We start from the raw sequence: 288,358 nt of genomic DNA on the forward strand, positions 1-288,358 counted from the left end.
AGTTATGCTTCAGCAGCTAAGAAAACTTTCTGTGAAAATTGCTCTTGTGAAAACTGTTTAAAGTATGCCAGGAAAACAACAAATCCTGAAATTTAACACTGATACCCGAAAAACTGTTAAAAAATATCTAAATCACAAACGTCGTTGAAATTAAACTTAGCGAAACGTGGCGTTCGAAAAAAAAATCTACGAAAAAAACTGAAAAATTCGGTATCGAAAAATTCCGTCGCATTTGGGTTAGAGACGCAAGTTGTTGTCCATAAGGACTTACATTCCATCTTTGGTGACACGCTTAATAGCCCCGATATTAAACTGCATCCGTCTGAGGATGAATATGAGCTTGGTATGAGTTACGATGATCGTGCAACTCCAAAGACTGCCTCCTCTCTCTCTCTCCTCCCAAATCACTCTCTTAATGGGTACCTTCCTCTCTTGGAATTGTCGCGGTATTTGGTACAAACTTCTTGACATCAAGACTATTATTGACAGATTTCATCCTGTTTATTTTGGTCCTCAACAGACCTTCTTGAAGTCAAATTTCCCAATCAAAATACGCGGTTATAATTGTGTTTGGAAAGATGCAGAAAGTGGAGCTCATAGTTCTGCAGAGGTCTGCATCTTCACTTATAATCCGAGAAATCCTCTCGTCCTGCACACCTCTCTACAGGCTGTGGCTGTACAAGTTCATGCAAAAACTTTGGTCACAGTCTGCTGTATTTACTGACCGCCTCATGATGTCATTCGTCAACAAGATCTTGACCAGCTTCCTTCGCCTTTTATCCTGCTTGGCGATTTCAAAGGCCATAGTACGTTTTGGGGTTCAAATAGTACAAATTCTCGTGGGCAGCAAATGGAACAGTTAATTTCTAATAACTGTCTATGTTTGCTCAACAATGATGAAAAGACGTACCTACATGAACCCACACGTACCTTCCACAGTCTTGACTTGGCCATGGACAAGAATTGATGGACAACTCCTTCCTATTAATCATTTCATTCTCACGTTTAACAATCCTAAATTACCTGAATCTGTGAATGTCGGCTATATGAAATTGACTGTTAGGACATATATCCCAAACCCACTTCGATGTTTCCGATGCCAACGCTTTGGGCATTCTAAAGCCAGCTGCCACGGGATTCTCACCTGTGCCCGCTGTGGAGAAAAAAGCCGTGACAACCAACAGTGTTCTGCACCGGAAAAGTGCGTGAACTGTGATGGTAACCACAGTTCCTTTTCTCGATCTTGCCCCCTTTGGACATTGGAAAAACAGATTGTATCGGTTAAATTCAAGGAAGATATTCCATACCCTGATTCTAGGTGAAAAGTACTTGCTCAGACGCCAACACCAGGCGTGACTTACGCATCTATTGCCAAAAAACAATTTTGTGCAAATTGTGTGCAGAATAGGCCCAGAACTAAACCTCTACCAAAAGTATCTGATACAGATTCTGAAATTTCTCTAATTAGTGCTTCTGAACCCAGTAAACCGGAAAAGCATCAACTCAAAGTAAAACCGAACAAAGCATTAAAGCTTAAGATTTCAAAACGTGGCATCCCTCAAAATAATCTTCATCAAAAAATGAAAAAGTCAACTTTGCATAACTCAGTCGCTTTGGGACTTGCGAGTCAGGGCATAGTCCACAAGGATTTATCATCCATTTTTAAAGGCGTGCCCAAAAGTCCCGATAGTATTTCGCTTCATCTATCTGAAGAGGATGATAATGACCTCCAAATGAGTTGCGAGTTATCGCCAACTCCATCTAATGTTCCTACCACTGCTTTTAAAACACACGCTTTTTAATGGGTTTTTGTATTTCATGGAACTGTCGTGGCATTCGTCCCAAATTAAATGAAATTAGGATAATGCTTAACATATTTCATCCTGCTTGTCTCTGTCTTCAAGAAACTTTCTTTAAGACAAACATCCCACTTAAATTACGTGGTTACAATACCGTTCGGAAAGATGCAGAAAACTGCTCCCATAATTCTGGAGGTGTCTGCATTCATTGTTCGAGTTGAAAAGGGCACTGGCTTGCTCTAATGATAGTAGCCCTGGTCCTGATGGTATAACTTACAATATGCTTCGCCATTTGGACGAGGTCTCTCTTTCCAATTTATTAAAGCTGTTTATTAGAATATGGACTGAGCATGAGTTTCCATTACAATGGCGTGAAGCTATAGTTATCCCAATCCTTAAACCTGGAAAAGATCCTGCAAACCCTCAGAACTATAGGCCAATCGCTTTAACTAGATCGATGTGTAAAACTTTCGAACGCATGGTCAATGCACGCCTGGTATTTGAATTAGAAAAACATGATTACATTTCGCCACTACAGAGTGGTTTCCGCGGTGGACGTTCAATTTATGATAACATCGTCCTTCTGGAAACACAAATTCGTAATGCTTTTGTACGAAGAAACCACCTTGTTTCTATCTTTTTCGATATAGAAAAACTTTATGACCGTGCGTGGCGCTATTGTATTTTGCGAAATCTCTTTAACCTAGATTTTAGAGGAAATCTCCCTATTTTTATTCAAAACTTTTTAACCTCATGAACTTTTTGAGTACGTCTTGGTAATTTTTATTCCAATATTTTTCATCAAGCTGAGGGTGTTCCGCAAGGGTGTGTTCTCAGTGTCACTCTTTTCATAACCTATTTTAGAGAAATTCTTAGTAAGCTGCCTCCATCTGTTCAAGGTACGCTTTATGTTGACTATATGCAGATCTGCACTCAAGGTTCTAATATGCACCTAATTGAACGGCAACTTCAGAATGCAGTCAACAAGTTAGTTTCGTGGTGTGATAAAAATGGACACACTCTTTCTCCGGAAAAGAGTCGTTGCGTCCATTTTTGCCGAAAACGACAGCTGCATCCAGAACCTGTGATCAATATTCGTGGAACTGCCATTCCCTCTGCCGATGAAATACGGTTTTTAGGTGTCATTTTTGATAGGAAGCTCATTTTCCTTCCGCATGTCCTGCATCTGCGGGAGAGGTGCGAGAAATCTCTTCACATCCTGAAGGTGCTATCTAATACTTCCTAGGGGGGGGGCGATCGTACATACCTCTTACGGATCTATCAGGCTGTCATTTTATCCCGTATTGATTACGGGTGCATGGTGTATGGATCTGCTCGCCCTTCCGTTCTGCGAAAGCTTGATACGATACACCATTCTGCCCTTAGAATTTGCTCTGGTGCTTTCCGCACGTCACCAGTAGAAAGCCTGTATGCCACATGCAGTCAACTTCCTTTAAATCTTCGACGTAAGAAGATAACCGCACAATACTATTTTCGAATACTATCAGCTCCGAAGCATCCTGTTAGTCACCTGTCTCTCCCGGTTGGTCTTCGGAGACTTTATGATGCTCGCCCCTCTCCCATTCCTCCATTTAATGAGAGGATTAAAGCTTTCCTTCATGATTCGGGACTCCCCGAGGTTTTAATTCAACCAATAAATTTCTATTCTTTTCCTCCTTGGGATGTTCCCCAATTTTCATTTTTGAACCCTTTTTCTGGTTACGATAAATCTACAACAGCACCGATTATTTTTCAGCAGCTCTTTCACTATCACCGTTGTCAATACTACCCTTACTAGAGATGACGAATATTTTCAGAGCGGTTATTACGTAACCAATATCAAAAAGTCACAAATACAAGTGATCAATACTTTTCAAAGAGGGGTGTGATTCAAATCCTTCATACGATCTTACTGATGATATTTCGATTACAAGTTTTGGATCACGATAGAAACTAACAATCGATACGATATCACTGAAATTTGCCGGAGCGGTGACGATACGATCTGTCCAATGGAAGCTCTCGAAAGAAATCTGTGATTGGATTGAAAAGTGAACGGACCGGTTATTGGAATTATCGTATCGTATCATTAAATTGCATATCACTGAAATTTATCGCAGCGGTGATTTCACCGGAAAGTGCGAGGCTTCCCTGGAAAGTGCGAAGTCACCGATATTCGTATTTGATGATGCACTATTCCATACAGATCATTTTTTATTGCTCGTGACATGATTGACTTTGATTACATGTACTCTGTTTACTTCTGGCGCCATCTATTGGTAGAATATAGGACTAAAGTAAACATTTTAAAGAAATGACATATATTTTTAACATCTTTTCCAGAAAATGATTCACTCTAATAAATAAATTAAATAAATAGTTTTGATAAAAAAAAAATTAAGAAGTAAGCTGAAACAGATAAATTAATTCATTCACACGTAAATTAAATTAGTAAATTAAGTATTAATTGCAATTAATAAATTTTATATTTAATATTAAGTAATAATTTTTATTTAATAATATGATTGAAATAACAGATATTTGGAACGCATATTTAAAAATAACAATAGCAATATTATTTGTTATTCAAAAAATCGTGGATTATGCATCTCTAACCCTTACACAGAAGTTTTTACTGATGGATCAAAATCCAACCAGCCTGTTGGTAGCGGAGTAGTATTTCCCTCTGAAACATAACTATCGCCTGCCCACGTCTTTCTCGGTTTTTTCTGCTGAATTGATTGCAATAGCTTGGCTCTTCAACTGATTTCAGCTTCTTATAATCGGACATTCTGCATTTATACTGACAGTATCAGTGCTTTGAGGTCTCTTTCCAATTTCAACAACTAGATGCATCCTGTTGCTATGGAAATCCTTATTCTTCTTCGCGATCTTGAAAAAAGAGGCTCAAAAATTTTATTTTGTTGGGTCCCGTGTCATGTCGGAATACCCAGAAACGAAATGGCAGATATTGTGTCAAAAACAGCAAGTTCTTTGTTGCAGCGTAAACTTCCATATGACGATACAAAAAAATATTTTGCTGATCATGTTCGCGCTTTGTGGCAGCAATCCTGGGAACAGCAAACTTCGAATAAATTACATTCTGTTGAACCAATGACAAGTTTATGGCCTGTTATCCCTGTACGTGCATTAGACATTAAATTAACTCGACTGCGCATTGGCCATGCCCGCTTTAGCCACAAGTATCTTTTATTTGGGGGACAATGCCCTTCATGTCCAAAATGCCATGTAATTTTAACAGTCAAACATGTTTTAATAGAGTACCCTAATTTTAATCCTAATCGCTTAAAGTTTTTTAATTCACTATCCATCGAGTTGCGAGAGATTGTGGGTGAAAGTCCTCACCATAACATTTTTAAATTTTTACATAACACTGGTTTTTTACATTCTATTTAGTTTTGCTTTCTCAATTTGTTAAATTTTCGTCTTTAATTTGTTTGAAGCCTTTATTAAAAAGTATGAAAAGTATATTATTTTTAGAGTACTAATTTTAATATGTTGCCCTTCGAAATTTGACTTTTTAGAAATAAATTTCTTAGTATTACTTTTTATATAAATTTGATTTATTTCACCAATTCGAGTGGCGCAGCATAGCCAGATTTGGCTTTTGTGCCAAAAACCCTGTTGTTTGTTTGTTTCTTATGGCACTTGCCACCGACAAGCCCGCTGTTACGAAGACAGCGATTTAAGCCTGAGGGGGAACGTCTCTTATTTTTTATAGCAGCGCCAACTAGGGCCAAGAGTACGACTTTGCTACTCACGCATCACTCATTCGCTTGCACAACCCCTTTTTACAGGAGGGCACATTCACACATAGAACAACAGAAGAACAACCATGCCCAAACCGGGACTCGAACCCGAGACGCCCAGATCACGGGGAAGACGCGCTACCCCTATGCCAGGACGCCGGCGCCAAAAATCCTAAAAAAACCAACCAACCACAGAGACAATGGTCAATACATCAGACATCTCGGAAGCAGTTAAAAATGTCGTTGAAAGTATAATATGTGCCGTAACCTCCCCTATTCCAAAAAGTTCACAGTGTCTAAGAAAATTTCGCAGACCGTGGTGGAATGACGCCTGTCGCAATAGCTACAAGCAGCAGAAAAAGTTCTGGAACATCTTTCGAAGGTACCCTACTACGGAGAAAAGGCTTTTAAATCTATCTATGGAGATCTATCTACTAAATCTTTTCTACGGAGAAATCACTTTTAAAAAAGCAAAAGCACTTGCTCGCCGTATACGCCGTCGTAGCCATAGGGAATCCTGGATTCAATTCATATCCTCTATCGCATCCTCTACCTGCAGCTAAGTTCTATGGAAAAATGTAAAGTCTGCTAATGGAATATATCATGAATCCTACCTTCCTGTTTTAAATAGAGGGAATGTGAAGTATTCTGCCCCATTAAACGTAGCCAACATCCTAGGCCAAACACTTGCACAAGTCTCCGCAATTGATTCTTATAACACTGATTTTCTTACAATTAAAAATCGCGCGGAACAGTTGCCTTTGCGTTTTAACGAACGAAATACCTTTCCATACAACTGTGAGTTTAGAATGTTTGAGCTAGAAACAGCATTATCTCATGCCCGTGATTCCAGTCCCGAACCTGATGGGATTACAAACAATATGCTCAGCCATTTGAATATCACTTCCCTTTCCAATCTGTTAATGCTTTTCAACAGAATATGGACTTAACAGAACTACCCTTCACATTGACGAGAAGCAATTGTGGTCCCCATTCTAAAACCTCGCAAGGAATCTTCTAATCCTCTGAACTACCGACCAATTACTTTGACAAACTGTCTTTACAAGACTTTTGAGCGAATGGTCAATGGGTCAATGCATATACGAATTGGAGAAACAAGAATTCATCTCTCCGTTGCAGAGTGGTTTCCATCGAGGTCGGTCTACTTTTGACAACCTCGTATTACTGCAAACTGAAATTCGCAACGCATTTGTAAGGAGGAACCACCTTGTCTCCATATTTTTTAATATTGAGAAGGCATATGATCGTACATGGTGCTACGGCATACTTTCTACGCTTTTAAACTTTGGTTTTAGGGGAAACCTGCACATATTCTTCTTTTTATCACATCGGACCTTCAAAGTTCGTATTGGGAACTTTTATTCAGGCTGAGGGAGTTCCGCAGGGAAGTGTACTCAGTGTCAGCCTTTTTATTATTCATCTGAGCCAGATTTTAATTCATTTGCCTTCATCTGTACAAGCGAGTCTTTATGTTGGTGATCTTCAGATCTCATGCCAAGGAAGTAGTATGAGCCTTATTGAGTGACAATTATTACAGAATGCTGTGAATAAATTGGTAGCTTGGTGCAAAAACAACGGACACAATATCTCACCGGAGAAGAGCCGTTGTGTGCACTTCTGCCGAAAGTGAAACATTCACTTGGATCCAAATATTTACACCCCTCAGGGGCTCACCTACTATAGGTGAGTACGGGTGTCCCAATCCCGAGGTACCCAGGGATCTTTACTCCCTTTAGGTTTACTCTCCTCTGCGCCTTCTGCTTTCTGCTTTGTTTTTTCTTTCCCTCGACGGCAAGCGAGGGAGCTCTCCATGAGAAGCTGTCGCCGCTCTGTTTGCTTCTTGCGTCTCATGGACAGCCAAAAACCCCACGTGTATGCCGTGCGTGGCAACCCATTAGACGGGTGGTACATTTCGGTCCCCGGTGTATCAATCGGCTGGTATCCCAGCCATTTGGCTGGTCTGCTCAAGGGGATCAAGCGAAGGGGTCACCTTCTGGGGCTCTGAGTTAAGGGTGGTAGACGTTCCTGGAAGTGGCCCTTAGCGTATAGGTTCCGGCTAGCGCCAGGGTGGATACTGAGGCTGGGAATGCCCAGAGCCAGCAATTGCCTTCCCTAGTTTGGCTCCGTGGTGGGCGGTGCCGTCGGTTCCCGAATTTGAATCCCTCTTTGTATGGGCTTTTTCACAAACGTCACCGAAGCAACATCAAATTCTCGTTATTTTATTATGCATACTGATGAAACTTTTCATGCGCTTTCTCCATTCCTTGTACATAAATTGATTCTATCTACCATTGGTGAAGTATCAGATATTAAGAAAATGCGTTCTGGCGATCTCCTTATTCAAACGAAATCAAAAAAGCAAGCAGATACTCTGAGTAAACTTACTACCTTAGGTTCATGGCCAATAAAAGTATCTCTTCACAAGACATTGAATTTCTCACGGGAGGTTGTCTCGGAACAATCTCTTGTACAACACTCTGACACAGAATTAGTGGAAGAATTACGATCCCAGGGGGTCTGCGCCGCTCGTCGCATTCATGTTCGACGTGACGGACGTTTAATTCCCACAAAGCATGTTGTTCTTACATTTGAAACGCCTGTTCTACCAAAATTCATACGTGCTGGATATTTGCGGTGTAATTGCATTCGTCCATACATACCTAATCCTCTGAGATGTTACCAGTGTCAGAGGTATGGTCACTCCCGGCAATCATGTCGTGGTAAAATGGTATGTGGTAAATGTTCTTCATTGGATCATGAAACTAACACATGCGATTCAGAAATATTGAAATGCCCTAACTGTGCATGCGCTCATGCAGCATCTTCTAAATTTTGCCCTAAATGGCAAATGGAAAAAGAAATCCTAGCCATTAAAATAAAAAACAACATAACCTTTAAAGAAGCCCGCCAAATAGTCAATGATAGAATGCCTAAGTCTGGTGTATCGTATTCCTCTCTTTTGAAATCAAATCCAGAAAACACTAATGTCGGTTCAACTCAAACCGAAGAATTATTAACGAAAATTGTTTGCCCTCCTCTCAAAAAATTACAACCTTTAAAAGCCAATGTAACATAGCCGAAAAAACTTCCAACTAAAACTGACTATTATGCATCTAAACTTGCAACCCCTGTACATACTAGTTCCAGTTGTACTTCACCTGTTGCAGCTGTTTCTCTACATACAGACCCTGAAGTATGCAGTAATAACAAACCGACGAAAGAACTCCGAAAAAAATTAAAATCTTCTGGTATTACCAATCAACTTCCGCCAGATGAATTTTTATCTATTAATCCATCCTCTTCAGACCTCTCTGAAATGGATATGGAACCTTCTACGCAGCTCGATGATGTTACTGCAGGCAAAGTTAAGAAAAAATCTCAACGTAAACGCTGATTTTATGGCCACACTTATTTCATGGAACTGTCGTGGCTTTCGCAATAAATTGCACCAAATCAAGGACTTTATTAACAATTTTCACCCTGTCTGCATGGCATTTCAAGAGATATACTTAAAATCAAGCGACCCAGCAAAAATTAAACGTTATAGTTTGATTCGAAGAGATGGTAACTCTGATAGAGCATCGGGAGGTGTTGCTCTCCTCGTCTCGCATGACCACCCCACATCTATAATCCCACTTCACACACAACTGCAAGCGGTTGCGATTCGTACTGCGATTCCGCGCTTAATTACAGTTTGTTCTCTTTACTTGCCTCCTAATTCCGCCATTGATAAACATGAACTTGATAGATTAGTTTCTGAATTGCCAGCATCGTTCATAATAATAGGTGATTTTAACGCTCATAGTCCTGTTTGGGGTAGTAATAGCACGAATCCTCGTGGAAGACAAATTGAGGAATTTATTTCTGATCACTCTCTTTGTCTTTTGAATAATGGTGACTATACCCACTTTCATTTGGGTAGTAAAACTTTCCATTGTTTAGATCTTGCTCTCTGTTCAGCCCCTATTGCTCCGTTTTTCACTTTTCGAGTGGGGAATGACTTATGTGAAAGTGATCATTTCCCAATTTTCCTCACTCAAGTTAATATACCTGTCATGGTACCGCAACGACCTAAACGTTATATTTTTGATAAAGGTGATTGGACGAGTTTCACTAGCAGGGCCAAAATATCAAGGGATATGGTGGAACATCCAGACCTTGATGTTGTTGTCAATAATGTGACCTCTTCAATACTCAGAGCAGCAGATGAAACAATTCCGAAATCTGGCACTGCTTTCCCTAAATTTCGGAAACCTTGGTGGAATAGTCAGTGCACAGAAACGCGCAGGAATCAACAAATTGCATGGAATAAGTTCCGAAGACGGCCATCTACGGAAAATTTTATTTTATTTCAAAAAGCTAAAGCTATAGCTAGACGTACTCGGCGCCAAGCCCAACGGAATTCCTGGATTAAACTTACATCCAATATTAATTCTTCTGTATCAGTGACAGAAATGTGGAATCTAGTAAAAAAGGCGTGTGGAATTTATTCTGAATATCCTGTATCATATTTAAAAGTGAAGGATCTGGAAATTTGTGACTTACAGGAAATGACTAATATTTTAGCAGAAACATTTGCATCTGTATGAGCAGCACAAAACTATACAGAACCATTTCTGTCATATAAGAACACAACAGAAAAAATTCCCCTTCGATTTCACATAAAAAAGATTCTCACATATAACGTCGATCTGACCATAGAAGAATTACGTGAATCATTGTCCACAACTAAGCAAACTTCACCAGGTCCTGATGGCATCACTTATTCTATGATCTCGCATCTGTCAGATGACTCTCTTGATAATATCCTATACATGTTTAATAGAATATGGAAAGAGCATTATTTTCCATCAAAATGGAAATATGCCACCGTCATTCCCATATTGAAGCCTAATAAAGATCCTTTAGATCCTCTCAACTATCGTCCAATTGCATTGACCAGCTGCATGTGCAAACTTCTTGAAAAGATTGTAAATGCGCGTTTAACCTATATTTTGGAAAAAAAAGGATGTATTTCGCCATTTCAGAGCGGTTTCCGTAAAGGCCGCTGTACAACAGATAATCTGATTTTATTAGAAAGCGCCATTCGTACAGCCTTTCTCAGACGCCACCATCTGGTCTCAATTTTTTCGACATAGAGAAGGCTTATGATAGAGCATGGCGATATGGGATTTTGAAAGACCTATTTGAGCTGGATTTTCGTGGACATTTGCCTATGTTTATACAAAACTTTTTACAACACCGTTATTTTAGAGTTAGACTGGGAAATACTTATTCTGATGTTTATTGCCAAGAAGAGGGCGTTCCTCAGGGCTCAGTTTTAAGTGTAACCCTATTTATTTTAAAAATTAATAATATTTTATCAGTTTTACCTTCCTGCATACAAAGATCACTTTATGTGGACGATCTTCAGATATCTTGTTCTGGTAGAGATATGAGATTTATTGAAAGACAGCTGCAAACAGCAATCAATAATATGATAGCTTGGACAAATAAAAACGGTTTCACGGTTTCTTCTCAAAAAACCTTTGGTGTTCATTTCTGTAGAAGATTGTTACATCCAGATCCGGAATTATTTATTCAAGACACGCCTTTAATTATGCAGAATGAATGCAAATTTCTTGGGGTAATTTTTGACAAAAAATGGACTTTTCTTCCCCATATCACATATTTGAGGAAGACATGTCTCAAGTCTCTAAATATTTTAAGAGTTCTCTCAAACACTGCTTGGGGCGCTGATCGCACTTGCTTACTACGTGTATATAGAAGCGTCATACGTTCAAAACTGGATTATGGGTGCATCGTTTACGGATTCACGCGACTTTCATACCTTTCACGGCTTAATTAAATTCACCATCAGGCTTTAAGACTATGCTCAGGCTCTTTCCGCACCTCTCCAGTAATGAGTTTGTATGTGGAAAATTTTGAGCCATCTTTGACTCGCAGAACACACATGCTATCCTTTTGTTATTACTTTCGAGTTTTATCAACCGAAAATAACCCTTTGAGGAAAATATTTTTGGATCACAGCACAGACAGGCTATTCAATAACCGGTCTTCATATATACCTCCTTTGGGACTACGAATTCGCCAATTACTTCCAGATGAATTTCAGACTCTTGATGTCAGCAATAGTGATTCATTTGTAAACCCTCCTTGGATCTGCAATAACATCACCTACCTGAATCCTTTTAAGAATCTATACAAAGCAGAGATATGTAGCTCTATTTTCAAATCTATTTTCTTTTCCCACAGACAATTATTTCATGATTATCTACCCATTTATACAGATGGCTCTAAATCTGATACAAATACTGGTTGCGCTTTTGTTTGTGAGAATGACATTATAAGTTATAAACTTCACGATTTCACCTCTGTTTTTACCTCTGAATTGACAGCATTGTATATATCACTAAAATATCTTTCTGAAAAAAGTCCAGTAAAAGCCATTATTTAGTCTGACTCTTTGAGTGCTTTGGAATCCTTGAATGGTGGTAAGAATTCTCATAGTCTTACATGGGAAATCAAGCGTTTGCAATCCCATCTGCATAGGAGAGGTTTTACAATTTTATTTTCATGGATACCAGCGCATGTCGGCATAACAGGTAATGAACAGGCAGATACTGCAGCTAAATTTGCTACTACATATCGCCCTCAACCTCTTCATTACACTGATATAAAGAGCACAATACGTAAGTGGATGCTGAAGACTTGGCAAAATGACTGGAATCAAGAAGTAAATAACAAACTCCACGAAGTGAAACCGTATATTACGACATGGACTTCAACTTTCAACAGAAAATTTGATGTAATTTTAACTAGATTGCGTATTGGCCATTCACGTATCACACACAGACATTTACTATTCGGTGAATCTCCACCTGTGTGCGGTTCGTGCAATGTTCCATTGACTACACGTCATATTTTAATTGAATGTTCGGATTTTTATAGAGAGCGCATTAACTTTTTTAACTCCTCTGATTTTAACTTGTCTTTCCTTATAGGAGAAAGACCCCATAAAAATGTATTTCCGTTCTTAAAGAAAATTGGAATTTTTAATGAAATTTAAATTTACTATTATAGTATTTTTACCTACTGTTTTACCAGTTTTTTACGTTGGATCTTAAGGAACTAAATAGAAACTCGACAAATGAACTGTGTTTTCGGTGCAGCATATCCTAGAAAAGGATCTTGCGCCAGAGAATTATCACATCCATCCATCCATCCAAATATTTACATTTGTAATATATCGATTCCTGTAGTAAATGAAATACGGTTTTTGGGAATAATCTTCCATCGCAAGTTGACTTTCCTTCCGCACATCCTGCACATGTGGAAGAAGTGTGAGAAGTCCTTAAATGTTCTGAAGGTACTCTGCAGAACATCTTGGGGTGCCGATCGAACCTCTCTGCTCCTCATTTATTAAGCAGTAATTCTATCCCAAATCGATTATGGGTGTATGGTGTATGGTTCTGCCCGCGTCTCCGTATTGCGGCGATTAGATACTGTTCACAACTCTGCCTTAAGAATTTATTCCGGTGCATTTCGGACCACCCCCGTTGAGAGCCTGCATGTTATCAGTCACCAAATGCCCCTAAATTTAAGGCGTAACAAATTGTCCGCTTCGTATTATTTCCGAATCATGTCAGTGTGAAATCACCCTTTACGTCAAATTAAACTTCCGCCTGTTCTTCGCAGATTGTATGATGCCCGTCCATTTCATATCTTTCCATTCAATGAGAGAATTAAAATAAACCTTCATGACTCGGGTTTTGAAAATATTGCTATTAAATCAGCTGATTCGTTTTGTTTTCCACTTTAGGATATACCGCAATTTTCGTTTTTAAACCCCTTTTCAGGATTCGATAAATCTTCAACTGCACCGACTGTCTTCCAACAGATTTTTTTATATTATCGCTATCAGTATTCTTCTTTTGTCCCAATTTTCACTTATGGCTCGAAATCAGATGGCCATGTTGGTTGTGGAATCATACAACCATCTGATACACTGAGCCACCGTCTACACAATTGCTGCTCAGTTTTTACTGCTGAATTGTTGGCAATTTTCTATGCTCTCCAGAAAATTTCACCTTCTAATCAAATTCAACTTAAATTTATTATTTATACTGATAGCATGAGTGCTTTGGTGACACTAACTCACTATCGCAACCAAATGCACCCGATTGCAGTTAGAATTTTATTTATCTTGCGCCTATTACAAATTGAGGGCTTTCAAATTATTTTCTTAAATATGTTATTTCTTTATACAAGTATAGCTCACAGATTTGCTATATTTTTTTTAAACAAACATTTCCAGTAAAAAATTTTAAATCCGATATTTATATAGAGCATAAAAAAATGAATGAATAATCTCATTATGTTACTAATCAAATTTTTTGTTCACATCCATTTTTAATTTCTTTATGTAAATGTTTTACTATTGATTAGCTTCCTTTTTAAAAAAATAAAATTCCTGAGAACTAAACTAAATAAAATTCCTGAGAACTAAAAAGTTTCCATTTCAAAGAAAATTTAATGCAAACATCTATTTTAACAAACAGATAATAAATAATTCGTAAATTAGCAATTATTGTGCACCTATTTAATAATTCGGTGAATGTGTTTTTAATAACGAAAGTTGTCAAGAAATTGTGATGTTCAGTATCGGAATTTCTCAAACCGCGATTGTAATTATTTAAATATCAATTTTTTTAATACAAAGTAATATTTTTTAATTAGTATCTATGCAATTATTTGATAATTTAGAGAAATGAAAATTGTCGAGAAGGCATAACGCTATACATCGCAAGTTACGCGTTATGTTAATCTCCGTCCTTCTCGGAGCGTTCGCCCAGCCGTGATGACTCATTACAACAGCCAGCAGGCCTTATGTCTCGGGGGTCATGGATAACACTGCATTAAACTGAAGCTCCACTTTTTTCTATATGACCAGAAAATCGAATCTAACGCCCCAAGTTATTCGCAGCATGTTAGCCCATGAAATTTACTTAAGTAATCAATTTACTGAATTTTAATGGGAATATTCTATCTATAACCCAGGGGGGGGATTTTGTGCGTGCTTATCAGTGCAAGAAAAATGTTTGATTATACTATGTATTGAAACGCAGCTACGGTTGTCCACACTGCGCACTGAAAGAGAGGGAGTCGTGTTAAATCAGTGAACTGGAAATATCCTGGCTCATTCATGATGCCTGGACACTTTGTTATTGTCATGAAACACGAATCCTATGAAACTGAAAAGAATTGCTGTATGGAACTTGATGTGTTCACTAACGGTGACTACATTTCTGGTATGAAATTTCTTCAGAGTAAACGTGAGTTATCCCTTTCCCAAATTTATTTTGATTTGAATTTTTCATTTATGAATAGAGACAGCTTAATTAAGGGCAAAGAATAAGACGGTACAAAGTTTGTATGTAAGTAGAGACGAGCATTAATGATCACTCCAATCCAGGACAGCGAGTTACTTTCGTTTTGCTCGTTCATATTCCAGGAACAATGGAGACTAGAGAAAAGGCTTCTGACCGGTAGATGGAGCTACCGAAGTTCCTATGGCCCCATCGGGGCTGCTCCGTCTGTGGGTGGCCAGTGCAGCGCGGGGCGGCAATGCAGCATGCAGTCCTCTATGCCGACGGCGGCCACGCGAGGCGTCCGCGTCATGTCCACGGTGCCCCTGCTGAAGCCCTGCCGCCGCCGGACGACCTCCTCCTCGCTCCTCACGCTCTACCAGAGGTTTCTCAGGTACCTCCGGAGGCTGCTCAGCGCCAGGAGAGGTGAGGATTTTGTTTTCATTGCATGGCAACACATTGAATCGAAAGTGACATATCTCTTTTACCCACACTCGTTTGTTTTGATAGTTGATGGAACACTCGAGGTGTTGGTAGATCGAATTAGAAGTGATTTCATTTCAGCTTACGAAATAAAGCTAAAATGATGTTCAGACTTAAATATCGCCAACTCCAGGAAAAAAAAGAGCGATTTTATGAAGCCATTTTCGAATTTCAGAATGGGTCGAAACTTCAGAAGACGAAAGATATTATACAGGAGAAAAAAATAATGAAATGGGATTTTGGATTTTTTTTAATACCGCATAATTTTTGATATCAGTTGAAATCAATTTCATTCTCACGAAGTTGGTTTAGTGAACCTCTAATTTTTGCGCCCAATTTTTCACAACTCAACAGCAAACACTAAAATCACTAACAACAAGACTTTTGACTTCGGTATTATCTGTAATGAATTATACTTTAGAAATAAATAAATGAATTTTAAAAAATCATTCAGAAATTTTTTCATACATTTATTATAAAACTGAAAAAAAGGCATTATAATGGCATTAAAAGGCAAAGGAAAAAAAAAAGTTACAAATTTTCTAATTGTGTCTAGACTTCGATAATGTTCTTAATAAATTGCATTGAAGAAAAGACTAGCCCATCTTATTTAAATATTTTCCAGCTATTGTGACAAATCTTTAAAAATATCAAAAAAAGGAAAGAAATCCAAATGGAAATACCAGAAAAATAGTAACATATTGAATTTTTCTTCGATATCGCTTGTAAAGTGTTTTATTCGCCTCATTGTCGCTTACAGAAAATATTTCTCTCACTACACGAATACTTCCTTAACTTATAAAGTAATAGGGCATAGTTATATAATAATTATAATAAAGCTCAATGTGTGTGTGTGTGTGTGTGTGTGTTGGCGCTCTACAGGTCAGGTCATTTGACATACAGCTATCACATTTGGTACATGTATACCTTAGAGGTCGGGGATGTGCACCTGGGGTCCCTTTTTTTGAAATTTTTATTAGAATTTTAATTATTAATTAAAAACTAACTTTCCCGCCAAAAAAATCTTCCATTTTCCCCACCGCCAAATGAGTAAGGCTTCATTATTTTTTTCTCCCAACAGTAATGAGGCTAGGGTTAACATTTTTCGGCGGATTATTTCAAACGATTCTGTTTATTTTCTTAATGTTTTATGCATTTAAGATTAAACATTGTTAATTAATCCATGTTTCAGATTAATTCTGAAGTACTTTTGAATTAAAATAACGCAGAATAAAGGAAATTAAAAATGTATAATCTGCAAAGCGTTACCCCAACTGGCGTAGAAAAATTCACGCATTTGCGTTAACGTAACTGGCAAAGAAAATTCACGCATGCGCATTGTGTTCTGACTGTTGACATGACAACCAACGGACGATTTCAATTATTTTTAGGTTAGTTGCATGCTTTTGTAAGTAAAATGTATTTATGTTAGTTATATATTTTCTGTATATGCTTATAGTTTTAAGTACATCGTTTTTTAAGTAGTTATTTTTAAACCTGTTTTCGACCGATTATTTTAAACGATTCATTTTATTTTCTTAGTGTTTCATGCATTTAAAATTAAACATTGTTAATGAATCGATCTGTTCATGATGAATCTGAGAAATTTTTGTTGACAAATTCTTGAGATATTACATAAATTAAGAAAGATATTCTTTAGTGACCATAAAGTTTAACCGCTCAGTGACTCAATTATCAGTAATCATATTATTAAAAAAAATGCTTTGTTTCAGTAAAAAATATTATTATATTAATTGCAGATTAATCATTTACACTTTAATTTAAAGCATAATTTCTACGAGGGGTAACAGAAAATTAGAGAGATACATATCACGCTATAACTGAAGGCCTTTATAATATTATGAGTGAATTATATGACTATAAAAATTTGAAGTTTTAAAATATTTTACTGAAGAATCTATTAAAGTTGGAATTGCGTAAAATTATTAATGGTACGACCGGAGTTTTATTCCCTGCTTGGCGAAATTTTTAAAAATCGCAAACAATGGCCTTGCGAAATGTTCAAAAGCAAAGAAGCAGATGTTCAATTATAGTGCATAATAAAGATTGCCAGCTTTGGTGCGTTATCGCAACTTGGCGAAGAAGGGGGTTAAACTCCGGTTCAACCTATTTAATTATTAAAATTTAAACGAACATTAAGATTGGCGAACCGGCTGGTCGCCAAAGGCGGCTAGTATAATAATAATCCATAACAGTCACATTTGTTTTTAAAGCCTGGAATAATATAACAGTTCCTATTGTCATATCTTTCAGATTTCGGAATATCATGAAGGTTTCGAATTGGCAGCTTTCGGAAGAATACCCTTCGCAATAACGTCACCCCCCCTTTCCTTTCCGTTTGTTGCAACCAACTGCTTTTTAAAAATGATTATTAAATCTTTTCTCCTATTTTATTAAATTACGGGAAAAAAAACTGGCATTTTTTTTTCAGACTGATCTTTTGGGATCAATGTTGCACATTCAGTGTTCCTTTCGGAGACAAAGTGCAACACTTTTTTTCACACGCACGCAAAACGGGAAATATTAGAATCAGCATTTGTGTCGGCGACGAAACAAGAGGATGGCGATATCACATTTCAGTCTTGCGCACCGTGCAGGTTTTCCAGCGAAGTATTTTGTCGGAAGATTTGTGACGATCGGGAGTAGAAGCGCGATTTCTGGCCAACAGATGTTTGGTCAGAGCTGGGACTTACTTTCATTTTTCTGTTACTGATCCTTTATATTATCAATGTGTTATAACGCAATTGAGACTTTTGAAAGTGATTTTCAATATTTAGTCGCTTCTTCGCCTGTTTTCACTACATGTATTTTTGGTTGAAATACATTTAATGAAAATAAAATGAATTTCTGATATAGTTTATACATCACAATGTATTGTAATAAACTTTCGAAAAACACGGTAGAGAAAATTTATTTTTCCTTTGGAAGACTCATGTGCGCAGACACACTCTTCAAATATATTGTAGTTTAAAGAAAGGATGCCTTGTGATCATTTTTAGATGTCACTTTTATTCGATTATCATTTATTTTCTTTCGCAGGGCTCCAACGCGAAGCTTCTTCCAGTCTTTATAATAACTGCCGAAGACCTTGTCCCTATACTTAACAATAACTACTGAAACTGGGAACTACTACTACTTGGTTAATTTTTTTTTCTTCATTTTTCTTACAATATCGTTTACCATAAAAGTTTGAATTAGGACATTTCCAGGAGTTTTAAAATTCTTATTAATGCATTTTTTAGGGTGCAGAACATGCTGTAGGTATTGACTTTTTATCATGAACAGCTGTTACTTCAGAGGAGGGTATCTATTGCTGCTGTTGGTCACTTAAGAGGATAAAAATGTGGCTCTTACTGCCATAAAGAGAAGAATAACTGAGCAAAAGTGGATGTGGAGAAATGACTTCATCATCAAAATGCGTGTCTATCTCAATATTTGATATTCTATAATTCGTTGAGACAGTTTCATTTTTTAATTATTTATTCTTAACAAATTCATCATTGATGTTCTTCTCTAACTCGTCCACTTTTATTAAAATTATTTCTCGGTATTGTGGACAAAAACAGTGACACATAATTGTTTTACGATGTGAGTTGTACTAGCGGTGGATTTTACAGCGGGAGGCAACTTGAGATCCCCATACTTCGTCGAATTGGTTTTTCAGTGCAAGTCGAGAACAAACGCCTCTCTCCATCATTTCAGCCACGAGAGGAGAGTGTGTTGTTCGAATTTTTTTGCTTACTTTCTTCGTTGTTTAAATTTAACTTCGCCGTAGCGTAACTCTGAAAAACTGTAAGGTGATACCAGATAATGCCTTTTTTTCAGTTTTATAATAAATCCTTTTAGAAATCACAGAATTTTATTTTTAGATATCTCCACTCATTTTACAGATGAAACTTTTCACCCCATAGATGCACGCTAAAGGCTGGGATGCCGCGTTTATGGGAGACCACCGCCGCTGGTTTTGTGATGTAAACTGTTGGGAAAAAAAAGCTTAAAATATTTTTTTAAAAAATGATCAAAAGTAGGATCTTTATTTAAATGTTAAAAATTCGATATTATTGAAAAGACAATTTTAATTTAATGAATTTTAGTATGAAGTGAAAATTATTTTTGTTCTGTAAAATTTTCTGAAGTTATCACAGAAATACTCCAAAATTTTCCTTGATTTTGGCGTGTAACAATTTTTTTCAAAGGTGCACATATTCCCCCTTCCAAAGTATATATGTACCTAGTATAATAGCTCTAGGCTGTTCATATTTTGGTTGGCACAATCATTACTAAACGAAGAGAGTTCGATGGATAAAATTCAACTCACAAATTTAACATTTATATGGTTGATAATGAAATTTCGAACTAAATCCAACGAGAGGGTTGAACATTTATCGATCTGCACTTTTAAAATCATGTCAATGCGATGTCTCAAAAATGAAACAAATGAAATATATCAAATGTGTTATGTAATTTTGTGACTAGAATTATAATTCTGTATCAAATGTTGGTTTTGCTCGGTTGGGGAAAATGCGTCTAAAACGCAAATTTACCATTAACAGAAAGCCTTTGCGAGACCATTCCCGCTGATTTTGATTTGAAATTTCTTAAAAATAATAAGAGAGAAAATAATGGCTAAAAGATATTTGAAATAAAGCTTTAATGTGTGACAATAAAAAATCAAAACAACTGAAACATTTTCACTTAATACATTTTATTGTAATCTCTCGAGTCAAGAAGAATTTTTGTTTTTGCTAATATATTTCATCTTCATGACTTTTGTAAATGAAATCGAATGGAAAAAGCTCTGCCGGAATGTTCGGCACTGTTGACTTTTCTTTCTGGTCTCAGTTAGAATCTCAACAAACTGTTTCGGAAGAAACCACATTATGAGCAAAGATTGCCATTCTCGATTCTGAAGTGCTCCAGTCATCTGAAATGGTGGCTCACTTAAATAAAAAGCTCTTTTCATTTTATGGATACTCTTCTACTGTTGGCGAGGCATGGCCAAGGTGCCAAAAGACAGAGCAGAGCTTCTTGTCTTCTCGTCTTCAACAACCTTCAGAAGCAGAGTTAAATCTCAATTTTAGAGTTGCCACATCGAACATTCGGGCATTTGAGATTAAAACTTTTGAACAATTCAGAAGAGTTCATGAAACGTCGAAATGGATTAAAGACATTTCTGCGGCATCATCTGCTCTATTCTCTTGTCCTCACTCCAATGTTACAAGTCTTTGCTTTTCCTTTTTGAGAAAAAATAATCATCTTTCTCTCCTGAGTTCCCTTATCGTGCAGTTGAGAAGCTTTCTTCTGAAGTCCCTCGGCTGCACCCTCTCTCCCAAATGTTGATGGCACGGGAAACACATTTCTGCTTAAGCCAGCGATTCGGCTGGTTGAAATTTTCTGTTTGTAAAATGATTATTAGAAAGCTTACAGTTAGACTCGTTTGTTTTAAGTGTCGGACCCTGATTAAAGGGAAGCTATTTCATGGACAGGTAAAACATATATTCTTTCAATTTGGAAAAAAAAAAAAAAAAACCCTCGAATATTTATTTTATATTGTCTTGCTTTGAATCTGGTTTGCACAGGAATTTTATTTACGGAAGCTGCATTCTCCTACTTCCAGCTGCTTATTTCGCTGCTGTGCATGTGTCCGAGCAAACAATAATGAACAAAACAATGCCGTCTGACGTGGGAAACCAAACCAACCCAGTCGGATGCATTAGAAGAGCGAAGCAGGCAACAGCAAAAGGATTTAAAGCACTCATGTTCGGAGAATTTTTGCGATTTTGTTCGAAGAGATTTGAACCTATTGTATTATAATGTACAGTTGTTGCAGCTAACGTTGATGAGTCTACCTCTATATTATTTTAAAATTTTATGTTTAATTATAAAGCCGATATAATGTATACGCAAAGAATTATTTAATACTGTTGAAACGCATAACTCCGTCATTAAAATGATCAAAAATATAAAAAATATATTTATAATATTTTAAAAAAATTATTAAAATTACGGAGAAAATTATATGGAGATAAAATTGACATCACTTCAAAGCATATATTTTGAATTTTAAATGGGTGCAAAAATGGTTTTTGTGCAATAATATATTCCAAAGTATTTTGTATTGCAAAATAAAAAGATAATTATTTTTTAACAAAATATATTCCAGATTTCTATATACACATACATTTTTTTTTTTACTTTATTATATTATTTTCAGCGTTTTTTCGAACTTGTTTTTTTTTTTTCTTTTCTATTCTCTTTTCATTTAAAGTGCCTTAAGGCTGTTACTGAATTTATTAAATTTTTTTTTAAGTTCTCAGTACTTTGATGACGGTATAATATTTTTAATAGAAAGCAAATATCGTTTAGAGTGGATATGAATTGTAATTTTTTCTGTGTTATTCACAATATCACACAAATGAATGCGAAGAATGTTGCCTCATTTTTAATTAAAAGTCTCATTGAAGTTTGGAAATTCCTTTTTTAGTTCACCCCTCAGGGGCTCACCTTCTTTAGGTGAGTATGGGTGTCCCAAGCCCGAGGTACCCAGGGATCTATACTCCCTTCATGCTTACTCTCCTCTACACCTTCTGCTTTTTGCTTGGTCCTTCCATCCGTCGACGGCAAGTGAGGGAGCTCTCCATGAGAAGCTGTCGCCGCTCTGTTTGCTTCTTGCTTCTCGTGGACAGCCAAAAACCCCACGTGTTGGCCGTGCGTGGCAACCCATTAGACGGGTGGTGCACTGTGGTCCCCAGTGCATCAATTCGGCTGGTAACCTAACAATTTGGTTAGTTTGCTAGGGATCAAGCGAAAGAGCCATTCTCTGGGGCTTGGCGTTAAGGGTGGTCAACGTTCCTGGAGGTGGCTCTGAGCGTATAGGTCTTGACTAGCACCATGGTAAGTGCCGAGGCTGGGGTGTTCAGAGCCGGTAACTGCCATCCCTTGTAGGCCTCGGTGGTGGGCGGTGCCGTCGGGACCTGAATCTCATGACCTTTTGTGCATGGGTAAAAAAAAACAAAGCTCCCTTCAGTGGGCATCAAATGCAAAACGATTTATGTTCAAAACATTTCGATAAGTTTTTTTATTATAAAAAGAGTATCTTCTACCAACGATACGTTTCATTCCGTTTCACCTTTTTTAGTTGAAAAAAGTATATCGGCACATCTTGGAACAGTATCAACTGTTCGGAAATTACGTTCGGGGGATTTGCTCATTGAGGTTCTCTCTCAAAAACAAGCTCACCAGATTATGAAAATGACAAACATTGCATCCTTTCCAGTGACCGTCAGTGCACATTCGACCTTAAACTTTTCCAAAGGAGTAATATTTTGCGGAGAACTTTTTCCTACTCCAGTTGCTCAAATAACTAAGGATTTGGAAAGTCAAGGGGTTACTCATGTCCGTAGTATAACAATACGAAAAGATGGACAACTCTTTGAAACCAAGCATTTGATTCTAACATTTCATTCGTCTAAAATACCTGAATACATTAAAGCTGGTTACATGAAATTGGCAGTCCGGCCTTATATCCCCAATCCCTTGCGATGTTTCAAGTGCCAGCGTTTTGGTCACTCCAAAGCTTCTTGCCGCGGATCTCTAACTTGCGCCCGCTGTGCAGAAACAGGCCATGAAAACTCTGACTGTACCGCACCGGAAAAATGCTTCAATTGCAAAGGTTCGCACACGTCCTTTTCTCGCTCCTGCCCATCGTGGATATTGGAAAAAGAAGTGATTGCTGAAAAGGTGAAGAAAGGCATTTCATATCCGGAAGCAAAGCGAATGATGAAAGCTCGTAGAACTGTTGATGGATCCAGCTATTCTAATGCTGCCAAGAAAACACTGGAAACAAGAGGCACTCAGATAATGCCTATAATCATGCATGTTGGTAATAATCCGTTTCAACCATCTTATGCACCCTCTGAAATTTGTCCCAAATCTGAATCATTTATAAAAGACTTTTCACCCAGTATTCCTATGGAAGACACTTCTCAAGATATCCCACAGTGTAAAGTTGCTGCCACTTCACAAAACGTAGCTAGTTTCAAAACCGTTATTAACAGGAAAAAAATACGAGAAAACCTCCAAGCCTAAAGATAATAAAACCATGACCACAAATATGTCCAATCGTAACACCGATAGTGATATAGAATCAGATAATGTAATAGAATATAACCATCATGAAACAATTGATGAAACTCCACCTGCTCCAGAATCTTCTGTCGTTTCCACCACAGTTGATAAAACTGTGTTCAAACAAAGTCCGCAAGACTGTCAAGTTCAATGGGTTGATCTTAAAAATTTCCATTGTGAATCTTTAAGTACCCCCATTCATAACAAATACTTGAAGAAACATCGGATCAAAAGATTACAATGATTTTTTTTTCTTTTTACTTGGTTTTGTAATTTATTGTACTTGTTTTAATGTTATGAGTGTTGCACCTTTCGAATTTCATTGGTATTTTAATCTTTTAACATATTTGGAAAATTTTACTTTCTGGGATGCGAGTTGCAATTTTAAAACCACTACTAATATTCATTACTAGATGTCTTTCATTTTATCACGAGAATTTAATTTTAAACTGTATGACTGAATTCCACTTGGCATTTATTAATACCATTTGTTTGGTGCAGTATGGCCATTTTTGGCTCTTGCGCCATTAAATCTCACAATACCATACCATACCATACCTTTTTTAGTTCACCATACAAGAAATAATGACGAGACCCATTGAGTAGTTCTAGAATTGAATGATCTATCCTCCATATTGTGTTGAACCATTTTTTCACTATGCACATGCAATTTACAGAGAGTAGCTTATAATATTACCATGCTAAAAAGAAAGAAAAAAAAACCAAACAGAAAAAAAAATCAAATTCTGGAGTAATTAACTTAAAAAGACACATTTGGTAAAATCTGCCTTTTTTTTCTCTTCTCGTATACGAAGCACAGAGAAAGTTCTGTCATCATCAAAAAAATCAACGATTTTGACGCATCTTTGTGTTTTGGGTCTTGAGGTCGGAAAACACATTTTCGGTTTTACTGTTTGTTTACTTGTCCGTGAACATAGTAACTTCAAAACGCTATGATCAAGACGGATGAAATTTGGTATATGGATGTATGATCCATATGTACATTTCCCCCGAATTTTAAGCAAAGTTCACCCAGAGGAAGTTTTCCTGTCTTGCTGTTCGATTGCAAGTCAATTCGATAGTTACAAAACGTTAAGAGTCAGATACATAAAATTGGATACTCAGGTTTAGCATCTTTAATGTAGCTGTGTATCAAATAGTGAATCAAAGGTGGCTGTCTGTCGGTCGATACTTTCTAGTATATTTAGACGCAATGACTTAAATCGATGAAATTCGATATGAGATCTTATGAACACAATTGCAGTTCCTTGTGAAATTTTGGCATCAAATGCCTATTTGAATATACAATAGTCTGAGTCGAAAGGTCGTTTGAATAAAAAGGCCAAAGGTCTCTCTTTCATAATGCCATGCAAGGCCTCACCGAAGCTCATGCAGGGAGTGCGAGATCGTTATGTGGGGTGTATGCGAGAAAGTTCCCACTGCTTTACTCTGGATCATTAAAATTATTTATTAATGTATGCAGCGACCGAATTGGAATAAAAGAGTGAAAACAATCAACTGTTTGTGATTCCTATCGTTTCTGTCTTCCGGTTTGAAAGAAGATGCCTTGATTTGAAAAGCCGAAGATTTTGTCGAAAGATGATAAAATATGTCTCGAGCCTTTTCAAAAAAGGTCTTTAATTTCTTCTGATATAAAAAGAAAGCGCCGTGATCATCATAAAATTCAACGTTCGATAGATGTCCATTTTTCTGACCATCTGAAGTTCAAAAAATTATTTGTGAACTTCAGATGGGGATTTCAAAAAAATTATTTTTGTCTGATCTATAAGTAAATATGGCAATTTAAAAGGAACGAGTGAAATAATACTTAGTTCGCGTTTTTTATAACAAAGGAGTGGGATTTCATAATCAAAGATGGGGGAATGATGTCTGTTTGTATGTTTTTATATATGCGCATGCAATAACTCATAAACGTCATAAGCTGGATGTATAAAATCTCTCCTATTCTTTTATAACCAAAATCATAGACTTGTACCAATTTTGTTAGAACTCTATCCACAGGTTGACCGCATGTTTATTCTTGTGCTAAAATAACTAAAAAAAATGCTAAGAAACTTCAATAATTAAAAAAATCAGCAAAGATAATTGACAAAGATAACATTTTCTGTTAGCTTCGACACCAAAATATTATTTGTTATAGTATAGTATATTTCGATCAAGTGTAATCCAGAATACACTTTTCAAAGTGCGAAAAGCTCCGAATTGTCTTAGTGTATGAAAAAATTCCACTCGATTATTTTTAGACGGTTGTCTGTCTCGGAACCGCAACGAGTTATTGCGCGTAAAGAAGAGGGAATTTCTGATGTGGAAAATTTCATTCAAAACATTTTTTTGCTTATGTTTTAATTTTCTATTGCTAAAGATTATTTATAATTTCAAAAAAAAAAGACTTGATTTTTGTTAAAAATTCCTTACAAAGTTGAAACGTTTTACATAAAAATGTCAGTAAAATGATTTGGTAGGAAAAGGATCGAAACAAATGAAACTGATTGAAGCAAGTTTCAATCAAACATTTGCCGATATATATGTTAGATGACCATTTTAATTCTTTCGATGCAAAAATGATTTGCTGCACGATTGGGTTGGTGATCTCCGTCACTTTATAGATTGAAAATCTTTCTTTATTTCACATGACTCCATTTTGTTTTGTTCAGGCGTTATTACCACTTTCTCTCTCTCACTCTCTCTCTCTCTCTCTCTCTCTCTCTCTCTCTATATATATATATATATATATATATATATATATATATATATATATATGCTAGGTTCTACAGACAAGATTTTTCAAACTTCACGATGGTTACATTAGGAGCTGATGGAATGGCATACAATTAAACGTGCCCAAAACGACATACAGCGCATGCTCAGAACCCTAACTTATGAGGCGTTAGAGAATCTGTCCAAGAAAGAATCTGTCTAAAAAACTCATGGATACAATAAAAGAATAATTTAGATTTTATTTCGAGGCAATGAATAATAAATTATAGAATGGAATAAAATGTTGCCAATTTCTTAGATGAATTCGTTGGGGTGGGCTAAAATTTTAATTTCCTCTTAACATTCTAACTACAGAAGAGAAAAAAAAAAAACAACAAAAAAACAAAAAACAATTGAAATTTGATGAATTATTGCTTTATCATAACGAAAGATTTTTGAATTGGTTTTTTTTAATGTTATAGTTAATAAGCAAGGTATGAAAAGTAATTTTCAACCCTGTCTTCTTTTAACCTGAATTTGTTTTATCTCATAGCAAACTTTCCCTCAGTTACATTCTCTGTTCCAAAGTTCAGCACCATATAAAAACTGTAGACCTAATTGGCGAAGGGATGAAATTTTCCGTTTCTTTCGATCACTAAAACTCTCTCCTCGGCCTTTAAATTCAAAGCAATCGCATTTGTAGAAAATCTTTCAACAGAAAAAGTGTTCATTGTGAAGAAGAGGTAATCCGACCCATTCCAGATATCTTCAGCAGTTATGCCCTCTCCATTTTTGAGCTGGATGATATAGAAACATTCGAAAGCAATACAAATCGGCATCTTTCTAATGATGCGCGATTTGGGTTTAGCCTTTGCGACATTTAAACGGGCGCCTTGAATTTGTTTGCGCCGATCTGCCGCGTCCGCAGGAGACGCTGTGGCGAAGAGAGATCGCAGTGCGTTCGGGGATCGTTCTGGTCCTGCGGTGAGTGCATTCGTGCGCACTTTCGAGACTGTAAATCAAAAATAATACTTTTTTAATGATTGTGGTGCTTTTTTGTTATTCGAAAAAAGGTAGAGCTATCAATCCGCTAAGAGCAGTTTTAAATCCTTTATAAGCAAATAATTTTTTTGATTATGTGTTGTGGTGCAATCTTTTTTTTTTTTTTTTTTTTTTTTGGAAATAGGCCAGAAGATCGAGGGAAGGTGTTTAAATGTGATTCGCAAGCTCTATATAATGAGTACGTCAAAAAAATGAAGATCGTGTTTGTAAGATAAAAAATAAACAATGTTACTTGTTTTGGTTCCTTTTTTATTCAAAACACGTTTCTTCATTGACAGGAATATACTAATTATTTGAAAGCCTAGCTCACTTTTTGGAACTGTTCCCGAAACCCACGTCGGAACCTGTTTGTGTGGTCAAATATCATGAGCACAACGCTCTTAATTTCATTTTAAGATTTTGAAATAATGAGAGGGTGCAGAGGTTTAAGTCGGGCAAATATAGCGAAAGAATTCAATATACTGTTTATAAATTTTTTGTCAAAACTTTATAAACAGTTAGTGAGTGACTGGGTGATCATGCAACAAACAGCGTTCTAGACGGATGCAGAGGTCATCAACATTTCAAGCATTTAAATAATTTTTGCCTGCAATTGTTTGTCGAGTTGGAGCATTCATAATATCCTCACAATTGGAAAACGCATTGAGCTTGAGCTTCCTTTTTTTTCTTCGACGGGCTTCAGTTTTGGTATGTTATGAAGTGTTTCTTTTTACTTGTATTCCTCAATTTGTCATTCTGTTTCAGGATTATATTGAAAATGCCTGTTTCACTACCTTTAACCTCTATTTCAGGAAGTTTGAAAACCTTTTTATTGATTACAACGTGAATTTTCTAATTGATTAAAATGTGTGGAGAAAAGTTAGCACAGACTTTTGTTTTGCCCAGATATTCAGGCATCACTTCTTTGTTGAAATGTGAGGATTTTTTTTCATCATTTTTAGGGTAAAATAATGATTGTTCTTAAAAATCATGCATTTTTTTTAACAATCTCAGATGTCCTAGAGGAACCATGTTACTTATGTTGTAGCTTGTCTCCAAGAAAGCACTTAATCTACTTAAACAAAAGAGTAAACATTGTTGAGGAATTTAACCAATTTTGCGTTAAATTTAATTTCAGCTCTTTGCTTCATCCTGATTGTTCAACATCAAAAAATTTATTTCTCTAATGAAAGAACCACATCATTCGTGTTGGTTTAACAAATGGGTAGTAAACTGAAAAGGGTCGAGGTTTTACACGCATATGCGATTACACTGATGACACCATTGTACGCAGAGATCACTCTTAAAATATCCTTGTAACATTGTATATTTTGTTATCGCTTGGAGAAATAACTATCGTCTGCTGTTTTATGGCATTTCGTGGCATATAAATAATACGGACCAACGTTCATTTTGTTGTTACTCGTTGGTTAGTAATAATCCAATCAAGAAATAATCCATTATCCTACAAATCGTTGATGAATTTCCAGCGAAAGTCAAAGATAAAGCTAAATGGGAGAGCTAATAATGGGATTGACCTCAATGATAGGAGGAGGAATTAGCATTCCATTACGAAGGATTAAAAAAAATCGGCTCCACTGTCTTCGATTCAGTCGACATGTTTGTCGCGAGTGAAGGTTTCTATGCTGTAAGAGTGGGTGAGGGGGAAAATCAAGGGATAACTCACTATTTCAGTGTGCGGAAGGATTCGTGTTCCGTTTATTTCAATAATTTTCATGTCGTTGACAGATCACAAATGTGATGAATTTCTGCCTTAGAAGGTAGGGAAATGATATGCTTTTGAGAGAATCAGCGACGTCTGCACCTCATTGATAGGTTTTTGGTAATTTTTTCTGAATCTAATTTTACAAATTGGAGAAATGTTACACAATATGTTAGCGTTATTAATATAGACACCCAAAATAATAACCTTATTCTAATTATATAACGTTTATTTTATTCATATGTTCTGTTTAAAGATACCATGATAAAAGTCACTTTGCCATTTTTCACAAATTCTATTGCATTTAACAACTATATAAAACTCCTATATACAACTATATTGTAACTTCATCTCATTCATATGTTTGTGTATAATATGTGTTGCAGCCGCATCTTCGAATGGTTCCAATGAAGCGTGGATCATCTTCATTGGCCGATTTGAAATACTGGAACTGTAAAACAGTCTTAGGTAGGGCTGAGTCATTTAACCCGTTAATATCTTATGTATAAGACGGGTACATTTCTTTTCCTTCGCCACCAAACAAATTTCATTGTTTCTTTCCTTTTTCTAAGAAATCAGTTTGCATTCTCACATTTCTAAGCAATTTTCAATGTACTACTTTTACTAATGTTAACTAATGTTAAAATAAAATTCTAAAATTTGTTTCCTTTGGACATTAATTTTCGAAGTAGAGATCTCAGTTTTTATTTCGCACTTTTTTATTTGTACGCGTTACAATTAGTACTAATTTATTCAATTAAATTCATGTTTTCCAGTCTTAACAAATAAAAAGCTGGTTTAAACACATGAATTCCACATTAATATTTAACAGCTTAAAAAATCAATAATCTGGGCGAACAAACTGGTTGGCAAAGGCAGCTAGTTTAGTTAGTTTTTAAGGAGTCAAATGACACAAAATTCATAAAAACTGCCATTTGTCTTCCAATTCCAAACCTTTGTATCTTTCAGTATGCTTTTGCCATTCAGATGCATATGTAGAAATCAGTTTCATTATGCATAATTAACGAACTGTGTAACATTCCTGAATCGCTTTCTTTTCCTGCGTTTTTCAAGCCATAATCACTCCTCCGACCTTCATTTTAATAAAGGCGTTATTACGGAGAAATTAATTACCGCCTCGCTCCAGCCAGTCTGAAAGTTTTAGATGGAAAGTTTTTGTTCTCCATTTTCAGACTATTTTTATTTGTGTTTTACTCTTCATTGGAAAAGACTTGGAAAATTATGGCGAAAGTCAAACAAAAAAGGAGAAAAAAAAAAGTGTTCTTTCAAATTTAGTTCAAGAAGTAATTAGTTTAGAACAACAAAAAGATCCCTTTTTGGCATCTGAATATTTTAACAGCAACGATTGGCAATGCGATCATAGTCCTTATTTTTCTCAAAAAGATAAATAAGGACAATGTTACATGAACAAAAAATAAATAACAAGCTAATAAAAGTAGATAGAAAATCCATAAATACTATTTTTGCTGCCCGAGATGAGAATGAGTTTCAGAACCTATTATTTGTTCTAAACAGAAAGCAAGAACTCAGTCGTTTTCACAAAATAAGCGCCTGTTTTATAGAGAAAAAAAATTGAGAAGAAATTTTTTTACATAATGAATTGTTTGCATCCATCAGACCACACAATGAAAATGGTAAATATTTTAGATCTGTCTATCATGAAACTATGAAAAATAATTCATATATATGTAATGAAACTGATTATGTAAAATCATAAGTAGGTTTAATGAATTTTTTTCTTAAATGGGATATTTTATAATGCTTTATGCATTTTTTTTGTGAATTTCGTGCGCAGCGGCAGTCATTCACCTTGTAGTAACAATACTCTTGAAATATAAAATTGTAGAGGGCGTCTTCTAAAATCGAAACTTGGTTCGTTTACAAATTTCTTTATTTGAAAAATGGTTAAAAAGAATTTATTCGGAAATGTAAGGATAAGATTTGAAAACAACTTCGAACTGACCAATTTAGTAGTTTTGAATCCGTCAAATGTGAAGAAATGAAAATAAAAAAGAATTTATAATAAATTTACAAAAAAAAAAAAATGAAAACACGATTTATAGTGATGCAAAAATAAAACGTCATCCTTAAAGAGAAGTAAATATTTAGAAATAGTTTAAAGTGTTACGATATTTGTCATTTAAAATTCCCCAAATGAATCGCATCTTTCGAACCTATTTGCAGAGCAATGCAGTTTACAAGAGTATTTAAAATTGACTCAATTCTGGAATATCGAATTAAAAAAAATCTAATTTTATAAAAAGTTGTAAATTGAAACCAGCTATATTTAGTCCTGGAATTTTTTTTATGTAATCGTTTATTGATTTAATTCCTTCTTTTACAAATTTCTGAGCGAATAGCTCATACAGACATTTTTTTTTAATTATCTGTGGATTTTCTTGTTTTATATCTCGTTCTAGTCGCCATATATTATTATTCATTACCGAGAATTCTGGTTTTAAAAGTTAAAACGTCGAAACATTCCATCAGCGTAATTTATCTTTCTTTGCTACAAATAATATGATTTAACAATGTGAATCGAGACAAATATCGAGGTAATCGAGAAACAAGCAGATAACTAAATTATTACCCGACCATTTAATTTATTGCAAACTATTGTACAGGGTGGTTTAGTACTAAAATCTGATAAGTGACAACTTGTCATTACAAATGAGGGATTTCTTTATCACTTAGAATGGCGAAAGGAATTATTTATATACAAATGTATCTATATAATAACTTCTAAATAATCCACATTTAAAAAATAATTTCCTAATCACTCAAATTCTAGCTTCACTGTAACTTTAAATTCTAAATTGCGCGGGCTGTTTTTTTTCTTATGGAATCTAAATGTTGAGTCGCCAAATTCTTTTCTAAAACTATATAATCTTTAAATACTTTCTCCTTATTTTTTCTTTCCTGCTTTCTGCCTTCCTATTTGGTGACCTACACCACCTTTTCCACGGCTTGGACAAAGAAATCTTGACAAATGATCAAGATTAGGCAATTTCCTTGAAACCATGAAAAATTAAAATCTTTTAAGAACTTCAGGACTGTTTCTTCAAATCTTGTTATTGTTGTTTGTTTGTTTCTTATGGCACTTGCCACTGACAAGCCCACTGTTACGAAGACAGCGATTTAAGCCTGAGAGGGAACGCTCTTATTTTTTATAGCAGCGCCAACTAGGGCCAAGAGTACGACTTTGCCGCTCACGCATCACTCATTCGCTTGCACAACCCCTTTTTACAGGAGGGCACATTCACACATCTCACAGATAGAACAACAGAAGAACAACCATGCCCAAACCGGGACTGGAACCCGGGACGCCCAGATCACGGGGAAGACGCGCTACCCCTATGCCAGGACGCCGGCAAATCTTGTTATATAATATATTTCAAACAATTTATGAAGCAGACTCTGAAAGGAGTTTCGCACATCGTCACTGGATGAAATGTTATATATAAGGAATTCGGTCCATATATCGCTCCATAGCAGCATGCGGAATATACTGTTTTATAAAGGAATACGGGAAAGATAACATGCTGTTGTTTCTCTCCAGGTGAATCAGCATGGCTGTCTTTTTTGTGAGACAAATCTTGGTACCTGTAAGGAAATCACTAGCCCAGTTATTCTAAGAACGACGTCGAAGAAAAATGCGCATTGCTAACTTTTTCGCATAAATGATGCTGCCAAATGTTCGCGTCTGATTCGGGCATCTCATCCAGGAGTTGTGCAAGAAGTGTTGCTTGGAAGACCATCATGCAGCGGAGGTCGTGCATTCATTTTCAATTTTCATTTAAAGGATGTTAAGGGCCCATCATTCACAATTCCAGCTCCACTTGGTAGAGTATTTATTGATTTTTCAAAAGTTACCTATCAAATGACTTTTACATTCCGGAAATAAATGCGACACAAAAACAACAAACAAACCACCGAACGAAAACACAAGAAGATCAAACAAATACAAAGAAAAGAAAATGAATAGTCAGATGCTTAAACAATTAATAAGTCTTATAAAGAATTTAAATTGATTAAAATAAAGAAAATTCTCAACATAGACAATAATAATTTTGCAATGCATCGAAAAGTTTGTATGTAATCAAAATTTTAACTAATTGTACAATTGTGAGAGATAGAAATCCTACTCAACAAATCTAAATTCGAAAAAGCCTCTTCTACCAGGTACTTCTTAATCAGAGAACCGCACTTTGTGATGGATAACAAGTGAATTTTGCAACACCTTTTCCTCATTTTTAAATGTAAACAAGAATCCAATTTCGTACGCTGAATTTTTCTTAGCTTGCAGTATTTTCAAGACAGTTGCTCATATCATGATGATATTTCTTCCTTTTGCGAATCGAGGCAACCGGAATAAATAATTACATTTACTTTCCCCTTGCTTTCAACTTTAACAACTTGCAACAATACAAAAATATTGTCGAGCCTCCACATCTTGTTGCCTGGAACAGTGATGCCCAACTTCTGTTTCTTCTTCTTCTCAGAGTTCCGATTTTTGTACATTTGGATTCTGACACGAAATTACTAATATACTTTCCTGTCTTCTCGCTATAGGAAACTTAATTGAAATCAAAAGAGTCTTCATTCGATATTACCTTATGAATCTTTTTTTTAAAACGGCGCAGGAGTTTGAGGCACAAAATCAAAATTTACAGATTTGAAAAAAGTGCAAAATGCATCATCAATCAAAAATCGAAAAAAAAAAAAAAAAAAAAACCCTTCATTTTTTTAAATGCTAATAAAAATATGGAATCATTAAAATGATCTTTCTAGCATTCAAACCTGCTCTTTTTTAGAAAGATTTAAATTCCCAAATAAATAAATAAAATAGCGCCATTTTTATGGTTAGTGCCGTATTTTCGGTAATAAACAATCTTCATTTAATAAGCATTTAATGTCAATGGATTAGGCATAACAGTTTCAGCCGGTCTTCGGAAGAAGATATTACTTCTAATTGCATATGTATATTTTTTAGGCAGGTAGCATGTGTAACTGCGTAAGAAATCTACTACAAAATCGACATTTAAAAGCATTTTCATGATTTTCATTAAAAAGTGCAAGCTTCCATTAAAAAGTGCAATGAAAAAGAAACATTTGAAATGCAGAATTTTTATAACATGCTCTCTCCATGCCTAAGGTGATGACGACGTTCCGGCGCACAGTTTCAGCAATAACTTTCGAAAGCCCATTCGTTAAATCGAAAATGCTTCCGATGGGGGGTGAGGAACTATTATTATTTTACGACATAATAATCAGAGAGAAATCGACAAGAATTAAGCGAATGTATTCTGCTAATGTACAAATAATAAAAGTCATACTTAAGAGCTGGTAAATACATATAAGAAACTATTTCAGTTTTGAATGAAATAAAATTTAAACTTTTATTACACACTGTTATTCAATTGTATTGCTTCATGTTTTTATAAACGGCACTTTGTAATTGTTTTTCACCCTCAATTATTTAATTTTGTGTAGTTTAGAAATTTGGAGCACTTGTTTATTCTATATGATGATATATTACTTTAATATTTTTACAATTCAGTTATCAGTAAGTCGATTAATTTAATGAAAAATTCATATTCCATTTAACAGAATCCATTCTCGTACCATAACCTATCTAGCGAATTTGGGGAAATGGTTATTTTGAGATTCAGTAATATTTATGATAATGAATTATAAATTAAAGTTACTGAATAATCATTCTTTCTCATTCGGAGAGGCCGCTGTTGTCGGTTGTAGGGCTGAGAGACTCCATGTTCGAAATCCTATTCCACTAAAAAATCGCCACGTAAATGGGTGTGATGAGGTTAAACGATCCATCCCTGACTTGGGCAGGAGATGTGGGAAAGAAAGTGACAGCTCAAGCGTTTCTCCCTTCATTTGACCACGACCCAAAGCTGCGAAATCCAGATTAAAATAGTCCTATTATTGCTTTCAAACGGGGCTGTAAAATCAAAATCATCCTCGGTAACAAGAAAAAAAGAAACCACACACAAAAGAAAACTCGAACGAGAGCAACCACACGTTAACGCGTCCACTGCAAATGTCATTGGGAATGCGGAGGTCCCTTGGGAACCGAATGCAAATTAGTTAATATATACTTGTAATGTGAAGATTATCTCATTTCAAACATCAGTTATTAGGTCTTTGTATTTTTGGGTTCATATTGAAAGTATTACTTTGAAATGGCAGCATTACCTTGAGTTGTTTAAATTTGTTTAAGTGTTTATGGAATTTATTATGGCAATTCCCTCCGAATAATTTTAAAACATTTTTTAATTTTCATTTTCAGTCTGTCTTATTTGTTTACTTTCTCGCTCTTAGAATTCGACGATGAAAAGAAATGGTAAAATAAATAAACGAGGTAATAAAAATGAAGGAAGAACACAAAGTAAGTCAGTACCCTGGAGACATTCGCTTCAGAGAGCACCGTCCTTAAAGTATTAAAATAAATATCAAATGATGTGGCTAATAATTAATTATATCGAATTCCTACATCATCTAGCTATGACATCGCAGCGAAAGTCTAATTTCACAGTATCAATACCTTTCAGCTGTGTGCAGGAGGAATCCTTCATGGCTATGGGTCAGATATTGACATTAGATAGATTTTTTTTCTTTTTATTTAATAAAAAGTGGAAGAAAGCGAGTTTTAAAACAAACTTTATATTTATTTTGATAAATATTACTTGAGATATGCATATCATTGGGAATTATTCCACAAAATGCTGTACTGTGTTTATTGTGTAGTCGGCCCCAAAAGTATCCGAATGCCATATGTTACTTAGAATCTAAGTATCACATATTAAAAATAAAACCTTTTACCATCTTAGAAAAATGATCTTTAAAAGTGAATGTAATTTTGGCTTAAAATTTGTGAAATTTAATCTGAAAATTACTTCTTACAACCCGAAATTATTATAATGACAACCTAATTTTATTAAAAAGCTAGGACCTAGTTTGGAAGTCGAATTAAAATTTTGCAAATGAATTGACTCTGATTTATATCGATCTCTTCATTTTAAAGAAGTGAATGATGAATTAAAGATAACTGAAATTAATGTTGGATGAAGGTTTTATTTTCCTCAAAATAAATAAATATTTTGTAATAATTCCTCCGTAACAATGTAACAACACGACACAAATAGAAACTTGCATTTCTTTCGTTTTTTAGTTTCTATTAATTATTAATATTAATATAATATAATATATAATTATTAAATAGGACCACGTAAAATGTTTTATGCCCTTCAAAGAAGAGACATCTGGACACTCCTGTGTAAAATTTTAGCCATTTCATATGAACGGAATTCCAAAACGCTTGTCTTTTTCACTCTTTTCTAGAGGTCGGCGCAATCTAACAAATTAATTAGCAGGGAAAAATATAAAACAAAAGAGAAAATGAAACAGATCTTTAAATACTACTTTAGTTTAAGTTTAAATGAAGTGCTGATACATCATTTTCCCTGAATAACTGTTATGCAAAGAGCAAATGAGGAAGGAAGAGAGGAGGGAACGAGCAGTCAATTTAAGATAAGATTTTAGCAAAGAGATTCGATTTCACTATATTCAAAAAGGAAATACTTCTATACATAGTGAGAGGATGAATGTTGCAAATTCTAGAATGAAAGGGAGTTTTCTCGCAAAGCGAGAGTATTTGTAAATATAATTTTAAAAATATAATTTAATAAAAATATGAAAGAATAGCCACAAAAGTATTAAAGATAAAAAAATTATGAATCACTATCGGAAAACTGAAGTAATATGAAATTGAATATATATCAGCTATGACATCAATAAAATTTATACATAGGAATAACAGGGAAAACTCACTCTGTGAAGAATAACGAAAAGGCGTGTGCTTCATTTCGATTCATTTCATTATGCAGTCAGACCCCCATTTCACGAATCCCTATTTACCTATTTTTGCGATTTAATGACTTCGCATTTTACTCAGACTAAAGTGAAGACAACCCTCCCCACACCCTATTTCACGAACAATAAACCCTGAATTTATCGAATTATATCAACAGCCGAATTTTTTTTTTGTTAGTTTGTGTTAGAAAAATATGGATTGCTTTTCAAAGGCCTAGAGTATATTGTCCCTGCAGATAAGTGCATCACGTTGGTAAGAAAGAAATTGCCTTTTTTATCTCTTCCCACCCCGCAACGTAGAGAAATGGAGTATATTGGACGCTGGGTTTGAAGAAAATATTAGTTTTGAAACGTTTTAAAACCTTAAGGAGATCGTCTGAAACAAAAGTGCTTTCGTTGTGTGAGAACATTTTCAGTAAAGATCTCATGTAGCACGGAGAAAGAAGGAATGCAAGTGAAAATACAGAAAAAGAAAAGTTGCTCAGCTCAGAAGTTAGGATATTCGTCATCTAACGTTAACAACGCAGACGAAACTTGATTGCTTCATGACTTGCAATCCGACTAAACGCTTTTCTGTACAAATGAAAAATGCATTGGCGGAGGAAAAAAAAGCAAAATGATGATTACGGTTTTGCTTGCGGTTAATTCTGATGGAACTGACAAATGGAAGCCATTTGTTTAGGAAAGGGCAGCAAAGCCGGGATGTTTTAAAAATGGAAAGACCTCAGCAACAAAATATGCAGTAAACAAAAAAAGTCCAGGACGAGTTATTTTTTCGACATCTTTATATAAGTATAAGTGTCTGATGATACAATGAGAAAAATTTTGTTTATGGATCCCAGTTCTGCCTATCCTCAATTTTGCAATTTAAAAAATGTGAAAGTCGTGTTCCCTCCAACCCCCCCTAAATATTGCATAAGGGTGATTCAGTTACTAGACCCTGGTATCATTGTTTCTGTAAAAGTTAATTACAAGGAGTTTTTTTTGAAAAAAAAAATATCATTATTGGATGGTAATACGGAGAATCGATGCCAAGCCAATATTTTGGATACTCTGTATTTTACAAAACAAACTCGCAGCCAATTTTCTAAAAGTGCAGTTGAAAAATGTTTCCAGAAGGCGCGATATCCAAATCAAAAAGTAGAAAATGATCGAGAAATCTTCCCATCAAACCCATCAGAAGAAATCCTTTGTGAAGAAAAATTTTTAATTAAACAATTATGCCGCACCCAATGACAAACTGTCTATCTGTGCAGCTGAGGTGAATGAAATTGTTGGTTTATCGGAACCAATGAATAGCGATTCTGATGAAGAAATCGAGGATGAAGCTCCAATAGAAACTGTTTCATTTTCTGATGCTTTACGTGGTTTGGAAACTGTAAAAACATACCTAATGCAGCAGGATGTAAATGACGCAATATTTTACGTTTTTCTCTTCCTAAAGTCGAAAAAGAACTTTTTCAAGCCAGTGGTCAAGGAAATTGTCAAACATTATTTAGTACTAATTTTAAAATCCAAAACTGTTAAATGTCTAACTATTTGCTGAATTTAGCTTTTTTAGTTGCTGAATTTCTGATCATGTGTATTTTGGTGTAACTGATTATCAGGAATTTTTTGCGAAAAAATGCTAATTTGCTGGGCATATTTCAGTCACACAGATGATGACATTTGTATGAAATGTTTTGTTTCTTTTAGCTTGGCTCCACAAAATAGTTTCTTAGGCTTTCACTAGAATTTTTTGCAGCTTTTTTTCTGTGATTTGCATGAAGTTTGATAATGACAAAAAATTTACTTTTTAATACGGCACTTTTTTGTGGAAAAAATCAGCGAGAAAGAATATATGGTAACAATGTTCAGAAAAGAAAAAAAAATGTCTTTCAAAAGTCATCTGTCCGAGATTGTAATTATGGAATATGCTGTTCCCCTTTCATCCAAAACGTCAACTCTGGACAGAGTGAGAGAGGCAATTATTTAGACTTCCTCATGTCTTTAATTCTTCATTTATGTTATCACTATGCAAGGTGGGTGATAAAACAACGTTTCTAACTTTCTTACTTACAATCATCTCTTTTTAAAAAATTTCCCCTTTAGTTCTGATAAATTTAGAAGCTAATTCCTATTTATTTTCCAGAATAGTTCTTACATTTGAAAGCTTCTTTTCTCCTGCAGTTGTTTGCAAAAGAGATGCATCACTTCCGGAGTTGCGCGCCATTCTCGCGACAAACAGATTTTGATCTTTTATTTATAAACATAAAATCGTCTTGTTTCCTCACCATAACATCGTTGCCATCCTACCAATAACACATTCAACTCATACAGTAACTATACCCAAGGGAGTGTTTAGGATGCCTTCCATTGCATATTAATTAAAAAAAATATAACAAATAACGCTTATGCTGAATAAATATTTTTGAATTGACATATTCATTTGCTGATTATCAGGGATTATCGTTGATTTGATTCAATTCAACATATGGAAAATTAGCAATTTTTACGTTTTATGTGACTTGGGGGAGTAAAACACCTCCTTGCTTGCCTATTTTGATTAAAGAACATTTTGCAATAAATCAATTAACACATTTTTCTTGATCTAAAATTTGTAGATTTTGAACAATAAGAAGTTTCGACATACTGTTTGACAGATTGTGGAAGGCGTCTGTAGTTATGAGGTTTTAAATTTTTCTTGCTTTGGCTCGACAAGATTTTTTACAAAATAGGCACAGTTTCCTCTTAGACTTAACCGTTTCTTTACAAATGTCAATAGAATTTTCTAGATATTTTTTTTGAGTATTTTATAGATTAGATGGAGTTTTATAGATATTTTTCCAATCTGTTTTATTACTCCGGCAGAATACATTTATCAATTTTCTAACAAACTTAAGTGCTATTTTACAGTTATAAATCTTTGTGTAATTGATTTCTATAATAGAGAAAGACTGTATAAAGCGCTGAAAGGGACTGGATATCTTATTTTTCAAAATGCTTGTTCCTTCACCAAAATCCTTGTTTTGAGAGGACATTGAGATTTTATTCAACCTACAAAATAGAAATAAAATATTCCATTTCTGCTTCTTCAATCTTTACTTTGTACACCCGTAAAGCGTCAATAGAATTCGAGCTTTTTGTTTGCCGACCAACGATATATAGTTTCAGCGGAATATAGTTTTTGATTTACCTTCTCACTCTTCCCGTGAAACACGATCTGACGGCTGTCCATCTCCGGAATATACATATCGTTCTCAGGAAGTGGTCTGATGGATACGGCAGGAAGGTCTGCCTCTTTTTATGCCAAAGGCTTTTGCAGTTCGTTTTTGAGAGCGGCTTCCATCCAATTTTGTTTCGTTTTCGATCTCCAAGAACGTAATGATTTGGATCAGCAGATCTGATTTCTCCAAACTATTCTTAACTGTTTTGATTAAAAATGTTCTGCGCGTCGCAACCATTCGATCGACTTGTCAATGAATACCTAAAGCAGCCTGTTTAAGATATTCATTTAAATTTTGAGCAAAACCTGTTCTGTCTGTCCGACTGTTCGAATGCAAGTTGACACGATCATTGTAAGGCGAAGAGAACTTGATGGATGATGCACAGATTGAACATTCATGTTGCAGATGCCTGTCAAATGTGGAGGCCAGAGTGTTGAGCGTCTGCATTTTAAAAAGCATGCAAGCGCAATAGCTGAAAAACACAAATGCATCAAATTTGGGATCTAATAAGTGTGTAGTTCTGTTTCATTTTTTTTTTTTTTTTTTTTTTTGCTGCTTCAAATCGGGTGGGAAAAAAATGTCTAAAACATAAATTCACCTTTCTTGGGGAGTATCCAGAGAAGTTTCAGGGAAACCGTTCTCGGTTGGTTACTCATAATTCATCGTGCTCCTCATTCATTGAACTATGCAACGATTCATCTCGTAAAATGAAAGGTTAGCTTTAAATGCACTGTATATATGAGGAAAAAGTTCTTTCAATCAAAGGAAATTCCTTAATTATTACTTCATTGCCCTGAATTAGAGCTTTCCATCGTTGTATGATGAGGTATTGGTCAGGGTTTTTTTATAGGTAACAAACAGAAAATCGAATGTTGAGCGATCTCCTAAATGTAAATACGCGAAGACAAACTATATTAAAACACCCCATTTCATTCGTTGGGTATCCATATTATTCAGTCATTCCTACATTTAAATGAAAATAAAAAAAATTAAGTATATAATCTTATTTTATTTGATTATATAGCATATTACATTTTATTACATAGGTAGGAAACGCATGGTTATCCTAAGAGGGATCATTAAAAAATATTTGACACCATTATCAATAAATATAAAAGGCTAACATAAAAAAAATTGGGCGTAAAGACCCTATACCAAATTTCACCCATTTCTAGTTCAAAGCCTTTCTGAGTTATTTTTGTCACAAACGGACAGAAAGACAGACAGTCGTTTTTTTAAAAATTCGACTTCAGAAAGTTCTGAAAAGTGGCAATGCGCCAAAATCTCGCGTTTGAATTTATTTTTGACGATTACAGTCCTTTCTGGACATTTTGTATACGAGAAAATAAAAATGAAACTTTCACCTGAATTTTCAGGAAGCTCGCAATTTATGGCCCGGTCACAATGACTCACCGAATGGCTCCCGATCGCGGAGTCATTTGACTCGAGCAACGCATCTGCGAAATTGCAATTTTTAGGAATCAAAGGTCAAGAAAGTGGCATTTCCTATTTTGGTAATGAAAGTGCATTATTACTTGTATTTCGGAAATGCGCCTGGACAGAAGGAAAAAAACTCTCTTTAGTCATTACTCAAGGCAAGAAAGTAATTTATAGCATTTTTAAACTTAATAAGAAGTGGATTTAGCATTATTTTTATTAGCATTATAAAGAAGTGGATTTATTTATTTTTTCCACTCTGTTTGGAGAGGAGGGGGGGGGAGACATCTGTTAGTCTAGAATTCAACCAATATTCGCCACGCTAAAGACATAAAGCACTTTCTTGCAGAAAGGAAAAACGGGCCAAATAATGATTACTTTAAGAATCTCCAAATTCTTAATATTGTGCGAAATGCTTCCAAGCATACAGGATGAATCTCTCTCAAATAGTGAATCCTCGTCTGTATGAGATCGTGACTCGAGTGAAAACTTCATGGTATAAAATAACAGACAGTCTTGATGCAATGGTACTACGAGCTGACAATTTGAATGAGAAGGGCTCATTTAACTTCTTTACATACAAAGGCGAATCGCGCATCAGATGGCTTTCATTTTGAATCAGCAATTAAGTTAAGGTATTAAGTCATTTAAAAAGGCAAAGAAAACACTTAAAAACGATTCCATATCTCAAAGACCTCCTATTGTTATAGGAATTAAAATAATAAATTCCTGAAATAGAGTATATCATCTAGTTAGGAAGCTGAGTAAGTTTGCGGGTCAAAGATATATTGCTGGATATGAGAAATTAGGATTAACGATTATACAGATGAAATTTTATGTCACAGAAGAAATTTTGTAATTCTAGATTCAAAAAGTACCACTTGTTTGTAAAAATTTTGCCAGTGCATTCCTTTTTTTTTAACAGTTATTTTTGAGTGAAAGATAAAATTAAAAAAAAAGAAAAGATTATTTGTTTTAAAATGAAATGAAAGTTCTTGAAGTAGTTCACTTTCAGGCTTTTACTTTTAATAGAATAGCGTTATATGAACGAGGCCCATTTGATGAATCAATCTGAAAGAAGAATAGCAATATAAAAAAGTGTTTTGGTAAAAAAAATATATTTCTTTTTATGTTTTTTTTGTTCTAAAAGTTTTTGTATTACATTATTCAAAAGTTCCTGATTTTTTAATCCCCCTCCCTTAATTTATTGATATTCTAACATCCCCCGATCAGCCAGCTTTATGTTTTCACCGGGTTCCCAGCCAATTGAACTCTCCCGAGTCGGTTTTATTGAAATGCGTTCATCCTTCTTTCTCTGAAAAATGCGGATTAAAAAATTCAACTGTGGATATCGGATCATTCAAATATCCATATAAGGTATTTGTTAATCTGTCATTCATTTTTGAATGTGATTACAGCTTTATCATTCCAAGGCTCACCGATGCTATCAAAAAGAATATCTGCAAGTAAATGGAAACCAAACCGGACCCCGAAAAAATGTTTATAGAGGAGAATAACTTTTTCCGCCAACAGCTGTCAATTATTCAACTTCGCATTATCGATGGATGTTCTCTTAATAATAAAAAAATAAAACAGCAATCTAAAGAATGCTTAAGGAAACACTTTGTTTTTTATTATTTAAATATTAATATAATGTTATTGATACTCAAATAAATAAACAAATAACGATAAAATGCACAAGTTATATCACAATTTTTTTTCCAGTTCCTAAAAACATACAGCATATAATTATAGCGTTTGTTATAGCTAGCATTCTGTGTCAAGAAAACATTTTGTGCAAACACATTTTAACTATAAATGAGCAACCATTACAAAAACAACTTCACATAGTTTAAGAAAATGAGATTTTTGGTTTGTGTATTCACTTCCTGCTATTTCTTGATCTCTGCATTCTATGACATGTTTTTCAATCGGAAGAAATAAATTCTGCCGAGTGGCGATTGAATCTACAGTTATCACTAGGGCGTTATAAATATACGCAAGATCACATGTGCAGGATGCTCGCATATAAACTGGAAGGTTTTATTTTATTCAAGCTCCGATAGATTATAGAAGAATTCAAGAGTACCTGGACAATAAAATGAATTCATTAGGTGCAATTAATAAATAACGGGGCAGAAGTCTATACTGGACTCGAAACATACAGCTTATGCAGCTACAAAAATATTCCAAGCCGTCAACAGCAGTGACGGCTCGGCAATGTCTTCTTTCATTTCCGATCACATTTTCTTTAACTTTTCTGGTACTCGTAGCTGTAATTAATATTCATCCATAAATATTTTTTGGTGCCATCTAGCTGCATGACCAAGCCAGACCGTAAACATTCAATGCAAAAAAGGAACATCTGCAGGAGTTCAAAGAAGAGATCATGAGTGAATCTTCCTTCTACAATCCCGATTTGATCTTATGTGAGTCATTCCATATTTTTATGAGCTCAAAATGACTGCGAAGACAGCCCTTTCAATCGGAATTGATTTTCAGTAATTGTATGTTATTTTCGTTTAAACATGAGCCAAAGGAATGCTATTTTACTACATTTGTCGCATCATAATATAACGGCCTAAGCAATTCGTGAATAACTGCAGTGAAATACCCACTTCTTGCCATTTATTGGCTATACCTAATGTTACCAAATGTCACCTTTCGGTGTAATCCCTATGGAGATTTCAGGAGTTTGCGACAATGGGGAGTCAGGTATCTTATCCTTCTTTGAAAAATGCTGCTACCAATGATGTTACGAATGCCTAAAAATTGATTTGAACTTCCTCTTTAGTCTGAAATTATTACTTTGGCATCCTAGTTGATTCAGGGAAATCACTCGTCTCTCAGTAGCATTCTCCTTGTATGGAACAATGCAAGGGTGTAAGACCTTATTCAACGACGTTGAAAGTCATTCGAAAGGAACATTTCATGCTGGAATCTTGGACAACGCGTTTGGTAGATGTTTAGATATCCTACTCCTTATTCTTTCTTTAAAAGAAAATTCAAAGAACCTCCAAAGCAGCGGAAAGTTTCAAAGCAATGTTAAGACCCACAACTCTTGTGACAATGTTTCTTTGAAGAGTGGGTTGGGAAAATCGGTTCAATGCCTCAATCTTCACGTCGCAACCACGTTCGCATATAAGTGTTGTTAATAAATTCATTTCATTGTTAGCACTTACTCCCTTTTTACGGTTTGTCGGTGTTTTTTTAAAAATAAAAACCACCCTTTTAAGTAATTGTAACTATGTTATCGAGTATTAATATAATATTACATTAATTTATCATATGAATGTATTTTCATACGTACATAATTGACCCTCATAGAATGCGGTTAAAAAATCGTTCGTGAATAAGATTCATTCGAAATATCAGAAATCCGAAAAGGATCTTAAATTTGTCACCATGCACTGTTTCTAGCAACGCTCAACTCTTCCTCCCATTATTCAGGAGTCTGTGGTATTTCATACACAAAAGTTAAAAAACATTAATGTAGTCAATGGCTAAGCAATTGACATGTGTAATTATTTTTCCATTTCAGAAAACATTCTGATCAAAATATCTTAATTTCAAAAAATTTCCGTCAAAGTGACAGATTTGATTGCTTCAGTGCTAAAATTGATTCTCCCCCCCCCCCCAATGATGCTTTTCATTTTTTCTACTTAATTTTTATAACAGAACAAATTTTGCGATTCAATGCATAAATATTTTTTAAGTTCTTTATTTTTTATTTGGAATATTCAGAGATTTTAATTAACTTTGTTTTTCCTGCTGGAAAATAAGCGATCCTTAAAATTCCCATTTAGATCCCTACCTTGGGCTACTGTATACTTCACGGGTCACTGATATTTGTCTAAAAATAATTTTCTCTCGATGAAACTAGATTGAGCAGGTTTTGCAGGTTATTCATGAAACGCAGGCATTGATGCGAAAACAGGCGCCTTTGTGAATTTCTTTGGAGAAACATGTTTCGTAGCATTCACTGATGCACCTAGGAATGTACATGGAGTGGGGGGGGGGTATCGATGCTCGGTGCCAGAAGAGCTGGTCAGATCGCGAAGGCAAAGCTTTACAGCGTTTATTGCCCACTTTTATTCAGATGGAATTGCAAACGTTTCTACAGATGGAATTTTGCATTAAACGTTTTTTGCTCAAATCCTCAAATGCTAGAAATTTTAAACATTCACATTTTCTGTTTTCGAGGATTTTAATACTTTCAGAGCTTTATTAGTTAATTGATTAATTCAAAAAATGTTTGAAACTATATGCGTGGATTGCTTATTAATGAATTTGTGAAATAATTTTTTATTTAGTATTTATAGCAATGAATTATAAGTTTAGAGAATAATTAAAAATTATTTACTTTTTATTGAGCTAAAAAATATATTTTTAGGAAAAATGCTCATTACATTTATTTCTGAGCGAAATATAAAAGCACGTGTGTTGAGCTAATTTCCCATTCCTTAGTTTCCTCGCCACTCCTCTTATCCATTGCGGAGCCGTAACGAACTGCTGCCTTTCATCTGTTGTTAAGAATAAATCATCTACGAAAGTAACCACACGTCATTAGCACTCCTCTAGTAGCAGACTGGATTTGTTGTATTTTGATACTGCTTACTACAAATGAGTGCGCGAAAACGATTTCACCTGCTGCTTTTCAAATGGAGGTAGATTCAGCTCTTGGCACGCCTGCCGGCTTCGGAGAGAGTATCGGCGAGTTTGACTCAACGTAACGTAATGTCGGGATTCATAGTTCCGCGGTGTAACAAACTGGTCATCATCATTTGGAATAATTACTTTAATTTGTAAGTTTAGGGAAAGATTAAAATGAATTGAATTAGTTTGGACGAGTTCTAACGTCATGAAATTTGTTATAATTATTAGATTTCAACTTTTAAGATATAATTATTAATTTAAAATAATATTTAGATTATTTATGGGGTAAATAGAACTATAATGGAATTACGTTGCTCGTGCCTTTTTCTATGGGGAATGCATTAGCTATTTTGGACTATTTATTTTTCGAAAAATTGCTGAAAAATTTTTCACGCGTATCTAAGGCCGATACAGGAATAATTTTGAGAATTTTAATCCACCAGATTGATGACAGAGTTAGAGCTCTCAGTCTTTTTACAGCTGGGAAATCAATATACAGTGGGTAAAAAAAGTTTCCGTAGGCAGCTATGACTGTCAATAGAAATTTAATTTTTGGCAAAAAATATTTTGTTACGAAAATGAAAATTTTAAAATTGGTTTAACACAATTTCATTTATTATTTATGAATATTATAAAGGAAAAAATATGAAGAGAATTAAATATTTAAATTGAAAGAATAAAAAAATGCCACTAATAAGGAACAAAAAAGTTTCCGTACGGTATTTACATAGTACACGAAAAACCTTTTTTATGCTTACCAACTTGCATTTAATGATCGGTAGGCCTTCCTTTGGCCTTTTTCTCTTCTCTCAAATGTTGTAGCATAACCCCCATCAGTTTTTTTTTTGTTGTTTCTAGGGAAATACTACTCCATATGTCTTGAATGACTCTTTTGAGTTCAATCTTATTCTTTGTTATATTTTTTTAGTTCACAACCGATTTCTTCCAATAAATGTCCTATAAGGATTAAATCGGGAGACTGGGGAGGGCTATGAAGCTATTTTGTAACATGATACAGACATTAATCTTGACAAATCTTGGAGGTGTGCCTAGGATCGTTGTCCTATTGAAAAGTAAAGTCCCTTCCAAGGGACAGTTTTCTGCATTGGTTCAAACATTTTGTTTTAGAATGTCAAGATGCATGTACCTATCCCTATTTCCATCTATAAAACATAAATTTCCGAGCAGCACTTATATACCCTCATACCATGTTCAATCATCACCGTGCTTCACAGTTCCACATCAGTTCTTAAGTAATATATGCTGTTTTGATTCCCTCCAGATCATAACTCCACCATCTGACCCACAGATATTAAATTTTGATTCATAACTAAAAAGGACCGATTCTCAAAAAGATAGACTTGCTTTTATGCTTTTTTGTAAACTCGAGACTCTTCTTCGGTAGCAGAGACTTACAACAGGCCTCTTATGGGCCCCACATCCATTATAACCTTTTTTTAAATGATATTTCTCAGAATTTAAGATGCGAATTTAATGTTGTAATTAACCATTAAATCAGTTGCAAGTTGAAATGCACTAATCCGAGGGATTATCTTGCACTTTATATATGATATTTTTTTTTTTTTTTTATGCAAGCTATTTAACTTCGGAGTTCTTCCGGATCGATCTCTATCCTTACATTTTTACACACCACTGTATCTTTCAATAATATACTGCACTGTAGACTTTGGTTTATAAGTCATTTCACTGATTTTTTTCATAAATAATCTATTTTTTTTCGCAACCGAATCACTAATTCTCGAATGGATTTCTGAATTTCCATTTTAAGACGATCAACGAAACATTGGAATTAAACAACTGTTGTTATGTCGTATTCTTCACTCTGACAAACCATCAAACCTCGAATATTTACTGTGGTTTAGTTGTAGAGCACGTCAGGAGGAATTTGCATATTGCGTACGGAAACTTTTTTTGCATGATACTTCGTCATTTATCTTAAAAATTGCAAATGGACTTGTAGGTGTTTTGTAAAAAAGAAAAATTTATTATGAAACTCCCTTGTAAAGACTCATATTAACAATATATAAGTAGTTTATAAAGATAAAAAGCAAAGATTAGAAATTATGCTAATTTATTTTTATTTTAGTCTTCCGTACGGAAACTTTTTTTACCCACTGTATACGTTGTCAATTGCAGCCCTAGGTCTTTTCCTTGAGCTGGGCACAGCTGGATCATATGTTCGTAACTTAAGAAACTTGTTACGAATCTGGGGTAATTTTTCGAAGAACTTAATTGATGTTCTTTTGATATATTCCGAAACGGGTTCAAACAGGTCGTCATGAATTATTTTCCTTCTGACGTACCAGGGTGCATTAGCTATCTTCCTCAGGTGTTTGTTTTGAAAAATTTGCAACTTCTTAATGTTTCCGGCAGAGCCCCCCCCCCCCCCCAAAAAAAAAATTGAGAAACTTACATTAGAGTTTGTCTTAAAATAGCTTTGTAGAGCAGAAGCTTGGATCTAATTGAGAACTTACTCCATGGAGAAATTAAGCTGTTGAGTTTAACGGCCCGCTTTAATGTGACTGTTAAAGCTTAATTTAGCGTCTAAAATTAATCCTAAATATTTGCATTCATTTACAAAGAGGATGGGCTGATGGAAAATTTGGATTGAAATTAGATCGGGCATCACTAGGTTTTTAGTAAAGAGGAGGTACGCGCATTTATTCGGGTTGACTTTTATTTTCCAGCCGATGAGCCAGCACTGAAAAAGGGTCATGCACTGCTGTAACTGTGTAGTGACTGTTTTTGGATCCCTATGCTGCGTAAGAATGGTGATATCGTCTGCAAAAATTGCTAAATGACGATTCCTAACTCTCGGTAGATCGTTAACATAAATGTTAAAAAGCGCTGGAGAGGGCAAACTTCTTTGCTCTGAGGATTGGTCTGGGGTAAGAAATTGTATTGTTCACCCGTACTCTGAAATTATGAAAAGATAGGTACGAGCGTAAAATCTTGACAAATTGCGTCGAAAATCCAAGTCTTAGGCACTTGAATAAAATCCCTTCATGCCACATTTTATCAGAGGCTTTGGCTGTGTCTGCTCGAGTAGCCGAGTGTTAGTTTAGTTGTGAGTGGTTGGCTCATATGTGGAAAATAGTAGGTATAAATGTTTTAGTATATTTCATATTTTTCAAAGTGATTATCTTGTGGGGGATTTATCTACTTCTATTCAATTTCAGGGTACTTAGTGGTGGATCACACCAAGCTGGCATGTTTCTCCTCTGCTTATGATTCGGAAAATAAAATATTTTGATGTTATGATGAAGCGGAGAAGAAATGAAATTGAGAAGCCATTTGTTTTTAATGTATGTTTCCTCATCTGCAGTGAATCGCACATAAAGCAATTTCAGAAATATTGATAGGAACGCCTCTCTCCATATTTCTTTAACCATGTCTATCGTTTCGACAGTCCGAATGTTTTCTTTATACTTAAAAGAATCTTTGTTCCCATTTTGTCAATTGCTTTGAAATTTGAATAGATTATTTTTGATACATTCTGCCTAGAATCTCATTTTCTTGCGGGTGCTTGAACGCAATGAGATTGATGAAACTTAACATAAAATTCTGATTTTCCTCGAGTCTCAAGAATATCAAAACTTTTTATAAAGTTAAAATGCTTTGATATGCATTGATAAAAATGACGTTTCTGTTTTCAGGGGGTTCTTTTTGTAGTAATTTGCATACATACACTTATTTTTAATTTTTCAGGATTTAGTTCTTTTCTTAATTTTTGATCATATTTTAACAAATAAGTCTTTCAGTTGAATTTCTTTTACAACATTTCAATTATGTCCGAATAAATGAACACCTTAGCACCCAATATCAAATATAACTCAGGCATAATGATTATATTAACTTTTCCGATCATTTCATACGTTAATGATTCGGAAAAGTTAATACAATCATTAATAAGGATTACATTGACTTCTCCGATTCATTAACATATGAAAGGATCGGAAAAGTTCTTAAGTAGCTTCATTTATGCTTGATAGTTGATAATAAAAATCCTTTTTCGATTGTGTGTTGTGCTTACATAATTGAAATGTTAGAAAAGAAGAGATTCAAATGAAAGACTTCTTAAAAAATAGCTTGAATAAAATCCATTATTTTATTATATACATATTTAATTTTTCAAATTATTTATTTTCCGGGGTTCCGAATTTTTAATTCAAGCAGGAAAGCCTGTGGCGTGTGGGAATTTGAGTCAAATGGATTTGTTGACATAAAAGTTCCACTTCAGGTTTCTGATGCTCTTCAGCCTTCTCAAGCAAATAGTCCATAAAATTTACATAAAAAAAGATTTCAATTTAAAAAAATTCGAATAATATTGCGCGATATTTCTTTTCACCTATGTTCACAAATGAAATCTAAAAGAATGTAAATAACTCTTACAAAAGCTTCACGCTTAATGTGAAATTTCAGCCGGATAAAAATGTTAATTCCCCGGTGTGAATAATTTAAGGAATAATTAAAAGTAAACACTTTTTTAAATGCTTTCAAACTCATTTTCTCATCGACTTGCGTTAAGAAACATTAATGGCTAACGAATGGAATGCTTTAAAATGAAAGTGCTAAGTGCCTCCGCTCTTCATGAAGAGCCCGACCTCGGAGACCCGATCTCTAGACAATAAAAGCGATTTGTGCGGCAGAAATGATACGTCGCGGGGGAAATGAATTAAAAGTTAACAGCGGCATGTTTGAATTTTCTAGATATCATACAAAAGAGTAAAGACTATTTTGTTTTTCTTTGCTTTTTTTTTTTTTTCGAAATGCGAAAAAAATGATAGTCCCTAAATGCTCTTCAAAGCGGATGCAGTCGCAGTTAACGAAATAATTTTCGAAACTCCAAACAACCGTAAACAGAGACCTTCCCTTTACTCTGCCGCTATCGCCTTTTTTTCACCGCCTGATGGATGCCCCCCCCCCCTTGTACTCCGGCAGACGATAACAGTCCCCCCCCCTAGACAACTATACATTCAGGGATGGAGTATTTTCGAATGCCTGGCCTAACAAGCGACCAATTTCGTCTCCGCACTGCATAACAGCGTCGTGCGACGGAAAGCGAGTTTTAATGCGCTTCGCTCTCCTCTCGCTTCAAAGCTCGTCTGGACAGACGGACAGTAAATTTTCTTTCAGCGCATATCGCTTGCTGTGAAATTATTTATTTGTTCCTCCTTCTATTTTTTCGCCAAAGATTTCTTTTTTTCTTTTCTTTAATTTTTTTCTTTCTTTTTTCTTTTTTTTTTTTTTTTGGCAGAGATCGAATTCTATTTATGGATTTGCGTAAAGTTGGCATAATCAAATGAAATCTGTGATGTAGATCGCAAGATTTCCTGAAAGGAATTTCGCTGAGGGCCAGGAGAGTGGCTACTCTGTCGAAATGCAGAGTTAAGAATGGCCGTTTATAGATGAAGTAGCAGCGATGCTAAGCCTGGTGGAAAATTTTGTAATAAATTATTTAAAGAGATTCGCACTTCTAACCTAACATCATAGTATGATAAAGTTTAGGCCTGATGCGTCTGTTTATTGTATTCTTTAAAATTTACCCTTAGTATTGGCTCTTAAAAATACATTTAATACCCCGTGTGTATAAATTCATTAAATTGAATATCGAAATATACTGCCACAAAAAAGGATTATTAAAAGTAGAAAAAAATGATTAGATATGAATTTGGTATAATTGAAAAGGCAATTTTTTGAAGTAAAAATGCTTGTAAAATGATTACATGCTCTAATATTATTGAAGAGAAATGTTAAAATTTCCATTAATTAATTTAAAATCCATTGACAATTTTTTTAGTAAATGCCTTCGACCCAAGGAGCTAACACATGTTAAATTTTGTTATTCAACTGTTTTCTCTGCAGAGCATTTTGAACGACTTTTGCTTCGCCCGTTAAATGACAATTTACAGGGAATCTGCCAGCCTACGGACATAATCATAAAAATTTAGAAGTAAACATTTAAACATTATATTAAATAAACGTTCATTTATTAATAGTTTCCCATCATTCAGATATAAGCTTAAGCATACTAAATAAGCATTTCGACTTGCCTTTGTTGAAAGAGAATGATTTCTCTTGGATAAGACGGAAAAATAGGCCGATATTTCCAAGGATTCTGGAATTTGCTGCCTTTAGTTAGGATCAGTGTAAAACTTTGAAAATTGCAAGTTCACGTCTCACCCCAAAATTTTTATTTCAATTTTATCTCTATGCAAGTGTCAAATATAACAAAAAACTGAAATAGCGGAATTTTTAAATATTAGTCATTTTTAAAGGAATTGCTTTTGGTATTTCGGGTATGAAATATATATAAATAATTTGAAATAAAATGGTGCAAATTAATAGAATAAATACAAAATTTCCTTAGGGTTGTGGAATTTTGAGACAGTCAGCCAACTTCAAAAACAAATTAGACATAAAGAAATTCCAAGAATAATATTCTGAAATTTAGACAATACTTAAATCGAATAATTTCGAGTACACGGCGATAGTAAGTTAAATGAAAGCGCAAAATTAAATTATCCTGGAAATGCCGCAAAAAAACCAAGACCTTCCAGCGTTGCAGGTCTTCTAGGTAGTCGCTTACTTTCCATTTCATTCCGCCCTGTATCTTTATTTACTGCCGTTAGCAGGCGGGAAGTATACAAAGAGGTCATAAAATAGCTTTATCTTTGCAGGCATCTATAGGAAATGCTAATGAAAAAACTAAATTCATATTTTATATACGGATTGCAGAGAGCTCGGGGAAATGAATTCAGCAAAATAATTTTAGTATCGAAACTCGCTGACAGGCGGAGCTGCTGTTGCGTACAAAATAGGGTAAAGTAAAAAAAATTAAAACTTGTACTTCTGAGTTGCTACAAAGCAGAAATTTTTCTATTGCTGCGTACTTAAATAACAAAAAGGAATTATTCAAATCTGATAATATCTACATTATATTATGTAAAAAAGTTGCAACAGGCACACTATGTAAGAAAATGCTTAAAATTTACCAAACACTATATAAGATATGCTTAAAATTATGCGCAAATGCTTTAAAATTTACGAAAAAATGCTGTGTTTCGACTGTTCTTACAGATTCCACTGAAGCAATCAGACGCATTCATTAACTGCGTATTGCCCAAATGGCAACAACGCGTGACACTTCTGTTCATTCTCGCCGCGTTATTGCATCCTCCCACAACTCAGCGGACTGTTAGTTATGCCCGCCAATCTCTGTTGGCGAATTCATAGGATTCTGTGATAAGTGCCGTGCCTAACATTAGACTGTCTTGGTAGCGATTTATTTTGATCATTTCTCTGAAATTAACGTGCTTGAAATTAACTTTAAAATCATCGTTGGTCATGATGATTTTACTTTGTTGCTAATTAAACCAACAAATAACTTGAACTAATTAAAAAAGGCTGTCTATTTTTTATTGTCATTGAAATATTGCCGAAATGATTAATTAAAAAAAATTGAAGATTGGTGGAAAAAGAACTGTCGAGAGAGAACTGGACCTACCTTCAGAACCAACCTTGAAATGAAAAAGTTTTTAATGAAATTTTAATTACTACCATAAATAATTGACATTTCGATTAGGAGCAATGATTGCGTAATACTACCCATTTCATAATAATATATACTTATATTAAATATACCACAGTGCAGAGGAAATTTTACTCAAAATTATAAATATTATACTGGATTGTATATTTACACACACACACACACACACACACACACACACACACACACACACACACACACACACACACACACACACACACATTGTTACAAACCTGTAATGTTGCTTCCCAGCACGTTAATAACTGGAATGACCGTTTTACGATCAGCTCTGTTGGGTGTTGATCAGGTGCCGCGTCCGTGATCTCAGAGCTTGGCGTCAAACTTGGCGATTTTGGTGACAAAATAGATATTACTGGAAACTTCGAGAATTTTAGCAAACCATCCAAATAAACCAAGATACCCCTGATTGGTCCCGAACCTTCTCAGCCCGCCTCCCGGGAACTATAAAAAGTTAGAAGTCTCAAAGCTGAAATGAATGGTAGTCAGCTGGAATCGTAAAATGTTGAGTCGAACAACGTCGTGAGTCGTGAAACAACGAGTCGTTGAGAGGATAACGAAACAACGGCGGAATAGTCCCTTCTTGTGTGGAGCTCAAACTATTGCTGAACTGAGCTGTGCGCCGAGTCCTGTTGTTTATTGTAGAAGCAGCATCGAGTCCTGTGATGAATAGCCAGCCGTGGAGTAGTGTGTCGGCAGCTGGATACAGCTAAAGCGAGGAGACAGTGGAGAATTACAACCGTTTGGAGAGACCGTAGAGTGAAGCTACGAAGATCCCCTCTCCTGCTGAATTCTATCTGGCCGCTTTGTGTGCTGGGGTCGTTATTGCTACCGATTACTACTTGTGGGCTACTATTTCCTCTAGTGTGCTGCTGTTCCTGTGTTCGTCTCGGCTGTATATATTTGTCGTCTTTGTGTTAGTGTCTTCGCGTCGTCGTTGTTTTCTACTGGAGTCTACTGATTGTTTTCACACCATACACCCCCTATGAGCGAACCCGGTGAATGTACCGACTTAATAGTAGATTTGAAGTGAAGAATCCGTAACAATATATACTGTGATACATTTAATATATTATTTTGAAATAAGAAGAATTTCAAAAGTATTACTCCTAATCGAATCGTCAATTATTTGTGGTAGCAATAAAAAATTCATTACAACCTTTACATTTGAAGGTTGGTTCTTAGAATTCTATGCGAAAAGTATTTCGGGCTTTTCAATTGATCAATGCAGATTTTAAATCGCTTGAAGGCAAATTTTGCTTTCTTCGAGTTATTCAGTCAGTTTAAAATTCCCAAAAGATAATAAAAATTTATTTTTAAATACATTTAATTCATCAAACTTGTTTGATCTTTGCAAAGACTATTTCTTAGTCTTTTCCCTCACTCTCTCTAATGTACTAGAGTTTTGAAATTTTATACACTTGCAAATTTTCAATGACAATGCACTGTTTCAAATAATTCGGTTACGATTCCGTGACTAATTTGTTTGCGGCTGAGAGTTGCTGCACTGTCCGCCATCATTCTCAGATGCAAGAGCCTGTGACTGTGATACGACTTTCTTCGAAAGATCCGGTTCGTGATCCAAAGACTTTTAACGTGATGAACCGCTCCATCTCATCTACCACAACATATTCAGTTTTATGGCACTAGAAGCAATTTATACGTAACGCACACTTTTGAAGAACTTTAAACGTTTCCAGAAAAGTCTCCGCATTCATTGTCTGTTTTACGCAATAAAAATGTCAAATCTTGAAAATATATATTGAACCTATTCAAATAGGATACACCATGTAGCTTTTCTCAGATTGCCATGATTTCAACATGCGTAGTCTGATCGGGAAATCTGGCTTTTCACCATTGTGCTTGAGAGGGAAAATGATGCATGGCCGAAAGTTTTAGGTAAATAGCTCTTTTAAAAGTGGCATTTAATTGATTTCACACTATTCACTCAGCCAGTTCGATTACTTCATTGACTGCGAGATGGCAGTTTTTATTTTTATTCTTGGCGCAGAAGTAAAAGAAGTGGAATACCACTTTCAGATCGCTTCCCGGAGGCAAGAAAGGCATTTTTTTCCTTTTCGGAATGCAATCTTTCCCCGAGACCAGTGCTAATGACTTCCAGATAAGGAAGCGAAATCTCGCTAAAGGACAGCATCATAAATGCAACCGACCTTTGTGTGCAATAATACAGGTCCTAAACTTGATCGAATCTTAGAAGTTTTCAAAGAATTCGATTTACAATAAAAGCGGGAATTTGTTGTTAGTGCATTGTGAGAACGATCGCGAACAATTTTTTTTTAAAAAAAATGTATTGGATAGAAGTCAGATTAAGAAAGTATGCACAGTTTTAGCAATTATGTTCTAATTAATATGAAAAATTAAATACTAATTTATTTTTTTTATTTCAGCTTGATAAATAAGCCATAATACAACCAATTTTACAACAAAAAAAAAATGAGAATTTTTTCTTTGATAGTGATTGAATCGGTTCTTTCAAAAGTTCCATGGTCATGAACAGAGCATTTTTCACAGTTTCTCCGTCATAATTTGATTCATTCTCATCGCAGAATGAAACGACTTTCATCCCTTTTTTTAACAACTCGTCTCGCTTCATGTAAATTGAAGGGATTTTTTCTTCGATATCACTGATTTCATCGTCTTCTGGTAATTCAAGATCATTTCATTCCTCCTCACTCATCGGTTTCTTCTGCTTTCACAACAAAAAGTCCGTCACCACTGGTTTCCTTTCAATTTGTACCGTGCTTCTATCGCAAATCAACCGATATCTTGCAGAAAAAGTGGAATTCTAGAGTTAGAAAAACTCAGTAAAACATGCGTGCAGAATCCCGTTCCAAATATCTGCGTTGTACAGTTTCAATGCTTAACGATCTTCCATCGGGCAGTGTTCTTCTTTTAAACACTTATGAAGGGAAACTCAAAAGAATGTAGATCAATGTGTTTCTTTTGTTAATTTATAAGAATCTAAGTATAGGGAATTAAAAAAAACTTCTTTCCTCCACTATCTCGCATACAAATAAAATGGGCGTTTTGTGCTTCGCAGTATAAGAAATAAAACCATTATAGATAACAAAAAAAAAAAAGCCCTACAACAACAACAACTACTACTATTTCCTATTTGATACGGACCTACTACTTTGATGACAAGATCTCATTTCATATATATATATATATATATATATATATATATATATATATATATATATATATATATATATATATATATCCAGCAAGAAATTTCGTTTATGATGCATTACAGAGCCGACCGACTGATAGTCGATTCCTGAATGAATTTTGTCCAACATTTCAAGCTGATGATAAAAACCTTTTGCTAAATTGAATCCTTTTAGCTCTTTGACATTTTGGAGTTATTGCACAAGGAGAGTTGAATTTCATCCAAAATTTGACAGAAATATACAATTTTGGTTTTGAGATTGTTTACCAATTTCACCCGTCTAGTTGGATGCGACTTTGCAATAGGACATTCACAGCCAAATAGAAGACGAATCAACGTCATTCCAAATATAGAAGCCAACTTAAATTTCTAGGCTCTATTGTAAACCCTACGGTTTCGGCACCTAGGGAACCCTAATTATGCTACTGAACTGAATGGCAATTTTACAGCTTTCTGTTGGAACTCAATCGTCTAAAGCTCGGACATATCACAACATTATTTGATGGAACAGCTTTGGCCTATACACATCAATAAGATAGATGAAATACAATGTCATAACATCGATAATATATAAATCTGACACGTATCCGAATACCTGACGATAATACTTGTATGTGAGTTCTTATCTTACTTTCTATTTCATCTGGCTGCTTTTCTTACTTATTATGTTCTCGCACATACGAACGGTCATCCGGGGGGTCGGAATCGGCATCGTACTTAATATAAACGAATCGATCGCAGATGTAATCTCAATGATAATGAAAAGAAAAGGGGAAAAAAGAAACAGAATAAGAAATAATTTTCGAAAATGGAGCAATTATTATTTAACTTTTGAGAAAAAAGAAACAATAAAAGAAATTATTCTCTTATCTTAAAAGTACTCTTTCAGAGTTTTAAGGTCTTAGTTATTTAATATGAACTTATTTTTTTTTTTTTTCGATTATCTATTCTCACATGGTAAGAATTTCACTTCCACACTATTCTGTCATAAAAACTGCTAATCTTTTTTAAATGAAATTTTTCGTCTCGAAAACTTGGTAAAAACATTCTCATAATTGAAATGACTTTTATTTTTAATGAATCTATGATTATTTTTCTGTGCTGTTTTGAAATAAACGTGGAAAATTAATTTCAATTTCATAAAAAAATATTATGAATAATTTTTTTCCTATAACATGAGTGAAGGAAGCATTTAATTAAAAGAAATAGACCGAAAGAATCTCACTGAAGAAATGTTCTAATTAAATTTTTAAAAAATCATCTCATTTAAAGTGGGAGAATTAGTTTTGTTTTAGTATTATTTTATATTTTTAATTATTATTTCATATAATTTGAGCAATTATTTTATTTTAATGTGTAGTATTTGTGCAACAGCGAAGAATAATAGATTAAAACTGCAAACTGTTTGCATTTTTCTATCATGCAACTATTATGTTTTTCTGAGAGTTGGATTCTATAAAGATGCACGCCATTCATCGCCAGCATGCCAGAACCTGGCGAAATCACCGCCGAGCCTGGATGTAAAAATCACTGAAGCATTGGCACTTCGTCCTTACACACGTTTGACTGCAAGTGTTGTTCTCTCATTCTCTAGATTGTGCATTTCAAGTAATCTACACAAAGGCATTGCGTGTTTTTTTGCTTCTTTTCCAGTCGACGATACATCACTGCTAACCGCTTCACGCCAGGTTTTGCCAGAGATATCTCGAAATCCTACCATTCTCAATAGCTAGAAATGCAGTTTCACTTACACGTAGACACACCCTATATATTTGACTATTTTTATTTATAACAAAATAATATTCTATATTAGCATTTCCATAATTTTAGAAAGATATTCTTTACAATTTCCATGTTATCCGTAGTTAAATTTTAAGATTAAGTAAAGATACTGAGCAGCACGCACATTAAAACGAGATTCTCACGTGTAAAATGTATTTTTTGCACAGGTGGGAAAGGGATGAGTTGGGCAGTCTAACTTTGAATCTTGAAATATTTCCAAATTCGAACGAAGCTGAATATTTCACTATTGGCCTGCTTGATATCTATCCACATTACACACGTGTCGATTAATAAACTTGTTTTGTGAACTGGCTTCACTTATATAATTTCCCCTTTTTGTACAACTAACAAAAAAAAAAAATGTTTCCGCGCAATTTTTGTTTAGTAAATTGGCTTGTTTTGAAATTACTGATCCATCTTTTAGTTTGTCAGATCGGAACTGCTTAGGATCACTCATCATATGAGAAGGACTGTAACACTATACCCATTTAATCATTTAGCAAAGAAATTCATGAAGCAATGTTATAGTTAAAAGAATTCCTGTTAATCGAATTTTGTGTGCGTGTGTGTAATTTCTCGCAATCCGTGAGAGGAATCTGCATTGGCAAAGTAAACAATCTGTCATCTAGCCGCATTTTGATTCCCCTGCTTTCCCGAAATTCCTGTAAGTGCAAGGACCTAGCGTAAGATAATATGACAGCTTTTACAAATAAGTATGTTGTAAATTTGAAGTGTTGCAAAGTAAAAATGGGTCGACCGCAAGAGATACTCGCTGAATATGTGTTTATTACATAGTTATTTGCAAATCAATCTAAAAGAAGCTCTTTAGATTGCCAATACCTTTTACAGTTAAAATTGAATAAGATGAATGAATTCTGAGGGGTAGTGTAGATAAATCTACATACAAACGATGAATGATCTCAACTTCTACATACAAACGATGATTGATCAGCAAATATTTGCTTAAAAGCTATCTTAGGTATTTACTCGTCGAAGCATTGAAAAAGATTCAGGCATTGATTAACGCGTAGCTTCCAAGCTGGTAAGTGAAGTCATAGATGAGAGGCGATCTGCAGTTCCTCTAAATGGAGCTATGAAACTCTCCAGAATATTTGCTCTAAGAATGAAGAATTGATAGTCTGGCAGCAGGCAGGCATTGTAAAAACTGACTTTCATTAAAATTTATAAAAATAATGACTAAGGTTCAATAAGTTTGTAAAATAATGTATCGAGATCGAAAGAAAAAAATTGTTAAAAATCATGCAAAATGTATGGTTTTTATTCCTAACTTTTCTGTTTTGAGGCAACAAAAGTGATATGCCAAGACGCTGTTACGAAATTAAAAATCCTAATTTGCATCCTTTTTAGCTTAAGCATGAGTGCTTTTTGCTATTTTTTTCCCTCAAACTTCAGGCTCTTAGCTCAAACTTAAGCGCCTATTTTTTTGCTGATTAGCATGAACATATGGAACTTTTGAATAATTGTTAGAATTCATTATTAGAAAAATAGATGTTTTTTCCCTTCCATCCTGATTCTCATCCAGCATTTGCAAGGATCCAACAAATAAATTTCTTCGAACTTGAGTGGAAGAGTCCCCCCCCCCGGGATTTTCTCGCACATTCTGGCGCCTTTCGTGCTTCGTCATTAGAAGAGAATCAGCACCCCCCCCCAAAAAAAAAAATATTTTCGCATACTTTCTAATAAAGATGCCACCCCTCTGCAAGAAATCGTAGATCTCGAGTAAGGCAGGGAACGCTTTTCATGACTTTGAGGTGCAACAGTTATGAAACATTAACAACAGTTATGAGTTATGGTTCAAATTTAGCATTTTTATGAAAGCTATTGTGATCCTTGATGAAGTTTTGGGCGATTCATCCCCGGCATGTTCAATAATATCCGAAAATCAAATGTGTGTTTTAGTTACATTTTCCCCAATCGTTTGAAACAAAAATTGAACGCAGAACTACAACTTCAATCACAAAATCGCATACCAAATTTGATATATTTAAATCATTACATTTTCGAGTTATAGCGCTTACATGTGTCTGAAAGTTCAGAACGATGGATTGTCAACTCTTTGTTACATTCGGCTCAACATTTGATAAGTATGTTAAATGTGAGTACCGAATTTCATCTATTTAGCTCTCTTCGTGTCATAGTTATCGTGCTAACTTATAAAGCCGTACGAAAATACTTCCGCTGAACGGGTTTTTTCAAAATTTGATAGAAATCTACTACTTAGGTGTAAAGACCGTATACCACATTTCATTCGTCTAGCTCAAAATATTTGTTTTCCATTTATTTTTGTCATAGACAGATATTTTCCGAAAATGTGTTTTTCGAACTTAAGGAGGTCTAATATGTAAAGGTTCGTCAAAATCTGGCGTTCGAATTTTTTCATGATTACAACACTTCGTGTATTAGAAATTGAAAATGAATGCGTCTTCTAATAGACTCTTCTGATGGAGTCTCTGCAGCTTCAGCAATGAAACAAGATGACACATTTCTCCTATCTGGGTACTATTTTTCGAGCTATTAAGTTCAAATATATCATATGAATCGACACACGGTCGGCCTATCAAAGTATTTTGTTTGAAATTCGTTACATTTCTGATGATGAAATATGTTTCATATTTCAAAAGTCGTCGCTTTTTGAGTTATTCTGTTCTATTGCACACAGGGGCGGGTAAATTAAAAGTATTATTGAAAATATAAGATACGCACAACCTTTCAAAATCACTTGAATATAAAGATGGAGGGGGGGGGACTTCTTTTGAGAAAAATTATTTAATACATAGTTTCTCTATTAATTAATAATTTCATTTCTCCTCAGAAACTTTATTGCCCTTTCCTCCTCCTGATCCGAAAATCGAGTCAAAATGCCGGATTAGCGGTTCCGGAATCCTGCCGCTCCCTCACCTCGTAAAACCACTATTTTATGAAGACATCTTTGGAGAGCATCGCCATGGTGATGGAGGGCAGAGACGGAGCGGGGAGCATCGCCGTCATCGGGCAGTTTCCCGCCAACTTTACACCAAATCCCCTCTTCCGGCTTTTCAGAAAGGCGGCTTGGAATGGAGATGGGTTTGTAAATGCGAACAGAATTTTATTTATTAGGCATAGGAGTGGGCTGCTTTTAAAGAAAGGCTTTCAACTGGCAGGGATTAAAGTATACGATGGTAGAGTTGGAAAAATACCGAACGCTCCCCGTGGTTGGCATGCCCGGACAAGAGGTTTTGTACATAGCTCCCATTGTTCTGTCATTCTTTATGTTCCAGAGCCGTTGAAAGCAGTCGTGGCGTCCGTACTTTTTAGTTATTCACACTCATCGGGATCATGATGAGGTCGCTCTGAATTCTGGGAGCAGTTGAATACTAAGCTTTTATGGCGATTAAACATATCGGATTATATTTATAAAATCTGTCGTTTTCCTTTCAAAAAGGGAAAGGAAAAACTTAATTTAGAGCTAGGCATATAAAAAAGTGCCTCAAGAACCTACAAATTAATAAAATAAGTATTATTGTTATATAAATACATATGAAACCTCAAAACCTAAACGCAACAGAGAGTTAGCAGAAGTTTTCATCCATTTTTCTTCGGCGTGTTCGGGACGAATAAATTTAAATGTCTCTAAAAATGGATGACTGAACATAACCTTCGATTACAAATCATCCGCTGTTATTCATATGAAATTTCTAATTTTATTTTTTGAGATTCATTTTCACATTCTGACTTAAAACATCACACAAAAAACATAGAATACTTGGTAAGATGTGATAGCAAAGAAGAGGAGAAACTATCGGTAGGGTGATTCTCCTAAACATTTCTCTACTTTATTCGCGTATTTTCAAAGTATCCGAGCGTAGACAAATATTAAAACATTAATACCTACCATTTTCTAAATGTATTACTGAAAAATATTATTTACTATTCTGTCGTAATTTTTATAATCGTAACTAAAAAATTGTTCGAACCAAAATTAAATGCAAGAGAAAGCGTCCTGGTATAATTAAATGGATTTATTTATAATTGAGAGAGAGAAATGAGAATGAGAGAAGCAAATCGAATCGGATATATTTATATCCGATTATATATAAATATATTTATATATTTATATATAATCGGATATATATATATATATATATATATATATATATATATATATACAGGGTGTCTCAAAAACCTTGAGCGCGGCTTTTATTCCTGAAATATTGATCATAGACATATACTGTAAATTACAAAGTTGCGTAAAAAAAGATGTAAAATGTTATGAAATCAATTAAAGTTTTCAGGGGATTAAACTCTAAAAAATACAAAATTTAAATTTTTATATGGACCTCGTACAAAAAAATTCCCTAGCAGTAAAATGTGCCGCATCCTCTAATAAGGTCATGTACGAAATTTCAGCATTGTATCACAAAAAGTCTCAAAGATATGAAACTACATAAACGCTGATTTAAACCACTTTTCGATGCCTGGATATCTAGCTCGCAAAGAGAAAAAATCATGTCGGAGGTTCGTGTTTGAGGGGTCGTACACAAATTAACAAAGAAAGTGATGATTGAATAAATAAATAATAATTTTGCTATTTATTAGTTCAAAAGTATTAAGAATGTGTATAAATAATAACTTAAAGGAAAGATTACATAAGATTTTTACAAGTTCATTGACTGTGCTATTTTTAAGTTATATTCTGTAATTCATGATATAAAATTTTAAAGTATTTTTCAGGAAGCATAGATTTGAAATTTGTATTTAAAACTAAAGATAAGAAGCATATTTAATTTTCTTGTGATGCATTCCTGCGTCGCGTCATCTGCACTGAAGCTGTTAACATTTGAATTTTAATTTGTGATTGATCCTTCTCCAACTTTAACATATATTTGAGAATTTTCATGATAAAATTCTGAAATTTTGTACATGACCTTATTAGAGGAAGGTGGCACATTTTATCAACTGGGAATTTTTTGTACGGGTTCCGTATAAAAATTTAAATCTTGTATATTTTAAAGTTTAATCCCCTGAAAATTTTAATTGATTTCATAACATTTTGCATCTTTTTTTACTCAACTTTGTAATTTACAGTATATGTCTACGATCAATATTTAAGAAATAAAAGCCGCTGTCAAGATTTTTGTTACACCCTGTACATATGCTCCTATGTGCGATATGCTGTGAAGGTATACAAGTTCAATATTACAATCGATTCTTGGTTCATAGAGATTTCGATTTTATTTTAAACAAAATATTTATCATTAATGTAATTCATTAGTATTCGTAATCATTTATTGCTACATTATTAATGAAAGAATTAAAATATAATTATTAAGATCAGCAAGAGAAGATGGCATCAAAAAGTCTAATTGAATTGTACTTTGACATGGAAAAAAACAACAACATAACTGTGACTTTATTGTTTTAAGTTGTTGAGGCGGCTCAAAACAGGCAATTTAGTTTGCATCTAGGTATGCTACCTGATACGCCTATGAAAGGAGGTAGAAGTTTTAAGTCGCGTTTAAAAGAAAAAAAATTATTATTGACTGGAAAGATTTAAGTTTAAATGTTTTGTGTAGTAAGTGTATAAAATGCAATGCCGAATGTTATAATATCTTGATTAGGCCAGGAATAAATTTTAATCAGCGGTTTACACACTCTGCAGTAAAAGTCTCATCCCATATATTAGTGTGGACCTAGGGTAAGGCTGCGAATGTTTTGCTTGGTGTTGGCATGCAACAGTTACAAAATTTAAATCTTTGATATGAACTTAGCATCTTTACAACTATCGTGAGAATATATATTTTTTCCTACCTGATTTTCACACGGAACTACAGTTGTAGACACAACCCAATTATATATATACATATTGCAAATCTGTAATATTGTTTTCCAGTACAATAAGTTCTATCACTGGATCGTTCTACGATCAGCTCTGTTGGATGCTCATCTGAAGTCTTATCAGTGATCCTAGGGCTTGGCGATCATTTGACGACAAAATAGATATTACTGGAAACTTTGAGAATTTTTGAAACCAGCCAATAGGAATCGAGATACGTCTAATTGGTCCAAAATCTTCTCGGTCTGGCTCTCAGGAACTATAAAAGGCCAGCAGTCCCAAGCCGAAGGCAGTGTTTTGAGTTCAACTCTGGTAAATAGTTGAATGGGCTCTCCCCCAGAGTGCTTCGCCCAGCTTATCTTTGTTGTGCTACGCTGTGCTATTGCGTACTGCTGTGTGCATCTCTGGCTGTGAATTTGTCTGCTTATCAGTGACTTTGTGTTAATAAAGTCGTCTTTTATCACCGAGACCTGTTGTCCATACATCCACTAGTCGAACCCGTTAACTTTACGAACTTACAGGTGAAAGTTCCGCAGCATTTGTTGTCAAAAGTGGTTAACAGTATATGGTGCTGTGAGATCCCAAGCAAAAATGCCTGAAAATGTCGATGAAAACTTTTCATTTGCTCAATTAAAGGAAATGCTGGAACGGAATCAAGCTGCACAGGAAAGAATTGAGACTACACAAGAGAAAAGGCGGGAACAGAATCGAGCTGGACGAGAGGAAGTGCAAGAAATGAAGGCAGACTTCGAGAGACAAATTGAAGGGGTGAAAGACCTAGTTGGCAATCGTATATGAAAAATAGAAGAAACTGTCCAAGTTGTGAAAGGAGAGGTTGGAGGCATGAAAGAAGAGAATGAAGGAGTTCAAGAAAAATTCAGCGGTATAGAAAAAAGACTGAGGAATCTTGAAGAAAAACCAAACAACAACTCTGCATGTTCGGAAAAAAAACACTCAAGATCAACGGTAAAGCCCTTGACGTACGATGGACAATCACCCTGGATTGTCTTTAAAACTCAGTTCGATGTGGTGAGTGCTACGAACGGATGGTCCGACCTGGTGAAGGCAAGTCAACTTTTAACTTCCCTTCGAGGTTCAGCGGCGGAAGTTCTTGAAGGAATTCCGGCTTATAAGTTAACGGACTTGCCCACTATTGAGAAAGTTCTAGACTCTAGACTTGGAGATAGCCATCTCACGCATTTTTACAGGATCGAACTAAAGACGAGGAAACAGAAGCCAATAGAAAGTCTCTAGGATCTTGCCACCAATGTGGAGCGACTAACTAATCTCACTTGCACAGACTGGATGTTCGTGAAAGCTTAGCAGCCCAATACTTCGTCGACGCTATCAGAGATGAGGATACGCAGTATTCATCCAGGCTAATAGATGCGAAGGATTTAAAATAGGCTCCGGCATACAGTATGAAATATGAGGCAGCCAAAACTGTTTCGAAGACATCCAGATACATACGATCAATAGGGTTAGGTGATAGTATCGATGAAGAGACAGGGGATAATCTTAAATTCCTCTTTATGAAAATTTTGGAAAAGTTATTTACCAGTCTTTCCCCGATGAAATTCGAATATAATCTGTTGGAAATGTAAGAAAAAGGGACACGTACAGCGAGAATGTCGAGTGATTGCATCCAAGCTGGAAATTAACGGCCGTCTTGCGGGGCGAAGGCTGCCTTTTCCAAATAAAGCCTTTGAAGAAGGACAATGTTTCCTCAGTTAGCGGAGGGGAAATTGAACTATATTTGGAAGGATCCGTCAGTTGCCTGCCATGTTTAATGCTAGTGGATACTAGTACTAATGTAAGTCTTTTAAGAGCAGACTTGACGCAGAAATTAAAGGAGAAACTTGTTTTCATACCTCCTAGTATTTCCTTAAAGATTGCCACAAGTGAAAACGCGAAGTTACATGGAAAAATAGGTGCATCTATCGAATGTAGATCTGGGAAATTCCATCACAAAATCTACGTGTCTGATATCACCGATCCATGTATTCTCGACCTGGACTTTCTTCAGAAGTTTAATTTTACTGTTCATCTGGAAAAGAATGAGATACGTACAGGAGGAAAGGAGATTCCTTTGTTTACAGTTAGTTTGCAACATTTAAAATTATGCTCATTGTTGGCTAAGGAGAAAACAATAATATTAGCGAGACCAGAATGTTTGATCCAATGAATTCCCGACGTTCCTGGGCATTATAGGTATGCTGTAACGGATTCTCCAATGTCAGTGGAGAATCCGTTAGTGGATTTCCAGAAAGGTGTCTTTGTGACGGTCACATTAAGTGATTTACAAATGAAATTATTCCTGTTCGAGTTCTAAATTTATATAATAAACCCAAAATTGTGGATAAAGAAACTGTTCTTCCGACATGTGAACCGATAGTAGATATCATCATGCGTCCCCAAGAAATTTCCGAACCGAAGCAACTCTCAACAATCTCAGATGGCCTTCAAGAACTCAGTGAAAGGCAGCGAAATATAGTGCGGAAACTATTTAAAGAATATCGGAACTTATTTTCTTTCGCTGATATTGGCCGCTGCAATGTCACACAATATAGAATCGATGCAGGTGATCATCCACCAATTAAACAACATCTTAGACATCTACCCCTGTCAACGAAAAAAGAAGCTGAACACCTCATTAAAGAAATGGTGGATAATGGAGTAATTGAGGAATGTTTAGGACCTTGGGCTTCACCTATTGTACTTGTTAAGAAGGACGGATCGACTCGGTTCTGTGTTGATTATAGAAAATTGAATGAAATAACAACAACAACAAAAAAGATATCTTCCCCCCTACCACGAATCGATGACCCTCTGGATACCTTGAATGGGAGCCATTGGTTTTTAACATTGGATTTGGAAAGTGAGAATTGGCAAGTAGAGATCCAACAGGAAGATAGCGAAAAGACAGCTTTCACCACCGGATAAGAACTCTGACAATTTAAGGTCATGCCTTTTGGACTGTGTAACACGCCGGCCACATTCGAAAGATTAATGGGGACTGTATAACGTGGACTTTCGTCTGAAGCCTGCTCAGTATATTTAGATGATATCACAATAGAACATTTTAAGATCATATAAATAATATTCGAAAAGTTTTCCAGAGGTTCCAAAATGCTAACCTTAAATTAAGCCCAAAGAAATGCAGATTCTTCCAGAAGGAGATTACTTATCTTGGACACATTATTTCGATTGAAGGAATCAAGACTGACCTAGAAAAGATTAAAGCAGCAACTGATTGGCCTCGTCCTAAAACAGCGCATTAACTCTGTAGTTTCCTAGAGTAGTTTATGCACATATTACCGCCATTTGGTAAGGATTTTTTCAATAATTGCAAGACACCTACATAAATTAATTGAATCTAAAACTAGTTTTAACTTTACAGAAGAATGCGAGAAATCTTTTAATAGTTTAAAGCAGGTTTTGACAACTTCTCCTATTCGGACTTATCCCAGGATTGACAAAGACTTTATCTCAGATACGAATGCTAGTAATGAAGGAATCGGAGCCGTACTCTCCCAAATGATTGAGAACGAAGAACTAGTTATAACTTACTTTAGCAAGAGCTTGGCTAAGCCTGAAAGAAATTATTGTGTCACACGCAAAAAATTGCTAGCCATTATTAAATCAATAGAACATTTTCATCATTATCTCTATAACAGAAAATTACTTCTCCGGACTGATCAGGTCTCCTTGAGATGGCTTTTAAATTTTAAGGAACCTGAAAGACAGATAGCTCGCTGGATTCAGAAACTTCAAGAATATGATCTCGATATCTAGAATCGCAAAGGAACTTCGCACTGAAATGCTGATGCTGTCTCTCAAAGGCCCTGTATTGAGGTCCTCAAACATTGCTCGAATGCCGAGAAGAGATTTGGGGTGAATGCGGATATTTCCGTGAAAGTTTCAACAATGGCAGCTGTCTTCAAGTGAAATCTAAAAAGCACAATTGGAAGATTCAAACATAAAACCAATTCTGGAGAAGAAACTGAATTCAGCGGATCGATTGTCTTGGCAAGAAATTGCTCCCGAGAGTCCTGCCACAAAACGACATTGGGCTCTCTTTGGGACTCCTTTTGTCTTAAAGATGGTGTTTTATACCGTAAGTGGGAGAGTACTGTCGTTGGCAACTGATTCTTCCTAAGAGCAGAATTCCTGAAGTTCTGAGACAAACTCATGATAGCACAAGCGGAGGGCATTTTGGAGTCACGAAAATATTAAGTAAAACTCGAGAGCAGTTTCACTAGGATCGACTTCGCTCCGACGTTGAGAGATGGTGCAGAGAAGGCCACGTTTGAGGAGCCCGAAAAGGACCCATATTAGAGCTAATTTGCAGCGCTATAATATGGGTTCGCCATTTACTTTTGATATTTTAGGTCCTTTCCCGGTGACTTCAAAGGGTGATCGGTATATTTTGGTATGGATGGACTATTTTATCAAGTGCCAGAAGCGATTCTAATTCCTGATCTGGAAGCCATGACTATAGCCAAGGAACTCGTCCAAAACTGCATTTCACGTTATGGTGTGCCTATGTAATTACATTCAGATCAGGACACAACTTTTAACTCATCGCTCTTTTATGAGATTTGCAAACTACTGGAAATCCTAAAGACTCGAACAACAACATTACATCCGGAATCTGATGGCATGGACGAACGATTTTAAATTATCTTTTGTTATTTGTTTCAAAGAATCAAACTGATTGGGACGCACATCTGCCATTGTTTCTGTTAGCATATTGAAGTGAAAATCATGAAGCAACTGCATGGGCACCATCAGAGATGCTTTCTGGTCAAGCTTTGAGGTTTCCATGTCATATACTCTTTGGACGGCCGAGTGATACACCTTCCTCGCCGAATGAATACATAAAAATTTAAAGGCAAGATTGGAAAGTATACATTCATTTGCCAGAGTGCGACTTATTCTCACAAATGAAGGAATGAAGCTCGCTATGATGTCAGAGCAACAGACCACCTTTTTAAAGAGGGTGATCGATTCTGAGTGTATATACCGAAGAGACGAAGAGGTCTGAGCCCGAAGTTACAACAAAATTGGGATGGACCTTATATTATCATCAAGAAACTGAACAACGTAGTATACAGAGTTCAGAAGTCGCCCAATGCCAAGCCGAAAGTTATTCACATCAATCGGCTGGCTCCATATCGAGCTATTGATCATGGTACTGTCTAGTGAGATTGCCGGGGTGTCAGTCCTTGAAAAGGACAGCAATGTAATGTTTTTCCAGCACGATTAGTTATATCACTGGAAAGACCGTTTTACGATCAGCTCAATTGGATGCTCATCGGAAGCCTTATCAGTGATCCCAAGGGCTTGGCGACAAAATAGATATTACTGGAAAATTCGAGAATTTTTGAAATCCAGCCAATAGGAATCGAGATATACTTGATTGGTCCAGAATAGGGATTGCAATATCGGACCAAAATTTCAATACCGGTATTCGGTATTTTTTAAATCTTAATACCGGGATACCGGTTTTAATACCGGTATTAGAAATTTTGGAAAAAGAAAGAAAACACAGGTGTTTCTTTTTTTTTTATTTGCCAGTTTTGTTAGAGAGTGTAAATATCACAAAAAATAATTTGTAACTTATAAATTATAACAGTGTATAATCACAAAAATGTAAAGAAACATCTTATTTATTTAAATCACAAAAAAAGTGTAAATATCACTATTCAGTTTGTGGTACTATTACAAAATGTTGAAATGTGATCTAAAAAAACGTAATGCATGCATTGTACTGTCATTAAGCCTGAAAAGTAATTTTGTGTAAAAATGACCAGCTGTCGAAAACGCTCTTTCGGCATCTACGCTAGTTGGTGGTACTGTTAGCAATGCGCGATATACTTTTTCCAAGTATTTACCTCTAAATCCCTCATCTTCAAATAAATCGATTTCTCGTCGGATGGTTTTGGATATAGCTGATTTCTGTATTGTATTTTGGTTCGTTGAAATTTTTTTTATTTATTGCTAATTCTAATTTTTTTCAAGAGACGATTCCTTTTCACTATCGACAGTAGAGATATCATAATCTTCGATAACTGAACCGAATTCTGAATATGGATAGGTGTGTGGGAAAAAAAATTTTGAAGCTTTTCTCTAACTTAATCAGATTTGAAATGGTTATTTTCTTTTCTTCTTTTCATTTTCATTTTTTAAAATCATTAGAATTATGTAAATACCATAAGACATTTCCTATTTCGGTATGCCTTTCTTCTGTGCGATTTTTCAATGTAATATAGTTGGAATCCGAAGTTTCTATATCCACAGTATTTGGATTCTTCTGTTCTTTATATTTTTGGTATAATACATCTATTACTCCTAACTGAATTTCATGTGCATTGCACAACTGCTGATTTGCACCAATCAACTTTCCAACTTTTTTCATAATTGTTGCTCCATCAGTCGTTATGGATACAATATTTTCTTTCAGGGATAATCCATGTTTCGCTAATTTAGATTTAAGCAATTAATTAAGCCATTAATTAGCAAATTAATTTCGCCCGTTAGGGAGACATAAAAACAAAAAAGTATACTATATTGCTATGTTCGCAATACCTGAACATATAGTGAAGACAATTTTAAAAATTTCTAGTAAATACCGAAAAACCGGTATTTAAACTTGCGAATACCGGTATTGCAAAATTGTACAAATGACTCAAAATACCGGTATTCGGTATCCCGGTATACCGGTATTGCAATCCCTAGTCCAGAATCTTCTCGGCCTGCCTACCGGGAACTATAAAAGGCGGGTAGTCTCAAGCTGAAGGCAGTGTTTTGAGTTCAATTCTGGTTAATAGTTGAACGAGCTTTCTCCCTGAGTGCTTCGGCCAATTTGTGCTGCGTTGTGCTACTGCGTACTGCTGTGTGTTGCTTGTGTGCGTCTCCGGATGTGAATTTGTCTGCGTATCAGTGACTTCTTTTTAGTAAAGTATTCGTTTGTCATTGAGGCCTGTTGACTGATCGTCTCCATACATCCACTACACGAACCCGTTAAGTTTATGGACTTATAGGTGAAAGTTCCGTAACAATATATATATATATATATATATATATATATATATATATATATATATATATATATATATATATATATAAAACATTTTATAACATAGTTGAAAAAACACACACGCTCACATATATATATATATATATGTGTGTGTGTGTACAACTACGCACATTTTTAAAAATTTAGTCTTTACTCACTCAAATAATTATTATAACATCGTGCACTTTTTTTAATTCAATGAATACACAAAACCTTTTTATTTTAAATTTTTTTCAAATTAATATCTTTAAACTCACGCACACACACACACACACACGGAGAAACATTGTTGAAACGTCTATCACCTTCCCTCCCTAAATTGGTAAACATATCTGAATGTAACTTAAGATATCTATTTTGTTCAATTACTTAAGCTAAAAATTGCTGTTTTGTATTTTTTCCATATTTTACCATTTTTGATGGAGTGTTGTTGGCGATTGCCTCGCTCACACTTGCTGCTCAAAGACGTCTTGCATATCGATGGTTCATGACTGATTCATTAAATGACCATTTTAAAATAGTTCGCATCATTTTTGTATATGTAAATCATGGAGAGATGGCCACAAAGTGTTGCATAGGAATTCTTTTTATCCACTGCAATAATAAAATTCTGAATCCGCAGTTCCCCACTGTAATAATGATTAGAATGGATAGAAATTATTTTAATTGTAAAATGAATTAAAATGTGTTATTAAGGGTTTGTTATTGCATTCACGTCTTATAATACAGCAAAAGGTTTTTTTTCCCTTTATTTAATTTTCCGTTCTTCTGAATTCTGTTCCATTGTGTTCTTTAAAAGAATTTCACAGAAATAAATTTTTTTGAAGACTGCACAGAACTAAATATTTCGCTACCTATTTTGATATATTTTATATATAATGCATAATTAATCATGTCTTAGTAAAAATTTATAAGATTTCTGAATAAAGAAAATGAATGCGTCTTTTTAAGTTATCTTTTAGGGTTTTCTTTCTTTCTCTCTACTTTTCTAAACAATGATTAAATATACGTAAAAAAACTAATGACATCTGCAGGATAAATTTATTTCGATTTCTGTGCCGTGGATCTGATTCTATCATCATTCCAAATAAAAAAAACATTCCCGATTAAAATGTGTTAAGGTTTGAAAATGCCCGACGAAAGTGCAGCGGCAAAGGGTAGGATTCGCTTCCAGCCATTGATGAAAATATTTGTGAGGGCTGGAAATGAATCACAGAGCGGAAATAGTCTTCATGACAGAAAAATAGTCCTTTTCCTTCACACTTGGAGAAACCAAAGAAATTTCGCTCTATTCAAATTTGCTCTCTTTATGTATTTGCTAACCACAGCGATCAGCTGATTCACTGAGATAATGGTTTATTTAATTTCCAAGAAATCTCTTAAATATAACGCCATGTCCATGATTCCGAGAAATTTTAAGGCATTCAAACTGTCTTTTTTTTCTTTTTTTCTTTTTTTATATTTTATTTTAATATTCTTCCATCTGCTCATGGGGCTGATCAGTCCCATGGTAGCAGGACGCATTCAAAAACAAAAATTTCCGGTAAATCCGAGCTTCGAGGTACTGTCATTTCACTTTTCAATGGGTCTAGTTCAATAGGTCTAATTAAATAGTCTAGGATTCTTCTTCCTTATCTTTCAACGACAGAAGAAAATAATGCTTTTAAGCACTTCATGAAACAAGTAAAAAAATTTGAATTTCAGTTCAACAATAAAATCTATTCTTAAAAATAATGCAAAAAATATTCTTGAAAAATTTACAAAATGAAGGAAAAATTTGCTATTTACTATTAATTGGCATCATAAAAAAGATAGTTAATCAAATTTTGAAAAAATGAAAAATAGTTTTTCTTTATTTAAATCAATAAAATCGTTTCGTTTTCCGAAAATGTTATTTTCGAGTTAATATTTTAGGAAGTCATCGCAAAAAAACCTAAAATAAGCTTCAATTTATATGTGTGTGCCAAATTTGGTAGCTCAAACGATCTGGCGTGCAGAACTCCAAGACATGCCTAAACTCCCATACATACTCGCACACAGACATGCATGTATGCAAACACACAAACACCTTCATTTTTATTATGAGTAGAAATACAGATATCAGAATGAGCCCTCGTTATGTTATCGATATCTTTGGTTTAACTGTCGAATTGAGATGTTTTATTACTTTCAAAGTTTTATTCACGTATATTTAACCTGTTGCAGCTAATGAATACGTTCTATTTTCACGAAAAGATTGTTTCGTATGATAATTCGCTGCTTGAAATAAACAGTGGCATATCTGCAAAAATCAATTTTTTTTTTTATTACATCAAAAAATTCATTTTTTTTTTTACTCTTTCTTGTGGTAATGTCGGCATATCTCTAGTTTCAAAATATCACGCAGCAATCGCTAGTGTCGTTGTGCATAGTTGGTATTTTGGCGCGCTTCTCCTAGTAAACAACGACACAGCCGCCATTGCGTCAGTTCTGAAGAAGTGCTTGGAGGAGGAACATATATGTCTCTGTAAGTTGATTCGGCATAAGTACCCTTAATACCATTTTACTTCTATGTTTCACTATGTATTATGAAAATAAAATCGGCATTTCGGCTGATATGCCGGTGTTACATCGAGTGGGAGACTAACTACTGATCTCTCACTCAAAGTAAAACTGTCACTTGAGCTGATATGCCGGTGTTTCTTCAATGTAAGAATCCGCTAACTGTAGTTTTTTTAAAAAAAGACTGGAGTATTGGTTGATGTTCTGGTGTTTCCCTCATTTTGGAGAAAACCAGATCAAAATACTTCAAAATAAGTGTGTTGTTTTCTGCATTATTTTAAAGACTTTACTGATTTCAAAGCTTTTTTGCTTCATCCAATTGACTATTGTCCAGACTTCTGCACGCAGTTGTTTAATTTTATTGTTATTTGTTTGTTGTAATTCTTCATGAATCATGAAACGGCGGACAGCGTTAATTCTTCAGATGGCGAGAAAGCGCCAAATGATAGAAAAAGGCGTTACTGAAGCACCAGGCCCATCACACAGGGATGAATGGCGAAATGTGTCACTAGATCCATCAGAAAGGAATGAATGGCGAATTGTGCCACCAGTGTCACCAACAGCGATAGGTTCTACATCAACGGTTTTAGGTACACAAGAATGGGTAAACAACCTGCCGGACCCCGATTATTTTGAACTACAACCAGTACAACCAATGCAGTACAGATGCAATGATAGCAATGAGATGCAAGACTTTTGTGAAGATGCCGGAATAATTAATACTGATGGCACTTTGAATTATATTAAGACTGTAAATAATGGAGTTAACGAAATGAATGAGACTGATGGAGTTTGTAAAAAGACTGAGACTGGAATTCCTGAAACCAGTGAGACTGGAGTTACCAAAGTTAATAAGACTAGTACTAGTATTACCAAGATAAATGGGAATAAAATTTCCGAAGAAAATGAGTCTAGTGTTACTGGTAGAGATTCTGATGGGGCACCAGACCCCTTTGCAGCGTCTGACGGCTAAGAAAATGATCCGTCATACAACCCTGACAATGAAATGAGCAATAATAATATTTTATCCCTACCAGATGCCAAAAAACCGAAGCTTTTGATCAAGAAACCCAAGAAAGAGAATCAGAGGAAAACAAGAAAACATTTGAGACAATTGGGTAAAGAATACATCGGTCGCACTGACAAGCTTGTCGCCGCTAAAAAGCTGTTACCGCCATGTCAAAACTGTAAGTTAAACTGCAAGGAGAAAATTGACGAGAGCCAAAGACAAGAAATGTTTACAACCTTTTGGGCCCTTGGAGACTTGCAGCGTCAACGTCAATACGTCAAAGATTGTATGCAAACAGTAGCGCCAAAAGTAGAAAGGGTTACTTTGAATGCGACACGTATTAGAGGTAACAACCAAGGATATTATGTGATCCATAAAGGTGAAAGATTCAGAGTCTGTAAGTATTTCTTCAAAAACACATTCAACATAACAGACAGGTTCATCAGAACAGTCATTGAAAAAATAGACAACGAAACAAATATTCTAAAAACAGATCAAAGGGGAAAACACCAGAAGCATAACAAAATAGAAGTTACTTTGGTGGAAAGTGTTCATAAACACATCAATTCCATCCCAAAAATCCCTAGCCACTACTGCCGACAAGACACTTCACGAGTTTACATCGAAGGGGGAAAGTCTATCGCAGATTTGCATAGAGACTACAAGAAGGAACGAGAAATAGAAGGAAAAAAATGTGCTACTTACGACCAATATTTCCAAATATTTAAGACGTATAATATTAGCTTTTTTCAACCAAAAAAAGACCAATGTTCACTTTGCCGACAATACGAAAACTCTCCAAAATCGGATGCATTAACTGAGAAGTATGAGCAGCATATCATAGAGAAAGATCTTTCTGGAATGGAGAAGCAGGCAGACAAAGAAAACTCGGACGCTGAAACTGCTGTTGCTGTGTATGATTTACAAGCTGTTCTTTCGGTTCCGAACTGTTTGGTGTCAGACTTTTATTACCTGTCTAAGGTGGCTTCATACAACTTTACTATATTTAACATTAAAAAAGATGAAGTGTTCTGTTACTTCTGGAACGAAACACAGGGACACCGTGGCCCAGTAGAAATCGGAACGTCCGTGTGGAAGTATCTCTCTTACCTTGATGCACAGGGGTCAGTGAAAAATGTCATCTTTTACAGCGACAACTGTTCTGGACAACAAAAAAACCAATACTTAATGTCTATGTATCTCCAAGCAATTAATAAAATGAACTTCGATTCAATCACACACAAATATCTTGTCACAGGGCATACTCAAAATGAAGGTGATAACGTACATAGCCAAATTGAAAAATCGGTCAATCACTTTTTGCGTGGACAACCCGGCATATTTTCACCAGTTCAATACTCAACAATAATCAGTATGACAAAAAAAAAAAAAAAAAAAAAGGAAAGCCATACAAACTTGTTGAGATGATGTATGAATAATTCCTAAATATTAGGGATACGGGCATCCCTATCCCAGCAATTTCAGAAATGAGCGTCATTATGTTTAAAAAGAGTGAGCCCTTGAAGATTTATGGAAAAAGGTCTTAAGGGGATGCGCAGTTCCAAATCGTAGTAGATTTAGAAATGAAGAAAACTCGAAAGTCTGGGAGTCCAACATTTCCTGATTATGAGCAGGCATACCCAACTCCATTCAAGGTGGCAAAAAAACAAAAACAAAGGAGAAGATACTGGGTGTGTTAAAAAATGGCCTTATTCCTCGACAGTTTTCCGATTTTTATAACAGTTTGTAACTAGTTTGTACCTACTTTACTTCCCTATTAAAACGTTTCAAATGAATTATTTTTATTTCATTTCCAATTAATTAAATAATAACTTACCTTATTGTTGCCTAGAATTATCTTCAGTATTTAATAATAATACTTACGTAACAACGGCATATCTTCATTTCTTTCTTAAATAGTAATATTTTAGGCATTTTTTCTTTGCCTGTATAAGTAGTTCAGTAAAAAACAATTATTTTACCACCAAAATATTTCGCTGTGGCTAATAATATATTCGGGAATAATTTATTCGATTGTGCAAAAACTTTAAAACGCTCTCCTGAAAAGTAGTGTTTTGCAAATATGCCACTGTTCATTTCAAGCAGCGAATTGTGACTGGATCTCGATGTTTGAACCGCAGCCGCAAATGAAGTAAGCAAGCACAATCACTCCGATCCGCTGATTCATCCCGTGCCAGTTCCTTCTGGCGATCGGCTAAAATTTTCAATAAAAATTTTATGCATCTCGATCTATTTACTTCCGTCATCAAAATGTTTTTAAGTTTCAAATTTTGATAATCATATAACTCATACTATTTAAGAAAATTTACACCATTATACTAGACATTTCCCTAATTTTCTACCATCTTCTCTAAAATTAGTACAAAAACCAACCAAACATGCTTTTAAAAATACCAGTTCAGAAAATATAATCTATATGTGTATTATCGAATGTCTTTTATCAATTATACAACATCTCAGAGAGTTATTAAATAAAAGATCACTGGCAAAACATAAAATTAATTTTTACTTTGAAAAAGATTTAAATGATGCAAATAATGTTGTTTTATTTGGTTTCAGTCGATAAATGCATAGTTAAAAAAGATATGAAATATAAATTTTATATAGTACTTCGTCCGTATGAATCAGTAAATCATTCTTGACTTTTTTAAACTTTTAAATCATAAAAAAGTTTCGAATTCTATGATCAATTTTGAACGAGCAACAAAGCTTTGAATATTATTATTTTATGACAATCACTATTTTCAATATTTTAAGCCAATCTGTCTTGGAAAAATTAACCGGGAGCTGATTGTAGTATGTTCTTCGAATCGTTTAAAATCACGCGTTTTTATAATGCAGCAGCATTCAAAATGCTCATATTTCAGTCAGTTATAATCACAAAAGAGTGGACTTTTTTATTTAAAATGTTATTCATAAGATCGAGAGGTTTTCAAAAAGAATCTAATTCATCCAAACATTCATTGATTCAAACTACATAAAATATACAATTCTTTATTTAATATCAACCATTTTCCTTATTTGATGCATACATCTGTAACTAAAGGTTTATAAATTATCCGTTACAGTTAGAGTGCATATCATGTGCATATAAATTGCGATTGCTTTTAATGATATAGAATAATTGAAATAATATAAATTTTTTAAAAAGCACAGCAAACTTTTTTTGTTAAAATTTCTTCTTATGAAAGGACGAGTAGCATTGGCTGCATCTAATTATGAAGAAACTCTAATATCACGCAGTGGTCTAAAAGTTCATCTAATCGCATACTAATACTACTTACGATGCAAAGGATTCAAAAGTTCATTGATTGGAGATCAACATCCTTTTAAAAACATCAACGGGATTTATTCATTAAGGTTCAACAGAAAATATAAAATCAAGAAGTTACATTAACAAAATTTTAAAAGCACAGAAAGTATTATATTGTCTATTCTCAGGCATTTCAGAAACTCGTAGCAAACAAACGTCGCTAGAGCGAAAAGCAAGCCAAAGAGCGGGAGAATGGATTCGGATATATCCTTACAAAAGCTGGCATCCGCTTTTATATGATCTCATGGCGATCACGTGATTGATTTACATGTACATACAGATTTACATTTGCATATTGCACAGTAGTTACGACTCGAATCAGAAATACCGAAATCTTATGCTAATTAGTCAGATGATTGCATCTAAATAGTTTAATCTTAGACAATATTAAATTAGCACGAGATTATGATAATTTATTATTTACGAGATGAATATGTTTAAAGATTAAAAGAAACAATTTCTCAAGAAAGAACAGAAGCAAACTATGCTTTTGTTTATGTAGGCATTTTCGCGTACATTTCGAACTTTGGCTAGGAATACTAACCTAAAAAGGTAATAATAATTACGATTAAATTATCTTTTTCTTAACATTTTTCGTATTTGCTTTTCTAGAAATTATCGTGTTTCATACTTATTTTATACCAGAAAAGTTAACCTAAATATCTCAAAAGACTACATTTTTCTAGGTTTAGTCTGCAGTGAGAGCTAAATTAATTTTTGTATTGAGCTTTTGTCAATCTTATGGCAACACGCTGAAGAAAGCTCATTTTCTTGCCAACGCGTAGCGTGCTCTTGGAGATAAAATCTTATTTTATATACAACATATTGTTGGAAAATATACTTAAAATATTTTTTTTAAATTGTTAAAAACAGAAAAAAATGTATACAACAAAATAATAGGTATCACGGACAAAATGATTTTTTAAAAATTTAAAATGATGAAAAAAAATCAATTTTATGCTGTAATATTTTATGGTGGAAAACGCCAAACTTTTGCATAACTTTTAATTAATTAAACCATAATGAAAAATTTAAAAAAATCCCTCCGAGTTGGATATTTTCATTCTCCAAAGTATGCATGTACCAAGTTTGGCAGCTCTTGGTCAGTAGATGTAGCCCATTGCATACACACACTCTCGTCTTTATTATAAGTAGAGATAAAAATATTTTTAAAATATTAAATTGTCGTGCTGCAAATGGCATAGGACAGTATGAGATCATAACAACGTCATTCTCTGCATATAAATTAAGCTTGCGATACTTTTGTTATTTACACAATTAAAAACTGATTAATGAAATGCATCTTTACAATCTGTGTTCCTATTCATTCGAAATTATAATTTAGTTTTTTCGGAATTCTCAAAGACATTCACTTTATTTTAATGAGACAAAGAAACTAAAACACTTTAAACTAACATTAAATTTTCCTATATTTAATTTTATATGATTCTTAAAGTCGAAGATCAAATAATTCTTGACTATTCAGTTTACTTCAAAATTTGAAAAGTTATTATCTTCTTTGAAAAAACCACCATAATATAGAAAAGTTCGGTTAGGTTTTTTTTTTCATTGATTATTTAAATAAGTTGGCATTTTGGAATTTATTATTTTAATTATTTTAACTGACTTAAGCTGATGTTCCCTAAACCGATGTTTCGCGCGATTTTTTAACTGATGTTTCCTTAAAATATCGCGACTGGAAAAAATCGCTTTGTTCCAAAAAAGTCCTTCAACTGGACAGTTGCTCCGGTGCTTGAGGATGCCCTTCTGCTTTGACGCCATCCGCTCTTGCTTCTTAAACGGTTGGATTCAGTTGTGCATTTTTTGTTCTTTGTGGATGAAAGATATTTATTGGGCTAGAGAGAGTGATAACCAAATACAAACTGAAATGCAAATTAATAAGCGCTCTCCACCAAAACGGGCGGTGGCGGTGAAGGGGGAAAGTCATCTCTCCGCTTTATTGTTGCGGCTTCTGTTCCAAGGCAGAAAAACGAAAGGGCTTTTCTTTTTTTAATTAAATTGGTAAAAGAATCATATTTGCGCAAGCAATATTTTTTCCATCTGTTGCTGAGCCTGTTTTGTCGGCTTCTTTAAAAGGGGATGCGAACTTTTATTCTTTTTTTTCTCTCTCTCTTTTTTTCGTAGATTTATTCCAATCTCTCAACAAAAATTCTGGAAACAGATTTTGGTACGCGATACCAAAGATGGAAATAAGAGAAAGGGAGAAACACCCGTTGTACTATTCCTTTTCATCCTTTCTAGGGGTACAACAAAATTTTTATACCTAAAAAATTCTCCTCCCTCTCGTATCAGGCAAGTTCTTGAGACACAATTTTTTACAGGAATTTTCCATTGCCGGGTGAAACTTTCTCTTACGATCGGAATTTTTACTGATGACTTGAAATTGAGTGAAATCATTTTTCTTCTATACCTGCTTTTACCTTTGGAAAAATTTTTGCTATCGAAGAAAATTCTTTATTCTGCAAGAGAAAACTAATTGTATCTTCATCCCAATTTCTTGTTAAGTAAACATTTCTACATGGTTATTTTGGACAGAACAAAGTTGTCCAAATTTCAAATGGATATTGAAGCACTGGACAAAAATCTAAAAATAGTTTCAAAAAATTTGAAAGGTTATTAGAAACTGTAGAGTAATAATATTCAGAGATTTTTTTTAAAAACGCAGCTTTACTTTCTAATTATCTTCTTCGCCTTCATAAAATTTTGGATTTTGGTCCAGTCCCAAACGCCAGGATTGCTCAAATTTTTATTTTCAGTGTCTTACTCGTACGAGCTATATGCTTCATAGTATTGTAAAGAAAACCAAAGCAAATTAACTGTATTAACTGCACATAGAGTTAATAATGTCCCCAATAGCATGATCTGATGCAATTTAGCTTGTGATTGTTTTGGCGATTCATCGGTCAATAGTCATGCGCCAGAAAATCGATTATATATATATATATATATATATATATATATATATATATATATATATATATATATATATATCGGACGCTTTTTTGCGACTGACTGATAGCGACATACAACAATTTATTCACAAAAAATCAAATAGCAAACTCTATTCATTTAAATCTTTGAGTTATCGCGTTTAAAAGCATGTAGAAGCGCAGTGATATAGACGGCCATTCCTTCGACAGATTTTGTTCAAAATTTGATAACCTGCACGTTAGATGTTGAAATTGTGATAAAATTCAGTTTGCCTCGTTTTTACGCTTTTAAACTATCGCGTTTTGCATGCCTTCGAGACTGTCAACAGTTTGATTCCAGATTTGATGCGGTTCCTTTTACTTGTGTGAGAGACTTTATAACCCTTCACGTTTTGAAGTGAATGCGTTTCTTTATTTTCGCTTCCGGATAGACATCTTCTGACTGACTTTCATTCAAAATTTGATTGAAATTGGCATTTTTGGTGTATACCAAATTTCATCTGTTTAATTTAAAGCGTTTCCAGTTATTAGGTTCACACACAAACAGACGTAATTCAAAAAAAAAAAAAAAAAATCGGACTTTAGGGAGTCTGAAATGTGAAGGTTCCTCTAATGTTCGAATTCGAATTCTTCCGCTAACAGGAATACTTTTTTTTTGGATATTTTGTGTTCGAGAGAATGGAAAAGAATAAAGAACTGTGAAATAAACATTTCATAATTAATAGAAGCACTTGTCAGAGTAGTAGAATAGTATTTTCCCCGTTCTTTTTTGCATAGAATGCATGGGCGCAAATGATGCGTTGTGGCGCATCATCGGCAGAAATTGTTCCTTCTGAGCATTTCTTGCTAGCACATAGAATTTGCTCAACATCGCGTCCATCAGTTGCAATTCATTCACGGCAAAGCACTTTTCAAAGATCTCTCTATTTTCAACGGATTCGAATGCATGAGAAACGGGGTAGTCCAAAAATGTACTTCATCTGTGGTTCCAATTGCTATTGGTATAAGCAAATGCGATTTTGAATAATTACAGTTAACATTTTTTTTTGTCAAATTTCTGGTGAAATGCCATTGAAACGCACTTTTCAACGCCATCTCCTCTACTCATTTGCATCTGCTTCCACGTCTTTCTAAGAATTTGTGCCTCGACATGTCGCTTGTGCTCATACATTCTAAGGAGAAAAAAAAAAGCTGCTGCATTGAATTATGCTGCAGTTACATTAATGACTGTCCTTTGAATCCCAAAATATTTTGTATATTTTGCAACTTCCTCAACTTATTCTTTGTTTCTAGAGGCTGATGCATCGTCACTTGTCAAATAACAAACGCTCGGAAGGAAAGTTCTTCGGAAAATTTTCATTTCTCAATCTAATAATTCTTTTAGTAATATAAACTACAAAAAAATCCCTTAACAATTATGAGAATAAATCGTAACTATTCTGCTTAATTTTGACCACTTTAATTACAATTAACTAATATCATTCGCCAAACAAAGAAATTGAAGAAGTAGCAAGTTCAGCAGAGTGTCATCCACGATTCCTTCACCGGATTTTTAGAAGCCTTCAAAGAGACGTCGGTGCCAGAAACAGGGCTTGGCGATGACTGAGCGTCAGCATCGCAATATATCGTCCAATATATATCGACATTTTTCGATATATAGTGATTTTATTATTTATTTATTGCTATTATAAATAGCATCTCTTAACCATTTTAAATAAAAAGAATATTCATTTTATATAATAAAAATATTCATGCTTTCTTTTCAATAAAATTAATTAGAAAATAATTATGTTAAAACCCCTTAACAAAGTGTGTCAATGTCCGCATTTTACAATTTTTCAATAATATAATAATTTTTACCTTCTTTACTTTTGATGTAGAAAACGTCATTTCCGTACATTCTTCATAAAAAAAAGCAAAAAAAAAAAAAAAAAGTGACATAATTATGCAATTAAGTAGTTTTAATAAAATTCGAACTCGAAATCTGAAATATTATGTCTCGAAAAATTAATTCTGTATAGGAATTACAAAAATTTCCATTATTATTTTTAAAGTATTACTAGTAGATTTAATTCAAATATTCACTAGAATTTTAACAATAGGCAGATTACATTATGAAAAGGGAAGAGGCTTTCATACAATTTACTATTTTAAAAATAAAAAAGAAACGAAAAATAGTAATTCCAAAACGAGTAAAACATGAATAACAAATATTATGGAGTGTAAGTTCGTTTACGGAAGTATGATTTAATACATTAAAATTTTTAAAAATGCAGTTAGGATGAGTTACCTTCACTACTATTAAACTTTACTACTATTACCTTTAAACTGCGGAGTGGGCGTACGGTCTGTGCTATAATGGAGTCTGTTTTGCGTTCACACAGTGTCCGCTTTAATTGTATAGACGGTTAGGATACACCATTCACTAAAGCAGATACGGTGGGAGGATTAGGAGTTTTCTTGGGGCTTTGGTACCAAGCCGGAGGCCAATGAAAGCATATTTTCCTCTGGAAGCCGAGTATTTTATATAAACGATGAGTAGCAAAAATGCTGTCCCGAATGAATTTGCTGAATACGTAGATGCCGTTTCTTTCTTCCTATTTAGGAAATATAAGTGGGCAATGTCTTGGCTCAAAAAACGCTGGAAGTGTTCCTTTAATGCAGTTCCTCTCCCTCTTATGTTCTGTTTTAAGGAAGGACCGGGGATAGAAATTCGAAGTACCATTCTTTGGGTATTTTCCCGCATTGTTTGGATTTTTCTGTCTTACAAAATGATTAGCAATGATGATTTTTTTCAATCTTTCTTTACGTAATCAAATGATGGTACGCTGATGTCAAAGCTGGAGAGGAGATTAGTCCTTATCCGTGCTTGAAATGTCAATTCCATCTGGTATTATTACTAAAAGAAAGCTGTAATGCTTGACCGTTGCATTTGGTGTCCTGACAGCAAGTGATATTTGATGCTTCATTGATTAAGTCTGCACAATTTCGAAAAAATAAAAAATTTCACTATTCTTTGTTATAAAGTAGATGGATCTATGGTAGCTCATTATCTTCTTAATCGAATAATAAATGAACGAAAATATTTCATTTTCAGAACTGCATAATCTGCGTTACGTGCAAGAATTATCAAGACTGAAACGACACTCTCTGCTGCAGTCAATAATCACTGTTAAGAAGAAAATGATATGCTGTAAAACCAGAACTATTACTGCAGCGATTCTCAACCTGTGGGGCACGAGAACACTAGAAGGGGGTCGCGAGAATATCCAAGATAAAATATTATTTAAAAAAATTGATCAACTGACTGAAAGGAAAGCACACATACACATAGAAAACTAAATACATTTCGACATATTTAATAACTTATTGAAGTAAACAACTTACTAAATCAAAAACAAATTTAATAATTGTTAGTGACTTCCTTGGGCCTGTCTTTCAGAGCAATATTTTTCGAAAGAAGGCTTAATATTAGAAATAGCCATTCTCAGTTCTGTTTCTATATTTAGCCGAGATCTGTATTTTGTCTTCAAAGTAGCCACAGTAGAAAATCCAGTTTCACAAAGGTAGGATGTTGAAAATGGTAATAGAATTCGAAATGCCTTGGTTTTTAGTGCAGAAAAATCATCCTCTACTCTTTCCCAAAATTCAAATAGTGATTTATTACTAAATTGTCTTTTAGTTTCGCCACTTGTAGTGAAATCTATGAATTTTTCTTCCTCATCAATTGAGAGTCCTTCGGGAGTCTTATGAAATGGATCCCTAACCCACTCGTAACTTGCTATCAGTTTGTCGTCAACAAGAAAATACCTTTTAAAATTCTTTGCCAGCATGGCTAAATGATTTTCAATGGTTACAAAAACAACTTTTACATGTTCTTCTTCAGCCTTGTAAGTTTTAGTACAATCATCCACATTTGCAAACATTGTTAGGTTTTTTGCTTTAAATTTCTGCTCCACAATTCCAATTTTCTACAAAAAGCATTAACTTTATCACTCGTATCCAACATATGTCTATTTGCTCATTGGAGTTGAAGATTCAAGTTATATAATTTCTCGAATATGTCGACCCAGTAGTTCAATTTCATCACAAATAAACCATCGCGAAAATTCTCGGTTTCTTCTTCTAGGAAAATTCTTCTCTTAATTCATAAACACGTTGCAAAAATTTTCCACGTGATAACCATCTTGCCTCGCAATAAAATAGTAACGCTGAATGTACTGAACCCATGTCTTTACAAAGTGCAGAGTAGATTCTCGATTTCAGGGGTCTCATTTATATATAATTTACTATGGTTACAACCGTAGTTAACACAATATTCAGACCAGGACTCATTTCTTTCGAAGCCAAAGCTTCTCTGTGGATCATGCAATGTATCCAGACCCACTGAGGCGATTTTTGTTTTACAAGTGCTTGTATACCTTGGAATCTTCCGGACATTGAACGAGCACCATCGGTGCATATTCCGACGCAATTTTTCCATTCTATGTTTGCCTCATTCATAAAATCATTTAAAATAGCAAATAATGCGAGCGCTGTTGTTTTGAGTTCTATTGGTTTGCAGAAAAGTAGTTCTACTACTGACATATTATCACAAAATCGAACATAGGCATTTAAATGATTATCTTTATTATTATCTGCAATGATTATCTTTATTATTATCTTTATTATTATTATCATGCATCTTTATTATTATCTGTTGCTTCATCAAGCTGTACTGAAAACAATTTGTCACGCAACTTCAATTTGTCACCAATTCGACGAGCAACAGTATCATTTGAAAGAGGTATGGACTGCAATTGTTTTAGAAAATTATCTCCAAACATAGTTTCTGCAATCTCATTTGCTGCTGGCAAAATAAGCTCTTCATCAATGGTGTGAGGGTTTTTACATCTGGCTTTTTTATATGAAAGTTTGTAAAATGCAATTAAAGCTTTTTTTATTCACAAAGTTTCTCTAAAAAGTAATTTTTGCTTTTTATACGATTTTAATTTTAATTCGAAGTATTATCTTGGTTTGTTGTACTCCCTATGAAGCATTTCCAAATGTCGTCGTTTAAGTTTATTAGGTTTCATGCTATCTGCGGCAACCATGCTATTTTTGAGCAAACTATAAACATGGGCCTTTCTTCTTCATTTACTTCAGTACTGATAAACCCAAAATTTAAGTATTCTTGAGAATATTTTCTTGGTTTTATTTTTGGAACCATGCTCGTCTGTGTATTTGTTGGTGCTTGACTATCGTCTAATGCTCGCTTACTTCCACTTAAAAATTTATCCACGAGTCGGTATAAATCTGAATATTTAATAATGCAATTAACACGAAAACATATATAACATACACGTTCACGATAGATTCGATAGCGATAGAAGGATCGACTCGAATGAGACAGGCAGGAATTGAAACTTGCGTTATGGAACATTTTCCTTCTTTCTATGAGAAAACATTTGCTTTGCGCCTGCTCGAGACGGCATCGGTCTTGTGGATTCCCTTCCACAAACATAACCTTTTTTTTTCCTATTTTGTTTAGTCGCTCTTCTGTTTTATTTCTTTTATTATTCGAAAAAATGCATTCCCAATTTCTAAATTTAGCTCACCCCGTCTAGGTTAATTTTCATTAAGGAATTTTCTACTTTCATATTCTTTATCTCCCTGTTTGGCTTTCATTTCAAATATAATATTTAAACTTTCCCCGCTTTCTTTCGCTTCATCTGTTCACCATCCGCTTGGCAAAATGACAAATGTGGTTTCTCGCCAACATTGGCTTCCTTTTACTCTGGTTTTGGCAGTTAGTTAAAAATAATTTAAAAACAGAATCCAAAATACTCAATATGCATTATTGTTGTATACATTTTATTGTAAGCGGGGGACGCGACGAAAATTATGATTGAAAACTGGGCCGCGAATACTGAAAGGTTGAGAAACGCTGTATTACTGCATTGGAATCAGTTTTAATGGTTACGGTATTTTAAAATAAAATAATTGATATTGAAACGTGGCCAAGACTTTTTTTAAAACATTTCTGGTATTTTAAAATATTTAAACTCTTCCGCCATAATGATGAGATTACAAGCTATACTCATCGTGAAATTAAAAAAAAAAATGCAGAAAATGTGAGCAATATCGAGAAGAAAAATATATGGCTTTCTTCTTAATAATTTATGATATGCAAGGGCGAACACTTAGTAAATAGTGCTTTATTTCAAAATATTTCACAAATAAATCGAAGAGTAAGAGGTGTAAGTATTTTATAAGTTATTAAAGGCAAGGTAAATACGTCAAACAAAAACGAAATCTTTTTTATTAATGACGCACTTCATTGGCTGTTGCCAGATGTATCTGTTTAAATTCACAATGTCGCTAAATGCGTGGTAAGGCTCATAACTCATTACCAATGCTATTTCTTCTTCTGTTTTTAATAAATTAATGAATAGAATTGATAAAACAAATTGTTTAATAAAAACATTCGAATTAATTTAAAATGTTTAATTTAATTATAATTTAGTAATGTTTTAATCTTTCATATGGGTGCACTACACACACAAAATGAGTAGTGACAGGCTTAGTAGCCAAAGCATTTTTGTTGGAATTCACAAGAATATCACTACAAAAGGAAAATAATGACCGAGGACGTTAAATTATTTTCAGGGGGTCTTAGCAGGATTCTGAGTTGAATAAACAGGGGCAAGAGCTTCGAGATAAGGAGCTTTAGCTTGATAGATAGCTTCAGAATTTCGTTTTAAAAATGTTTCCATCAAGTGTAGGAACGAGGAGCATCTGAAGCTGAAGGAATGACAACAGGAACCCAGAGTCACTGAGCTGTTTTCTGATAAACGACGTCACCTTTCACTAATTATCGAAAACTTTTGTTTGGAGAAGTTTTAGCACTTGACTATTCTTTTTCTCTAATTTTTCATAGCGACCCCGTCGACGACAAATAGACATTGAGATAGATGGGTGTAAAGATATTAAGATAAGTTGGGCGTTTAACTCGTATTTTCCATTATCCGGCTCCATCATATCTGGTATCCCGGGTAGCTGTGCCACAAATAATTTATTGCACCACCAGGGTTTGGATGTTTCAGCTGTTAGCAGAAAAAAATATTTAGAATTACTATCAATTGACAGACAACAGCTCTTACAATAGAATTTAAACAAATCTGTAGCTATTCCTTACCAGGAGAAATGAGACAGTTATTCAAAATTTTTAATGCATCCACTGCCATCGAGTATATGAGCAAGAATATTAATTTCATAAAATTACGCTGGTTACATTTAACGAAACCTAATTTATCCCAAATGTCACTTCTTAGAACACAACTAAATTTTACATGGACTACTGTTAATCTCAGATGCATTTTGTGTGATGCAATTCACAACATGCATTGGCATTACTAAAAGATTTTAAATGTCGTATGAAAGATTTTTGATACGGTACACAAACTTTACGCAACTCTGAACCTCTTTTTCCTCACTATCACTTATATGCATTTTTTTTCAAATTTGTTGATGCTTAGTTTAAATGAATTTATCTGACCCTATTTCACGTATAATTTGATCATTCAATAAACAATATTGAATCTTGAAGAAAGAGTGGTCCTCGATTTTAATTTTTTAACTTTGTTAAACTTGAATTTAAAAAATCCATCCTTTGCTTTTAAACAGTTGAAAAATAAGCCATATGTATAGGTTTCATTTTTGTTCAGCGAAAAGTAGTTATTAAACTTTTTTAGCATTGAAAAATCTAAGAGTATTGAAATCACCATAGCTGTGGAACCATATGCTATAGAAAAGCACTATGTTTTTTTCTACATTATTTATACACTATTTTATATTGAAATCCAAACTATATTCTTTATGGCATACTTTTCCTCAAAAAAATTTAATTGTTATTCCCTCTAAAAATTTAAAAATTGCATGTGTTTGTAAACAGAATTAGACCTCAGGATATGCGAGTTGTCTGTTCTATCTGCCTCGCTTGTGTTAAGCTTATTTTTGTATTAGATTCATTCTTATCTCTGGGAACATAAAGGAATGCGTTAAGTTGTTTCAGTTACTCCAGAGGCTGTTATTTCAAAATAAAAAATAACAAGGTCTAAGCATCTGTGAAACTTGAAAAGAACTTTTTATAAAATCCCAAACTCATTCTGAGAAGATCTAAAAGAGTTATCACCATCATGTTTTAGCATTCGAGACAATCTGAAAGACCGAGTCACTAATTTTAAAGATATCTTTTCAAGAATTCTTCTTTCTAACTTTTAATCCAGAAAATGGGGAGCAGAGATTTGGTCGATGTGAATACATCAATTAGAAGTAAAAAGAAAAATCTACTATTATTTAGATATTAATCAATTATTATCAAATTTATCATTGTTATTAAGATTTTTTTTTTGCTTTTTACTTTTTTCGCTTAAAAATTAACTGTTTAATTAACTTTCCTAATTTAGTTTATTATTAGTTTTACCATTACTCTCTATTGAATGGTCTATTTATATGCAAAACTTTTACCGAATGGGTTCAAATAAAGAATATTTGTTTTAAGACTCAGAAACGGGTTTTTTTTATCTGGCATCCTACTAATTACTATATATGTATTTTTAATATTTTGCAAGCTTTTTATATATCTTTTTTACAAAGTTTTAGACACTCTGCCATCTAATTCCTTTTATTGCATTTTATTCAATTTGTGTAAAACCTATTCTATTGCAAACTTGTGGTCTTTTTTTAAAATCGAAACTTAAATGTTTGTCTTTAATTTGAAGCAGTAAGAGGCTTTTTTGTAGAACGTCTGCACGACAGGTGAGAATATTAGTGAGAATATTAATCGATTGTTTTAAGGTACACCAACCCTGCATATACAATGAATCTGCAGTGGATTCGAGGCTATAACTATCAAAGGGTTCTTTTTTTATATTCCCAAATCAATGCAGCTCATTGCTTTATCAAATATTTATATGCATTGCCTTTATAATATATTATTACAATAATAAACTATAACTTTAATAAAAAACGCTTCAACATTTTGTAGAAACGATAATTGTCTTGCTTCCAATGATTAACCAAAGGATATGCGTATTATTTTCCTTTTGAAAAAGCTTCAAATAACTTTTAAATACATTTTTGAAAAACTCCAGGTTTAAAAACTGAAATTAAAGAAAAAAAACTGCAGTAAGTTTTCATTTTAAAAAACTGTTCTAGAACTTACTTATTTAAAAAAAATAAGAAGAGGCACTGACCGCCGCGTGGGCAATTGATTCAAGCTCCGCCCATATCGTGTCTTTTCCTCGGACAGATGGCCGGAATGACAGGAAAATAAGACGCCTTTGTCTGGCTCTTTTTTATTCCGCCATCTTTTGCGAAACACTTTGTTCGTCAATAATTCGATTTCCCAAATTATAATTATTTCTTGTTTCCTATTAGATCACAGACGTGTCGATATTTAGAATTTGTTCTATCCATTTCTTAGCTGTTACGTAAAACAAAATACTGAAAATAAGACATTCTGTGGTCTAATTAAAATTAGATATTGGTTTTAATAAATGCAGTGAAATCCTTTGTAACTACTAACATGTTAACTAGAAAAAAGGTGGGGAAAAAACTGATACATTTAAAATTTTTGATTTTAAAAATGGAATGATTAGTAGTGAGGAAATGTGACTGTCACTTTCATTTGACGGCAACGAAATAAACACTCATATTGGTTAATTAATCACCAAAAAAAAAAAAAAAACTCGTCAAAGATCGCACGAGAAATTCAGTCAAATGCCAAATCCACGCCAAAGTTAATAGCTCCTAATTATTGTATGCCGGAGCCATAGAAGGCGATCTCTGGGATAACATCTGTATTAGAGAGTATGCGAGATAGCTTTAGGGAACCCACTCCCATTACTTCTCTCCTTCTGAACTCTAGCTGTAGGCCAAAATTTTCTTTTTTAACATTTGCCTCGGTTTTGCGTTATTGCTCTTCTACAGCTTTTCAAAAGATTTTTTTGATGCATTTCTTCCTGTATACAGATGACTGTACACAAATCTGTATATAGTCTCTCTTTATCAGTTTCTCGCTTGTCGTTGCTGCTCCCTTTTCAATGTCGATTTCTTCCGTTTTCGTAGGTTTTGGTTTGCATTCTTTCCGCACTTCGAAGACTCGATTCGAAATTTCCTTACAGGACGAAGGTGATCCTGTCTCTAGTTTAACTGATTTCATTTAAAAACCCGATTTTAAAATTCTGCTAAACGAACAAAACATTGCCAAAAATATACATTGCAAAATAAAACACAAGAGGGCAGTAAGTAAATAAATAAACAAACTAATACAAAAAGCAATAAATTAAAATACGGAAACATAATATATTATCTTTTATGATGACAATCATTACGAAGAAAACGAATCTTTGTCTCCAGTATCATGAATATTAGTTAACAACAAAATCTCGCAGATATTTGCAGAAGAAAAAGGTACTTCACCAAGATTTAATTTTTAAAAAAGATATTAAACTGAGTAAACTTACAAAGTAATTTCAAATGACGCTATTAGAAAGGAAAATTTTTAGACTTTAATATAAAAGTTCTCATTCTTTTCCAATGGGAATACAGGTTTAATATCTACAAAAATGCTCACACAAAATGATCGAATGTAGCACTTAACATCGTATAAATTAAATAAAAATTGTTGGGAATTTTAAAATAACCCGCTTATCTATCACAGTACCAAGTTTGATTCCGATAGCATTCTAAATTTCAACTAATCACGTCTCTGTTTTCGTATGACAGAAATGTGAAAAAAGGTTAGATTTCAAGATCTGTTCGATGTTTGTTCAAGAGTTGCTATTGCCTGACTTTACTTATTAAGTTTTAGAAATGAGTTATTTATATTAAAAGTAGGGGAAAAATAGGACACATTAATATGGAAAAAAATATTTTGAATTTGATTTTTCATTCTACACTTGAGAAATTTAATCTTTAATTTTCAGATTAATGAGTTAAAATTCTCACTTTATCGAAATTCAAAATAAATAAGTAGATGAATAGAAATAATAGGCAACATTTCAGTTGATAAGGCATTTTAAAAGAAGTTGATTAAAAATGAAGTCTGGAAACTTAAGCCTGCCTGCTCTATCTTCTCCGATTTGACATAGAACCTCCTCGCATCGATTTAATAATGAATCTTAAGCAATCTGAATATCTTGTTTACATCTATTTGTTAGGCAGTTCACCTATCCTTATCTTGAAATTATAAAAGTAATTTATCGTGATTTGATTGTTTTGCTAAAGTGGGAAAAAATTAACTTGTATGTTGGAAGGTTGTTTCTTTTAAATCAACATGAATGAGTTGTTACTTGCTAGCAGAAACAACAATCCGATGAAATTGGATAGCATAGTGGATAAAATTATAATTGAATTAAGAGCGCCATTTATGACTGCATTTACAGAAAAAAGAAAATGAAAAAAACATGAAAAAAGGATTCAAACACCAACAATAACCTAACTTACATTTACTCTTTCGAAATTAAAGGCTCTCACCTTCTGAACACTTATCTATAGAGAGATTGGTTGGAAGTAAGAATACCGGCGCTGGTTGTAAAATGAATGCGCACATCCGATACGTTGACTGATCTGGCATACTTAGGGGCCATTCTAAGGGACATGCACGCAAATGAGATCGTTTACTTTCTGAGCTTCCTAAAAGGAAATTCAGAACAAACAGCGATAATCAAACAAAGTTTTCACTCGGAACGAGTTCCCCCCTCCTACTTAGAAACGTTAGGAAGAAGTTTTCGCTTGGGGTCTGAAACCAACAGTTTAAGAATCTCAGCCTTCTTCAGTCACATGTGAAAGGACGAATTCTTCTAGAAACAAATCAACCGTTTCTACACAATGTCAAGATCAAACTACCCGTCCAAAGATGTTACACATTGATGATGATCAATGAAATTTCCTTTTGCAACAGAGCAGGTCATCTCTTCACAGGGTTGTAAGAGATGAAATACAATTGAATTCTGCATAAAAGAATTACTTAAAGGCAATTTTATTATTCAAGTTTTTACTACATTTGTTCCGGATATCAGAGGATGGAAATGCGAATATTCTCACATCGAACTTCCACGTTTAGAAATGTATGACCTTCTATCCCAAGTTTTGTCGGGAAAAGAAATTTTATTATAATAGAAATGACTGAACATTACGAAAAGAAAATATATGAGATACAGAAACATACTTTAAAATGAATAAAGACTAATAGTTCGATTTAGTAACAGAAAATAGAACAGCCTTTTCAAGTAGACCGTTCAATCTGCAATTCATCTTCGATTTTCCTCCTATTTATGCTGCCTAAAAAAATCTAATGAGCGCTAGGATCTGGTAGTATCACTTTCATCTAACTCTCGGCAAATGTAAGCCATCAGGAACCATTAAGATTAAGTCAAATGGGTGTTCTTCAAGCCTGTCACATACATCTGACCCCCATCGACATCATCAGTCTTTCAGAGGAGCGAATAATGGTCGCAAATTGTCCTTGTTACTTTATATTTTAACGGCCCCTATTTAGATAAAATAGTTATAACTCGATACATTTTTGTCATAAAACAATAGGATTTTTTTTATCTATGTTACAGTATCTACAGTTACTCACTATATATGATGGATCGCATCAAGAGACTGTATAAAAAGTTAGAATATGTCATTTTTTCAGAAATGCATTTATTAACTTAAACAGCCTAAAATATAATTTTTCCATTCTATAAAACATTTTAGCAACTGAAAATACGTGTATATTTCTAAAGGTTTAAAATTTAGTTATAAGTCAGCCATTTTGTATATTAAACGAAACGTATTCAGCTAATGTTAGTTTTGTTAATTTAGTTGACAAGTCTCAAATTTTAAGCAAAGTTTTATGGTATTTCTTGAAAAGGCTGATATTTCGCTATCTAAATATGTAAAGGCAAAAATATTAGATTATTAAGTGTTTTCTTTCTGACATTTTTAATTATTATTATACAATTTTTTTAAAAAAAGGGAGAATACATATATGGAAAAAAATGCATTTAACTGCCATTCATTTTCCTTCAAGCCGTAGGTTTATGATGAATTCGTGTTATCGAGTGGAAAGAAAGAGAATATATCTGATTTTGTGTCGTTCTGAAATCAGTCTGTTTGTTTTGCTTTAATTGTGCCTTTTTGAAGATAATAAGAAATTGTCGCAAGAAGCCCATACTGACATTAAATGTAACAAAAAAGGTAAATCTCATCAATAAATTGCCAAAATTATAGATGGAAGTTGCATGCGGGTTCCAGAAAATAATTAGAAAATACCAAAGAGAGGAATTATTTCGTTGCAAAAGTGGAAGAAGGGAAAAAAAATCTGAAAAAAGAAATCAAATCGGATCGCAAAGTAAGTGCCACGAAACTGACCAAAAAATGAAACATTGTTTTAAAAACCTTCTACTCAGCACTGAAATATGAGAATGGATCAGTTATGATTATGAAACTTGTGTTCATTGCTGACATTATGGATGTATTTAGATATATTAAAGAATAGCTAAAGGAAAATTACTTTTAATTCAGTATTAGAATGATAGTTATTAGAATAATAAAATAAAATTTATGAATAAAAAGTGGGAGGTTTTATCAATTTGCGGTTGTAAATTGTCGGTTGTTTTCTAAAGTCTTTGAAAAACCATGCCAAAATTATAAAACCACCAAGTTTTTCTTCTTTTTTCCGCATTTCTATTTAAAGGATTGAAAAATCTTTTATGTGTGGAACAATACAGAAATGGGGAAACCTTATGACAAGAGATGTCTGCAGACAGTTTTTTTGGAATGTCTAGGCAAATTGTCTATTATAGATAACATCAATGATCTGCATTATATAATGATTTTGGGAGACTTCATGGAATTTATTACCTATTGTAAAACTGGCCAATTGATAAAACTGACAAATAAATTTGCCTTTCCATTTAAAATTGAAGCTGCCTATTTTGATGCGTAGGGTTTTTTTCGAATCACGAATTGTTTGAAGTTCAAGAAATCTGGTTGCTTTAGCTTGGATGTAAAAAGTGAATGATTTTTAATAGAATTTTAGACCTTTTTTTATTTATTTATTAATTTGTAAATGAATAGGAGGCGATTAAATTCCCCAGGGCTAATATCCTATGTGATGCGGAAGTTTGAAAAGGGAGACGGATGCCAGATTACGTTTTAGCCTCGTCATCTGATAGTTGTTCAAAATTTCGAGATTTGTTAATAAATAACCCACTTGTTGTTTAAAAAGCGAACTTTAATACAAATAAGATCTTATTTTACATCGTTCATTGATTGAATCTGGTTATACATGAAATTTAGAATTGTCAATTTTATATCTTTTGTCTCTTTGTCTATAGCTATTGATTTAAATATACTTTAACTATTATAAAGTGACTAGACGTTCTTCCTTAATTGGAATGGATAATACCCATACCTCTCTCCTTATCTCACATTGAAAACATGCCCCGAATTCGAGTTCATTTAAGCGTGCATAACTTGTTTTAAAGAATATATAAAAAATAACTAAATAAAATTATTTCATTTTCCAAACTGATTTTTTAAATTTCCCATCTGAATTCCTACTACTTGCAAAAAGGGACTACTCTTAAATAGGAGAGTTGTTTCAGTTTAATTATGCATTTAGTCTCATTCAGAAGCGACACGAGGGCAATTTCAGGACGGACATCGTCCTTTTGCCAAGGAAGCGGCCAGTTTCTTACCTTTTTTATTATATTTATCTTTTGTGATTTAGAGGAGGCGAAAGTAAGAATATTTCAGTATGCAGATGCAGTGATCAGAAGACGAAGACAGGGACGAGATAATAAAATAAATAAGAACGGAATAAAATCCACAGAAAGGAATGCTTATTTTTCTAATTTTAACAGTATATAAAAGTAACGTTTCAGAATACTTGGAGAATCTGGTTTTTGACTCCTTGTTCCCTATTGCCCCACTTCCCTTCCATCCTTCAATACGTAATATGTCCCGGGATCAGGGAGGATATAATATGTATGGAAGTTTTCGATACTCGGTATTCGGGTGAAAATGAAACCTTACATTCCAAAATTTAACTATGTTGGATTACTGATAATATCGCACGCCTTTTCAGTTCGACTCTCTTCGTTTGGAAAGCGGAATCGCTTGTTCGCCCGGAACTATCATTAGTTTTTCTTCTTGACTGCACTCTGGATGGTGAACCATGTTTCTAAATTGAGGTTAAATTGTTCAGACACTCCGAATCGTCCGTGAAAGTGACAAATTTATCCCAATTTCGAATGAGGTATGTTGTAGTTCCGATTTTTTTAACATCTAATGTAAATGGCGGGTATTTAAAAATTTGCTATCAAAATCTCCAGTCCAATTGCTATCAAAATCTCCAGTCAAAGTTACTAGCCAAACGGCAATTCTGACTTGTCAACAGCTCTGTTAACCTGAGAGAATTGAAATTTGGGGCTTCACCTCGAATGATTCTTCACCGTTAGCATTTGAACCCGGGGCGGCATCATTTCGCCTCGATCTGGAGTGGTGCCAAAAGGCTTTTCTGGACGAACTCCAGGGGATGAATGCGAATCAGGTGAAAGGAAAAACGACGGAAATTAAATCTTTTCGCATACTTATAGCATTTGGGATTCAAATCTGTGCATCACTCGAAATCGCTTCAAATGACTTTAACCAAATTTTGTTCTTTTCCCTCGTAATATCTCAAGAAATGAGGGGCAGTTCTGAATTTCTCGAATGCGTATTGATCAGTTCCGTATTCTGAAGCGGAATTCGATGGATGATCATCCGTATTGAAGCTTTCAACCCACACCAAAGGGAGGATGTTCGACCCTCTTCGGAAGATTTAATGTTCATCAAGTTCACGAACACGGAGATTATAGATAGTGTCTGGTTTCCTCCTGCTCATTTTCAATACCTTACGAACAGGCTACAGATACCCGAGAACTGATTAAAATCGTCCAAATTTTACTTTGATAAAATAGGCGTGAAAAAAGACTTCGTAAGTCTCTAGAAGAATGGCTATATTACAGGCTTCAATTTCAGTACGTATTCAAAGAGAAGTTCTGCAAGATGGCGCCATTCGCATGCTAAAATGTCGTGTAATATGTAACATTATTGAAATTCGAGGTAATGAGGTCTGGTAGTACAACTGATAGATGTTGCTCATGGAGTAAGAGCAGATTAACGATCCTTCTTAAACTGGAACGATGATCAAAATACAACAAGAAAAATTTCTGGATAATCTTAATCAGCATTTAAAAAAAGGAAAATTGTATTGAAAAGGATGAATAGTATTGAATGACTTCACTTCTGTTTATCTAGAATGACGCGAATCCCTAAAAATTTTGGAATTTATGTTTTGAATTTTGAATCCTTCGAGAAAGAATTTACTTTTCACTAAATTTATCTTATGAATAATATTTAAGTAAAATAAAATTTTCTCTTTTCAGAATCACCTTCATTTTGCAGAAGTATGAATAAAATGAAAAATCATTTGCACTATTTCTGATTATTTGAATTTCTCATTAACAGATTACTGAAATAAATGTAAACTACGATATTTTATTTGCTTACAAGGCATGGAATTAGAATATGTTTATCAAAAAAGAACATTTTTTTTATAGATGATATAATATTTTTGTTGAATATAGACTTTTTAAATATAGAATAATGATGTTTTTAGCCCTTGCTATAATTTTAAAAATATATATATCCCTTTAATTTTATTTATATAGAAATTCATATTTCTCGAATATAAAAATTCATAAGTTCATTAATTTAAATCAAGGAAAAAGACAACACAAATGAATAACACGGACTTGCTCACGGATTTTTAGTTTTGCAAGAAACTTTTCCGCCTCAGAAAGCCACCTTAAAAAAAAAAAATTAGAAATTTATCAAACTGATACCTGAAGCTCGAGCAAAGCTCCTACGGAAGAAAAATCAATTCGTACTTTTAATTAAATTTTCAATTAATTTTTTAAAGAGAGTTATAAATCTTATTACAAAAAATTCCGATAGAATAATTCCTTTGAATTTTTATTTTTGTAATTTTGAATAACTAATATCATATAACTTTAAGAACTATACTTGTACTTATTTTTAAAGGTAGTATTATTTTTATTGTTTTAATAGATTGTATATTTTTTCTTATCTTGATTCGAATTTTCAAAGGCTACATTATTTTTGTTGTTTTTATGGATTGAATATTTTTTCTTATTTTAATTCGACATTTCCGGTGGATTTTGGGCTTCCCTCTCCCACTTATCTTCATTCCCCTCAATTTTTATAATTTTGCTCCTCGTTAAATCGACGAATCCTTCTTGCAGAAAATCACTAAGAATGCGAATTATTTTTATGTGCGTATGTTATTTTGTAAAAATGACTTGATATGAATTTGCAAAAATATTTCAAAGTGGTTTTGTCATTTGATTGATATCTGCTTCTGCTTCAAATTTAATTTTAAGAGCAAATCTAATTACTTTTATACATTGGTTATCGTTGCAATTAGCGTTTTATTGTCACGCCTATTTGTTTTTTCGAATCCAGTAATTCTCAAAATTACTTGAAGTTTATTTTTTTTATAATGAATCAATTTTAACAGCTAAAAATTAAATAAAACGCCTTTGAGATTAAATCGAGATGCAATTTAAATATGACTTAGAAATTTGATATACCTGATTTAGTAAATCTTATCATTGCTCCAAAATTTTATATGAATATTAAAAAATTTCCCAGGAAATGTCCAAAGCCAGCGTAAGGATTCTTCCCAAGACGTGCTTTGTGTGAATGCGTTGAGAAGAGAACCGAATCTATTTTACAAAACCTCCTGTCAAATCAAAAACTAAACTAGCGATCTAATAGTAATAAATCAATATGAAATTCAAGCATTCATGAGCTCCCATAAATGTGAATTGAAGACATATGGACGGTGCTTTAAACTATTTGATCCGAAATTTAACTCCACTTTACATTTCTGGCTATAAAATCTTACCCCAAATGCCATACAATATAACAAAATAAATAAATAAAAATAAAAAACTACACCAGATGTTTTTGAGTGATTGTCTTCCTGTGTTTAAAAAGATTTCTTATCGGACAGATTTCATCTAAAATTTCATATAATTTTTTGGTAGGAAGACTGTGTGTCCAATTTTATCCCTCTATCTAAGCGTCTATTCGAATTCTCACGACCTCCATTTCAGTGAGGTCGAAATGGAATGCATGTCCAAATATTAACAAACATTTGCACATTTTTTGCAAAGACTGCATATCAAATTTCGTCATTCTAGCTCAAGAGCATTTTTGATTTATAGCCTTCGCAGACAGATTTAAGTAAACAAAGCTCTTTTCTGAACTCGGAGAAGTGTAAAAAGTGGCGATTCATCCGAAAGGTGCGCTCTGATTTTTCATTTATTGAAATATTTTCTCTTTGTTCACTTCGTCTACGAGGAGGCAAAAGTATGAATGACGGATATAGAAGAAACATTACCTCTTGAGAAAATAATCAATCGATAGAGCTCACTTGTCTTGAGACTTGTCTGCTTTCTTACAAAATCATTTCAACCGTAAGAAGAAAGAGTATTTATATGAGTGCGTTTATACAAAAAAATTCCCATTTAGCAAATCGATCTTCAAAAAATATAAGTTGGTTTCGAAACATTAAAAGTCTCTTCTCAAGATCAGGAAATGGTTTCATATGACTAAAGAGATACGCGTTCAGTTTACAAGATTTCCTTGTTCCTCTTTCGTATCCTTTAGATGCTCATTGTAGGGTGTTGGTACGAGTTGCTTATGAAAAGTGATAAATTCTTACGTCATTTTGAATCAACAACCCATTTCCATATGTTCGAATCACATAGAACTAGCGAAAATTTAATAATATGTTAGAAACGTTTTTATGTTAGATTGTAATGCGATATTTTCCGTTTGTTTTCTCTTACGTGCATAGTTTTATATTGTATGATTTAATTTTTTTTGGTCTTGTTTTGCTTTGTGTTTTTTATTGTTTTGTGTATAAAGATTCTGTCGCTTTGTAATAAGTTACTTCCGTTAGAAAATATAAATATTTTTTTTTAAAAATAAACATACAACAAATTTTCAAAAAATGCTTTTATATATAAAAATTAAAAAGGAAACATACCTTTTAATCGAAATTCGGGCGATTAAAAGAAAAATTGTAAAAGCTTGAAGTGCAGATAGAGAAAAAAAATTGGAACTATCATTCTAATGTATTACAAATTTTATAAAGTAAAATTGTGGCTTTATAGCTTTTTTCTGTAGTTTTTTAACGTCCTTAGCTTTTAAATTTTTTTTTACTTCTAAATTTTTTATTAAAAATTATTTTTTCTTTTTAATATTCTGATTAAAATGTTTCGACAGCATTTTTATGCTTATTGTTTCTTTTTTTAGTATAGATATATATATAGATATAGATTTAAAAAAAATAGCTTAAATATCTAGCCTTTCAAGGAATAAAATGCAGTTGAGCTGGCAAACTACTTTTACAAAACTGGTAGATTTTTTCAGCTTTACTTCCTTATTAATTATTATTTTATATTATTAAATTATATAAAATTTCATTTCGAAAAAAAATACTTTCTATTAATAACCTAGTTTTCTGAGAATATTCCTCCCTTCCATCTCACTTTTTAAAAAAAGCACCGTAGATGTGCGAAGTCAATTTTAGAAGGAAAGAGAAGGAAATATTTTTTACTTTCATGAAGTTTTTCACGAATTTCTTAAAGAGAAGTCTGTTAAAAAATGCCGCGAATTCCAAAAAAAAAAAAAAGGTTTTTTTTTTTTTTTTTGTTAGATACAAAAGCAGTTTTGTGGGTCGTTCTTATCCAGAAATCTGATGTCGAAACGCTTCCAGCCATAATGGATTTATTTTTCGAGTTGAAACAAGAATTTGCTTCTTTCTGAATGGATTTTGTATGATTAGGCGATGGTGTTTTAAGATAGAAAATTGATATCAACGAAAGCGATGAACGCGAAGCACCAACAAAACCAAATTCAAGAAAAGGAAATTTGAAAAAGAAGAAGATAACGGCAGAATTAAGAGTTAAATATATAAAAATAATATCAGTGGTTTCCAATGACGATAGAAAGAATTCGAGCTTCAAACTTTCAAGAAAGCAAACTTTCGAGGATGGTGATTCCTTCTTTTAACTTCTGCTTTCGGTTTAATAAATAAAACGTAATTACCTAATTTATAATTTTCTGACTCCACTTATCCAGTCCGAAACCGGGACTTTGAAGGGTCCATTCAACAACTTTTGTATTTTTTTAAATCAAAATTTTCATATTTTTCAGGACAAAGACACCGGTCTATATTCTTCTTTCCGCATGCACGCAGAACCTACAGAACAAAAGAAAAAAATGTGGCCTTTTCAGTTTCATGATCTGATTATATTTCACCTTTTTATTAAATTTTAAAGTAAGTTTCGAAGTTGTTCATAAAAGAATTTGTGATCAACCAACCCACTCACCAACTCACCATTCAGTCTATTGCAATAAACTTATACTGAAAATGTATGTGCTGGCAAGTTGTGTAAAAAAAGAAAAAAAGTTAAATGTATAAAATATACAAGATGAAGTTGTTTCAAAAATATTTTGGATAAAATATTAAATTCATTCTTTTGTAAGAAAACTGGATTCCAACTGGTTGCCCAGAATTTGAAAGGATCCTTCATTTCCAATCTGTAGTAAGGTTGCATTTTACCAAGGGATTATCTACGCCAAGCGGTGTTATGAGAATTTTGGTGTATGCAAATAAATGCAGTCAACCATTATGACGTTCTCGTATGCGAAATGCAGAGACAGTGGTGAGGAATGCGACATTGGCGAACCTTTCAGAACTCTCCGAGTTCGAAAAAAATATTTTCAGTATTGTGTCTGTGATGAAGGTAACTCGCTTTGAGCTAGATAGATAAAATTTTATACACCAGATCTGCAAAATCTATTATAAGGGAGTCTGTTTGTCCGATTGTTCGAATGTAAGTTAGCGCGATAGCTGCAAAATGAATGGATAAAATTCGTACACAAATATTGTAGAAACTTATCAAATTTTGAGGCAAATCCAACGAAGGATTCCATAAAGTAAATCAATTCTTACTAAAATTGTTACTTATTAATTCTTACTAAAAGTACAAATTCTTGCCTTAGAATTTTATTGTGTATGGTGTGTTTAAACATTTATGTATTAGAATTGTATTTTCAATAATATATTTTAATTTCAAAGCAATATATTCTGAAGTTGCATTCCTATAAAAAATAGGATTTACGGGAATGAGCTATCGAATTAGCCTTAACTGTTGTTGCTAATTTCAAAATTCCAGAAGTAAAGGATGTGATTATGAAAAATGCAGGTGATGAGAAAATGACTGTGGATTGTAATCAACGATCAAAAAGACCGGAATAGAAAAAGAAAGAATGAATGTGGGGGAAAAAGAGAAAGCAGGGAGCCGATATATTTATTATCCAGTCTGATGTGGGGATCTTGGGTGCATTAACTGAAATTTGGCCTTTATAATTTAGTCAACCATTGGACTCGAAAGTGGCGTCAGTTTGAGATTGAAACATGATATGTCCAAGATGAGGTTCATTTTGAAAATGGATTAAAATGAATGCTAAAATCCTTCTCTTGTGAAGAGTCAATGCGAACATACTGAAAACAAATTAGAATATATATAATTAGTTGCAAATAAAAAGCTGTTTCATTTAATATATCTAATTCACAACTATATTTGCTCTTAGATTAGAGATACATTTTTGAAATCAATGGTTTTTTAAATTAATCTTTAAAGTTTGACATTCATACTGCAATGACTTCCATTAATCGTCTTCCCACTAGAATGAAAGGGAAACTTGGAGAGATGCCATTTTAGGTTCATCCTCGCCTTTTGAGTATGACTTAAAATGAAGAGATCCGTTTTAAAATGACTTTCCTTGTTTCAAAATGCTACGTAAATACATTTAACTGGCCCGGAATCAGTTGGTCAAAGATTTTATAGTTGCTGTATCCACGCCCTATCAGATGCATTTGCTAAAAGCAAAATCGTCTGTCAAAAATTTTTTTTATTTGCCTTAGGTTATCACAAGATTATGCGTATTTTTTATTACCTAATATTGTATTGTTGTGAATAAAATGCAATATTGTATCAATAAAAATGAAGCAGAACAAAAAGCATTATCCTTCATTTTATAAATATAGAATTATATGAATCATTTCATCGACTGCTGTTTCTAATAATGGATCCTTTTTCATTTGTGTGCAAACATATCAAGTGCAATAATCTACAATTCAGGATAACATTTTAACTGACAAAGAAGGCGATTTGATGTTTCTATCTCATCATAGGAAAAAGTGGCTTTACAATATGTCATAAAAATTTATCAATCGCCTTTTTTTATATAAGTTTTAGCAAAGAAAAAATATATATATATTTAATAAAAGAATAAATATTTTTTTTGTTCGAAATGACCACTACGAATAACATTTCTTTAATAAAATCTTGATAAAATAAATTTAATATATTTGATAAATGATAATTAAAAGAGAGCAATGGCGAGTTTCTATTTTTTTCAAGTAAGACAAAATTTGTAATATATTGGTTTAAAATTTGAAAAAGAAGGAACAGAAGCCTTATAAATATCTTATATGTTTGTGAATGCATGTATAGAAAGATGTTTAAGAGAGAGCATACATAATCATCGTAGGAATGACGTCATCTGATGGTGCGGTAGATAAAAATGATGTGTGTGAACTTTTATGCATGTATATTCTCCAGTTGGATTTAAAATTTCTTCTGCCTTTATAGTTATCAATGTGATAATTGTATCAAAATGATACAAAGTGCCAAGACGACACGTTTATCGACATGAAACAAAGCCTCAAGGTGGTATTTGCATTCACTTGAGACAGAATATCTGATCGTACACTACATATAAAGAAGATTAACAGGAGAAAATGGCTTAAAATGTTTCACTCCAGTAGGTTAACTATACGTTGTCCTTAAAAGAAAGAACACGGCTTATCTTCGGATCTTTTCTTTCATGAATTGCTTATTCTGGCATGTATCCGAGGGGTCCTTCGTCAAAATCGGTTCACAATCAAGAGGAGCTATCCTTCAATCCCCACTCCTCCAGTGGGGGGGGGGGAGAAGCGCTGCATCTGGGAAAGCGAGATTTCTCCCGGGAAAGGAGGGTGGTGCAATTAGTCAGAATTACTCTGCTCTTCTCGCTCAGGGAAGACAGTCTGGATGAGCGCCAGACATGCTCGGGGGTCGAATGATCCTTATTTGTAAAAGAAATGAAAAAAAAAAAAAAAATAGTATTATTATCTCGTTAACTTTTCCGCATGCTTACGCAAATTGGTGCGTCTTCTTTTAACACATTGCGGGCGGATTACGAGTTTAGGTGCGTTAATTCCAGTAAAAATGCTCATGCAAACGCAATGATCTCGCAGTTTTATTTAGGTATTGATTATCTTAGTAAAACTGCGGCATCCGTCAGCAGTGTTTTAAGCTTCGTATTATAGCGAGGAGATTCGAATAGATTGGTTTTTCGTCAGTATCTACCTGTAACGACTGGTGAAGTGCCTGTATCTTCTACCGATGTGGATAAAAGAAAGAAATGTTATGACAGATAAAATTTTCATAATATCTTAGGTATGTGCCTACCCCAAAATAAGATATTCGAATTTTTAAAATTATTATTTAGAGTAGCAATTAAATGGAATGTGAGATAGTTAACATTCCTAAAATGGTTTACTTTTATTTTTACATCATTTAGGTTCAAATAATTGATTAAGTTATAAATCGAAAGTGAAATTTCTGAAACTGAAACACAGAAATATTAAAAATGCGTATAAACAGCTAGTTCTTCACTTTAAAAAAATGTGGATGTATATTTAGTTTTTAAATATAGATGTGGGCCATATTCATAACGATTTTTCATTTCGAATGACAGATTATTCAATTCATTTATACCGAATTCAGATTATTCAATCACCTGTCACATAATTGGATGCATTTGTTTTGTGAAGAAATAAGTAGCTTCCTCCATCTCTATAGCAATTCAGTGATCGTTACATTACCACCCAATCATGATCCCGCATTCTATATCGATGACACAACACGCATGCGTTTTATTTCCTAATTATCAATATAAACTATTTCAACCATCATTGCGCAATTGTTTATCTTTTTTTCGCCTCTTTACTATGTTTACAATATCGATGACTAAATATATTTTGCTTCAGTTTTTCTTTCTTTGAAACAAGCAGGTGACTCAAAGAGAAGCATTAATAATAATAAATGGATTGAAAGCAACTAAAAAAATCAAGCATCGAAAACGAATAGAATTTTCGGAATACAAAAATTTTAAAAATATTCTTAAAAAGAAAATATTTAATTTTTTATTATAAAATGCAAATATTTTCTTAATAAATGCACGACGAAATATGAAATGAAATTAAAAATGAAATGAATCTCTTTTTATCCGTCTTTGCAGTCGAATGTCTTCATTCATTTATTTATTTAATTTTAATTGTTAAAAGTACCTATAAAATATTAAAATAATATAGATTCATTTTTCAGGGAAAATAAACTTTTGGCGGTTGCATGTATTTATTTTTTGGTGTAATAAGCAGGTCCATATATTAAGTGAATAATTATGGATCGAATTACCTTTCGAACTACAAAGGGTTAAGATTTATAAAACTCCTTCATTTTTGATAATGCTTTAAAACACAAAATTATCATTACAACCAAAATTATAGACGAGGAGCAATTTTAGTAGAGTTAAAAGTCTTGAAGGCTAATATCTATTAACAGTTGGCATTTTAATGCCCATTGATGGCAAAGTTGTCGAATGTGTCAAATAAAAATATCGGGTAAAAGCGTCAGGTACAATTGAGTAACAATGCCTTGATACTACAAAATCGGGCATCAATTGAATCCTAATTTTGGCCCGAAAACCGATCAGCATACAGTATCCAGCTTCATTTCGACGAGAACAAAAAAAATTGGTTATCGGCTGATCAAGTGCAATGGAATGTCAGTATCAAGCTTTATCCGATACATAAAAACTGGGTATGTTACTGCAATTAGTCCTTTAAGAGAATATGACGAATCTGCATTAATGTAAAAAAATAAAAATTTCTGATCTCAGTACATTGACTTTTCTGTAAATCAACATAAAAATTGTATATAAAATGTGTAATTTAGAGTCCCATGTCTAACTTTTATTTCATGAATAAAAATTAATTATAGGACGTAAGCTTCTTGAATACCAATAAATCAAATAGTATAAACATTTTTATTTATAAAATGCTTGCATATATAGTACAGAAATCGCACTTATTAATTACTTTTGAATGGCAGCTGTCAAATGTAAACATATCGCCATTCGAAAGTGTCATATTGCTTTAATGAAGGATTTTACAACTGTATTTAATTCATGGCTTCTCTTGGCTAAATAATGCAGTCCCAAAATGTTACGAGAAATCAGGTGATCACCGGCAAAACAGATTGCACATAACTTATAGCGATTGTCAAACATTAGCTGTTCATTAAAAGTTTAAACTTAATATAAAAAAATCATGGAATTTCCTACTTCAAATGTGAATTCCTGGCTCAAGGAAGGTGGCCAGCTGACCGGAAAACCGCGAATCTTCAGGGAATTACAGGAGATTCAGGAAAATTAGTAAACATTATTCTGAAGCTGGAAATTCTTTATAAATTAGTAATTTTTATTGAAAATGACAATTTGTTGATATTTTTTCATAAGGAGAATGAAACATCGGTGGGAACTAATGAAAATCAATCATTTTCTGATGGTCAAAAACAGAAGCCACCCACATTTCGCATGCACTAAGTTGGGGTAGACCTAAATTTCTGGGCGATCGAAATCTCGAGTATGTAGCAACGTCAGTGCTGTTTTTGAGCAGTTCCTGCAATTCTGAAGCATGTAGGTTATAATGGATTCTGATTCAAATTTGGTGGTTGTTTTGTATCTATTAACCAGTTCATACTTATCTAAAAATATTTACTCCTTAGCCTCGTTTGCTCGCATTATTTATTGTATTACAATGATCAAATGATAGTATCGGAATTCGTTAATTCATCGTTTGAAGAGCGAGATGCATAGAGGCTGGTTTACTGGTTTAACATAAGGCAAAAAAGTTTAGTTAAAACAATAAAATTGATTAAACTGGAAAAAAAGTTTAATCACCATATCTATTTTATTGTTTATATATATATATATATATATATATATATATAAACCACCAACGTAGTAGTAGCTTCATGATCAGTTTTTCTTTTCAAATCTACAGATTCTCGCTCCGTCGTAATTTCTTCTTCATCTGAACTCGCTGGATGCCCCATAACTCTTTAAAGCAAAGTAAGGTGAGAACGTGTATTGCTTAGGTAAACTAACGACTGCCAGCCGAGAGACGAAAAACTTCCGCAACTCGAAAGTGACAAACAAACCGGGAAGCTATTTATTCATTTTCCGGTTTAACAAACAGTGAGTTGTCACAAAAATTATGTCTAAAAGTAGAATTAACAAATTTTATTGTTTTAAATTCATTTCTGTTAATTAGGTGTTCATTAAAGCTTCACTTTTTCTTTTTTGTCACCCTTTCACTATCAAGTGAAATATAAAAACTTACTAAGGCGTAATAATAACTTTCAATAAATATTTCAAATGACAGCAAAACAAGCTTCAAATGTCATGTTTCAGGTGATTCGCTGCCTACCAATCACAAAGCGAATAAAACACAATTCTTATACAAATTTTGTCATATAATAGAGTGAAAAAAACTTTCTATTATATCTGCTTTCTACAGGCGCCTCAGACATTGCGTGCTTTAATTCTACTCCAGCCAAATCTGGAGTTGCTGGTTTGCGAAAGTTCTTGATGTCAGAATTTAAAGGAGGTATAGTAATAATGAACCAAAAAGAAGTCTTCTAAAGTAAAACAATCTTGATCAATAAAAATAAAACAATCAAGATCACAACTTTAATAAATAAAAAAAGTGGATAACTATAACTGTTTCACATTATCATTTTTATTTTTGGGCAGCCATCTTCATTGCCAACTTGGTACTACTGGCATCCTTTTCCAGATACGAGACATATGAAATTAGGATATATAAATTTTTTACAGATTTTTTTGGTCTTTTATATTATAATTATTATTTAGTTTTACCTCTAAAAACATAGATCATTAAATACATTTCCAACATTGTTTTCTTCTTGTAAAATTCCTGTTCTTAAAAAATATAATTTGAACTGTAAAACAAAGCAGTGATTTTCAGTACAGTATAATTAAACAGAAATATGCCAGAAAATGTATTGTTAATCTAAATTCAATTTATACACATTTTTTTTGATAAAAGAAAGGAAATTGAATAAACATTTAAAAATAATATTGATATAATTTTAAAATTGATTGATATATAATAATGATATATAATAACAAAAAATTAAATTATCTTTTAGAAGAATGGGGTATACAAAAGTATATATTATATCGCTTTAAAATGGTTTTTTTGAAATGGAAATAAAAGAAATGAAAACAAAAAAATGGGACCAAAAATTTTATAAACTCAGAAACAGATATTGTAAAATATTAAAATAAAGATATCAGTTTTTTTTAACTTTTTAATTTAAAGGTAAGTAATCAAACCTGACCAATTCTTCACCATCGTCTTAAAACCGCGATATACGTCGGACCTCCTCCCCTCTAGATCTCTATCCCGTCTTCGGCCAGCACAGAAAATTCTAATTATTGATACATTTAAATAATAGGCAAGATAATCAACTTCAGTGTGTAAGCAAGATAATCAACTTCAGTGTGTCCCAGAGAGACCATTCAGACTGATGACCATGTGTTAGTGTCGTCCAAATTTATTTTCGTTTTGATAGAACTATATTTTTATTTTATTATGAGTGATATTTTTCCATTGGAATTGTAATGTCAAATTTTAGTAATGTGCACATATGACATTCATATGTGCGATACACTTTAGATGTTAGCGGCGCACAAAGAAGCTAGAGTTGCTTTGAAAACGAAGAAAACAAGCTAAATAGATGCTCTCATGCTTCCGTCGCAGCTGGAGGACTGAACGAGGGCAATTCCGTTTGAATGTTTTTATTGAAGCTGTTATTCTGCTTCATGGTATTCGCTGTATTTAGTCGGAGCTCCTTCATTCATTTAAAATCTGGATTTATCCTGTCATCATCTTTTATTTAGAGATGATAATTCTGGTAAATGCGTACGACTGGATTTACAACCATTTTTATTTTCCTCGACCCATTCAAAATGTATTCATTCTCTCTAAAGTTCGATAATATCGCTTTCACAGAAGCGGACTTCAAAGTAGTGAAGGACAAATCAATAGCATTGATATAAAGTAAAATGGAGAAATCCTTTCATGACTCTGTTGGTATCGCACTTGATGCACCCTCTGAAGTCCTTTTCATTCTTGAAGAGTCGCAATGTAATTCATGAATACAAAATCTCTTCTCTATATTCGTCCGATTTTCATAATTTTTCTCATTGTAAAGTAGTAATAAGTCCTAATGAGCATTGAAATGAATATCCGGTGAAAAGAACAATCAAATGGTATTGCCATTAAAGTAGAAAAAAGAAAAAAAGAAATGAATTCCTTCTGGTTTGCATCTCCTTTAGTTACTACAATTAACAAAGGATTAACGTGAAGAAAATTTTGTGTCTATATGTCTCTTTTTTTTTTTTTTTTTTTTTTTTTTTGTAACGCATTATTTTCTGTGGTTCCACCTTCCACTGCACTTAAGTACCTAAGATACAAATATGCATGTGCTTAAGTGAATCGAAATATTTTTTGCACCGAAGTATTTTTCGAAGCACAAATGCGCTGAAGAACGAAGAGGGTCGATTAATATAAATTGAATTTCCTTTTCACATCATCTTAAAATCGAGAACTTCATTTGAAAGTGTTTAAAGTTAGAATGAACTCAGTTCTTCCATCTTAGTTCATTGCCTCATCAAGTTACATTCTTACAAATGGAATTGTGAAAGTATTTATAAAAAGCTTGTTTCTTAGGTTTATATCGTATAGTGTCCCCGCTTCTACATTTCCGTTTTTGATTAAATGTATTTTAATTATTCATACGGCTTGTTTTCCCTTCTGTGTTTTCTCTTGACCACTATTTTGATGCACGCACATATCTATGATTAATCAGCAGTATAAAGAGAGAGCCAAGAAAGATTGCATGGATGGCGTAAGACTTGAGGTTTCAAATCCCGTGGATGCTCTGATGGATTGTAAGTGAGAAGCTATGAGTGAATACTTCATGCGCACATATACGCATTTTAGTGCCTCTAAAAGATTACACAACTTTCGTTTTTCAAATACAGAGAATTACATTAAACAGAATGCCAATGTTTGGAATTGTAAACTAAATTTCATTACTCTACTCCAGTTGTTTTCAATCTCTCAATAATGATATTATTCCAACTAGGGGAAGTATTCTTGCTACATGCTCACGCAATGTAGCACGCATTTTGATTCGTAGTATAGAGTTCGCATTTTGTATCCTTTCTCTTCGTCCAACTGAATCCTAAATTTCATGCTATTGTTTTTTATTCTCTCAATAACGATATTGTTCAAATTAGCGGCGAAATTTTAATGTCAAAATTTCAATTAGAATTTCATTTTTGAAGTTTGATGCCTTCCTTGATAGTACACGATTTGATAAAAGTTTGTAATTTAGGTGTGAATTCAAATTTCAGTAGTACGTCTCACTGCAATTTAGAATTTTCGTTTTTACAGAAAGATAGAGTAGTTCCAAAATATTCTTTTATTTGTTCTCGGAAAGATTCGAAAAATGAAGATTCATGAAAATTCGAGAGTAGAAAATGTTCGAGGATGACAATATTTTCTCTTTGTATTTGGACATCGAGAAAGTCAAAAAGCATAGTAAAATATTGTGTAACTTTCCCCGTATTATCAATGTTTACCACTGCCTTTATTTTCACTTTTCAGGCTCAAGTGTATGGCTTACTTGAAGACACAGCGAGAGGGAAAATATTGTTTTGATCTTAGCCGCTGCATCCTCAGGGATGTTACAAATTCGAAATTTGAGAATGAACGCTAAAAATTGGAAGGAAATCTTTCCAGTCCTTCCTTTGGCCTGAGGTGAACCACGCCTGCTCATTAAAATGGAAGGCGGATTTTCTCGCGTAGCAGCTAGAAATTCTTATGTCTCTCGGGGTTTGACAACTGCCAAACATGGTTCTCAGATAACTTTGTTTTGGAGGCATTTTTTAGGTGAGTTTCTCTTCTCTGGAGGGCATAACAATCGAGCGGCGTTCAGCGAGGTGAGATTATTTCGCTGAATTTAATCTTAAGTTACCGAGTGAAGTTTATTGTTTTATAAGGAAAGAATAGAATGAAAAGCGCTCTTGTGTGCTTTATTGAATTTAGTTTAGTTTGGTTCTAGCTCGAATGTCATTTTGAGATTGGCACATATGGCTTAAACCGGCAATCGCGCTACAAATTTCTACCCACTTTTTTGAAGCTCTGTTCCAATCCAAATGTTTGGTTTATTCTCTTTGGCTATTCCATACACCTTTTTGATTAATGCTCTAAGATATGTAAAATTTCAAAAGCACTCATTTATTAAGTCACTAATCTTTTTCTACAAGTTATTTTGAGGTTCTTTCAGATGCAGAAAAGTTTCCTGAATTCTCTGTGTGTAGTAGCGAATTTTGACATAATGCTATTACTTGTATTAAATTATTTTCAAGCTGCTCGTAGTGTAAAATCTGTCGAGGGCAAGAAAGTTATCTTATTTGCGCTTTTAACTTTGCCTTCATGCTTTTCATTCTAATGTTCTTCATTTAATCTGAGTTCAATTTTCATATTATTTACCTCATTCAGAATGTTTGTTTTCACTCATCGGATCAGAGAATGTATTTTATTACTGTTGAAATATGCCTATTACTTCATTTTTTAAAATGTGTTATCCCACTCATCTGTTATACAATTCATATCCGTGAATCAAAAATAAAAGTAAATATAAAATGTGAAGCAATGCTAACAGTACAAAAACTCTATGTCGATACTGCCTCGTTTAGTGGTGGCGGGGTGGTCGGCTGTACAGAAGAAGTGCATAAACTGTATCGAATGAAGTGAGAAAATGCTGCCTTCACTTCAAATAATAGGTCAATAATAGACACTTGTGAAAAAATGCACTTTTCTTTTAATTTCTTTATAGCGCATCTCAGTTTTGCTCAGCTTTTTTTCACGCTGATCTATTATTACATTTGGACTGTATCTTTTCGCTTAATGACTAGCTTTAATCTTCTTGTTTCACATTTTACTTCTATCAATATTATTGATTGATGGTTTGTTTCCACAGCCTTCCTTAAACTATATATTTTTATCCACATTCGTACCGCTTGAATTTTATATTTTATCTATTGATGTAAATATGTATCGATTTTAATGTGAGCGAAGTTTCTGTGATTCCCCTTAAGTATACGCTATACAGGAGTCAATATTTGCAAAAATTTCGGATTGCATTATGTTTGGAAAAAAGACCCATTGAAAAACTTTTATATTTGTCTGAAAAAGAAGAAAAAAAATTCTTTTCTAAAAGTTTTCTACAGTTTCATACGGTTTTTATATGTTAAATTTTGGAGATTATTATCTAGTGCAAATTTTTTTGTTCCGTAAATTCAAATAAAAAAGTATTTCTTGTCAGCAACCTTCCCTCTCCTCCTCCGCCCTCTTTTTTGCTCCGCCTACAATTAGAACTAACTTTGGTGTGGGGGGAAAAAAAGAGAGGGATTACTTCAAACACTTTTAGAATTTTTTAAAACAATAATGAGGATATAGATCTGAAGTTTTTACTAGACATTCCCTCTCGTTATTATTTTTGAGGAATTACTAAAATTTCTAAAAAAAAAAAAAAAAAAAAAAAAAAAACCATGTATAATGACAAAATTGTGTAAAAGATTTCAAATTTATGTTTGTTTGAAGCTTTTCCGAGTTTCCGTACCCACATGTAGGAAAATATCACGTTGACGCATCCAAAACTGAAAAGGGGCCTGCAGTTTTGATGGAAAGACTACATGCAAATGTAACATTTTCCAGCTTGCATATTCATAGATATGAGCTTTTCGGAAACGAAATGATTTAAATTGTAGAGAAAGTTTCGAAGAATTTCTCGCAATAGGTACCTTTCACGTACGAGACCACACTTAGCAAAGACGAGACCACACTTAGTCTAGTGCCTCAACTAGGAGAAAAAACGTTTTTCTGACTCGTCTTCGAATTGGACATACGCCTTTTTACACATTAATACTTACTTTTTGGTGAACTCGCACCCATTTGTAGTGCATGCCCAAAACACTATTCAATTGTACATATTTTGATCGAATGCCCAGTTTTTAACTTTAATAGAACGATTATAGAACGAACCTTTTTCAATAGAACGATTTTATCTCTGAACGATTTTGTGGGAGAAAATCCACACTCTAATATCTTCCTTTTTTTACAATGGATAGGCTTTCTACATCATATATAATTAGTTTTATAGTGTGCCACTTGCTTTTAAGTACTTAACCATTTTTTAAAAACGAATTAAGTGTATTTTAGAACTTTTTTTCACTGTAATTTTATAGTATTATATGTTTATATATTGACCATGCGTTTGACATGGTCAATATATAATATATCTGACTTTTGCGCCATTAAAATCCAAATCCAGTCCAATCCTTCACATACGAACAAGTAAAAATCCTCATTGTAGGGCTTCTAAAAGGTTTGAAATGACCTGTTGATCTAAGGACTATTTTAGAGATGTCGTGTTAAAAATGTTGAATTTCTACAATTTACACGTTCGAAATTTGATTATTGGAGCCAGATACGCTTTGTGGTTAAGCACTGTCTAATGTTCTTTGAAGGGGAATTCTAATAAACAGGAAGCGGCGATTGAAATGCCATTTTTTATAGAATCATCATCATTTTTTTAATCGGCAGTTTTATCGGCAAATCGGCAAAAATATTAGCATTAGATAATTAAAACCTATAATTGAAACGATCTAAAATTAAAAATATTTATTTAAATCTTATTTAATTTTTGCCGGATTTTTATTTTATTTGGTTTAATTTTGATACTTTTTTATCCTATTAACTTGGTTTTTATTACTATTATATATATATATATATATATATATATATATATATATATATATATATATATATATATATATATATATATATATATATATATATATATATATATATATATATATATATATATATATATATATATATATATATATACAACACAATAGTCAAAACATTTACAAAATTAGGAAATATATTTTTGGTCTTAGACATAATAAAATTAAATAGTTAATAAATAATAAATTCAGGGATTTCAAGTTTAAAAATTCGTACACTAAATGTATAATTCTTGATCTAATTAAATGTAAGCTTAATATTGGAAAAAACGATTTACTATTTAATAATAAAAATAATGTAAACAAAGAATTATGTGTCATAAAATTCTTGGATATTAACTTTGAATAACTAAAATTACCTAAAATTGTACATAATAATAATATATTTTTCCCTTTAAAGGATAAAGCAACTGTTTCAATAGCGTTTAGTTATACATCAATCTTAAGGGAAAAAAATTGTAATTATAATTACTATAGAAAAAATTTAGATAAAATAAGTAAAATAGATTGTAACTGTAACAAAGAAAGCTTTAAAAATTTTATAGATGTAGATAAAAATCATATTATTACAGGTAATTTAAAAATTATTAAATCCAGCTGTTTAAGAGAATGAATATAAATAGGAATTAAATTTCGATTAAGAGAAAAAATAAACCATAATAAAATCTTAATTTCTATTGGAAAAGATCTGGATATTTTTATTGCTAAATTATCTAGAAAATACCATTGGCCTCCGGAAGGTTTCGAAGAATGGAAAGTGAGAATTTTAGAGGAAATTAAAATAAAAATAAATACAGATATTGACAGATCTAAAGAACGCGGGATATATTTTAGCAAAACATTAAAAAAAAGAAATTAAAATTTTAAAATAAAAATTTGTTATTACAGTAATAGATAAATCAGCAAATAATATCTGTTTAATTTGTAAATATTATTATAAAGAACTATAAATTAATAAAATATAACGTTAATGCCACTTATATTTTAAAGAAAACGGGGAAAAAGGAATTAAATAAAAAAATTCTAGCTTTCGCAAAAAAACACAACAAAATTAAGACTTGCTCTCTAAACTATCCTTATTTGTTCCCAACAGTTAAATTTCATAAAAATCCATTAAAATTCAGATTCGTGACTTGTAGCACTGGCAGTTATAATTACTATACCGGAAAACATTTCTTTAAATACTTAAAAATTGTCCTGGACAAAATCAAAGATGAAGATAACTTTATAATTAATAGTAACAAAGAACTTTTGGATTTTCTTAAAGATAACACAATTAATAAACTTAATACTTTTGATTTCGAAAATTTATACATCTATCTACCTCATGAAAAATTAATAAATGTCTGTACTTTTTTATATGACGAATATTTAAATGAAGATGTTATTAATAAAAATAACTGGCTAGAGTTATGTAATTTTGATATTACTGAAAATTACGTTTTTAATGGAATTAATTTTTATGAACAAGTGAAAAGCATTCCAATGGGAACAACTTTCTCAAGTGCTTTAGCTAATATTTTCCTACTTACTATGAGAAAAAAAAATAATTAAATACAATTTAATAAACGGGTGGAGGTATATTGATGACCTACTTTTGATTAACTTAGACAATAGTAATATTGTTACTAATTGCTATCCAAAAGATTTTATTCTAACAGAAACAAATAAAAATCAACTTGAAGCTACCTTTCTGGATTTAAAAATCTAAATAGCTAGTGATAAAACAATAGTTGGTATCTACGATAAAAGGGATGAATTCAACTTTAAAATAACGAAACTTTGTAATTATCATTCTAATCTAAACTCCAAAGTTTTCAAAAATTTAATTTTCTCACAATTTAACAGGGTTAAAAAAGTTTGTAATAAAAAAAATTCCTATACTGAAGCAACAAATAATCTCATTAAAAATTTAATTAATAATGAATTTTCCAGAAATTACTGCAATATTAATTTTTTAAGTAAAAACGAGATGATTTGGGATTAATCCTTTGCCTAAAATAAAAATAGACTTTACGTTGTATATTAACTAACTCAATAGATGGCTCTGAGATTTGCCTGCTACTGGTATGTGCTTTCCTTTTTTTTTCATAATTGGTTATGACAGTTATTATATGATTATTTTATGTTATTGTATTATTGCTTATTAGTGGTCGTATTCTTTTAATTTATTGTTTTGTTTCTTTTCTGTAAAAATAGTGTATCTCTTAGGCCTAATTTCAGGGGATTTTTGGGTCACGAGGGGTCAATACTGTTGGACAAAAATCTGGATTCCTCGCAGAAAAAATCCTTTATTTTGAATCCCTGCCTAAGAGTGCACTTGAGAAAGTCTTCAGGTCGGATTCTTATTTTATTTGGTTTAATTTTGATTTTTTTTTCCTATTAACTTGGTTTTTATTACTAATTGTCTAGATTCATCTGTGTTTTAGTATTAGCTGCATTTGCACTCTCTAAATACAATGGTGCTTTTTCTGTTTTTTATTCTTTTTTTAGTTTTTAGTTTGATTCCGAAATAATTTAGTTTCGTTTCCGAAATATTTTTAATTTTAGATTGTTTCAATAATTAGGTTTTAATTTCATAATGCTTATATTTTTGATTACTTATATACATGCCTTATATATGCCATTATATACATGTATATATATGCCTAAGACGATTGGATTTTATGTAACTCACCCCTCGACAATATGAGTATCAGTGTCAAGCTAGAAGAAAGAATGGGAAAAAAATTGTAATAAAAATTCCGAAAAACGTTTGAACTCGTTGAAATTCGTTGTTTTAAAAACAACGAATAAAAAAAAATTAACTTAAAAAAAACTGGGGCCAACTGTTGGGGTCCGATGAATGAATATGTTACATATTTAATGCCCCCGTGTTTGCTTCCCTTGCATAGTTTTGAAAGCAGCATTTCACTGGAGCGGGCTCTTTTAAAAACTCTCAGTTAAAGAAATGGTGGGCACCTTTGTGAATTATTAATTTAGAGTAATTAATGCTATATATTATTTATGCTATATTATCCAATATAAATTTATTTGGAATATAACTAGTTATGAATTTGTAATCACAATTAAAAGATAATTTTTATAGAATAATTATTACAGTAATGAAAATTTTATCTGTACATGTATTAAAATATAAATACATCAAATATCTTTAAAAACGCTTTGAAGTTAAATAAATTATTTTAAAAAATATAATTTTCAAAAATTTATGAGTATTTCAGGAGGTTTATTGTTTTAATTATTTTTCCCTATTATCCTATATAAATTTATTTGGAAGAAAATTGAATAGGTTTTTGCAATTCCATTTAAGCGATAATTTTTTAGAAATATTTTTAGGCACGCGCAGTGAATTTTCATAAGAATTTTGTGTTTCACTGAACTAACAAAAGAAGGCGAAACCTAGAAATGCAAAATGCACACACTTTTCCTTTAATGTTTAACCGAAATCTTCATTATGAACTATCTGAAATTTCCCCAAAAATTAAGGCACCTTGCAACATTTGGAAGATATTTAAAACTAATTCGAGCAATAAATATATTAAAAATAGATTTATTGCCTTAAGTTTTTCAAGTATTTTTTTATTGAACAATTCATTTTATAATGTAGTTTTGATATAATATTCAAATGCAATAAAAAGAATATTTCAAGTTTTCTTTGTCATTTTTTTCTTAATTCAAAGTCCTCTTAAAAGATTGCATCACGATCCGCGAATGAACCGATTTCGTTCCATTAGTGTCCCCTTCAACCCGCCTTTTCTCTCTGCAGAGGAACGATGTTAAGATGACCAGCTGATTAATGAAATAAAATCTTCAAGGTGGGATTCTCAAGCATTGTCTGCTGTTGAGTGTGTCACACATATTCTTTCGTGCATGCATGAACTCGGATTTGTCCCCGCGATTGTAGCATCGCGTCCATTGCTGTTTTGTCAAATCTTTATGCATTGACGCAGGGCATTATCAAATGTCAGCAAGTTCAGAGTTTTTCCATTCTTCTCACTAGCGAGATATCTCTATACTTTGTCATTATAATGTTCGTCATGTTTGAAAATCGTTCTACCGACTCCGGTTTTACGATGCTCCGTTCCAGTGACGAAGTGAAAAGCCGCTCTATTTTGTCTGAGCTGTCGCTTTTTTTTTTTTTTTTTTCCTTTTTACTCATTTCAATTTGCAGCCGCAAAATTACTTTTCGGCGCCGACACACCCATTAATTTAAATGCGAGAAACAAGTCCACCTCTCAATAAACCGTCATAAATTTCCGTCCCGCTCCAGTTGTGAGCCGAGATCGAGATAAAATGAGCGCGGAAATGAGCAAAAGACTCGCAGTTGCTTTATTGACTTCTTGATTTGGGTTGGTGTTTTATTTTCGCTTTCAGTTTTTGGTACGTGAGATTGCCCTGTTGTGATGTGTTATCGGCTTGATCTTGAGAGATGGATAAGCCTTTATCCGTTTCGATTTGAAATGCAGTAAAGAAAAAAAGAATAAAATCTAAATTTTACATCGCTTTGGTTTTGAATAACAATGCAAAATCTGCAAATACCACCAAACATTAGTTGTAATGACTCCGTATGATTATCATTCTTCGGTCCCTTTTATGTATAACCCAAGAAGTAAACAGATTACCATGGAGCTCGAATCACATTAAGAAGCTGGTATGTCCAAAATACCGAATTAAGAAAAACTGGCTGTGGAGATGAATATAATATGATAAAAATGTATATAATGTATGAAATAAAAATATTGTAATTAAAATTAAAGTTTTTATCAATTTTGAATGTAATAAATAGTACAAACACCGTGTCATTTGAATAAAATTATAATTATGATGAAAAGAAATTATAATTTTTGTAACACTAATTTGTGTAGGAAAGCAAGTCATTTTTATAAGCAAAGAATTGTCAATGCTTTAAATCACTGGCCGCTCCAGTAGTGCAGCAAGAGGTGATACATTATTTGTCCAAATCAACGGGAGTGCTCTCTGTCTCTCTCTCTTTCGAATCTCATGCAATTTGACACGCTTTATATTTAACCTTGTACAATGACGATAATCAAATATGTATTTTGGAACTCTTCCTATCGTGAAATTACAGGGTGCGGTAAAAATACTTGGACAAAGTTATTGCATCATAGAAATTAGCTCATTTCTTCTTCTTTTTTTTTTGCCACTTCAGTTAAAAAATATTTTATAATATATTTCTTAATTTACGTATTTTTTTGGCTTTTGTTTTCAATGTCAAGTTTAAGTAAGTTGTCGGTTTTAGTAAGGAAAATGACAGTGTGAAATCGTTCATTTGATTAATGTGCCTGGACAAAAAGTGTCTGATACAATCTGTCGTTTCAAAGAACTTAGAAATGATCTTCGGAAGTGGACGAAAATGTATGGTGAACTCTTTCAATAACCGTAATGACATCAAAAAGCGAGTTCAACGAAATCCGAGGGTTTCCATGACAAAGATCGCTCGTGAACCGGGAATTAGGGACCGATCAGTGCGGTGAATGGCAAAAACAGAGCTTGATCCGAAGCCTTACAAGTTTCAAAAATGTCACCTTCTCACTGAAGAAAACAAACTCGTGCCGCTCCAAAGATACCAAAAACTCTTGAGATGGGCCGCGAGTCCGCGGTGGAAAAGATACCTTTTCACCAATGAGAAGCTTTTTGGCGTCCAACAAGCTCGTAACTCCCAGAATGATAGGATTTGGGAGTAGATGTTTCAAGCACCCCAGCAATTGTTGGATATCGCCATCATTCAAAGTCAGTTATGGTCTGAGGCGGAATTTGCACCAGGGGCAAAACACCTCTGGTTTTTATGGATGAGTGTACTAAAATAAATCAAAAAGTGCCTCCGCGGGATATTGGATATGATATCATCTGGAGAATAGGCACAATATTCTCCGAATCTCAATCCCATGGATTACAGTGTTTGGTCCATTTAGGAGCCTAGAGCCTGGAGTCAAAAGTTTGGATTCTCTAGAGCAATCGCTTCGGCGGGAATAGTATAGATTAAAGGCAAGGCTTGTGCCCGTTGCTAAATATTTCAATGGGCGTTTGCGCATCTGCATCGCTGCAAAAGGCGGCTACTTTCAAATCAATTACATTTTTTTATCAGTAAAAGTCTACTCTTACTATTATTTTTTATATTTTGTTAAATACTTTTAATAAAATTTTGTTTAAAATTGTTATTTCGGGTTTTTCGGCCACACCCTGTATATGAAATTTTATTATCTGTGTATTACAAATCCTTTTGAAAATAAAGTTAAAAACTGAATTTTATGTTAAATCGGAAAATTTTTTACTGAATAATGCTTTGAGCTATTGCTTAAATTATATTTTAGAAAAATATTCTGCATTTCATATAAGACCTCATTCCTGAACGGTTCTCTTTATGGTGTATATATATATGATGCAAGACGATGATATATGATACAAAAATGATGCAAGACGTATTTTCTGGACGTATGTATATATATATATATACTTGCTTTTAGCAAACACATTTCTGTCATAATTGAATTTTGATCACAGGCACTTAAAATTAAAATTTTATGGGAGGTTATAGAGTATTAGGTAAATCCTTAATGTAATGAGCAGAATGGTGTAGGGGTTTTTAAATATATGAGTTATGTACTTCTAAGAATTTGTAGCTGAAAATATATGTTGCTATTTTGTTGAAGAACAACCCATGAAGGTCAGATTGCATAACATATATTTAAAAAACTGCCCCACTCAATCCCTGCCGTCTGCGAAGCACTTCTAAATTATCGCATTCGCAGACAGTTTTTTCTTTCATCATTATCATTTCTCTCAGAAAGTCAATAAAATGTGCAGATTAGTAAACATTTCAAAGTCAGATTATTTTAAGATTGTCTTAAATAATCTGTCTTAATAATGAGAAAATAAAAATTTCTGTTACCATTATTAAACAAAAAATCTGAAATTCATTGTAACTCTTTGATTTTTTTTTTCGAATTTTAATGGAAATTAATGTACAATATTTAATGCTTTTTCAATTTACTATAATTAGACACTACATCTAAGCGAGTGCCTTGGAAATCGCTTTCTCAAGAGTGTATAAGTCGATATTGACACTGTCTATTAATAAACATAACTCCTCAAGAATTTATTTATTACCCCTTTTTATAATATTTGAATGATTATTCAAGAGATATTAAAAAGAATATTTCGATACTGAATGCGTTGAAACATTTCCTTCGCCCGAATATTATAGCGTATGAAAAGTAAAATAATAATAATAAAAAGACAAACAAGGTAGGAATAAGTTTCTGTGAGGCTAATCTCGGGAGTTTAGTTTATCCCCCCCCCCTTCGAATATCTGACAACACAGATACAAACCTTAGGCCTAGCCGTGATCATCTTCGTCAGTCCACTAAAGTGACTACACATGCCATTGTTATTAAGGAATTTGATTGACTCACACAAAGCTCATACCTCTGACCGTTTCAGAAACACTTTAAAAATTTCCCAATTTTCTCTCACAAGAATACCCTAAAAGGCAGCGGATAATGGTGGAGTCGTCACTGCAGCAAAAGTCTGCAGAACAAACAAAAAAAAAAAATCTCGACAATGTTAGAGAAGAGACGAGGTCGGTAGTAGAGTAAAAGAAGAAGTAAAGAATGCCAGTGTGTCTTTGTTTAGAGATAGTTTACTTTCGTTGCGGCTATCTAGGTCATTACTTTCTCGCATCCGACGTATGGAAGGAGTATTGAAATCGTCAAAAAATTTGAACTTGAGATTTTGACGAATCTCCCCGTTCCATACCTCCCCTTCGAAAACCTTTTTTTGGAAAATGTCCGTCTGCCAGTCCGTCTGTAATAAAGATAACTCAAAAACGCTCTGAGCAAGACGGATGGAAATTGGCATATGATCCTAAAAACACCAAATTTGTAGATTCCTGTCAAATTTTTAGCAAAATCCGTCCCGAGGAATTCTGCCTGTCTGAATACACATTAATCTGATAACTTCAGAACAAAGAGAGCTTCCGTTTAGCTCCTCATTTTTTCGGCTTCCATCCACAGCCAGGTACACGTAATTGCAAAAATATTTTGGAGGAATTCTAATCCACGAGGAAATCCATCAATATCTCGAGATCGAGAATATAAAAGAATGCAGAGCCTTTTTCTTTATTTCGGATACCAGACGAAAAACATATACCGATTTTCAAAGCCTTTATATATTATACCAGGCAAATTTTGAGAATTGCGCATCGTTTCGTGTTTAAAAAAACGCACACATACCTAATAAAAGAAGCTATCAGTTGGAGAATAGGGACACTTTCAAAACGTTGCTCCTCTCAAATGGTCTTGAGGAGAGCGCGCATCTTCCAAACATTTTGGCTGTGAGCCACGAATTCTGTACATCACAAGACTGATTGGAAAGAAAACGCGCGTTGGGGCAGAGTTCTTATTTTTCAAAACAGTCGCTCTTGCCCTGAAGAAGTGTTAAACTCATTTTCATGACTTATTCTAGGACAAATTTGGAAACAAGCACGAGCAAATGAATGAAATTAGTGAAGGAGACTTAAAAAGAAGGGACGTCACATATTGCAACGACAAGTCGATGATTTTTAATAATCGATCTTCTTCATTATGACACAAGGATTACTCTTATCGTGATGGCAGCATTTACCAGCATGGATATTGGAAATGTCTAAACGTGGTTCACTTTCGAAAAGTGATTTTATCCGAGAAATCTCTGCCGTTTGCAGCGGGTTCCGCTTTAACTTCTTCGCACACCACCGCACGCTGGTACTCCCATCGTCTGAATTCTAGTTGGTTTCACATAGTGCGTTTGTGCTGTCCCCCCCTCCACAACTGAACAAAATATTTAATGTCTCATAGAAGATAAATGCTTTTTTTTTCTTCCAGTGGCTGCTCGTTGTCTAAGAAATGAGCAATACTACAAAAGTACTTTTCAAAAAGATTGAAGAGAGAGAGAGAGAGTAATTTTACCTATAAGTAGTCCCAAATTTTTAATTTCAAATCTGCCTATAACTTGAGTATTTCAAACAGTTAAACAGCCAATATATGAAATAAATCCCTTGTAGCTTCTTCAATAAAAAATTATGTGAGCATTGAATTGAAAATTGAACAGATATAAGTTCAGAGCCCCTCTCTCCTTCCGCGCACTTTCAGCTTGGAAATGCTAGTCCAAAAATAACTACAACAAAGATGTGCACAAAAATTCAGGCAAACTTTGCCGCTAAAAGTTTCCATCTGATTAACATCTTAGAAAATTACTCGCGCACTTCTTACGAAAAGTAGAAATCTGACAGAAGAAAATTATTATTGAATGAAAAAGATGGGTTTCTAATAAGGCAACAAAAATCGAAACCAAACCTCATAAAAGGTGGAAAAGACGGAAAATAAAAAAAATAAAAATTTCTCTTTCTTGTTCGTTCATTTTTTCTATTATTTTTATGCTTTTATTGCTTTATTTACATTTTCAGATATTTAAAGTGACAAAGTAAAATTGATAAAATAAGTTAAAGGGATGCTGTAGTTCTCCAACATAAATCTACGAGTCACTTCTAGTTTCTTCTGCCATCAATACGTACACAATAAACTTTGACTCTGTGGCGTTCTGAAGGGCATTTTACTGTATGTTGGTTAAAAGACAGCTCCCTTTAAGCCTGTCCACTATTACTGTATTCCAGTCACGTTCAGAAACTATATTTCAACCGAAAAGTGCGAAGCAAAAAAGTACGTTTAATTATAAAATTTACACTTTATTAAAAAAAAAACAAAAAAAACAACGAAAGTCAGATTTAGATCTATCGAATTTTAGGCAAATATATTTTGAAAGCTGGAAGCACGAACATCATCATATAAAACTTTTAATTATTAAAAAAAGCATACAACTTTGGTGTTTTCGATCGATAATATTATAATAAAAAATAATTGTTATTCTGTCTCAAAATCCAATATTTATATATATTGTTATGAATTTTGTGTAATTAGATGTTTTGTAAATATTGTGAAACAATTTAACTGTATAAAAATGATTTGTAAATTGTAATGGAATAGCGCGTCTGCGAAAAAAGACTGATCTAAGGGGATTTCAAAAAGAAGATAGCCGTATTTGACTAAATTGGAGATGGTGTGTTGGCGACATAATGAGGTCGCTAACGGTTTTTACTACACGCTAAAATGTGCAGTGGAAGCTGAGAAATAAAGATTTGTTCCTAGGGAACGTTGGTGAAATTTCCACACTTACCTGGAACGTCCGCGCAGTTTCTGCGTTTGCCCCGCCCACTTTAGAGAGACGCTATATAAAACGCGGCATGGGTTTTGGCTTGCGAGAACGGCTTTTCTTTTTGCCGTGCGTTCTAACAAGAGCTTTGCTGATTAGCTGATTGAATAGTGTTAATTCGTCGTGTATTTGTAGTTTGTGTTATGTGTATTTAATACACGTTTCGTAGACAATAAAGTCTGCGTTTTATCTGCATTTTCCCATCGTTCTTGAGAAAATTTTCATAACAACTGGTTTAGTGAATGTCCCTAACAAGAGCGATGGATGGACAGTTGAAAAGCATTTGGGCCGCAGTTACCGACGTGAAGGAGTCGACGAATACCGCCATTGCTGCATCGAAAAAATCGACAAATGCTGTCATTGCTGACGTGAAAGATTCGACAAAGGATTCCATTTCGGAAGTCAAGGAGTCGACAGATATCGCCAAAGTGGATGCCGCTGTGGCGGAGATAACCAAGATGTGATGCAGGGTTGAGCAAGTAGAGAAATGTGTTCAAGATGTGAGAGTCAACTTCTGCCGCTAACCAGGAAATTGTGGAGAGGATTCAACAGCTGGAAACAAAAAGGAGTGCCGAAGAAGAAAGGAGCGACAAATGTTTCTGACTGTCGCACAGGCCTTGAGGACAACTCCGCCGTTCCTGCAACTCCTCCAGGGCCGAAGGTCAAGACTTCCATTTTTGATGGAAAGAGCACCTGGAACGTGTACAAGACGCAATTCGACATGGTCGCGGCGGCAAACGGATGGAGCGATGTCGCGGAAGCATACAATCTTGCGGCATCTCTTCGCGGAGAAGCAGCCGATGTCCTGCTGACGATACCTGAAGATAGGTAGGCGGATTTGACCACACTGACGACCTCCCTAGAAATCAGGTTTAGCAACCAACACCAAAAAGATTATACTAGAAGACAGCTTAAGTCCAGGAGACAGAGATCGGGGGAGTCGCTGCAGGAGCTGGAGTCCGAAATCGAGCGGCTCTCCATCATTGCATTCCCGGACTGTCCATCCGAGTCTGAGATACGCTAGCTCTGGAATACTTTGTGGATGCGATGCGAAAACCAGATATTCAGACAAGAGTTAATCTTTCGGATGCAAAGGACCTAAAATGTACTTAGGTTGAGGCACCACCGCTATCAGCATGGGAGATTATTAGGGGAAAGTCATCGCTATTGTGCAGATCCTCCCCTATTGTCAAATTCAACATCGGTAGCAGTTCAGGAGAGCATAAGACTAGGTCAAGACAGTGGAAGCTATGTGTGGGCGCATGGAAGTATGTTTGCTCGTCATTATTGAGCAGATACAGTCAGTTATTAGCAATAAACTGTTCGATCTGTTTCCCGTTAGTTCCGTTAGTTTGTACTATCCTATCCCCATAATGTACTATGTCCATTGAAATCGCCAAATAAAATGAAGAGTGACTGAAGTTGGTCTACTAGATTGTCCAAGTCTTGCTGATGGATGATATCGTGAGGCGGAAGATAAATACAGCAGACTGTGACCAAAGATCGTATATGGATCTGCACAACCACAGCCTGAATGGATGTATGTAAAGTAAAAGGTGTGCTCGGATAAAAATTTGAAGTGAAAATACAGACATCTCCAGAACCATGAGATCCAGTGTCTGTATCCTTCCGAACACAGCTATATCCGCGTAACTTTATGGGAATGTTGAGTGTCAAGAAAATCTCTTGAACACCGAAACAGACAGGATGAAATTCGTTTAAAATGTACTTAATGTCAGGAAGTTTGGACCGAATGCCGCGACAATTCCAAGAAAGGAAGGTAGCCATTAAGAAATAAAATTTGGCGGAGAACGATTACAGGCATAAGTTGGAGTCGCTTGGATTTCGTAACTCACCTCCAGGTCATCATCATCCTCTGATGGATGCAATGCAATGTCTGGGCTATTTAAAGTGCCACCAAAAATGGATGGTACGTCCTTGTGGACCATACCTTTCTTCGCTAACCCCAAGGCGACTGAAAATTTTGACGATCTTTTAAGTTTTAATGGGAGTTCTGCTTTCGAAATGCCATTTTTCGCAAGCTTTAGCTTCAGCGAGTTCTTTTTTTTTCTTTGATACTCTTTTTTATTTCGGGGGTTCCAATTGTGGAATATCTTGATTACTTTTTATAGATTCGTGAGAATCAGAATCAGATATTTTTAGGGCTATTAGTTTTAACAGATCGTTTCAAGCAATTTTCACAAGAACAGTTTGAACAGAAATTTTTTAATACAGCCGACACCAGGAGTAGGGGCCTGAGATTCAATTTTACGTCTGGATTCAGGATAAGTTATATCTTCTTTTATTTTTAGAGTTGTGACCTGTTTTTATATGTGCCAGCGTGGGCAAGAACGAGCATACGAAGGGGGATCGCCACCGCAGTTCACGCTCTTTTCTTTTGCGTTGCACTGCTGGCTATCATGCCCTTTTTCAGCACAACGGGCAGAAGTGAGTGTCCTGCGGCAATTAACTTTCGAATGGCCAAATTACTGGCACTGAAAGCACCTCAATGAATTCGATATAAATTGCAAAACAGGTAACTTAATATATCCTGCATAAATATATTCAGGCAGTTTAGGATTATGGAAAGTGAGTACGAAATGTTTTGTTGGGAGGAGCCTTGTTGCTCATCACGTCGAATTGATATTTGCCGAACATGAGTCTCTCCTTGCTTTTTAAGTTCAGCAGATGTCCCTTCTAGAGGAACATTAAATAATTCTCCGCAGGTTATAACGCCTTTGGAGAAGTTGAGAGATGAACGAGGACTCACCGATATTGGTATATTTGCAAGACATTTCAATTTCATCAGGAATTGCTTTTTGGAATCTATCTCCAACAACAAGTTACCAGAACGCATTTTTTTAACAGATTTCACCTCCTCGACGGTCGCAAAAATTGCTTTTTGAACTAGGAAAGGAGATACATTATGGAAAGTGTCATTGCTTTCAGATATTCGTTTTATTATAAAAAAAAAGTATCAAAATGATCAACATTAACAACTTTGAATACTTTATGCTCACTGAAGGGAGATTTTCTGGAAGAGCCTATACGATATTAAAGAGGATTCGAACCCGACGGCACCGCCCCGGGGACAGTGACCACCCCCCAGTGGTCACTGTCCCCGGAGCCCAACAAGGGATGGCAGCCACCGGCTCTAGATATTCCCAGCCTCGGCGCTTACCATAGTGCTAATCGGTACCTATACGCTGGGAGTCACTGCCGGGGACAGTGACCACCCTTAATGCCAAGCCCAAGGAAATGCCTTCTCTTCGTTTGATCCCTAGCAGACTAGCCACTTAGATGACTAGATACCGGCCGATTCATACACCGGGTACCACAGTGCACCACTCGTCTAATGAGTCGCCATGTATGGCAAACATGTGGAGATTTTGGCTGTCCATGAGAAGCAGGAAGCAAACAGAGCGGCGTCAGCTTCTCATTGAGAGTTCCCTCGCCTACCCTCGAGGGAAAGAAGAATAACAGCCAAAAGCAGAAGACAGAGGGGAGAATAAACCCGAAGGGAGTTAAGATCCCTGTTTACCTCGGGGTTAGGAAGCCCGTACTCACCTAAAGAAGGTGAGCCCCTGAGGGGATCTTAAAAATGGGGGGGGGACTCTTAAAAGAATCATACTGTTTGAAGTGATTAAAACAATAAAAATTTATTTATATTATTTTCCTGACTTCAATTCCCTGATCACTGATCTATGCTCAAATTGTTACGATGCCATTTCTGCCAAACTTCCAAAATAGGGGAAATGTACAACAGGATGTTCCGGGACTTAAGAGGTTTCTTTTACAATGACATAAATAAAGTTTCCGTGAAAAAAATTGTAATTAAAAAATGAGTTATTGAGCTATAGAAACGAAAGGAAAAAAAATTGAAGCAAATTAAATACATCCAAACAGAAATTTTTGTGAAGAATTACTAAACAAGAATGATCACATCTTACGATCCATATAAGCGAGGTCAGCAGTATACCCCTCATCAAGCTTTTGAAAGTACTATCCATATTATTCTAAATCAAAGATTCAATACCAAAGTTTTTAGGTGTGTAGAAATTAAAATTGAAATTATTTTGGGATGGATGAATGAGCTGAGATGGAAATTGAAATGACTTTGTATGGAGGTGATTGAGTCATTTCAGAGGTGCTGGAATGACAACTGCCATTTACAAAATTGATCCGGATGGAAAATCCACAGCTATCATCTTATTCTGAACAAAAGTATGACTGTTAACAAACCGGTAGCTTTCATATCAAGAAAAAGTTAAATTTCTTGTGAACGCGTATCATGTGGATTGCGAATGAAGAACGAACGAGTGACAGGTTGAACTCATCTTCCATGCACATAATTTATAACAATATTTTCAACCGATGTTTATTTCCAACCATGCGTATCACGCGCCCGCCACTCGCGTCAATCATTCGTTAAAAGAGAAAATAAGATTAACAGCGAAGCAAATAATTATACGATTCATTTGGATGTGAAGTGATTTAATCAAATCAATAATTTGTATGGGAACGTTTTTTTTTTTTTTTTTTTCCTTTTATTTCAAAATTCAGATTTATTGACAGCACAGTAATAATGTTCTAGAATAAGAAGCGAGTCTCAACTGCCATCAAGGAATCGCTCTTTTTCGCAGCAAAATTTAAAATATACATATTTTTGCCGTTTTTAAGTCGATTCATTTCTTATCCAAAAGCAATGTTATAAGCTGAATTCTTTATTTCCTTACAAGATTGTGGCTCATTTCCATACAAGACAGCTGTATATCATTTCTGCGGTAAAATCGAACTTATTCCGTAGTTTTTCTTTCCTTCCTTTCGTTTTATTTTTTAATTTTATCTAACAAACTCATCAGTCCTCCAAATAAGTTATTCATTTTCACCCAACACCCATCAGACAGATTTTGGAAATGAAGAGATCTCCTTTCAAATATTTTGCCTTTTGTTTCATTTCGAGGAAATGTAAAATAATTAGAAAATAATCTTTATTTTTTGATAATTAATAATTTAAAAATTTTTAATATATGCGTATTTAAAAAAATCAAAGGATATTTCTACCAAGATTTCTAAAAAACAGCCACATTTTATTTTGTTTAACATTCCTAATTTATTCTTAGCTTTCGTGGAATCATTTTTTAAAAATCTATTGAGATAAAGGCTTCAAAATGACGTAGGATGAATGGATTAATACATTTATGTATAGGGAATGAATGAATAAAATGGATAGTAGACGACTTATTTTGGTATTTTTGATTTGAATTATGCGGTTTACAATAATGTGTTTTATTTTTTATGTCTCGTACTCTGTCACTTGCAAATGAGACAGGCCTGTGACCATTTTATGCCTGTTTATTTTTATATTCTGATCGATGTGTGTTATGGAATTTTAAGTGACAATATATTGAAATCATTTGAATAACAAACATCGTATTTAAATGAATATAAAGGTAGTACACAAAATCATTGAAAGGAAAAAAGAGATTTTTGCAGTCTTTTTTAATTAATTGACGAGTGGAATTAAAGAAAAAAATTAAAAATCAATTTTATTTTATTTTATGTATTTTTATAACAAGAAATGCTGATAAAAAAGAAAGAGTTTTATTGAGCTTAAAAGCAAAGTGAGTAATCGTTGTTACCCTTCAGGGAGGCGGTGGAATCTTTCAAATACATCATGGGATCGATTGTAAGAGTTAACTGCATTTTCAATGAAATATTTTTTTAAAATAAAATATTTGGGGTTTTTTAGATATGTTCTCAGACTGATTTTATCATCATTTTACAATTACAAATTTTATGGAGAAATTATGTAGCGAAAACTGCTGTTAATTAAAGAATAATTATTCAAAATAAAATTCAATTATTTTTTGATGAACTAGAATTATAGTTACAAATATTAGCACACTACCGACAGTTTTCATAAACTTTTTTTCTAAATGTTTTTTTAAACAACCTTCTTTATTACTTTCCGATCTCAAAATAATATACAGGGTGATTGAAATTAAAGTATCCTTGTTTGGGACGCTCTGGCGAGTGAAATAGTCGATGTAGCGCCTTCATATTTGGAGGATATACATTTCAGGTAATGGGAAAATGATGGGTGCAATAAAAAATGAGTTCAAAAAGTTATGTGAAATGTGACGCTGCGATTGATTTAAAGAATTCATGATTGAATATGAATCATGACACCAACAATAAATGACAGAATAGGAGGTAAAAATGTAATAAACTTTACTGCACAACACAAACTTCATTACTACAGAAATTTCAATGACAGTAACAAACGAAAGACAGCAAAAACAACAAACACAAGTTTCATACAGGGTTCTCAATCTGCCCACCTTGCTTCAAGGTTAACATATTAAACCGCGTTATAACATATTAAACCTAACGCATGCGCAAAAGCGCGGAGAGTTTTATATTCCATTGCTGAACAATATAAGTGAAGCGTTTTGCCAGTGTCATTGCTGTTTTGGTAAAATATCTTAAGTAGCAACGCCCGCTCCTGAAAAGAGAGAACATCGTTGTGGCATAAGAAAATTCGGAACCTGTGAGTCCAACTTTTTATCTGTTTCCAGTGGCCAATCATTCGCAATGTCGAATATTCGAATTTTCATTTAGCTAACGATATTTGTGTGTTAGTAATGCAATAACGGGGTTTATTACAGATATCTCGCATTCTGTCTTTTATTGTGGCATGTTTCATATTTATTACCTTAAACCGATCGCAGCGATATATTTCACCTAGTGACCTTTTTGTAACTAAGTTTTTTTTTTTTTTTTTTTTTTATTCACCATTCAATTTTCCATTGCTTGAAATGCATATCCACCAAATATCAAGGCGTTACGTCGAATGGTTCTTTCGTCAGGGCGTCCCAAATAGGGATGCTTTAATTTGAATCACCTTATATATCTCTTTTAGAATTATCTCGTTGCATGAATCTTGTAATTCTTGCTACAGTTGCTAGCTTATTAACATCTGACTGATTTTGTTTTTGTTTGGCATCCTATCGTCCTCAATTGTTTCTGCTTTTAATTCCATATTACCTTCTTAGTTTAGAAATCACACAGGAGCTTACCTTTTCTGTGCATCATTTTTCCAAGATGGTTTGCCATCACTATCGTCATCGACTTTTTTATCATTACCCATAATGATCTTGCGCCTCCTCTGTTACAAGCTGTCTTCGTTAGTGGAGATATTCTGATGACATATCATGAGTTATTGCATTCATTTCTCTTTCAGAGATTCTATTACATTTTTTTTTAATATATGCTTCATATCATTTGTTAGGGTTTTTTATGCCTCATCTGACTCACCTCTTTCTCTTCAATGCAATTATCGTCTTTTATATTTCTATAGTTTTGTGTCCAGGTTTTGCCTTCAGTATAGCATTTCGATTTCCATCGTTAAACAAAGAATTCTCTTCGACTATTTCAGAAATGCCACTCATACCTAATCATTTTTTTAACCATCACTATTCCGTCAACAATATCATTAGTCTTTGATTGAATTTTGCTCGAGCTCAATATTAATAAGATTTACTCGTGGGCCATCCGATGTAAATACAAATTATTAAATGATGCTTCGTCACTATACAATATGTCTCTCTTTGTTGCTCTCTCAATAAGGAGAATCCTTCTTCCGATTAATTGGAAGGTTTTGATCGTTTACAGTTTAACCCCTTTCCCATCACAGCATCCATTACGATATCGATTTCAAATCTCGAACGCTCAAAAATGAAAAAAAAAAAAAAAAAAATTTAGCACATAGTGGCTGGACTGAACTGGATTGACTCTCCTGTCGACTTGTGGAATGCAAATAAAGCATTCGTTCTCACACAGTGAAGATATTCATCGCATTTATTCAAGCGCCATTTTTAAACAATCGCTTCTTTATTTTAAAACAATCTCATAAAAGTGGGACGATTCGCTGAGTTAATATTTTCAAAAGTCAGACCGTGCCATGACATTTTTCGTCGTTGAAGGTTCCTAACCATCGGATTTATCCGACCAGAGAAAAAAACGATCTCATCCGGCAGAGCAAGTTTGTTTGAGAGAATCTTTGTGAATTTCACTCAAGAGCATTAGAGTGCGCAACATGGAAAAGCGAAAGCTTTAAATGTGACAGTCTTGGAAGCGTGATGAAGGAGTGACACATCTGGGTCCTTTCTCCTTTTAAAAAATAACGCTGTCATATGCAAACCAATAACAGTTCATCACCATGGAGCGACGCGTCCCTTCCTTCAACCAAGAATTTTAAGCGCTTTCACATTTTTTTATTTATTTTGAACGATTTTCTCATATTTCCAATGCTTTATAAGTTCCAAACTTAGTACAGCTTCATCATTCACTAAGCAATTATTTAATATTTTCAAAATGCTTATCTATTAATAGATTCACAATAATCAAATTTCTATTTCACTTTACAGATGCTGTCTAAAGGTGAGTTTGAGAAAGAAATAGGGTATCTCGATATATGCGAATTCAAAATGACTTTCTTCTGTTTTCGAATATTTCTCATTTTAGAAAACGATAAAAATGGAAAATTGAAAGATGAAAAAGAATATCAGAACTAAAAGTAAAAATTTTTAGAATTTATTTGAAATATGCCAGGGAAGGATTAAATCCCTCATTTAACAGAAGAAATTGTCAATCACAACGGGCACTTTCAAAGGGAATTGGATTGCACAGTGCCAAGTAGCTGTTGAAGTCGCTCTCTCTCATGCTGACAATATCATACAGCACAATCTGGGAAACGATTTCATCACGGTAAAAGTGAGTGTAAGCTCAAAAATATAAGACATACAGTAATATAGCAGATTGTTTCGAATAACTAAGTGCATTCATGATTGTTTTTTATTTAAATGACCAGTTTATATGTATGTAAGATTGAAAGATATTCGTATGTAAAAGTATGTGATTCGTATTTAAATGTTTCCCCCCAAAAAACAAAATTTTTCAAAGAAAAAACCCCTGCAGAGTGAAGCTTCGTCTTACAGTTATTTTAGGGAACGATTATATTTTTACGAACACATTTCTTTTTAATGTATTTTGCATTTTAGCAGGTATAATTTTTTTGTCAACTTATTGGAAGATTGCCTTCATTGTTACATACTTTCTTTCAAATTGTTCTTTTTTTGGCCCTCGCCGATTAATGCGCACCCCGGGGTGCGCGCTCTTTTACAGCCCAACCTATTGTTTCACCTCGAGATATCGTTATGCTATCTTTCGTGGCATTTAAAATTATAAATCATAAAATGTATTAAACAATTAAAAATAGAAAGTAACAAAAAGAAACAAGGTTTTTTAAACGTTCATAAGTTTTCTAAATTTAAAAAAATCTGGAGAACCAAATCGTAAAAGCATGAAACGATGAAGAAATGAAGCCACAGCAATATATTGACTTTCTATTCAGTAGTTAAAAATTAGAAATACGTTATGAATGTAATTAAAATTCCAATTAGCATTCACACTATTGCAATTTTATTTCTTTCTGATTATTTTAGTATATTAATAAATGCGTGTTTTAAAAACTTTCTCATTTAATGCAGTTTTTCGATCCTAATTTAGATGTGCATGAGTAGATTTTACGAAACGGTGAAACTTAATTCTTGAGATCGATCATTTGTGTTTCAAAAAGCATTGCTGATATTTAAGTTGAGTATTTTTACCGAACAAGAAAATCAAATTTCAGAATACTACTTTTTTTTTTGTAATGATTTTATTAATATGATTAAGTTCTAGTTGCTTTATAAGTGTTGTGAACAGAACTTTCTTACATACTATTTGTTCAGTTTTAAAATGTTTTTTTACAGTTATTTACCTTCTTTGGTTATTTGAATGAATTATCTTTTACACGATGAATAATTTTTGCAAATAATATTTTGATTTTTAGTATTTCATATATCAGAAATGGAAGAACTTCCAAGCTTATAAACATTTCTTCCTCTCGTTAATCAAAAAGTGCTTCGCTAATACTTCGAACAAAATAAAGCGGAAATCTTTTCAGTGAAACTCCGTAGATTCAACACTCGGTTTACAATACACTGACTCGACAGAAGGAGTCACGAACAAACAGGTCCGGGAAACTGCAATGGCCGCGGCTGCCTCGTGTGTTTTAAAAGCAAACAGATGCTGCCACACAAAAGAGTGCTATTCGCATTCTTTGGAACAATTCCTCCCCTCGAACATGAAGCTGTTGTTTATAGTTCCATTCCAGGAGGCAAGATGTCTCTTCACTCTTACTCCGAATCCGAAAAACACAAACTTGGGAACGACCTCTCCACGAATTTGTCGCAGCCTAACTTGCCTCGCCACACAAGTCTTCGTTTACTCTTGCCATTCTGTGGATTGAAATGTTTTCAACTCGTAAAAGCAAAGTGCTTCACTTTCTGGCAGTTCTGCTAGGTTTATGTATTAGTAAAAGAGAGTTTTTTGTTGAAAGGGAAAGAAATGCTTTTGCACATTTGAGAGTAAAAGGACGGATTCAGTGCTGTCGGAGTGCATATTGCAGCAATATCGACGTCGAACTGCAGCGACTCTTGATCCACAAGAGAAAAACAGTGAGCACGAATTAGTAAACTTTTGAGAATAAAAACATTTCCTTCACCGCAATTTAAAATTAAATCCGAAACTATAAATTGCAAAAATGTTTTACACACTAAACAACATATCTCTACTTACAATAGTGAAGAATAGGTGAGTATTTAGTTAAAATTTTAATTCATTAAGTATGTCATAAAATATTTGTGTCTTTTGGAGATAACTTTCAAAAAATTATTATTGCGTAAATACTTTTACAACCATTTAAAATTCTACATATTTTTTAATGATACTCATTTAGCTGCCGTGCACATTTTTTAAAGTATTTTTATGCGTAATTTTCTATAATACATTACATTGTTGCAATAAAATTATAATCATTTCATCAAATATTCAATCGCTTGATTTTCTTCCATTATTAAAGACTCAATCAGAAAGTTTATTCTTCGTAGAAAGATTCCTTTTATTATTTGCGCAGTTTACTTGAGGAATAAGGAAGTTAAGGAAAAGTGCGCGATATGCGTACTGCGATTAAAATGTATATTATCTGAACAATTATATTTTTAATGGCTCTATGATGTCACTGGACTTTACTCCATTAGGAATTTTCATTTACAAAATAAATAATTGTAAAAAAAACAAGGTTTTAATATTTGTTGTTATTTCAAACTTTAAAGAAGTCTTTTTAGGGAATCGTGATCATTAAACTAACATTAGGAATTTAATTAAAATTAAATACAACTATTAGTCCCCGAGAACGATCTGGTAGTCAAAGTCGGCTAGCCTTCAATGAAATAAAAAAAAAGTTGATGTCATTGTTATGAATCTGTGAGCAATTTGGAAGCAATTGTGATGAAAAATGGCATGTACGCTATAGCCTTCAAATTAATTAATCCTATCCATTTTTTAATATTTCGAAACTTCCTCAAGTAATGTCTGACTTACTCGTTGTCTTTCCATCGTATATTCAAAGATAACCGCGGCAGCAGTCAACTGCGAGCAAGAAAGAGGATATTTTCAGTATGTTGCCTGATGCATTGGGCAGAGCGGTCTCAGTAAGACCCATCGTACAAATTCAAATGAACAAAACTGACAAGGATTTAAAATAAACCTAATTTAGAAATTTTCAATTTTAATTTTGAATCAATACATTTATTTGTATACTCATTAACTATTTCATTTCATTGTCGCTCATTTTTTTAAAAATGTTGATGAATAAATATCAGTGATGAGCAAATAACAATGTGATTACATAAATATGTGCCAAAAATAAACTTTCATTTCCATCAAAGAATAAAAGATTTACAAATAAAAAGAAAATGAAATTCTTTTATTTATTTTTACTCCGACTCTAAACCACAAATGCATATTTGAGAAGCAGGAGCGTTTCACTTCAGAATTGGAGACACGATTTGCGTCCGGCTTCGCTATACAGCATGACAGTAGAGAAGCATTCACTATTGTCTACTCAGGTCTATTGGATCTCACATCTGACAGAAATGAACAATTATTGGTGTCGAAAACAAGTGCGAAATTTAGGGGTCCCCCCCCCCCTTCATTGTGATTTTGAGCTATGGCATTCACGCAGAAGCACTCCATAAGGCAAATATACAGATTACCTCTGGCAGATTCTGTCAAGCAAAAAACATATATCCACAGTTTCGATGCCGGTTTGGTTCATTACCAACTTACGGTCTGACTTATTTTCGAGTTATCACGTTCATATGCGAAATCCGTTCTATCGCCAGTCATCAATTCTTTTACGTACACAGACCAAAATTTGAAACTTATCTACAGATCTGGTAGTTAAATTATCATTTATCTATTGGAACGTGATCGTGTTATCATGTTCAGAAACACACACGGAAGAACAAGTAGACTTCAAGATAGCACATTAGTTCAAAATTTAATGTAAGAATGTATTTTAGATAAAATCCATCTAACTTAGAGTATTTCTGAGATAAGTTCAAAGTCAGGCGACATGATTCCCATAGTTAAATTTAAAATATATAGAGACATCAAAATATTGAAATCAAATTTTGTAGCGATTACTCTTTTTTTTTCACCCCCTTTAGGAAACAACAAATAAGAGAAAGTAAAAATGTGTAGTTGCCAATCTGTTGTTATGATAGATAAGTCTATCGTTGTTATAACAGATATAGTTACTGCAATATATAACTTAATGGGGAACAACCACTAAAAAATTCGATTATCAAGGAAACAGAAAAATCTATGGCCACATAAAAAAAATGGCTTTGTTGTGTAAAAAAACTAGCCGATAAATTAATAGTTAAGTTTGTTAATAAATATTTAATAATGGATCTTTTATTACTAGGCAATCATTTTTTATTTTCAAAGGAGCTAAATATTTAAAGTGTGCTAATGTGTTGGGGAATTGTTTTTTTAACAAATCGACATTTCTATAGCTTTTTATTTTCAATCATAACAAATGAGATCCTAAAAAGGGAATTGCATTTTCGATATGCAACTTCCATTTTCATATTTTATATTAATCAGAATAGAGGGCAAGAAATCCGGTTTTTACAATAATATGTGACGTGACTATAAAAAAAGAATCTTCTGTTAATTGATTTGCCATTTAGATTATAAAGAGCAAGTGAAGGAAGGGGGGGCGAATAATAGTGAGAGGACAACACTTTTGTCCGGAGATCTTTTTCGTCTCTGTTCGGCCCTGATTGTGCTGAAAGGAAAGTCAATGAAAACCCAATACGAAAGACTCTAAAACTGCAAAACGATATTTCTCGTAATCTGCTCCGCAAGTGCAATGAGTTTTTCTGTAAGTTTTCATTTAAGGATATTGCATCGATTTATTACATGTATGTCATGTCAGACATACTATTATATTACCTGAAATCCACGCTTCCATGGCTCTTTTTTTCATTGCTTTCATCCATTTGGTTACGTTATACTCAGAAAATTTCTTTTCAAATACCTTATAAGCACTGTTTTATTGGGAATCAATTTTTGTAAGTTGGAATTCTCAAAAACAAAAAGTTAAAAAGAATAATCGTAAGATTTTTGAAATTCTTCCATGAAAGTTATCATATTCAACTACCTGCGATTTTGCATTGGCTTGAAAAATGTTAATCCTTAGCGAGAATATTTCCCGCATGTTCCATCACCTGTTTAAAATGAAATACAGAAAACTTTAGGAAATTAAAAAGACTGGCAAAAGGGAAAATCGATATTTCGAAGAGATTGAATCCGTAGAACAGAACTTGTTCGTTACATTCTTCTTCTTCTCCAAGGTCTTCTGGTTTCAGAACGAAACAGGAGGAAAAAGAATGAAGACATCATATTTGGAATATGACATGCTTTCATTTGATTCTCATATTCATAGAAATGTTTTTTTTTTCTTTAATGAATCTTACAATTATACTAAGTATTATAATCGTTCAAAAATTCTGTCTCAAGGTTTGGATGTAATAAATGCGATTTTTTTTTTTTTTTCAAATTCGCGTTTGCATAAAAGTGTAAATTAAATGGAGGTAATGAGATACGAAACGAATTTACATCAAGCTGTAGATGTGTATTAAATTTTAGAGCCACTTCGTGACAAGAAGAAAATTTTTTCACTAACCATATTCTCAGTATTTTTCATTATTTTATGAATAGAATAGAGAAGTTCTAACTTAGCAGTACTTTTTGATTAGCATGCAGGTGTAAGAAGGAAATTTATATATTTTTCTGCCACTGTATTATCTATTTCACAATTAAAATATTGCATACAATTTTAATTTTTGTGTATATTCATATTCGAGTTTACTCAAATAGTAAATATACGCATTATAAGTAGCAAATATGTTGTGTTTTTGTTTCTAATGGCTATTGTCTGGACAAGTCCACAGACTTTTAAGAAGTCATTTGTGGTTTAAGCCGAGGGTCCGTCTCTTGTTTTTTCCATATCGCCATCTAGGGCCAAGAGAACGACTTTGTTGCACACACGTCGCAATCCTTTTTAAGGGGAGGACTTCATTCACTCATCCATGGATCGTAATTTACACCTGAATCAGAGAACGATCCCCCTTGATCCACTACCCTCAGTGGTATTATTCTCGACATGGAGGACTTTGTGACCCCGACAGATTTATATGCGCGTCACCCACCACGCACGCAAGGAGTCTTCGGCCGGCGGGGTTCGAACTCGCTACCAAAGAGACGCGAATCCAACGCCCTACTATCCAGGCTATCTCGACCCAGTAACAAATATTCGTGCATTTACTTACATGAAAAATAAATGTAATCAACCTTTTTTTTTTTTTTTTTTTCCTCCAGCTTTTGAAGGTTTTCAATTCGCTTCGATTTCTTACCCCCTCCCTCCCCGATTACTCTGAATCTATTTTATAAGCCTTGCTGTCCCCCATATTCGATTTGAATCCAATGGCCGTCCTTACGCTATGTAAACAAGGTAAATCTGGAGTTAGCTGTTTTGTCAATACATAATCAGCAGATGTTCACATTCAATTACTTTTGCTTCGTTCTTTAGTTTTTGATTTTTATATATGTAATTAGAATTTTTGTATAACGATCTCATTTCAAATGCAATCATTCAAAAAATTACCTATTGATTAGTTTGAAATTTTATAAACGATTCCTTCGAATATTTTTCTAGAATAATTGATATTGTTTCATATGAATTTATGAATATAATCTCCCTTATGTGTTTCGTCAGAAAAACAGTTTTTAAAATGGCTGAAAATCAATAAAAGTTCGATTTGCACTAAAGCTTTTATTTTTTAATACAATTTGAAAATACTAGTCCATTCTCCAACCTAACACATGTAGTTTATTTATGTGATGGATTTATTTAAATCAGTAGTAGAGATGGACCTCATTAAGAGTGTTCGTCAAAATAAAGGATTTCTGTAAAATAAGAATAATGCATGTACACATATAATAAATTATTAGGCATCGGTAGCAAACTCCAATCCCAATACCTGTTATAATGTTTCCCTACTGTACATTTTGCAAGAAGGGGGGAGGGAATGTTTCGAACGTGTTTGGATACCTTCACTTCCCATAATAAATATTTAGTAAGAAGAGGGAATACGTGACCCTACTTTGAAAAAAAAAACGATTCATCTAGGGATTAGCTTTCAGGGTTTTGCACAGTTAACCTGTCGTATTAAATGGATTTTAAGCCCTATTGGAAATGAGAGAAATGTGTTATTCCTAAATGAAAAGAGTAAGACAAAGAAAGAGATGCTATATTTGTTGGTAAAGTGGATTCATGATCACTATTTAGAGTTTCAAAAAATAAAAAGTAAACTTTAAGTGTTTCTTTTTCTATTGAGTTCTGTCATCCAAAAGTTCAGGATAAAAATCACTGCAGGGAATTCACTTTTCATCCAACTGCTTGGCAGAATCTGTTAATAGAGTACTTATTAGTTAAAAGTTTAGTTATATATTAGTTATTAGTTAAGAAACGATTTTATAATGAAAATTTAGAATTGTAATTTTTTTCAACAAGCCTTTTATTGATTCAAATAACATAAAGTATAATTACTCAGGGTATTTCCCAAACTGGATGTTCATGCCTATGTCTAACGATTTAGAAATGAATGATTGGGTCCCTAATCGAGGGGGCATCCTGTAAAAGCTCCCTTGTTGGGAGAGCAGATATATCGTAGGCATGTACAAATGTGCGTGCCGATCGTTCACGAAAAGTAATTTGTTGCTGTTGTTTCGTTGCTGTAGGCTCTCAAACTGTTCATGATAAACCAAATCGTATCAGTTTTTTGATGAACACATAGGTGTTCACTGCTCAGAAATAGATTATTTCGTTATTTCTTGAGGACCCTCAATGAATTGACGAAGTCAAATGTGTATCCAAGGCGTTTTTAAATATATACCTTTTCGTGTTCTCCCACCGCTTTATATTTCACTATGCAAAGACCACTTTATTAATAAAATGCTATGCATTTTTATAAGAATCTCGTTTTTTGTTACAATACCAATTTTATTCAATAGTAGTTTTATACAATAATTATAACTGTTATTTTTGTTTTCATTTTTACAAGCAAATAATCACTTTTACATCTTACTTATTTACCTGGAGACTGATAAATACTTAAATAGAAATGCATAAGAACTTCACGATCTTAAAATTTCACGATCACTGTTTGTTAAAATGATAAACTATGATTTTTCTGAAATCACTTTTCTATACCGGCTTTTAAAATACCTTATTTTCATATTGGCTTAAATTCATTTAATATTTGTTTCGAATGTCTCAGTGCTTCGTCAAATAGGACTGAAAAAAAAATGAGCAGGCCAAAGAAGTTGTAAAATATTTACAGTAATAGCTTTGAAAAACTAAATGCAATAATGTGAAAAAGAAAATAAATTTCCAAAAACCAATATGAAGAAAAATATTGAAACAATTGTTTTGAAAAAAGAAATCAGAATTTCTAAATAATAAATTTTATGAGGAGTAAAAAATTCCTTTTTATATTTTTTTTTTCTTAGTTAAAATGTCTAGACGAAAAGAATGCCCAATAATAATGATATGGAAATTAAGAAATTTTAAATCTTTCATAAAGAAACAAAGCAACGAGCGCATGTCTATTATTATATTATGAAAAACGATACATTCAAAGTTGATGCGCAGAAGAATTACGAAATGAATTAAAAATGACTTCACACGGGGGATTACATTGAGAAACGTACTATTGAAAGTGTGTCATATCAAACTATGACTGAATTAAATTCTACTTTGCATCAAAGAAAGTGAATATTGTAAATAATGGGAAAAGATAATGTCATTAATCAAGCACTGAAATGAGTTTCATTCTAATTACGATGAAAAGTACTACTGCAAATCTTTATAAAAATGTTTTTTTAAAAAATTGTACTACCATTAAACGGATCCCTTTAAAATACAACTTTTTAAATTTTAAAATGATATAAAAATAATTTTTGCGAAATAATACTTTCGAATGATACCAAAGAATCCAATCATTTTCCTCGACTAGAAACATAATTGCAAGTACCCTCATCTGCAGCTGACAAATGATGATTGATGATGAGTGGTGATTTCGCCTTTTCCAATTGTTTACGGGTGAAAATAAATGAATTCTCCAAGAATCTTCCGGCTCGAAAGTAAAGGTGCACCTTCAGAAAGGAGTTGCAGCCCTCATGAAAACCCATGAAGCTTTATCTTGACATGTCATTGGAAATGGATAAAAGAAAAAAGAAAGAACATCAACTGCACTTAGTGTGGATCTGAAGGACGGATATTCTTAAAGAGCAGCGTTTCCGCCAATGTCCAAAAATTGTTGTCAAATCATTTGCCGATTCGAAAACGAAATTCCCCCCATTTTCGCTAAGATCAACAACTTTATGCGGCTACCACCCATTTTATCTTCAGACAATGAAAATCATAATCATTATATTAGATTATTAGCCTTAGAAAGATCGAAATGGAAATGAAAGGAATCTTATTTGTAAAATTTAAGCAGCATTTATTTAACTATTGTCTATAGCATTTATTAATTGTCTATTATTGTTATAAGACGGATAAATTAAATTTATCACATATATTAAATTGTTACAGGATTTTTAATTTTTTCGCACGATTATTGTTTGAGGATATCGGATGAAGAGATCGAGAGTAAAACTAAAATCTTCAAGGACAAATTGTTAAGGGGAAAAATAATTTCAGATGCTTGCAGGGCATTTTTACGAATGCAAGTCGACAATGATTGTGTGCATTTGGGCACAGTCGTTCGACCGAATGTAGTGAGCGCATCCTCACTCGGGAAGACTGCGAGAATTTTTTCAGCGGGAAAGCATCCTTCATCGAACTGAAGCCAGTTGGTTTTAAACGCGCGGTGGGAAAAGATGGCTGCACGCAACTATCGCTAAACGAGGAGGATTCTCCGATGACAAGATTTCTTCCGGAACAACGGCAACTCGCGAGCTCTCCGCACGCATCCCGAGTATTTGCTTTCTTTCGTCGCATGATTGCTCAATTTTTATGCTTCACGGCGTCCGAATCGATTTGTCAAAGGCAGACCACTGCCTCTCGCGTGCTCACCAAGGCATTCGAACAGGGGATATCATCAGATGAGGGTTCAAAAAAGGCCCCCCTAACCACGTTTCCGAAATCGCTGGCGTAGTCGGGAGGAGAGCTTCGATACCTCACGTAGCAGCCTGTTGCTGCACAATTGGAGTGGGAGTCGTAGCTTCTGCAGAAAGACGAAATTCCGGAAATAGACAGGCTGCGCATTATTGTGTTCTGTGAATCAAACCATTGATTTTGGAAGAAGCATTTCATTCTTTCCAGACCGGAACATAAAATAATGACGCAATATTATTTCATTTCGATGATTTTTTTAAAACTCCGGAAATACAAAACAAAAGGGGGGGGGGAACCCACAATTGCATACTTAGTTATTATTTTGATTGAAAGCTCATTAATTGTAGATATGTCACCAAATCTGACGTCTTCCATCCAACCCAGCATCATTGTACGTTCTCTTAGGGGAAAACTCAGCCAGAAGCACCGAACCAATTTTGAAAATATTTATTTTGCATGAAAGTTTATGAAATCCAAGATATATCATCAATGATCACTTACCTCTTCCTATTCCAACCACTCTCTGCTTTTGGAAGAAAAAAAAATTGAAAAATTAATTCCGCATTCTCTTCAGTAAAAGCCGACAAAATTTCGCAATCTCAATCATTGTATCGATTTGATTTACTAATTTCCTTCACCGACTTGACAATTTTGCCACTTCGAAATAAAATCAACCAATCAATATGCACTACGCACTAACCGCCTGTAGCCGACCAGTTAATTTGCTAGGATTAATGATTGTTGAAAATTTCAATTGTTTTTTCAGAAAATTATTTTTAAGCTTGAAATTCAATTTTGATAGCCTATCTAGGGGTCCTGAGTTTTTATATGAAATGATTGTAGTGATTGGATTTTGAAGCGTTAGGAAATAAACGTTCATAGATGGCGCTAGACAACTAGCGTGAGTGTAATTAAAAGAGTGATGTCATTCGAGTGTTTGCTCTTGGAGGAGAAGGAGTTACTGAGCAGAGTAACTCTAGCGAATCTGCAATAAATTTGTTAAGTTTTTCTATTTGCCTAATTTTTTCAAAGCACTCACGAACCAGCCACGACAATGATAATTCATGAAATCGGTGTGTCAGATATTTTATGTAGGTCTTGTGGCTGCTCAACACTATGAAGGTTTTCCTCCCTAAAATATGTAGAATGTTGTAGTTTTTTTTTTTTTTTTTTTTTTTCTATTTCTCTCGAAAATATACATGATTCAAAGCAGAGGACCATTGATGACGTAGATAAATGAAAATGCAAATGTTCGTTTGCTTAAATCTCTGAAAATTCTTCATAGATTTGTTTCAAAGTTTGACACAAAACTGCCATTTGAATACGCGCGCGTTTCTATGTACTTATTATACAGATGTCACAACTGTGACTGATAAAAACATGCTTTTAAAACAGCGCCATCTGTTCGGCGTAAAAGCAACACGCGCTTTACTAAATATTTTATGATTTAATTTCAGTATTTCTCATCGTCTTATTAAATTGAATCATTATATATTTTGATTTAATTACTTCGTGTGACATTGCGTTGGAATTGAGCTGTGTCGTTTGCCTTAATATGTATTTCGTGAGTATAGTTTATTTTTTTTTTCTTTTTCATTGTCTTTCGTTTTCTAGTTGCTTTACTTATTTTTTTAGTGCAGTTGGCAGTAGAATTGAGTTTTGTCGATTGATTTTCATTTGAATTCAAACTGTATCGGGATATCGATACCTTCGGAGCGATATGTTCAAGCGGATTGAAATATTTCGTTTCTCATTGTATTGAAATAGAGCTATGTCAATTGGTCTACGTTTGAATTAGTTAATCTTAGGAAAGTTTAAAAATTTTAAAAACTGCAATAATTATGCAATAAGAAAATCTATATAAATAAAAATATAAATGTTTGTCATGATTTAAGCTGTTGCGAAACTTTTCCGCTTTAGGTTTGAAGTGCCCAAGCTTTAAACACGGAAAGCGAGTAGAAAATCGTTTGAAGGACGCAAGACAGGAAAGCGAGTCGATTGGCAATGTGACGTAATTAAAGAAACTGCGACACGCAGAATGCACGCCATGCATTCCAACCAAAGTGAAGGTTTCTTTCATCGCATGCTGTCGGTAAATATGCCTGGTCCAACGACTTTCCAGCGTTTGAGAATTGCCAATAGCGTCATGCATGCCACTTTCCTCAGTGCATGTCAAGTTCTGAATTCAGATGAGAGCGACCGCTACTGGGATGTATTAGTGACACGCGCGGCACGTCACATGAAAATCGAATTCATGCATTGTTTGCAATGATGTCAATTGCTCTTCATCATTTCCAAGAGATTTATGGATAGAATATAAATTACACGTGGTTGAAGATATTTTCCATCGTATATGAAAGGAAAATTAAAATATAAACAGGGATTTCACAACAGAAATCTACGACGAAGCGTTGATAATAATAGAATATTTGTGCTTACAAATCGCGAACAAAATTCTTAATGAATTGAAAATGCCATGACCGAATCAATCTGTTGTTGCTTGGTTCGATGGAGAATAAATATTCGATAAAGAATTGAATAAAGTGACAAAAAGTGTAATCTTTTATTGTATGTGTATTCAAAGATTCCTAAGCTAACGCTTGAGCAAAAGACGTTTAAGATCATATAATGCAACGGTCATTACCGGTTTTGGAGAAATCTTAGTTGCGCCAGGAGAAATTAGTAAAACGCTTCTAATTAGATAGATTAGGACAGCAATTCGATTCCAAAATGACATAGCCGTAGCTCTTGCGTCCTCCAGATTAGCTGCGGCATTGCTGTCATGTGGAAGAATGGCTCATTCTGTTTTGAAATTGCCATTGAACATGTAATTTATTGAAATTCTAACGTATAATATTTCCAAAGCATCCGGCATGAGGAAAGTAGTATAGAATGCACACTTATTGTTTAAGATGAATGCACAATGGCGCACAAAAAAAATCGCTCGAGACTTGCTTTCCAGTATTCAAACCAATTTTAAGAATGGCGGTTAGCTGAGTGATCCATTTATTCTTGCATCTATGATCAAAGACACCGACGAACTTAACAATATGACTTTGTCTAACATTCAAAGCGAGGCAGTCACATACAAATCAGTCGTCGCTGTTGTGGAAGAAGATGAGACTGTTAATTATATAATAGAATTTATGAATTTAATCAATCTGTCTGGGATGCCACAGCACGTATTGCAGTTGAAAATGAGTAAGCTAATTATCATGCTTGCGAAATACCAGAAACCCATAACTTTGCAATACCACGCAACTTGTCATAAAAAAAGACCGTCATAGAAACAAATTTCTGCAGGACTTTAAAAGGTGAAGATGTCCTCGTTTTTGAATTCCTATAATTCCAGCTGATATTTCATATCGATTTAAGAGATTGTAATTCCCATTTCGATTGACATTTGCAATTGTCATCAACAAAACCCAAGGCCAATCTTTAGAATTGTGCGGTTTAGATCTAGACTCGGATTATTGTTCGTGTTGTATGTTGAATATTCTAACCAAACAATATCTGTACATGCACAGGCATTGTAACAATAAAAAATATAGTATGTCCAGAAGTATTCAGGAAATAAACGGATTAGAAACAGGCTCTTTCTCTTTTCTTTCTTTTCAATTTAACCAGAATGGGCCCCAGCAATGCGTGACCAGGTATGGTTGGCATGGAATAAAATTTTTCGAAATTGGTACAGTGGTTGAAGCTGGAGAATATAGCTTTTTGGTTTTTCCCCTTATTTTAAATGTATAGATTTTTGGGCGAACAGTTGGTTGTCAAAGGGGCTAGTAAATATAAAAATATAAAAATAAAATTTTAAAAAAATAGAATGAAAACTTATTTTAGTTGAATATTTTAGTTCAATCTCTATAATTTAGTTCATTTTTTACCACAATAAGATGCAATTAGTTAAATATGATAATTCAAATAAAGCATAACATTTGCTTAAGCTGCCATAATATATTGCTACGGAAATCATCCGATGCATTTGACCTAGTGTATGCGGTCCAACAAGCTTGATAATGGAAAACGAAAATTTATTTCGCAAATATTCCAGATAACATGAAATACAGTCAATACAAACACAATAAAAATATACTCACAAATCAGTACTTGTAGGGATTAAAAATACAAGAGACAAAATAGAAAGAAAAGAAAGCAATAACAGGCATCGTTCACAATAGAGATGTCATTCTGCGAAGATAACTTTGTTGAAATTGGCTTGTTTGGAGCGAACTTGAGGGTATCTAGCTTCCTGAAAGGTTGACATCACTTGGAACTCTGAAAAGTTTCCAGATCTAGATTCCCAATGAATATAGAGATGTTTTTTTTTTGTTTCTCCAGAACCATTATTTTTGTCAATAGAAATTGCTAATTTTTTTTCCAACTCGTCTCGTAATGCCAAGACCGAAAGTACTTGACTTATCCATTAAGAATCTCGGTAAATTTCTCTCCTCAACAACAAGATTAATATAGCAGGGAAGTAATATTACAGATTCGTAATAACATCTCAAATCTCCCAGATTCTGAGTTGCCGGGAATTAATAACGCCAAGACGTTTATCAAGCTTTATCATAGACAATTACTTGAATAAGACAACATTATTTGGATTCAAAAGTAACATTTAAATTCGTTACAAAATTCTAGAGAAACTTTTTAAAAATATATGCGATTTACCGTAAATACATGCGAGAAAATTCGTATATTTTAGAATTGAGCATCTGCTGGTACTAAAATCCAAGCCGTTTTCTAGAAAACCATAATCAGTGCAGAATTCGAAATACGATACGGAATGCTGAAAAAACTTCTGTCGCACGTATACGTATGTGGCAGAACGCTGCTTAAAATGATTGCATTCGGATTTTTAAAGCGATTAAATGCAGATTAAATTATTAGTGAACAGACAGTGGAAAAACTTTATTAAAACCTTACATTTGTACATTGCAGTAAATTGAGATCCCACATCCAATGGCGTTTTGTTCTATTTAAAAAAAAATTAAACTGAATTTCTTTTCATTATTTAACTTCACTGTTATGGTCGAATTTCGAGTTTCATTGCCGCAGATGTAAAAAGATGCCCAGTAAAATTTTGAACTTTCCAGCCGCAGGAGTGAAGGGTGAAAAAAGTAAAAATAAAAATGAAGGTGCCTATCGATAATGCATCGCCTTCGGCTCCTCCTGCAATTATTTCAAAAATCCGTTTATTGGGTTTCGGGAACTCTTATTTCCGAAACAAGATTTTACCTGTTAAGAAGCAAAATATAAAAATAATTCAAATTAGCGTTTTACAACCACATCTGCGTGTAAAAATCTATTCGACGAAATTTTTTTTAGAAATTAAATTGCAGCTCTGGATATCTCGGTTATTCTGTGGCATGTAAATGAAGCGATGGTGCCTTATCATAGGAAATCGACAAGATAAAGATTCATGAGCGAATACATTTTTTTAAAGCATAGCTCCGACATGAATTGGAATCGAAGCACATGAAACAGATAATGTTTATTGTAAGTGCAGAAAGTTTTAAAATTTGACAATGGGTAGTTTGAGTCGATCTTTTGAACATCTTTTGCAGCACTACTCATTTGTTGTTTTGTGTAGTGCAGCACCATTTATAATTAATTTAATTATAATTTATTTAATTTGGGTAATTTATATGACCATGCCGTTTGGAGCTTCTTTGTTTTAAAATGCAATGATGATGTCCGCTTCTATTTATCAGGAGCGGCTAACAAGCGAAACTTATATACGAAGATATAGGTTTGACTAGCAGAAATCCTGTTGAACTAAACCAGAGATCACTTTATAGTTGAAAAGTTACCGTCTGTGTACCACGCATAATTTGAACATACAAGTCCTTTTTTGGAAAAAGGATGATTTTGTAATAAATTTTACATCAGATCGTTATTGTAAACCGCTTTATTTTTTTATTTTTTCAAAAATTTTCTAATTTGCTCTCGTTCATAACCTGGAAATCATCTGCGGGTAGATGTGAAACCACAAATGTGTTAACACCGATCAGTAACTTCGGAACATATAAAGGTAGCAATAACGCCGGAAATTCACTTCGATTCCATAGATTCCACAGATGTATATAGAATTTCCGAGAGGAACTTGACAATTAATCTCTTTTAAAAGCAATAAGGTTCTCGGTTGTTGGGTAACTTCGAAAGATGTTCCATAATTTTTTCTGCTGTTTGTGATTATCAAGACAAGCTTCATTCCACCACGGTCTGCGAATTTTTTTAAACGTGGGGAACTTTTTGGAACAGTGGTATTTGCGACATTTATTATTGTATCAATCACTGCAGAAGGCAGCCCAGTCTGCTCGTTGGAAAAGGTAACATTGGGGGCGTGCAGTCGCATTACCTCCATCAGCATATGAGACGACAACTGGGAAATGGTCACTATTGTATAAATCTTTTTCAACAGAAAAGGTCATCAATGGCAAGAGTTCTGGAGAGCATATGGCTAGATCAAGGGTATGGAAGGTACGTGTGAGTCCATGAAAGTAAGTCTTCACTATTGAGCAAGCAGAGACAGTTGTTAGAAATAAACTTCTCAATCTGACGCCCACGAGAATTCGCGTTATCCGAACCCCACAACGTACTATGACCGTTGAATCTCCAAGCAGAATGAAAGGCGAAGGAAGCAGGTCCACCAAGTTGTCAAGATCTTGTTGACGTATGATATCACTAGGTAGTAAATATATAGAACAGACTGTGACCAACGTTCGTGTATGAACCTGCATAGCCACAGTCTGAAGAGAAATATGCAAATTTAGAGGTGTGCTCGGATACAGATTGGATGTGAAGATACAGACACCCCCAGAACATTTGGCTCCAGTGTCTGCATCTTGCCGAACACAGTTATATCCACGTAATTTGATGGCAATATTGGATGTCATGAAAGTTTCTTGGACACCAATACCAACAGTTGTGTTTGAACTTGTTAATGATGGTCTTGATATCAAACAGTTTGGACCGAATGCCGCGACAATTCCAGGAAACGAAGGTACACATTAAGAAAGAGATTTTGATGGACAAAGATAATGTTCATTTGTTGGAGTTGCAAAATCTTCGCAACTCATCCCGAGATCATTTTCATGCTCAGAAGGATGCAACTTTATATCGGGGCTACTGGGCATGCCACAAAAGATGGACGATAAGTCCTTATGGACAACACCCTGCGTCGCCAGCCCCAGAGCGACAGAATTTTTTGACGTCACTGCTTTTGGGAGATCTTCACTGGGAGATGGGATATCTTCACTGCTTTTATCTTCAATGGGAGAAAGGCATCGTTTCGCTAATCGTAACGTGAGCGATGATTTTCTTTGATTTTCGTTTAGGTTTCTCTCTAGTTTCCGTAGGAGGTTCAGGGTTACTGCTGATGGAGTTTTGCAGTGTCTGAATGAGAGGTTTTAATATTATCTTTTGTTTTTGCAGATTGTTTAATACAATTTGCACATGAACAATTAGCGCAAAACGTTTTCTGAACTACGGAAGCATAAGTAATACCAGGAGTAGAAGTCTGAGCTTGAACTCTACACCTGGCTTCAGGATAAGTTATATTTTCTTTAATTTTTTCTGGCTGCCAACGCGGGCAGGATCTAGAGTAGAACGTATGATTATCACCGCAGTTCACGCACTGTTCAGGTGCCACACACTGCTGGCTATCGTGACCTTTTTCTGCGCAGCATGCGCAAGTGTCGGTTCCACGGCAATTAATTTTGAGTGGCCAAAGAAAGCGTTGGCACTTGAAACATCTGAGTGGATTCGGGATGTAGAGTTTAACAGGTAACGTGATATAGCCGGCATAGACATGTTCAGGCAATTTAGGAGATTTGAGTGTCAGAATGTGCTGCTTTGTTTCAATTATTTCACCATCCCTTTTGATAGTAATGCATTTTACATTTATTACTCTCTGGGGTCTCATATCCTCTGTAATTAATTCGACACTAAGATTGAAAATTTCACCACAGGTAATGACCCCTTTGGATGTATTTAGTGATTGGTGAGGACTGTAACTAACTCGAATTGTTGTTCAAGCTTTCAGCATTCTGGGCTTGTTTTCGAGTGTTGACCTCTACCAGCAAGTCACCAGACCTCATCTTTTTAATTGAATTCAATTCACCAACAGTAGCTGTGATTGCCTTTTGCACTAAAAGTGGAGACACTGTCTGAAAAGTTTCGTTTTTATCTGATAATCTCTTTACTATGAAATATCTATCAAAATGTTATTCGAAATTAAAATTTGCAGAAACAATGTGACGCCCACTAAAGGAACCCTTATTGCGAGGAGCCATGCGATTGTATGAGATTCATGCCCGACAGCACCGGCCACCACGGAGCCCAACAAGTGAAGGCAACCACCGACTCTGGACACCTCCGACCTCGGAGCTTACCCTAGTGCTAATAGGTACCTATACGCTCGGAGTTACCCCCGGGGACAGTGACCACCCTTAACGCCAAGCCCAAGGAGTGACCCCTTCGCTTGATCCTTAGCAGACTAACCACTCAGGTGGTTAGGTACCTGCCGATTGATACACCGGGAACCACAGTGCACCACCCGTCTAATGGGTCACCACGCACGGCCGAAACGTGGGTTTTTGGCTGTCCATGAGAAGCAAGAAGCAAATAGAGCGGTGTCAGCTTCTCATGGACAGCTTCCTCGTTTGCCGTCGAGGGAAGGAAAAAACACAGCAGAGAGCAGAAGGCGTAGAAGAATGCGAACTGAAAGGGAGTAAAGATCCCTGGGAACCTCGGGATTGGGACACCCGTACTCACCTATAGTGGTGAGCCTCTGAGGGGACAAATGCATATGCATTGCTATTATTATTAGAAGAGATTTCCTATATTTAGATTAGCAACAAAATATGAAGGAATATTTAAAAAATTGTATTCTAGCAAAATCTGTTTCTAGTTTTGCACTAGGCCTAGATTTCATTTAATATTAATAAAGGTGATTTGTTTCAGTTTTTGGTCGCGTGATTGCCCTGAAGTGTCAACTCGAAATGTGAATGCGGAAATGCGAGCCCCCCTTTCAACAAATTTTATTTTCTCCGAAGTTGGCTCTGCGTGGAGTACGAGAAGAAACGATCCCGAGAGAAACATTCCGGTAATTCATGGCCCATTTCTGCTAACATATGACGCAGAGGAGAGCGCCTTTATGGTTCAATTCAGACGCCAATTTTTCACTCCTTTTCGGAAGGGAAAAGCTGTAATCAGCCCGGTCGGAAAGGGGGACGATTTTCGGAAAGCTTATCAAATTTATTAACGGCTAAATAATAGATTTAAACATCTTTTCTTAATGAAGTAAAAATTAGACAGGATTACATTAGTTTATGGAAAATAAATTAATTTTTTAAAAATTAATTTAAAAAAGAAATTAAGGCATAATGGAATAAATGTACTGACATTCATTGAAGATTCAATATATCATTAATAAAATTATAACTCCTGTTCAATGTGATCTTTCTTTCAGGATTTCACAATTGGGCATCAATGTTTTAATTTTTTAAAAAATCTAATTTAACCAAGAAATTAAGAATGCAACTAGAAGATATTTATTCTTGTATTAAAATTATTAATGCAGATTAGAAAGTTTAATATTCAAGTGCAATATTAGAAACATAAATTATGTTCGAACTAAATGTTTATTCTTTTGAATCAAGGGTTTCAGTAGAGGCTACCAGAGAGTTATTCATTTCTACAACTGAGCATCTGTCAAGAAGCGAAGCTATTCTAGAAGAAAAGCCTTCTAAAAAAAGACAAGACGCAGTTCCAGAAAACATCGTTTTCAGAGTTATCTAATGGTTAGAATATCTGCGGACATAATAAGAAATGGAAATTCTATGCTTAGAATCGTGGGTTGGTTGGTTGGTTTGATTTTATTGGCCCAAGAGCCATATTTGGCTATACTGCGCCAAACATATGGTAGATAAACAAGATCAAGGTGCTATAACGTATGGTGGTATAGTAGTAGCAGGGATTAAAATCTAAAATCACTTTGAAATTTCTCAAACTGAAGTCTAAAAGTCAAAATATAGCTTGTTAAAGCCAATTAAATCTATTAAAAATAAGTGCAAGTTGTAAAATATTAAGATGCCAAAAAATGTATAAAATCTCAAGTGTGAAGAATAATAAATAAAACAAATATGCAAGCCATGCAGATAAAATGCTAAAACACAAAATTATAACTAGAAAAATTTGAATTTTCAATATACATATGTTCAATTAAGATTAACAGTTAAAAAATGAAACCTGTCGGGAAAAAAGGAGCGATAAAGCTATATATTTTTGTGTTTTGTGGGAATAATGTATTTCCACTTTTCGTGTTTTTTAGAGAGTGGGGGAGGCGAGCCCTCCAAATCCTCGGACATATTATATTCAATTATATCCTCTTCAGACGCAGAGGTGGAGCTCATATCAGCATCGGCATCAGATTCTTGAAACTGCACATTCTTTATTTCATCCGAAGGGAAAACAGTTGTAAAATTAGAAGTACCAGGTAAAGGAGTTTTAACAGGGCAAACATTAGTAGAAACCTTCATGGTTGAAGCTGCATTTTTAATTACTACAGAATTGGGCATTAAACGAGGGGAGGTGGTGTAAAATTTACTAATTTTTTCTACATTAGAAGTAATGTTTTCTTTAACTGGAGAATCTTTTTTAAGTTTTTTCCGATTTGTAACAGTTTGAAAACCTCTTAAATCAGGTAAAGTGGGAGCATCTTCGCAGATTACTGCAGGAGTTCAGTGGAAGAATTCTTAACATTAGTTGATGGAGATGGTTTCGAAGCAGAAGTGCATAGAAGTGTATTTGTGCTAGAAGTTATATCAGCTGGATCCCACTGAGTGGATATGATTGCGGATAATTTTTGGACGACAGAAGCGTAACTATTTCCAACTTTAGGGAGTTTAGACTTAATAAGTTTACGGGCTTCCTGATAAGATATTTGATTTTTTATCTTTGTTGAAATTATTTCCTTTTCTTGTTTCCAAGAAAAGCAGTTTCGGGAAAAAGAAGCATGATCTTCTTTGCAGTTAACACATTTCTCTGCTTTAGTACAGTTAGTGATGTCATGGCCGACTTCTGCGCAACGGGCGCATGTTAGTGTCCCGTGGCAAGAAGATTTTGAATGTCCAAAACGTTGGCAATTGAAGCATCTCAAAGGGTTTGGTATATAAGTTCTTACAGAAAGACGCATATATCCAGCTTTAATATAATCTGGTAAATTAGAAGAATTGAACGTTAACACAAGATGCTTTGTGTTTAAGAGTTTGCCATCCCTCCTTACAGTAATACGTCTTACATTGGTCACTCCCTGATCTTTTAGTTTTTCAATAATCTCTTCAATCGAAACATTACACAATTCACCGCATGATATAACTCCTTTGCATGAGTTTAATGATGGGTGAGGATTAACTTCTACGGAAATAGTTGACAATGACTTAATGTTTAAAATTTGTTTGGCATATCCAACTTCAACCAAAAGATCGCCAGATCTGAGTTTCTTAATAGATTTCACTTCACCTAGGTTTCCAGTAATACCCTTTTCAACAAGAAAAGGAGACACACCGTGGAATGTTTATTTAGAGTCTGAAATTCGATGAACAATAAAGAATCGTGGAAAATTGTTTTGAAAAGTTAATGCATTGTTTGAACGTTTAGATTTACCCATATGACATTGTTAAATTTTCAGGCCCGACGGCACCGCCCACCATGGAGCCCAACAAGGGAAGGCAGCCACCGGCTCTGGCCATTCCCAGCCTCGGCGCTTACCCTAGCGCTAGCCGGAACCTATACGCTCGGAGTTACCCCCGGGGACAGTGACCACCCTTAACGCCAAGCCCAAGGAGTGACCCCTTCGCTTGATCCTTAGCAGACTAACCACTCAGGTGGTTAGGTACCTGCCGATTGATACACCGGGAACCACAGTGCACCACCCGTCTAATGGGTCACCACGCACGGCCGAAACGTGGGTTTTTGGCTGTCCATGAGAAGCAAGAAGCAAATAGAGCGGTGTCAGCTTCTCATGGACAGCTTCCTCGTTTGCCGTCGAGGGAAGGAAAAAACACAGCAGAGAGCAGAAGGCGTAGAAGAATGCGAACTGAAAGGGAGTAAAGATCCATGGGTACCTCGGGATTGGGACACCCGTACTCACCTATAGTAGGTGAGCCCCTGAGGGGTAGAATCGTGGGATATGAATGAATTACTTGAAACACAAAGGAAACATTTGAAAAAAATAATTGCAAATGTTGCTAAAAATTGTCATATCTGTTGGAAATTTATCATCTGTGATTCTTCCTACGACATTCCTACTACTTAGCGTAATGAATAACTCGATATCATAAAAGAATTGTGACAATGTTCTCCTACCGCTGTTACAACTTAATCTTTTGAATGATGACAGTATATCAATAGTCACTTATAGTGTCGGTGAATTAATTGTACAGGTGGTTATGTATCCACGAGAAACAAATGTACGAGTGTGTTTAGAACACAGCCTTCCTCCAATGCTTTTTCTCCTCCTACAGGCTAGATGGACGCGCTGGTGCCTATAGGCAATAGCATTCTGCTTGTGGATAGGAAACATTCTTCTACAAGATGAATTTTTATCTGCTGGATCTTTAATGCATTGGAGGAGATTGTACCACCAACTTATAGATGCACTAAATATAAACGAAGCGCTGCTTTATATCCATCAGAGGATGAAAATGCATAATCATGTCATAGACCATCGCTGATTTGTCGAATGTATTAAATGATGTACTAGGGTAAGCTCCAGGATTTCGGTCTGCTTAAAATTTATTTTAATCAGAATTGATATATATATATATATATATATATATATATATATATATATATATATATATATATATATATATATATATATATATATATATATATATATATATTATGTGCATAGCGCTGATAACACGCAAAAACATTAAAATATAAAACACTGAATGTAATCTAATCCCTTGAAAAATGAATATTTATGAAATAGAATAGGGTTTCCATCTTTTAATACCAACTGCAATCCGTCCGCTGGCACACAATTTGATTCGAATTTTTCTTCCTAGCGTGCAGATCTTAACAGCACTCCATATACCAGCATAAGGTATCTTTGAAATCATCTTATAGAAGTCAGTGTAATAAATGATTCAATAAGCGAAAAGTGAAAGATATATAATAATATAATCAACACAAAATCTGTTGGTGACTGTCTTCAGATTTTGAAGAGCCTCTGCATTTTCTAACTCTATGAATAGGAAGAATCCTTTTGATGTATCATTTCTGTATGTGATGACGATGGCTCACATCCGCAACACACCAGTTTAGTTAAATTTGGCGCTCATTTCATTTCAGAATGCCATAGTACAGATAGGATAGGTGTGGTCGACCACTATCCATTTCCAATTCTTCGAGCTGGCATCCTTCTTAGGGGACGTCCAATCCCTCCTTCGACTGTAGGAAAACGGTATGTTCAAAACCGTCAAGTGCACGTAGTCACCGCTCTCTAAATAAGGTGCATATTTTTATCTCTAAAACTGAAGACGAGTTTCAAATTTCGGATGTAAACGGTCTTTGAGTCATGCATAGATGAACGCATTAACTCAAACAGCTGGCTAAATGCAAGAATTCTGGTATAGTTAACAGGAAGATGTTCTGTTCCACAAAGCACAAATTATTCTTTTCGCTGTGTTAGTGAGCACTCTCGCTATTTAAAAGAAATAATAATGCTTTCAATGCGAAAAATAAATCAATATTCTTTATAAAAAATGTTTTTTTTTAATTTCCTCCTCCGATAAATAGTCTGAATAAGCGCTGATATTTAATCTTTTTTTTCGCCTGTTGTCTTTCAGACGTCTCGTACGACGAGTACGATCACCACCCTCCCCGCTACCGTCCCCAGCGCATCAACGCCCTCTGCCGGCTCACAAGTTTCTCCAAGTCGGAAATCAAGCTCATCTATCAAGGATTCAAACAGGTGAGAAATAATCCCTGTTTCTCTTCCGATCTACTTTGCATCGTTCTGCAGCGAAATATTTAACTTGAAGTGCGAACCGAATCCTTCTGAAAATGCTGCCATGCATTTTTAATTATACAAATTTTGTTACAATACGTGTTTCGAAAGCTCGCTTCGAAGTTTTCTAGCGCACTTTGTGATATCACAGTGAGCCCTTGATTTTTACAAACAAGAATGAGATAATATTCGGGGGAAATTAAATAAAACCTCTAAAGAGACATGCCTTTTAATTTCTATAAAGCCTATAATTAAATCATCACAGACGATTTATGTAAAGTTTTAAATATGAGAACTCTTTACAGGATTTGTGTATTATTAGCAAATGCATGAATCTAAATTTTATATAATATGTAATTTATCAATATAATTTTCTTAATTTACATATGAGACATGTGTAAAATGGAAAATACACTACAATGGAAAACAGAGCATGCGGAAAACTTATGGTTCACCGAGCGACGAAACGCTCAGACTAATTTGAAAATCGAACTTATTAAAAGTGGTCAGTTTTTAACATCGTCAGCTTCTTCTAGTCCGTCTCAATAATTTTCAATGAATAATATTATTAATTAGGCATAGTTATTCATATTTACTACATTATTATTTTTCTTAAATTCATGATCTTACGAAATATTTTTAAGACTATAAGTAATTATGAGCTTTTTTCTTATTTAATGAGTCAGTGTCAATACCACAGTTCACATTCTGTGTTTTCAATCCATAAGATGAAACAAATTAAACAAGACATGCAAAATCCTTTGCTGGATCACAAATTTAGTTCACAAATCCTCCTGACTATAGAGCCAGAAGAAAAAAAGTTTATTTTTCGGCCGAAAAACGTTTTTCTCTTTGAAAATAAGTTGTTTGTTTATTTTTTGAAATACCAGTAACAACTTTTCCTTTAAGAGACATTAAAATAATATGATAAGAAAGGAATTAAATAGCTGACGTGTAATATCTTTGGCAATTGCATGTGAGAACTACAAATTCATATAGGATAATTTTATTACAATTGCATATTACATCATAATACCATTGCATATATTTATACGACATCATTTTGCTATAAACACTATGTGCACGTTGCTGTTGAAGGATGGATTCAACAGCAGCGTGAAATTCATGTAAAGCGAAGAATTGAAGCATGCTGTAAAATTCTGCTTTTTAAGGCAGTTAAATTCGAAATATCATTTTAATAAAATCTTCTCTTTAAATAACTTCAGAGTCAAAAGTCACAGAACAGTGAACGAGTGAAAAGAATGGCCAGAATTCGAATTGTGAATTCGCCAGTGTTGCCGAATTCGACCGACAAATTCAGAGGGGTGATAGTAGGCATCAGGAGGATAAAGAATCACCATACAACATGGGGTCCTAAACTACGTTTAATTGGTGAAAATATAGAGAGTCGGAGAACTGTTGAAAGCTGTAAAAAATTAATAAAAAAGTTTCAACTACGAATTTTTTTTAGTGAAAGCACATTATTAAAAGTTTTTTTTTTTTTCATGCTGGTAATATGCGGATTTGATGATCTAAGGGGTCGTAAATTACTGAAAGCGAAAAAGTAGTTTAGAACCCATATTTGCAAAAATATTAAAACTTGAAGAAAAATAAAAGCTTGATAATATAAGAAATATTGTGAGAACTGGGGAGTTTAAAGATATTCAAGAAAAACTAAAATGGGAACCAGAAAACATCGCTGTAACTTCAGTGCCGATGTTCGCAGAGAGCGTAGTCGAATTCGAAAGACAAATTCAGAGAAAATATAATAGGCATTAAGTAGATAAAAAATTACCAGAAAACATAGGGTCGCAGGTAACGTTTATTTAATGAAAATCAGAAAAACAGATGTCGAAAAGACAATGAGTCTGGCGAAGAGAATGCCCCTATGAATGCGAGGATTAGGTGAAATATTAATACGAGGATTAACAAGGTAATCGAGAAACCTTCTCGTATGTAAATTTTTCATGCGTTCGAGAAAAATAAAAACAGCTAGCAAGTATTCATTAAAGAGCATTGTAGAATTGATGGTCGTTATACTTCATTCGTAAACAACAAGTCAGATTACACGAATGTAACTAAAATATGCTAGGGCTCCAACATGCGTTAACAAAACCGTGTTCCCTGAAGTAAATCTTGAAGAACGTGCTGGAAGAAAACAAGGAACTTTTTACCGTTGAGGCGTTCCGGCAGAAAATACGGTCCAAATAGAAAATTCTGCCCAGATGTTAACATCAAACTTGTGTTGTAAGTTCGACGAGATAATGATGTGGAGATTTTCGAATGATCAAATATTCGCATTGTACGTGTTAAAGGCACCTTATCTCGTAAAGCAGGCTTAATCTGAGTATAAAACTCTAGCAGAAAAATGTGCAGCTTCCTGTGTGGCATGAAGCATCCAGCGTGCGAACTCCACCCTATTTGTGATTCTCATTGAAAAACATTAGCTGCGACCCTATGTTTTTTGGTAAATTTTCATCTATTTGATGCCTACTATCCTTGCTCTGAATTTGTCTTTCGAATTTGACAACGCTCTCTGCGAACATCGGTACTGAAGTTGCTGCGATGTTTTCTGACTCCCATTTTAGTTTTTCTTGAATATCTTTAAAACTCCCCAGTTCACACACTATACACTTATATCAAATTATAGAACATAAAATTTCTTATATTTTCAAGCTTTTATTTTTCTTCGAGATTTAATATTTTTGCAAATATGGGTTCTAAACTACTTTTTTGTTTTCAGAAATTTACGACCCCCTAGATCATCAAATCCGCATGTTACCAGCATGAAAAAAAAACGTTTAAGAATGTGCTTTTACTTTTTAAAAAATTCGTAGTTGAAATATATTTGTTACTATTTTATTAATTTTTTACAGTTTCCAACAGTTCTCCGACTGTCTATATTTTCACCAATTAAACGTCGTTTAGGACCCCATGTTGTATGGTGACTCTTTATCCTCTTGGTGCCTACTATCACCCCTCTGAATTTGTCGGTCGAATTCGGCAACACCCTGTAGAATAATTTGCATAGGAACCTTTCTTCCGGAAAGCTTTGCTAAAAGTTTCGAACAGGTGAAGTGACTTGAGATGTTGCCATGGCTTGCAAAAAGATAGTGCCCAAACAATTTCGCTGCTGCAAAGACAGAAATAAAAAAAGAAGGAAAGGAAAAAAAAAATGTCTCATAGCTGCACATCTAAGATTACTTTCATGTTTATTTTATCATGTCACAGATCTGTAAGCGGCATTCTTTTCCACGAAGGAACGCTCTATTGCAAAAGAGAAGATTAGTTCACACATCACTTAATTTTGATCTAAGCAACAGTATTTATACAATGTATTTTTATTTTATTGAATATTCATTTATTTTGTAGCTAAATATAAGGATTTTTCTGTGACGAGATTCAGTTTAGATTGGACAGTTGTATGTATGTTTACAATGCGCAGTAGTAACATAAATTCTGATTAACTTGATATGATTAAAAACATTTCATTATGTATTAGAAAATTAGAAAGCATTATGCTATTAAGTATGGACTATTCCTTAAAAAATATAACAAAAAATTTTGTCTAAATTTTAAATGTTATGTTTAAAATTGTTTTTGAGTGTAAAAATAAGGCTTCCATCGAATAAAGCAAATCTTTATTTGTGAGAAACGAAGTAATTACTTTTACATAATTTTTTATATGAAATAATTAACAGAGAGAGAGAGAGAAATGTTTGAATAAAAATTCCAGCTGTATAAATTCTTTAAAAATATAAACTTCAAATACAAATATAAAACAATTTTAATTATGGAACATACAGATTATTCACCCAAAAAACAGAAACACATTAATGCATGCAAAATGTAGTCTAATAGTTTATACACGTTTTCAAGATACAAAGGTAAGCATTAAATCAAAAATGATAAAGACAAATATCTGTTCATTCCAAAGTCAAATATGGTAATAATATGAAATGCAATAACATTGTTTATTACATTTTCATTACATCGTTTATTGTAGTTTTATCACATTCTTTATTGCAACAATTAAATTCTTTACAGGTAATAACAACTCCAAAAAATAAAAATTTATTTTCAACCAAGACAAATACTGATTTTACAATCTGACATGTATAATCATATTTAGTGACGCCTTCTAACTGGAATGGAACTGCTTCAATATTATTAGAACAGGTACAGAGTGTCTTTCTAACATCTTTTGCTAACTGATAAGGTAATTTAAATTAAAATGTGATAGCAAGAAATGCAAACCAAAAACAGAAAAAGAAAAATGGAAAATCCATGAAAATGCAGAAAAACATCTAAGAAGCAATGAAAAATTATCATAATGAGCATTCCATTTTGCAACTGTCTGTCAAACTGAATACTGGTATCGCCACCTTTTACATCGGCATGTCATCCTCGTCATTTTATACGATAAGATGCCCGTCCGAGCCCTCCTTTTCACATTTACACAGTATGCTAGCAGCTTAAGGTTTCTAATAGTAGGGGCCCTTGTTCGAAATGTTTTGACAATGGAAATTTTGTTTACCAAGTAAAGCAGTTGACTGCTTGATCTGATTAAGTTCATTTTATAGTTCCTACAGTCGTCATTTAATGAAAAATTGTTTCTTGCATTCGTTATACTGACAGATGAATTTCAAATCCTTTCAAAGTTATACAAATTATTATCACCAAATTGTTATTTTACCGAAATTTTTTTTAAAAAATTGAAACAGCATATTTGGAAGAGAATCTGCACAGAATTTTGCGATGGCCCAGCCTGCAGGATGAGACTCGTGAGACAATTTCCGCTTACTTTGGATCGCCGTCTGATTCTACTTAGATTTTTTTAAAATTATTTTTTTATGTTTTTGCTTGTTAAATTGTTTCCAAATCAAAAAAAAAAAAAATCTGCTTACCTTTTAGAAGCCAGTCTATTAAATGAACCTAGGTCTCTATTTTTATTTCAATGTTTGCACTCTGAGCGCGTTTAGCAAGAATTTCTTTAATTTTTTTTTTCTTTCAAGTTCGTATAAGTAAATTACAGGAATGCAATCAAAACGATTAAAATTCTTGTAGAGAATTTCACTGTCAAAAATGTTTCTAACTGAAACTTTGAATTATTCAAAGTAGTTGAAAATGACGACCCTTACATCCTTTTTTCTTATACAATCTAGTCGCTTTCGTGTTTTTTCTTTATTCCTAACATTCGACTGAGACTCTTAGACACACACCGAGGCAGCGCCCGTTCTCGTCTACTGTTAACGGAGTCTGCATAGAGACATCTTGCAGGAGCATCTCATTGGCTCTCCTTTTCGGACTCACTGGGCGAAGAGGTGAGTGCACGAGTAGAGGGATAATGAAAGATGAGATGCGCTCATCTATTAACGAACCACTTCGCCATTCAGATCATTTTCAACTGAGCAAAACTGTAAGGAATTTATACCATATTCTGCTATTTAATATTTTTTATATACCGAAAACGTTATTAAAAAATAATCTTATATTATTAAAACATTCAATACCTTTCTACTTTCACGCATACGAAGTTTAGAGACAGTCGTAAAAAAATTCAACTCCAGATGGAGTCGAATCTCTGAGTACGAGGCAGACATTTGAGGCATTACATCTGTCTTGACAAAGATCATTCGAAATAGATTGGAGACATTTCGTATATGATCTTTACACCAAATTCTATTAAATTTTGAGTAAAATATAATCAGAGGAAGTGTCCAGCTGTCCGGTTGCTCGATTATATGTTAACACGATAACTACAAAACGAAGAGAGCTGGAGGGATGAAATTCGGTAAGCAAATGTAACATCTACAGCTTATGCGCCACTCCAATTTTGAGCCAAATCCAACAACGGGCTAAACGTCTGTCTATCTGTATTTTCCGAAACATGTATACCCGATCATTCAAAATTGCAATCTTATAACTGCCACGGTATATTTTTCTGAAACCTATTACCAGCTGGCTCACTGATATCAAATGAAAACTGAATTATATTTATTGATTAATATCTGAAAATAGTGGAATGCCATAAATAGCACAAATGCGCACAGCATTTTTTTTTTTTTTTTTTTTAGCTTTAGCATAGAAAAAGGGAGTGAAAAATGGATCCCCTCTTTCCAAGTGTGAAACAAATCTAGTTAAATGAATGCATGCAATAATAAAATACGAATTAGAGTTATAATGTAGTCTTAATGACATGATTACAATAGCTGCAGGATTAGAAAACAAATGACTCATTTTCCCTGAACATGATAAGGTTAGCTGTCATTCAACCAAGCTTTCAGGCTAATATGGCTAAGAATTCTTTTTTCTTTATCTTTTCCTTCCTGTTCCTTTTTTTTTTTTTTTACTTATTAGTTGTTTTAACAACGGCAACAAAAATCGCCCAACTTATTGCTGAAGATTTATTGCTTTATATTCCTGGCAAAGTTGTCTTTCCAATGAATCTGGGTTATTACTCAAGAACAACAACAATAAAAAAAAAATGCAACCCTCATCATTACTCTTTTAAAGCGCCAGAATAGCAAGCTCCCACATTTTTGATGCAAGCTTAGCAAACAAGACAATATTTTGTGTTCGCGGGCCATTTCGCGGTGTGGCCGAGGGTATCGAAAAAGGAACATTTTTTTCGGTCCTATCGATTTTTACAATGTTCTGTTAGAAATATCGGCTGCATATTCTCAATAATCGTTGTTCCGACAGCACCGACGATCCCTCGGTAATGTGAGGAATAGTGCGTGCCATTCTGTGCGGAGTCACTATCTAGAGATGATATAAGAAAATTGATTAAAGCAGATCCAAAAAAATATTTTGAAGTCATTAAGCCTTGTTTGATATCCATAGACACTATTTTGAAACGGAGGTTTATAGTAAATATTTCAATTAGAAAAAAAACCCTGAATAATTAAATTATGCAATGAAGATAAGAAAAATTTTAAAAAGGGACGTTCGACTTCTGAGGAAACGATTAAGGATAAATAAATAACAAAAAGCAATGAATTAAAAAGCATCCGCTGGATGGAAGAGTTCCAGTTAGGATGAGAGAGAAGCGGCAACAAATACAAAACTACACTACAAACAATACAAACACTACAGAAGAATCCGAACTTAGTTTCAGTGCTTAAAGGTCACATGCGTTTTAACCCTCCAGTTGCTTATCCCTCGATTTCCGCGGGTTGGCAATCAGCTCATTTTCTATTGCAGCCCGCGTTTTTTGCAGTTTAGAGTGTTTATTTTTCCGATTACAGATTTTTTATTGTATCACATTATTATCGTATAACATAAAGTACCAGTTCATTTTATTTGAAAAATATTTGAACTTATTTGCAAACATCGCACCTAAATAGTGATTTTAAAAAATTACGTAGTCAGATGGTTAACACTAAACTTGCAAACACGGACCAAACTTATCACTGGTACTACAGGCATTAGTACCCGAATTTTAGTCAAGTTGAATCGTCAAATATTACGAAAGACTAAACGAGCTTTGAAATTGAACCTGCAGCTAGCAATTTTCATTCTCTTACTAGCGGATGAGACATTTGAAGTGTTGAACACTTTTCTCCATAACAAAGAGACTAAAGGCTTAATTATCGAATATCCAATACTTTTTTTTGTTTACATGAGAGGAGATCTGCATTTAAGAAAAAATAATTATAAGCATACACTCATAATTAAAATGATGAATTGCGAAACATTATTTTGACTTTTCTGGGGGGGGGAACAAAAGTTCTTTAAGCACTCTTTTATTAGCGTACTATTAACAAAAATACAGAAAGAAAAGCGTTTTATAAAGTTTTTCCAGAAACATACGGAGATCTGGATCAAAGCAATGCGCACAATTTGGCAAGGAAATGAAGCCACAATTAATATCTTACAAGAAAACTTCCTTGTATAAAATCAAAAATATGTAACTGATGTAATGGAGATTCCACTTTACCGCTTATGCTTTGTCAATTTTTATGTTCAATTTCCATACTTAAAAGCGCAATTTTAAAAAGCTTTTTTTTTCTTTACTTTTAATATTTTACAAGCTGGCTTTGTTCATCAGCTGTTTCACCTAGAACGTTATTCGCATTTAATTTCACTTAAATCTTTTAGGCATATTTCGAGTGCACGATTCCATCGTAATATAATTTTTAAGTAAACGAATTGTTATTGGTATTACCATTGAACATGAATCTTTTTCAAAGAAACCAGTCTCGTAACATCATACATCTATTACAAACGTATTTATTCTGGTTTATCTATCTTTCATAGAACACCATCCCCCACTTTTTTTTTATTCGTCTAGTAAAGTAACTGAAATCTTTTTTTAATTTTCAATAAGGGTAGAAAGTCACGCGATTAAATATTTGTAATATAATGAAAATAGTTTGAATTTCAGGTTAAAAATATAATTTAGTTTTAAAAACAAAACAAAAATATTTTTCAAAAAATTCAATAAAAAGTTGCATTGCTATTGAATTGGTATCTTTGAATTTATATACGTATATATTGAATATTAAGATAACACATTAAAAAGGCAGCTTCATTTTGAATTAATTAAAAATTCTAATTCTAATTTTTTTTTTTTTTTTTTTTGAAAAAATCGCCGCGAAATGTATATTTCCTTCCTGCATTGTCAAGGCATGTATGTGTGGAACTTGGTAGCTGTAGGTGAAACGGTCTGGCTTGTAGAACGCTAACATATGCAGAGAGACACGCTCATCTTTATTAGTAGTAATGATGAGAAAGTCATTATGCCGTCTGAACCATGGTCCTTTTCAGAATTCAGTCACTGATTTGGAAGAAAGAGGTTTCCAGCTTCGATACAACAAGTGTTACCTTCGGGTCGGGTTAAGTCGGGTTCCGATTCAATTCAATTGTAAATTGTCGTGTTTCAGCAAAGGGCCATCTCCGTCGAGAAAGACGAGCATTTCTTTTCAGAAGCGTTTATTCAAATTCTATGTTTTCATTGATTTAATTCCTGACTGTTGATGGCAAAGCAAAATTCGCACAGCATTCATGCAGCCAAGATGCGGATCGATGGCTAAGGAACTTTAGCTGGTGGGAGAATTAGGCTTGCGTTTTTCAAAAAGAGGAAAATAGAAAAGAAACAATTTTTCCTCCAAATAAAACACAAATGCCGTCTTCAGAAGTCTCCCAAAAAGCAACTTACCTCCATATAAAGGAATTAAGTGCTCTTAAGTTGCTTTAACTAAACAGAAACTGACACCCTTTGTCATGAGTTTTCTGCTCAAGGATTTGATTTATGCCTTTTCAATTAGCTTTGTTCGTTCCCATGTTGCTCCTCCGATAGGAATTTCTTCTTTTTCGGCAGAAAGAAATTGAAGAAGGGTTGCTTCAAAGAGACATCAGTTGGCAATAAAGTAGACAATAGGACTGCTTTCATCTTTCACGCCTGCAGTCATTTGGAATCCCCCCCTCTTTTTCCCCCCTCGTCAAAGGAAAAACAACAATCGAAATAATGAGCGGAGGACACTTTATCCATTCTCGTATAACAATTACTTCCGTTTTTCTTCTTGTCCGCCCTTCCCGTTTGATTGACAGTGTCGCAGAGTTAAGTACCTTTTCAACTTGTTATCGATTGGCCAGTAATAAAAGGATTCGTTCGTCTGCTTTCTGCGGTTGCGAGTTAATTAAACTCCTGCACGGAAACAATCTTTTTTCCTCCTCCTTTAAAGGACTTTTTAAGGACAAATTTCTTGAACAATTCGATACTGCTTTTTTTTTTTTTACGTCATCTGATTATAGAGAGGACTGAAATAAAAACATAAAAATAAAAGAATTTGATTTCTATTGTGAAGTTACATCTGTAATGGTCCGCTTGCCATGATTGTTGAAGAAGGGTTTTATTGAAATTTCCGATTCGACAATAATTGAGGATGATGGACAATGGAAACACTTCGATTAAATATTATCACATAAAATAAAGCGGACTAATTGATTCACCAGTGCAGTAAACCCTCGCTGTGGGCGGATCTGTACAACACAATTGTTCACGCATTGAGATGCCCCAGAGTAGCAGATTGGAGGAGCTCGTTTTCTCTCATTCTCAGTGCGAAGCGTTTGATGAAAGATAAGGGATTTAGGAAAGTGAACTGGGACGTAAAGGGATTACAGCGGCAGGTCCCGATGACGGAAATGCGCCTCTAAACAATGCACATTCAATACAATTCTATTCAAGAGAATATACATAAAAGATGATGTGTGGGAATCCTATTTCGTCGTTGACTAGGATTAGTGACGTGATTTAAAATATCATTACCTAGATGACGCAATCCGTGCCGATTCGTCCAGCGTAGAATTTTCATTTGTAAGCTGCAGGTTGAGGAACATTGACTGTTCTGCCTTAGTAAAGAAATGGAAGCAAATCATGCCAATGAAATTTACAAGTTACAAAAGCATTCGAAGTGCAGGAGCTTCAGACAGGAGAGTAGAAGTCAGTTTAGAAATGGTGAATAAATGAAAGATGAATTAAAGCCACCAATAAATTGTATAATAAGTGAATATTATAAACGCCGAGAGTCAGCAAGGACTGCAAAAAAAAAAAAAAAATGCAAGGCTTTTAACTTATAAGAAATTAAACGGTAAAAAAAAATAACAACAGAGGAACTGTTTGGTTTTGCACTGCAGATTGTCTCTAATGAAGAAAAGCGAGGAAAGTGAAAAATTCCTCGCTCCTTACTGTAAAACTGTTAAAGAGGACAATTTCTCAAGCAAAATTCACCAGCATTAAAAAAAGTAATTGTATTCTGCACCTACTTATTAAGCAGTTGCATAAATGCTTTGATTAATATTTGGTTCATATTTTCTTTCTGTTCTAAAACATTATTTAGATTATATTTTTGATTTCAGCTTTACTTAACGAATATTTTCCCACAGAAAGTTAACTTCACGGAATGCGATTTTGTCTCAATGACGTAACCTCCACTTTCGCCGAGGATTCATTCTAAATGTCCACAGATACAAAATGTGTTCGGCGTATAGTAACATCCCTAAGTGATGCCGACTAAAGGTAGGGAAAAATCGATAGAAGACGCTTTACTCTAACTCGACACACAAATGTTGCGAATTTTAATTAATTACGGGCAAGCATTAGAAAAATGGTTTGGAAGAAAAATGAGTAATGCAGGGCATATTTTTTTCATTCTTATTCATACACGATGGTGCATATTAAAAGTGGCAAAGTTTTGGACAAATGGTTTGATAATTAGTTTGATGTGGAAGCTATAATTATGAAATTTTCGGAAAATGTATGCCCGCGACAAAGATAACTCAAAAATGCCGTAGCTAAACAGATGAAATTTGATATATGGTCCTTGAACAAAATATGTAGGCTTCTGTCAAATTTTGAGCAAAATCTGGTAAGAGGAAGTCTGTCTCTCCGGCTCTTCGAATACAATTTAACGAGATAACTACAAAACGAAGAGAGCTAGAGGAATCAAATTCGGTGCAGAGATTTAACACCTATAGTGCAGACACTTTAAAAATATTGAGCCAAATCCAACTAGGGGTTGGACTGTTTGTACATTTAGGAACATGCAAGTGCAGTAAATCAAAAACACAACGACTTAAATGTATCAAATTTGATACGTCATTTTGTGACTGCAGTTGTACTTTTGCGTCTGATTTTGGTTTCCATCGGTTGGGAAAAAAATGCGTCTAAAAGACACATTAAGAAAGTATCCGTAAACGTTTTGAGGAAACAATTCCCGCTGGATTTTTTTTTTTTTTAAGCAGGCTAAAAGTACAGTCATCAACAACAGCATAAAGGGACAGATTTGTAACTTTGTTGTTTATTGTTGCATCTTCTCAAAATTAAAGTCGATGGAAATGGCTTAAAGGGTCAGGTTTGTTCAGGTAGGCAAAAGCGTTTACCATGCTCTGGTCTCTCTAAATGTTTCCATTATAGGCAGTCGAAAATTTTCAATAATTCAATCCAGCAAATCTTTTCTTCTTCGCCTTTTTTGTATGTAAAATTTCATTCCAAATTTCGAAATAGTTCTCGAGATATGCTTCATTTTGTTTTTAGAAAACTCCGACTAAAAAAAACCCCAACTCACTGGGGAAAGTATGTTAAATAAATTTCAGCTTATTATATATATTAATGGCAAAAAAAAAAAGACTTTTTCTTTATGTTTACGGAAATTTCGGAAGAATAAACAATACGATTCAGATTTATCCCTAATATGAATATGATTTTCAAATTATACGTTTTTTTTGTTTTTTTATTAAAAATGAAGGCATTTTGCATTTCTTTTCAAATCAATTCATTCAACCATTTCAGTTGTTCCGACCTTAAGAATTTAAAATCCACCTTCATTGTCATGGCGAATGAAAAACGTCATTTAACCCATTTGCAAAAAACCCCGCTCATTGGCGAGATGCGGATGAATACTATAAAGACATTTTCAACCAATGAAATTGACAGTATTTATTATGAAGAGAATTTTAATTTCAAAGAGAGATGATTATTAATCATAAAAGAGATGCATTAAGTTTCATAAGGTTATTTTATAATAGAAATATTAAGACTAAAAACATAGAGTTCATTATAAACATTAATAGAGAGCTCCACAATATTTAAATTATTTCAGTGCTCTAAGCAAATGCTAAATATTTAAATATTTATCTGATAATACTAAAATTTTAAATGGCGAAAAAATTACAGAAGTAAAATTTAAATGGCGGGATAAAATTTCACTGCATGATGGTAATGTTTATGATGATGAAATAATATTTGGAATCAACATTTTTTACTTGTCTGTGTGCGAATTATACAGGGCAAACACCTGTATTCGTCAAACGACTACCAGCGAATCTTTTTATTTCGGGCCAATCCGAGTTCGGAAAAAAAACATTGTTCGAAATGACGTCCGTCTATTTGTGGGCGCGTTAACTTAACAAAATGGAACGAGTAAAAGAATGAAATGTGTTATGTGCTTTTTTACATCAAAATGATTGATTTGGTGTATGAAATCCTCTAAAAGAAATTAATCTTGCCACCTAAATCCATGTAAACGTAAAAAATATAAAAGAATATTAGATTGATTCATTTTTGTACAGACTTAATCATCAAACTTGTATATTTGTGGCAACTTATGAAATTTTATTAGAAAATAGCCCCTCTCAGTCTGTCTATTCCTAGGTATTGAAACGTGATTCCTCATAAATGCAGCATGCTAGAGACGTGAAATTCAGTTTGTTTTACGACAATTAAACTGTCCTTTGTCGATTTTTAGATTCGATCAGCCCAAAAGATGAAAAAGATAGATTGAATTGTATGTACTAAACGAAAAAGATTGAGAGAATCATTTTGGTAGCATACGAAAAAATGATGTTCAATATCATGAATGGCTGAAAATTCTTGATGGAATGCGTGATGCAATTAAACCACTTTTCAACATGCTCATCTTTTTTGGCTGATACAACATCTATAAGCAACGTGATGAGATATCATCGAAAACTACTCTTTGAAAGGACGGGGTGAATAGTTCTCTGACAGAATGAAAAGATCGGGGACATTCTTCCTCTTACACAATTGTTGATGCCATCAAGGTGAACAAATACAAACGAATTGAGCACATTATCATCCTACGATTGAGCTCAAAATTGTGTTTTTACGCAATTTTGGCACCAAGCCATTGAATGCTTTATAAGTCTGAAAGAATCATTTAAAGGAGAATATTTTATAACTCTGAGGGAACCATTTTAAGGTTGTCATGAAAATATCCTCTACTAAAATCAAAAAAATGTATGAACGAGTGCTCAACTTTAAGCCACTGCATATATGAATAATATGTGCTAATATCTTTCCTTATCTTAACCTTAGTTCACTTCTGAATGGTAAGGAAATACAAGGATTTCCTAGAATTTCTATTTCATTTATTTGCAAACGATAACTGTCGATAAAGATTAAAAATGGATTATTCCAACAGTCAGTAATCCGATCGGTAAATTTTATACCGTTTAAAGAAAAACAAAACATTAAATTTTCATGTTAAATTAATTCAAAATTCATGTTACATTAAAATCGTCTGATCTGAAAAAAAATTTAGTAAATAGCCAACTGGAATATTATAAGGACCATTGAAACTCCTCAAGAAAAGAACATTGCAAACCGACTAAGGGAATTATACAATTTTTATGAAAACTTCGAAAATTATTTGGGATATGCATTTTTTTTTGGGGGGGGGGGATTCCTACATTTTTAGCATGCCAATTTTGTTGCCATTCAAAAGTTTACTATTTCCGTATTCACTTTTTCCCAACATTCATGTTTAAAAATTCACAACGAATATAAAATGAGGGTTATTATTTAAGTATTCATGATTTTAGGAAATAAAAAAACATTATTTTAATAAGCGAGACATGTTTTGAGAAAGATTCAATACGTTAGAAACAAATATTAAATATTTTAATACAAATTTCGCTTTTTATTACTAAACAATAATTTTATGGAACATTGATTTTCTATAATCAGTTATTTTACTTCATTTTATGGGTCGAATTATCTCTCTTCGGCAATTACCCCGGAATAGTGCTAAGTTGAATCGCATACTCATTGGGGATGCTGAGTGCACTAGCACATTTAAATTTCACGTCTGTAATTTCATGACTAAAAATTGAAATTCATGCGAAAAGGATTTTTTTTCTTTGCCTGCTTTCGAAATAGTGCATTCTAATATTGAGTGTCTCGGATTGAATGTCGCTTAAATTGAAATCAGCAAAAAATAGAGGCAGGAAAAATGGCAAAACATTTACATCGTCAAGTCCATAAAAAAAAAGAATAGGGTACTAAAGCGAAATAATCTGAAAAGAAAATAAATTTCCAAAGGCATTGTTAAAAAAATATTAAAAATATCATTTTAAAAGAAACAACAGTAAAAATTTGCTAAATAACATATTTTAAGAATTGTAAACAAATCAGAGCTTGTAAAACTTACCAATTAAAATAAAACTTAAAATATCTCTTATTATAAAACGCGCAAAAATAAACTGCTAATTATCACACAGCAAGAAGTCGCTGCGAGCAAATACGCTGCGTAATCCGGAAACATTCAGGTTCACGGTTTTTCTTCCCCAATTTTTTTTTTTTTTATTTCTGCAGTAAAGATGGGTGAACTGCCATTAAATTTCGGCCATGTAAAGAATGTACCAGGTGCGGCATAAATTCGTGCAAACTTCAAAAAATCATAATAAAAAAATTAATGCTCGAAAATAATTGCGGTTTGCGGGAATATGTTCAGAGAGCCTTTGGATTTTGTTATTTCCATTAAAAAATGAATTTAAAAATGACCGATAGATGGCGCTCATACATCATACTGAGACGGTTTATGCAAATCAGCACAGCTATAAAACACAAGGCTGGAAATGGATCTGTCATTCGACGCCATTTCACCAGTTGTTGCCAACAGATTGCGAGAAAAGACAAGCCTTTGCAACATGGGTGCTCGCACAAATGGAACGTGACCCAGAATGGTTACTGAACATCATATGGGCAGATGAAGCCCACTTTTCATTTTTCATTGTACGATGACGTCAATACGCAAAACAGTCGTATCTGGGCGACATCAAACCATCATGCGTACACGACCAAACTACTACATTCTCCGCATGTGACTGTTTCGTGCGGTTTGACTGCGTCCTTCATTCTAGGCCCTTTCTTTTTTGAAGAGCGTTGTCCTGTATTCGGTTGGAAAACCTGTTCCGTCACTGCAGAACGCTATCTTAGGCTTTTGCGTAACCACGTTATACCTGCTTTGCAGCAAAGACGTGCATTATCTTTCGTCACCTTCATGCAGGAGGGTGTCCCGCCCCACGTTGCTAGTTCCGTTAAGACGTTCCTCCTAGACACATTCACTGAGGAAAGAGTGATAAGCCGAGAATGTAAGAATGATTGGCCTTCACGATCGCCAGATCTTTCTCCAGCGGACTTTTGATTGGGGGGATACCCTACGTCTCGTGTCTACCGAAGCTCTCCTGCCACTTTGAGGGAACTGAAAGATGCCATTCAATTGGTCGTTGGTGGCATTGATGCCGACATCTTACAAGTCTCACTTGCTTAATACCTTGTGCTAGCGGTCATATTGAGCATCTTTTGCTTTAAAATAAAATGTACTATAATGTTACTGTGCTCTGTTTTCCTGATTTGCATAAACCGTCTCGGTATGACGTGTGAGCGCCATCTATCGGTCATTTTCTAAATACGCTTTTTTTAATGGAAATAACAAAATCCAAAGGCTCTCTGAAAATATTACCGCAAACCGCAATTTTTTTCGAGCATTACTTTTTTTATTATGATTTTATGAAATTTGCACGAATTTATGCCGCACCCGGTACTTGATCTCGCATTTTGCATTGAAGCCTCGGTCTCGAGGGAATTTAAAAGACTATCGGAAATGGACGAAGAAGAAAATTATATGAGCACACTTCATTTTTCAAAAAGCCGAAAATGCTTTTCAATTTTTATCATCGGACTGTATATTTGTTTTCTGATGTACTACTAACACGCTCTTTTGTAAAAATAGTACTTACATTCAGGAACATGTGAGATTTTCTTATGAAGTCCCAAATTCTTATACACGTTTTTTTCCTATGATATGCAGAATTTCTTCACTCAAATTATCTTACAGAATATGTGACAACATGCACACGAAACATTTTGTAATAATTTAATATAAATAATTTGGATATTAAAAGAAATCTTAACGTTTAATGTCAGTAATTTTGAACTGCACATGTGCAAAACATAGCATATATTTTTCTTTTATAGTTCCAAGACTAGATATACAGTGAGTCTCAAAACTGATTATACACCAATTACTTTCTTCTTTAAAGGTGTAAAAAATGTAATGCAAACTTACTATTTACAGAAACGTTAACATATACATCAAGAAGTATACTGGGCTGAAAAACAAATATGAAGTCTTCAGAATATTTTAATTGCATAATTTTCTTGTGGTATACATAAAATTTAAAGTCAAAAAATTGAACATGCGCCTAAAAAATTTGTCAATTAATCATCTTTTTTTCTGATTAAATTTTTTTAAAGCATTCTACAGTTGTATTCCAAGCATATGAAGATAATAATAATTATATTACATATGCAATTATTTTTCCCCCATAAAACCCCTTGAAATGAATTCTAGGAGGTAAACGTCTGAGAATGTACGTTGTTTGGTCATCAAGTGAACGAAAGACGGTAAATCTCTCTGAGAAATCACCTCGTTAATTTGAAAAATTCATGGATGTGTCCAAAAAAATACTACAAAAGTGTAGAACTGAATAAGTGGCCAATATTTCAAGAAGAGTTGAGTTGAGTTTGTTTTTTTACGGCACAAAAGCCATCTTTGGCTTAGCTGCGCCACGTTCATGAAATTAAAATATTTGCATCAATTTATAATAAAGCCAATACATGGAATGTTTACAAAATCCAAATGTTTAAAAGTGCAAATCTGTGAGTCATGTAAAAGCGCTACAATAATGTAAGTATGATACTGTACTAAAAAGCAAGGATAATGTTTACGTATGATTATAAAAGCCAATATTTTTTTAATTAAAAAAGGTTAACATGCGGAGTTTCGGAAAGCAACTCGCCCAAATCAGAGTGAGATTTCTGAAAATATTCAAGACGCTGAAAAGAAAACCGTGGACATTCTACAAGAATGTGCAAAACAGACATAGGACTAATACAAATTGAGCAAAATGGTGTTAGGTTCCCCCATCAACAGATATAGGTGATTGAATCGAGTGTGCCCCATCCTTGACCTTGCTAAAATTGTGTTCAGTTTTCTGCTGTGTAAAGTAGGCCAGAAATCTATTGTAGGCTTAATCGTATGAAGCTTATTATGAATCAACGTGTTCCATTCAGTTTGCCATTTGGAATGCAAGATGTGACTTATATATATTTTTTATAATCAGAAAGAGGAATCTGTACTGACAAGAAAGTAGTAGCCAATTTGGCTGCCATATCAGCCTTTTCATTTCTCTAAATTCCCACATGTGCGGGGATCCAGCATAAAATAATTTGAAAACCCTTTCAAACAAGTTTATCATACAAGTTTAAAATGTTGAAAAGCAAATGATGGCTGCGAGCATGTAAAGATGATAGGGATTCCAGAGCGCTCAGTGAATCAATGTACTATATTATATAGCTGTCTGCAGAACAATCTGAGATAAATGATAAAGCCTTTAAAATAACAGTTACTTCTGCTGTAAAAATGGAATCTTTGGGTATTACTTCTGAGGAAGAATATTCATTTCCGCTTCTATTCCTATTATATATACTTTTTAATATGCACTTCACTAATTTGTAAGAGAGAGATTCAATTAAAGTCATGTCTTTAAATCGCATAAAAAATAACTTTTTACAGAAGTCCATTCCATTTTAACTGCCTAAAAATTCAACAATCTAGGCGAATAATTGGTCAAGAGCCAAGAGCGGCTATTTTGTGAATAGCAAATACATAAACACCATATAAATATATCTTTAAATGTAGTTTTATAAAACATAAAATAGTATTCATTTCCATATCTGAGAGGAAAACAATTATATGGAATTAGGAAACAAAATTTTGCTTATTTTGTTTCATAAATTTCTGTTGTTAACATTTTGAGTTAAAATGATGCAAATGTAGACATTTCCGATTAAGGGCCATTTCAACGCTGTATGGCGTTGTAAAAAACGCCTCGTGAAGTTAAATAGCTTCTGCACTAAGGCATCAATACATATAATGATGTTTGAAACTAATTTTCGTTCAAATACAGAAATTACTTTTCAATATGTTATGGTAAAATTCAGGTCAGCATGTAATTTTTTTATGATTTGATTTAAACTGTCACCGATTATTTAATCTTCCATTCAAATGTTTTGGTGTTCCTTTTTATTGCGTTGGTCTTTTTAAAAGATAGCTTGTACCTTAAACGAATCTATTTTTCTGGCTCCTATCTTTGAAATGATCGATATTTTTTAACGTTTCGTCATTACATGTGGAGACATTTCCGAATGTTCTGCAAGTACATTGTCGACGACTTCAGATGTATTGATTGTCATTTGCATGACGAATGTGTTCTAGCAGAAGGAAATCCATCGATCGTTTCCTTCGATCCACTTTATTTTCCACTTTCTCATTTAATGGCCCAGGGAACAGCTGCACCCAGAAATATCTCTCCATTCTTTTGGGAGATTGAGTCACTTCCTTTCATTAACCATTTCTACACTAGAAGAATCTCTATTCACTGTTCCACTCAGCCATCAAGATTTCACCACCCTCGAGAGACTCATCTGACAAATTTCTAATAATTCAATGGAAAATTATTCCCTTTCATAGTTTAATGTTAGAACACATTCATGAATAGATATATTTATTGATAATGAGGGAAGCAAAGAACCCTACCGCAATCGAGAGACAGGCAGACCATGAAAAAAAAAAAAGCCTTCTTTTCATTAAACCATCATGCAAAAAAAAAAAAAGCTTTTAATCGGCTTTTTTCTGCTCATTTTATAGATCTGCTTTCTCCTAAAGAGAAAAACTCCCCATAAAGTTGAATTTCGTCCCTTACTCTTCGGGAGAGGTGCCGCGTTGTGAAAGAGATGTTTACGCATGAGACAATGATCGGCTGCACAAATGCCAGAAAATCCCCCCAAAATGTCAGGGAGTTTTAGATTACTTGTAAATAGAAAAAAAAGTTTAGAAACGGCATATTGAAGTTGGGGTAGTAGAGAGTATAGTTTCCATAAAGTTAAGGCATCGTTTTTGTATGGATTCGGATTTAGCAGTAGTGAGAGCCAATGCATTTTCAAATCATTTATCAAATTTATAAAAAAAATTATTGCCTTTTTCTGATTGATTCAAAAAAAGATTCTCGATGCCCTGGATGTTTTGAATTGAAACATCGCTTTTCATTGTGAATTAAAGAATTTTCGATTTTAAAATAAATGGTAATTAAAAGCTGGAGCAATGCAAGAATAAAATTAATACGATTGTTGCAGTAAAGTAATCTCCGTATGTAATCCGTCAGCGATAATGACATTTCCCCTGTCCTTTTAAGCAGCTTTCGAATACTAGAAATGCAGACAAAATTTACTTAACCAAATGTTCTTCCAATGAAGCTTTGAGAAATTTGTTTGAGAATACGCCGACTTTGGCGATCAGTTGATACGTCGAGATTAATGGTTAATTAAATATCTTGTGTAACTCAGCCTTAAGATTTTTCTTAGCAAAATATTTTTTAAATACAAATTTTCATAGAGGTATAAAGCACACTCTTATTGAAGCTTTATACTGTTCTGTACATTGTTCTATGCATTTTTCTAATTCTCTGCTTATATTTTTATACATCCAAGTACCTCGTAGAAAAAAGCAGAACTGTTTAAAAATGGATGAATTTCAAAATATTTTCACCACAATTTCATTCTGAAGATAAACTTTAGTTATAAGTACAACAAAATGTCAAAATTTTTATTTAAAGCATGCCGTAAACTGAAACTTGGCCAAAATGAAAAAGAAACTAGGATGAAATATTGGTTGCAAAGTGAAAGCGATTTGAATTTCACTTCAACAATGAAATATATTGTTTTACAATAGATTTTAGAAACATTTTAAAAATTAACCGCAAACAGAAACGTAAACATAAATCATATAAAAGATTTTAATGGCAAAAGAATTTGTATTTTTGAAATGGCAATTTAAATCGTACCATTTTTAATAAGATTTCATATTCCAAAATCTTATTATTAAATTCATATTATTTCAGAATTTATGTTCATATTATTGTTATAGTTTCAGATAATTAAAAAAACTTTTTAAATATAATTTTTTTTAATTGATTGCGCGTTTAACACATCATTGAACTTCCCGTTTTGTGTGGCCAGTGATTTTGCGACTCTTGCATAATCAGAAAGTTATTGAAATTTAATTTCATTAAAAAATTCGAGATATTTTATTTTTAAAAAATTTACGATAATGATTAATAAAATGAGCAAAACAAATAATGAAAGTTAAAAAAAAAAATTAATCGCAAATTGAACTTACTTAAATGACATCGTTTCACAATTCAAATATTGCATAACCACATTTAAAACACTTAATACTGCAGAATGCTGAGTATTATATGATCTAATTAAGTCATTTCCAGTCAACTGTATTCGGCATTTTGAAGATGTCATATGACGTTCCTGGTAAATAACGAATAGTTATCAAAAGGCGTCATATGAGATCTCCAATGAATGAAGAGTTAAAATAATTAAAAAGCTTTTACGGAATAAACCAGTCAATTTTCGGAGTGAATAACCGCAAATATCTCCTCTTTCTCGATTTTTATTGCCTAAATACCACTCTCATTATTGAATGCAAAATGGAATGTGTGTGCTGATGCTCTACAGGACAGATCGTTACAGTTATAGCTATCAATTCGGCGCAAATAAACTTTGGAAGATGAGAATGAACATCAGAGCGATTTCTTCGAAGTTTTAATTAATAGAAAATTAAGGAAATTGTTTTCGCCATAAAGTTTGAATATATAGAACAGAAATGATATTTAAACAAAATTTCAAAAAATTATCTTTTTAATGATATCAATTTTGTTCTTGTATATTTTTAGTTCTATTCTGAATTAATTTTAAATATTGTTAGTTTTTTATCATTATATTTCACTGTTGTAAAGAAACTAAAAGTGTTCTCATTATTGTTTTAAATATTTCATCCTAGATTTTTTTCACACATTATTGAGCATGAAGGTATGAATTTTTTTTTTTTTTTTTTTTTGCATAATAATGTTTTTAAATGTTTTTTTTTTATATATTTTTGAAGCATTTACAGTTAAGGTTTAACCAAGTAATCTATGATTTAAAAAAAACACCACTACATCCTTTTTTAAATACCGCTGCTACTTAATACAATGTAATTTGATGTACAGGGATTCAAAGTGAAGTGATCCACATGCATTACAAAACTTCAAACTGATTTAAACACTCAGAAATAAGTTATATGTAAATTCTTTTTGCACAAAATAATTTATTAATTTAAGAACCTAATTATATTTAAACAAAAATAAAATATCGCATCTAGTAAATTCATAATAAAACAGTAGACAAAAAAATGAAAGCTTTCCTGTCAGAATGAAAATGATCAACCTGAATCGAATGAGTAAAAATAAATAGAGAAAAATTAACATTTTGTGACCAGTCATTTTGCAAGTCTTACAGCTGTAAATCTATTTGACCTAAAAGAAACCGATTTTTTAGTGTTATCTGAGGACCAAAGTATGACTTTCTTTTATTGCTCTTTATTAGAAATTTGACGCTTTCTGATTTTTTTTTCATCCAGTAGATCCTACAGACTTCCAGTTATGTTTGAATCTGGAGATTGTGGATCGATATCAACTACTTTCGGACAGTGATACAGTAGACATTCTTGAATTGCGCTTGGGATCATTTACCTGACAGAACTGAAAAGACCGTTCAGTGCCCAGTATTTTTGAACTTTTCTTAGATTATCCTTGCAAGAATTTTATCCATATTTCCATCATTTACTTGAAGTTTTCAGACCTCGCTGTTGCTATACAACCCCAAACCAAAATGGAGTCTCCCCTCCCTTGTTCTATGTTATCTCTCACGTTCTTTGCTTTAAATTCTTCGGTTTTTTGTTTGTTTGTTTGTTTCCCCTTAACATAATTTTACTGTCTGACACGAAAATATTATATTTGTTTTTATCCGCAAAAATTACATTTTTCCAAAAGTCAAAATTTATACTCTGAAAGCGTTGCGCGAATTCTACCCGCAGTTTTTGGGCTTCATCCTGGCAACTCTGCTGTCTTATCCATGTTTTCTTATAACAACACAAACGGTTGCAGCACAAACAAATATTCCAAGTTGTTTTTCCGCCTGTACAGTTCAATTCGTTGTACTTACAATTGGATTTTTTTCCGAATCTGTTTAACAATCCAGCGTTCATCTACTTCAGAAAAGGTTTTTTAGGAACTTCTTAATTTGCAATCCTATTTTCACGGCGAAAACGTTCAGTGATACGTTGAACTGTAGAAGGAATTTTAATTATTAGTTTTGCAAGTATAAAATGGTAAGTTACGCGTTCTTGATAAGTAGTGTGAAGCAACTGTATCGAATTAAATTCATTAAATATGTATCAGAAAATGTGGAAACGCAAAATAGGGCTTCTTAAAACACCTTTACGATTTAAATAAGTCATTATTTGCGAGTAAATAAAATATATCAAAGGAAATATCTGATTGGATAAATTTCATTTTGACTGCAGTTTTATATTTTTTCTTGTTTTAGGTATACCACAAAGAAAAAAATATATAAATATTAAAACGCAGTATACAATAACTTAAAATAAAAAAATTTCCAACACATTAATATTAATCGATGAATTATTATTATTATTTGAAATGTAATTACTTAGTTGGAGCTTTTTCATTTTGAGTCATTGTAGGAAAACAAAGTATCTTTCTTACTGCTACAAAATTCTTTCTTACTGCTACAAAATTGCTTTCTTATTTTAATGCACTGAATAATTTTTTTGTTGAATCAGAGAAATTTTTATCGAATAATCCTCTGAGTTACATAATTTATGAAAAATATTCTGTACTACAGTCTGTCAAAAATGTATTAGGACACACTACAAATTCACAGTTTTTTATCATAATATTTTGCTTAAATGTACAAATGAAACCAAAACCAAAAAAAAAAAGGAATATTATTTTGATATTTACTAATCAGAATAATTCAAACAAAACTCTCATATTAATGTAATTATGGTTATAATTGAAAAAATAAGAAATCAAGTAAAAGTTGGACCAACTTTTTGCAAAATGATCCATCGATTTTAGCCCACTCTTTACCAAATGTTTTCTTAAATTCTGCTTGTTGGAAATTTGATATTCATACAATTTTTGCTGCAAATAGTACTGCACATGCTCAATGGGATTAAAGTCTGTACTTTGTTCAGGGGTCTTAATAACACTAGGGACCATTAACATGTAAATATAAGCAGTAACTTTCGGTGCCAACTGGGTACAGTTGGTACCAACCTTGGTACAGTTTAAATCTTGAAATTAATGTATAGTTTATGTCTTGATATTCCCAATGTCAAGATAGACACATTTATCCATTGTATCATCAATAAAATGCAAGTTCCCGTCACCAATGCTTACCATACAACCCCAGACTATTTGCTTGCCACATCCATATTTGATAGTAGGCCATACTTTTTTCTACGTGCATTGCTATATTTGGTTTCCGCCAAACATTTTGCACCGATCTGGAAATGTTATATTTGCTTTTCTTAACAAAAATTACATTTTTCTGAAATTCTTTTGACTGCTTTACATACATTTTAGCAAATGCCAGCCTAGTTAGTCGATTTGCTTTGCTGGTGTAGGGTTTTCTTTGAGGTATTCTGCCATGATATTTATGTTTTCTTAAAACATTTCTAACAGTTTCAGGATTTACAGATTTTACGAACTTCATTTTTTCATTGCAGAGTCAATTTTATTGCACTAGTTTTTTGATTAAAGTAAACTTGTTTCACAATCCACCCCTTTTCACTTTCATTAAATACCCTTGGACACCCTGATCTCTGATTGTTTTAAATATTATTTGTTTTCTTGAATCTGTGAGTAATGTCAAAAACAGTAGACTTATTCAGTTTCAAGATATATCCCATACAGCGAACTGATTTCCCATTTTTCCAATGATTTATTACAATATTTCACATATCAATCTATATATCTTTGTTTCTCGCCATTTTTTTCTGTAAAAAATTCTTATTTGTTGAAATTTTTATGTATAAAATTATAGACTAAAAAAGTGGTAGTAAATTCAGTTCTATTGATGTGCTATATATTTGTTGAAGATTCTCATTTCAAATGTGTCCCAATCCTTTCTTGGCTCCTATTTGCCTTTGAATTATATTTGAAAAGCTAGATCAAATTATAATTCCGAAATACCAATAAAATTTCCCTTACAAATTGTACACCAAATGTTAAAATATTTCTTGATTCATTCTGTTTTTATTTTAACGTGATAAATAGTTTTATATATATCTTTGTAATTATTCATGCCACGTGTCCCAATACTTTTTTGAGAGACTGTATATTTAAAACTTCAATGATTCCACTTTCTGTGCTCATATTTTAAATAAAAATGTTTATTAACAGCAAGGATTTTTTTTGTGTTAGCTGAAGTTTTATCATTTTTGTTCTTCAATTTGAAATTCAAATTTTAGGCGAGGTGACAGAAAATTAGGGAAATGCATTGCATGCGGTTGTAAGGCTCTTAAAATAGTATGTGTCACCTCGCTGTCAGAATACTGAAATTTAAAAATACTTTGCTGAGAAAGAGAAAACTATATCCAATATTTCATTGAGAACTTTAGCACCCATCATTCCAAAGGCGGTTATTATTAGAGTCAATAGAATTACCTAGTAGTACGATCGCCAAATGGCGCAGTTGTTGTAAGAATTAAAAATTTTCTTTTGCCATATGTGAACTGTAGAGTTGGAATGTGCAGTATTTGAGTGAATGGTGCTTCTTTCATTTTAAATATATGGGTGTAAGTATAAATAAAGTTGTTATTGCAGTTCCATTCTTTAAAATCTATTTATTTTTAATCGTTGCATCGTAAATGCATTGTTATGAGCCGAAACTCTACTTTTATTTTAGAATTAGTTCATTATTGCACAACATAAGACATAGTTTTTGTTGAGACTATTTACATATGACAATGGCAAATGGAAGCGGGTTAAAGTCTTTACTAACGGAAACTGATCAAATGGTCCGTACATCACAGAATGAACATCTTTTCTTAAATTATTATTGAAATGGATAATATTGGGATTCTTAACAGCAAAGACTGTCATCCTCTAATGCCGGAGATAATGAATCGATATCAAAAAGCTTCAATGGATGTGAAGATAACGCTTATTGAAAACATTTTGTGGGATCAAAACTTTTAGAGGTGAAATTGTTTGACGACAGAAAATGAGCTTGCTCCAATGATTTGCTCTATAAGTTAAAAACTTTAAACTGTGCATGCAACTATGTTCAGTGCTATTTTCCTCGTTATAGGACAGCCATGGTTTTTATAAAATCCAAATTTATTCAGTAGAGTTCGGTGGATGATCCTCCAGGCCCTTTTCTTAAAAATAAGCACGACATCATTCGATTTCACTTAAAGCAGGGTTACCAGATTCCAGGTTGGAATAAGATGCAATGCAAATTCTGCAAAGAACACAAATAGGAAATGTAAAGTTTATTAGAAGTAGTGATCCGCATTATAAATAAAAAGCTCTTCACTCCGAGGAATTGAAAAAATTCACAGAGATTTTCCTGGGGGAGACGATTTTCAGCCAAAGGAAGACTGCGAGAAAGATGCACCTCTTGCTCACTCAGCGTTAACGAAATCTGCTCGACTGGCTATTATCTGAGAGATGATACTCATCGAAACGATTGGTTCTAATGTTATTTAAAGCATGGAATAGTTCTTTATTTCTGATATTTTTTATAATTATGCTATCAATTTTATTTAAATGCAAAAATAAGCTTTCTTACGGATGTTGTGCTACCTAAGAGAAGGATGGTCGGTCCGTGCAGTTGCCAAATGGACTCGGAGCTAACGTGTTGATCTCTTTGCAGGTGTGTCCGACTGGAGTGGTGAACGAGAACACTTTCAAGGACATTTTCAGCTCCTACTTCCCTCAAGGTGGTGAGTTCTTTTCACTTCTCTCTCCGTCATTTAAACGTTTCTGTGCAAGACAGTGGGATTTCTTAACAGTGGGATTTTTTTTTTTAATAACGCTTTTGCATCAGTCAACATCATTCACTTATTCACTGTTCTCCAAGCGCACTTTGGAAGTTGCCGTTCATGACAGTAGCAAGTACGACTTGTAATGAACAGAGGAATGAAGGAGACCCCGGCTTGAATGTGAATTCGTGCATTTGTTCTCTCTTTGCTTTCCTTTCCTGAATACAATGACATTGAATATCATTGAAGTCTGCTAATGCTGTATAAAAATCGAAATAATGAACGAATCTTTTCCACCACCAGTGGACAAAGATGGATCATTTCAGATGAGCAAAGAGTGACATCCATCTCAGCGCATTTTTAATGTAAGAGTTTTTGTTTTCTCGTGCACGAAGGAAAAAAGGGTTGCTTGAAAATTGGATGCGAATGAATGATGATGAATAATCTTGAATGAGACCTTGGAAAGTCCCCCAAACCCTTTTTGCATTATGTGTTTTGGTAAAAGTAACTCAGAAGCGTAAGAATCTAGTTGGATGCAATGAAGTGTGTGGTCTTTCATTTGTGTCCATTAAAAAGACATTTATCTGCACTCCCTCGTGGATGTGGTCATTAGAAAATCCAATAAGCTGAATGGATGAATTGTGAAGATGCACATCAAATTTTGAACCTATTCCGTGTATCTGCACTCATTCTAATTACAAATGTCCAGTGACCCCCGGATGAGTGGCAGGTGCTGCATGATGGGGAAGGTGGAAGAGTGTTACGATTTCGGGCAGTTACGGACACAGTTGCTTCCTAAAATTTTTAGAACGATAACAGAAAAATGGCGATATTTTGTCACCAGTCGCTCGTATATAATCCAATCATAGTTTATTAAAGAGTTTGAATGCCTGATGGAAGCTTGCATTTATGCTTTGAAAGCGAAAACTGGCATGATTTATCTGAACGACTTATCGAGACAAGCCTAGGATTAAAGAACTTTAAGCATGCACGAGAAAGAAAAATTTTACAGCAGGGAATGAAGTCTACTTAATTTATGCTTTGAAACTTAACAGAAAACGAGGAATATTATCTAAGTATGCAAGAGTGCTTCCGCTGCGCATTCCGTAATCCAGCGCTGTTGACAGCATCGCCTCGCTGGAGGTTGCAATCTCACTTAAACTTCCCTTGTTCGACACGCGCACTCATCAGCAGTAGGGAAATGACACCATTTGTGTTCTACGCCTAGACGGAATGGCGGTACTTACAAGTGCAGGTCCGTGATCGCCTGTCGGAACCGTTAGTAGGAATCTGAGAGCTTATGATCCAACGGAATTGCCTGCCTAAAGAAAAAATTGCGGAACAAACTGCAATATTATCAATATGAAAACTTTGCCTTCTATTGCACGCATCCTTTAGGACTTTTTAATTCTTTCTGAGATATATACTAATGTAATATTACAGTTGAATTAATATACAATACGCAGTACACAGAATGAATTAATAAATTTTAAATTTCTTAAAATTGTAGAAAACATTTATCGACAATAAAAAAAATTAATTTTGTTTAAGTCAAAAATTTATACAAATCTTTTGCTTTAATAATTTGTTTAAGGACATTATCGATAAATCAAAAGTTTGCTTAAATTTGACAGTAAAAAAATCTATCAACAACCATTTTAGACTCCTCATCGCATTCTAATAAATTCTATTAACTATCTTTCGTGAATCCTTCAGGGTGAAATGTTTTGTGGAGTGGAGTGGGAAACTTACCGTTTTGTTGATTTCCAAACATGCAGGAATGAATAATTTTCAATGCCTGAAGTAATATTTATGTATTAACTCATTTAGAGTAAAATAAGACAGTTTTTCTTAACTTTAATACGGACATTCAAAAACAGGGGACACAGCCTGAGAAAATAACGACAAAAATAAAGCCTGAAAAAGAAACGATATACTTATTAAAATAATTACAGAGAACAGTAGAAAAATCAAATCAGCATAAATCGTGTATTTTGCTGATAATTAAATGTTTTTATGAGCATCGATCATTCTATTCTATACTTGCGCATAACTATTTACATTAAAAATTGTGGGGAATTAGATGCAGCTAAATTTTTAATTTTGAAATGTTTTTAATAATTTAACTGCAGAGAAATTTTGGACTAGTAAACCCGGCATAAATCTAGTTAACCCAGGTAATCTTATTTGAAATAAAATTGACAAATTTAATTACCAACAAAAAAGTTTGCTATTTTGCTGCAAAAGGAAAGGCCCCTGAAAAAAGAAAATCCGCAGCTCTGCTCATTATGTCACATTAAAAACATGCGGAACAGAAAGTGTCTTTTTTTAAAGCCACAGATTTATTCCTCACAACGAGTCGGCAAATGAAAGAAAAGCGGGCTCATTACTCAGAGCGATTTATCGGATCATTTCGGAACTCTCGAAGGATTGCTCGCCTATGGAAATGAAGGTAATTAGAATGAATCGTTTCCGGCGCACTAATTGTATTGGACATCAAAAGGCCTCCCCATTTCCTCGATTCGCGGGAGTTGAGTCCGATGGCTTCTTTCCTCGGCGTAGCTTCTTGGCGTCCGACCCAAAACCCGATAGCGAAAGCGATGCCCGAAGCATTTTTGAATAATAACTGAATTGCATCGACAGCCCTCCTTCGGCCATGATTTTATCAAGAACCCCTTTCATTCGTCATGCAGCAATCCAGTGCGCATCCTGAGCAGGCAGCAAGAATTTGGCGGGGAGGCAATCCGTTTGTCAAAGATTCTCTTTTCTTTTCTTTGTTTTCTAAAAACAGACGGTTTTGAAATATATTGACCATATGAGACTATTGAGAAGAGGTTTTATTCTTTATTCATCATATGATTCTATGAAAGTTAATTGTTATATATTTTTTGTATTACATCCTCCAAAGAATTTATTTCTATTTTGCAGACCGTAATTGTTCAAGCCGTTAACGCCCCACTTTATTTATAAAGCAGTGACTTTTTTTTTTCTTCCGTGGCTCAATGAATTCATTCCATTGTTTCTGTTTTTCGTTTCATCCAAGAAGTGAATAGACATTTCCGTAACAGATTTTTGCTGCTAATATGCATCCGATCACCCAGATTTTGAAACACACGTGTCGTCATTTTGTCCCCTGCACCGATTTTTCGATCATTTTTCTTTACAAAAATGCGGAATTTAATTTTACCTGCCAGCTTCTTCATGGGTTAATCGTTTCAAACAAATTAAAAATGACAGTTTTTATGATATTACAGATGCCTGAAGAAATTAAAAACGAAAAATTCCACAACTAATACTTTTGTATTTATCAATTTTCTCTTTTTTTGAAATCTGGCAAAAGTCTTTTTCTTGTGTAGCTAGAAGTATCTAAATTTAATGGATCTATAAATGTTTAGAAAGAACGGAAGGACTCTTTCAAAGCCTTAATATTATGAAATTTAAATTTCAGACCACTTTGATGCATCTTATGAAATGCAAGAATGTAAAACTAAAAACCTCCCTTATCAACAGGAATTCAAACGAGAATATTGGGGCGTCTCATCTGATTCACACAACAGGCGATCGCCACCGCTGCTATCCGCATAGGATGCTTCTACACCCACCGCCACGCGTCCCATTCATCAGTTCTTTTTTGTTAGAATTAATTTAGAAATTTAAATAACAAATACAAAAAAAAATCAACTTTGCGCAGCAGTGTCATAACCAAACTGAGTAACGAGATAAAATGTTGAAAGGATGAAAAAATATTTGATGTTGTATAAGATCGTTCCTGAATGAACAATTCAGTAAGTCTGAAAAGGGAATATCTTTAATATGAATTCGTTAAAAAGGATTATTTTACATTTGTTTCTTTTTGTTTTTTTAAAAGTGAGCTTTCAATAATTTACTTTTTGATTTCGATTTTTTGATTTTTATGTACAATTTGTCCACGGCTATGTAGACGAAATTTTGTAATTGTTTTATCATTTTTTTTTTCTTGTTGTTTTAGGATTTAAAAAAATCCTGATGATAATAAACTATTCTAATATTTTCACTCGCAGTAGATCAATTAATGTCGGCTAAATTTTGATGAAGAGTATCACTTTGTAGCAAATATGAGAAAAAGATTGATGTTAAGATTCCTTGATATTTATAGCAATGAATTATAAAAACTTGTTAGGTCCAACCGATTGAAAATAATAAAATAGTAACACAAAATTTACGTTCATTTATTAATACACTAGAAGCAAAAGAGTTTTTTTTTTAATTAAAAATATGCTTCAAGAATGTTTGTATATTTTTTTTAAAAACTGTCCACATTTTTGATAAAAATGTCAAAATAAGTAATTAAGTCAAAATTGTAAGAGCATGAGCCGTTGAAAGCAATGCTATCAATCAATCATCCGTCTTTTTCTACTCCCGTACTCTTTGATGAGACCTTTTGAGTATTCTCTCCTCCATTCACCCCGGAGCGTTTTCTTTTCATAGTCCTTCACGCCGAAAAGTTTTTAAGGTTCGGCATGCAGGCCCGCCACCTGCATTCGATTTGTGTGGGAAAAACCGCTGACGGCCGGTGAAGCAATGAGCAGCTTGAAATGGCAGTTTTATATTGTGCACAGACTGTTCGTGTCACAAAATGTCATGATTTTGGCAAATCTTCCTGTTTTAGACCTCTCAGCATTTTTGGCATAATGTTTGTCTGTCTGTGAAAAAGATAACTCAAAAACGCTTTGAGCTAGACGGATGAAATTTGGTCTTAAACCAAATTTGTAGATTTCTATCAAATTTTCGCCAAAATTTATAGAGATGAAGCCTGTCATTATACGGCCGCTCGAATAAAAATGAACGCGACGATTTATCTGTTTCCGCCTCACAATTTTGCCTCTTTTTTCAAATCAGAATTTTTGTAACCCATCGTCTGCCAGTCCTGATCATTTACATAAGTCATTTTAACGGTTCATTTATCAAAGAGTATTATTTCTATTGTATTTATTCATTCAGTAGAATAATTTATTTTATATATAATTTGTCGTATGTACCAATAATTAATTTAGACATAAATGCATGTATTTTATTTTACATGCATTTATTAATTTTAAGGATATTATTCAAATAAACAAGTTTTGTATATTTGGATAATATCATATATAAATTAATGTAAAAATTATATGTGTATTATTCATCTTTTGGTACGACAGAAATACTAATTTTTCTTAATTTCAAGTAAATCTGTACTACATAACTTGATACCCTCAAGAAACTACTTTTACGCCCTAGCAGTCCTTTGGCGCAGGTATGGCGCCATTCATTACTTATTTTAATGAAATACTTTTATTGAGTCTAAGGTAAAGTAATATTTTTATATTACAAATGTTGCACTAAGAGAGCTGTATATAAATTTAAATTCCCTTCATTTTCAGCCATTTAATGCATTTTTCAAATTATACGTAATGAATACTTCTAACGGTTTAGAAATTAACTTTGCACCAATATCCTGCATACTCGATTTCGAATACATATTCGATTGTGAAAACGCAAGGGGGGATTTAATACTTTCAGGTTTATTTTTGTTTGTGGATTGATCTTTATTAAAAATAGAATCAAATTAGAATTCGAAAACACAGCTTTTTTTTAAATGCATTCTTTAGCAATTTTTTAAATATTATTCTTATCGTTGAACAAGAGCGATTTCATTTCCGAGAGCAGGCAAACGCGGAAGCTTCGTAAATAAATACCCGAGAGAGATCTCCTTTTCTTGGCATGATCAGATGCCGTAAGAAATCGGTTTAATATCGACTGTCAACGCCATCTGGAGGTGAGGCATACCTGCTGAGGTGTTGAGGCTGAGAAGTCAAAAGAGAAGCCGCAAATATTAAAATCTCTCCTTTTCTCTTCATTTGGAGCGATGCAATTTCTCCCTGTCTTAAAAGTTCCGCAGTGTGTGAATATGAAAGATGAAACAACAGAATTTTCGCGGTGCTGTTTTAAAAATTTTGCACAACTTTGACAAAAAATTATATATATATATATATATATATATATATATATATATATATATATATATATATATATATATATATATAATATTATGCATTCTGAATTTAACTATATGAAGTTCAAAAAATAAATAAATAAAAGATATGCAAACAAGTGTTTGTATGAAATTTTTGTAATAAAACAAATATATATTCCTTTCATACTCATAAATGGAACGTCTTAGATCAAATATATACAAATCATTGAATCAATTTTAAAAGAATAACAATTACTGAATATAAAGGAATAAAATATAAATTGGGTTTTTTTACCAGTAGACTTGATATAGAAACTATAAATACTGAAATAAATATTAGATTAATATTAATAAAATTGTTTAAAAGCTTTGCTGTTTGCATTACAAAATATCTTTCATCTTTAAATGTTGCCAATCGGAAGCAAAATGAAGATATTTGTAGAAAAAAATTTCTAACAGGTAATAAATATCCAATTTTATGCATCATGAATTATTAATTTTTAAGGATATTAAAATAAATCAAACAAATCCTTATCTGTCATTTCAAGCCCATATAGTTAAAAACTAAAGTTGTTTGATTTAAAAATAAAAATAAAATAAACAATTTTTTTTTTTTTTCTATTTTCAGCTTTTAAAAGTTTTTGAAAATCGGCAACAAATTTCTCAACCCGAACGCTGAATTATCTGTCAACTCATTGAAATACTATTGATGAGATAACGTTTCTAAACTCAGAAGCAAATATATCATTCTAAGCTTCATAGGATTAATAGCCTGAAACTAAAATGTCTAAAACCCAATTTTCCAAATCTTTTTTTTATTTTGTTTTGTATAAACACTGACGTAATTTTTTTAAGAAGTTGTATATTAATGATCACTTATTCAAAAGAACTTTGTGATTATGTAAGTTCTTTAAAGTAATTACCATAACGATCATGAGGCTTCTATATTACATTCTGCCAAAAGAAAGAAAGTATAACAAAGAAGGGTTATTTCTTTAATCTTGGGGAATAGTTTTTGCAAATCAAGTCTCTGTGAGATATACTTCAGAGATTGGAATCTCGACTCTTCATAAATTCGTTCACATTTTGTACCTAAATTTATATAGAAAATTCTTAATTTTCTTATTTTAAAGAAAAATTAAATCAAAAACACTATTTTCAGTATCATCTCAAAATTTAGTTTATAAGGCCTTTCTCCTAATGGAAACTTCCTTAGGCTGAAAAACAATACCAGCTTTTTCCAAAAGATCCTATTTTATAGCAACAGTACTAAGACACCTGTACGCAAATTAAATCTAAGAATGATATGCAAAAATGCGTCGTATTCAAGTCGCCATTTTAGTTATATATTTTGATGATCTGTCTGTGCAAGGAAACAGTAAGGTGTTAACATTAAAATTGTTGATAAAAATAGTCACCCATGTTATAGAAAACGTTTCAAAATTTGACAGGAATTAAATTTTTAATCAAAATGTATCACATGAAATATTGCTTCCATTTATGTTGCTTTCATACCAATAGGGAAGACGCGTATTTTGTCATAAATTTGCCAGAATTAACACATTTTTTTTTTTTTGGAATGAAATCTAAAATAAAGAATTGAACTTTCAGCACACAAGCTGTGTTAATGCATGAGTGTGTACACAAACATCTGAAAGCAGTCAAATAATAGAAACGATGAAAGCAGTAAATAATAAAGTGTCATCTTTCAAAATGGAACTATCATTACATAATACGAAACAGTGCGGAAGTTCCCTTTTTATTCTCTGTCGGCTAAAAATAGGAATGACATATTTTTCTCCTTTTTTTATAACTTGTCACGAGCTTCAGAAGAAACAGGTACCCAGATATCCTGTTTCTTGAATAACTCTGAAATTTCTTTTGGAGCTAATCAACGCATTATCTGTCGGAAGATGATCCTCCTTCCAAACAAGCACTCGTCCCTTTCACGGATCAGACTCGCAATCAAGCTTGAACAGGTTCTCAGATCATAATAAAGACGATTCTTGTCTTCTTCTAAACTTACTTGGTATATTTCAATTCTTTTTTTGAATCAAGGGTTAGCAATTAAAAAAAATTTTTCCCCTCTTAAAATAATTATTATTTCTGTGTCTACTTGTTATGTTTCGGGAGAAATGTGCATGACTTTCTTGTTTACATTGACGAATTTTGAATTCCCACTGTTTTGCTTACCCCTTGGCATAGAAAATTGAATTGTAATAAAACCCTCATTTTTAAAGACATGTGTGAAAATATACACATAGAACCCACACATCGTTATCGATTCCCCATGCAAGCAACTAAATGAATTAATTGTCTGTAGATATAGGGTTAAAATTTTTTTGATAAACTGTTATTTTAGAAATCTTCGTATAAGAAACTATTTCTTTAGTTCTGAAAATTTCCCAGGTAGGAGCGCTGCAAACTGGATATTTGATTTCATCATTAAGTGTAAAGGATGGGCTCCACTTCGGACATTTAGAGCATTGAAGGAGGTAGTTTGATAACGTGTCGTATTAAAACTTTCTTTAGATTGAACTGCCTGTTTTTTTTTTTTTTTCTTTGCTTGGTTTCTTCAGCTATTAAATCCCAACTGCAGATGCTAGCGTATAGAGTAGATATTTTTTTAATTATCGTTAAATTCGATTACTTTTCATTTTTTTTTTTTTTTTTTTTTTTTTACCATTCCACAGATTTGTTTTTATAATTCTGTTTGTATAATTTTGTACAAATCAAAGCTTTTAAATAATAAGTTTAAATAGGGAAAACAAAGTCTGTATGTTATCTATAAAAGCGCTAAGTTATTTTAAACTATTTAAATTTTAATTTTAAAAATTTGGATTTATATTAAAAAACCGTCTTTTTTTTTTTTTTTTTTTTTTTTGAAAAATTATACGCGGCTGTTGATCTAAAAATAATCCCTCAGACTTTATTTAATAATAGATTTAATTTAAGCAAAGTTAATCTAATAAGAATTTTCTATTAAATTTAGTTTGTAATTTCTTCTCAATCGTCTCTAGTTTTACCATGCGATATTAGTGCAATTCATTAGCAAAATCTTGGATGAAAAAAATAAGAATTATCAATAAAACTTAAAAGGAGAAAAATATAAATAATCTTAATTCTTAATAACCGATTCTTCCGGATTACTTTTAAAATGCCTATATTCAGCATTCAAAATATCATCCATATCTAATCCGTCTTCGAAATAATAATAAATGGAAAATAGCAATTTAAGAACATTGCATTTATAAAGTAGAAAATATAATATCGACACATTTGATTCCACAACAGTTAGGCATAGACCCTTTTGGCTACCTGTTACAACACATACTCTTGAGGGAAAGAGGGTTGAACAGAGCGTTTGTCGAATGAAGCAGTTGCGGTTAATGTGTTCTGACTGAAATGATGCATGTGAATTCGCCCTCGTGAACAGAGGCTGGCCCCCGAGAGACGCGCCTGTTCCGTACTGATAGCAGAAATTATCCTCTTATGCATAAAGTCGCTCCGCCGCCTTCGGGAACTGGCTTCAAAAAAAAATCTGGCCATTTAATCAAAATGGGGGATATCAGTTCATTTCGAGAAAAAGATCTGTTCCCTGCAGTCATCGATTTAGAATTTTTAAAAAAAGAACGGAGAAAATAGCAAATGGAAACTGATTCTAACTGATAAACGGTGAGACTTTTATTAAAGAAGAAAAGATAGTTGATATTTCAGAAACATCTCCTTGGCCTCTTTTGCTCTATTCTTACTTAATTTCAATAAATGAATTGAGTTCTTCATTGAATTGCATTAAGAATAAAATTACTGAAAAAATTGAGCTCACAACACTATTTTGGGAAACATATTTTATCCTCACGTTTTTGTTCTGGAAATTAACATTTACTTCCAATGTCCCTGAATGCTTTGCAGCTGGGCAATGCGATATCGCATCCAACCAAAAGTTTAATTTTTTTTCTTCCTTCAAACAACCGGAATCTCAAACCAGAGGTTTGTTCAAATAAGTGCATTAATGCTAAAACATAGCACCTAAATCTCAATGCGCCGACATCCTGTAGATAGCTATTGCGTACAGAAGCGCATTTAAAAGCTAGACGCTCGCCAGAGACTGGAGGCTGAAAAATGACCTCGGCATCAAGCCTTTCTTTAAAAAAAATATCGCGACACATTATTTCCATCCAAAGATATAAAATTATAGTTCCGATAACATTCCAGATGATCAGGCATTTACTTTCCCAGCCTTGAGAAAATAATCATGAAGAAAACATTTTTTTTTTCATGGGGCTACCATTTGAGTGATTATAATGACTGACGAGTTTTCAAAGAATGTCAAAAGTCATAATAGCAATAGATCAGTAGATAAGACCTCCATTCAATTCTCATCACTTCCATTGTATTCGTTCGGATATTTCGGAGTTCACTTCCAGTGCCTTTCCGCTTCTCTTTTACATATATATTAAAAATAAATTCAGTAAATATTCATCAGCTTTGCAAATGACTACTTTATTGTCAGAATCAGTGCTTCTGAGCAAATAATATCGCTTTAAATATCCCGTGCTTTTTGATCAGCCTTACCGTGAGAAAGTGAACATACATTTGAAAAGCGACGCTATTCAAAACTGTTGGAACTACCGGAAGACAAAGAAATAAGCTTTGACAAAGTTTTGGTGGATTTTCGTAAGGAAGAATACGGTGTTCTTCATATAATAAATTCTTCTCCCGGAAGAAGAATAGGGTGGATGAGGATCATTTTTAACACAAATATATAATGAAATTACTTTTCTACAGTCAATTTCTTTTCTGACGCTGAGTAAACATCCGGAAGGAAAAAAATCTTGCAAATTTTCTAAATTTTATATTGTATTTTTATATTGTCACGTAGATACTCTAGTGCGGAATTGAATGACACACACAAGAAGTAGAGCTAACCAATTTATTAACTCGACTCTGAACTCGGAACACAGTGACTGACAAATCTTCTGCTTTTATACTAACAGGGAAAGTTCCAGAATACTTTTCTGGAGACAGTAAGAAAAGTCCAGAACACTTATCTGCTAAATTAAAGAAAGGTTCAGAATCTGCTGGAACACGATATAAAGGAAAACATAAAATCAAGGAATTAAATATTTACTCAGACTGTGAAGGACATTGTCTCAAGCGAGATTCGAACTAACGATCTCTTGAATATGAGGTCAGTGCTATGACCATTCCGCCATGGAGATTCGACTGCCTTTCTTCAATGCGACAATATATATAACACATTCATGGTTTTAATAAATAAGTAATATGGGTATCTTCATTCAATTCCAAATTTAAATTTAATAATAATTATTATTTTTAGGGTAAAAATTAAAATATTCGATTCTCATTTGGCAAAGATTGTTTTCTTATTTCACGGAAAAGATTCGGTCATTTCAATGAGAATAAAGTACTGAATCCATGCAATACATTTTTTTTGGTAAACGATGCACCTTAAAACTTTTTGTGGAAAAATATACTCCAATTTAAATATTAAACACATTTTTAAATAAAAGGAAATTCAAAACCAATAACCTATTTGATTTTTAAATTTAATAGCTAACTGTAATATAATAACTCTAGAGCAAATAGTTAACTGTCATTTGATAACAAACAATAAGTTTATCATTTTAATAATATAATCCTGAATTGAGCTTCTATATTTTTCAATTTCATGTAGACAGAGTAATTACCGACATTGTAATGCTGCAAAAAATAAGACTTCATTTTTATCCGTTGGTAAAACAAATTATTTCTCTATTTCTACCATTTGCAATATTCTATTAGCGATAACGACATTAAAAATTTAGAATTATTTCAGAATTAGAAACTAAACTGATAGTGATTAATGTTGTATATTTTAATCTTTAAGTAATAAAAAGGCCTTTATTTTTAACTGGATCTTAATCAACAGCACTATAAATTGATTATCAGATATTGTAAACTATTTAAATCTAAGCAAACGATCTAACAGTGGTTTACACTCAATTTGTGCAGAAAAGTGCCTCAGAAGAATTCGAAGAAGCGTCAAAACAAGTTGTTTTCATCTATCCGAAAGTTAGATGATAACAAAATCCGTTTATTAAAAAGGATGTAGCACTATAATATTTTATGGCGAATTGGAGAAGGTCCCCTTTGAAAGCTTCAAAGGGTGGTATATTTGACCATGCTCAGGTATTTTTAGAAAAGGAAATGTACCGAATAACTCCACAACGTTTCTTATGGTATGCGTGAAGATAAGAAGTTACAGCTTTCATATTTATATCGATTGGACATTGCTTTCATTTGAAATTCGTGAAATCCGCACGAAAAATAGGAATAAAGTATTATTCCAAGGGTATAGATGGAAATATTTTTACTTGTTTGATAAAATGTACAGAAAGTCCTTCCATGAGAATATATCTATAGACAATCTGTCTGCTTCCACGTGATAGAGTAAATCGTTTGATTTAAGACTACCGAATTGGCGTTCATACGTCTTGAAGTGAATTTTGAAAATTTTGTATATAGATTTAACTAATTAAAAAGTAAGCGGAACTTTAATGCTTTTTAGCGATAAGCTTTGAAAATAATTTCTACTTTATCTTACAGTTCCAAAAATTATCTTTTCAATAATGTAAATTCAGTTGTAATGCAATTTTTTTCAAATTTACCAATGTTCAAAAATATTTTTAAGTATGATTTGCAATAATAGATTTTATTGTTGAAATTCAGCTGAATTATTTCGTCAAGACTTCAAATCTCTTGTGTGCGTTTTTTTTTTCCATAGGAAAAGAACATTATATCTAATGAACTTTTTTTCTGCTTTTAAATTGAGCAAATGCAATAAATTACTGTAGAACTCAAAAACATTAGATTCTCGCACTGTCTCTGCTGGTATATTCTTTCCTTTTGGTTTTCATAATTGGTTTGAGTGTTATTATATGGTTATTTTTGTTATTTTATGTTATTGTATTTTTGCTTATTAGTGGTCGTATTCTTCTAATTTATTGTTTTTTTTTTTTCTTTTCTATAAATATGGTGTATCTCTTAGGGCTAATTTCAGGGAATTTTCGGGTCATGAGGAATCAATTCTGTTGGACATTTTAGTCTGTATTCCTCACAGAAAAAATAATCCCTTTTTTTTTTAATCCCTGCCTGAGGGTGACCCTTGAGAAAGTCTTCAGGCCGGATTCTTATTTTATTTGGTTTAATTTTGTTACATTTTACAAAATAGCAATGTTGCTTAGTTTTAGGGTAAAACCATGTACAGCATTAATTTGTTCTTCAAATGCATAAATTCCTTAAATTAGTACTTTATTTATATCTTTTTGCAGTTATTGCGATTTGAGTTAATTTCATGCTTGACTAAAATAATCTCAATTAATTCTCATATTTTGCGGGATTCATTCTGCTTAATTTTTTAACAATGAAATTTAAAGTCCTACACTATTTGCAAAGCATCCTGCATGTTTTCATTTTGTTCGTGCATCAAAATTGACTTCAATTAAAATAATACATTATTTGAGCACAGTTACTTTTTGTAATTTAGTTCTTGGTTGTTTGTAGCAATTAAAGCTTTTAGAATAGCCAAAATTAAATATGTTTAATAATTCATTCGAAATGGTTGACAATACAAAATAAAAGCTAATTTATAAAATGCAAATCATTTAAGTTCAAAAATATTTCATATATTATTATAAATTTTTCATTCCAGTTTCAGTCTTAACAGTAATTATCTGAAGTTTCAGGTCAAATGGGAAGGATATGGGGATCGAAGAGCGAAGGTGTTGTTTTGGTTATTTGTCCTGGGCGCCATTTTATGTAGGTGTAACTGTGGTGTCTTCTCTTGTTACCACCCTTAAGTCACTAGAAAGAATATAACAAATAAAATATTTGATGGAAAACAAGTTTCGTTTTAAAATATAATGGATTACAGCGCTCTTCAGTTTGGCGCATAGTGCAGGAATTATGTTCTCCAAGTACTCTAATCGCTATATCCTTCCAACATTCAAGCTGTTCCCCTTACAAATATTTAAAAAATATGAGACACTGTTTACATTTTTATATTAGTTGCTCTCAAAACTTTGATTTTTTAACGATATTAACTGATTTCCCTCTTTCTTTCTTTTGCTTTCCAGATGCTACCATGTACGCCCACTACGTGTTCAAGGCCTGCGATCAACAGAACAATGGTACAATTAACTTTCAGGTTAATAGAGCGTTCCCTTGATTATGATTTTATTTTTATTTTCCTCTGCAGTGGAATCTTGCCTTGTTCTCATCAGCACAGCCATTTAGCAGATGATATTCACGAAGGTATCACTTGCGAAATCGAGACTGTTTTCGGTTTCACACGACAACAAATTTTGAGTTTAAAGCATTATTCTAAACAGAGGATTTGTTTTAAACGAAATTTGATACGATGCAAAAGCGAAGCCATCTCTAAAATTCTGAAATTAGTTTGAGTTTCAAGAATATTTTCCTTTAAAAGAGGGGGAAGGGAAAGTTGTTTTTAAAGAAATTGTTCAAATGCCTGCGTTCTCTTTTCCCCGCTGGCTGATACTTGGAACACAACCAGTCAGGAAGCAACGATCGTCTGCCGGCGACGAAGGAAGCATTTTCCCGGCTTGAGATGCGTCGAAGGAAGCGCTCATCGGGGTCGTCGTTTTATAGGACACGTAGCTGACGGTGATCCTGCGAAACTGAGGCAATTATTTTAAAAGTTTATGTTTGCCTTTTTTTTTTTTTTTTTTCAACATTGAATGACTTTTCTTTTTGATTTCGATGTTAGTAGCTGATTTTTTTTTTTTTTTTTTTTTTTGTTAATTTCAAATGAACAGGATTTTTTTTCATTTGCTCCATCTCAGGAGCACCGATTAAAGCAACGAAAGAGAGCCGGAACCCTCTCGAGAAATGTGGTAATACAGCGTGATATTTGTTACCAGAATGAAGAAAATTTGAATATGCGTTTTGATCAACTTTCTTTTGATCGATCGCGTCTAAATCTGTTCTTTTGTGTTCATGCCACATATCAAATTTTCTTTACGTTGTTTGCTGCATTTTCAGTTGCTCATGTTCATATGCACGATGAATAGATATGCCGAAAAACGGTCGACGCGTTGCTGGATTTATCCAAAAATGAAACACAAATCTACGAGTTAAATGGTAAAATGATACGCCAAATTCCATCCATTTTCTTATTTTATGCTTGCACACCAACGGGTTAACAAGAGATACTTCCAATAGAGGAATTTCGTTAAAAACTTTGTAGAAATGTAATATTTTGGTACAACGACCACTTACCAAGTTTCATCCTTCTAGCACGCAGGGCTTTCGAATTATTGCATCCACAGCCGGCAGATGTCGTTCTAATTGGAACGTTATAATGATTTCAGCAATTATTCTTTCTATGTTTTTTTTTTCTGATTTTTCTCTTTATGTTGGAATAAAAATGTATTTCTAAATGCGTTTATTTTCTTTGAAAAAAAAACAGTGAATCTCTACCGCAGTTTCAGTTATTAAATAAAGTACACACAGTAAAGATTTATTTATTCGTCTGAGTAGAAATGGAGAATTATTTATAGATTAAAAAAAGGTTTAAGAAAAGCAGTAAAGAAAAGGGAAAGGTGGGCAAGGAGAAAGAAACCGGAAAGAACGACCGGTTCAGGTTTCCCGTATGATGAAGCATTATGTCTTGAATCCCGATATAAGCAAGGAAACATATTTTCACATCATACCGTTATGCGCAAGATATCCTTCTAAGCGTATTTCAGCTAGTTTGAGCTACAATGTCAGGTATTAAAAGAGTTCTTTCCGTTTTTTTGGATGTAGTTAAATGTATTTCGATTGAACGTAATTCGATAAAATGTATTCGAATTTAAATAATTTTCTTCAGTAGATCTATTGAATAATTGAATATATTAAATGTATTGAATATATTAAATAATTTTATTCAGTAGATCTTCAGTAGGTTTCTAAAAAACAATCTCTCCTACAAAATTTACTCTCTTTATATAAAACGAGAAGACAAATTCGTTCGGTTGTAGTATGATAAGGTTAATAGACAGTCTGGTTATTGCGGCATGTATGACATTTAAGTTGGATTACTTTACCATTTAACTCGTAGATTTGTGTTTCATTTTTGGATAAATCCAGCAACGCGTCGACCGTTTTTCGGCATATCTATTCATCGTGCATATGAACATGAGCAACTGAAAATGCAGCAAACAACGTAAAGAAAATTTGATATGTGGCATGAACACAAAAGAACAGATTTAGACGCGATCGATCAAAAGAAAGTTGATCAAAACGCATATTCAAATTTTCTTCATTCTGGTAACAATTATCACGCTGTATTACCACATTTCTCGACAGGGTTCCGGCTCTCTTTCGTTGCTTTAATTGGTGCTCCTGAGATGGAGCAAATGAAGAAAAATCCTGTTCATTTGAAATTAACAAAAAAAAAAAAAAATCAGCTACTAACATCGAAGTGTGGCTCAATACTGCTCAAAAGGTGAAATGTCTTTCTCAAAACTCAAGGAGAAATTCGTACCTTCTGTAATCTCTCCCGATCCTTGAAGAATAAATATTTGCTTTTATTAATTCGCCTCCCGTCACATTCCCTTGAAATCAGCCTCTCTTCCAAGGCTCTCCGTTCAAATATTCATGTGCAGAAGACAAAGCGCGTCGCCGCTCGTAAAGCAAATGACAGGGAACCATAAAAGAGGATCGAATCGAGGCAGGAAGAGATGGGTCACTGCGACGGTGTGAGGGCATCTCTTGCTGCTTTGTTCATGAGTGGAAAAGCTTAGCCTCAGAAATTTTTATTTTATGTTCGATTCACTTTTTTTCTAACCTCTTTTGGCTTTATTTTCTCCCTTCATCACTAGTAGAGGAGAGGAGATAAGGCACATTGGAGAAGAGGGGCGTTTTTTAAGCGCACGTGGTAATGCCATTTAATTGGCCATCATTACGGTCTTCGATACTTTTTATCTTAAGCGAGAGAAAAGAACAAGTAGAGATTTTTAAAAAAGTATCCGGAAGCAACTAATATTTAAAAAAACATGGGTCATCCAACTTAAATGTCATACATGCCGCAATAACCAGACTGTCTATTAACATTATCATACTACAACCGAACGAATTTGTCTTCTCGTTTTACATAAAGAGAGTAAATTGTGTAGGAGAGATTGTTTTTTCCGCAGCTTGACAACTTTTCACTTAGCTGTTAGAACTTTCAGCTCAACTTTCAATTCAGTCTAATCCTTGTTTTCTTGAATAAATATGAACACCGCAAAAAAGACATAATATCAGGGTAACCATTACCTCATTTGAACCTTTATTTTAGCCGCCTTGAACAATTTAACTGTACAAGATAATTGCCCCGTTCAGACTTGTGAACTTCGGACTCGCATGATGTGGTACGCTTATGACTAGCTTCGCCAAATGGAGAAGAAAACGGAATAAGCCTTTGCAACAATCCGCAGAGTTTGAAATCTTAACTCCAAGCTACTTTTCGCCGATCTAGTTTGACGCGTTTCAGACCTCCCTGAGTTCAAAAAACACATTTTTGGCATCCTTTACGTGATAAAGATAGTTCAAAAACGCTTTGAGTTAAGCAGATGATGCATAATCTTTACACCCAATTTGTAGGCTTCTGTCAAATGTTGAGCTAAAATAGGTTCAGAGGAAGTCTGTCTCTCCGGCTCTTCGAATATAATTTAACGAGATAACTACAAAACGAGGAGAGCCATATGGATGAAATTTGGTACAGAGATTTAACACCTATAGTGAAGACAATTTAAAATTTTTGAGCCAAATCCAACTAGGGGGTGGACTGTTTGTACATTTAGGGACATGCAAGTGCAGTAAATCAAAAACACAACGACTTAAATGTATCAAATTTGATACGTCATTTTGTGACTGCAGTTGTACTTTTGCGTCCCATTTTGATTTCCATCGGTTGGGAAAAAACGCGTCTAAAACACACATTCAGTTTTATTAGAGAGTGCGCGAGAAAGTTTTTGGGGAAACAACTCCCGTTGGTTTGAGTTATCACGTTCAAAGAACGGATTTCCCTTGGAGGGAGTTTATCCAAAATCTGTCATTTGAGTATAAAGACGACTTACTAAATGTCATCCATTTAATCTTGTGTTTTTCCGTTTCATCCATTTCATTTTTGCGTTTTTGTTGAAAGAATTCACTTTCAGTCGATCTGAACAGTAAATATTCATCAAAATCCTTTCAAGGCTAAAGTCTCGAAAGATTACGATTTATACTTTCTGTTCTTCTTAGACGTTGAAATAAAAAGGCATTTTTTTTAGTTCATATGTAAGAGTGTTGTGATCTGAACGAGTGCTCCGATACACCATGTATTCCTTAAACCAACACAATAACCCGTTTACATTCAAACAAATTTCTCAACCCACATTTGGACAGAATAACAAACATCCATATGCATACTTGGGCAGGCCTTCATACCACTTTGACATTCACAGATCCGAGGCCGATGTTCGCCGAAGATCCTTCGTGTTTCTGAGCACATTGAATTGATCGTCGTGACTTTACTTAGAGTGCCTTCTCAGATGACATTCTCATCGAGTTAGATGCCAAGTTTGCATACAGTTCAAAATGACGTCAAATCCTTATGTAAAGCACAATGCATAGAGTAACGTTTTTTAAAGAACAAAACAGAAAAGGAAATTCTAGCAATTAATATTTGATTAAATGCGACTTTTTAAAAATATAAATTTGAATCTTAGGATGTAAAGCAATATCGAAGTGAATTCCAGTGAAAAGGGCCAAATGAAACACCGCCTCTCCTCGAATTTCTAAATTATGTCTGCTTTGTAACAACCTGAAAGAAACCATTACAAAATTTTGAAAAATTCCTCGCTTTTTCGTTGTTTTCTTCGAGTCACTGAGCAGACGGTGGGAAGGATATTGTGAATTTATGTTTCATTCATTTTCGCAATCAAAAGTGTTGCCGCACAAATGACACGCAATGAAAAGTGACTTATATGACACACATGAAGAATTTAATTAAGATACATTGTGTTGGAAATTTTAAAAAAAGTGTCTTTTTACACTTATTTATATCGAACAATCTTATGCGTTCATTTACTTTTTGTCGATATTCTTATAAATGCATATTCAGGATCCGTATATTAATATTTCTCTTGCAAATGCTATACTTTACTTGGCCTTTAAATCTATCATATCAATAATTCGGTCCCGCCCCCCCCAGGAAGTAACGTGAAGCAATTTAATCACCTAAGAGATTATTGTGTTCCTCGATGAATCTGCGTCAATGAGAGAAAAGATGGTTCCCAAGGAAAAATATGTTAGAATTACCTCCGCTCTGTCAGGCATCTGAGACAAATGAATACAACCCCGGCGACAGCATGAAGGCAGTAACAAAGGTGTGATACTTAAAAACCGGTCGCATCTCTCCCCCTTCCCCCACTAAACTGGCCCGTCATTAGAGTTGAGGAAACTCGAATCTACAACATCGCTTTACACACCATGGAAGTGAGATCCTGTTAACAATGCAAATAGCATTGCCCATTATTGGGAATGGAACCGTAAAGGGAACAGAATTTAACTTCCAACTTCTTACTTTCTCGTACACGAATTATAGAAAAAGTATTGTAATCATTATAAAATTCGAACTCGTGATTTTGACGAATCTCCACGTTTTAGATCCGAGTTCGAGAAACACATTTTAGGAAAATGTCTGTCTGTCAGTGACATAGATAACTCAGAAATGCTTTGAACTAAACGGTTGAAATTTGGTATAAGGTCTTTACACGAAATTTAAAGTTTTCAATCGAATTTTGAGCAAAATCTATTCGGAGAAAGTCTATCTGTCTAACTTTTCGGATATAAGTTAACACAATACCTACTAAAACGGGGGTAAAAAAGAAGCAAATAAAATTTTGTGCACAGACTTAACATCTATATTGCAGACACTTTGAGCACATTCAGCGAGGGTTTGAATGCCTGTGCTTTCAGAAGCCTGTTAAATGCGATAACTCAAAAACGTAGTGATTTGAAAATATCAAATTTGATTTGTGATTTTGCGACTGCCATTTTAATTGTGTGTACAATTTTGGTTTCAATCGGGTGGGGAAAGACGCGTCTAAAACAAAAATTCAGCTTTGTTACAGAGAATACGAGAAGGCCTTGAGAAGACCCATTCCATTGGTTACAGAAGAAGAAACTTCATTTTTTGCCAGGAGTTACCTGTCAGATTTTGTCTGTCCTCAGTTGAAAGCCGAGAAGCCCTTCTTTAGAAAAATTCTCCTCCAAGCAGCGAACGGGTTAATTGTTTTTCACTGTTCCAGTGGAGTCGGTCCATGCGCAATAAAGTGGTGTTTTCTCTCGTCAGTTATTTTTACAACATGGCCGTGAAAGAGAGCGGCCTCTTTTTATTCCCTCTCTTTCTGAAGCACTTCGGAGTGAACTGAGCTCTACATTTCAGCTCCTCGGGTTGCAGCATCAAAAGGGCTTTCCGAGAGCTAAGAAACCCGATTTTGTTGGGTAAGAGAGTTAAAGATGTGATTGTGTGCCGAAGACCACTCAAATGGGTTTCTTTTGAAAGCTTTTCGGAAATTCAAAGAGATGTTAAAAAAGGCGTTATAAACTAGAGGTTCAAAATTTGTCTTGGTCGTAAAGAGAAGAAAAATGCTGAAATTGATATTTTTTAAACTGACCATTTGTTTGGGAACTTAAAGTAGAAAATATTTATTGTTAAAAATAGGGAAGTCAAAATAAAAATGGCAAAGCTATAGAAGAAATTGGAATTTTATTCACATTATCGGCAGCCTGCTATCGCTCTCCATATTAATAGAATTATCAAAGCCTACCTTCGAAGCATCATTTTTTAAATCGAATTTTCATGAAAAACTTACGTTTTTAATAGCAATAGTGTATAAAACTGTGAATTTAAATGCCATTTTAATGGATTTTATTTTCCATATACTGACCATAATTAGTCAAAGTTTTTTTCTAAAATCGACGTTTATGTCAAATTTTCTGTAATAAATTGTAATAAGTTCATTTCACTTTCTTTTCAGTAAAATTACATATTTATCTATGTTGTGAAGCAAAGTTTTTGCAGTTCCACTTAAAGATATCAAGATATATAAGAATTTGTACGCAGAAATAAATTTTCTAAAAAGAAAAATCAATATTTTCACGTAAAAATTGCTTTAAAATAAATAATTATCTTTTTTAAAAGTTATATTTTGATTCAAAACATGCCAAGAAATGTGCAAAACATCGAGATAAAATTTTATTTAGGTATCTAAAGAAAACTTAAAAAAATTCATAATAAAAAAAGGAGAATTGTTGATTTACAGAAAGCACAAATAAAGACTTTGGTAGTTTCCCTGAAAAATGATATGCATATATTAACACTTTAAATTGCACTCTCCTTCAAGTCAATTTATTGATTTCCTTGGTTTCATTCATTCATTCGGACATCTCTTTAAATTGTAAACTTTTTCTCGATTAAGTTGTACTGGTTGCCTTGATTTATTGATTCTCTCAACAAGCATTTCCTTGCAGTTTCTTTTTTCCATTTCTGCTTAAAGCCTTTGTTCTATTGAGATTGTTAAATGTAAGTGTTGGCATCACGCAGCCTGAGTGGAAAAGCGAAACGGCCCTTTCTCTACCGGTATTTGGAACTAAATGAAAGTTTCATAAAACAATGGAAATTTCTTTTCCAGTGAAGCGAAATGTTCCACAAAACGTTGTTGACTCTTCTCACCTAAAAAAAAGCAACTATTACACCTCTATGCACATTTTTAATATTCCCAAAATGAGTGAAAAGGGCAACTACATAATGATTTCGCATAACCAGTGTAGACATAATCGAAATGAATAAGCAATGAATTAAAATGATGTGGAAAAATCATCGCCAAATACGCCAGAAACTACCTCTGTCTCTACTAATAATAAAGATGAATGTGTGTCTCTCTATATGGACACGTGTGAGTTGGCGCTTTACAGGCCAGATCTACAACTACCAAACTGGCACATGTATACTTTAGAAAGTAAGAATATGTAGTCTGAGGCATTTTTTTCTTGAAATTTTAATAAACTAAAAACTAAGCTGAATTTTAAATTTTGATGTTTCCGAAAATACTATTGCATAAAAATAAATTTTACACTCTTTCGAAATTGAAAAAATTGTCTTTTTATTGATATTAATTGAATAGTCTAACAAATTTTTTCTCAATTTCTTTAATTAATATTTTCCTGCTTAGTTATAAACAATTGATTGCATTGTTACATTAAAATTCTAACCGTTTTCTTTATATCATCGAATATTTTATCGCGTCATTTTCTTCCATTGCCGAAGCTTAAGAAGGAGGATTGTGTTTTATATCTGTGTAGTTTACTAGATAAAATAGAAAGTGGAATTGAAGCACTGCGAAATTTAAGGAGACAAATGAGCCGCACAGTTGCGTTTTTTATAGCGCCGTGACGTCACGAGGCTGTTCTCTATCAGAAAGGTTCCTGCACATCATATATAAGAAAGTTAAGCTGACCCGACTTGAATGTCTGACAGTATGGGGAATAAAATTATATCTAAATGATTTAACTAAAATTAAATATAGCAAATACCTTCGGCGAAGCAGTTGGCCATCAAAGGCCATGTAAATAACGAATGTATACCACCATATGAATAAAGGAATACGCCTTATTTCTATGTATTAATGGTAAATAGTGCATTAACAGTCAAAAGCAAAGAAATATTAGATGCATTGTTAATATTTTTATGGCTTAGTTTCGATTTCGAAATTTTTTCTTCCAATTTATAATTTAGGCAATAATTTTGCTGCAAACTACAGAGCAAAACCAAAATTAAACATTTTTGTAACGCGTGGGCTTAAATACAAAATAAAAAAAATTTCAAAAAAGTTTGCGAAAGCAACAATTTTCAGGTAGGTACTTACTTTAATTTAGTCATGTCAAATAACTTCGATACGCTATCGCATCACAACAAAGCACACATCTTTACTTATCTTTCCTTTTACTTAGAATGAAGGTGAGGGTTTGTGTGTATACAGCACATGTTTGGAGGTTGATTTCTGTTTCCAGCATTTCTGTTATTTTTTTTAAAAATTAATTAGTTAAAAATTAAGCGAAATTTTGGCTTTTTCTGAAACTACTTCCAAAAATATTAAATTTAAAAATCATTTAGTACATACATAATTTTAAATTCAAATTGTTTTTCAATGACAGTCTTTCGTATGTGTTAATATGATATATACAACACATATATATCTGTCTTATTTTTTAAAAAAAATTTCTAATTTTGAAAAATACTTTAATCAAATTTTGAGACAATACATTTCATTCAAATCTTATCCTGCAAGAGCATCTTCTTCTTGAAAGACGTAGGAGATTATGATTTATAGCAACAATGGCTGCTATCCCCTGTTTCCAGATGAAGTTTCAGTCGGTTAATAGTAAAAAGTCGTTGCGATGATGCGATTTAGTTCATATTCGAAATTCAAAAGTTCCAGTGAAAAGAAGAGGTACAATAAGACGGAAGTTCCCGCAACACGGAATGGTGAATAAAGAAAAGAGACACAAAGAGACCACAACAGAATGTGGTCAATTAAATTAATAGATGTTGAAGTGCTTTAGTGCTTGAAGATAAACTTGCAGACAGTTTGCAGTAATTTTGCCCAAAATATTTTTGAAGGAGATATCTTGCTTATCGAATTGTAGAAAAGTCCACAACTTGTTTCAATAATATGTAAACTTTTTGCCCGAGAGAATTATGTGTTCAATATCATTCATACAATTACATGCATGACAAAGGGAATCATTTTGGTAATTAAAACGATTTAACAGTCCTGGTGTTATAATTGTTTTGCTGATTATTCTGGCCAAGACCACATCTTTTCTCCGATTTTTGGACCAAGAAGAGAGTGCTTCAATGCTAGGGATGTCTCCTAAGGCTATGAAATATTTACTGTTTCTATAATTTTTGATTGTGATCTGATATGACGCTTTCTTGAGGCTTGAAATTATATTTTCAGGAGAGATCCATTCAATCCAAGATATATTTTCTGTAACTTCTTTGGCTAAGCGATCTGCAAGCTCGTTCCAGTTTATATTCGAGTGACCAGGTACCCACAGGAAGGATATTTTTTGATTTAGTTTGATTAAAGTTTCAACTTTGGAGGCTAGACGTTGAATAATTTTTGGCTACTGGATGGAGATATTTTGCGACGATGTAAGCGCAGAGTAGCTATCTATAAGAATCAGAGAATCCTTTCCAGGAGCAACGAGAACATCTAGTGCTTCAGCAATGGCTAAATTTTCTGCAGTAAAAATGGAATTGACAGGATAGACTCGAAACATGTGATTTTTGGATAGAAGAAAAACCAGCAATTGAAGTGTGCTGGAGTGTTTTGGAACCATCAGTAGCAGTGATAAAATGACCAGGAAAGAAATTCCGAATGCATTCATTAAAATAGTTATTAATTTCAATCAAAGATAGATTTGTATTGTGAAATTTAAAATCCTTAAGGAAAATTTCAAAGTGATTAGAGTTATTCGATGGTTTTTCAGGCAAGGTGATAATTTGGCTGGTAGAAATTTTTAAATTATTGAGTATGAACGAAATGGATTTTTTGTCTTTGGTAGCTAATTAAATTTCCTGATTATTATGGGAGTGCTTTGTTAAAAGTGAAGAATGTAAACCATTGTCAATTTGCTTAATTAAAAACTGGGAAACTAATTTCTTGGTTTTTTCAGAAAGAATTTCCTGAGAAGCAATTTTCAGAACAACATTCGGGTCCATTTTGGGAGGCCTAAAGCAATTCTCAGGGCTATAGTTTGAATTGTGTTTTAAATTGAATCTCGGAAAACCTTCCCAGGAATGATGGCTACAGAAGACAAATATATCATCATCAAAGAGAGTACATTCGACTCCTTCCTCTGTGGTTTCATAGAAGTCGTGCATAAAGATAACGAACAGAAATGGTGAAAGAACACTGCCTTCAGGTAACCCTTTGTTCAGTGTCCTGTTACCGGAAAGTTCTAGATTGTAGGAAGTTGGACAACCACTTTGTCATATTGCCTGTTATACCAAGCTGTAAGCATTTAAAAATAAGGCTGTCTGTATGAACAGAATCATATGCACTTTTGATGTCAAGATTCACACCAATGAAGGAGCTTTTTGTCCGTGAGCTTCAGTGATTTTTGCCTGAATATTGTAAATTGTAGTTTGGTTATCTCTGAAGGGTATGAAGCCATTTGGGTAGCTTTTTGTTACGAGTTAGATAGTAAGTAATGCATTGAGTGAGGATATGTTCAAAGACTTTGCAAAAAATTGAGGTTAGGGCAATGAGCCGATAAAAAACTTTGGTTTTGTTTTTGTTAGGTTTCGGAATCGGAATAATTAGAGCGTTTTTCCATTGTTTGGAGATGTCAGCTGAATCAAATTGATGCTGATATAGTTTCAAAATAATTTGAAGTTGATCGTTCTTGAGATTTTTGAACCAGATGGCTGGGAAGTTGTCAGCTCCAGGAGTAGAGTTTTTAGTTTTATGGATTGCTTTCTGAATTTCCCAAATTTTGAATTTACTGTTGAGGAAGGAATTTATTTCAGAGAAACCCAAGGGAATGGGTTCCATATTTGTATTTTGATTAGAAAATGTCTTTGCAAATAATTCACTTTGATGAACAGGATCGCAAATATAGCGATTGTTTTGTATAATAATGTTGTTATATTTAGAGTTCGGATTTGTGTGATTCGAAAGCTTATTCAGAATTTTAAAAAATATTTTTAAATTTTTCCCAATATTCTCTTTTCGCCTTTTTAACATGAAACCGGCTTGCAAATTTTTTGTGCTTTGTCCAATCTGTTTCAGAAATGTTTCTGTTAGCTTTTTTTTTTTTTTTTTTTTTTCTGAAATAGTTTGTTAAGTTTTTCATAATCATGGCAAGAAAGATTCCACCAAAGAGGATAAGATTTATGTGACAGTAGTTTAAATGAAGTATTTTGGGTTATTATCTTAGTTGCGTTCACCGTAATTCCTTCAATGGAATATTGGATAGAATTAAAGAATTCGTGTGTTTGTTGTGTGATCCTCGTCCAATTAATTGTTTTTAAATTGCGACTGACATTTTCAATAACGGGTCAGGAAACAACTATCGGGTTGTGATTGCAATCGAAAGTTGAATCCATCACATAACAAAATGTTTGATTATGAATATCAGATGAACGTACAGTTAGATCCAAGACAGATTGATTTTTTAAGGAACTGTGCGTGGGAATAGTTGTATTGAGAGTTACAAAATGTAAATAAGTTAGCCAATCAACGTAATCGTTGCTCAAAGCTGATGAACGGGATGCTCCCCAAAGAGTGTGGTGCAAATTAAAATCACCGAAGATGAAAATAGGTAAAGTTAGAGAATCAAAGAAGTGTTTTGCCTGGTCAATATCAAAACCTTGTGGAGAATATAAATTAATAATGTTGAATTTAATATTCTGGAAATGTACTTCCACCAAAAGCGCCAAGTTAAAATCTTCTCTAATATTGTTGAGAATTATTCTTCCGGACATGTTAGCAGGAATGCCAATTAGAAGACCACCCCCCAATCTATTTTGTCTGGGAGTACGGAAAAAAATTTTGCTCGGAAAGAAAAGTCTCTTTAAAGACCCAAAAGGAAGAGGTAGAAATAGGAGGAATTGAAAGCCAGAGCTTTTTCCCTTTAATTCCCCTGCAGAAAGGTCATTAAAAAAGACAGTAAAAAGGATTAATAGTAACTGCTCCCAGTTTGGGGCTTTCAAAAGAACAAAAAGCAAAAGGGATTCGAAAAGCAGACTAGAAAATTCGATTTTTTTTAAAGCTATACTTGAAGGACCACCTGTATCCCATTGCATCAGAATGCCCGTAGCTTGAGTCACAACTTTTGAAGCTTTTTTTTTCTCCAGGGAGATATGTTTGATTCTCCTTTATTAAACATGCTGGCAACACTTTGAAGTAATTTTTCTACAGTTTTTTGAAAAATTTCAATGAGCCTGTTTGTTTGTTGTTCTAATTTCTCCGTAATATTTTTAACTATAACTTCGATTTTTTTGTTTAAAGTTTCCTCGACTTCTTTTTCAGATATGTTTAATATGAGTGCGTTAGAATAACTTGATTTTGAGGACTGCTGAAAGAGGCGTTTGGCTTCTCCAGTCGTTGGGTGGTTTTGACATTTAAATTCCAGTATTTGTCGTTCTCTGATGTAATGGGAACAAGCTTTCGATGTCGCTGAGTGCGGACCCTGACAATTTATATACTTTTCGGACTTTGACATTGGCCATCATGTGTTTCACCACATATGTGACAGATCTGTTTGGTGCAAATTCTTGTTGGATGCATGAAACTATGACATTTCGTGCATTGTCTACGAACTTCTGGATTTTTTGCTTCGTAAACCAAATCTTAATGGATTCTGGTAACGCGGTGCCGAGTATTGTCACGAGGACAGGAGAGGAGTCTCGATTCGAGTTGGATTTAACAAATCTTCTCATTTCAAGGATTTCTACATCGTTATTATGTGTTAATTCCTCAGCCAACTCTTCAAGCGAAATTTGAGTGGGTATATCAACAAATAAGAATCTGTCTGTCACATTTTCCCAAATGACACCGGTCGAGACGGGGATGTCAAGAATTTTTTCAAAGCTTAAAATTTGAACAGTGAACACGGATCCGATGTCGTGAAAATGATCTTACCTTGCCTTGTAAATTTCAAATTCAAAATATTGCGGTGCCGATGCTGTGCTGTTTTATGTAGACTTGGATAAGGAATGGGTTCAATCGAGGGATTTTAGATGCAGCATCTCTGTTGGACACAATTATTTTTATTTCCTCATATTGTCTTTGGCCAATATGGATAATGAATTAGTTATAGGATTTTCCACTCTTAAAGAAATTTTCATTTGAAGTAGGATGCATTTCAATGTTTGCCCAAGCCTGCATTTTCCTTTTCATATTAAAAAAAAATTTTAGTTTCAGCAAAAAAAAAAATTGTTTTACTAAATAAAGTTTAACCACTTCCGCTTCAATTTAAAATACGAGATGCCGATACAAATTTTACGAGAGGTGATAAAATGTTAGTGAAATATTATATAGTAGAATAAACAGAGCGACTTAATGCTTCTATAATAATATGAGTTATATGACTATGGAAATCTGAAGCTTAAAAATATTTTGGTGAAGAAACGATTAATTGCATAAAACATTTAGTTGAAAATTTTAGCAACCATTGATCTCAGCGAACCGGCTTGTTGCCAAAGGTGGTTGGTAAAGAAGGAAATTAAGCGAAATTCGAAATTAAAGTATTTCCTATCTTTGAACAATTATTTGGTTTTATTTTATTTGGTTTTCTTTATTAGGATAGGCACCGAATTCACTTTGTGCAACTTGGTTTTTAATATTTTGAATAAAAGTTTATAATAGTATACTTCCATTATTTTTTCAAAATAAAATTTTTATTTTTGAATGAAAATTTTATTTTGTAATAAAATTAAATCATCTTTTAAATAATAGCCACATTATTTTTATGCCGTTCGTGAATAACGCTTATCGCTCTTTGAAATGCCTTATCGTATCCTGTGCAGCGCCTGGAGAATATAAATAATAATTCATTTTCATAATTTGTCAAGAAAACACCAGGCTTTCTCCAAAATGCTAGTGTTTCATGCGTAGCCAGTAGTATAGATAATAATCATCTAGTCACATGACCAAAGAAATGTCAAATTGCCAGAAGAACTCCTTTCATTTTTACTTCCAATTTATAACACTTTATTTTCCTTGTAAAGATCCAAATATAAACAAAAAAAATTAATCCTTTTAAAGATTTCGTTATGTACAAAATGAAGTATAGATAGAATAACGTCAGAAACAGTGGACCGCCACACAAGTTTTTTACCCAAAAGGTCTCAAAATCGAGGATTATTTTGAATGCTATAAATTAAAATTATCTTCAAATGGCCTTCTGTATTGTATTCCCTCCCCAACACTTAAAAAGAGCGATGCCTGGAATATTCGAATCATCTTCAGGTGCATCACAATATTTACTCCACCCAAGAATCTGAATGTTAGAATTTCCCCTACAGCAACAGCAATGGTTGATTTTTTTTTATACACCACACACATCTATTATTTTTTAATGGATTCTCAACTGACATTTTCGAGTAGGTAAGAAAATCGCAATGAATTTCTTTTAGAAAAATGATTAGCATTTTATGCCTTGGTATTTTTCATGGAAGTTGGTTTAAAATATTTTTAAAAAACTTTTTATCTGGGAAATGTAAATTTTTAGAATTATTATTTTGGAATGAATTTCTTCAAAAGCTAGAAATTATTGCTTGAATTCGAACTCACTTGGCTACATTTATTAAATACGGGGACTTATTTTTAAGAACTTCTTTTCTTGGACACGAATGCACTCAAAAATATTTTTTTAATCAATTTAAAACTCTGGTTTTTCGCAATGTAGTAAATATGAACATTTTGTTTTCTACTTAATCATTGTTTTACCAGGACACATTTATAATTAGCCATTAAAAGGAACATTAGGAATAATGTAGTTTCTGTCATGAAATAATTGGCAGAAAAAAATATTCTCGTTTTGGATTTCGAACTTTTAATTCTGAAAACGGAAATATATTTCAGGTATAAATTTATTCCACATATTAAGTGAGTTCCTTGATAAATTCTTTAACTACGTAGAATAACTTATTATATCATATATATGTTACTGTGAAAGACCGAAATCTGGAAAATGTCGACTTTCACATGTGAATGTCAAAATTCGGATAGTCGCTTGTTGTATGTCCGAGATATTTGCTAAATATCTGTATTTCTCACTCACTCTCTTCAATATCGACATTCAACCTGCTCTAAGGGTGAATGTTGAACATGTCGGGGATTTGCTTTTTCTTCTCGTATTTCAGGTGCGATAAAACGTTACAAGGGTGATGTAAATTTTCGCCTCTCTTGCTGAGAGGAGTGACCAATCATGGTGAGAACAGGGGTTCGTCGTTCTGGAAAGGAGTTTTCACTGCAGGCCTAACTCGGAGATGGATTTAAATGGCAGTCCAGGATAGATATATATGCAGTTTTAGATTTTAGCTTGAGACGAAAAGGGGACGCTCAGTATTACTTAAGTTTAGCCAACAAAAAACTTGCATTTATACTAAAGTGAACTTTTCTGCTATAATTAAGTCATTAGGATTCCTTTAGAAATAACCTACCCAGAATACCAGAATAAAAATACATTTGTTACGTTTTGAAATCATACTTCATTGCTAAGAGAGATTAGGTACCTAATAATATCATAAATATCAATTTTTTTGTTAAAAAATAAAGATTGTAATAATATTCAAACATTGTCATTCACAAAAAGCGATTTAAAAAACGACTCATTACTTTTTTAGTCGAGTCAAAAACTACTCATTACTTAATTTTACATAACAAAACTTTAACAACATATATCTTTCTTGTCTCTTTTCCACCTCCACCAATGTATATCTGAGCTTGTCGACATACATCGGTGATTGTCCGAATGTACAAGTTTCTAATCAAATATTCGGTCCTTCATTGACATATTTGATATGTGTTGGCATTCCCCGGTGAAAGTCAGCATTCTCCAATTTTCAGGTCTTTCACAGTAATATATATTTGCTTTTCGCTGTTAAAATGCAATCGATAATACTTTAATAGTGAAAAATTGTAGATGAAGGAATTAAATCACACAAAAAAACACACAGAGATACTTTTTAGTTAAGTAAATCTAATTTCCGCGAACAGATTTTACTTTCACAATTGAATAATGTTTACAGTAGCAAAAGTTTTCTTATCAAAGCTATATTGCAAAAGAGTTTCGATTGCAGCTGCTCATGTTTCTATTAGATTGGCTTTAATAAATAGCAAGCACGAAATTATCATAAAGAAGTAAAATATAATAAAAAATATTTTAAAAATTTACCCTTGCAAAAAGAAATGATTGAATAAATAAAATGCCGCTTTCTCCCTCAAGCGCTCAATAATCTTTGTATCAAGAAAAATAAGTGGTAAGTGATCTTTGCAATCGCGGGATATTCAAAAAAAATTCACCATTTAAAAAAAAATTTAATATTTTTAAAAGCTATAATAAATTGGGCAATTTTGAAAATTTATTATTTCAAAAGATGTTTGAATAAATAAAATACTGCTTTCTTTTCAGTAAGATTTGCATCAGGGAAACGAGATCGAAAGGTGCCCGCGATTCGTTGTATGAGGCTGTTGCTCTCGCTTTGTTTAATACTTATATTCTAATTTTCCGTAGCGTTTCTAACAACAGTGGATCAAAAAAGGTGACGAAGAACAATACGTACGATTTTTCATTCATCCCCTTGATTTCTTAGTCAACTAAAAAGCAGCCGTCGAAATGGTAGACTTGATTTATTTGTTGCCGCAGCGAAATGCAGTCCAGATGGAAGGTTCCCAATGTAGTACAGTCAGAATGGACAACAACAAAAGCTGATGCCCGACATTCTGCCGGCTTAATGCTTGTCAACCGACACAAATTCAAAAGAATTTCGGAATTGGGTTCTCGAATTTTTTTTATTATAAATTAAACATGAGTTTTAAATTATCGGATTCTTTGATATTTATCTCCCCATATTCCCCTTCCAAAGCGATGACGTAGAATTAACTTGTTGACAAGCGCTCGTCAGTGTCTCTTGCGACTATTTGAACTTCCAGTTCCTAAAAGCACTCAGTGACCGCTTGGGGAAGATTTCTCCTTCTCTATTGTTCCTTCTTTATTATAGTGTTGCCATCCCTATTCGAGAAGAGTAAAGTGAAATTTCGCTCAGTAAAGCAGTCCTGAAATGATCTTTCTGTATTTTGAAAGTAACTCTGTATTTGAACAAAATTTGGTTTAAAGCACTAACATTCGACATTTTCTGTAATAAAAATATTTTTCACCTTGATATGCTCCAAAAAAGCCCCACTTGATGGGTCGTTTTCAAACGAAAGATTAAGCGATTTATCTCTTTTGCTGCAAATCATTATTTCAGTGCCGAGCAGCTGGTTTTGATTTCTAGGGGTATTTATTATTATTATTTTTACATTCATTAATATGAATATATAACTATGCAATGTGAAGTAAATCTCAAAAAAATGTGGCATGAAATGTAAGTTATGAAGTCTCTCCAAGAATCTGAATATCACAAGTGCGTAGCGTCATTAAAAGTCCTTATTTTTTATGGTTCTTATAGAAGGGGCTTCAAAAAGGGTTTATTCTTTTTCTAGGTGCTTAAATTTTCTTTCTGATAAAAAAAATCCCATTTCACCTGGCAAGAAGTGGCCGATAACAGGCTGTATTCTTTGTGTGGTGTCGGACATTTTAAAGGATTTCAATGAGGCAGGAGTTCAGCAGAAAAGTTTGTATCTCAGTTTTTGGAAGGACTGATAGAATGGGGAAAATTTATCATTTTCTTTCACTTCACTCTACATCGCCTTTCCTCTTCACCTTCTTTCTCCTCCTTTTACTTGTTTAGATAGAAATAAAGAAAACTTTCTTTTTAGAGATAATTTTATACATTCTCTAAAACCGCTAGTATTGGATTTTAACAGTGTCGGTGAATCGGTGTTTATTTACGTGTTTTTAGAGCGCAACATGATTTGGTGACTCGCATTAGTGAATTATTTAAACATTTTTACTTGAATTAATTTTTATGAAAAAGTTTAGATTTTTTTTTTAAATACATGAGGGAAAATGCGTATTTCGTTTTGAACTTCCAACATCGAATACTCTGAATAATTCTAGATTTCCAAAAATGAAAGTAAAGCAAAATGTTTATGGTGTAGTTACTAGTAGTTCATTGGTTACTTCTGACAAAAGATATCAAAAATAAATTAATGCCAATAAAATTCTTTGTTTTTTCGTATATGAATTATTCAAAGAGAAAGAACTGCAATCGCCAAAAAATTTGAACTCGAGATTTTGCCCAATCTTTTTGCTTCAAGCCTCCGAATAAAACATTTTTGTAATTATGTCTGCATGTGAACATGATAATACAAGAAGCTTTGAGCTGCAATTTATTAACATCAAATTTTCAAATTTCTATCAAATTTAGAATAAAATCCATATCTTTCAAGAGTTTTTTTAGCAGTTTATCTGAGTATAAATGAATGCGATTCATTCAAAACGCAAAACGCGACATCGGTCAAATTTGGCACACAGTTTTAGCATCTAAAATGTACATTCATATGCAAATTTTTCATTTGAATGCAAATCCATTAGCGCATTGACCATGTGTCCGTTTTATGTTCGCATGCACATAAACACTGTAATAAAAAAATGCCACAACTTAGTTAAATAAAATTTAGTGAGTAATCATGTTTCTAAAATTTTAGCAGTATTGCATATTTTGGATTCAATTGACCGACCAAAAATTTCCGAGTACATTCATTTTTTTATTTTTATTATTATTACTAAACGGGGCCTCTGAAAATTAGGATTTGTATAATCTTGTCTTGCCCAAGGCCCCGACTTTTTATACCGCAGGGTAACTTTCTTAGGAAATACGCAATGAAATATTGGAGTGGCATTTTCAGCTGGTTTCAAATGTGTTATGGAGCATATTAAGCCATTTTTTTTCGAATGTATCAGAGTGATGATCCCTTTTTGGCTTTTCAGATATCCGATACATTCAGAAATTAATAAAATGATGCACGTATTCTTTTTTAAAAAGTTTTGAAAGAAAATTGCTCATTTGAAATTATTTTTTCAGTAAATTGCTAATGCCAATATAATTTTTCCAAAAGTGGAGAGTTGATAAATTGAGTGTGGGTATAAGAGGGAACAAATTATTACAACTCTTATATTTCATAAAAGAGATATACAATAAAGTTATGTGTTTGTAAAACGTGACTATCAATAGCTTATTTAAAAAAAAAAAAAAAAAACGTTGCCATACATAAGGAATAAATTTCCAATGAATTTTGCATTGGTAAGACATTGTTTTGGCAGGGAAGAAGTGACTGTGAAAAAAAGAAACATATTCTGTATTGCACTCTCATCAAAAAGGATAAAAGGATGCTCTTCTTATGGAGTTTATAGATTTCTTGGTCGAATTATCTTTATTCGATTTCGATCATTTTTATATCAGGAAAATAAGATTGTATTAGCTATTTTTATCCTTTATTTGAAGACCATAAACTAAAAGAAAAAAAACTGTGGAGAGTTTTGAATATTTCACAAACTCGTGAACAAGTATCTGCTGAAAGATGATTCAACATTAATAAAAATATTAAGTGGGAAATTTTAATAAAAATACCATGTTCCACAGCTCTGTATCTCAATCTCCTATTCGATAAAAGGAGAATGATTGTATTCGAGATTTATTTACTCTTTTTTTTCTCTCGAAGAATTGGAATGTCAATAAAGTAGCAGCATAATCTTCTTTTTACTACGAACTGTAGTGCAATTAAATATTTTAAGATATGCAATGAAAGTCTTTAAAATAAGATTTTTCAAATAAAACTTACATGAAAAATCATTTTAAATAGCTTAGTTTCAATATTGGTTAAAAAAAATATTTGATTATTTCTGAAAATATTCTATGTTTATATTTGTATAAAATTGGAAACTTGATTAATAAGTTTGTTCATTAATTTATTTCAGGTTGAATATGGATGAGATACAAATGCAAAATATTAAAAAGGAAGATCAAATGGTTGTTTTGTGGGCCTTACTAAATACTTTTTCTTATATTACAAAAAAAAAAAAACTGTATCAATAATTTATTATTAATTATAACAATTTTATAATTTAAAAATATCTGAACCTATTATTTACATTGTGGTAAACTTTTTTTTTGCATAAATTTCGCCCTTTTTCACTATTTTATCTAAAATTATTTTTAATTTTCATTTGTAAATTCTTTATACACGATACATCCAAATCAACTACTCTGAAAGTGATTTGCCGTTATGCGTTTTGCTATTCGAAACTATGAACATTTGCTACTTCTCTGAAGATTAAATTAAAAACTGTAAAAAAAAAAAAAAAAAAAAAAAAAAAAAAATGTTATTTTGACAATTTGGAGGGGGGAGGAATGGGCCCCGAGATTTGTATTTCCCTAGACACTCTTAGAACGCTTAACTCCACCCTATTTTTCCAAACATCTTTATATGTTATGAGGATGGATTGCAGAGGATCGGCAGAAGAGGCCAAGCACCGTCACAAGACAGACGGCGCCATCTGCAGTTAGGTTTGTTGCGTTAAAAGTTTCCCTCTTCTGTGTCGGAGAAGCCTCTAGTGGACTGAATAGGCATGAATGTCAAGGATGATACAAAATCCTTTACATCTTCTAGATAATGGTCCCTTTCCTTGACTCAGATCTTCTGCAGACATTACATTTTTTCCTGTGAAGATCTTCGTTTGAAATAAAATCTCACGTTTTAAACTTCACCACATCGGTACCGATTGCAGAAGCACACAAAAATTTACGATCTACTTGATTGCTACATTAAAGAATTCATGCAACGTGTTTGTTTGTTTGTTCATTTTCCTCTCCAAATGCTAGTACGTAATTCGAAACTTGAGGCATTCTTATTAGAGCATGATATTGTGCCATATTTCGACGATGCAGTTGAATATTTTAAATCCACGAAGATATTGTAACATCTTGCACTAATAGAGACGCGTGCGAACAGCAGTTCCGAAGTTATGTTCATGTCCTTTGAAAATCGCACCTAAGATATTCGGTGGTTTCAGAATAGGCAAAAATCCAGATGATGGTTAAAATGGTTAAAAATTCAAACATTCCTAGACAAAGGAAACTGAATACCCGATTCTAAAAATCTAAAATCCAAAATTCTTATGTGTAGCCATAAATCCGACGAGTGTGAGCGACTCCTCACCAGTGGACGGTTTTAGTGAGCAGATGAAGGGGAGAGGAGTTCCGCAGCAAAGGAATGTGCAATTTCTTACAACAACAGCTGAAATAAAGTTATTTGCATGAGGACCAACATTTTAAAATCTTAAGGAAAAATATACAGATTTTTTATTTTATTACAACTTTAAAAATAATGAAAATTCTTAAGGAAAAATTAATTTATGATTCTTTAAGGAAAAATTAGGAGCTAAATTAAATAATTATCAAATTTCTGGAATTACAATACATATCAGAAGGAATTCTGTGATTTTTTAAATTTAACATCACAATACAAGGTTAGATTGAACACATATTTCGTAATTTTTTTTTTTCAGATGTCTTTTTATTGAAGCAAATAACATTAGGAGGATTGTTCCAAATGGAAATATCTCTAAAGGTTTAGAAATAAGTTTCGAACTGTTATTAGAATGTAACGTAACAAAACCAATATTTTAAACATTTTGGTGAAATATAATAATTCTTTTAAAAAAACGTTCTTCCATTAAATTTCAAAACTTTAAACTTGCTACGAAGAAATGGAGAAGGGAAAACTGATCATCTCCTCTTCATTGGTCATATCATTGGCGGATATCAATAAAACATCTTTATAAATTCTTTTCTGCATGAATTCAGTGTAAAAAAGTTGCACTCATTGTTTTGGTAAGTCACAGTCAAATTGGGAGTATACTTGAAAAAACTATTAAGACTGAGGTAAAAACTCTCAGCATACAAGTAGCAAAATAATTGTATTTCTGATTCAGTAGTTTTTACTGTCTTGTGAATAAAATCTTTGCGTGTTCGCTCAAGGTCGCAATGCAGTGTAAGTTTAATGTGGAGCACTCCTTTTTTCAGTGAACAAATGAGGGAAGGGGATCCTTTAAAATGTATCAATGAGCTGTAGTGAAATGTAAACTTACGTCCCGAAGGAAAAGTGAAGATTATTTCAACAAAGCCCGAATTTCGCTAGTTCCTAACCTTTAAGTCAAAATCCATCTCATATATATATATATATATATAAACCTAATTAGTAATTAATACTAAGTTAATACAACTTAAAAGGAAAAAAATAGAATCAAAATAAAACCAAAATAAAAAAGAATCCGGCTTGAAGACTTTCTCAAGGGTCACCCTCTGGCAGGGATTCGAAAAAAGAGATTTTTTTTTTGTGAGGGGTCTGATTTTTAGTCCACCAATATTGGTCCCTCGTGACCCGAAAATCCCCTGAAATAAAAAGCTGGCTCCGTACTAATCTTTTGACGAAAATTTAAAAAATTAGATTTTCAATTACATATTAACTAACTCAATAGATGGCGCTGAGACCCTCCAATTATTTATTACCTTGAATGATGAAGCAGAAACAAAAAAGAAACGAGGGAAGCAAGAAAAAACACAATGGGATTCTTTTTGTTAAAAAATTTTTTTTGCCTGTTACTCGTATGTTTTTTTTTGTTTGTTTTTGTTTTTTTGTTTTAATAATTGGTTGTGAGAGTTCTGTATAGTTTATATTATGTTATTGTATTTTTCGCTTAAATTGGAGATTGTATTTCTTTTGTAATTTATTGTTTCATTTCTGTAAAACATGGTGTATCTATTAGGCCTTAATTTCAGAGGATTTTCGAGTCACGAGGGGTCAATATTGTTGAACTAAAAGTCAGACCTCTCATAGAAAAAAATCCCTTTTTTTGAATCCCTGCCTGAGGGTGACCCTTGACAAAGTCTTCATGCCGGATTCTTTTTTTTTTTTTTAATTCTGGTTTAACTTTTTATTTTGGTTTAATTTTGATTCTATTTTTTTCCTTTTTATTTGTATTTACTTAGTATTTATTATTAATTAGGTTAGGTTCATCTGTGCTTTAATAATAGCTGCATTAGCGCTCTCTAAATACAATGACGCTTTTTTAGTTTCATTCAGAAATAATTTTAATGTCAGATTGTTTCAGAAATAGGTTTTATTTTGAATTTTCATAATGCTTATATTTTTTTATTATTTCTTATATATATATATATATATATATATATATATATATATATATATATATATATATATATATATATATATATACAGTCGCTCCAAGCCAAACTATTACAATTATAAATACAAACAACAACAATTATAAATTTATAAATTAATTCAATTTAATCAGAAAAACAAAATAAAACAAAAAATAATGCACAACTCAAACTCGGACGGATAAGAAGATTTTGAAAACTAGTTAATATTTCAAATGAATTATTATTTTGTATATTATAAGTCCTTTTTCTTATAACCATTTTAAGACGTTTAGGCTTAGATTACAGACATTTTTCACAAAAATTAAGTTCAATATTTTCTCTTTCCTGCAACAATACCCTTTTCAATTCATCTTTACAGGAAATGGCGGGTTCCCGGTCTTTTTACTTAAGGTATTCCAATAAATTCTCGATGGAATTTATATCAGGGCTTTGGGGTGGAGTGTCCATGAGGTGAGGACAATTGTATAGAAGCCAGGAAAGCACACGATCATTTTTATGATTCCAGATCAAAAATCGCCAGTTGTTGCCAAGAGGAAGTTTCAGTATACATTATTTTAAATTTTTCTTTCAAATGAAGAGATATGAATTCTGATCCATTCTCCCTTCGATAAAATACAGGGTTCCTGAGACTGAAACTGAAAACGAGCCTTTGACTATTACCTACATGCTTCACAATTGCTTTCAAATTTTTTATGCAAAATACCTCTTTCGATTTTCTCCAAACGTATGCTTGTCATTGGATCCAAAAATGTCGAATTTGCTCTTATCAGTAAATAAGACATTTTTCCAAAAAGAAAAAACTTGTTTTCACGTTCCTTGCGAATTTAAGTCTTAGTATGATTTCGCTTACTTATGAATGGCTTTCGTCTGGTTTTTCATCCATTAAGATCTGAGTTATGCAGCACATTTTTTTTATTGTTGACAGGGTACATTTTTTTCTTAATTCCTTTTTAGCAATAATAGATAGGTTTGGTGCTCTAAGAAACGGATTTGCTTATACTTTTCTGATTAAATATCGATCATCTGTTTCTTTGAAAATCTTAAGCTTATTTTCCACTTTATTATTGCTTTTGAAGCCTTTTATGATATTATTAACAGTTGAATGACTTCAGTTGACAATCTCTGATATTTATGGCACATATTTTCCATTTTCAGTATGCTTAATAACCAATTTTCTTAACTCAATGCTCGGCTCTTTTTCCCTGACATTTTAATTAAATTAATTTTTCATTTCACAGTAAATGAAAATAACCCAATTTAGAAATTCCCCCGAGCTATTATAACGTTCACCATAAAGGTGGCAGACATTTTTACCCAGCACTGCAATCATTTGGTGATTAATTGTGAGATGTCCGAGTTTGGCTTGCGGACTCTTTTTCACAAATTTTAATTTCATGTCTAAATTTTCAATTATAATTTATGAATTGCCGCTATTTTATTTTGCTTTTAGCTGTAGAATAAATTCACTGTTAAAAAAAAAAGCTTTTCACATTTCTTCTAATTCCTTTTAGTTAAAATATTCCAGTGGAGCAATTTTTTTTTCCTATGATATCCGATATATATATGAATAACACTGCATATATTAAAAAATTTATTGAAATTAGTCTTTTTTTACTTTATTTTTTTAAATCTTTTCTTATAGCCTATCTTTTAGTAACACATTTCTTTCCTTCAATGGTAGGATTTCGAGTCAAATAGAGAGAAGATCTAAAATTTATAAGCATTGATAATACACCATATTTTATTCTATTCTAATTAGTTCCAAATTTACAGAATCAAAGGAATGCATGATTTTAAAAAAATGATTTTCAACGTAGATAATCTAGTAGCTCATTTTTTTTAACCTTCACAGTACTTTCTTTTCGTAGTCTTCATTCACAAATAAGTAAGAATCAGAGAAAGAATCCGAGATATTTTAGAGCAAAAATAAAATGTCCTGAAAAATAAAGGAAATAAAAGAAAAGTTTATTTCATACTTACAAATAACATAGAGAGCATATTTGAAGTTCAAAAATTCATTGAAAGGAGAAAAAGGTTTCATAAAAAATTGTTGCATGATGAGAGAGATACAGTAAAGCGGCCATCACTTCCAAAAGCCACTTTCCTTGGCACATAATTTTGAACCCAAATCATAAAGTAAAATTATCCGTTGGAACGGCAGTTCGAGCTATTCTAACGGCAGCAATGGTCGCAAGTTCCATTTTAATGAAATCCATTCTTTTCGTCTACTTAATTTTTAACCTATGATTAAGATAAAGGCGAACCGACACAATACAGAAAATAAGATTGAAAATAATAAACTTTTTTCCCTACGCAAAGATAAAAGTGAACTTCGTCCCCAACCAAGATGAGAAATTCAAAAAGAAATGATAAAGCCCAGAACAAGAAGCCACAAAGACAGTCCCTGAAATCGACGTTCGTGGAAGTTTTTCTGAATCTGCACTAGCATGAAGAAGTATTGCTTCAGTAGCTGGAAATCGACGGGACATTTAGCTTGATGATTGGTAAAAGCAAGCAAACGAAATCATGAATCATTACCTCAACGGTGTATGGGGAGATGATTCTTCCCTCTCCTCTAATAGCGACGAATCGATTAAGGGTTTTACTTTCCGAAATAAAAAGCAAGCCGGGAGAGAAGGGTTTTTTCGAAAGATATTGAAAGCTTCAAGCCAATGCATTTTTCACAAAGAGACCTTCCCTTGAAGCAGTTCTTCTTTAAATCAGTCTTAATATTCCCTGTGTCGAAAATGACAATTAAAGACAGATATTAGTTTTAATAGGTACCTTGCCTTTCAAAAATAAAATCCCCCAGGAGCAACCAACTCTATGGACAACCGATTTTGCTTGGAATGAAGATGTCCGCTTTAGAAAGATTTCACTGTAGCAGGAAACGCGGGTGCTCAAGCAAACCTATTGTAAAGGAGATTTGGCCTACTTCTAAAAGGGGCAACATACTAGTGGGTGAATTATCTGACGAATTTTTAATGTATGTGTTTTAAAAAAAGGTGGAAAGAATAGAGAAAATTTTTAACAGAGCAGAGTTATCCCGGAAACAATGTCCTGCGTCCCTCCTCCACTGTTCCTGGACCTAAAAAGGAAAATCTTGGAAGGTAGCCAGATGTTTGAGGGAGGGGGAGTATTCCAGGAGTTTTGAAAAATGGACCACGGTTCTAACTGCATTTCAGGATGCTTATCCAATTTTTTTACTTTCTTTTTACAAAAACAGATTGTACAAATTAAAGAAAAGGAAACAGTTCCTAAAGTAGATTTACGTGTAGTAGTGGATTTAAACATTGAGTAAACTACGTCTATAAGGCCTCTTTTATAATAAGTTGGTCAATTTATTTTCACATTTCAGCATTTTTTTTTTGACCTTACAACATAATAAAGATTTTTTTAGATTAAGTTTCTATTTTAGCAACTTTGTCAGATTGTGTAAGTCTTTATTTATTTATTATGACTCCTAACTGCACAGCAACTCCGGTTGTGTATACTATTATTATTTAAGTAGATGCTCAGTCTTCATAAATAAATATGTAATACTAAGTGAAGGTAATGAAGCAGGTACGAACCTGCCCATTTATACTTGCCAAAGTGCTAATATTATTTATAGATATTTTATAATTCACAAAGTTTGTATTTCTTACGAATTTATTTATTTTCGCAATTAATAAATAAATTCATTTTGGACTAATGATATATATTCAAATGAGTCGGAATCGACTGTCAACAGGTGTGAATTTTCGACTCGCTACCCGAGGAAAGACGCAATTGTCTCCGTGTTGATGCTGCAGTGCATTTCTCACTTGAGTGGTCGTCTTTTCAAACTCTGGAAAATTGACAAAAAGCGGGGGTGGGAGATAGAGAATTGTCCAAAGCTGTCGCAAATTCTTACAGAACAACAGAAAAAATAGCTAAGCGCCTCGTATTTGAATTTATTACTTAGTAGGAAGGTTCGATGGTGTATTTTGGAAATGAATTTCTTCTGTTTGACCGAATGAGTACAAAACTCGACAGTTTTGACCGGAAAATTGCAAACTAAAACTCATTGTTCTCGTTTGCTGCAGTTTCGATTTCACATGCACATGAAGAAGCTAATTGGCAGGCAGTCGGTCCTTTCTTTCTTCAGAGTGTAATACGTATGCGAACTTCTGTTGACAAAATCATATTGACCATTTCACCCATTTAGCCAGCTGCGTTTTTCAGTTATCGATACAAATGCGCAAACTCTCTGCCTGTTATCGGATTTCTTCCACAATTTGCCCTGCTATTGGACATAAAGTATGGCTAGCACATTCATTCTTTTTTCAGTTACTGTAATCACAAACTAGAAAGCGACATCATTCTAAAAATAACCTTTTTTTCAGTCAAAAAATTGAAATGGAATGAATTGCTATAAAAAATAAGCACTGCTTAATAAAAGACATGAGAAATGGGTTGCAAAATAAAGACGTTTAAAAAAGTATAAAACTTCGTAAAACTTATAAAAATCGTTATTTCCTGAAAGAGGTCGAGGATGATTTAAGTTCTTACAATTTGACCAGACCGATCAAGCAGTGGGGGAAGAGGATGCAAGAATTAGAATGGCGAACTAAACTAGAGTGCCCGTGACTCAATTTGTAATTTTCCATCCTATTTTGAACATAAAGGAAAGGTAATGCCAAATGAAAATGTTTGCGTTTGGGCAGTGCAGCGTCCTAAAAAAAAAAAAAAAAAAAAAAAAAAAAAACCATTTCTGAAAAAAAAAATGTTAAAGATATTTAACATAAATAAGCCGGCGTTGTTGTTTTCTTAAGTGTTTGCCTGTTTCAAGGACGGGAAATTTAGAAAGGAGTGAATCACGGATATGAATTATAAGGAAAAGTTATTTTTTTATGATAGAAAAATGCAATAGGCCACATTACGATGGACTGACTATGATTTTTAAAGAGAAATCGAGGATGGCGCGAAAATATTATAGATATATTAACGATAGTACATGAGAATAAAGTTTCACCCACTACGATAAGAAACTCCTTCTGATTTTGTAAGATAAAATTTTGGTAAAAATATGAAGAGTAAACAAATAGCGGAGAAATAAAAATTTGTTTCGCTAATACAGATAAATGAAGGGAGAACCGAATTTTAGATGAATTTTCCCAGCAATCCACTTTAGGTTATGTTTGACAATTGCTTTCGTTGAGATAAATCCAAGGCTGATCATGACAGTGAAGCTGAATCATTAGAAAATCAGTCATGGAAGCATGTCAAACATCCTACAGAACTTAAGACTTAGACTCTAAGCTAAAAGTAAGTATTTTTTTTTATCGTGCTCGGCGGAAGATAATATTTAAAAAAGCATTAAGGATACTTTATCCATAAATAATTATTGGAGCGTACATTCTTTAAACATTTTCTTTCCGAACTTCAAACGTTTTTTATTGGTTAGGATGGAATTTCGTAATCGATTATCCACTCACTTTATATTGTACTAGAATTCTAAAATTTTATAAGGTTATTAGATCCATAGAGTAAATAATTATATTATTAATGTCAAAACTCTTAATCATCTTTAAATATGTTCACTTAACTAAATATTGATTTCATAGAGATGATATCATCTAAGTGCTTATGATTATTAATACTGAAATCTTTACTTATGATAAAGATGAGTGTGTGTGTGTGTGTGTGTGTGTGTGTGTGTGTGTGTGTGTGTGTGTGTGTGTGTGTGTGTGTGTGTGTGTGTGTGTGTGTGTGTGTGTGTGTAACAAATGGAAATGAATTAAGCGCATTTCCATTATCGCTTCAAATACGCGGTCTCCTATCGAAGTTTTACGTTACCCCTTGAGATAGTTCATACAATGCTTGCTCTATCGCTGCTTTAAGTTCCCTGTTGTAAAATATTGTCTTCTAGTTTTATATGCTTTTCGTGCTAGATGTCCTACACGATCTTTTGGATAATTAGTTTTTAAGTTTTAAATCCAAAATTTTAATGAACTCTTTCGAAATATCTGTACTTCCAGGAATTTCATCGAATTAAAAAAAACATGCTGAACAATTATCCCAAACTAATATAAGTCGGTTCGCTAGTAAGTCAGCTCATACACTCATGACAGCGGGAGTGGTCGCGCTAGCTGTACACTGGTTGAGTACACAATGTGTTCTCTACATATACACATGCATACATTTGCGGACATATTTCCCTATGTGAAATTGGTTTCTTAGCGTATTCCCTACCTCCCCACGAAATTTGAAAGATAAGTTTTGAATCTCCCTGTATATTCTAAATTTAAGGATTTCTTGTAGATATCTCACCAAATAGATTTGGCTGTACATATTCTTAGACGAATATGTCTGTAAATGAAGAAAGAATTTAATATATTATTTTGATGTTATGTATTTCTCCTAAATGCAAGACGAACCATTGAGTGAAGAATATATTACTTTCTTACTTTTAAAGTAAATCCTACAGTAATAAAATATAAACCGAAACATCGAGTAATCAAATAACCATTCTATTTTTCTAATTTCCATTACAGTTTTTTTTTTTTTAAATTGTAATGAAAGATAAGGCACTTTTACTCTCCTGCAATGCCTTGTCAAAGCATAGATGGAGAATGACACAAAAATGGCGATTAGAGCTGACATTCACAGTGCATCAGTTCCGGTTAAAAAATATTTTAGATGAATCGAGTCTGACCCATGGGAGTAAATTTACGTTTGGTTCTTGTTTGAGAATAGCATCTACAAAATAAATGGATCTTTTAATAATATATACCCACTTTGTGGCCGGCAGAGAACAAGAAATATTAATACCGCCTTTGGATTTCAATTATAATGAGCAAATGACTTTATACCATGAAAATGATGCTATGCTCAAAGGGCAGTTCTCATGCTTTTGCGATTTTTTTTTTTTTTTTTTTTTTTTTTGTGTCTAGGAGTTTCTCACAGGCCTTTCCATGCTAACCCGAGGCCCGACAGTTGACAAGCTGAAATGGACCTTCCGACTGTACGACCTGAATGGCGACGGCCGAATCGACCGCGAGGAGATACGGGAGATCATCTCCTCCATCTACCTGATGCTGGGCCGGCACACGGAGCCCAGTGTGGAGCACGACACGCCCGCCCAGCATGCTGACAAAGTTTTCGAGGTCAGTGCTTGCAATTTATTCCGCTGAAACATTCTTTATTACTAGAAGGGGCTCAGACAAACAATACGGATATCTAGAAATATCAGTTTCATACATACAGGCGGAAGTGTACTGAAGGCCTAAAATGATCAGTCAAAGACCAATTGGAAATACGCTGCAGCTCTAGAGAAATGCTGAAGTGGCAGACATTCAGCATAATTGTTGCGTGATGAACATCACGAAAGATTTCCAGACACTTAAACACTCTAATCCGAACGCTCAGCGTTGCAGAACAGAGAATTGTGAGATCTCGACTTTTAGCTGTTTGAATTATGCAACAGTATGAGTCGCCGCTTCGAAGCCTTATCACTGAAAACAACTACCTCTTCTTTAATTTAGCGCCTATTTCATGTCTCCATTCATTTATTTTGGTTCTTCTTGTATTTCTAATAAACACACAACAAGAATCCGCTTTCATATACAAAACAAATTTACATTCGCCCGCTTCGCCTGCCATCAAAGTTTATTGGAATCCTTCCGAAATCATTCTCATTTTTGTGTCATGTAACAGATTGAAGGAGCATACTGTTTGATTTATGTTGCACAATGTTTTATTTATTTATTGCTATGGTTGAATTATTTCCGGTTTATTCCCACTATGTCCTTCTGAAGTTCCACACCATTCTTAAGAAGGCTTGGCGTGCAAGCGCAACAAAGCTACGTATTGTGTCTGCGATCGAAATACCGGCAGAAGGGTGGCAAATAATTCATTCTGAGGTTCATTCTTTCAATGGATCCTGACTGCAATACATTTCCTTATCCAGATTCAATCAATGGACAGTTGCATCGAATAGCGGGGATCCCGACTGAAAGAATAAGCACTAGACGCCAATTACGTCATTAATTCCGGAATGAGTCTGTGTATTAAATTTAAAATGAAATGACTTTTCAATAACCCTATTTTAACTTTTTCCTCGAGGAAATCTGGGCAGAACCATTCGTTTTGGGAACTGTCCATATTGTTGATTTGGTACTGATTCTAGAAAACCGTCAGGTGAGGACTCGTGCAAAAATGTTAGCAGAATGACTGAAATTAAATCCTCGGTTCCAGTTTTATACGAATAGTGTTTATTTTTTTAAACAATTTAATGAAGTCTGCATATTTTAGATACAGGATAATTCAACATATTTCTAATTATTTTATTTTGAATTATTTGTGAATAATTCAAAATACATTGATAAAGACATTTTATCTTATCTATCCCAATAAAATATTTTTTAAACTTTTTAAAATATTTTATTTAAGGCACACTAACTGAATATTTTAGTGAAATGATAATATATTTTAATTTTCTGAACTTACAAATTAATAAATCATATCCATCACGTAGTTTTACAAGTATATTGTATAAATAAACTAGTATTGAACATCGCAAAATTAATGATAAAATGCGTTATATCATGAAGAAAATTTAATATGTGTTTTAGACATTCTCCTCAATGAGAGAATTTTACACGCATGATATGCAATCATGTTTATAAGACTGCATTTTTCGCTCTCCCATTCACAAATCCAGCCAACGATTAGTCTATGAAGGATCTACGATTCTAACGTCAAAAAAATGATCAGATGATTTCATCCTTCTTGTTGCTTACATTTTCTGATTATCATTCAGGAACTTGAATTGGCTTCATCCAAAATTTGATTTTAAAAAAATAGACAAATTTAGTGCAAATCCCACATGGCAAATTTCACGTTTTTCTGAACTTTTTGTGTTATTCATAGGCAGACAAACATAAATACAAAATAATTTTTCTAATTAAAATTATTTATTATTATTTTTTAAATTTAAAAATTAGTATCTGCACCGATTAAAACTTTTAACTATATCAACATTTCGAAATGGTGTTCTTTGTAGAATGCAAAGCTTTCTTATGTGCGAGCAATAAGAAAAAACTTATTTTCATAAATATTTTACAACATTTCGGTGAGGACATTGGTTTAGAATATTTGTGATAGCATTCTTTGCATTGTATTAATATTCGATTAAACATTTTTTTTTATTATTATATTATATTCGGAGACCTTTTGTTTCATTCTTGTATGCGCTCAAAACTATTGCTTCTATTCGAGAAGCACTTCGCCTCAGAGATCGAGACACTTGTGAGAAAAAAAGGACAGAATCAGCAAAAATGTGTCGAGCTTTAAACAGAATGTCTGCAAAGAGAAAATTGGTTTGGATCCATTTTTCCGTATGAAACAATTGATCGAAAATCTTTATCACACACGTATGTTTTGCATCTGAGTGTGTATTGTCTGCCTCTTTGTATTCTAAAAAAAGATGTGGTACAGTTAGCGGCTTCTGCTCTCGGTAAAGCAACCTTGTTTCTGTATAAACAGCAGCTGAGTTGAATTGCTTTTATCGTTTCTTTGAGGATCAACTTCCTTCTTAAATTTAATCTCGTATTTTAGCCAAAGACTGAATGCGAAAAAATGGGAGGAATAACACTGACTAGGAAGAAGAAAACAGAAATAATGATGGTCTATTCGAAACTGGTTCAACATCTGGCCTTAGCAAATAATTTTGTTTTGATATCATAAAGAGCAATAAAAGCTCCAAATATTATGGGACAAAAAAAAAAAGAAACATGAAGCGGTGAGGTTGTTATTTCTGTGTCATCTGCTTGTCATATTTCACCGCTTATTTGAAATGCGTTGACTCGAAGCAAGTGAGGAAACATGGAGCCTTCATTGCGAAACCAACAGCGACAGAATTCGGGGAGTTTCAGACAAACAAACGGATATTGTGAATGGCCTAAGTGTTTAATTTCAGACTCCTCCCAATCTGCTTCCTCAGTTTCGCCTCTCGCTAAACACTGCCACCATTGGTGTCTGCGCCCCGATATCATTGGTGTTTGGGATTTAAAGCGTGGACTAAGTTGCACCAATAAGTTGATGGTAAATAATAACGGTTGATGCTACACCACTGAAGTTGGCAGTAACGAGGAAAGTTACATATTGGATTATTAATCCTTACATTGTAGATGACAGAAGATTTTTTTTTTTCATGTAACCGGTGCAGCAGCTGTGCAGTGGAGCTTGGTTTATTCGAACATTTTTAATTTAAATTCTTAGATAATTCGGACTTTTTTTCTCTGGTCTCTTGAACTTAGTATTAATGTAATGTTAAAATATCGTCTACATTCCTTTTTTTCCCCTTTTTTTGTTCATTTTAAAACCAAAAATTACTTTTATCACTGCTTTATTAAGCAAAAATAAAGGCTTAAATAAAATGTATTTTTAAAAAACCTAAACGTAACATTTTAACGTAATATTAAAAAATATTTAAATTAAGTTCTTCGAACCATTATAGTATTCATAGTACTGCATACAATTTCTTAATAACAATTCTTTATTTTTGAATAATTATTTTAAAATCAGTAAATTTTACGCATAATTATTGCCTCTTTGTTTATAAAAGTAATTCATTGCTTCTATTGATTCTATTATGCATAATTTACTACAATATTCAAAATAATCGTTTACTCTTATTCAAGGCCCAGTTTTTCTTCCTTGAATTTATAAATAAGTTGAATTTTCATTGTGGTATTAGTCAAGCTTCATTATATGCATGAATTAACACTCAAACGAAATGTCCAAAGAGAAATTTAAAAGATAAATAAATATCACAATAAAAATCTTTTGTTTGTTGTAATTCAATGAAAAGAAATGGCGATAGGTCTCTTTTGATTTATGGTTCATGTTTGTTTTTCAGCGATTGGACCAAAACCAAGACGGTTATGTGACGTTCGATGAATTCTTGGAATGCTGTCAAAAGGTAAAGCCCTGCTGCAGTGGAGCGGCAGTTCTTACTTCACTTTTGCTCCGAAAATGTTGACTTATGGAAAAATTTGGTTCGCACCGGAAAAATCTTTCATTGCGACGCTTCATAAGATTCGAAATCGTTCACACTACAAACAAATTTAAGAAATGTTTTATTTATCATTTATATTTCACATTTTGAAATGACAGAAAAATGTTTGATAATGGAAAAACATTTAAAACTCTGTTTCTACTGCCGATTATGATGCAGTAATGGAAAGCAACAAATAAGTAATAGCAAGAAATTCGACAAGAAGTTAGCTATCACTGGAATATTCTGGAAGCTGTTGTAAAATTGAATGTATATAATGTGGCTTGATTTTAAAATTATATCAGGGTATTTACAACATATTTACAAATTCTTTGAAAAACGCTTACAATTCGTAAGACTAATGTTACAAAATATAATAAAAAGTCGTTAAAGAGTAAACATAAGTTGCGTGACACAAAAAAGCGATAATTAAACAAAAAAAGTTCGAAAACACTAAACGATACCCTCTCAATTAAACGCTATCCTCTCATTCATTAAAAGGAAGAAACGATAAATTAGTAGCGCCCTCTGCAAGTAACATCACTTCATAGAAACACAATCAGTTGACAATCATTTACAATCAGCTGAACCGTTTAATAGAAAGCGCTCAAAATTCATACTCAAATAAATTTTTTTTTTAAATCTATGAATTTTAAATGTTAACATTTGAGAAAGAATTTTATGCTGAAAATACGGTTTCAGTAATACAAAGTACAATCGCCAGCCTGCAATTTGTTCTATTCCCTACAACTCGGAATGGCGGAGGGTTAGTATCTATACGTCAAGTGAAGATATTTTTCATTTTAGCATCCCTGTTTCTGTTTCAGGACGAGAACGTGATCTTGTCCATGCAGCTTTTGGACACGGTGCTCTGACGACCGGCGGCTCGTCGCCCGGAAGACGCACAATCCACTTGCTCACAGTGTGCCTCGTGAAGAGAACAGACCGTTTCGAGCAGTTCCTTCCTCTCGAAAGGCGGCAGAACATTTTGAAGATCATCCTTTTACCTTTCGTCGCTTTCATCGCATCATTCCAATTTCTCCTGAAGCGATTCTGGAAGGGAGCAGAACAATGGTCACCGTCATGTTTTGTTTAAATAACTCGAGATCTAAGAGAAATAGAATGTCTAAATAATTTTATCTTCGATTAGATATTAACTGCAAACTGTGATAATAGAAGCAAACTATCCCAAGTTTGACAGCATATTATATCAATTTACACTTATACGAAAAACTAATCCTGTTTTAGATTTTAGTTGAAATACCATTTAATGAATTCTCTGCTATCCTAAGATCTCTGACTTTGAATGTTCTTCCGTAAATGAAACAAGTGTATTTATGTTCGTCATTGGTGCACTGACAACTTTCCAAAATCTGGATTCTTTCTGGATTGGCCAAAATATTTATATATATATTCTTTTCAGCACCAAACGAATTCACATCAGAAGACAGTGAAATTGCACTTTCCACGATTTTGTTATATTTTATACAAAAAGTTGACGCATTTCTATTGCGAACTGGTCAAAATTACCTTTTTAGTGAGCAATATTATTTGTGAATTTGAGATTTTTAATGTCATGTTCACAAAAAAAATGTAAGTATTGCGCTTTTATCGACCAGCTCTATAGCTCTAAAAGGGGATTTGATGATTTTTGAGCAAATTTTGATATTCCTTTGAATCCATGCATTTGAAAAGCCGTGAGTCCCAAAAACAGAATCGTGCCAGTATTACTGGAATCCAACCATATGAAACCATTTTGTGTCTGAAAAACAGACGATTAATGATTCATTATTTTTTTCTCTGCTTTTCTTCTTGAAACGATTTCAGTACATTTAAGTAAACTGGATTATCTTCTTTTACTGTACACATTTTGCACTAGCCGCCTTTTATGACCAGCTTGTTCTAACATCCGTTGTGTTTAGTTTCAATTAAATATTTCACGCACTTTGTGAAATATTGAGAATAGCTTTCATCTTAGTACCCTCACACACACTCTTCGAGCACAGGGCCTTCCTAATAAAGTCACATGTTATCTAACGTGATACCCTCATTTTACTTTCCCATTCCTCATGCAAAATGAGTTGTTAATCCCATCACTGCTTTAGTAGCTCATGCCACATTATTAAAACGGATAGATAAAAAAAATAAGAATAGCTTATATAATTAATCATCATACTATCCTACATAACTTTATATTATCTTTGTGAGTTCCGCTTATGGATTCCATACTCACAAAATGAATGAAATAAAATCAAAACGTAAAAATGAAAATATAAGCATACATTTCATTCTTTTTCTTTGGAGAAAGGAAGACAATATTTTTCATCATCAAAAAGTATTAAAGCAAATTATATTAAAACTTTTAAAAAACTTTTTATAAAAACTAATTTTGTTAAAAACTTAACTAAATTAATATACCTAAAGTATTTTTTTTTAATTTCCGAAGATGTAGAGCTTATTTATGTCTGACAGTATAATCTGAAATTATTGACGAAAATAATCAACATTTTGAATCATTTTTACGCTGATATTTTTATTTAATATTTTGCATCATATTTTCATTTTAATTTATTATTATTATTTTTTTTTTGTCTTTGGTAATGTCTTTTATAAAAATATTTAAAAGGGGTTTTATTCTTTGGCACAAAAAAAATTTTTAAGCTGCTTGCCATGATACTTTTAATTCCAAAAAAGATTTTTCCCGCAGTTTGATGTTATGAACTTTTTAAAATTTATCTTTCGAATCCAAAAATGGAATAAAGCGATTTTCATTTCATTTGGTCAGTTCTGTGCGATGAAATGTTTTCTCACGACAACTGCGAAGGGAAACTTTATCTGATAATAGACTTACTTTTTGGTTTGTGTTCCACTCTTCTTACACAATTATTGTAATTCAGGTTCCTTTTCTTTGACTCTTTCTTACCAAGAAATAGGAAAAAGAAAAAGTTATGAGTCTTCTCAGAATTTATTATTTGTACGATTTTGACCGCTAGTTTTTTTAAGTAACATTTTGACAAAACTTTCAAGTACAGTACAACCCTCAAATTTAATTTTTTTTTCTATAAGTTACTCACCCAATTTAATATTAGATCCACAATATAATTAAGAAATATTTTTTTCTCTTTTAATTCGAAAACAGACAGGAAGAAAAAAAAAGATAATTTTTGCATCCACTTACATTTTTAATGAACTTGTATTTTTTAATTTTATCAAACTACAAGCACTTTTAAATAGTTACGCATTTCGTATCAATAATGTAACAGAATGAAAACAATATTCTGGTCGAATCAGCTGTGTTCCAAAAGTGGCTGGTCCAGAATGAAAACCAACTATCCAGATCTATTTCAAATGAAGCTTTCAATCGTTGCAAAAATTTTTGTAAGTCATTGTAGCTTTCAGGCGACACTGTTTTATGAAGAAAGTAGAAAAACGAATACCTTGATAATATTTTGTCTCACTCCATTCCTCAAATAGATAAAATCGTAAATCGTTGGCATATCCAGATTAATAATTTGTTTCATTTGAAAGCAAAAGCATTTATTTACCAAATTACTTTATGCATTGTAAAAAAAAATCAAGAAGATTGTTCTTCTTATATTTACACCAAGATAAACTTTGTAGAAAGAAAAAAAAAATTTTTCGCCAACGCTGTACTTTATTGATTTGTACCTGTTTTCCTGCAGGCTGCTCATCTTATATTTTCACTCTTCACACACTCTGCTTTGATCACCAAGAATCGAATCTTCCAGCTTTGATTCTTCAGTCATTCCAATCAACATGCGATGTCACGAGGCGAACACACGATGTCCTTACTCATAACGGAAATGAATGGCATTAGAAGGCGTGGGTACTCAATTGCCAATTTATCCAAAAGAGTGTTATCATATTTTAGGTAGAGTGAATGCTGAGTTCTTCAGAAACTAATCTTAAAACATTCAATTGAAAGTGTCATTTTTTTCCCAGTTGCATTTGCTTTCTACGAAGCGGGGCATCTTTCGAAGATGGAATAAAGAGTCGAAAACTGGGACATCTGGTCACTTTAGTAACTGTAGCTGTAGGTATCATCCGCAACGTCGCTGCAGCCACCAGATTTCGATGAGCGCTCTTCTGTGGGTCCAATGCAGGCATCTTTACTCTTCGTCGCAGATGTCGGTCCAAGCTGGCTCGAAGGAAGGCGAGGAATGTCCTCCTCCCTTTCCAAGAATAATGGCGTCTGTTTTTCAGAGCTTTTACTCGGAATGTCTCTAGAATACTTGGGAGAATCTATTTTAAAATATTTTATAGACAAACTCTCGTCAGCACCAACGAATGCTACTTTATCTATTTTCTTAGGTCAAACTTCAGTAGAGAGAAGACAATTTTCATACTCATTTTGAAGTAGGCAAACAAAACAGGCTTTCACTTCTTCTTAATAAGAGAAATAATAAATATTTTGAATTTAATATTATCTTCTTCTTGACATGAAAGTATTTTAGAATGAGAAATAGAATTAACAGGTGAGAAAAAGAAATGTTTTGCAGTGAAGATTAGGATGATTATTCGGGTACCATAAAAATTTTCATTTCTACTTGCTCTGTTTTAATTTTGCATTTTGCATTTGTAGACGGATATTAGCAATCTATTATGCTATAGTGTGCAAATTCGGACATAAACTTTCAAACTTTCTGTTCAGCATCACGTTTCAAATCAATTGAATGATGAAAAAATAATAAAAAAGTTTCTTCTTTTAAAAGAAATTGTATTTTGAATACATAATAAAAACACTCTTGTGCACTACTTTTTCATTTCTTCTTTTAAACATTCCATTTTCCAAAGAAACTTCTTGAAAATATTCTTCTAGTTTCTTTTTATCAAGGACACATCATTTTTCTTTTCGTCCTGGGTTGATCTGGGCCAACCAAGTTCATCCATTTTACTCTCTAACCTGCCTTTCTTACCTGACAGAATTCTATTTATAGAATGTAGTGGCATGTACTACATTCTATTATTATAAAATGCTTTAATCATTTTAAAATCCTTTAAATGATTAAAGCATTTTAAAATATCCCTGTAAGATTTTATAATAATAGCATGGATCAACGTTCTGATATGTTCCTTGTTTTTAAATCATTTAATAATATGCTGAGCTACCAAGTATTGATACGAACTCATTGATGAATATCGTCAATGAAAATATAATTTCTCATTTATCAATCGTTGTAATCCCCTGTAACATTTTTCTGTTCTACTTAAGAAACAGCAAAAGCTGTTTATTACCACATTCCGATGAACAGGACGAAGGTGTACCACTTTTTCAAACTTTAATATCCATCCAGGAACCAATAAAGTCTGTGTGATATTGCTCGTTGACCAATCCATTCGTCAATTGCATCGTTCAGATTTGTCTTCCCTGATTTGGGAAAGCATTACTGCTTCATTGCGACTTTTAAGAGCTCCGGAGGAACTAGATTTGCCAAGGCTGCATTGGGATTTGCACTAGGCTGAGATACGGAACTAAATATTAATAAGTAACTTCCCCCATTCGAGGTGCAAGAATATCGATGCATGGCAGAACACCTGAACTTCTGATTGATTTCAACTTCTCATCGCATGCACTATTTTATTGTGATAGCTTTATGCGATTTCCATCCGCGTAAGGATGGAGAAAACACCCGAGTTACTTTGAATGAATTAGTATGTCCATCCAAATGCAGAGTCACTTATCGAAATTCTGTCTTGTGATGCTCGAACTTGGCTCGCCATTTCAACCTAAAGTGTTAAAATCGAAGTAAAGGTTGCCTACTAAAATCACTTTCTAATTCTTACGGTCAGATAAAAATTCATCTAAAACCGACAAACATCAACCAAATTGGAATTTTGGAGAAAGAATTGTCTCATTCCAATTCATTTGCACACAATAGTATATACTTAGAATATAGCAGAAAAGAATGGTTATAACTTTAGACTGCGGTAATGGAACATGGCAAAAGAGACAATTTTCATAAAAGCGGTTAATGGGAAGATGCGAGAGCGGATGCGCAGTAAAACGGGAGGTTGTTTTAATCACTGATATCTGTCGAGATTAATTTGATATTTACATAATTTAATAAATTAAAAAAACATCAATACATACAGTGTCATCCACCACACGCAACTTTTATAAATGAGTCGATACATGCCTGATAATAGCCGTGGCGCAAGATTCGGAGTGCAACGCGCCATTGCAGCCTTAGTGTTCGGGGGAGGGAGGGAGACTTGGAGTGCAACTCCCAAGCAAAGGAAGAAGGGAAATACCGAAAGAGATAGTCATACCTATCGACATCAGAGGCTTAGCAAGTGAAAGCTGTCTCATGTTTGAATTTCCTCGTCTTATTGGGATTTAAAAAGTCATAATTCGAGAAATAAAAACCCTTCAATGTTTATACCCACCTGCCAAAGGAGACTTCAAGCAGTTTGCGCAACAAATCAGTACAGTTCCGCATCGCGCACGCCGTGTTCTATCACCCTCTAAAGTTCAGATCATCTTTTCTTGTTGATCCCAAGCACTTTTTATTTTTGTCCACGAATTTTTTGTATAGTGGACCATTTTGTTTCCTTTTGGTAAATATTCTCAAAACTTTAATAACTTCTTCGACAGGAAATATGATTTTAAAAGGTTCTGCTGATTTTACCCATTATTCACAGCTGATTAAGCAAAAACACATTTCTGCAAATTACAAAACATTTTTCATCTCGTTTAAAACTTTTTAATTGCCGAGTTTTCGCTTTTCGTTCCTTTTTCTAAGCGTTGTGCTCGCACATTCATTCCAAATCAATGAATTTTACTTCATCTTAATGTCTAGAATTAAAAAGCAACATTACCGGTTTAGTGAAATCTGTTGTTATGCTACTCTTATTTATTGATTTAAAAGGCTGAAATTCAGGAACCAGCATCCATGTGTCTGGTTGTCTTGAAAAAAGAACAGAAAAGCATTTCGGTGGTCTGCTTACTCTCAACAAGGAGTAGTAAAATGTAGTGAAAAAATGATGTAAAACATATAGTATATTTTCATATTTCTATATATAGCCGAACTGAATCAAATCTGACTTTACCTCTTGATGTTCCTCTTGTGTTCTACAGTAGTTGCTTTATCCATATCATCACGATACTCTGTGTATGACTGCGGTGCTTCTGCGATGCACTCTACAGTGCATGGTACTTCTGTTTTTGAAATGTGAATCTATCCATAAATCGTTCTTTACTATATTTGAGTAAGAAATAAAATTATAGTATATAATGGTGCGTGTTGCCTTCTTGCATGTTATTCAATCCTTTTTTGATTACAAGAAATTCAAAGCAGTAACATTTAGAAAATATAATTCTATTTTAAAGTTAGGTTGCCATAATCGTAAAGAATGAAAAGGGAGATAAATGACACAAGACAAACCAGTCTCAGCATCCTCGGACACTTAGATTATAAAAAAGTGGGACATGCATTTTTCACTAATTCTTGCCATGTATTGAAATAAACAGCAGCATTTGGTAAATACTATTTCGTTTTAAAGTACATAAAAATTGATTCAAACATTGACATAGGAAATGACACATAAAAAATTTCCAGCTCACAGCTCTCGTTACATCTGAGTAGCAAGTTAAAATTCTTTTAATCAAATAAATGGGAGATAAATATATGCATGAAAAACAAATCTCAATCTTCCCAGGCAGTTAGAAAATGGAAAAGAGAATTTTCTCTATTTCTCACCGAGTACTCTACAAAACAGCTACATCTGGGAGATATCATTTCATTTTAAATGAATAATAGAATTATTTACGGGAATGAATTTGAAGAAGAATTCACACACAAAACAACTCACATGCAAGGACACTTGTTTCGTTAAAAAGTGGAACTTGTTCTCTCTGTAAATTGAAAGAAACCGCAACATTTGGTAAATACAGCTTCAAAGTTGTTAATGTGCATTAAAATTGTTCCAAGGAATAAAATAGAAGATTAATGTAACCTTAAAAAATAACTTTTAACCTCGTGGGACACTTATATCGTTAGAAAGTGCAACATGAATTTTAGCTAATTCTCGCCGTGCACTGATCCAAAACACCAACATTTGATAAATATCGTTATCATTCTAAAGTTAATTAAAAATATTTGAATTTTTCAAATTGGAGATAAATTTGCGCTTTAAAAACAGTTCTAAGACTTTTCGGATACTTTGTTCACTATAAAGAAGAACATGCATATTGCGTTAGTTCTCGACGAGAGGTGATGAAAAGGGCAATGTTTGCTACATATCGGTTAATCGCAGAGATAGATTTAAAACACTTGTAGGAAACGAATTACGTATCAAAGTGAAAAGGAATATTAATCAAGCACTATGGAATAAAATCGGAACAGAATGAATCTTTGAGAAGGCTTCAGTAGCAATTATTTTTCTTTTCCTGTACACAATATCAAGTGAAGGGACCACTCTGCACCTAAAGACAAACTACTCTGGAGAGACTTTGTAATCATTCCAGGGCCAACATTTTTCTGGACTCCTTCCATTCAAATGCTGGGCTCTCTGACGACTGTTTTTTCAGAAGAGATTACTTTCTACCGTAATATCGAGTAAAAATGAGCTCTGCACTTCTGGCAGTACTTTACAATTCTATAAATATTCATTCTGCCATAAAATTTTCCAATATGGAATAGAAACAGAAGGAACATGTTTATTTCTTGTTGTTTGGCTTCTCTATTGCAATCTTTCTTTCTTCGAAGGAAGTCTCAAAAATTGATTTAAAAAAGAGTCCTAGCTGAATGACAATAATTCTGAAATCTTTAGTATCCAAGATAATAATAATGCCTTTATAATATTCGCAATATATTATATTTTTATTAATTTCGCACGTAATACTTCTTAAAGTATAACGCAGTGCGTTTGATAAATACTGTTCTCATCGCAGACAGTGCAGTTGAGCTCGTATCAAATTCGTGCCGTTTTGGAAATATGCCACGTCTCGCATTACGCCATCTCTCAGAGACTGCAGCGGGCAATCACACGCAACAGTTAGTAAGAACACCCAAGAAACGGTTCAGTGCCTCTCTGCAGCTTCGTGAATTCGAGCTCTAACTCCACAAAAGATCCGCCATGAGCAACTTTAAATCTGTTGATTGTCCAACTTCTTCCCACTAGGGAGAAGCCGAGTTAAAGAGGAGGTGGTCTCTTCAGATATCGTTCTGATCTACTGATCACAGCTCAAAACTAAGAGCCGGTTCCTCGGCCATCTTTAAATCGGGATGTGAATATAACTAAACATTTCAGGCTTGCTCCTCTATCTGCAGATTTCGATACCAATTGACACAGCTGAGTTTCAGATATGAAATTCAACATACTTTTTTATATTATTATTTGGTACTTCATTTGATAATGAGTGCAGATGTGCAGTTAATTAATCTCTTCATCGATGACAAATGCTTGATACATAGTCGATTTGTTATTGCAGAAGTAATCAAAAAATGAAAAAAAGTGAATAAAATAGCACTGAAGAAAGAGCACTTCTTTTTTTAATTCTATTAGCTTTAAAAAACATTTTTCTAAGTAAAAAAAAAGTAGGGTTTGTTATTTTTAACCTTTTACTTAACTAATTTATTAATGACATGAAACCTACTGTGAATCTCAGTTTTTATATTTTAAAGATTCCTCTACTTTTTTCTGGACAATATTTCAGATCAATTCGTTTGATTGCTGATTGCATATTCCGTTTTAAGGTTTAATTATTATTATCTTTCTAAAAATTTGAGTTAGTTCTACTAAAACATCTCATAATTTTTTAATTAGTAAAATAGATTTTCTATTTTCATAATGAAAAACTTTTGATCCAAATAAAAGGTAACTTTTTTAAAAAAGTCATAAAATTATGCTAGATTGGTTCTTCTTTTTATATAAAAAAAAAATCAAATCTAGATTTTGCCCCCGAGATTTGTGTGTCAATCGGAGGATGATTTTGACTCTCAGGTGTAATAAATGAATGCGAGGTAATGCGGCAGTCAGTTCTTTTCCATTCCATTTCAGAGCAAATCCCAGAGACACCGGAAACTCATTTGTAAAAATGAAAAGAAAACGATTTGCAAAAGATGAAAGGTTTAGCAATGAATGAAAGTAGCTTTTTTATAAAATTAGACAAACTCGATTATTATTAATTTTTAAATTTTGTTTTTCGGTTTTATCAGAAAATTATGCATTACTGCCATAGATAGGATCAATTTGTACCTACATTCTTTACATAAAACTAATTTGTTTATGTAAGTATTTTATTCATTTATTCAGTTCTTAAAATCTTTTTATAAAGTAGCAAAATCCTTATGCACAATATCACTGTGTTGAAAAGTTCATTTTCAGAAGAAATAAGGAACACTTCTATTTGAGTGCTTTTAAATTTATTCTTATCCTTCTTATTAATTAAGTGTTAAATAATTAGGAATTTCTAAAAGAATGGCTTTTGCTGTTTGCGAAACTTCAGGAATGATATAATGCCCTCATTGAAGTAATAGTTTGTTGCAATATCCATTGTTCGGTTTTATTATAATCAATTCAACGTAAAAATTAAAAGGAAATGTACAAATATTTGTGTATTTCTGAATTATTTCTCTCTTTACCTCATATACTCAGTGATTGCAAGAGAACCTTTTCTTTCATTTTCTGAGGCCCTGCCTTCCTTCGAGGATTTCACCATTTTAGAATTTATTCAATAAATATAATTTTTGAATAGTAAAAATTGTTTGACTCTGTATATCAGAATTGTATTGCCTCTTTTGAAGCTTTTTTGTGAAACTGTTTGGCTCGAAGTGTGCCACATATCTCCATTTTTTATTTTATAAATGTACTTTTTTTTCAAAGATTTTAAATCCATTTCATCTGTTTATCATAAATTGTATACAGAGATGCATACTCACACACAAAAATGATTCGCTTATTGAAACATTTTAAGTGCAAAATAATTCTATTTAAAAATCTCATTTATCTCATTTATACTCGATGCGACAAAAAATCTTTTTTCTAAAAATTTTATGTTTTTGAAGATGGCAGCATTTGCATAAATGGAAAGAAACATTTAAAAAACCCGACATAAGTATTTTTCATGTTTCTTCGCAACTTACAGTTTAATTAAATGGAAGCAGTTTACGATATATAGCATCAAAATCAGTAAATCAATTATGCATCATTTTTTAGAACAATTAAATATCAAAAATAAATCATTACTGGTATGTTTAGTGCGAAATGCTGTTTTTTTTTTATTGCTCCATTCGTTTTAGAATTAATTTCTTCTTAATTCAGGTTTTGGGATAAGTCAGGTTTTTATCCTAATTCCGTAATGTTTGAATTTACTTTTGCAATAAATTGAAAAATATTTAAATAGTATTTCCTTTCGAATTGGATGAAGGAGTGATTTTTAATTGCTTGAGGAAGGCGACCTCCCAGTAGTAAACAAATAAGAAATTGATTTTATTTTTTAATTATTATGAAGAAATTGTACTTCTTGGGCAGTATCAGGTGACTTTTTTCAAGGTATATCTGGAAGATTGTCTTAATTCCTATGGAATAATACGCTCATCTTCTCGAACACTTATAATAAATATAACATTTTATTTTGATTCAGTACGATATTTTGTACAATAGTTATAACAAACATCGAAGATGACAATGGACGATGAGAGACACAAAACATCATCCATTCAGGCAGTGAGCTGCAGCTGCTTTGTACCATGATGGGACAAAGCCGGGTGATCCCATTTTCCCTTACACCTGTGTCCGTGTGGTTTCGATGCTGTTTAAAGAAAAGACACGCCACAAAGGAAAGGTTCAGAGAGGGGCTGAGAGAGGCGGTTGCGACGCTTAGAAGCATTTCCTGTGGACGATGGCTGGGCCGGACTCGTCGTACTCCTGCTTGGAGATCCACATCTGCTGGAAGGTGGACAGAGAGGCCAGGATGGAACCTCCGATCCAGACAGAGTATTTCCTCTCGGGAGGAGCGATGATCTTAATCTTCATGGTGGATGGGGCCAGGGCGGTGATCTCCTTCTGCATCCTGTCAGCGATACCGGGGTACATGGTGGTGCCTCCGGACAAGACGGTGTTGGCGTACAGGTCCTTACGGATATCGATGTCACACTTCATGATGGAATTGAAAGTGGTCTCGTGGACACCGGCGGACTCCATGCCCACGAATGAAGGCTGGAAGAGGGCTTCGGGTGTGCGGAACCTCTCGTTGCCGATGGTGATCACCTGACCGTCGGGCAACTCGTAGGACTTCTCAGCAGAGGAAGAGGTGGCGGCGGTGGCCATCTCCTGCTCGAAGTCCAAGGCGACGTAGCACAGCTTCTCCTTGATGTCCCTCACGATTTCCCGCTCAGCTGCGGAAGGGAGGAGGAAATTAGTTTCACTTTCTACTCAAAAAAATCATTGTAACAGCATTACATTCGCGACTCATAAAAAAATTGTCAGCTCTCTCTAAACCTTCATAAGGGACTAGTCTGCCATATTTTCACATTGTTATTGATATATTACAGGATTAAAGCATGTAAAGTTGTTCAAAGTAAATGTAAAGTTGTTCGCCCTCGCCATCCGTCTATGATTCAAGAAGTGAGATCTGCACTAAAATTGCTAAGTAACTTTTAACGAAAGGAACCTCATCAATGACTGTTCATTTAAATAATCCATAACTCTTCCAATAATTAAAAGTATTTTCCAAAATAAAAAAAAAAACTGACGCTTGTAAGTTTAAGATTTTTTTTCCTCTTTAAATGAAAGTCCAGGTCACAAAAATTAACTTTTTTCCGCTTTCTAGATAGAGAGAGAGATGCATAAAATTTTTATGATTTGGCATGCTCCCGTTCTCGATGCGTCAACTGGACTTTTCTCTTAAATTTAAATAAATTGTAAACCAGGAAATGGAAAATACCTCATGATGCAATTGTTTAAAGTATTCCAGTTTCCTTCTGAATAACTTAAAATTATTTATATTATAATGTTATATTTATTTCTTTTCCATATCGATGGCATTTCCTTTTCCACAGAAAATTTGATTTCTCTCATTTTACGAATATCTTATGGGTATAAATAGATAAAAAGTCCATTGAGTTCAAATCGAATTAGAATTCTGTGGTGGTCTTGCGATACTCATAAGGCTTCAAGGCGAGATTGCACAATTGACATGTGGTCCAAGCCAGCCTGATTCGTTTTAAATGGAACATCTAATATCAACTGCTCTCTAGAGGATATGACGCAGAAATGTGTCCTTATCATCTAACCATGCTTCAAAATCATGGCAATATGCCCCAAAATGTTGCAAAGAGGGTTGTTTTTCAACTAAACTAAATTCTAATTGAAATTATTTCTAATGTTTCTTGGTGCGCATAAGAAACTGTTACGCACAGAACTTTTGGCATCGAATATGTGAATAAAACTAACTCATCACATTACATTACAAAACTAGATTATAGCTTTCCCTACAGCTTTTTAAATCATTCTAATTTTTTTTAAAAATTGACATTTATTACACACATATCCTAGATACAAGACGAAGCCAATCTAAATTTAGTAGCATAATGATGTAGCTGGTCATCTTTATAGCTAAAATGAATGCGGAAAACAATCGTCTAAAAGTTTTTGGAACTTTAAAAACATGCATTCATGTCCTGGTCATTGGTTTAAAGGTGCAGAAACGGCTGACCTCGTCATCTCTAGACGAAGCATAAGACGAAAGCGAATGATTTACTTACCGGTGGTGACGAAGGAGTATCCCCTCTCGGTGAGGATCTTCATGAGGTAGTCAGTGAGATCCCGACCAGCCAAGTCCAGACGGAGGATGGCGTGGGGGAGAGCGTAACCTTCATAGATGGGGACAGTGTGGGAAACGCCATCGCCGGAGTCCAAAACGATACCGGTGGTCCTACCGGAAGCGTACAGGGACAGGACAGCCTGGATGGCAACGTACATGGCGGGGCTGTTGAAGGTCTCAAACATGATCTGGGTCATCTTTTCCCTGGAAAGAGAAAATCGAAAATTCCAATCGATGCCATTCACATCAACATCTCATTGGATCGGAACTAAACCGACCACTGATGACTATTACAGACAATCATCAAATATTTTGAGCAATAGAAAGAATAGTCATTTCTCAGAGAAATCAATTGGTTTTCCTTTTTTCTAATGGAAAAAAGTGAAAATGGATTTAAAATGGATTAGCCTTATGATATTTTAATCTTTCTCAACACACTCGTTATTCAAAATCGGCTTAATAACTGTTATGCTACTTACGCTTCATATTTCATAAACATATTTAATTTAATTGATTTTAAGAATTAATATGATTTAATGTGATTCATTTGATATTACAAATTTGCACCTATATTGTATATTTATATACGCACTGCAAAATCAAAGCTATTAGTATTAGTTTCTCATTGAAATTTAGTATCCTCAATATTGAAAGGCCTCTTTCATTTCAAGTCTTCTTATCGTGGGTAATAAGTCATCTTATGCTTTGGTAAACGATAGCGGCAGAAACATTGTCCTTGTTCCAACGAGAAACAGCTTTCAGAGAAGGAGATATCTTTGACATTACTCTAATTTGAAGCTTATAAGCTGAGTTTGCATATAAAAAAATTATATATTGAATTTCATATTATTATTTTCTCGAGATAAAAGGTTCACAGTGACGCTAAAGTGTTTTATTCAGAAAAGTAAATTTTCTTTTAAATCGTTATCTTCTGGAAATGAGCCGCCGATATAATGATAGCTCATCGCTTAGTTTTAAGACGACTTGAAATAATTTCCAAAGTCCAAAAAGGGTTGCTCACCTGTTGGCCTTAGGGTTGAGGGGAGCCTCTGTCAGAAGAACGGGGTGCTCTTCAGGGGCGACACGCAGCTCATTGTAGAAGGTGTGGTGCCAAATCTTCTCCATGTCGTCCCAGTTAGTGATGATACCGTGCTCAATGGGGTATTTCAGGGAGAGGATACCCCTCTTGCTTTGGGCCTCATCACCAACGTAGCTGTCCTTGTTGCCCATGCCCACCATGACACCCTGCAAGAAGAGATTATTAATAATTCTGGTCGCCTTAAACATCCTCAAAAATCACAATTGTGGAGTTCGCGCATTTTATAGTATAATTTTTGACGTATTGAACAGGGATGCAATAAAAATTGCCGGTGTAAATAAAACTAATTCAGAATGTATTTTATTTCTTAGAGAAATGAGCAGAAATGAAGGTGAAGAGAATGATGGCAGATGACGTGATGAAGGTAGAAAAAAACTGAATTCAATTGACTGACTTAAAGGCCATTTTCTCTTCCGTAGAAGAAATTGATTTGTATTGTTTGGGGGTAAAAATTCCATTCCAGAAGACACAACGTTTTGTTAAAAGAACTGAACACCAGTGCTTTACTTCGGATATATTGCATTTTGCTTTAAGGAAAGAAATACTTTTTACTTCAATTTAAAATGGATGCAGTAAAATTATTGATTTTAAAATAAAAACTTAATTTATCGATCTCTATTTGATTCAAAATATTTAAATGAAAATTTAAAATTTTTTTCGTTTAAGGAGGGTTTTTTTAAAGGACAACTATCTATTTTTTTTTGAAAGTACAAATGAAAGCTAATTTCTTTGAAGTCTTTTTTTTTTCCGAATGATGTAATCGAAGAAAAACTGTACCTGGTGCCTGGGGCGTCCGACGATGGAGGGGAAGACGGCTCTTGGGGCGTCATCACCGGCGAAACCGGCCTTGCACATGCCGGAGCCGTTGTCGACTACGAGGGCTGCAACATCGTCGTCACACATGGCTGCTGCTGATTACTGCTGCTGAAAATAATATCAAGCATATAATGAGGGCATTGAAATATAAATAACATCAAGCATGCTTAAAAGTAATGCATGGAATTCGATTGGCTTTGTTGTGAACGCGGCACTTTATTGAGCAGAAAACCGTTTCACTAACGAAGTCAAAGGATTTCTATATATCTTAGAATTCCAAGGAATTAATCTTTTTAAACATAATTATCAATTTAAATTTAAATCCAAAGAGGGTTTTTTTTAGATTATTATCGTGGAAATTCGATTACGAAATTATCATATTTTATTAGCTGTAAGAGAATCGTGTTTCTGTGTTCACAATTCAGCAGCCAGAGAACCGTTCGTAAGCTCAGTGGCCGATCACATCCTCAAACAGGAGATGCTATTCCAAGCCAAAACTGCGCTCCTGAAAAGTGGCTTCTCATTCACGGGCTCGTGGCTCTCCTGGTGGAGTTAAAGCTTAAGTTTAATAAAACTAGACTTACTTTAAATTGAATTAATTAAATTTAAGTTATAGAAATTAGGGAAATAAATTTTTATGAGACGCAGAAGCAGAAAAATTCAGTTTTCATTATTTCAAACTTCTAAGTAGCAAAGAAGATGTGAAAGTTACAAAGAGTAGAAGATTAGAAAAGGTTTGTTTTCTTTTTCATTTAAAAGAAGTTACTTAAATCGCAGTTTAGAAAAGTTCTCTTTTAGAAAAAAGACGAAAAAGGATAATTAAAATTTTAGAAAGATTAGGTTAAACTTTTAAAATGTCTCATTCTTTTTGTCTTAAGAAAATCACTTGCTACTTACTCTTTCCGCTTATTTACACAAAATGTTTATAAAAATTTATATTCCTCATAAAATATGACATATCATGAAACGATCGAGTTGTTAATTAATCATTAATTAATAACTGATTAATTATTAATAGAAATAGAAATTATTTGAAGAACTGATTTGCTGCATACAATTTGATTCTAATGCATTTGCTACAGAAGTGGGAGAACTTTTCTCATAATTATTTTTTATATTATTATAATTTTTATCGAAACAAAGCAAGATTCTTTCGCTTGATTTCACTTAAAATAGGCAATCAAATGAATTTTTAAGGTACTATTTTAGTGCAAATTTCGTATAGGAATAACGCAACTTTATAGTAAATTTTCATATATGTTCAAAGCGGAAATTTTCAAATTAAATCTAATATCTTTTAAAGCATAAATTATTTTGAAATCCAGTCTCTGAATGATAATGCTCATTTTAAAATCTTAGATGAATTTGAGATGAAATGTCTTGAAATTGCGCAAAGTAAAATATTTTTAGCACCTTTCAGTAAATGAATAAATAAAAGCTTGAGATTAAATTTATACAATATTCTACAAGTTATGTTACTTAATGTATTTATTTATATTTAAACTTACGTTACAGACATTTACTTCATTTACTAGTACATTTTCAATCCTATAAAAAAAGAGTCAGGGATTATATTTTTTGCTTTACATGTTTCTATTTTTTTTTTTTTTTTTAAGATTATTTTAGACTAAATCAATGAAAAAAATGAATTGACATTAATTAATTTTCGAAAATTAAAATATATCTGAAAACTTTTTCGAACTTTAAATTTTTAAAGCATTAAATATATTTTTTTCGACAACGAGTTATCAATTCGATGGTAATCCAGGCGCATGCAGGTAATCCAAAGCACGTACCGTCGGGAGAAGAGAGAGATGCGAGGTGCTCCGAGAGAGTGCTGCCTGAGTTGGTGGATGCTGCTCCGGAGCGCCCCGCTATTTGTATCTTTGCCCGAATCACGTGTTCCACTCATCCATTGTTCCATTCTCCTTTTGGGTGAGAGTGACGCGCGCCCCATATAGGGCCCGGGGACAGTGGGCCGAGCTATTCTGGGCCCCGCTCTTCCTTAGAGAGAGCGCGAAAGTTGAATTCGGGCGACATGTATTCCGGAAGGGGTCTATTTTTGTTTCCGTGAAAACCATTGGCGGAGGACGCCATTAGACAGTTGGCATCCGTTGCGGAACGGACATTCCACGGCCTACCCTACCCCCCCCCCCTTTCCCACTGGAGATTTACTTTCCTTTTTAACACTTTCCTTACTTTCCTTAACGTGTCAACAGAAGAGATAATTGTTATTGGAAAATTTTCCAATGAACTATTGAAATTTTCTTATTTTGTATTAGCAGTTTGCTGCAACCAGTTGTGTTGACCAACAACAGAAATAATTCTGCTAAATAGGGATGATAGATTCCTTTCAGAAAATGCTGAAAGCACTGTGGAACAAAAATTTCGAATATAATTTTATACTATATATGTTGAAACTATTTCTTTATCATAGAAAAAAAGAAGCAGTTTTTAAACGTCTTTAACTCAAACAGTCCCAAGATTTACTATACATTCTAAAATTTTGAAATCTTTGAAATATACTCATTTTAAGTCTAAAATGAAAATTTAAAAAAGAAAAAATATTTATTTATTTTTAAATGAAATTTAAAGTATTTTCAATTGATAAATGAAATATACTATGCAAGTATATCAATGAAATATAATAAATATACAGTGATGCCATTTGAAATTTGAGAGTGAATGCAACATAGTAAATGATTCACTGATGGCAGCTTAAAAAACGTAGTAGTAAACACATTGGATTTTCATAACACTGTGATATCTAAACTAATTGTATTCTACATTGTATGGACAAATTTGTTATTCAACAACAATGAGACGTTGCATTTTCCTCAAGTTATTCATGAATAGAATAGAATTCATAATCTACATCTGTGTGAAGAAGCTAATAGGCGATTCTATTTTAAGGAAAGAGCGGAATCGTTTCTACTTTTCTTTCAAGGTAGAATTTATTAGTCTTGCAAATCTTTATTTCTTACTGCGGGATCTTTTATGCATCCAAATCTTGTTTAATTTCTACAAACTCTTCATGTGGGATATCACCTACTTCAATGCATTCTAAATGTGCTTTCAACAGATAAATATACTTATATCTTCAATGTCATTAGGTTTTCGTAAATCTTCAGCCATTTCTGCATCGGAAATCACGAATTCAATGCCCCACCCTTCATCAACAAATGAACTGTTTTATAGAATGATAAAATTTCAGATTTCCTTTTCAGTATATTATTAAAATCATTGATTTTTTGTTTATTTTTAAATATTATTTTAAAATTGCAAAATATAAGAGAAAAGAATCAAACGAATGTTTGCAGAGAACAACACGTACAATAATCAGGACGCGTTGAGTTTTGTTCCCTTGTCCCCGCTGATGCCAGCCAAATTCCTGATATTTTCAAGAAGAAGTTTTAAAAAAACTAAATTTTGGGATTGATATTTAATAAAAAATAGCTAATACAAAATATTTTAATATATTTAAAAACCATACAAAAATCTGCATCTGTAATTTCCCTTAGATTATCTTAAAATTGGTTTTTATTTTGAGACAAAGGCGATTTTTCATTTGACTAAATGGATGGTGAAATATTCTATTGGCAAAAACAAAACAAAAAATAAATTTGAAAAGAAGAAAATGCGACACATTTAATTGCGCCTATTTGGTATCAGAAGCAGACGCAGATGCCGAAAAAAATAATGATTGTAAATACTAATAATAAAAAAAAATCCTGATGATTTCAAACGGCATCGTAATGACTGAAAGGGATAATTCAAATTCTTCGAGTTCAATTTTTTTTTTCTGTTTCCTTGAATTTTGTACAAACTTTAAAATATCATCTTAAATTCGATTCTATTTTGTATCGTTCAAAACTCAAACTATAAAATGTAAAAATAAAAAAATAAAAATAAAAAAAACTGAAAAACATTTGTATCTGAAAATCGTGCCTGAATGATTTCATACATTCGAGTAAGTAATGAATGATTTCTCATCTGAAAATTTTATGTACCAAGTAAAATTCCCATTGCATTTCTTATTTTCAAGTTTTATATACAATTGCTGCACTTAAAATACGCACTATTTATTTATACAAATTACAAATTTATTCATAAAAATTCTTATGTGCATTCTTACTTTATTTATATAAATTATTTCGCGTTTGTGTATTTAGCATGTATCGTATACTAAAAATATATTAAAAAATAGGATTTCATCCTCATTGCCAGTTTCGTCTTTCCTTTCAAAACTCGGTTCTTAAATGATAATATTTAATGTGGCCTCATCAACTTCAGATTAAAATTTTAATTTAGGCATCTGAACAAGTTGCCTTCATACTTTTAATAACCAAAGAAATTTCCTACAGGTAGGGTCAGTTTGACAATAGTTCTTCCTTTTAATTCTTTAACAAAAAAAAATCTAAACAAGATATTTTAAAGATGAGCATAATTTTTGCTGTCGTATTGAAAAATTCTTTTGTTTAAGCAAATGAAGAATAATTGATAATTAAATCGCTCAAAAAATCGCAAAAATGTTTTTTTGCTTATTTATAAATGCAAAAAGGAGCAATATGTATGTTTGCAAAATAGCGTTAACACTTCATCCCACCCGCCATCGATTTTGCATGATTAGGAGCAGAAGTCCTTCATCACTTCTACGAATGCGAAATTCGATTCTTTTAATTCCTAGAAAATGGAAAATTGAATCCAGACAATTTTTTAGAAAGAAAAATAAATAAAATACAAATATATTTATTTTGAAATCGGATATATTAGTTTTGGCAATAATTTACCAACTCGTCAAGCCCAAAGGAACACGAAAGTAGTAGGTAGATTTATTTTTTAAGAACAATTTCAGTTTCCGAAATACGCGACTACGGGGCATTTAATGTACTGGAGATTATATGCTCTGACCATTTCCCGTGTAGTTGACGAAACGTAAAGGACAGAAAATCCATCTTTTAGTTTTAAGCAAGAAATTCTTACAGACACAAACGGTTTGACAGCGCGTTCTCTTAAGCTGTATTCTGACGTCACGCCCACTCTCCCGTTTTTGGAAATTCGCCAGGAAAATCGGTCGTGTTTCCTCTCAGTTAAAGTCTTATGCAAACTTTGATATTCATGATTTCTTCAACCAAGTATTTTTACGCATAGTTGTGTGTGTATATATATATATATATATATATATATATATATGTATATATATATATTGACAATCGAATGAAATATTGATTGCAAAATCTCATTACAAACAAGATACTCTGGTTTATGGATTGCTTAACAAAATGCATCTTGCTTAACATATTGCAGCACAATCTTATGAATCCTCGGCTTATAGAGGTGAGGATACCTGCCCCAACCCACCCATTTTCCGAAGGGCATACAAGAAAGTGGGTTGGCGTTGATTTTGAAAACTATTTCACTCTTTCCTGAAATCATAAAGTCGCCTTCTTTTCTCTGTTCAGAAAGCCCCTGTCTGTTAGAATTCAACTCTTTTTTTCCCCTTTATTGGCTATTATTGCGCATGCGTCGGTATTGAAAGATGATATTTGCGTCCCTACGACTTCTGGCTTTGAGCTCTGTCCCCGCAGCGTACACATAGAAAGATGCCCAATGATGCTGTGAATGAACTGCCTCCACCATCAACTGAGTCTGTTCTCGTTATCAGCTTAAATGCAATCCCATAATGCCGTACTGCGTGCATTGCAAAACGAAAATAGGTGAGAACTTGTACACTTCACAGCTCTTAAACCAGTGGGTGATGTCTCCCCCAAACTTTCTCGCGTACTCTCTAATAAAGGCGCATCTGTGCTTTCTCTCAACGATTGAAATTAAAATTCAACATAGAAATACAATGGCAGAAACAAAATCCCATATCAGATTCGATATATTTAAATCATTGTGTTGTTAAGCTATCGCGTTTACATGTTTCTGCAAATACAGACAATCCCCCCTTTCCCTATCGGATTTGGCTCAACATTTCACCGATGTTTACAGTAGAGATTTAAAATCTGTGCACTGAATTTTATCCACGCAGTTATCGTGCTGGCTCATATTCGAACAGCCGGACAGATAGACCTCCACTCAATGGATTTTGCTCGGAAATCTGCAAATTTGGTATACAGAACGTATATACTAAATTCCTTTCGTCCAGCTCAAAGCGATCTGTTAGCTTGTCACAGACAGACAGATATTTTCCAAAAATGTGTTTTTCGAACGCAGGAAGGTTTCAAACTGGGAGGTCCGTCCATTTCTGGATCCTTCCTATAAAATCTGCATTTCCTCTACGAGAAAGTAAAAAGAAAAAGTCTCTTCCGACTTTGTAAAAATAAACTGAATTCTCATGCAGTCAACCCAAGTGAACTGCGCCATGTTCGATATTGTACTACATCGAACGATGCTTGTAAAAGGTTGGAGGCTGTTCAAATCTAAAGGTGCCAGATAAAAAAAAAGCTTCGCTTTTAAAACAACTGCGTTTCAAAAAAAATGATAGAGCGATGTTATGCAAATAATGTATTTTTTTTAAAAAAATTTCCGTAGCTGTTTTACACTATCTCTTCTTTCATTCCTATTCGTTTTTCTTCCAGCACGAATTCTCAAAGGGGTTGCAAGAATCTTCGCGGCGTATGTTTGCTCCGAGCTGATGGATTCACCAGAAATTATCTAGGAGAATAAACTTGAAGAATTGTTACAATTTAAAAACTACAGACATACCATTGAATCTAGAGATGAAATGCCGAGTAATGAAATACTAAAAATAAAACTGTTGAAAGAATTTAAGATATCCGATTTGGTTAAAAAACGCGTTTTTCCACAAAAATTTGAATTTATTATTATTATTGTTGTCTAAAAATGAAGCTCAAATTTTGGAGATTCTAAAAAAAAACTTTATTTTTAATCTAACACAGAGCGTCAGATACAAAAGTGTCAATAATACAGAACAGATTAAAATAAAACCGGAAGCAATGATATTTTCAACTGGAAATGAACGATTTATTTTAAAATTGGAAATGTTTATATTATTTCTTAAGATATCCAATTAGATATTGTGTGTGTGGGGGGGGAGGTGCGTGCTATGTGGAGAAAATATTCTACAAAATAAAGAAGAAAGCAAACGATTTCTTTAAATTTACTGTTGATAAAAGTATTAACGTAAACGGTAAAGTCCTATTCACATTACAGTACAAAATGCTGAAATCTCAAGGACAATTCTGTATAAATATATACCGTGCGCACCGGAATAAATATGCAAAAATGTCGACAATATAAATTCTAATGTTGCTCTTCTCTTAAAAACAGGGGTGCAATATTCATTTCAATTCTAGCGATATAACACTTTCTTTTATTGCAATAAAATACAGTCCATTTCTATTGCTTCGCTAATTTTTTATATCAATTTTTATTCTTTCTTCATTTCTGGAAATAAATTTACTTTCCAGATAATTTAACTGTGTTATTTTGATGCGTTTTAACTAAGCTTTTTTGCGCTTCCCTCTATATCAAAATAATCTTCTCTGGGAATTATATAGGGAATTAATGTGTTACTAACCGCCTTTGACGACCACTTACTTGAGCGGGGTTGATTATTACTAAAATTATTAATTAAATATTTTACAGTGCTTCCTCTTAATGATTTCATCAGTAAATTATTTTTAAATTCCAAATTTATTATTTTAAATAACTTTCTATTTGTATAACTGTTTTAGAAGCCTGATATCGTTCCGTTTATTGTAATTTATTGCATCCGACTCATTTTCTATCATCTCAGTTGAAAAAGTTGAACTTTAATTTCTCTACTGTTTTTATTTTTTTATTTTTATTTTTTTTTTTTTTACTTTAATTTACACATTTCCGTCTAATTTGAAATGGAAATGATTTAACTGCGATTGATGCAAAAGATTTTCTTGCAGAAGCCAGTGAAATTGGACTCGCTGTAAAAACTTTTCATCGTTACTTACTTTTAGAGTTAATTATGCCGGCGTCCTGGCATAGGGGTAGCGCGTCTTCCCCGTGTTTTGGGCGTTCTGGGTTCGAGTCCCGGTATGGGCATGGTTGTTCTTCCTCCGTTCTGTCTGTGAGATGTGTGAATGTGCCCCTCTGTAAAAAGGGGTTGTGCAAGCGAATGAGTTGTGTGAGTAGCTAAGGCGTACTCTTGGCCCTAGTTGGCGCTACTAAAAACAAGAGACGCTCCCTTGGCTTAAAATCGCTGACTTCGTCAGCGAGCTTGTGCATGGCAAGTGCCATTCTAAACAAACAACAGCGTTAATTATAACTCTAAAAGAGTTATGATTAATTAATAAAATTTCACATGAGCACTAAAAAGGTATGGAAAGTACATTTAAAACAGAAATCTACTCATCATTTTTATTACCATTAAAGACGAACGTGTGTGTGTATATGTTGAAGCTGTATGGATCAAATCGCTTGAATTACAGCTATCAAATTTATATCATGCATACCTTAAAAGATGGGAATGTGAACCTCAGCGCAATTCTTTTAGAAAATTTTGAGTCTTAATTAATTAAAAATTAAGCTGAATTTTGGCGTTATTTCTTTTCTTTTTTTTTACAAAAACTTTTTTTAAAGATTATTGCCAAAAAATGAATTTTCCACCACTTTAAAATTTTTTAAATTGTCTTTTACAATAATATTAGTTTAATAATTACGGAAATTTTTCCTAAATTTCGACAATTTTTTAAAGTATTTTTTTTTTTGTCTGATTTACAAAAATAGATTACTACAATAGATTATTCCCTAAAATTTAAACCGTTTCCTTGTTGTTCAAATATGGAATCGCGTCATTTTCTTCTATTGTTGAAAGCTAAATAAGAAGAATTCTTTAAAATGTCTGCGTAATTTATTCTTTATAATAGCTGTGCAGTAAAAAGTGCTTACTCTGCAGTGACATTTAAGTAATAGATTAACCGGATATTTGTATTCTTGCCACGAGATTGGTCTCCATTAGAAAGAAGAGGACATATATAAGATAACTAAAATAGTATGGCTTTAATGATTGACTGTTTGAAAGAATGATGGTTATATGCAAGCGATATCACTGAAATGAAATATAACCAATATTCCCGGTGAATCAGTTGGTCGCTTAAGGCGACTAGTGAAAAAATAAAACGTGTCTTCATACCTTCATCAGCGAAAACGAAAAAAAAAAAAAAATACCTGGATGAAATATTGGTAGCAACGATGAGATCAATTCGAGTTTCATTACAAAGGTGAAATATATTGTTGAAGAATATGTTTTAAACGATTTTTAAAAATAGACAAACAGCTACAGGGCAATTTAAATGTAGCATTGAAAAGATATATTTTTTTTTAAATTTGAAGAAGATATAATATAAATTGGTTTTTGTTTCCTAAGACATTCAAAAGTTTTGGAAAAAAAACGTCAAATTTTAATTTTTAATTAAAATTTTTTTAAAAATAGATCTAAGGCGCATATTTTTTACTTTCTAATGTATATCTGTGCTAAATCTGGTAACTTTAAATTCAACGGAGAGATTTACACCCCTTTCTAGACCACCATCGCCTTAACAAGAATAAAATATTCCAATACCCCCTTCTCCTTTTCTAAATAATTCGAAAATCTAAGAGAAGGAAACGAAACCTTTTTTTAGAGACATAAATCTGAAAAAAAAAGGTACTTTTTCCCAAATCTGATGTTGGTCATCAAGATGCATCGTTGCATCGTTCTTCTGCCACATAGTAAGGGACCCGAAGAAAATTTCAGCGGCCCAAAGCAAACTTTCTTCGTCTTTAGGAAGATCCGTTAACTTGTCCATCCATTTTATAACAACAAAATGCAAAAAATAAAAAGAGTATAAGGCAGGTCATTTAACTACTTCTCGAAAGAACCACACACTTACAGAAAAGAAGGGTAGCTCCTCTCTTATTTCGTCGCAGGACACCGATAGTCGTAAAAGTCTAAGGACACTACGACTAGTCCTCTGGAGAGATTGCATATTTGTGCCAAGAAATGTAATTTCTTGATGTTTTATTTACTTAGTTTCTAATACTCATTGTTGGCATTACTTTCACGCTGCTCTCTTTCAAATTTATCGGAAACATGCAAATATCCTTTGAAAGTCTATAAATAATATATCTTAAAGAGAAAAAAGTCTTCTCAATTCTATGGATTTTTTTTTTTTTTTTTTTTGAAAATTGAACTAGTTTTTTTAAAGTTATGTCCTGAAATTTTATCAACTGTTTTCGGTGCCCTACTTAATGGAACTCCATTCAGTTAGGCTTAATGGACATTTGAAATCAAGAAACTATCGTACATCTCCCTCACTTACTTTTTTTTTTTTTTTTGAATTCTACTCCGAGTAAAAGATGTTCCATCAATGAAAGATCAAAGGTAAAAGACAATTGTATTTGAAAATTCATCTGAATTTAAAATACATTTTTTCTTTTGTTTCTAACAGTCAGTTTTAGGTCTCCATCGTAACTGTTTTGATCGCCCATAGATGCCAATGTTTATGCTTTTCTCTCGCCAATATTAATGTAAAAAAAAGTGAATTTCCGGACAAAATCTTGGCGATTTTCTTACTGTTTTCATGCTTTCTTTGAAAAATACTTTGAAATGTATCCCTATATAAAATTCTTTTTAAGAATATAAAGTCAGATATGTCTGAATCATCTGACATATTAGATATAGAAGAGACAGTTAGAGTTATTAATGCCTCCAAAACAATAAAGAAGGATGCAGAACTAATAGCTTTAACAAGCTTAGATACAGTTGTATCTATCATTACTCAGACTAAATCCAAAATTAAAAAGGCAGAACAAGATACAATCAAATGCCAGCTCGATAAATTGGTAGAAATCATATTCTCTCAAATGGAGAAAATTTCAAAATTAAATGGCAACATTGAAACCCTACAAGACAACAATAATAATTACGCAAAAATATAGCTACTTCCCAACCTGAGGAGACACCTATATAGGCCAAAATAGCAGCCAAGCCTAAAACAATATTACAAAGCATTCTTCAAAATTTTTTTCATTAATTTACCCTAAAGAAAAAGCGATATCTTCAGAAGAAACAAAAGCATCTTTGTTTAAAAAATATTTCTCCAAGTAAAATTAATGTGGGAGTAAAAATTATTTTAAAAAATAAGAAATGGAAGTGTGGCAGTCGAATGCGATTCAGCAAATAGTTTAGAAAAAATATTTCATGAAATTCAAGTAAATCCTCAGCTCAAAGGAAAAATGGATATTAAAAGATCCAATATGAAAAAACCACGCTGCATTATTTATGATGTGGATATTGAAATTTCTAAAGAACAGCTCTTATAAATATAATGCAAGCAAAATGAAAAAAAAAAGACATTTCAGTGCTCTTCAAATTAAATAGTAAAAACAACAATAAATGTCATTGGGTTATTAAAGCAGAGTCTTTAACATTTAAGCTTTTGATGAAAAAGAAAAATATTTATTTAGAGTGGTCTCGACAATCTCGCAGAGAATTTATAAGACCTATCAAATGTTACAAATATAACAGATTCGGACATATTGCTCCAATATGGAGACCTGTCCAAAATGTGGACAAGTGGGACAAAAACATGACTATTGAAAAAATTCACCTAATTGTATCAATTGTGTTGAAGCAAATAGTAAATTTGGTTTTAATAGAGATGTAAGACATAATGCAAATGATAATAAATGTCCAACTTTAGAGAAAGAAATAGAGTACTTAGATAAAAGAAACCAATATGTATGTTTCGCTTTTTTCTGAACTTAAAATCGTGCAACTGAACTTACATCATGCAGTTGCTACCACTAAAAACCTTGATAAAAGAGCAGAAGATCAAGAAATTAGTATTGCATGCATTCAAGAAATTTATCAAAAGGATAATAGACCAATTGGTTTCCCCTCAAATGTTAAAACTTTCTTCTCTGACTGAGATAATCTGAAATCAGGTATCAGTCTACAATAAATATCTTCAAGCAATAAAAGTTTTCTCTTCAAATAATATCATTGCTATAATCATTCCTTTTCGCAAATATACCTTAACCCTTTAAAGAACCATTTTTTCTAGTCATATGATGTTAAAATATGTTGAGGCTGGAAATTAGAATAAGAAAAGGGATTCATTTAGCTTATTAGATAAATTTAATTTGATTAATTAATTAATTTGGTTTATTAATAATTAAGTAAAAAACCAAGACACATCATTTTGTGTGAGATAAAGAACTGAAGCAACTAAGTTTCTGTCTTTCTAAAAATTTTTGTCAGAACTTATCCAACCTACATCATTTCATACAAAGATTGATAAATTGGGTAGGAAGCATACTTCCCACAGCCCTAGAAAGGGTTAATGATTATCTCAGTCCGCCTTCAGAAGATATTGAAACTACTCTATTTCAATTGGAAAATTGTTTACAGCACTCTCATGATAGAGTATTGATTGCAGGAGATTTTAATGCAAAAAGTACAGTATGGGGTGGTGATTTTGAAGATTATAGGGGTCGTATATTACTTGAATTTCTCTTTTCAAAGGGACTTGTTGTTTTAAATGATGAAAATTCTCCCCCAACTTTTGATGGTTCGTTAGGAAGATCATGGATAGATATTACCATTAGTGACCCTATATTATCAGAAAATATTTTTAAATGGAAAATTGATTTAGAACCAACATGCAGCGATCATAATAGCATTTTCACTTTATACTAAACGACCAAAAATGTTCACAAATGATAGAATTTACATAGAAAACCTAAATTTACAAAAATTTAGATTTCTGCTTACCAAAGATTTCCAAAAGATGGAAAATATAGAAAAACAAAACCTGGATTTTTATGTTCAGAATATAACAAAAACTATATCTACCTGTAAAAACAGTAAAATAAATAAATTAAACAAACACCTAAAGAAAAAACATAATTGGTGATCTAGAAAACTAGTGGTTCTCCGAAGTGATGTGAGAAGAGCAAAAAGAAAATTGTTTAAGGCCAAAGATATAAGAGACAAGAATTATCTTCGAATGCTGGTTAAAGAAGCAGAGGCGAAATATAAAATGAGTTTAAATTGAGCAAAAAGAAATGATTGCTCTAATTTATGTGAAAATGTGACATCTAGTGAGCTATTTGGAATTCATTTTGATGTGGCTAAAAATCCAGACAGTAAATCCTTCCAACCAAGTGCAATTAAAAAAATTGGTGGTTCTTTAGCCGAATCTCCTAAGGAAGCGATAGATGCTTTCACTTTCCCTCGGATGATGGTGATTCTACGCTTTTTCATGAAAATATTCGGAACAATAGTCGAATTCCTCCAAATTCCCTAAATGATCTTCCATTTTCAATTTTTGAAATGGAACATACTATCAACAATTTAAATAACAAAAAAAAAGCTCCAGGTCCGGATGGTATTTCATCAGGAATTATCAAAGAACCATTTAAGTGTAATAGCAAAATTTTTGTTGATCTTTATAATGGATGCCTGTATCATGGATATTTCCCTTCAAAATGGAAAGTGGCACAAGTTGTGTTGTTTATAAAAGATACAGATCCAGCAGCTTTTCGGCCTATTTGTCTTCTTGATTTCATTGGAAAAATATTTGCTAAAATGAATACGCAGAGAATTTTCTATCATTTATTAAAAAATAATTATCTTCATCAAAATCAATATCGATTTATTCCTGGGAAAAGTACAACTGAAGCAATTTTTCACATTAAAAATTGGATTGCGGAAGCAAGAAATAACTCAAAACATAGTGTTATAATTTCTTTAGATGTGAAAAGTGCTTTTTGTCGAGTTTTGTGGCCATTAGAACTACGCAATTTGAAAAATATGAATTCCCCGAAAAATGTTTTTAATGTGGTTTCAAGTTTCCTCGACGACAGAAAAGTATTTTTGGTTTTACGGGATAAAATTTTTAATAGAGAATATTCAACTGGATGCCCTCAGGGTTCTAATTCTGGACCTCTTTATTGGCTTCTAGTAGCTAATGAAGCACTGCAAATTAGCTTCGGAGAAGATAATAAAATAATTGCATACGCTGGTGATTTTTATCTGTTTGTGGCAGCAATTAGCAAGCATAAAATTCAAGACCTGTTAATACGGCATTAGAAAAATTGGATTGTTGGAGTAAGGACTCTAAGGTTACTTTTGAGCATGGAAAAACGCAGCTGATTCCTTTTGATAAAAAAGGGCGTAATAACACCCTGCATATTGTTCTTATGCAGGTAAGCCAATCAAGCTTGCAAGAAATATGAAGATTCTTGGAGTTATTGTTGATGACAGATTAAATGGTATGACCCATATAAATCACGTGGGAAGCCAGATGACTAAAATTTTAAATAGCCTTACAGTTGCCAAGTACAATAGAGGAATATCAGGAAAAAATCGTCAAAATTTTATACAAAAGAGCCCTGGAAAGAATTTTAGTATATGCAGTTGCAGCCTGGTGGAAGTGTAATAGACAGAGGCAAAAGATCAATAGCGTACAACGTAAAGCACTGTTAGCAATAACGGGGGCTTTTCCTATAACATCTACAGCAGCTCTACAGATAATTAGTGAACTTGAACCAGTAGATCTGATATGTGATATTGAAACAGCTTGGTATTGGATAAAAAAAATCACCATAAAGACATCAATATTTTGGCCAAACAATTGAGAGCTCTAAAATGATTAATTATGAAAATAGATGGGTTCACCCCAGTATGATTGAAAAGATACAGTGGAATGTTTTTGCAGTGACAGCTCCGCATTCCATCCAGATAGTTCGAAAATGAATGAATAAGTTGGTGCGGCTTTTTGTGTTTTTGAGGGAGAAGTTGAAACTGAAGAGTTTCAGTATAGGCTTGAAAATCACTGTTCACTTTTTCAAGCAGAACTTTTTTCAATATGGCAAGCTTTAAATTGGAAAAACCATATTAAATCGTATTTGCGTTATCATCTATTCACGGACAGCTTTAGTGTACTAAAGGCTCTTCAAAGATTCAATCCCAAAAGTAATTCAGTAGAATATGTTAAAAGTCTGGTAGATGGTAATATCTCATTGCACTGGGTTAAAGCCCACACTGGCATCAAAGGTAATGAACTAGTTTATCTGGCTGCCAAAGCTGCTTCACTTAAACCTGCAATAGATTATCACCTTGGAGAATCTGAAAGAACAATCAAAACTCGTCATCGTAAAATTCTCATCGATGAATGGCAATTAAGATGGGAAAATAATGGAAAAGCCTCTTTACTTTCAGTATCTTTTCTCAGTTAAAAAGAAATAGATGTATTGACAATAACTACGAACCATGGATTTTGCCTGTATTATCTTAAAAGATTTAGTTTGAGAAATTATAGTTGTAGATGTGCTAATGTTTATGTGATGGAATTCCACACAGTATTTTCCATTGCCCTATTCTTCATCATTTGAAAAAATTTATTAAACCTCAACTAAATATCTCCCAAATCCTATTAAACAATAAAATGACTTTAGAAGCTCAAAATATTTATATCATAATGAAAATTTTCCCAATTGAACAATAATTTATCCTAGTTTGGGAAGAACTGTTAAAAGTGGACAGTATCTAGTGAGTACAAGAAAAAAAAAAGGAAAAAAAAACCATTCTATTTTGGCTTTTGTTTCTTATCATGGACTCTACCTTAGACTGACCATTGTATATATTTATTTTTCTGTTTATTTATATTTTTCTCTTTATTTTTATATTAGTTTATTTATATTTTTCTCTTTGCTTTCTTTCTTTTTTCTTTTTCTTTATCTTTTTTTTCTGTTTTCTAAATTTAAATTGCCTATCGTTGGTAAATTTTATTACTCACGAATTATGTTTCAATGATGCTGTTGGAATATTATGCACGAATCTTCTGCTTGGGCCATTTAGACCTCTCCACTTTTTCTTTTTTATGCCTGCTCTTTTTTTTTTTTTTTTTTTTTTTTCTCCTTTGGCTGTTTTTAGCTTCAAGTACACTTCAAGTTTTTAGCTTCAAGATTATGAAAAAAAAATTTGAATAGCTAGTCCTTTGATAGCTATTCAAATTCTATTTTTTTTTTTTTTTAATTTTATTTATGAACTTTTACCGGTGTAAAACCCCTTTTGGCACACACCTAATCATCATCAGAATACATAGTTTCTAAAGACAAGGAAATTCGAGAAATTCTGTCTTGGAGCATGCTATACCTTTTCTTGCTTTCACATATCATCCTGGGGGGAAGGGGCAAATTGTCTTATATGTGTAAATGGCCCACTTGTCATCGCAATGGCAATTTGGTTAGTCTGCCCCTACATACAAGATCTGTTCACGACTTTTGTCCGAGCAGAAGATAGAAAAATAAGAGGTTACTGGAATCGTTTGTCCTTATTTCACGATTTTGTAATATTGTCATTCTAACGGAATTCTTTGCGATCTTTCAGTGGATTAAGCGATAAGTTAGTGATTGCTTAAGAGTCGATGCCCAATGATCAAAAATATTATGATTACAAATATTATTAGAAATACTGTATTGGAGAATTCGATGTACGCATGGCGGAGTACACACGCCGCCAATAAAACAAAGTTTGCAGCTCTGAAAAGTTCCATCGTTTTTATTTATTTATTTATTTATTTATTTATTTTTTTTTTTACAGAAATTTCTGAATTGTCGCCTGTTCAAATGAAGAATCAGTTGAACCTAGTAAGAACATTTATCCCTTGCAATTTCTTCTCGAAGTATGAGCCTACTTCCAAAACACTTTTTTTTTCTTTTTTAAAATTAAAAAAAAAATTAATGAAAAAAAGCATATTTTTAATTACAATAAAAGTAAGAATTCAATGAAATTTCAAAGGAATTTCTTTAACTTTGAAATCATAAGCAATTTTTAGTTTTAATTTTAGAGAATAGTTGCTGCTATTTAGCAGTGTTATTTAGCTATCTTATAAGGTATAAGATTTCCAATAACTTTAAAAACTGATTTAAAAATAGAAAAATAAATAAAATTAGCACCTAATTTAGATGAACAACTTTTATATTTAAAGTTTTTCTATAGCTGCAATTTCTTCAAAGTTAGGGGCTAAAAAAATGATCTTCATGCCGTAATTTTGTTGTTTCTAACATTAGCAATTAATGTTGCTTGTATAGAAAAAAAAACATGAAATGAAACTTTTACTTTTCCTTTATTTTCTTAGTTTGAAATTGTTTAAATGCACGTAGAATAAAAGATTAAAAGGTTGAATAAAACTAACTAAATAAAAAAAGGTGGAGAAAGATTTAATGACAACATTATATAAAAATTATCAGCTTGAAAATTTTCAGAAGCAACATGTTTTCTTAATTATATATATATATATATATATATATATATATATATATATATATATATATATATATATATATATATATATATACTTGGACTTATAGGGCTTGTTTGTTCTTCCACTGTGTTCTATCTGTGAGGTGTGTGAATGTGCCCCCTGTAAAAAAGAGTTGTGCAAGGGCATGTGACGCCTGAAGTAGCTAAGTCGTGCTCTTGACCACTAGTTGGCGCTACTGAAAAAACAGGAGACGCTCACTCGGCTTAAAAGTCGCTAACTATCAGCGGGCTTTTAAAGTACCATAAGTCACAACAGAACATATATATATATCAGCAAAGATATCATATTAATCTATTGACTATATTCGCCAATGACAATGGAATGCAGTGAATACAAAAGTGTCAAAAAATATTTTTAAAAGAAACTGATGATAAATGTCATTTTACTCCAGTTAATACTTATAATTGAAATATTTAAATGTGCATAAGAAAAGATCTTAGTTCTAATATTATGAAAGGCAAACGATTCATCTTCTCTACTATAAACGAAAAATCAAACCATAAATTCGCACTTTGTATCATAAAGCAACATTTTGCATTGAACTAAAAGAAGAATATTTGAAAGAGATAGTTCATTTCTTCAAATATATTTAAAATGTAGCGATAAGCTTTCAGTTCTTAACGATTCATGCAAACTTTTGGCATTTGCTAAAAACTTCAAAGCTTTTCAATAATATAAATTTTGTAACAAGCCTCGATTTGTATATTATTTTTATAATATTCGTACTTTGGTAATATTTATTTTGCAGTGAGTATTGAATGGTTCGATAGCAGTATAAACATTATCTGTGGTTGCTTCAGTATTTCATATTTCATTTTTACTTTATCGCATACGAAGTATAGAAAAGTTATTGCAAATCATCAAAAAATGCAAACTTGAAATTTTGATGAAACTCTCTGTCAAATGATGAGCAAAACCTGCTCAGACAAAGTTTGTCTGTCGGGCTATTTGAGTGCAAATGGACTCAATCATTACAAAACGCAAAGAACTGTGCAAATAAAATTTGGTGCACAGGTTCGGCGTCTGAGGGAATTTCGTATCAAATATTCAGCCGAATCTGTCAAGGGCTGTTTATGGGTCCGTGCTTTCTCATGCGTGTCAATCCGTGAACACAGCGACTTGACGAAATTCGCACGCTATCTTCTGACTGCAGTCACAGTTCCGTGCCACATTTTAGTGCGAGCGGGGCTGCAAAAAGTCATTCGAAACGCATACTCTCTGAATGGATTCAGTAAAAACGTTAGATGAATGTCAACGATCTGCATTATGTAACTGTCACCAGATCTGTCATTTGTAATTCTTTGCGTGGCGTTGGGGAAGACCGCGCAAGGTATTCGCCAGCAACATCGGAGGTCCACTCATTTATGCGGAGAGAAGAAGCGGGGAAATGCAAGAGTCTTTCGGGACGGCCATTCCCGCTGGCTTTTGTTTAAGGATTGAAAAGAGCTTGCCAAGAGGATTTATCTTTCTCTTGATTTGTCTCGCTTTCAAATGTTTCGTCACTTCTTTATATTCATTTAAAATCGCCTTGTTGTTGTTGTTTTGGTTTAAAAAATTGTTATTTTTATCTTATTTTAAACAGAAATTATTTCTGCATTAAAATATCATTTCTCGAGTAGAATTCCCACATCATTAAAAATAAACAAATTGAGTTAAATCCATCACCATTCCTGACACCTCATTCCAGACAAAATATTTTTCTTTTTCGATTCCGCCCACATAAAAGATCAGGCGGAAGTCTACTCGATGGTATCGCAAAAAGTTTGTTTCATAGAACTATTTAAAACAATGAAGAGGATCGGAACCTTGAAATCTCTTCCGTAGAAATATAAATTCAAAACACAATGTTCACAGATATAAGCCTTTACACTCTTCTTGACTTTAATGTAAACTTGATCAAAACATCTCATGGCTGCAAACACTTATCGACCTCCATTTTTTGGAGATTTAAACCTTTATCACGTTTTATCATCTTTCAGCTCGTAGCGAAGGTCGTGTTTATTGGCTTAAAAATTCAGATCATACAATTATAAATACATCAGATCTAACCCATTCCATAAACACTAACACATATTCCATTTTAGATCTTGCTTTATGCTTCGTTCCTCTTTTTGACAAAACTGATTGTTATGGTTTTGAATGTTACTTCGAAAATAATTATTTATCTACTGTCGTTTCTTGGTCGAAATGAAATGTCGAAGGAAAACATCTCAAAACTGTCTATTGAAACCCAATCATTAAAGAATAAAATGTAACACAGGTAATCATCCATCCATTGGCATGCTTATCAATAAAATTTCAAAGTAGGCATATCACAAACAAAAAAAAATTTGCCTAATAAAATGAAACAACAAGGTGGAATGCATCCTGCAGTAATTTAAATCATCTAAAAAACACACATGAGAAAAAGAAGGATTAACAAATATTTTTCGATAGGATCCAGTATAAAAATATACAGAAGAAAAAAAACTAAAATTCCGTATTAAAAAATAGGAACATAAATAGTGAAAAAATGTGATAAAATTTCTCAAAAAAACGTTTTTTTTTTTTTTTTTAATTTTATACAAACTGTTTCATCACACTCACCTCACAATTAGAAATAGCAAAATGATGCTTCATAATAATGCTTACACAAGCAATTTAAAAAAATCAAAGAAATTATAAAATAATTATTATAAATAAAAACAGTTTACATTGCACAAAAATTTGAGTTCACTCCACTGAATGGCAGTAACGATAATGAATTTTTAAATAAAAGTATTGAATTTTGCGAACTTAAAAGAGTTATGTGAAGAACGAAAAATTCCACACCCAATAACAAATCAGGGCAAATTGGTTAAAAAAAATGGCCGAAGTAGTTTTTCATACATTTTTTATATCTTTCAACAACAATTAAAATTATCTTTACTTTCAAATAATTGAAAGCATGCTAACATCATTTCAATCAAAAACAAAATCAAAATATCCTTTTATAGGCCCATTCAGTATAGACCAGCATTTAGTTTTTTGAATGTATTATATTAGTCCAATGTATTATTCAACACTTGTCTCATCATTTTTAAAAAATCAAATTAGCTTGGGTTTATTAAATAAAAAAAATTAAAAAAATTATCAGGCAATTTCTGAGGCATACAAAAGCGAGAAGTTTTCTGCGGCCTTGACCTTGGAATAGTAACGACCCCGTGCATATCAATGATCTGGTTCATAAGTGTCTTCCATTGGCATGAGAGGTAACCTTATGAAATGGATTTTTCTTCAGGCCGGAATGTTTCAGATAAGATGGTTGGAATCTATTTCCAATATAAACCGTCTTCATAAAAATATTCCTCAGGGTATCTTTTTTTTTTTTTTTTTTGTCATCTTTATGAATGACTTTTTTTTTAAACTTTTGATGCAAATGCTGAATGTTCAATTTTTGTTAATGATATTTTTGTCTACTGCTCTCATTCTTTTTTTAATTACATTAAAACCAATTATAAAACCCTATGTAAAACATCTTTAAACGACGTTCTTGTTGTAAAGTGTACATTAATGTAGAAAAAAATGCTGAAAAATCAATTTTGTATATATTTGGGGTCGGATTCCGTTTCGATGGAGTGAAATGATGAACTGTTTTGAAATTTCGTTTATAAAAACTAATAAAAATGAATGCATTTTAAAAAAGCAAGAAACAAGGTGTTTAAAAAATATTCTAGGACTACAAATTTAGAATCGAAAAGAGGCGTTATTATGTCGCCCATATTCTTTACTGTCAAGTCAATTCAAAATAAATTTTAAAATATTTTGGGAATAAAGGAAAAATAACCCCACGACTAATGAAGCATTTCCCATTTGATGATTTTTTTAAAAAAAAAGACGTAAATATATACCGGGTGTCCCATAAATTTGTAAATACTTTAAAAATTCATAAAAATTGAAGGACTGGGTTTATTTGAAGGCGGTTTGCGAAACTATTATTCTCATGAAGGGGGATTTTTTTTTTTTTTTGATACAGAAAAAAAAATAATTCAAAAATTTGTCAATAGAGGGCGCTGCACACAAGCAAATCAGTGGAAATATGCAAATTAAAGTCTTATGAAAGGCAGAGTGAGCGATTGACACATCATTTCTAAAGGTTTGCATAAGGTTTGTATTAAGATGTTGACACTGGTGGATAAAGCACTATTGGTAAAGTTGTTTTATGTCAGCAACGAATCGGCGGCTGAAGCCTTACGAAAGTTTAGGACCCAGAAAAGATTGAAGAAAGGTTCAGGTCCGATCACTCCTGCTGGACTTGTTTCCCTAGTACGCCGTTTCGAAGAAACTGGAAGTTTGTGTCATCGGCCACGCAGTGGTGCACCTCGTTTAACAACAGACCGTACCCCCGATGTCTCTTCGCAAATGGACACACTAAGGGAACAGTCTACAAGTGCAGTCAGTAGCGCACGAGAAGTGGCACGAATAACTGGTATACCAAAGACTTCGGTGTACCGTATTCTTCATGGTGTATTGCAATTGTACCCATACAAATTGCAATCACTACATTAGCTCTTACCAAATGATACAGCTAAGAGATTGGAATTCTCAAATTGGGCTTTGGCGAAAATTGAAGATGATCCGCGATGGTTGCTGAAAATATTGTGGACAGATGAGTCTCATTTTGCTTTGCATGGAGCAGTTAATACCCATAACTGTAGAATATGGGCACATGAGAATCCACATGCTTACACTGAAAAGCCCCTGCATTCACCAGGGGTACTGTTTGGTGTGGTTTCACTGCATCCATTATTGTAGGCCCTTTTTTTTCTTTGAAAAGCCCTGTAAAAAAGCAGGGTGGAAGACATGTTCAATTAATGTAACAAGTTACTTGGAAATGTTACAGAAGGAAGTGATACCGTCCTTATTGGAACACGATGTCCTTGACACAGTGACATTCATGCAAGACGGGGCGCCTCCTGACATCGACACCGAAGTGAAGGCATTTTTGAGAAGAACTTTTACTGAAGAACGGATAATCAGCCGTCACTTTACACATGAATGGCCCCCACGATCACCAGATTTAATACCCCTTGATTTTTGGCTATAGGGTTACCTTAAGTCTCGGGTGTACCGCCATAGGCCAACTTCGTTAGTGAAGCTAAAGGAAGCCATTCGCCACGAAATCTCATGCATTCATCCGGATATGCTGTATGATGCAGTTACCAGTGTTGTCTCCCGCTTCCAAACTGTTATTTGTGGTGATGGCGGACACATAGAACAAGTACTGTAGTACTGGTGTGATACGCATGTAAACAATTGCTTGCATGCAAATAAAAGTATTTTTCCCGTAGAATTGTATGTTTTGTTTGTGTTTAGCTCCCTCTATCGACAAATTTTTGAACTTTTTTTTTTCGTATGAAAAAAAATCCCCTTTCATGAGAGTAACAGTTTCGCAAACCGCATTAAAATATACTCATTCCTTCAATTTTTATGAATTTTTAAAGTATTTACAAATTTATGGGACACCCGGTATATATTTTTTCAGACACTATTTTTTTGAACAGATCTTTGGTAACATCAAAACAGTGAAATAAAAAAAAAATCTAGCATTGGCAGAAAAAAAAAGCAGTTTTAGATTTTAATTGTCAAAAAAATAATGTTACCGCCCACTAGGAATTCTGTTATTGTGAGGAAAAAAAGACAACACTTTTGATATGCCTTCAGTATAATCGACAACATCCATTCATCTTACTGAATGGAATGCTGCTCTCTTTGGGACGAAGACGCTCTAGTCCTGTTCTCCTGTTGTCAATCGGAAATAGACTTAGTTATCAGGTAGAATGTTGAAAAGGCCTGTGGGCCTCTGTAAAGGTCGCCAAGTAGAATTATTCCGCATTTTCTCATGAAGCCTTTAAAAATTCTTCATATCAGTGGTGTCAGTAGGAAACAGTTCACTTTCAATTCATTTCTGCTTTCAAAGTGGATGGTATAACAATGATGGAGGCCCTGTTAACATTCAAAAGTCTCTTTACAAACCCACGCCGTTCATTCCAAATTCAGTAAAATTCTTTCATGGGACTTTCTTTCCTTCCCAGAAAGCAATTTAAAATTTCTTGAAAATAACTAAAAAGGCTTAAATTTCAGATTATATTAAAAAATATTAATGAATCTGATACTTATTCCGTTTCGCCTTTTAAAGTTTCAAAATGAAAGCAAACAAACTTTTCTTATTAATATAAAAATAATTTTATCTGTTAATGATGTTGAAGGAAAAATGCATGAAATTTATATTAATAATTAATAATATTTGAATTCGCTCGCATTAAAATATTTAAATCCGTTATTATTAAAATGTCTTCTTTTTTTAATTATTGACTTCTTAAACTGTGCATTTTATAAAATCAAAAGATGTTCTCTTCTGGACTAATTTATTTTTCGAATGTTCAGAACCTACCTATACAAATAGCATCAAAATAGTTTTGATATTCAGACGCCAATCGGCTCACATTTCAACGGTCGGAAGTCTTTTAATGAGAGTGGCTATCTGAATGGTTTTATTTCAAAAAGTGACTGCAATTTAAAATTCAGCGTTTATAAAAAAAGGTTTATAATATTAGGAAAACTTTGAAAGTCAAATATTCTGGAATTTTACCTGGAAAAAATGTTTGGATTGCATCTGATTTCATAATTGAAAGCAACATTTAAAATTTTTATTAAAAAACATTAACCGATTAAAAATGCTTCAAAACATGGATCTGAACGCATCAAAACACGGCTCAGCTCAGTGTCAGCTCATCCGTTCAAAAATTAGCTGCGCTGCAAAAAAAAATATCTGACGAGATAATGCAATCATTTTTAAATGCAATTTTATCCATTAGTAACCTAAAATTTTTAATTTTAAAGTCAGATATGAAGTTATCAAACTTCATATCTTCATCCGAGCTCTACATTTCAAACATATTAAGTAACCAGCATATAAATTCCTTCTAGCTTTATCAGTAAAAAAATGATGCACATGCTAAAGTGCAGCTGATAAAAGCATCAAAATCTCTTCCCCTCATTCACAAATTTCTATATTCATCCTTTCCGTTCGTCTAAAAATGTATATGAAGTAAGGTACGCAGTACATGAACGGCACTTTACAAGTCATCTTTATCTCTAATGGTGATAAAGGAGAGTATATGCGGCGCTCTACAGGTCATTACCATAATGGCGTTTGGTTACTTAATGAAAGTGAAAATATGCATCTCAGAGTGGTTGTCTCGAAATGGCTATTGATTAAAAATCGGGCGAGATTCCGGCCTGCATTTGTGGTACTTCCGTAAATATTCCTGCACAAAAATAGTTTTTACTTCGTTTAAAGTTTTAAAAAATTACCTTTTCAGTGATATTCATTTAACTGCTGCGAAACACTTTAGTCTAAAACTAACAAACTTTTTGAGATATTTCTAAGCATATTTTGTAATAATATTTTCATTGTCTTGGTAAAATATCCGATCCTCTTTCTTGTTGTTACATGTATTTCCTTCTGGTTCTTGTCCTTGCCGAATGGCGAGAAGATGATGCAAATACGCGAACTCAAGATTATGGTTATCTATCTCCGGTTAGGAGAGTTGCTAGGGGTAAATGTTATATTTTTTTTATTCCGAGGTTAATGTTTGGCCCGCTTGATCTACAAGTATCAGATTTGGTACATATATACTTTGGAGGGTAAGAATATGCAACTCGCAGCGATTTTTTAAAATTTAGATAAAATTTTAATTATTTAAAAATTGTAGGAAATTTTAACGTTTTTGATGTTTCTTTGCCATGACATCCGAATTATTCTGGTATAAAAATAATTTTTGCATCTTCATTAAATTCAAAGCAATTAGCTTTTCAATGATATCAATTTAATTACTGTAAAATATTTTAGTATAGATTTAGTTAACTTTAAAATACATTTTTAATTATAGTTTACAAAAATATTTTTATTGTTGAAAATGACACCTAAAATATTTCCATTGTTGCCATTAACCCTTCTTCGTTGTTCTCCATCAAGCTGTAAAGATTTTCTCCAACTGAACAGGTTTCTGTTTAAGCAATATTTAAATAAAAAAATTTCACTGAAACTAACGCTTAGTTTCATAAGTAAGCAGTGAGGAATTATATTTTTAATACAAGCATTTTAAACACTTTTGTACTATTCTCTTTTAGCCTGATTTTTACATTCTTACTTTTTTTAATGAATACGAGAAAATTTTATTGAGTAACCCTCTGATATATCACATAAATTAAGAAATACAATCTGTAATACATCCGAAACTTTAATGTCAATTTTTTTTCTATCTTTTAATTTTACCTACAAAATAATTCAATTGAAATTTTGCATAACCAATGCATTTCAACGAAACGAACGGTCATCAAAGACAGCAAAAAATAATCATAATTCATATCCTCTTATAAAAAAAATCTTCATTTGAGAAACGTTTGAAAAAAAGCAACCACATACTTCTTTTCAAAGAACAACTTCTGACAAAAGAAATGACTATCCACTAAACAAAATGTGTTTCTGTCCAGGCAGTAAGAACTGAAACTATAAACGGTCATTGAAAAAAGATTCAAAGTTTGTAGGAAAAGTACTGGAAAGTAGTGAAAAAAAATCAGTTTACCTGCTCCAAGCCAGAATTAGCTTGATTATATCTCCAGTGGCTCTGAATTGAAAGAAAGAACGGGTTATTTTTCTACTCCAAATGAATCAATCAATTATGTGTGGAATGAAATTTCATCCGCTACTCGCAAACCAGAACCCACCTGTTTTTCTCTGGCTTGTTGATGCATTTTCTGCCTAATTTTTAGGCTTTTATTCCTCCCCCCCCCCCTTTTCTTAAACTTCGTATTTTCAGAATGAAAAAAAGTAAGCAAAGGAAACTGAACTCCCAGGGTAGAAAAACAAAAAAATTAAATAAAATTGAAGATGTAATTTAAAAAAATAATTTCAAGGAGTGCTGCAGCTCCGCAAACCTAATGGGCCACTGCATTTAATCCATATTTTAAATCGGAGAAATGACGCGATTTTTCTGTTGAAGACGCATCTACCAAAGCATCAGGAATGTGTGATGGAACATTTCAAGTAGTCATTCTTAATGTGACGACTTGTGAAGTGCATTACATCATATATATCTGCTCAGGTCTGCGACCTTATTCCTTCATCAGGGAACCTTGTGATGTGCTAAAAATCAATTTCCATTCGAAATGGATTCTCTTAAGTGAAAAAAAAAAAGCATTTTTGTTCAAAATATTTCATTAAATACTTTTAAGCTCCATTAAATATTTGAATATATGACGGAAAATAAATATAGAAATAGAGTGCATAATTTAGAGTTATATTTCTAATATATTTTAGGTGAAAAAACTTAAGCAATATTCTTATTATTATAAGTATAAGCATGCAATTTTCTTTCGTTAAAAAAAAATCTGAATTCCTTCTTTGATACTTAAGAAAACAGAGCAAAAAATGTTTCGAGATGAGTCAATAAATATCTCACCTGTGACCTTGATTTCAGAGAAATGAGTCACAACTTTTTCTTTTGCAAAGGATGAATGAGACCAAATGCTCCAGCAGCACTTCCGAGCGGGTTTGGTGCCGCTGAGAGGATTCAAATCTCCTTCTGCATTGCGTAGATTAAATCACGTAACAAATGGGCCGATTGCTGTTAAAATTAAAACAATTTATCTGAAATACAATTCTCTATTCAAAGTCAGGACGCTGTCTTCCGAGGAGGGGAATTCTCAATCATTGAAATGACATATTACAAATGAGCTGGCCCTTCAAACGAAAACTAAGGCGAGATAACACATTTTCTGATGAATTCATGAGAATGACAACTTTTTCTAAAACATGCCAATGGAAAGTAGCCGGAGCAGTCTTGGTGAAGTCTCATTTACACGATTCTCATCATTCAAAGGAAATGCTCCGCAAGCCTTAAATGGGTATGGAATCATACAACGTTATTTAACAAACGGGCAAATGAGTACGAAATTCATATTTCCTCAAAAGAGAGATACCCCAAATGGAGCCTAACAATGTATTGAATATAAAATATTTTATACTAGAATGAAGGAAATGTATCATGCTTTTAATTTGTGTGCCAGTTAAATAAGATTTAATCATCTATGACATTCTATTACCCAGCAAGTTGGATCGTGAAAACAAACGTTGACACGATTAGAGGGTGCAGGTTCCATCTTCGAGAAAGATTACCATATTTACAAAAAAAAAAAAAAAAAAAAGTAAGAATGTCACACAATTTCTGGATGTGTTTACCTACATAAAAAAACAACTCGGTTGATAACACAATAAAAGACAAGAGGCAATACCAAATATCGCAAACGTTGATACATGTAAACAAATGGGAATTCACTGCAATGTATTTATGTAAAAGTTACATTTCCATTCTTAATATTTTAATTTAAAATGAACATTGAAAAGATACAGAAATATTGTAACTTTCTACATTTGTGAAAAGGACAAAGATCACATTTGTGAAAAGGACAAAGATCACATTTGTGAAAAGGACAAAGATCATATTTTTCAAACCAACTCAAAAATTCTCAGCAAATACACAGCCAAAGCACAAGCAAAAAAAAAAAAAAAAAAAAAAACTTTTATTTATGTTGTGATCCGATCTCAAGGCCTGCTTAAAAATTTAAAAATATTTCCTGATTTTCAGAGGAGCTCAGTTTTTACTAATAATAAGTGTGCGTGTGTGTGTGTGGATGCGTGCGAGGGAGTGAAGAAATTCCTTCAAAAAATATTTGTTTTTGATTTAAATAAGAAACTCGAACCTACAATAAACCAGCCTCATATCTTCTGATGACGGTGCGCTTCATTATTTGCATCGGTCATCAGTAGACGGCAATGGGGATGAATTTCAAAAGTGAAGCATTTCACTTTAGCATCTTATTTAACAATTTCTCAATTGAATTCTTCTTGCACTGCAATTTGTGGTGAAATTTTTATGAAGAAATGAATCCGTCACATTTCTTTCAAACATTTCCCTAATGAGTAAGAAAATCTTGAAGATCCCATGCAGAAACTATTCAGCGAATTCCTTTTTATTTTATTTATTTTTTTAAATGGTCCGCCTAATGGAATCAAGTGCATATCTAGCAAATACTACATAGAAAGACATGCCACTTTCGTGCATTCTGTGGCGTCCTTGAGTTCAGATTGCTGTTAAGTGCGAAATTACATTTGTAATGCAGGAAAAGTAAGCATTTTGACTTACAATAACTGTAACTAACTACGTATTTCTTGCTGCACTCAGGTTTTAACTTTCTCGTAGAAAAACGTTATTTTCAAAAGAATGGGTTCAAGACATTTTGTTGAAATTCTTACTTTGACACTTGCTCAATCAGGAAGGGAAAAATCTTATTTTGAATTATGTATAGTTCAATTTGACGAATTTTATTCCTAAAGTTTACAATTGAATGAAATTTTGGAAAAAATCGGCCGGCAAATATTTATCCGTCTGGTTGTTCGCATGCATATGAACACGATTGTTGAAAACGCAACAAGCTACTTGGATGAAATTTAGCAAATTGTTTCTGCACTATAATTGTAGATGGTTTCAAATTTTGAATCAAATCCATGAACAGATTTGCTATTGAATGGCAAAAATGTAGCAAGATAGATAAATGACATTCGATTTTTCATCTTGACATCAAAACTGTAACGAATTTCAGAATCCGTCTGTCAAAGGAAATAAGTGTCATTTGTACGCTCAGTTTTTCCTCGCATTGTTGCTGAATTTCATACAAAACACGCCGTGTCAGGTGGGAGAGCATTCCCGTCGGCTTTTGCCAAGACAGCACTTCACAAAGACCCAAACTTGTCTCCAGTCGGGTTGAGCTGCGTGAATTGAGCGATGCGGCACTCCAGCTGGTTCAGTTCAGTCGAAGGCAGCCGCAATCCGAGGTGAAGCACCAGCTCGATCGGTCAGACACGCGAGTGCGAGGCAGACGCCACAACTGGGGCGGCGGGGGTGTACGGTGGGTTGTAGGCGGATGGATTGGCACTCGCTCTGTAGTGACTCACCCAGCACGCTGTCTGGTAAACTCGCTCTTCACCTAGTGCCCTTGCGGGTGTCTTGCCAGGAGGGCAGAAAACTCTTTTAACTGACAACGAAGCAGCCTGAAGGGTCCGACTACGGACACGGCAAAAGGAAGTTCCATACCCCACTGACAAATGTTAAATACTACATTGAGCAACTTAATAATTAATAGGCATCCTCGTTGACCATTTGTCAAACGATAACTCATAAAGGTTTACTCCCAAAATAATTGGCAAATCCAAACAAGTTTCAACAACCGGACCGATTTCGCCAATTTATTACTTCCATTTAAAATATAGCTAATCAGTCAGAATGTTCATACGTTATTGGACAAATAAAATTTCAAATCATACTTTTCTTTTACTTATATTATTGCAATGATCCTTTTGTTTCGATCGGTTGCAGTTCATTAATGTGACTAAATTTATCTTACCAATATCAGCCGCCTTTAGCAACCTTATTAAAATCCTGTCAGGGATCAGTTTATGAAATGCATGTTATCAAAACAAAAGACGCTGTGTTAAATTAATATTGCTTAATAATGACAGGACATTCTGATCAATTAGCTATGATTGCAAGCTGGTAAATTTATGGTGATAAAACTCTGGTTAATCACTCGAATTGTTGAGTTCTGTCATTCATAATGTAATATTACTTAAAAATGGAGGCAAAGGGTGTAGACGCCCCTTCATGGTGTTAGTTTAGTGTAATTATATTAATGTCCAGTTTTTCAAAGAAATACTATAACTATTTTGGGACGGTACTCGTAATTTTGAATCGTGGTCAAATGACGAGAACAGCGCCTGAGTTGGCACTTTCTCTACAAACCTCTGCACCACACCAACGGAAGAACATTTCGCTCCACGGTGCACCAAACCCGCTTACACGTCGGTTCTTTGATGGAATCTGATCTCGATTCTGAAACCCTGTGTGAGTGGTGCGTTTTTAAATGAAATAAAAATTGACGAAATCCACACATTAGATATTTTAAGTGTTTATGACTATAATACTTTGCCACCAGTTATCCTGTAGAGAATGTAGAGTGAACAAGTTTACTTCTAATATGGGGGGTCGAGAACCTAGAAGTCATTCATTTTTACATGAAATAAAAAAAATGACGATATCAGTACAGAAGCTGTCGATGAGAAGCCTGGTAAAGTTTTATACAGCAATATTTCTAGATATGGAGAAGAAGGGGCCGAAGATTATTTATAATTTATCATGAGTTTCCGTGCGGCCGAAAGGTTTCCGAATGTGATGCAGTGACTGCGGCTGGTGAACCTTGTCTCAGATTTTCCTCATAGAAAATGCAATGTGAAGTGCGGCTTTCTTTTCTTTTTTTTTTTTTTTCAGTTGATCTCAAACTTGAAAGGCTGGAGAGATCAGGTGATTATTAATTACTTATATATAAAGCTCATGAGTTTTCGTATGAAAAGGGGGGAGGATGAAGAAATTGGACCAATGGTTGGGATTGACTGCATAGTTCTTATCATTCCTTATCATTTTAAATATTTAGACTAGCAATCTTCGGTCACCAGCTGTTCGCTCACAATTCATCCATTTAAAATGAAACAAAAGAACGAGTCTATAAAATAGAACCACTTCCCCCGATTTCATCAGTTTTCAATTCATATGAAAATCAATGCCATCAATAATTCCCTGAACTCAACTAATGTCTGTTTTCGAGAGAAATCTCAAAAAAGCTACCACATTTGTGCATTCTTTCCTGAGAAAATCCTTGACAGAGATCCCCAGTCACAATACTTGATTGACAGAGTTCAGACATTAAATACAATATTTCATGCACTGATTTTCCAGATTTTAATTTCATATGAACATTCATAATCCGCAGATGCCTCACCAAATGCCGTTTATCCGTTACGTCTTCATTTTCAAGAGATACGTACAATACTTTTTTAGATAGACAACAATCGGACCAATTTAGCCAATTTTGGCACCAATTAATTTCGCTTTTCTGGCAAATACAGTTCATTCACTATTCAGATTGCTCTACAACAACATGCAACTATTCAGAAAATGCTATTTTAAATTATTATTGCAATCATAATTCAAAATTGGTATGCCTTTCGTAAAAATTGGTCTAATGGGTCCTCATTATTACAACTAATAAGGGCGCGGGAGGCGAATAGCATGAATATTAATACGATTAGTCACCTTTGAAGACCAACTGGTTGGCAGGAATATATTATATTTAATTTCATTTAAATCGATTCAATATATTTTTATATCCATGATTCAATCAAACTGTTTTACATTAAACTAGCGTTATTTAAATTGCCCTGCATATGTTCTCTTCACTGTGCACATGAACAAAGGCGGTTCCATAGCATTATTAAAAACGTAAATGTCCGGTTCTTCTGTTTTCTAAATTTTGCAATGTTGTAAGTACACTTTCCTATTCGTCTTGTAAACCGCACAGATTTTAAACAAAATTCTGAAAAAGGGATAAATAAAATCATACCCAATTTTTCAATTTATATTGCCATTTATAAGAACATATCTACTGAAGAAATATTTTTGGAAATTCATCGGTTTTATTTACAATTTCTTACTTTAATGCGTTTCATCGATATATTGAGAATTGTTGTAAGTTCCGTTTCTAAAATCTCAATGAAAGAACTATAGTTTCGTCTAATGATGCATTAACAGGAACTAGGAACTCCATTATTATGGAATTCCTAGATGATCGCCTCTTATGACACACACACACATACAAAGGCATTTCCTTTCTCCAGAACTGACTGAACAATTTACTTTATATCCATTGATTTTTTTAATCTTCAAACAAAAAGCGAATTTCTCAAAATTTGACTTGTGTTAGATGGACATAAATTTACCCATGCCCATCCATGCATTGAATTGAATCCTGCTTCCAGCAGTTGCAGAAATCAATGGAACCGAATGATGTCAGTTTCAAGATAGACGCGGTGTGTTCTTCAGACGCCGGTTTGACATAGAAATCATGCACTACTCGTACTGTCAACGATCTCTTTAATTGATTACAGTTGAAGTTTTGAAAAATCATCGCAAAACAGCCCTCCGCGTAAACATTCTTCGGAGTGCGTAGAGTAATGGAACCAAGCATAACGGTTTCAAACTAACTTCATTCAGAATACAGATTCGAAGAAATATTTGAAAGCAACTTTCTAAAATGACGGAAACAAAGAAAACGACGAATAATCGTTCAATTTATTTTGATATTTTTGAAAACATAGCAAATTTTTTGGAAACTCGTTTCCGAAACGAGTTTCTTTTTTAGAAGTCGCAAGAAAAAATAAATTCTTTAAAAACGTGACGCAATTCTCAGAATAATGCTTAAAACACGATTGCATCAAAGTAATTTCAATAAAAATTCGTCTCAGGGACAGGCTAATTGTTCTTTATGGAGTAAAGACTTTTCCGGGTCCGTGATGTGATTCGATACGACTTCAACGGCAAATTTTCCCAAATGTCGCTTTTTGCTTTCTCGTAGTGTAGAGAAGTAGAGAAAGTGTTCGTTTCTCGGTTGTTGCTTTCTCGGAGTGTAGAGAAAAAATTACAATCATCAAAAAAATGTGACCTTGAAACTCTCATGAATATCTGCATTTAAATGTCCCTGAGTTAGAAAAACACATTTTTGGCATTATGTCGTCTGTGTGTCCATTTGTCTGTCTGTCTGAGCCAAAGATAACTTAAAAACGCTTTGAGTTAGAGGCTCGAGGTTTGTCATGCGATATTCACACCAAATTTGCAGGTTTCTATCACATTTTGAACCAAATCCGCTCGAAAGGAAATCTGCTTGTCCGGTGGTTCGAATATAAGTTAACACATAAATACAAAACGAAGAGCGCTGAATAGATAAGATTCGGTACACAATTTTAGCATCTAATGCGCAGCACCTGTCAAATTTTGAACCAAGACCAATAATGGCTTGACTGTCTATCGGTCTGTACTTTCAGAAACAAGTAAATGCAATGACTTAAATTTATCAAATTTGGCATGTGATTTTGTGTCTGCAAGTGTAGTTCTATTTCAAATTTTTGTGTCATTCGGTCGGGAAAGACGCGCCTAAAACACAAATTCGGTTTTTGGATATAATTAGCCACATCCTCGGGAGAAGTCGCCGAAAACTCGCCATTGAACCCAGGATACATTCGGTAAAAATTATAAATCTACGCCAAAGATTAATATTTTATAACTTTTGTACACTAATACCGTGTAAGAAGCTTTCAGCTTACCCAATGTCTACCATTTTTGAGGGAGGAATAACATCTTGATTGAAAATAGTTTTCAGAAGAGCAATCCCAACAGTTCATCTCCGTCGTATTTCGTCTCCATTGCAAGGCCAAAAATCTCTAAACACCGAGAGTGCTCTACCTTCTGTTTTCTTGTATACTTCCCCACTGCACATGCTTTGGGTCCAAGTGTCATTGCCGCTACACTCTGGGTTGCATGTCCAAATTTCATTATCTGTATCATTCCGTTTTACAGCTATTGTGCTCACTTACTTGCAAATGGCCAACGCTTTGACAGACCCAAACTTGGTATTCTAAAGATGCTTGCTTTCGTCCTTCTAGCTATTTGCATTTCTAAGGTTCACAAGGCTACGGGTTGACTGCAGTCGGACTTGCCAAAGACGGATTTGAAAAATTCCGCACGTTTAGTGAAGAAACCAATGGCGGATTTCCGTGCCTCTCACTCGTTGCGTTTTCCATTATGGTGTTTTCAGACTGTTTGACGGCAAAAATAATTTTTTTCCAAACTTGCAGATTTTGCTTTGTTTCAATGGATAAGAATTGAAAAAGTAAGTATTTAATAACAATCGACATAAAATATTTTTTTATATAAAATACCTTAAAATGGACTATACTATTTTTAAATACAAAATGATTAGATATGTTGCGACAAAAAAATACTAATTTTTCTTTCGTAAATGACGACAAATCGTTAAAAAAATGCTTTCCTATGAAATCTCTCATCATGGCATTCACCAAGACAATGCATTAAGCTTTTCTTTTGAATTTATTTACAGTTTAAATGAGGGATATTTTTTGAGAAAATATATCATAGTGCATTGTTCCGAATCCATACCGATGATATTCTTCTTTGCAGCAGCAATTTAAACTCCATTTTTCTTTTTAAATATTCTCTAGAAAGGATCTCTCAGTGGTACAATATTTAGAAATGCAAAACACAAATTGAAAAATGAGAAGCCATCATTTTTTCTGAACTGAAACAAATTCTTTCGAAATATTAAAGTTATGTAAATTAGACCTGCCCTTTAGACCAAAATTTAAACTTTCTGAAGTGAATTTTTCATCCAAGCAGCTGTCAAACGACGTAATGCACTCAGAGTCGCTAATTTAAGAGAGAAAAAACTGTTCACTTACTCAAAATTATCAATAGCATTTCACATCAAATGAAATGACGAATGCCACTCTTCATCGCGTGCAGCCAAAGGGAATTGTTTTCACATCGCTCACCTTGCGATATGGGAACTGGATTTTCTATTGCGATAATTATTATGAATTTTATATTTATATATATTATTGCGACTGTTATTATGAATATGATATTTATGATTTATATGGATTTTTTGCACTATTGGATTTCTTGTCGCGATATTTATGAAACACGTCTTCATCTTCGAATGCAAATGTTAACCGAACGTTTACTTTCAAAAGGTTCATCCGTGAGTGAATCTTTTCCTTTATTCGATTATCTCCGATCATCAATAACCCAACCGAGGTTAAATGGGCAGGTCGGGCTTCATTTCTACTTAAAAACAAATCTATAAATACGATTTTGACATAAAATATTTTGTCCTACTAAAGTCACCTATCAAAACAAGAAAAATTCCATTTCATCTTGATTTTTTAAAACAAGAAACACTTATCATTCAGAGTCATTCTAATAAATAATTCTTCTAAGAAAGGAAAACGGCTGCAGGCAAATATCACGACAGGAATGTGAAAAGCCGGATCTGCTCCAAAATATGATAGTTACTGAAAAGCATCCTTTTGACAATCATCAATTATATTAATGAGAATGTAGTTCGTGTCGTATCAACTCATAGCTCTTCAGTGCTGAAATATCCATTCAAAACATGACATCAACCTCTGAAGAAAAGAAATGTCACACCATTGAATTTGTCTGAACTTTTGGTCGAACAAGAACAGTCGAAAACAAATATATCGATTCTTTGGCTCGAAATGCGCCAAGTTTCTGCACCATATAATATTAAAATTTGATTCAACATTAAAAAAATATATATGCTAAAAAATGGCAGGACAAATTCGAAATACTCTTCCGAATCTTTGTATTTGAATTGTGTACATAAAACGCCCTTTCCTCTGATAATTCCAAAAGAAAAAGATTCAGACATTGTAATAAGTAATGAATTTAAAAAAAAAAAAAAAAAAAAAAAGAATATAAAAAGCGATGTACTTTCCTCTTAGTTTTGTATCCCCATAATTTTGCTAATCATAATTATTATATACATTTGCAATGAAAGAATTTTTGTAGAAAACGGTAATTTTTGCTTTCTATTTTTTTCAAATATTGTATTTTCCACTATAATATTTTACTTGTTTGAAACATTTTGCTATTGATGGATATTATATATTTAAATTATTGGGAAAATTCATAAAGTATGCTAAGCGTTTTGAAGATGATTCAATCTATAAAAACTACCAGTATGTTGCGTAACAAATGTGTCATTAAATGATTATCTTTTTTTAAAAAACAATTTGATCTTTTTGCTCAAATATATTTCTTGGTTTAAAGTATAAAAAAATATGAATTCTTTAAAAAAATTCATTTTATTGTTATACTAGACGCCTTTGGCGACCAGCCGAATCGCCAATGTTAATGGTCATTAAAAATTTCAATTAAATAATTTATGTAACTTGCCTTTTAATAACTTCTTCATCAAAATGTTTTTAAGCTCCAAATTTTCATAGTCATATAATTTACTCATGCTATTATAAAGGAATTAAGCCATAATGTACTTTGTACCTCTCTAATTTTCTGTCACCTCCCGTAAAATTTCAACTTTAAATTGGTTTGTGATTGAACTGCTATTAATAAAAAAAAAATATTTTTTTATTGAAATCAAGCATTTTTTTTTTTAAATATGAGTTCTAAAAACAGAGTCGTTCAGCATTTAAGTCTTACGTGCATTACAGAATAATTTTCCTCGTTTATATAATGTCTGAAAAAAATTATTTAAAAATAATTTCTCTGATTCATTGTAAAATTCGGTTTTTTAGTTTTACTTCCAAAGGGGTTTAAATGACGTTAATAACAACATTTTTTCTGTCTATAAATATATTTAAAAAATTATGAAGTTAAAATTTTATGCCGTCCTTTGGTACTAAGGAATCATATTCTGCGAAATATTCTAGGCACTTCAACTTTTAAATAAGTAAATGAACGTTTCTGTCTTCTGCTATCAAGTCTGATCGGTTTATGAAATTTTGAATGGAATAATGTAAAACAATCAACATTTTCATAATCTTAGGCCAATCAGTCTTGAAAAAACCCTGCTAATTGGAGTATCATCTTTGAGGCGGACGATGATGTGATCTAAAATCCACCTTTTTTATTGAATAGTGATTGTCATAAATCAGTCTGTTTTAGTGATTGATTTAGTCGGAATGTAACTCATTTTATTTAAAATATTAATATCTCATGAATATTGTGTTAAATTGGATTCACAGAACAGAAGATCTAGATAAAAGCTAAGCATTCGTAATTTATCAGAGCATTTATTGACTCAAGTAACATAAAATATAATTATTTACCTCACTTAGACCATTTGAACGCATGTATTTCTATTTTTAAGTGTTACCAAATTAGCCGTTGGAAACTGAAATGAAAGGATACATATTATGCCAGGTTTGCCCTAAATAAAGCTGATTTATTGAATTAATAATGTGGATATATTGTAAAAAATAATAGAAAACTTTGTTGCATTTTTTTTTTTTTTTTTTTTTTGGAAAATACTATATTTCTAATTTATTTCATTTCATACAGACACGTGCAGAAAATGACACTTTTCTAAGTTTGCAGTAATATTTAACTTATTAAAAAAAGGAATCTAAATTATAGGTTTTGTAGGAACCTAATTATATATAATAGGAACCTATAGTTTAAAATTGGTATCATTAAAAAGATAATTTTCTGAAATTTAAGTTGATATAAAAATCCTTTTTTACGATAATATTTCATGAAGTTATGCCGAGAAAACATCGAAATTTCGCTTCATTTTTAATTAATTAACATTCTAATTAAAAATTTTAAAAAATTCTTAAATTAAAAAAAAAATTGAAAACCACAGAAATATGGAGATGAATTGTTTCACCAAACGATTAAAATGAGTTTTTGCATTCGGAAATGTTGCGTCTGCATCCAACAAACGAACTCCATTCAGAAATGAGAACAATGTTTTCGTAGCTTTGACTGCGAATGAACCAAAACACATTCAAATAATAAGTTTTTAACATACGTTAATGGAATGTTATGTTACCGACGAATTTGAATAAAAACGTTCAAATTAAGAAATGTTCCACTGTGTTTACTATTCAATTATTTTTTTTAATTTAGTTGTTCTAAATTTTTAAATAATCCGTAAAATAAATTCATCGTCAACGAATGAACCAGTTTGAGAAAAGTGAATGAAGTAATAAAATATATTGTTCGCTTCTTTCTTAGAACAAATAATTTGTGCTAAATTGAGCCTTTCTTCATTTATTTTAATCACTAATTTGGAGTTTCATTCAATCCCTGCCCAGGGTTGGAATTCAGGTGCAGAGAAGTTCCGCCACACTCGGCATGCTAATCGAGACGTCGCTGCAATTCTTGGGAAGTCGACTTTTTTTTAACGATGATGCGGATAAAAAAAGAAGTCGTTCCTCCGGAAGGAGGCAGCTCGCGGAATAAACAGAGGAGCGTAACTGTAAACTACGGGCCTCCGAATCGTTTGCCCTAGAATGCAGCTAGGAGAGAGAAAGCGACTCCTCAGCAATTATCGTTTGCGGCGAGTGTTTATAATTAGAGGCGTCCTTCCCTGTGAATCGTGCCCTTAATGAAGCCACGATGTTCTAAATTCGTTTGCAGCGAATGATTCCAGGCGAGGCTTCCCCGACTCTGTCTCTAAAGGTCGAAGAGGGGGGGGGGGGAGGACACACTCGGTTTCGAATTCGAGTAGACAAACAGGTGAAATTCTATCAAAGTTACTTTCAGAATAAAATTTTTCTTTCAAAATCAAAATTCTCATCCAGCGTGTGGTTGGCCGTTCCAAGCTTGCACTCGATTTGATACAAAGGAAATAGGGAGGGCCGGAATTCTCTCCTTTTGGATAAGAGGACAAACAGTGCGAATCAATTAAATCAGAAGCTGACATGACTTCAGCAAAATCCTCTTTAGTCAAGAATTCGAATTAAATAAAGACTGGGTATAAAAATGAGTACTGCAAGAAAAAGTGACAATGGCAGAAAAAAATTATTTTTAATATATCAAGTTTTAATAAATAACTCAGTCAAACAGTTCGCAATTTTAATAAACCAAATGAAAATGAGCAAATTAATTTTTTTGATTATTTCAATTAGTAGGTCAGTAATATTACTGAAAAATAAATTAATAAACAAATAGCGTGCTCCACTTTGAATATGATTACCCATGAGATTCTTCAAAATACTTGAAGATTAAAAAAAAAAAA

The 288,358-nt window shown here is 33.4% G+C and overlaps 2 protein-coding genes and 1 pseudogene across 3 annotated transcripts; 2 read left to right on the forward strand and 1 right to left on the reverse strand.

Annotated features, from left to right (window-relative positions):
• The first annotated feature begins 7,907 nt into the window (after positions 1–7,907).
• Positions 7,908–8,666, forward strand: LOC129981415 (uncharacterized). Its single transcript, XM_056092254.1, has one exon. It carries the CDS (start codon positions 7,908–7,910, stop codon positions 8,664–8,666), a length of 759 nt encoding a protein of 252 aa, XP_055948229.1.
• Positions 8,667–15,254: 6,588 nt separating this feature from the next.
• On the forward strand, positions 15,255–235,864 carry LOC129981490 (calsenilin-like). Of its 2 annotated transcripts, none has more exons than XM_056092341.1 (7): positions 15,255–15,384; positions 157,647–157,771; positions 184,473–184,542; positions 198,712–198,782; positions 229,457–229,669; positions 233,425–233,487; positions 234,390–235,864. In XM_056092341.1, the coding sequence occupies exons 1-7, from the start codon at positions 15,270–15,272 to the stop codon at positions 234,435–234,437; spliced, it is 705 nt and encodes a 234-aa protein (XP_055948316.1). In that variant the 5' UTR covers positions 15,255–15,269; the 3' UTR covers positions 234,438–235,864. The 2 variants fall into 2 exon arrangements, with proteins under 2 accessions (XP_055948316.1, XP_055948317.1); XM_056092342.1 differs by having other exon boundaries at positions 184,473–184,539.
• Positions 235,865–245,132: 9,268 nt separating this feature from the next.
• On the reverse strand, positions 245,133–251,198 carry LOC129980814 (actin-like; annotated as a pseudogene).
• Between the last annotated feature and the right edge of the window lie 37,160 nt (positions 251,199–288,358).

This window comes from Argiope bruennichi, chromosome 8, assembly GCF_947563725.1.
Source record: "Argiope bruennichi chromosome 8, qqArgBrue1.1, whole genome shotgun sequence".
Classification (NCBI taxonomy): domain Eukaryota; kingdom Metazoa; phylum Arthropoda; class Arachnida; order Araneae; family Araneidae; genus Argiope; species Argiope bruennichi.

What these genes read in the sequence shown, in the direction of transcription:
- LOC129981490 (XM_056092341.1), top strand. Translation starts at nt 15,270, where the DNA reads ATGTCCACGGTGCCCCTGCTGAAGCCCTGCCGCCGCCGGACGACCTCC. An exon ending in GCTGCTCAGCGCCAGGAGAG is followed by an intron (nt 15,385 to 157,646) that starts GTGAGGATTTTG and finishes GTTGTCTTTCAG; the next exon opens with ACGTCTCGTACGACGAGTAC. An exon ending in TCTATCAAGGATTCAAACAG is followed by an intron (nt 157,772 to 184,472) that starts GTGAGAAATAAT and finishes ATCTCTTTGCAG; the next exon opens with GTGTGTCCGACTGGAGTGGT.
- LOC129981415 (XM_056092254.1), top strand. Translation starts at nt 7,908, where the DNA reads ATGCGTTCTGGCGATCTCCTTATTCAAACGAAATCAAAAAAGCAAGCA.